Source organism: Numenius arquata, chromosome 4, assembly GCF_964106895.1.
Source record: "Numenius arquata chromosome 4, bNumArq3.hap1.1, whole genome shotgun sequence".
NCBI lineage: Eukaryota > Metazoa > Chordata > Aves > Charadriiformes > Scolopacidae > Numenius > Numenius arquata.
The window spans coordinates 10867915-11156272 of record NC_133579.1 but is presented as its reverse complement, the minus strand read 5'-3'; the positions used below and the strand labels follow the sequence as shown (position 1 = coordinate 11156272).

General features: G+C 38.5%; 4 protein-coding genes and 1 non-coding gene across 5 annotated transcripts; all 5 read left to right on the top strand.

The window, feature by feature from the left end:
• The first annotated feature begins 36264 nt into the window (after positions 1-36264).
• Positions 36265-37738, top strand: LOC141463905 (transcription factor SOX-17-like). The gene is made up of 2 exons (XM_074146583.1): positions 36265-36562; positions 36819-37738. Exons 1-2 carry the CDS (start codon positions 36265-36267, stop codon positions 37736-37738), a joined length of 1218 nt encoding a protein of 405 aa, XP_074002684.1.
• Positions 37739-45638: 7900 nt separating this feature from the next.
• Positions 45639-47100, top strand: LOC141463852 (transcription factor SOX-17-like). Its single transcript, XM_074146504.1, has 2 exons — positions 45639-45936; positions 46178-47100. Exons 1-2 carry the CDS (start codon positions 45639-45641, stop codon positions 47098-47100), a joined length of 1221 nt encoding a protein of 406 aa, XP_074002605.1.
• Positions 47101-107551: 60451 nt separating this feature from the next.
• On the top strand, positions 107552-281449 carry RP1 (RP1 axonemal microtubule associated). The gene is made up of 57 exons (XM_074146784.1): positions 107552-108190; positions 109568-109739; positions 124612-124775; positions 126087-126173; positions 128906-129038; positions 133705-133856; positions 134431-134509; positions 135884-135959; positions 137497-137573; positions 137676-137707; positions 137848-137977; positions 140814-140917; positions 142892-143065; positions 144127-144339; positions 145400-145577; positions 147232-147363; positions 153537-153739; positions 156999-157088; positions 159177-159309; positions 159584-159735; positions 162012-162166; positions 164658-164716; positions 167883-168046; positions 182435-182660; positions 191988-192142; positions 192766-192844; positions 195886-195967; positions 198111-198166; positions 198322-198354; positions 204215-204384; positions 210760-210979; positions 212345-212499; positions 213830-214043; positions 215394-215584; positions 217954-218164; positions 225213-225364; positions 228123-228201; positions 229778-229909; positions 230397-230578; positions 231572-231658; positions 235280-235412; positions 236756-236895; positions 241831-242083; positions 246883-247124; positions 249677-249803; positions 252385-252533; positions 262662-262869; positions 264501-264560; positions 264861-265039; positions 265590-265812; positions 270279-270433; positions 270557-270632; positions 273565-273643; positions 273866-274151; positions 275707-275785; positions 278584-278659; positions 281380-281449. Exons 1-57 carry the CDS (start codon positions 107552-107554, stop codon positions 281447-281449), a joined length of 8457 nt encoding a protein of 2818 aa, XP_074002885.1.
• Positions 112610-118549, top strand: LOC141463742 (oxygen-regulated protein 1-like). Its single transcript, XM_074146322.1, has 3 exons — positions 112610-117197; positions 117258-117593; positions 118530-118549. The coding sequence occupies exons 1-3, from the start codon at positions 112610-112612 to the stop codon at positions 118547-118549; spliced, it is 4944 nt and encodes a 1647-aa protein (XP_074002423.1).
• LOC141464200 (U6 spliceosomal RNA) lies at positions 230131-230239 on the top strand. Its single transcript, XR_012463253.1, has one exon. It is a non-coding gene; the product is annotated as a U6 spliceosomal RNA (small nuclear RNA).
• Positions 281450-288358: the final 6909 nt, after the last annotated feature.

Genomic DNA, 288358 nt, shown 5'->3' with positions numbered 1-288358 from the left:
ATGAACAAGATCCCAAATTTTGAGAAACTTAAAAATCACAAAATCTTTGTTCAATTTTCACACTTTTACCTCCAGTACAAAATAAGTCTTTCTTGCTAATTAATTGGATAAATTCAGTCATTTCTTCTGTCATTAAAAATGCCATAGTGTAGCACATCTTGCTATTTCAATGTAAATACTGGAAAGGCACAAAAAGTCTCTAAGCTTACAGCTGAATTTTAGTTTATGGAGTCATTTGCAAGCAAGACTCTCTTTCTTGGGAAGACTTTTCAAATTTGGTACAATGTAGCTTATTCCACCAGTGAAATATTTGTATTTCAGTAGTGCTTTTTAAGAGTTTACAGATATACCGTAAAGATATACAAGCCATAAATGAAAATCCTAGTGGTAAATCACCTAGAGGACATTCTTTGTTATAAGTCCCAAAATCCTGGCTTCCAGGCTGTTACTGATTTTGAAGCCTCAACTGAAATTGCCTGTTCCTGTACTCATTTTCCTGAATGGAAACTGTCCCTAGAGCTCCCTGTGATCAGCAACAGAGAAGGAGATATTGTTCTTACCTTTCTAACAGACAACAAATTGAACCAGGCAGTGGTTGAGCTTGTTTTCATCTGTCCTATGCTCTTAGCTTGGAAAACTGTGGTCTAGAGGAAAATTTGGGCAAAACTATGGAGGTTATACTTGGGTATACTTTCTGAAAAGACACTTAATTTCTATTTTAGTTTGATGAACAGAAAAAAAAAAAGTTTTAATGTCTCATTGCAGTAGCCATTCTCTTCCAGCTTCACGTCTCTGAGTATTTAGATATTAATGGTCCAGCTGACATACACCAGCCTTGCACTTTCCTTGGTGCAGTAGTACAGAGGGTTGCAACAGAGGACATAGCCTTGTAATTAACGAGAATTTCCTAAAGCAGACTTCTTCCTGATGGCCTGTCTTCACTGCTTCTGCAGTTTAAGAAAATTAAATTAAATTAATAGTACTAATTGTTATTAAGTAACAGGTTATCTTTAATCAGGAGGTTTAGTGCTACAAGGTAGTGCAATTGGAAACTATGAAGATGTAAGCAGCAGAGAAAATTGACTTTGTACATACATTTTACAATTTTCTGGGGGTCCTGAGATGGCCATATTTCAAATATATAGCTGTTACTCCTAATCAAATACTTATTATTAGGTGACTTTCAAAGATTTTAGAGATGGGTATGTAACCAATAAGGTCCATTTTGCACAAGCCTATCCTTTGAACTGTAAAAAAACATCTTAAGATGAAAAACTGATTGCTATAACTTGTTTCATAAAATCAAACAAAACATTATCTATAGCCATGGTCTCCATGGGTCATTTGTATCTGAAAATAGCATTTCCAGGCATGAACTGCAGTAAGCTGTGACTTACTCATACGTTTGTTAAATGAGTGTTAATCCATACGTGTCTACGATCTATTAGGTTTTTGTTGCGTAAGGAGTTACCCCCAGCACAACTGAAAATAGGCTAAAAGGATGGTATGCAGTTTGTATCTGGCAAGTAACCTAATGCATATAATTCTAAATGTGATTGCTGCAAAAAGGAAAAAAAAAAGAAATAGTTACCCCTGGAATCTTGTACATTTTGTGTGTGAGAAGAGTCAATTGGCACTGCCACGTTATAGGTGCTGCTTACAGCAATAGAAAATTCGGAGTAGTGCCTCCAAAAAGATTTCAGTTAATCGTGCATTACTTTATTTCCTCACATTGTAATGCTGCAATGTCTGTTAGCAAGTATGTGAGTCAGCCTCCCCCTCGCCTGATTTCATTATACAGATAAGGTATTTGAAAGCCAGTTACTATTCGGTAGAAAGCAAGTGCATGTAGTATGGCTTCTATAGCTAGATACACAAAGGATATAAAAATCTATAGTGCACATAGAATGAAATCATCATCTGTTACGAATTTGATACTGTTTATTTCAGTTTACACTAAGCAAGAATATGGTCTGTATACAGGGTTGTCCTGAATCACAGGAATAATGTTGAAAAGCAATTCCAGGTATCTGTCACAGCAACCCAAAGGTGACCAAGTGCAGTACAGAAATGTATGTTTTCCCCCTCTGCCATCATACTACAAACCACCTCTTTTTCAGTTTCTTCCCTTCATCTCCTCTCTTATGTGAGGTCAAAAAGCAGGGGAAAGGCAGTGTCATGGTCTGAGTCCAAGATGGCTTTTGCCACTATTCAGTCACCTCAAGGCTTTCTCTTCTTAAGTGCCTTCGATTTTGTGCAGCTGTAAGATTGCTAATACTTTGGGTTTATTTCTGAGGAATAAGATGTTAAGTTTTGAACAAAGATTTTCAAAAACATCTGCATTTTCAATATGGGCTGCAGTATTAAGAGAAAAAATTACCATGCAGGTCACATCTTTGAATGGGCAGAGAACCTGCAATTTTATTTTCCTGCCAAAATTTTCTTCTGGAATTTGCTTCTTGGATTACATCACAGTGATCACACTGGAATTGATCACACTTTGCACTTCCTCAGGCCCCAGCCCAGGAGCCCATACCTCCCACTTCAAGATCATCTTAATTTTACCATACTTCAATAGTTTGGATGGAAATTTTCCTCTAAGATTCTGGCTCATGGTGGGGAGGGGTAGTGTGTTGTTTTGTTGATCGTTGGGTTTTTTTGTTGTTGTTTTGGTGGCTTGGTTTTGGTTTTGTTTTTAATTATAATATAATGAATCTTCTGAAGATGAGATTTGGAAAAACACATTCTTTAGTCATGTTGTAGTATTTTGCTGTTTAATTCATACTGAATTGCAATAATCTAGCAGCAATATTACTTGGCACAGGGACTTGAAATTTCAGTTGTTTGGAAGGAGGCAGAGAATTACCATGGCTCTATACTTCTTATACTTTTCATGAGAAAAAAAAAATAAGGAATTTTAGATGCTTATACTTTTCACTAAGTTTCAAGCTAACGTAGTCAGAGTCTCTGCCACTACTGAGTATGCCACAAAATGCAGTAGTGGAGGTTAAGGAACTAGAACCTTTCTGCAACTAGTCTTGAGCTACATAAGTTGGAGAGAGACAGTTCTCATGTTTTTCTTCTCCTCCTTCTGGCATCATGGAGAAAGGCAGGCAACTCTTTGCAAATATGAGAAAAAAAAAAAGAGATGGCATAGGATGAGGGAAACCCTAATGTTGTGGGAGTGACAAAGAAGAGTTATAAAAAGAGGAAGAGAATAAGAAATGGCTGAAATTATTTAGGAGTAGAAAGGGAATTTGTAGGAATTGTATGCTGTGTAAGTGAAAAGTCTACAGAGTAATCAGAAAAGTCTGTAGTTCCTATAGTGTGCCACTTTCCAGAGCCTGGAAATAAATCCAGTGCTGCCAAGGTTCCGCATTCTGTCCACATAGGTCAATCATTTTTCCATTCATCCTGCTCTCCTTGCTCCCATCATAACAGTCCACAAGAGGGCTTAATAGCTTGGGCTTTCTGCCGGTGTTGCTGAACCTACTAGAGGGCAGATGTGGAAGAGGCAGTAGTACTGGAGAAAAATACGGGGCAAAGTGTGTGGGGATGGGTGAGGAGGCAGCAGGGAGGATGGAGGAGCAGAGAAGAGTCCTAAGAAGAGGAGGCAACCAGGGAAACCTTGGGAACATGAAAAAGAAGATACAGTTGTGACACTGATATCCAGCTACAAACAGTTGAGAAATATTAAAAGAATTAACTTGGTAAACTATCTCTGGTATGAAATCACAAAATATATTGAAGCTTTGGCTCCCTAGCTTTGCTCTGATCCCATTCTGTCACATGATCTATGGGGCTTTTTGTTCCTGATGAAGTGCCATGTGATCTTTGTTACTTGCAAATCTGAATATTGATTTTTGCTCCGTAGCGTGTTACTTCCTGACAGTCTTGAAGCCACCGACCACCGCATGACATTGATCACAAAAGTGCTTGCCAACCACTTTGGTCTAAAATTATCACTCGAGCTGTCACACCTGAACCCTGTAATTCTCTAACTCAGATGCATATGGGTGAAAGGGCAGAGATGAAAGAATTCCAACTACTTACTGTTCTAATCCTTTTTGAGTTCATGATAAACATTTATTTTTGCACTTATTCTTTTACTTGACTATGGCTTCTTTTTATTAAAGAATCTTCCTTCTTTCACCATTCCAGCCCTCATTTTTTGGAAAACTACCTATTTTGCTGAGGATTTTTTGTTTTCTTTCTGCATGCTTTGGCAAGCTGCTCTTAAATTCTGTAGAAGAGGACAGAACAGAATCTGGCTCTCACATTCCTTTGAATTCTGTACAAATATAGTCTGTATTGTCATCAGGGCTGTGCAATGCATTGTAATAAAATGTTTTTTGGAGTTGCTCCAGTAGAGATCCAATATTTGCCAAAACTACAAGGGTTTCACTGAAGTTTCACAAACCTGGGCTGTCTTTGCACTTAGCCTGGGCTAGGTTGTCTTTTTTGTCAAACTATTAAAATCTTCATTTTATATAAATGAAATAAAGTAGGCAAGGAAAAGAATAATGTTTTCTGATCTCCCTCTGATAGTTCAGTTTCCTTTAACTTTTATTCCAAATCAAGACTAATAGTTTTAAAACGTTGATATCAAGATATTTAGCAATGTGGATCCTTGGTGAAAAGTAGTATATGAGTAGATCAATATGAAATTGCAGCCCAATTGAAATTTCAGTATGAATTTTCTGCAGGAGGCTGCAGAAAAGCTGGTGATTAATAAAAGTATGCATTAAGTCTTAGTTAAGGAATTTACAAGACCTGGGTTTGATTCTTTTTGATCTCAGGTTAGTTAGGTTATTGACTCTATAAAGCCCATATTTTACTTTAAGTTCTTGTACAGAACTACTTTCCTTCGGCAAAGTATTTCTAAACATTTGAGTCAGGTATAACTTACTGAAACACAAGTTATTCTGCGTTTGTTCGGAATGGATGGTAGGACTGTAAATCAGAGCAGGAGACTGAGCTCAGTTAGAGAGAACGTTGCCACTATTGTTTAAATGGGATTCTTCCTGGACAGAAAAATAGGTGCACGTGGTAAAATGCTGTATTCAGGCGTTTCATTAAATTTGACTGCATTTTAATCTGTTCAGTGCCTAAGCTTATAGTGCCCCTTGCTGCCTAATTCCTCCAACTCCTACCACTAATAGTATGTATGCAACCCTCACATTTGCCCTTGGACTGCAGGCTGAATTTTTGAGTTGGCGCATGTTTTTGAGACCAACGGTTGCATAGATATATCTCATCTTCCATCATCAGTTTCTATCATGTCTGCATAAAGGGGGAAAAGGGATCAGGAAGAAACACAGAGAGGAGGACCAACAAGATGCCTTTAGGACCAGAGCGCCCGTAAGGCTTCACCATGGGCAGCCCCCGCTGTAGTCTCTGCTTTCACAATGCAGATCGAAGTGTGATAAAGTGTGTAGGTCACGGTCACGAGTACCTGAGTGCTGACTGTTGCATGAAAGTTGATGTTCTCCGCTAGCAGCCACTGTTTGTTTTTTGCTGTTGACACAGAGCTGAGATGTTGTGTCTTGTTACCAGCTCTACACGGAAAGTACCACTGCCTTACTCTGTGCATGCAAATATTTATTGGGTCTTTGGACAACCAGTTGGATCAGTCCAAAGGAGGCAATCAGAGAAGTGCCTACAGCAGAGTTACTACAGGGTCATGTCTAGGCTTCTACCAGGCTTTCTACATTGTCACTGCATAGAAACAATAGGTGTGACAAGGAAGAGGTTAACCCTTTGGGACTTCACCTCTACTAGAACTTTTAGAGGAATCAAAAGAAACCTGTGTATTAGTTCCTTGTTTGCAATTGTTCAAAAATAAGCAATGGCTTTTTTATATTAATTAAGCAATCATCCCCAAAAAATGAGACTTTTAAGACATGTCAAGCTGACATCCAGAATTACTTATCACTCTTCTTTTTTACATTGATACATCACTCTTTAAATATTTTGAATATGTTCGTACATGCAATGAAGTAATTTATTTCAAATTTTACCTCTTTTATAATGAGTCACTTCTTGGTGCCCATATTGGTTTGGCTGAGAAATGTGAGAGTTTCATTGCTTTTACATCCTGTTAGAATATGTCTAAAATGTTTTAATCAAACCAAGCTTTAAATAATTTGTTATTTTGTTTTGCTTTGAAGCCTTTCCTTCTCAATGTAGTGTGACTTAAAAAATATGATGTGGTACTAAAGTAGTATTCTCACTTTCTTGATTACAGAGCAGCTTGCAAATGCAAATCCTAGAGGTTCAAAATTCAAAAGACAAGTAAAAATATTTTTTAAACATTAAGTTTAAAGTTAGTGTCATTGTATATTTTTGAGATCTGTTACAAAATGTGAACTGTTATTAAACTCTGCCATAATGGTTTTAAATTGGGGACTTTTGCTACTTCATGATATATGGATAATACCTCTCCCAGACAAGGTCTTACTCTACACAGCCCTTCTGCAGATCCAGGTTCAGTGTCGTGCCTTAAATCTAAGACCACCTTTGCATATGCTGTTTAGAAGCTGAAGGCTTGCTGCTGTGGTGATTTTACTTGATAAACACATTAAAATAATGTTGAAAAAATAAAGTGAACTCCTGTTATATTGCTAACCAGAATTATTGTTGTATCAAATATTACTGCTATACCAATTAAATTGGTATTACTTAATACTAATAGGTTCTGTAAAATATTTTTATAAACTAAGTACAGGAATGTAATTCACCTGTTGAAATACTTGTTATTTTATGATAAAAATAAGTGATGAGTGCTGCATACTGATTGAAAATGTATTTAATGCTAAATAATGTAAAAACAGGAATAGATTTATTTAATGCTGATATAGAAATCTGTTCTTAGTCTTACACTAGTTTGTATCCATTTTAATAAATTATGATATTTTTGAAGAGGCAAATATTGGTATTTTCATTAATTAGCTGTACCTACTGTTGTTCCATTTGCTGCCTTTTCAACAGAATGCTTAAGGAGATCCTTAAATCCAGCATGATGAGCATTTATGTATATGTGTAAGTGTATGTTTGGGAGGTATATGAGGAGTGCTCTTGGGGAAGCTGCCCGGACTGTGAAATGTTGCTTCTCTGGAACAAAGGTAGCAGATGCTGGCTGTGCTATATTATATCTTATTGGTTGGTTGGAGGTTTTTTTCACATAGATTTTGTAAAGGGAGAACTTCTATTCAACTTCGAATATCTTTGATTTACCATTACCGAAACGCATAATTTAAAAATATACTCAGCACAATACTTGCCCTAGGACTTGCATGTTTTTCAGAGAATCTAACAGCATCAGAGCAAGTGGTGGGTGGGAACACACTGATGCCACATCCTTGAACTCCTTTGTGTGTTAAGAACAATGTCTCTTTTAAACAGAACATATATCTTAAATAAACCCGGTAGAATTAAAGGGGATAAAAATTAAAAAAGATTGGAGAACTTGCCTGTTGAATCTTTTATTCTGTTTGATGGGTGGCAGTGGTAGTAATTTGCCACTGTTTAAAAAGTGAGAGGAATGTAATGTGCATTTTGGGCTAGCAAAGTATGACTTTTCCCAATAATCCTGTCACCAGCTCATTTATTGCTTGTGACTTTAAATAGTTCCCTGAGAGCTCTGTGTGAATACCACTACCAGAGCGAAGTGGAAAAAAAAAAAAAAAGGGGGGGGACTCGTAAAGAAGAAGTCATAAAGTCTGGAGCTCTCGCCAGATTTCCTTTGCAAGGTGAGGTGTGGCCCGGGCTGTGCGCGGAGCTGCCGGAGGACCAGCCGCCCTCCCCGCAGAGCCCAGGGCCCGGCCTGGCTGGGGGCCAGGCAGCCAGACGCCAGGCTCTGGGCTCCCAGCGCTGGGAGAGGCCGCTCAGCCGGCTTATACAATGGTATTATCTCAGGCCAACCACCGCTGCAGAAACTCTCAGTGCTTCCTGTCCTTATAGCAGCGGCACAAACTGTCCGCTTTCCAACCGCTTCTGACACACTCACCAGCACTCGGTCGCCAGACTAGCTGTATAAATGTCTAAAGCTACCTCTTTCCTGGGATTTACAGACACCGCATGCAGTAATGTATTGTATTTTTAGTCTTGTCTGTCATGATCGACAAGATCATGAGTCACATAGGGAAAGAGAGTAAGCTTCAATTTCAGGTTCTATAGCATCAGCAGAATCTTACAGCAAAAAGAATATAGATTCTTTAATAATCTAACACTTCTTTGCAAGAAATGTCAATTTTAATTACGTCTAAAGAGAGCAGGATATTTAAAATCAATTCTTCTGTTCTTTGGCTTAGTTTTAATAAAGTAAGTATTTGAGAAGTTATGAAGAATCATTTAATATGAACTATCTTATGAGTAGGAAAGGTAGGAAACCTACTAGAAAAGAACTTTTATTCTACACGGCATATTTTAAAAAACCACATAGAGTTAAAGCAAGATCTAGAAAATTGAGGTCCTGCTTGTTCTAAAGTGATAGTGAAGATCCTGTGGTGTTTTATCAGAGTTAGTTCAATGGGACACACTATACATTTCTTGCTCATCACTTTTATGAATGGGTTTTTTACTAATTTCTCTACAGGTACCACAGTAGTTTATCAGATTTCAATGAATTTTTTTTTAGATTTTAGAAAGGCAATTTGCCTTTAATTTTCTGCAATCCTTTTAGCTGAATTGCTTATAATGAGTAAAATATAAAAAATAGTTTCTTAGCTGGATACATCTTAGTTTTGCAATTGCCTTGATATAGAAATGAAGACCCTAATTTAATAACAAGAATCTTCACTTGTGTTGCTGGTTTATTTAAAATTCATTTCTGCAACTGGATCTGTACGTGTAACCCTCCCATCTGTACAAATGTAACTGTACTTTTAGAATCACATGCATGCCAGTAAGATCAGATCATTCAACTTGGTTGAGGTTAATTCATAAATAAAAGGAAAAAAAAAAAACATCATAATTTTCAGACAAAAACTTTATCAGGAAGTTGTTTCACACATTATTACTGGTGGAAGTGTAGTTTCTCCACCAGACTACTTAGGCCCCCATTCCGAAGTGCCAATTTGAATGTTAATTTTTCTGTAGGTTTCATTGCAAAATAGGAAGTGTTTATAACTATTTGTGTATTGGATATAAGCAATTACTTTCAGCAAAGAATTTTTCCATACAAAAATTCCATTAATTTCTATTTCTTTTCCGGAAAGCACCTGAAATAAAATTTGAAAGTAGACTGGAAAACCACTCATAGTCACATCCATGTCTGCTTCCAGCTCACCAGTTAACACACAACATTTAGATGATTCTGTCCCTAGTTATAATCTTCAAAAGTGTGTATTATAAAGGATTCTCAGACTACAATGTTAATGTCACTTTGAGGTGGAGAAGTAGTTCATGAATATAAGACCTCTTATGTTTTTGTTTCTGTGCTTGTACTTTAAACACGTAAGTGATGCTAGTTAGTTTAATGACTGTATGTCTATCTGTCTGAAAAGATAATCTCAGAAATGGATGGATATTTAGTATGCTCATAGATTTACAGGTTTCCTGTCATAAGGACCTCACAAGTTGGTCTGTTGGCCAGCTTCATGCAGACATGTCTGTAATGCTCACATGTGCAAGACCGGTGATAGTGAAATAGCTCTTTGCTGAAGCATGCTAACTGCCAAGTCTGCTTGGATGAGTGAGGAACTATGGCTATCACTTTCTAGCTTCACTGTCTAATTGAAAGACAGCTTATCTCATGGGAAGCCACGAGCATTTCACAGGAGACAAGTTAAACCTAGACTTTATCACATCAGCAGATTGACATCATTTTGGTTTGATTTTTTTTTCAGTCTGAAGACTTATAATGCTGATTTTTTTTAATGAAGACTTAAAGAGAACTTTTTCAGTGATCCATGAAATTCTTCACTCTTGAATTTCTGTCAGTGTACTTAGCAGTGTTATGTCTACATGAGCCCAAACTGTACTCCTCTAGATCTTTCTCGTCTTACTACTTGATCATATGCATGATATTCTGTAAGAGTAAGTACGTATATGACTGACATCCCTATTAGGTTATATGTCAAAATCTAAACCATATTTACAAGGTCTGTAGAGGAATACTTGTGCTGCATAAAAGGGAAGTGCTTCTTATAATCTGAATAATTAATGTACATTGATCAGATTACAGAAACACGAAGTAATTAAGGGGACAAGTTTCCTTTTGTTCCTTCTCTCCATTTTAATATATTAATTGTATTTGTGACTACCTCCCTTTCTTCTGCTTGTTTATGCCTTTAGTTCTTTCTGAACATGGCCTGTTTGTTCATTTAAACTTACTGAAGCTTATTTTCATGTTGCCAGTTTGGGAACTGGTAACATAGGATTTAGCCACTGCTTACCTGGAAGCTTAGTTAGATTTAGCAGCTGATGTTGAACTCTGTGTTATTGGGCTGTATTGATACCTGGCTTAGGCTGTTTTAAACTGACTCTCCTCTGTCAACACAAGCTGGAGTTACATTTTGGATTGTGTTGTGACTGCCTTTATCCCTGTATAATACTTACATACAATATTTTCTAAACATCAGTGTGTTTTTAGCTGAAAATAAAGGGGAATCAGATCCATTAGAACTGACAGCGCCATATGATATACTAGAGCCTTTCAGCAGTCTACACAAACTCAGTTTTTGCAGCTCCAAATAAACAGATTTGGGAGAAAAAAAGAAAGGGGAGAAAAGGATTAGGAGGCATTGGTGAAGACTTTGAAGCTCTGGACTGGAAAAATCAGAGTTCCAGATGGGAAGAGTAAGGGATCAGCTGATATTTCAGAGAATGAGGATGAAGCAGTGTGTGAGAAAGTGGGTTTCAGAAGGCCATGGATGTTTCGGGGAGACTACAGACAGGTATAGGACTCTCCTGGTCTCATTCTCCTGAGATACAGGATCTTTGCCTTTTCTAGCCCTTCTGTCCTTGCCTTCCAGTCCTGTATTGGCCCTTACTTCCAAGGCTGCTGGGAGGGAAGGAAGAGAATGAATTCCTACTGTGAGGAAAAAGGAGATTTGGTAACACCAGGGGCAGAAGGATGGGAGAGGTGGAAGAACGGACTGCAGCCACTTATAAAGCCTGTTTTCTGTCTTGCTTACAAAAGGAGAGAGCAAAAGAAAACAGTAGGTGTTTGATTCTGGAAACCATGTCTTTTGGAACAGGTGAAATACTGCACCCCAGCTGCATAGGCAGCATAAAGTTGTCCCTGGTTCAGATAGTGGCTTCTGATGTACCTGTACTTGCAAGTACCACATTGTAACCTTCAATAAATTGAGGTCACATTATTCTGAAATGAAGACTTCTTTTACTCATACACATCCATGTTCATTGTGGTTCCCAGTTGCTGTAATATTTTTGGATTATTACGTATATCTGCATACCACACTCTTTGATAGCTATTACAAAAGTGGTCAGATTTTGTATGCCACCCTCACGTTGTCCTTGACAGAACTGCATACAGCCTCATGCTGTACATTTTCACGAAGACTTCCACAGATGCGTTGAAATCATTGCTCATTAGGATCACAACTTCTAGTTTTAAAAGAAAAGCTTGTATTATGCTGCTTAAATTAGAGATCCTCCCTTGGAATAGAACATTTTTCCATGGGAGGAATAATAATTTCTACCAAACTTGTGTGATTGTCAAAATCTTTATAGACCTGAGTATTACTCACCTCTAAAGTAAAGTCAGGAAGGGAAGTGATCAGACTCATTACATTGCTCTTTTCAGTCAGTTAAGAGTTGAAAGATTTTAAGAGGAGATTTCAGAAATGATTTTTTTAAAGTTTTCATTCAATGTATATATATTTTTTTAGTAGAATAATAAACAAAAGAATGGTTATACAGTTCTTGGGAGGTTTTTTAATTACATACAATTTAGCCTGGCAATTTTGTGTATGATTTGGTGTTCATTAGTGAGGTCTCCTGCTTTGGTGTTAACTCCCATATCCAGGTCAAGGACAAGTGCAAAAGACAGTCTACATGGGGTTGATGAAGTCACTTTCAGATGGTTCCTGCTGCTTAAGCAGTGTCTGTATCACTAAGTTATTATTATAAACACATCACTATAAATTAAGATAAGAAAGAATCAGGAAATAAAAGGAAGAGGAAATGAGTGAGACCTCGTATTTCTGAAAAGGCTCCAATAAAACAATTCTCTGTGAATGACGATGGAATACTTGAAACCACTTTAAAATCCCTACTCCAAATTTATCTCTAGTGAAAATTTGAAGTCAGTATTGTCACGTTATATGTGAATTTGACCACTAGCTTTACAAGCCCATTCCATACCTCCACCCTTTCCTCTTAAACGTCCCTCCTTAAAATACGTTTCTTGCAAAAGGCTCATAATGTCTAGTTGCCATTAAGAGATTTGTTTGCCAGTTTAATAGTTGATCACCTAAATGCAGTACATGATAAATTTAAAAATAAACCAACATATCACTTAGATATTGACTATAATATTTAGTGATTTCTGGTCAACTTCCTGGTAAACATAAGTTGATTTTATGCCTTTCTTCTTTGTCTGTGCTGGTAAACAAAATGAATTTTGCAAAATTATTCATAGGTGAACACTTAGATGATAAATTTCTGGGGCCAGCAATCTTGTTTTCATACAATACAGCTTTATGAAGTACTAAATTGAAATTAATATTAATTTAAATTATTTGAAAGAACAGTAAGAAGCTGTTTAAAAACCATACAATAACTTTAACTACAAATAGGGGTGGGTTTCATACAAGTTCTGGAATGTGTAACGTCCCAGATGGAAGTGAAGAAGCAGCTTGAAATCTCAGGCATCTCGAGAGATTCAGCAAATTTTAAACATTTGACTCCAGCTGTCCTGGTCCATGCAAAAGACAGAATTGATGTCCTTTAGTGAAGGAAAAGAGAACTTTTTTATCTGTCTAATGCTGTCCAGATAATATTAAAGCAAGGGTAGCTGGGTTATATGCATGGGGTTATATTACTGAAATTAACAGAATTGTCGTGTTAAGGGTAGATATGTAATTTAGGATATTTGAAGGTCTGGGAGAAGTTGTGGATGCCCCATCCCTGGAATTGTTCAAGGTCAAGTTGGACGGGGCTTAGAGCAACCTGATCTAGTGAAAGCTGTCCCTGCCCATGGCAGGGGGGTTGAACTAGATGAGCTTTAAAGGTTCCTTCCAACCCAAACCACTCTGTGATTCGATGATATAGATGGATTTCCTAGTATTTCCTAAATATGACTCCAAGCTGTTGGATCCATGGTCCAAATGTTTGACAAACGTTATTTAGCCAGGTACCAAGTGAAAATTAATCTCTTTTACTCTGTATGAATGTATTCTGTCATTTTAAAAATAACCTTCCAATTGTAATTGTTAAGCATAGATTTTTAATTATAAAAGGTAGATTTTTGTCTGTCTAGGTCTGGAAGTCCTCTAGTCTTTTCTTCCTAGAAGACCTAGCTTGTAGAAGCTCAGGCTACTAGCAGTTATGATTACCAGTTGATAGGGTTTTCTACATATTGTAGCAATTGCAATTTTTAAAGCGATTATTTTAGATACTCTTTGTTTTGTGACTGAAAACATGTAAAGAACAATTGCAGAAAGTCAGAAGATAACTAACTCAAAACATGATTGCATATTTGAATAGAAAAATATGTATTTGGGACTATGATGTATAAGGATTAATATCTCAGAGATACAGACGCGCTACATGATTTAGATTGCAAATACATGTTTTCATCGGATGATGAACATAAAATTTAGGTCCAAATTAATACAGAGGTAAATTTAGATAATGCAATTGCACTGGATATGCTCTTTATATCTGCTGTCTCACAGATATTTTCAGAACTTGAAATGGAGAGCAGATGAGAGAGGAAAGGAAAGGGAGTTCAGAGCTGAGGCTTCTAGGCCTCTCTTTTACATACGAAACAAAACATCTTAAATATTTTGTTCCGTTTCTGTGGAAAAATATCTAAAAAGAGGGATGTGTCATATCAGAGAGATATTCTTCTAGACATTACCACTTTTCACCTTTGTAAAATTTGACAGATCTTGTACACATTTAGTTGGGTTTTTTAGTCATTATAAGATAATATTTTTGAATCAGTGTCAATAAGTGTTTCACTTCTGTAGTAGTTTTATTGGAAGTAAGCTGCAAATGTTTACATTAAAATTCAGTGTGTTAGGTACCTTAAGAGTTTTAAAGGAACACGGCCTTATAAACATGCTCAACTGCAACTTTAAATTCATAGCTCCATTTGTACGTTTAACCAGATACATTTTCAGGTTTGTTGTGTAGGTTGTAACTGAACCCCGAAAGCCCGTGTTTTGATACTTATTATATAATTGGTATTGTAGAATTTATTTTTTAAAAATCAAGAAAATAATCAGAAGTTCAAAAGAATGAGTGTAAACCAGAACAATCTGGTAGACTTGTATTATTTTTTTTTTTAAGATCTAGATGGAAAAATAACATTTACATAGTAATGGGCAATGTCTCTTATTTCATGCACAATATTATGGACACAAAATCTGGAGGGAGAACAACATTTTAGTAAAGTTTTGCTATTAATAGTAAGTTTATCTCTTCTTACATTTCAGCTTTAAATAAGAATGTAGTAATAGGAAGTAATGAAAAATCTAACCAGCCTCTTTGAAGAGCTTGTAGAATTGAGGTGATGATGAGGCTCAGACAGATAAGAGAATTCAGCACAAGAACAAGACAGAGGTGGACAAATGCCAAGATAAAGAAACCAGTAGCATTATACAGAGATAATATATCTTTTTTTTTTCTTAGACCTACACTTATTCACCTTGGGATACTCCCAATTATTTTTAGGGACCTTACTCATTTCCTAGATGACAGATTAGAGACGTTACATTGTCAAGTCTTTGTGATTAGTGAAAGAAAGTTACGGAAAACCCCTGTGTCCTTCTGCTTTCTTTAGTCTCCTAGAATACAACTGTGATGTCTCCAGACTTGTAGTCTGAGGCCAGAAATTGTCCGGCATTTGGAACTGAATTAAATTTGTTTGTCCATCAGAGGAGTCATAGTTAAAGCATTCAAGACCTTGCATTAAAACATAATTTAGAAAAGGTTATGCAGATACTGTTTGCCATTCTTAGTAAGCAAGGTGATTGCATGTTTCAACTTTTAGCTTTAAACCAGAAATTGTAATAGTCGACCTCAAGCAAAATAATGTCATCACTAAGAGTATGCTACTGTAACAGTAGTATATTTTTCATGTTGTTGTTTATAACTAGATTAAAAGATGCAATTTCACTTTGTAATCAGGTCAGATCATCTGCACCTCTGCTTCTTCGCTGGAGCTAAATCAAGTTTAACAAAGGAGTTGAAATTTCTTTGTTTGTATTTGGAAAGTGGATTTCTGGAAAATATGAATAAGAATCCAAAATGAAGTATCTCATTTAATAGAGATTCAGTTTGATACAATGATTCTGGAAGGTGAGTAGTGTTAATTAGGGGACTTCTACTGAAAATATCAATATGTTCTCAAAACAAAATCTCAATCAGAACACAAACTTTGCAGTTTAGGCTTTTTATATGGAAACTCAGATGCCTGCAGCATTGAACGCTCCGGCATATTTTCAGTAGCATTCATGCAAGCAACTCAATCAGCTTTTCAGAAGGACTTTTTGCAGTATCTCAGAGCAGTCTTCAGCACATCTATCCTGCAGAGAACAGATGCTGTTATTTTATGTGGTTTATGAAGTGCCAGGCATTTTACAGAAACTTAGAGAGCTGGCAGTCTCACTTGCTTTGCATGTGACAAAAAAGAAAGCAGTAAACAAAAGATGTTACAGGGAAGGAAAGACAGCGGATATGATTATAAGCTGCAGTAATGTAGGAGAGCTTGATCTTGGCACTGAAGTAATCAAAATGCAAATCAAAACTCGTATCTTCATGAAGATAAACTTATTTTTAAATTAAAAATCATCCTAAGATTTAGATGATGTCACAGTGAGGTGGTTTTTTTTTAAAGAAAAATCTTCATTTTGACTTTTTAATTGATTTCTCTCCTGTATGCAAAATGCAGTTAAAAAAAAAAAAAAGCTGCTTGACAAAGGGAAGTTTTCTTCGTGAAATAACAGTGTTAAGGTGGGTGAGGAGCAGAAACGTGTAATACAAGCAAGGAAAAGGAGCTACTTCTACTTCACCTTCCCAGTAGCCTGCTGTAATTTATCACATATGAAGCAGATCTTAAAGGATCTTTCTGTTCAGGAGTCACATTGCCATTGTGAGGGTTATTTTCAGTTCCTGGTGGAATTTCTTGTACAGGCTCTTCCCCAAGGAAGGCTTTGGTTCTCCCTGTGAAGTGATAGTTGAAATAGAAGTTTACTCACTCACTATTCAAAATAAAAAAATTTTTACCTGCCTCAAAAATGATGCAGATTAAAGAAACTAACATTTTATTTTTTAATGTTTATAAGTGGCCTTTCATTCGTATAAGACAGTGAAAATGGACAAATTTGTTTGTATTTTACTGTTCCACATTCCTATCAAGATATTGCATACTATCAGAATGCTGCAGACACTTCAGGGGAATTAATTTTTTTTACTTATTCAGAAATAGTTTTTCTTGGGTTTGTGAAAACTCACTTTTACAGCATGTGCATTTTAGACTAGACTTGTGGTCTGTAAAAGGTTAAGAAAAATACAGTTCCTAAAAGTATTATTTTTCCCTTTTATGGATGAGCACCAGGCTTTAAGACATCAGTGTAAATAGAGTTTCCTGTTCCAGGGAAGTTTGGCTACTGCAGGAGCCCAAAGGTCCTTTGGGAAAAGCTTGATAGGAACTATGAGCTGAATGTGACCTGAGGCTCCAGGAACCAAAGAGCCAGAACTGAGGGAAACACATTTCACAGCCCTTTTGTGCAATCTTAAGTCCCATAAGCACTTCTGGGAAAGTAAACCCTTCATCATACACACAGTATTTATTGCTAAAGGAGAAGTCATGCTAATGGCTTTCAGAAATCATTTTGTTATCTGTAGATCTGTGACTTCTTTCCTTGAAGTTTGCTGTGACTTCAGAAAAAATCTGCAGATTTGCAGAAATGCTGTGCAGGAATAGGAATGCTAAACACTTCTCCATGACTGGTAGGCATCGTGCAGGATCTGGTCCAAAATGCAGTTTTGCGTTCAACATATTGAGGAATTTTCTGGAGAAAGTATACTTGAATAACTGCGTGAATTTGGTTCCATTAGCAATGTTAATTTATCAGAATTGTGTGTTTATTTATTCAGAAATCAGTGTTGATTCTTTTCTCCTCCTTTGTTCACCCCCTCCTATTTGCAGCTGGGCAAAATTTATGCATGTGAAGAAGGGAGGAGGAAAGCAAGCTGGGTGGGTGAGATGACTTACTGTGATGCAGAGCAGCCACCACACGTTTATGTTAATGAGGTTGCTTGTGTGAACATCACTTGACTGCATTTTTTTCTTCATCTGACCAAGTTTTAATTGGACCTCTGCCACAGATTTTCCAATGTGACATGAAGTGAATCATCTAACCTCTAACTCTATTCTATATAATTTTAAAAGGAGTAATAATACTTGGTGTATCTTTTTTTTTTTTTTTCCTGGATGTGTTTTGGTAAAGAAAGGCATTATATCCTGTCTCTGAAAGTACAGCTGTAATGCAAATAATGGAGTAACAACAATCAATTTTTATTTACTGTTTTCATTTGCTTTCATTTTTCCATTTGCTTTTCACTCAGCACTATCAAAAATAACATTTTTTAAAAAAAATAATTAACATTGTTGAAAAACTCGAAGTATATTTTGAAAAAATAAACCAGATAAATTACATTATTTGTAGGGATTGGAATGAAATAATGCTTTCCTTCTTTTCTTCAGAACTATTCTTTCTTTATGTTGCAAGAAATTGTCCTTTGGAAGTCTGGAAAATAACTTTTATAACTAGAAATTAATTCTGTTCCATTACCTCAATTTGATAATGTAGAAATTAAACAAGTATCCTTTTTAATGACTTAAACTTTAAAAGGTAATGTTCTCTTCTCCAAATTTCGGGTATGCTAGTCAGTTTTTCTATAAGGGTTATTCATGTGAAGCAAAACATTGGGTGTGTGCTTTCTAAAGAACTCTGTAAATCAACAAAGCTATACATAGCACAGTCTGATGTAGTTACCAGCTGATATTTCTGCAAAGACACTCCAAATGAGAGAGGAAATTCCGAACTTCCTTATTATTCCAACATGCTGAGCTTGCTAGTCAATAAAAGTTTTCCAAGTTTTATTTAGTATATTGGTAGCATTTGGCTGGTTCCAGTGGCAGGTATCCTTTGTTTCCTACTTTTCATTAGCTACAAACTTTTCATTAGTGTTGCATTTCTGAAACACTCAATTTTTATTATATGAGGTATAGCAATCAAGCTATTTCCATTTAAGCATCCCAACTCTATCCACTTTTGACTAGCCAGTAGTAAAAAGCAGTATTACAATGAATAGTTTCACAGAGTGAAAGAGTGTGCCGCTTTTGTGTATGGAATTTGGAAAGCTCTACTTTCAGGACCTTACTTTATAAAAGAAGGGGGAAATGAGCCTAAATATTGCACAGCTTTGGATTTCTCTTTTCGAGTTTTGGTACCATTCATGTCATCATAAGGCAGTCAGCTTCTGCAGACCCAGGCAATCCAAGCTGAAGAATAATGAAAATAAATTGTTGGGTTTTTTTTTAAAAAAAAGGAATCAAACCAGGTTGATAGTAAAGAGATGTGGTGAGTAAATAAGCATACTTTACACTATGGTGGAAAAAGTTTGATGTTGGAATAACAGTGAATAAAACAAAAGCAAAATCAGAATAGTCATGTTAGTGACTAGAATGAGGATATGTTTAAATATATGCCCACTGGCTAGAATGGGCATATATTTAAACAATATCAGAAATATATCATCCTATTTCTAATAAATAAGAAGAACAGAATTATGGAAAAATGCCAAATAGTCCACATAGACCCGATTTGAATGTCATAGGAAAGCATCAGCCAAAGAGTGATTAATAGATAGTGGAACAGACATCCAAAGAGACATATCTAGTGAAAGGCTGTCTCTTACCTGAAGATGCTTGTTCTAATTTTGCTATTCAGCTCCCATCTCTGCTCTCTGGGGTGCAATTCTCAGCTCTGTGCTGGGGCAAGTTATCAGCCCATTGCCAGCTATATAACTGACAAGCACATCTAACTTTGTTCATCCTTTTTTTTTCTGCTTAGTAGACGTAACTTTATTTTAAAAGGCACCTTGCTTTTTTTAGTGCATAAAGGTGTTAACATCGCCTTGAAGTCAAATGAAGAAGTTGAGATGACACAGTTACGGTACATGAGAAGATGTCGAATGGTATTGACAGAATTTTCCTTTCAAAAGTACAGAGACAGTTTAATTTTTGGACATGAAAACATCCTAGAATTGTTGTGGGGGTAAAAATTAAAGGTTCTATAAGTTAGCTGTTAGATTCTTTTTGTTAACTTATCATGAGGATCTACATCTGACAGTTCATTTTCATTTCCTTTTATTTTATTCCTTCTCAGATTTACAAGCAAAACATTCCTTTTCAATTTTGTAAGGCAGATGAGCAGTTAGTGCCTTTGTGGTATGTTTTGCTGTTATTGATATAGGTGCTCCAAAATAAACACCTGATTTCTGGAGTTGGAAGTTTTTCAGGATTCTTTGTATGCATTGCAGTCCTGGATAAGGGCATGTTTGGCTAAATCTGCTTATCTTTTACACAGATAGTCTGGTTGGAATTGCTGTACAGCATTGTTGCCAGATATTTCTCAAACAAGAATCTACATATATGGTTCATAAAGACTTTGGATTAAAATTCTGTGATCTCTCTCCTAAAGAGCCTTGGAAGAAGTATTTTTATCAGAAAATCATACCAAACGATAAAGCTTGTTAGAGTTCAAGAGGGCAGCTTTTGAACATGGGGGTCCAATTTAAAGGCTGATTTTTATAACAATGTATGGTTTAGAGTATAATATTTATTGAAGCTGGGCTGAAAGGCTTCTGTGAAGAGTCTTGTCAGGTTTCATGATACTTGCAGAAAATATATACCGTTTGCACAACTGCAATTTCTAATACTTAAAAGGAATTTTCAAGGAACTTCTCTTACATTAATACCCATGAGAAAATAAATCCTTTGGATTTTTGCTGTTTCATTTTCACGCTATTTTTTATAAGTCCATTACCAAGCATTCTGCATTGTCTGAGCTGTCCACAGACACAGCTCCTCCAGGGAAGGGGTGTTCGAGCGTGACAGAATGTAGCATAAAACTCTTATCTGTACCCTACTCCAGGCCACCACAGTACTCCAAGTCCTACAACTTAAGAGAAATTAGCTATGCCCTTTAAGAAGTATCACTGTCTATTTTTCTTCTATATTTCATCATCTGGGATACTGAGCTCCCTTCACTCCTTCAAAGATGCAGTATGTGTTTCCTTATTCCCATACTGATGTAAAATAAACAAAATTCCAGAAATGGACTGTTTCAACATCAATTCCATGTCTATCTATTTCAATAATAACTGTAGTGTATTTTACATATTCTTCTCAGTGAAACTCATCACTGACTTGATTCCAAACACCTGGGGGCAGTGGGCTGAAATAGAATTACAAACATAAAGCCATAGGATCCTGTTGAAGCCATGTTTTTATGTGGGATTTGGCATTAGTCTCTTTAACAAGTGGAAAAAGCGGTGGTTGATGCTGTGAATGTACATGCCTAAGTATAGCAGTGAGTGACTATTACCAGAACTTCTTAAAAAAAATTCCTGTATTCACTAGTTCTTGGAATCATTCTTGGTGGGCTCTAGGACAGAAAAAAATCCACAAGTTGCTTTTTTGTTTTAAGACAACTAAAAATTCTCACTAGAAATTTCCTTACAGCAAATCAAATTGGTACCCTTTCTAAATATTCAACAACATCCTGAATGCCAATATATTCTACAATTGTATTTATTTCTATGCATCCATCTTCTGAAAAATATATGACTTTTGCTAATTTGCAGTTACATCTTCATAGGCCACTTTTTTTCTTTGCCTCTTCTAATTATGGGAAGCATGAGAAAGCCGACCTTCCCTTTCCTCACCCTCTTCATTGTACATCAGAAGCCAGTATTCTTGTCTGATGGAGTTCAGACAATGTCAAAGTGGAGGGGAAAAAAAAAATAGTAAGAAAAACAATAACTGGGTCTGTCTGCCCATCCTTCCACTGTGTGAACAGGGAGGGTTTGAGACTTAGCATTTTTCATGGGATAGAATTGTACCAAGACTTAACAAATTAAAAAAAATGTGTTTAGAAACTTCAGTAAAGAGAGTGATTTTGGGGGGAGACTTTTAGAAACACATCTCAGTTATGGATTACTGTACACGGAACTGGTACCAATTAAATAAATCTTTTTCTTTAAAGTACAGTTATGATATTTAGCTACTAATACTTAGATTCATAAGCACAGTCTTAGATTTCAACTTCAAAAGGTTGGCAGGTAATTCCAGGCATATTGTTTAGTGCTGTGAATTTCTCATGAATAGAATTTCTGCAATGTCATTTACTTTATTAGATAAAGTTCTATATTTAATGTCTGTTGCTGTTCTGTCGTTCTGAGAGATGCACTGCTTGAGTAGAAAAGCGGTATTTATTTCCCAAATTTCTTAATAAAATGAAAAATAGTTTTACTGTTATTCTGCCATGTGATGATAATTGGGTTTTTTGGGGGGAGATGTGTTTGTGACTCAGTATGATTGCATCTTTTCATTGCTTAGCTGGGAAATTTTTTAAAATGTTTTAAAATGTGTGTCTAAAATGGCAGTTATACATTAAGGCATAAGGTAACTTCAAAGATGCTTTGAGAAAGAAATACAGGTTTAAATTTTCTTATCTTTGTCACAAAGTTTATTTGTTGATTCTGAAGGAATTAAATTGATAAATGCAGTGCTCAGGTAGCACCCTGTGACATTTTAACCTGGGTTCAAAGCTTCTCTTGTAGTTCAGCTCCCTGAGAGAACCTTTGATGTTCTTACATTCATTCACCTCTCATTTGCTATTGTCTTAAGTATTTACCCTCTGGAGTTTATTTAGGAAAGGTATTCTAGTATGTAGCAGAATATCTTAAAACAGAACCAAGGTAGGCTAGAGATGCTTACAGAGATGATAATCACCTGTGGTCTGTCATGTACTTAGATAGAAATCGCAAGGTCAATATTAAACATACACGATTCTGGATTATGAAAAAGTGAGAAAGAAACTATATGCCTCCTTGAAAGATATCTCTGTCGTTTTCTTTTTGTGGTGGTTTTCAAACTTGAATATTGATTTTAGGTTTTTTAACTTCAACATTTTAGTTAGGCTACAAAAAAATTCTGTGAAACTCACTTGAAAAAGATGGTTTTCAACATATAGTTACTTTTTGTATCCCTTATAATTTTCAGTATTAGTTTTTCACAGCCTGGTGTGAGCAATTAGTAATACGTGTATGCAGCACATTTGTTCACTGGAAATATTAAATAGCTTATAAGACCTTTGATATCTAAAATGGCTGGAACATCTGCCTTCTCTTCATCGCAAGGCTGACAAATGGGACTAATGTACTTTATGCATGAGGTTGAAAATTAAACCATGAAGAATTAGCATAATGTGAGTGCACAATGTGAAACCATAATTGCATAGTTATAACTTTTGCTTGGGGGGAGCGCTGCTGAGAGATTATTTGTTTGCATACTTCCTGGGCATAAGTTTTCTTTATTGAATTTTATTTTAGAAATGCTTTTTTTTTAATTCCATGCAAGAAACATGGTTAGCTCGATAAATTCACTGTTTTGTTAAAGGGATCCACAGAGAGGGATTATTAAATATTGTTGAGGGCTGAGTGCAACACAGAACAAGATTTGTCTTCCCTGCAGTTTTTGAATAGCAAGTCCTCAATGAACAAAACCATACTATGAAATTGAAATGGTAAAACAAAGATTTAAGTATGGAATGAATTAAAATCAGCAAGTCAGTTTTAAAGTTAGGGCTAAATATTAGTATAATTTTTCATTAAAGTTTAGAAAACTAAGGATAGAAGGAACTTCAGGGGCTGACTGCTCTGCCCCCTCACACGTTGCCCGGAGAAGTTGTTTTCACCTTCTTTTCTTTAGACTATTTTTCTTATCATTAAAGCTAACTTTTCCTTAATGCAGTTCAAGTATGTCATGATTTTCTGTCCTGTTCTCTGTGGATATTGATCTATATTGCATCAACTGTCCAGGAACGTGAAGACTCTTATTTTGGCTCCTCTTCCCTGAGGAGAAAAGAAAGGTTACTTCACAGGCTGCAGAGAACATGCATATCTCCATAGCGGTGTGATGGCTTTTTTCTCTTCTTTTCCTCTCAGCAGCACAACATTGTTGACTGGTGTTTAAACTTTCATCTATAATTACCCCCCCCCCCAATCTTTTTCTTTAGTACTGCTTCTTGCTTTTAAGTTCCTCACCTTTAATATAGATTATGCCTATCTCACTAAAATACCCTGCATTTTTTCCATGTTGAATTTTATCCTATTATGTTTAGGCCATTTGAGTAATTTTCAAGATAATTTTAATTACGGTCTTGTTCTTGAAACTCCTTGATGCCCCTCCTCACTTGCTGGAAGTTTGTGACTTTAATAAATATATGCCCTCTTCTGTCAGCTTGCTTAAAAATTTATTTTTACTGCTGGTTGATGCATATAAAACTCCAGTCTATTTGTCCTTCCATTTTGATGGTGAACCATTGATAAACAGTCTCTGATTTTCATTTAACAAAGAAAATCCTTATGAAAAAATTACTGTGGAAATTCTTCTCTGTGTAAGTTTACTAAAAGAAAAAAAAAGCGGTATCTGTGAAACCTACTGCAAGCAACAAGTGTATCTATCTCTAATGACCACACGTATTTATAGAGGATTTTATCCTGAAGGATTCAAAATTTCTATGCAAATTATATGTAAGGAAATCTTTTTCAGAAAAATGTAGTTGTTGCTTGGAGGGGGTATAGCTGTAGTTTAATAATTCACAAGTGGCACTACCCAGAGTTTAAAAATGCAAAATAAAAAAAAAAAATACAGCATTTTTTTGGGGGGGATTCTTCCTACTTATCTTTAATAAACTATCTCAAAACCCTAAGATAAGAGTCTGAAATTAGGCAGCATGAAATCACTCTGTAAACAAATCTATAGAGAGTCAAAAGAAATTATTGAAATTGGAATTTGGCTTATACTTAGGCATCAGTATCAATATCTTTATTTTTATTTTTATAAAAAGGTAAACATGTTATCTTACTATCCAAATTTGAGTGTTTAGGTGTATAAATTAATTTTTTAATACTTCTTACTTTGTTTTTCCTAGTAGTTTTTATTTTGTATATCTTGTATATTTTGGCATCAAACAGAATGTGTAAAAGGAATAATTATACCTGATTCATTCACTCATTTATTAGTAGAGTAACTATAAAAGATGGTTGACTATTCATTATTTACTAGTTTGCTTTTCTTGTAGTCAGGGATGCTGGTACTCATTTAAAATCAAACTTTAGCTTGCCATTGCACTTTTTGTAGTGAAAATAATGAAAAAAATCAGGTACACTAGTATTGATTATGCAGTCATGTGTACTATAAAATAAATGCTGATTTATACACAAATAGAACCATTTTTGTTCTATCTGTATGATTTGCCACTTTACATTTTTCTAGGATCAATATGGAAAAGCTTAGAAGAAAAGAGAGTTAAGCTGCAGTTCCAGAATAGCTCACAGAATGCACAGTAGAAGCGAGGGTTTGAATTTGGCCTGGGTTCCTCACTACTGGTTTTCTTTTGGACTGATTTACCCTTTTCCCAACTGACTGTAATCAGTCTCTTATTGCTAATCCCTGATTAGTCGTCCTACCAAAGGCAAATCTGCCAGAGAGTCCTAATGATGCTCTGATTCCCCCAGAGTTTTAGCAGGAACTTGGCAGAAAGGGAGTGAGACCAGTATTTTTATGTTCAGTGTGGAACTGCAGTTAAAACTGGAGAGGGGAAAGGAAGAGGCACATGATCCATGGCCTTTTTCTAGCGTGCTGCAACTTTAGACGGGTCAGTTAGAACATCTGTTTGGCCTGATTTCCCAAAGGTCCAGAACAGTGTTAGTAATATTAATATATCTTTGTAAAGCATTTATTGGATGAAAAATAACATATAAATGCCCTCTGTAGTGAGATGGTATACAAAAGCTGGGTTTGGAAAAAGTTTGAATTCTTTTTTTCAGGGTGTCCTCAATTACAAGGTAAGAGCAATAGGTATTGGCCTGATAGACACATCTTTTAGTTGATCACCTAGAGTTGCAGTCACATAGGAACTCTCAAGGAGTGCTATATCCCCTTACTCTCTTGCTTTAGTTCTTGATACACAATGGCTGCTCAAATAATGTCCAGTTTAGCTTGTGGCAAAGGGGTGAAGCTGCAGTTTTTCTGTGATCTTGATTGACTGTCTCAGTTTTCATCTTCGGAGTCTTCTGAAATGGTAGTTCTCATCGTTGTCCTTCCTGGATCAGTCTTCCGTTTAGACATGCAGTTTTTCCATGGAACTTTGGTCTGGTCAGAGCTCCTTCTCTTAAATTTAGCCCAAAAAGTGGTTAAAACCTTCGGATTCAGAACTTTGTTTTTTAAGAATTTGCTGAATTTATACAATTGATTTTGAACTGTTTACTTTCTGGAAAATTGTCTTAATACTATTACCGTTGTATCCGACCCTTCTTCTAAGATTCAAGCTGGTTAGCCATTTTTAAAATATTTTTAACAGAGCAGTGGATAATAATTGGTTCTTGAAAGAAGACTTTCCCTAGTGAATGTATCATGCTGTAAAGTAAATAGGATAGATTTATTGATTCTGGCTAGAAATTTAAAACATAACCTTGAACACGTTGTGATCTTCCCACTGATATGTCCAGATTACTTTTGGTGCCAAGTATTGTATTTAATTCACATTTTTATTTTTTTTTCCTGTAAAAACATATTTAACTAAGTTATTTACTAAGATGTATCACTGAAATTTACAAGGCTGAAAAAGTAATTCATTCACAATATTTTCTATCAAATTCTGTCATGCAGATATGTCTTTCTACTCACCTCTTATTTCAGTATTGCAGGATAGATTTTGACCTACACCTGTATAAATAATGACCTTAATACATGTCTATTCTGTGGATGAAATCACATTAAATATATGTGAACCTACAACCTCTTCATATGTGGGTAAAGGTGAATAATAATCTGTGCTTTGTAAAAGCAGCCAATAATCAGCATCTGTGTCCATAATCTTCATAATAATGGGGGGGTTAATCCTGATTAAGTATACATTTTAGGAAACTATATACTTCAGTATTGCACATTATTTAAAGTTTTTGTAAGCATCAGCCACTGCTGCAACACTATTAGTTTTTAATTATAGTACTGTAGGAAGAAGTAAGTGTCATATACCTCTTCTCATCACTATGGTTGTAACCCAATAAACTCAACATGTGCAAGTACACACCTAGCAAGCAGGGAAAGTATTTCTGCAAGGGCTGTGCAAGTAATCTGCTGCTGTTTGGGACAGCATCTGGACGCATATCACAATCTACTATTCTTCAAATACAGATTTTTGAAATTTCTATTATACTGAAAATATCCAGCAAAGGAAAAATAGCTTCACTTTTTTTTTTTTTTTTTTTCTTGGAATAAGAAGGTGATAACGCCTGTTCACTACTTGCAGGTAACTATAAGCAGCAGTGGTTGCTTTTGTTTAAGGAAATTTTGAAATATGAAATTTGAAATTTCAGGCTGAGTGACCTAAATGTCTGTGGTTTATGAACACAAGCGTCAAATCAAGAAACATACTATCAAATGTTCTGCAACTTAACTGGTTAGTGGAAAAAATACCTATTGAATGTTTCACCATTTTGTGTGCTTAACAGTAACAGCTCTCTTGAGACATAAGCGTAAACCCTGTATGCACCTGTCAAAGGGATTCCCCAGATTCCATACTCATGCCTGTATGTAATTTAGTAACTGAATAACTTTATCTTATCTTCTTGTTTCAATTTCAGATTAATTTGGTGCTCCTGTAAAGTTCTTACAGGCTAGTGTGTAGCCAGTGCTGTGTTAAGATTCAGTATCTACTTAGGGAAAGTCCCCATTGATATGGGGTCCCCATTGATACAGCCCTTCCAAAGCCAGGTGATATATCCAATCTTAGTTCTGTAATCACATATTTAAATAAAAATGAGTTGACTGTATTTCAAAATGTTTCTGAAGCTACAGGCTGCAAAGAAAATCCTAAGAATTAGTTTGAAATCATTTGTACAACTATTAATTATTAATTTATGCATAATTATTACTCAGATCAAATCTTTGTTGCTTGAATTTTACTATTGAATTAGTCTGACAAGTTCCAAGAAAAGTGTGGCAGCACTGTTGCAAACCTGCAAGGGAGATTTAAAAATCCCCACCCAACTAAAAAACTGATTGCATTGTTAGATTTTCTTTTTATGGAAAGGAGATAATCAATGCAGCTGGATTTTTACTTATCAGTAGTTTGGGTCCGTGCTGTGGCATCTACTGACTGCTGCCTAGGAGCATCTGCAAAAAGAAAAACACTGAGGAAATGTATTAATCAGTAATTAAAAAACAAGCATATGAAGAACAAAGAAGACACTAAAAGCAGAAGTAGTAACTTAATAATATTTCTGTATATTGAAGGAGGAAAAGGACAGATAGCAGGAGGTATCCAACTGTAGGTAATCTTTTAGTGCCAGAAACACACCCTTGCTGGTGGAACTACGTCTTCACTAGCAAGGTTTTCCTGTTTAGATAGGCAGCAGCGTAGTTTTACTGCTAAATGAATCTTGTGTTTAGCTGGCCTAAGATTAAAAAAAAAAAAAAAAAAAAAAGTAAAAACAACGACAAAAAACAACTTGTGCAACTTTGTCAGGTTTTGAAAGCTGCCAAGAAACCTCGACATCATGCCCTGTTCCAAACACTGAGTGTGCACACACAATCTGGCCCTGGAAGGAGCTGCAGATCCTTCCTGAACAGGACGTGTTCTGGTGTTAGCTATGAGCTCAGGCGTTTCTGTGCTTAGTTACAATGCAAGTTAGATTACTAAAGTTTTCTAGTTGGAATTTAAAGAATACATGAGAATTACTGATATATTAGAAGGCTGGTTCTTCCCCTTCAGGAAAAATAAACTGAAAAGTGTCTGACTTCAAAAAGGTTTTATTTTTCTATTGAAAAAGTAATACTTTTCTTGCAAGAACCCGGCTAAAAGTGTCCAATGGTATCGTCACAAATACAGCCTAACAAACAGAAATGAGAAGGCTGCCTAGAACAGTATTAAAATGTTTCTATCTGTCAGTGACATGCTGCAGATATATGACTGGTTTCCTTCAGAAATGTTCCATTTGAAAGGCAGATGTAGCATCTTCTTCACCAAAGTACCTGCAGAAAGTATTAATCAAGCAGCTACAGAATCTTTTACAGCTCTGTACTTTCCTGCTCTCAGTATGTCTGTGGGGCTCCCTTAACTGGCAGCTGCTCCTCCCAGCAGCTGTGGAGGTTTTAGAGGGGTAGTTCTGAGGCCCCAGCAGGTACCAGGTTGACTGGACTACAGATGTTGGCTTTTGGGGAAAATGGGCTCCCTCTGGTGAGTGGTTGAGTGGTTGTCAACTGAACTACCTACATGTTTTGGCTTGTCTTGGTTCAGATTTTATTTTTAAATGGACTGTAGCAGTACTTGAGCACCCACATGCACTGGCATATAAAGTGTTGATGGCAACTGTCAGCACTCGTTGTCTTTATTTCCTGAAGTGGCTATAGGTCTTGCTATAGTAAATCTTGCAATTTTTCACCGACTGAGTGGGAAGGCTTGGAGACTGCTGGAAACAGATGCCTGTGGAAAGTCGGGTATTACAGTTGTGTAGGATAATTTTGATGTGCTTCAGTTCTAACTCTGGCCTTAGTAAATCACCAGTGGAGTTGGTTAATATTTCTTAGGCATTTTTTGGTTCATCCTGTGCTGAGCAACTTATTACCTTTACATTTCGCAGGATGCTGGTCTGAACCAACAGAGCACGAATATGCTTTCTTTTGTAGCAAGTTTATTTATAGACAGGTAAACCCAGAAACTAAAGCTCTGTAGTCATCCACCTTGCTTCATTAATTCAAACATCTCCAGGCTTTAATAGTAGAGGGCTGTCAACGCAGTACATCTAGGTACTACATAAACTGTCTCCTAAAGAAGATTTGATTGAATTTTTAAAAGCTGAGAACGTCATGAAATTTATCATTGAAGCAAGGTTTCTAAATTAAATGTTATTGCAACATTTACATCTAGAGCCCAGTTAAACAGGTATCCTATCTTAATGGAACTGGTAAACTGGAGATAGCTGGGTAGAAATCGTCTTACGTCTTGCAGGTTGTTTGCAGTAGAAGTGATGATCTCTACTTCTTGATCTAGCTACACAGTAGGTTTATTGAAATTCCTGGGTCTTTTTTTTTTTTTTTTTTTTAAGTTTTTAGTTCTGTGTGATAACTGCTCTCTCATCCTTTCAGTAAATACCTTCAAAGGGTGTCGTGAAGATAAAAAGGTGATGTTAAGAGGACAAAGGAGGAGGAAAGGGGGCGACTTTCGGTTCTAAAGTTTTATTCAAACAGAAATAGGCCATGCAAGTAAAATAGGTGTGACTGGAGAATCACAGACTAGATAATTCTAAACATATCTCAAACCCGAAGTAATAATGACTGGATCAAAAAAAACCTTCATATTGCTCAATTTAGCTTGGGGGTTTCTGCAGCTTAGTTGCTTTTTTATTTAGTTGCTAGCCATGTCAGGCACGATCCCATGAGGTGTTATTCCCTTCTCTCTCGCTGTTCACTCTCTCACTGGTAGTTAAAGGTGTTCAGAACATTGAATACTGATGGATTCTGGGCAGAGAAATTGTAGACTTCATTGTGCCCTGTAAAGCAAGCGGATGTCTGCCACTGGAAGGGCTGCAAGTTTGGTAAATAGTGTTAGAAATGTGATCAGATTGACTGCTTTGGATTTGGAAGATGTGCAGGCGTCTTTTTCTTATAATCTACAACTTTACATGATGTCTCGGTGGAATATCATTAGAATGTTAATCTTAAAATGATAAATTAATGTTTAATTATATTAAAGTAATGAATGTTAAAATTTAAAATCATATTATATATTAAGAGCACTCAAGGAACATAAATATCAGAAAACCGAACACTTGCAGTTATCAAGAAATGAAACCAAATTCATTTCCTGAACTTTCCAACTGCCTGATTTTTTTCTTTTTGTAGTTTATTTATCTAGATAAATAAAAAAAAGTTGTAGTGCACTTAATCACTGAATGTAATTGCAAAGATACAATGAAAATCCAGAACATTTCCACTGGGCAACTTTTAAAATTACAACCTTGAACGATTTGATATTTTGATTTGCAAAAACAACACCAAATTTTGTATTCCTATGTTTGGGTTATAGAGAATGCCCTTTTTGGTCATGTGAGAACAGATATTTTTTAACAACATTACTACTGCACTTAATATCAGGGAAGGAAAGGACAGCAGTGACTTTTTTTCTGAAAAAGAAATGCATCATATTGTTCATCTTGGAAAAAGGTCTTATTCAGCTTTAGCGTTGTTGAGGGTTTAAATCCGTTCTTAATTTCTCTCTGATCTTACTTGTTCATCACTGCTGATTCATCAGAACTGCAGATGGCAAGCCATTTAGTCACTATTATTTAATAATTTCGTAGTCTCACTAACATACTTCTGCTAAACTGCTGGTATGGGATTATTTCCATATGCTAAAATCCCAGACCATCTCTTCTGTGGCTGCAAGCAATTGGCACGATGGAACAGTAACTGCCCAGCTCCAGGCCCAGCTTCTTTCTCATTTGTATAATGTAACCATTTTATTCTGGCTAAAGACAAAGAACTTCACACTTTGAAATTACTGTGAAATATTGCTACCTACTGAAGAAAGCAATATATAAATATACACTACAAGACTACAGCAGCATTATCTATAGTAGCGTAGCCCACCTTCTAGAGAATATCTTACGACATTCGTTCTTCTGGCCTCGTTAAGGATACTCTGGGAGCTGAGTGATGCACAATCATTTTGCTCCAGTATAACTAGGATCAGCCTTTTAATTGTACAGTTACATGACTTGACCTTCACTAAGGCATTGCTTCAGCAGCTAGCATGCCAGAATAAATCTTACGTTCGTACAACTTTGCAGTAACTCCGCTGACATTAACCCAGCATAAATACAAACAGAGGCTAGGCCAAATTGTTTAGTTCGTTTCAGATCCCCGATCTTTTGGAGTGGGTCCAGCATTGTATAAAGCATTCCTTTTTGTACTTAAGTATGAAAACTAACAAGATTTCTGTTCTTGGAAATTCCAAGTGTAGGGGGGTTCTGCCTGGCCCCAGCTATTGTACTGCTTCATGGTCCTACGCAACCCGTTCTCAAACCGAAGGGCACCGAAACCATAATGAAGTTGGGAATTCGTTATGTAGTCGAACTGTCATCAGCCTGTTTCACAGAGAAGAACGCCACAGGTCTGTGCTCTTAGTCTCATGAATTAATCTTCATATTAAAGGAGTAGATAAATTTATGAATACAATGGGTGATGAGCCTTGGAAATAGATTACGTTGTTAGCAATTTGAGGGAAGTGCCATTTCTAGGCTTCCTTAAAATGTCATTAAAACTGAGAAGCATTTGCCATGGACTTTACTGGAATTTGTTTGGTTCCACGTGTTACCTATCTGGAATAGATGCTACAGAAATACCCAGCACTCGTGTCAGTTAAACATGTCATTTCCCGTTGATTCCCATACATTTGATTTATGTCTTCAGACAGAGGTAGGGAAAAGGCGTTACAGCCGCGTTAAAGCCAAACCCAAGCAGTCCCGCCGGCGGCAGAGTTAACTCCTTCCTGGGAGAAGGCACGCTGGAGGCTCTCTGCCCCCACCTCAGGTCCTCCAGAGAGGGCTGCGGGAAAGCGGGGTGACAGCGGGAGCGGCGGGGAAGGCACCGAGCGGGCAGCCTGAGGGGCAGGACGCGGGAGCCGGCGGGCGGCGGGGGCGGGAGCCGCGCTGCCTCCCGTCCGGCTGTGCCCCCCCCCCTCCGCTCCCTGCCCGGCACCGGGCCCGCCGGCCGCCATGCGGGGAGGGCGCCTCGCCCCCAGCCTGCTGGCCGGGGCGGGTGGCTGGGCGCGGGAAGCCCACTCGTGTCCGCCGGGAGGCGAAAGCGCTCTTACCTCGGAGTGGGAATCGCGCACGTCCCTTTTCCCCCCGCCGGACGCCTTTCAGTCCTAAAATGCGGAGACACCGTTGCTTAACACACCCCAAAGCCGCCGCGCAGGGATGCTGGCAGCTCACTGTGCGGGACCGTGCTGTTCCCCCAGCCTATTGCCTGTGCCCCGCAGCTGCCGAGCCCAGGGCAGTGTGCGGGATGGTGCGTGCTTCCACTGAGGCGGCTCCGCTCTGGGTGCTGCGGCCAGTTGTGAGCAGCAAGTTTTTGCGGGTTTGGGTGTTTGTGCGCTTTTGCTAGAGAACAATTTGCAGATTAAACTGACGCAGGCGAACCGGTAACTTTTTAAATGTTGGGGACTATTACTTTGGTGTAAAGTGGTTAACGTTGCTTCGAAAGTCATAGAGTTTCTGAAAGGGACTTTTTTTCATTTTTTGATTTTTTTTTTCCCTTTTAATAGTGAGTGATTCCTGACCAGGGCTTCTCTGATCAACGCACTTTTCCTGATGCAAAGTCCCGAAAAGTCTTAATTCGGGGAGATTTCTCGCAGCGTTGTCGGAGCGGGCTGCTTTCATTAGTGGTTTTGAATTGCTTTAAAGAGGCAAAGCGTGTTGCCTTTAAATACACGTTTAAAAAAGGCTCTTGTCTTGAGAAACTGCTCGATTTGCAGGAAACCCTCCGGATGTTTGCTGCTTTTCATGTGGCATTTGTGGTCGGCTCTGATAACGCTGGGAGCACCACTTCCAACACCGCATTCTGTAATGGAACTTGAAATAGAAACACATCTCTCGCCGGAGGATCCCCGCTCCGCGCCCCCGCGCTGTGTACCGGCGGGTTTAAAAGGTCAATAAATCAGAAGGATGAACTCTCGGCGGCACTGTTAGGTTGGGAAAGTTAACGAATGACCCCAGGAGTCGTGCGACCACGAAGGTTTCGGGAGCGTCAGGAGAAGCTCATTACCAAGCGCTTCAGGAAAGTGAGGTGTAAGCGGAGAGCGCGACTGGAGTCAGAGTCAGTGCTGTCCGGTGTGTTTTAAAGTTACAATTAAAAAAAAAAAAAAAAAAAAAAAACCAAAACCAAACCAAAACCTAAACAGTCAAAACAAAGCGGGAAAAGAGGTGAGACAATCTATTTATGACACTGGGGGCACTGAAAGGGTCACAAACTGCCAGCATTTTCTGTACAAACCAGGGAGCTTTTACTTTCTCGGCTTAGATTCAAAACACACCTTTCTTTCTTTGATCCCAGATCAATGAGCTGTAGAAACAGTTTGCACAAATCTCCCAAACAAAGTCAGCGGCAGTTTGCTTAGTTTATTACCTCATGTTCATTATACAGAAAAACATTTTCTTTTCTCCTGAAAGTGACAGCCACAAAATTGCCATAAAGTGTATTTGTAAGCAGTCCCTCTACTCGTTGAATTTTTTTAGTGCAAGCTCTTGCAGGATTTGTTCCCTTGGCTCACGAAAATGTTTCTGCTAAATAGAGTAAAAGGGACCGTTTGGCGTTTTAACAAGACCGGCTGGTAAAAATAAAGGTAATACTTTCTTCTGCGCCTTAAACTCCAGGGCTGTCGGTTTTGTCCGAGTCAGTAACACGGCGTGAGCTGGGAACTGAGCTGGGAGTCACTGGAAATGCACCGACTTCGTTAGGGCAGCGCATTGTTGCTTTCTTGGTTTTTGTTTTGCTTGGAAGCTATCTTGCTTTCTCCCTTCAGCTGGGAATTCTGTTCTCTGCAGGGAAAAATAATGCGCACTTTCCTCCTGCATGAGTTTGCCTCAGACACGATCCGTCTTCTGTTTAATTGAGAATTTTCTCTCGGTCTCAACCGTGTCTTCGGTGCGTGACCTGTCCCCCGGCAGCTGGCCTAGGATAAAGGGCTCTGAGTCCCAGCACGTCCGGGTCGGGAAATGTCACAACCTTCAGCCATAAAACTAAAGTCACTGGCACACCAGCCTTCAAAAGGTACGGCCTCAGGTAGTGTCCCAAAGGCGTTAGACTAAAAACGGTTCAAAAAAGCACTTAATTTCCTAACGAGCGTTCCCGGTTATTATGGCAAGTTCCGTGATGACGGTCGGCTTTGCAAGCGGAGCGTGTCCCGACGAACTTATTTTACAATCAATTTTAAATGCATTATACTTTTGCAAGAATGGTGTTGTTATATACTAGCATGAAGAATGGTGTTGTTGTTATATACTAGCATGAGACCAATTTGTCTTACCAATGTGTAAGAACATTGTTTTCGCCTCCGCTGCTTTGACAACATCTGCTGAAGGAAGAAAAGCAGAGCTGTTGGAATCGCGGCCTCTCGTTGGATTCGACTGTCCCGTGCGTTTGAACGGGGGGGGGGGGGGGGGGGGGAATACTAAAACCTTCTCTTTGCTTGGTTTTAGGCAGATACCAGTCCTTTGGCAATAGTTTCGACTGCTTGCAACAGGGATAAATACAGGATAGCGTCATGGAAATATAACGCTTGTGTGTATATATGTATATAATCGTTTATATATATATATATATAGGTAGATAATCTCTAACAAACAGAGGGGCGCAGAAAGCACGAATGTAGAAATGCCTAAAGAATTACCCTCCTCGGTGTTAGTCCAGGGCAGCTGCCACTCGCCACTGCCGCCTTCTTCCTTTTCAAATATCTACTGCCTGCCCAGGGTAAAGGAGCAGGTTTTACGCTGCACGAAACAGGAAAATCAATGTTACAATAAGTTAATGGCGATGCTGGCCCCATTCATTTCATTTTAGCAGAATTCTTATAATATTGGTTTATTTGATCGAAGTGGCTACCCAAACAAAGGTGTCCTTAACCAAATAAACCTCTTTGATCTTCGGTTTAAAGCTCAGCGGTTTCTCAAATAAGCATTGGTGCATTTAATAGCACCACATAACGCTGCAAATACTAATCAGAGCGCCCGTTAAAAAGCCGTATTTTAAATTCGCTTGTACGGCAGAGAAGAACAAAACCGGTAGCGAGACAGAATTTGTGTATATTCTAAGGTGACGGAGTTTTAACAAACATCTGTTTGCATTCGCACTCCATTTATTCAGGCAAATCAGAGAAATCCCGAAGGAGACAATGCAACAAGCAACACGCACTGCAAAGCCCAACTTAAATAATAACGATATATGACAAGAAATATCTGTGCTTCTGGGGGGTGCTGAACAACTTTATTGCGAAGTATGAAACAGTGGGGTGGGATCTATTTCATAGGCTCTACTGTGGATTCAGTACCCCGCTGTCCCACGCAGTTTACATCTTTCATGGGCTTACGAGGTAAAATAAGCCAAGGTAGCACTGGGAGGTAGGAAGCGGATGATGACTTGGCTTCTTCTTCCCAAGTTACATTCCAAGCTTGCCCAAAAGACCAGCTCCTTGTGTCCCTCCGGGTGTTACAGGGTATCTAGGTACGGTTGGAAATAATCTGTCCCGTCCACCTCTTTCGTGTCTCCTCTGGTCACGGTTGTCCCTTTCTGGCCAGGCCGGTAACGGGTGGGTATTTGCCGGTGACAGGACGCTGGCCCACAGCCTTGATGGGCCGGTCCCCGCTGCCACTGCGGGGAACGGGGCTCGAGTTCGAGAGCCGCTTACGAATGCGCTCTCGGTTCCCCGGAGGGACCCCCCCCGGTTGGCGGGGGCGGGGGCAGGTCTGCCCGCGCCGGGCCCCGCGACCTGCCCAGGTGCCGGGCCGGGCCGGGCGGAGCCCCGGGGCCGCCCCGCGCCCCAGCGGGAGCCGCCGCCACCGTCCGGCGCCGCGCCCGCCCCCGCCGCCCCATTGGCCGCGCCGCAGCTCAAATAGGGCCGGGCGGCGGCGGCGGCCGCCAGCAGCGAGCGGGGCCCGAGCGCCGAGCCCGTCCCGCCGGAGCCCTCGGCCTCGGCGGCGCGTCCCGAGATGAGCAGCCCCGATGCGGGCTACGCCAGCAGCGACGACCAGGCGCAGGGGCGGTGCTCGCTGCCCATCATGATGCCGGCCGTGGGCCCCTGCCCCTGGGCAGAGTCGCTGAGCCCGCTGGGCGAGGGGAAGGCGAAGGGCGAGGCGGCGCCGTCGGGGGCGGCGGGCGGCCGCAGCAAGAGCGAGGCGCGGATCCGGCGGCCCATGAACGCCTTCATGGTGTGGGCGAAGGACGAGCGCAAGCGGCTGGCGCAGCAGAACCCGGACCTGCACAACGCCGAGCTCAGCAAGATGCTGGGTGAGCGTCCCGGCGGGCGGCGGGGTCGCAGGGTCCCGGCGGGTCGGGAGTCCTGGCGGGCGGTGTCCGGGGCGCGGGCGGTGTCCGGGGCGCGGGCGGGCCGGGGGTGCCGGTGGGCCGGGGATGCCGTCGGGCGGGTGCGAGGACGAGGAGCCGAGGGCCGGCCGGGGCTCGGGGGTGCGGGCTGCGGGCGGCGTCGGCGCTGTCGGGTCCGGGCGTCGGTGGGCGTGCGGTGTGACGGTGCTGGTGTGCGCAGGTAAATCGTGGAAGGCGCTGTCGCTGGCGGAGAAGCGTCCGTTCGTGGAGGAGGCGGAGCGGCTGCGGGTGCAGCACATGCAGGACCACCCCAACTACAAGTACCGGCCGCGGCGGCGGAAGCAGGTGAAGCGCCTGAAGCGGGTGGAGAGCGGCTTCCTGCAGCACGGCCTGGCGGAGGCGGCGGGGCCCGGGCTGGGCAGCGAGGCGGGCGGCGGCGGCGGCGGCAGGATGTGCGTGGAGGGCCTGGGCCTGCCCTACGCCGAGCAGGGCTACGCGGCGGCGGCGGCGGGCGCGGGCCACTACCGGGACTGTCCGCCGCTGGGCGCCGGCGCCGCCTTCGAGGGCTACGGGCTGCCGACGCCGGACCCGTCGCCGCTGGACGCGGCGGAGAGCGAGGCGCCGTTCCTGGCGGCGGGGCTGCAGGAGGAGTGCGCGCTGGTGCCCTACGGCTACGCCCCGCACCCGGCGGCCGAGTACCCGCCGGCGGCCGAGAGCCCGTCGGGCGCGGCGCTGCGCCGGCACCTGCCGCCCGGCGAGGCGCTGGGCCCGGGCGGGTCGCTGCAGGGGCTGCTGGGCTGCCCGGCGCCGCTGCACGCCTACTACGGGCAGGCGTGCCAGCCGCCGGGCCCGGGGCGCGGGCCGCTGCCGCCGGGGGCGGTGGGGCAGCCGTCGCCGCCGCCCGAGGCGGCGCCGTGCCGGGAGCAGCTGGAGCGCTTGCCGCAGGAGGAGCTGCTGGGCGAGGTGGACCGCACCGAGTTCGAGCAGTACCTGCGCTTCGCCTGCAAGGCCGAGCTGGGGCTGCCCTTCGCGGGCCACGAGGCGGCCGGGCTGCCGGCGCCCGAGGGCGCGGGGCCCATCTCCTCGGCCGTGTCGGACGCCAGCACGGCCGTCTACTACTGCGGCTACCCCGACGTGTGAGGGACTGGCTCGGGGCCACGCCACGGACTGGCAGGGAGGCGCCCGGCCCCCCTCCTATTTATGTAATTTATTTGAATCTTGAGAACTGACAGGGTATCCGTGACCTGCTCGAGGTTTAAAAGGCGACGCGCCGTCTCGCTGTCCAGGTGGTGCAGGTCTTACCATCGCTGTCCGACAGTGACATGTAAAACTGTTCCTGCTGTGGAATCGTGATTCTAGTTACACACGTGGAATACAATTTTCTGGGGTCTTGTTAGAGATCCGTATGCTTTTGTAATGTTGTACAGAGTGCTGGTTTTTATATGTTGGGTTTGTACAGGATAATTTTGCACTTTTACAAATAAAGGGAAAATAATAAAACTGGTCGCTGGTATCTCCTCAAAGAGATATTATCGTCCGTTGTAGTCGATTATTATTGCTTTTTAAACTACTTTTACCGATGTCCCTTGCACTAAACATTAGGTCCTGTCACCCTTTATATAGATATAGTTTTCTTCCGTCTCTCTTGTTTAAATTAGAAACAAATCTTTAAGCGTTCGAAAACTGTCTACACTACGGTGTTCTTTAATTTATTTTTTTTTTTAAAAAAGCCCTCTCTTGAAGGTTTCTTAGATGTTTGTTTAATATCACTGAATTAAAAAAAAAAAAAAAAAAGGGACCTATTTTATATTTGAAGTATAAAAAGACCATAGGAAAGCTCTTACCGAAGTAGGTTAGGGTCTGGGTCTGTTTCTCATGTAATCGTGGACACACTGGATGCCATTAAGAGTAGCACCTTGCTGAAATGTCCGGATCAGCGCTGGTTAAAGCACCTCCACGGAGAGAATGTCTTTCGTGTCCCAGTAGCTGCCCTTGCTGCGCCGGGGAAGAGGGTGGCAGCGGGGGCTACCAGATCTCCGCTGCGGAGAACGAGAGCGGAGACTCGAAGTTGGCTCAAATCAGGGCTCAAAGTAAGTGAAAAATTTCGACACGAGCTTCTAAGGGGGGAGGCCGGCCAGGAGCACCCCGCTCGGGCACCCGACCACGGCGACACCTCCAACCGTAGGTCAAAGAATCTTCCCTTTTCTTTCCTAAAGAGACTCCTTATGCTACGTCACGGCGACTATAGATAGAAATACCTTTGTGATTGACAGATACGCGCCCTGCAGTTAAACTTCCGTGGGAAAAAAAAAAAAAAAAAGGCGTTTTCATTTAGACGGTAGGACTGAGTCCAGCTGTGGGATGGGACTGATAAATTCATTATGTTTATTACTTAAATCGGGGGGAGGGGGCAACAGTCATCTGGGTCGTTTGCTTCCGAAGATAAAGCTGCGGAACTGAGCCCTGGGGAGGAGGGGGCCGGGGCCGAAGTGGCAGACTTGCCCACTGATTAACCTGTCTTCCATGAGGACGGGAAATTAAGTTGGGTGCATTTTCAAATTGCGTTTAAAGAGGCTTAAGTCTGTACCAGTGAAAGATAAAATAGCGTACACAAACCCAGACGCAAGCTGGGTCACTGAGTTTCAAGCATAGCTTCGTCGGCAAATATTGACTATGTAATCGCATACTATTAGTGAGTCTTGGATTAAAATGCGTTCAAACCCTTAGTATTCTGTAAAATAGTCTACCCTCTAGTTTCTTAATCTTCCCATTTTACTTTTCCAACAGTCTCCAGTTCTCTGAGATATACCTGAAATACCCACCCTGCCCACTCTCTCCACTCCACTTCCACGTGTACATGAGTAAAAGTTATGTATCCCTGAATGAGGTAGTACCTCGGGACAAGAACATTAGATGTCTTCTTGATACTTCAATTTGGAAAAAAAAATATAACGTGTTCCTAAGCAGAAATAAGTAAACCCAGTAAAGAAATATCCGTGAGAAATGATCGTTTTGTATTGGTTGAGTTTTCCTTTTATTATATGGCTTTAACCTACAGGATTAAATTGAATTCGTTTGCCCTTTTGCCCTTTTCTCACAGGTTCGTGGCTTTCTGGAAGAAATCCGCTTTGGGAAATAAATCATTATTATGCTTACGATAAATTTGGCCGCCATTTCTTATCATTTTTCAATTAAGTGCAGGTTTTGCTCCCCTCCTCTCTCCTTCACCCCAACTTGTCAGACAGTTGAAAGCTGACGCTAACTTGAAACTGTGTGTTCGTGACGAAGGTTGAAAACCTTCTAATTATTTTTTATAATAATACCGGAAGTGATTGACAATAAATATATAGGTTTTGGAATAAGGGTTGGCCAGCGTAACAGTCTTGGATGCCAAACAATGTGTGGTGATGATGTATAGGCAGATCTTACAACAGCCCTTTGCACAGAGCTTCTGCAGACTCAAATCTAAGAAGCATTATTTTCCTGTATGTATCCAACTTCCCACTCCCCCGTCCTGTGAAAAGAACTGTTTGAACCTTCTTTAACATGTCTAAATGTGGCAGGCTTATGCACCACCAATATACGTGGAGCAAAATTTTCAGAAGCTCCATCCAAGCCCTATTTTCCATAAAGCATGTCTTGACTTCCCCCTTCTAAGTGATCTTACACCCAAATCTGTCCAGCAGGCCTTTTGAAAACGTTAAACCTTCCTCACCTCACGTCCCACAAGCGCCCATGACAATCGGGTATTAAAAGAAGGACCCAAACCCAACTAATTATCTTTGGCAAGTATTTTCCATGGCATGGTTCTGGCCGTCAGGCAGTTGCCACACACCTCGGGAGGCTGTGCTGAAGGCTGCAAGTGTGTGCCACAGCCCGAGGTGCCTCGTGGCCTTGTCACTCTGCCGCACTCTTCATGCAGAGTCGGGGTCTGCCACTGCCACCCCCTTCCTGGCACTGCACCCAGGGTGATTCACTCCCTGGAAGCCACGGCTGCTCTTCCCTTAGTGCTACTGGTTTGCTCCTCGCTTCGTCAAGAAGACAGGGTGACATCTTTAAACTCCTCTCGGACCTTGGCAGAACAGCCGCTCTCCAGTTAAACAACAGCTTTAGCAGGGCAGCGGCTGCAGGCCCCTTCCCGCAGGGATAGTGAGTGCTCCCTGCAGCTCACTCGGGCCACTTGGGCTCAAAAGAATCATAGAATCATAGAATCATCCAGGTTGGAAGAGACTCTTGGGATCATCGAGTCCAGCCATCTACCCTACACTACAAAGTTCTTCCCTATATCATATCCCCCAACACCACATCTAAACGTCTCTTAAACACATCCAGGGATGGTGACTCAACCACCTCCCTGGGCAGCCTATTCCAATGCCCGACCACTCTTTCTGTGAAAAAAGGTATTCAGCTCTTCTTTTTTTGTCCCTCTCTTACCAATTCGTTGTGTTTCAAAAGGTCCATAGTCAGATCTCGATTTTTCCTGACACAGCCAAGCTCCTTATGTGGGTGTCGCACTGCAATCAGAGGATGTGTGTTTCGGTTGTTGGGGTTCTTCTGTATGTGTGTGCTCTCTATTCCTTAAGGTAAATCGGTAGAAAAGTCAGTGGGCCTAGTTCGAGAGAATGAGATTTCAGGCAAAGGTGCTGAATTAAAACCAGCTCAAGGTTCATCTATACAGGGTAAGTGGTGGGGGAAAGTCAGGAAGGGAGAATAAAAGCACGGTCGCTAGTGGAAGGTAGCTGGGACTGGCAGTGTCAGGAGCGGTGGTCTGCTGCTCTGAAAAAAACACACTTCACTTACCGGATTTCTGGGTAGCTGTATGCTTTTCAAAACGGAAAGGGAGTAATCCGCAGAAGACATCGGCAGCGATACTGCCGCAGAATTCCTCCTTGTAGACAAGTTTTATTTATTTACGTGGCGACCCTACTCTTGTTTTGGAACAAATATCTCCCCCGCCTCCCCCGCTGGTTACATCTCCTGTGAAGGACGCACAAAAATTCTGCTTTTAGCATGCCCACACGAGAAGGTGCGCTGAAAACCACAGCCAGCCCCACAGGAGCGGGTAATGACACCGGTGCAAACAGCACGGGGACACCTAGCGCGGGCCACAGCGACAGGTCGTTTGCAACCGTGTGACGAGCCTAAATGAAAGCAGCTGGAGGGGGTGTGTGGTGTGTGTGAGGTTGGGGGAGGACTGCCAAATTCCGTGTCAGTTGCCCGACGATTCAAATAGGACAGAAAAGCAGTGGAAATATCGAATCATAGAATGATTCGGGTTGGAAGGGACCTTAAAGATCATGGAGTTCCAACCCCCCTGCCACGGGCAGGGACACCTCCCACTGGACCAGGTCGCTCAGATCTCCTCGGGTCCTTTACTTAGGTGTCAGCGTTGCACCAGGGCCTGGCAGCGGCTGACTCCCTCTGTCTTCCTGCACCGAGTAACTTGCGTTACAGACGGGTCTGTAAATCCCGGTACTTACTTACATACCCACGTATGCTTAAGGTTAAACAGACAATTAACGTGTCGACTAATTAAACGCCTGCAAGATCAGAGCGCAATCGCCCTGCTTCAGTTTCCAGTCTACCAAAAGAGGACAGTTTCTTTCACCTTCTGTGTGTTGGAACAGAGGCTCTTAAATACGGCAACTATCTCTGCATCTAAGCCAGGGCACAGGCCAGTCGAGGCTTCTCTCGGGCTGCCACATTTTGATACTTTAAGTGCATATTGCGCCCTGAATGATTTACTCAGGAGACCACAGGAGGTCCGTGGCATAAAGAGATTTCAACTGAGGTGTGAATCCTGGCCCGCAGCAAGGGCGGCGGTGTCATTCTCCTTGCTCCTGTTGTGGCGGCTGAGTGACTTCTCTCCAGTTTGGATGCTGCTGAATCTATCTTCGATTTTATTCATTGAGCTGGAAAAACGCCCCGAAGCCCACACCTTCTGAAGAAAAAAAGAAAAGAAAAAAAAAAGAAAAAAAAATTATGGTTGTCAGCGGGAATAAGCAGTTTCTGCCCTTTAAAACGAGAGGTTCTGAAGGCGTTGGCACTCGCCTAGGAAAAGGGTAAGTCACTTGTTTCCTCCCCCTGCTCAGAGAGCGGCGCTGAGCCGCCCGGACCCCGCTGCTGTCGACACCGATGACACTTGTGGCGTCCCAAGGCTGAAGACCGGGTGGAATTACACGTTTACAACATATTACTTCTGAATCGCGTTTGAAAGCCACGCTTATTTGGAGGAGTGTATGATTTATTTGCCGCTTCTCCTGATGTCCTTTATGTTGCTGAATATTTTTTGGCGCTCGGAAATCGTTCGTACGGCGGGGGGCTGCTGCCGGCGCTGAGGACCTGTAGAGCCGCTTTATGGGACAAGCCCTATAACCTCGTGCCGTCAAGTTTTTTAGGCGTTGTCAATAACTTGCGTGATGCGACCACGGCTTGGCCGGGCGGTGCTGTGACCCGCTCAGCCGCGATCTGACCCGGCTGAGCCATTTCGCACCTGCCGAAGGAAACCTGCAGCGTGTTCCCGAGACCGCGTGTTTTGCGCCCAAATACTCGGCACCCATCTCCCCGGAGCGCTCCAGACAGGGACCAGCGGGCGCCAGTTCCCGGGCTAACCGGGCCGGTAGGGAAGGACCCACCGGGCGACCCGCCGCCGCCAGCCCTCGCCCGGCGGTCTCCTGGCGGCAAAGCCCGCGGTGGCCTCTCTGTCCCGCTGCCGAACGGCAGGAACGGCGGGTGCCGGGGCGGGCACGAAGGGGTGAAATCAGAGGCCGGGCCGCCGCGCAGGCGGGCGAGAAGGGCAGCGGTGCGGCTCCAGCCTCGAAGACAGCCCACTAAAAACAACACGGAGTTGTGAGGCGGGTCCTGCGTCCCCCGCCCCTGTCCTTGAGGATGTCAAAGTCTAAAAATCGACTCCCCGTTACAGCAGGGAACGGGGCGGCTGCGTGCTTCTGTTCTAGGGAAATTTCAAATGCGTATCTAAAGAATACAAGTGATCATTTTTATGTGTGTGCGTGTTAAAAACTGGAGCCGAGAAGGTATTCATTCCTGCAGTTTAAGGGATTTTAGTATAAATATATTAATGTAATTTCTGCCCGAAGGGATTTCTCGGCATGTTTAGTTTGGAGAAGAGGAGGCTGAGGGGAGACCTCATTGCCCTCTACAACTACCTGAAAGGAGGGTGTAGAGAGGTGGGTGTTGGCCTCTTCTCCCAAGGGAATAATGACAGGACCAGAGGAAATGGTCTGAAGTTGCGGCAGGGGAGGTTTAGATTAGATATTAGGAAGAATGACTTTACTGAGAGAGTGGTCAGGCACTGGAACAGCCTGCCCAGGGAGGTGGTGGAGTCACCATCCCTGGAGGTATTTAAGGAACGTGTAGACATGGCACTTCAGGGCATGCTCTAGTGCCCGAGATTGTGGGTTTGTGTCTGTTTGTGGGTGGGGTGGGGTGTGGTTGTCGGTGGGTGTTTGTTTTGTGGGTTTTTTTTGTTTGTGGGTTTGTTTTTTTTTGTTGGAGTCGATGATTTCAAAGGTCCCTTCCAACCAAGAAGACTCTGTGATTCTGTCAAACTTAAGCTGACGTCATTATCATTATCATCATTAAGTGGGCGCCCTTGATCGTTCCTCGAGCATGTATTCCGTCCTCCGGCCCCTTCCCAGCCTGCAGGCATTTATATTCCCTTCTCCGGGTTCCCAGTTCCATACTCCATGGGGAAGACGAAGGGCTAAATAACTCAGGTCAGCGCTGTTCTTTGTTAAGAACTAACACAAATTTATTTAGTCTGGACTTCAACCGAAGCACGAACACTGAGGTACCGGGCAAGGAACTGTAAGATGCCTTAAATAATTCCAGTGTCTGTCGGTGGAGAGAAGACGGGGATTTCCTTTCCCCGAGGGCAGCGAGCTGCGGGGGGGGGGAGGGGGGAGAAGGGGAAGCTCCCGCCGCCTCTTCCCGCCCCGGGGGTCACCGCACCGCCCCGGCGGGAGCGCCCCCGTTCAGCCCCGCCGCCCCTACGGCAGAGAGAGGCTGGAACACGGGAAAACGCGCCTTACTGGAGGGGCAAAAAAAAAAAAAAAAAAAAAGCGTTATCCTTAAGCGCCGACAACATTAATTAATGAGGGCATGATTTATTTAAGTGTCCCCCCCCCCCCCCCCTTCCTCCTTTACCCCCCCTAGTAACTGCACGGCCTTTTATTTAAATAAGACTCTGTAATTTCAGGGATGTTTTCGGCTTGTACAGTGGCGCTGCATAACAAAATGCTCCAACAAACACACGGCAGGTCATGCCAAGGTTGCAGGTCGCCCGGCTGCTCGATTACGGGCAAACTTGTTACGCATCCTCCCTTGCACTAATTAATTACCTGCAGTGGTACGCGGTGAGAAACAGAGTTATTGGTACGATTGAAAATACGATTAAATACTAGAAAGCTTAAAATGAAGAATGATTACAGCTGATGAGCATGTCCCATTTATCAGGAACACAACGGAACGATGGCAGTTGGACAGTAATAAAAATAATTCTCAAAAAAACCCAAAAGACAATTTTAGGAAAAAAACCCCAACAGTATTGTCTTCACAGCCTTTCTAAATGTTCCGATGAGCTTCCGAGGATCGGCTCAGTGTTGAACACGCCGTGATTTAATTAAACCGAGTTGCCAAGGAGGCAGGAGAGGGTCCCGCGGAGCAGCCACGGTGACAGCCGTGACAGCCGGCGACACGCCGCCGCGGGCGGGAGCGCGGATGCGCCGCAGCATCTCCGCGCCGTCACGGCTGGACGGCCGGTTGTGGCGGGGCAGCGGGAGCCGCGCCGAGCCCCGCGACCTGCCCAGGTGCCGGGCCGGGCCGGGCGCAGCCCCGGGGCCGCCCCGCGCCCCAGCGGGAGCCGCCGCCACCGTCCGGCGCCGCGCCCGCCCCCGCCGCCCCATTGGCCGCGCCGCAGCTCAAATAGGGCCGGGCGGCGGCGGCGGCCGCCAGCAGCGAGCGGGGCCCGAGCGCCGAGCCCGTCCCGCCGGAGCCCTCGGCCTCGGCGGCGCGTCCCGAGATGAGCAGCCCCGATGCGGGCTACGCCAGCAGCGACGACCAGGCGCAGGGGCGGTGCTCGCTGCCCATCATGATGCCGGCCGTGGGCCCCTGCCCCTGGGCAGAGTCGCTGAGCCCGCTGGGCGAGGGGAAGGCGAAGGGCGAGGCGGCGCCGTCGGGGGCGGCGGGCGGCCGCAGCAAGAGCGAGGCGCGGATCCGGCGGCCCATGAACGCCTTCATGGTGTGGGCGAAGGACGAGCGCAAGCGGCTGGCGCAGCAGAACCCGGACCTGCACAACGCCGAGCTCAGCAAGATGCTGGGTGAGCGTCCCGGCGGGCGGCGGGGTCGCAGGGTCCCGGCGGGTCGGGAGGAGTCCTGGCGGGCGGTGTCCGGGGCGCGGGCGGGCCGGGGGTGCCGGTGGGCCGGGGATGCCGTCGGGCGGGTGCGAGGACGAGGAGCCGAGGGCCGGCCGGGGCTCGGGGGTGCGGGCTGCGGGCGGCGTCGGCGCTGTCGGGTCCGGGCGTCGGTGGGCGTGCGGTGTGACGGTGCTGGTGTGCGCAGGTAAATCGTGGAAGGCGCTGTCGCTGGCGGAGAAGCGTCCGTTCGTGGAGGAGGCGGAGCGGCTGCGGGTGCAGCACATGCAGGACCACCCCAACTACAAGTACCGGCCGCGGCGGCGGAAGCAGGTGAAGCGCCTGAAGCGGGTGGAGAGCGGCTTCCTGCAGCACGGCCTGGCGGAGGCGGCGGGGCCCGGGCTGGGCAGCGAGGCGGGCGGCGGCGGCGGCGGCGGCAGGATGTGCGTGGAGGGCCTGGGCCTGCCCTACGCCGAGCAGGGCTACGCGGCGGCGGCGGCGGGCGCGGGCCACTACCGGGACTGTCCGCCGCTGGGCGCCGGCGCCGCCTTCGAGGGCTACGGGCTGCCGACGCCGGACCCGTCGCCGCTGGACGCGGCGGAGAGCGAGGCGCCGTTCCTGGCGGCGGGGCTGCAGGAGGAGTGCGCGCTGGTGCCCTACGGCTACGCCCCGCACCCGGCGGCCGAGTACCCGCCGGCGGCCGAGAGCCCGTCGGGCGCGGCGCTGCGCCGGCACCTGCCGCCCGGCGAGGCGCTGGGCCCGGGCGGGTCGCTGCAGGGGCTGCTGGGCTGCCCGGCGCCGCTGCACGCCTACTACGGGCAGGCGTGCCAGCCGCCGGGCCCGGGGCGCGGGCCGCTGCCGCCGGGGGCGGTGGGGCAGCCGTCGCCGCCGCCCGAGGCGGCGCCGTGCCGGGAGCAGCTGGAGCGCTTGCCGCAGGAGGAGCTGCTGGGCGAGGTGGACCGCACCGAGTTCGAGCAGTACCTGCGCTTCGCCTGCAAGGCCGAGCTGGGGCTGCCCTTCGCGGGCCACGAGGCGGCCGGGCTGCCGGCGCCCGAGGGCGCGGGGCCCATCTCCTCGGCCGTGTCGGACGCCAGCACGGCCGTCTACTACTGCGGCTACCCCGACGTGTGAGGGACTGGCTCGGGGCCACGCCACGGACTGGCAGGGAGGCGCTCGGCCCCCCTCCTATTTATGTAATTTATTCGAATCTTCTCGGGAGAGTTTCGCAAACCCCGTCTGGGCGGAAATATTCTGCTATCGTTCAGATTAAAAGGATGGTTCAAACTGTTTTTTGACTGGTGTGCCAGCGTGTTTACATCTCTTTTTTTTTACCTCCATGCCCAAACTGATCATCATTTTTGCAACGTCAGCTCTGTTACTTGTTTGCCCAGAACATGTTTTTATTAGTTGTTTTTAACTAATTTATCTTTTTTTTTTTGTACTTCAGGAAAATAAATTTATGTACAGCTGTTTCTGTCATTCTTCTTGGCCATATGGCCCTTTAGGGAGACTTATCTAAAGTTAAATCTGTCATGCCCTAAGGTGGAGTAAAGCGAATGCAGATACTGTGTGACACTTTCTTTCACCATGACAATGGCTCTAAAACGGTCTCCAGGACCAAAGGAGTTTGTTCCCAGGTGTGGCTGTATTCCTGTTACATAGCTGAAGGGCTAGACCTGTGCTGCTGTGTCTCCTGGAGTACAGAACATGTGACTTGTACTTAACTGCGGGTTTTTGTACGTTTTTTCTGTTTTTTAAGTGCCAGCTGGAATTTGCAGTTGTCATGAATGCACTGGGAGAACCCTTCTCCCTCAAACTTTAGTCTCTATAGCAAAAGAAGCTGGGTAAGTTTAAGATACTACTTTTAAAGTGTGCCCATTGGATTTGGTTAATTGTAGATGTGAAGGTGTTTTTGTTTGACATGGTGATTTCTCTTTGAACCAAATTATTCAGAAATAACGTTGGTACTGTATTTACAAATTCTTTTGATTTCTGCCACCTACTTTCAAGTAGGTTTACACCGTTTTGTGTCATGGGGTTTGGATTTATATTAGGAGAAAAAATAATGCAGCCCAAATGCTTATCTGAATTGCTCCCAACTGCCAGTAGCAATTAGCCATTAAAACAGGAGGTTTTTTAGCATGTTCAGCTGTACTGCTCTGTGACATTTCTGCTGGTGCAAGAGTACAACTACATCTCATTGTCATCATAACACTGTCAGGTAAGCATAAAGCTTAACAACACTTCTGATGTCTATCTTCTGTTTGGAAGATGCTGGCTGGAGTCAGCATACAATAACTGTAGTAGAGAATTGCAAATGGAAGTTCAAAAGTGATATTATAAATTTTGTTTATATTGCTTTTTTTCTTATATTGGTTGATTACAGATGTCCCAAGACTGATTTTTTTTTTTTTCTATCATATAGTAGTATAGCCACAGTAACTCACTGAACTGAGTTATAAAATTAAAAAAAATAAATCATCCAGTAAAAGAAAAGTAAGGAAGGAATGTAAGCTTAATTTAGGAAATCTCAAAGTAAGATTAAACAAAGAACTTTCAGAATTAAGGTTACCAGTGCAGCTCTAACTTTTAGTAAGTATTGTTATGATATAGGCATTAATAGTAAATGATACACACATTTTCTATGGAACCACAACCCAGATAATCCATATCTTTCACAGAAATGATACATGAAGATCAAAACTAAAATTCTCTGTCATTCTAGGACTTCCAGCACCTTTTCCTTCATGAGTTGAATTCCCCTTGCCTTCAGTTGCCGTTAGGAGAGCTCAGTGCTTCTGTACATCATCCCAAACTGATTGCTTGGTGAAATGAGAGAGGCTGGTGCAATGCAATCCATCTCAAAGGAAATCTGTAATTACATAGAACCATGTGACTGTAATATTTACAGGATGCAGCTCTCTAGATTATCACTAAATTACCTTAACCTTGAGGTGACCATTTTCCTGCCTTATTTGATCTCTCCTCTTACTGGTCCCTTCTTCATTTGCTGTCTGCTTTCTAATACTTTCTTCCTGGAACTTTGCCCACCATCTGCATGAAATGAAGCAGCAACCGAGGGATGCCTCGTCAAATAACAGTATTTATCCTCTCCTGCTATATGAGCCTATATTTTGAACTGCCACAAGGTGAAGACCAAGGAACAAATATTGTCAGTGTGTTTTTGAGCTAATAGTACAGGACAACAAAATGATGCTGGTACTGTGGAATCACTGGTTCAATGCCCATTTCTGGAATGACAACTGTTACTTTTGCCTCTATCTTTTCTGTACGTTTCCTTTTGCTACAGTCTCCTTCTACTGTACTCTTTGCCTTGTTTATGTTCCTTTCATTGCTGACATTAGCATTTTTCCTTTTCCATAACAGCCTAAACACTCCTACCTGGTTTGTATGTCCTCTTTCCATTCTCAAAATACCAGGCTTTTTCCCTTTGTCTGAAATCTACTCATATTCTGTCCCTTTCCTTAATTGCTTGGCTTTTTCTTTCAAACCCCTTTTCTTTCCTGTTCATGGTTTCCCACTCTCTTTATCCTTATTCCTGCTCCTTGGTATTCCTCCTCTTCCTCCTGCTCCTCATCTCCTGATTCTGTTCCCATCCCAACTGTGTCCTCTTTCCTGTGTCATTGCAACCCCTCATCTTTCTTCTTCTTTTCTCTTTCCTCCCACTGTTGGTGCCTGCTGTTAGTCCATGAGGTGGCTCCATCTTTATGAGCTGTTTCTCCTGTCTTCCTGCTTTACATTTCATGGTCCAGTGCTGCTCCTCCTGCTTTTTAGAGTTCATAGTTTCTATTTTAGAGTTTCAACTGTAGAACTTGGGCAGCTTTTCACAGAGGACAAAGATAGTCACACCTCTGAGGCAATGCTTATCCCAGGCTAAATATTAAAACTGTACTGCAAAAGGATCCTAAGATTGATTTAATATAGTGGAAAGAACATATTCTCTCTAGCCTTATTTTCAGAAATATCTGACCAGTTTTAGCTGCGACTTCTGTACTCTTCTAGAGCCAGCTGTTTGGGATGAAAAATTTGTCGTCCAAATGTGTCACTGAGGCTATAGAAAACTGACCATGTTCTTGAAATGGAAAGTCTGAGATTAGTTTCAGGCATCTGTACCACGTTCAACGTCATTTGAGTGCAATACTCAGGCATTTGGGCTGTTAACCAGAGGTGGGCACTAATTTAGGAACAGGAACATAATTTAACATTTGTATTGGTTCAAGTGTAAGACAAATTCAGAAAATTCGACGTGGGGATAATCTAGTTGGGCCTATATTCACAGGCTACACCAAGCACTTTCTCAGTTATGTGTAGTGTGGTTTACAGCTTCCCTTGTGTGCTCTGGGTACCCAGCTGCTTTGTGTGGCTGCCTGGCTCCTTGTTGGGTGGCCCCCTGGCTGGGGTTTGCCTGTGCAGCGCCTGCTTTGACACTAATGTCAAAGTGTGGGTGGTGTGGACTGAAATATGGTTCCTTGCCCTGATTCCTCGTTGATTTCCTGGAGCTGCTGCGTAAGGAGTTTGTGAGTTTATGTAAACGTTGTACATGTCCATCTCTGGTGGTTCTGGTTGTCCCAATCAACTCAGGTCATCAGAGCACATATCTGGAGCTCTTAAAGGGACTGTGTTTTCTTCCGTCAGGATAAATCAAGGGTCATCATACATCCAAGGCCACTAGTATGGTAAGCAACACATTGGGGGTGGGGTGGATGCTCTTAAATATTTTAATCATATATATAAAATAATTTTATTAGATTTTATTACTTATTTTATTCCTTAGAACTGTTCTACAGAGACCACATTGCTTTGATTATTTTCTACATCAATATAGTGACAGTGATATTGTTCCCTTTGCAGATATTCGTAAAACTATTGATTTACTTATTGAAAATCTTAATCTTTCTTAAATGAATATGGATTTTCAGGCAAGGGAAATACATTAAGTGTTTTAGCAACCAATACATTTATGGTTGTATGTGGGATGATTACTACATTAATTTAAATTGATATATAGATTTTAAATTCTGTGTTGCAGATTGCCGTATAAAGTGGAGAAGCCTAGGACAGTTAGTGGAGCAAAACCAATTTAACTATGGCAGCATAGTCCTAAGTAATGGCTAATTTATACCTCTTGTCAGGTAAATTATGAATAAGCCCTTTGGTTTACCCTGATGATGTAAAAACATATTTAATTAAATGGGTACGTGATTGTGTAGAGACAGGATTTCTCACTTGGTGTCTTGCTGTCCATGGAAGACCCTGCAACTGAAAACCAGTGCATTGTAGCATACTCGCGTTATTTTCTTTTATCTTTTGTATTTTCTGAGATTGAATGTAGTTCTAAGGTGTCTGTCTTAGATTTAGTTACATAAAAGTTATATTTGTGCTTTATCTCTACAATTTGAAAGTGCCACAGCTTTTAGAATATTAATGACATCAGTTTCAAACTTTTGAGAAAAAGAAACTGAAACGCTCAGATGTTATGGTATATGTCACCTGACACAGATAAAACTGAAACACAAATCATGATCTCATGAGTCCTTTAGTAAAAAGAATCTCAAAATGAAGAGCACCAGGAACACTACAGAACATTTTACGGGTATTAACAAATTTAAAACACTGATTGTCCTGAAACTTTATGCAGTCTCCAGGAATTTCACAATGAAATAAACTTTCAATTTCTCTTTCCAGTTGTTTTCAGACTATTTCAAAACACTTGTTATAGGAAAGTATTTAATCTATACTACAATAGTAATGAGCAAAGTAAAAATATTTGAGCTGCTGAGGCTCTTCTGTTACAGCTATCTCCTCTCATTATTAAATAACACATTTTTATATCATAAATGTACTGTGATACAAAATAATTTCAGGTACCTGACATTGAAAAATGCTGCAATAAGGTTCTAGAAACAAAGTTCCTCGTTAAAATCTGTTTTTACCATGTAGTTGTTTTAAGTAGGATTCTGGCATCTTCTGCATTTTTAATAAGCAGCAGTTCAGAGAAAAATCAATTTCCATCCTTTTCTTTATCAGACAGAAAACTCATTTCATGGAGTATTCTGTGGAGTTATCAGGGGAATATAGTTATTGTTCACATTGAGGGTGGTCACTCCATTTACCCATAGAGAATATATTTAGGTACCAGCAAGTCTTGGGTTCTTTCCAAGGCATTGTGGAATTACTTTATGGTGTCTGATTTACTTTAAAGCTTCTTGTTATTGCCATTTAGAAACAAAATTTATCCTGCACACATCCTGTTTAAAACAAAAATTTGTCCCCTGTTGAACAAAGATAAAGAATATTAGAGTATGTTTTTGTAGCTAAAGGTTGTGTTCAAATTAACTGGGAAGGTAAACCAGTGTTTGTGAATTCATGGACTTGGATTGATTAACACAATACAAATTTTGGTTTCAAATGCTCAGATTAGTATTACTTACTGGAGAACAGTCTAAGGTACAGTCAGGTTATGTAGTCTTATAGTTTGTTTTATGCTTTGATTATTTTAATAAAAAGTGTCACTTCTGTGAGTTACTGTGAGCCAGACTCCATATATTCCCTTGATCGCACGCATATTCTTTCAAGAGGTCAATGTATGATCATTTTGCTCATTTAAAATCATCAGTGGGTGGTTTCCATGAGCAAAGGGAAGCAGATGACTGCAATACATACCAATTTTTCATACTTTTGAATTGGCTATGATGTCTGAAAGTGCAATATTACAAAAATATTGTAATACAAATTACAAAAATACTAATGTTGATGTAAGAACCTTGATTCACAATGTCCTGGGCTTGCTTTAAAAAGGATGGACTTAATTCACCATTGATTTGGAATTACAGGTTAAACGTGTAGATAGCTATTTGATGCATGGAAAACTTGCTGGAATTTGTCAAGATACAGGTACTATCGCTTCTGTTCTCGGTTGAAATTTCCTGTGTTATTTCACTACTTCCACTATTTTGCAAATATTCTTGGAAAGCAGAATGAGAAACCCGCATGCAAAGCTGAGGTAAAAAAGAGAAGATCTAGGTCAGGGCAATGTCTTGGGGAATAACCGGCTGTTTTATACCTACTCATGTATAGTCTGGAAATCCCCACAGGAGAGGTGAAATATAACAAGGCTGTTATTTTGTTGCCATAAATTGAAGCGCCTGAAAAAATCTAGTCCTTCAGCCTTGTTTTAGCGTCCTGCGATGAGTCTCAGGGAGATGAGTGTGTTTCATCTACGTGAGAAGAGTCTGATTTCGAATTACAGCACCTAGAGCATTCCTCACTCGCTTGCCAGGAAACGTAGCGTCACCTGTACCCTGTGCCATTAGTGTTGGGGAGAGCTACCTCAATCCACATGGGTTCCCTGCGGGTTTGCATATTTCTGTGAGTAAGCTTATGTAGTCATAGAATCATAGAATGGTTAGAGTTGGAAGGGACCTTAAAGATCACGGGCAGGGACACCTTGCACTAGAGCAGGTTGCTCAAAGCCCCATCCAACCTGGCCTTGAACACCTCCAGGGATGAGGCAGGGATGGGTCATAAAATGTGCTGTTTGTAAAATAATGTGTTCCATGGGATATTTCAATTAGAATGAATCATAGAATCACAGAATCATAGAATGGTTAGAGTTGGAAGGGACCTTAAAGATCATCGAGTTCCAACCCCCCTGCCATGAGCAGGGACACCTCCACTAGAGCAGGTTGCTCAAAGCCCCATCCAGCCTGGCCTTGAACACTTCCAGGGATGGGGCATCGACAACTTCCCTGGGCAACCTGTTCCAGTGCTTCACTTATAGTCTGCTCTGTAGTCATTTACAGTCTGCTCTGGTTGGAAAATATAGAGAAATACGCTTTGCTTTCAAAACTCATGAAAATTTCATCCAGATGAATTTAATCTCGGGACAGTCAATTTTCCAAACAGCCTGTCACTCAGTGAAACACTTTCTGTAGAAACTTGAGAGCTTTGACAAGATGGAAGGGAAAAGATCTAAACAAAAATTTGCATCGAGATCAAGCTCAGAGCACTACTGCTAAAACTACTGGAGAGAGTCCAACGTAGGGCAACTAAGACGATTAAGGGATTGGAGCATCTCCCTTATGAGGAAAGGCTCAAAGAGCTGGGGCTCTTTAGCCTGGAGAAGAGAAGGCTGAGGGGAGACCTTATCTATGTTTGCAAGTACCTAAAGGGTGGGTTGAAGGATGATGGAGCCAGACTCTTTTCAGTGGTTTCCAGCGATAGGAGGAGGGGCAACGGGCACAAGCTGGAACATAGGAAGTTCTGTTTAAATATGAGGAGAAACTTCTTTAGGGTGAGGGTGACAGAGCCCTGGAACAGGCTGCCCAGGGGGGTCGTGGAGTCCCCTCCTCTGGCGATTTTCAAGACCCACCTTGATGCAGTCCTGAGTAATGTGCTCTGGGCAATCCTGCTTTAGCAGGGGAGTTGAACTAGATGCTCTCTAGAGGTCTCTTCCAACTCTGAGAATTCCGTGATTCCGTGAAAAGAGGATAACACTCCATTTTAAAATCCTGTGTCAGAGCTTTACCTTGAGTTAGAAATCTGAGGTTGTAGTTCCACAAACATATTCCATGGTGACAAAACCAGTAACACTGATCCAAGTTATTAGTTTTTTGGGTTTAGTCCAGTTTTGCTCTGAGAGTAGTGTTCACGGAACTGTAGCTGGAGCAACCTGTCTGCTTTGAGGGTGTAACAGGACAGGGAGCTTTGTTGGTGGCTTGTGCAAGTGCCTAACACTTCAGGTGGCATCTGAGTGGTAACTTTCAGCACATCAGTGTTGACTAAACAGTCAGAGAAGCAGCAAAATGCTGTTGAGGGCTTGGGTCTACGCAGTGCTTCTCTCTGTTTGTAATCCCAGTGTAGCAAAACTGCAGCACCTGATAACTCTTCCTAGGGCGACAATTGCTGTTACTAATTTGGCTTCAAAGTCTGCTCCTTTTAAAAATGTAGAGCAGAGTTCACAACTTATCTACTGGGTCTTTTTCATAACAAGAAAAAATCAAATATGCACAATGGAGCCTGAATAACTGCTTTCCCTCAATAAGCTTCGTGCTGAGAATGTAGTTGGGTTGATGAGAACAGCCAGGCTGCCGGCCTTCAGGGGAAGTCTCACCAGGGAATGTGACCACTAGATGGCTGAGAAAGGATAAATGAGACTTGATAACAATTTGTACTAGCATAATCTTCCTTTCTATACTTTATGAAGAAAAAAAATGCAATGTGTAGTATGTTTAGAAGCAGAGAGAAAATCACTTGTATTTCTAGATAATTCTCTAGTTTTAGCAGAACTTGAAAAATCCGATGTGACAGACAACTGAAACTCTTTAGGGGTAAATTGGACATGAGTATTCTCGTGTTTCGAACAACCCTAATGCTTCTGCTGGTCAGGATGAGCTATTTGTATTGACCCAATATATGTAAAATAATTCAGAATGACTACTTATTGCTACCAAAATATACCTCCTGTTAATAGTTCAGTCGATATGAGCTTACTGCTGTAGAGAAGCTGCCTACGGCAGTAACAACACAGAGCATGTTCAGGCTTGTTCTGTTGCCTGACAACCTTGACATAATTGCACTATTTCCTCTATTTGTGTAACAGTCCCTGGCGACAACACACATCCTTGGGCAAGAATTTTCATTTTGCTGTTCCCAAATGGCCTTCATATAATTTGCCGTGGGTGCATGACCTGGCTATCGCAGAAATAACAACACAAATCCCAAATTTCAGCAGGGCAGCTACCTGCCCTTCATAATCCAGAATCAATTTGTCTATTGTACTTCAGTTTGGATTTACGTAATACCATAGCTTCTCACTTTATACAACGCTATAATACTACTGCTAAGAATTTATTTTACATAGGAAAAGCATTGTCTGCTTTTAGTCTCCTTTGGTTGTGATCTGCTGATGGCAAGTGTGGCTGGCAGGGCATCTAAGATTAGAATTTTCCCTCAAGTGAAATATTAGATATTCCCATGGTTCCTTCTGCAGTGTAACTTACACTGTTCCCTGCCTCTGCAGCCTGGCAACTCAGCAGTCTCCTCTTCCTTGGGGAAAGATTTGATTCCTTCCCTGCTCTGTTTCCTGCGTTACTCACTTCTCCATTCAATACCTTCAGAAAATGTTGCCAGTTGCTCTTGGTGGTGACAAGCAATCTGCCTTTCATTTTGGTTTTCAACTATCATAACAAGATTATCATTCATCTCTGTAACAGTAGTGCTGCCATTAATGACACTCCTTTTTGTGTTAGAGTTTGAAACATGATGTTGGTGGTCTGTAACCACAAAAAATACATTTTCATGAAGTTATTAGAGAACTTTTTTAATTTACCAGATCTTTTCCTGTCAATGTGAACATTTTTGTATTTTACTGAAGGTAGAGATCTGAAAGAAAAGCCAACAGACTTCATTATGATCTGCTATCACATGTAAAATTGTATTCCTGTTTCATAGAAAGAAGCTTAACAAACTGTCTTTATAGATAAATACATATTGTGGTATGTAATAATCCTTTCAGATGCTTTTTCAGGCTTCTGGCCTAATCAAGAATGTTACAATCTTCTATTCACTTTTATTCATGGTTTAGAGAATCTTTACCTCTGATAAGGAAAAAATAACTGAACATCTCAAAAAAGGAACAGAATTTTTAAACACACTGTGGCTAGGTGACAGTAAGATTGCCTTTAACTTTGTCTTTGAATTTACATCAGCAGTAAGGCCATAGCATATCCCTGAGTTTTAGAAAAGCTTGTAATCATTCCTGTGTGCTGTATTCTCATCTGCAGCCTGAGAAATACTCTCTTAAGGTTTTGAATGTATTCTTCATCAATGGATTTTGTGACCCAAATACCTTCCAGATAATGCTATACTTGCCTAAACTTCATTGTCTGACACCATTTGAGATGTCCCAGGGGTGTTCAAGACAATAACACAAGACTGGCAGATATGACAAAGGACCTGTGGAAGACCTGCATCCTTGTAGAGCAGCACCTTGGTGGAGAGCAGGGTCTTTGTTGGAATACGTGATCACTCATACAGTATAAGTATCTCCTTTTGGAGCTGAATTTATCATAGACCTGAAGTGTTCTTAAGTTGACACCTGGGAGCGAATCTCAGTGTCGGAGCTAGATAAAAACCCATTTCTGATGCTATCTCTTCAGCTGTCTCAAGCGTTATGTGAAATTACTCCAGTTTGTAGGTTGTCTGGAAATATTCCAAGCTTCCATTTGTGCCAAGCGATGAAAAACAATAACAGTGTTGTGACGTTCCATATAAACAAACCACATTAACTTGACTCTTCATACTTCCTAAATTAGAACTACAGCAATATCCAGGAATTACAGATATTTTCCAATATCTGTAACCTCCATGAGTTCTCATGATTTACTTTAAAGCAAGAGAAACTAACTGATTTCCAAAGTTTACCTCCGTTATCCTTGATAACAGGAAGGTAAACAGTGTCAGTTTTAACTACGACTGTCACAGCTTGGAAAGCTCATTTGTCAAACAAGTTTTCACTCCTCTTACAACATGGGCAAGGAAAGCATCCTCTGAAACACTGAGCACTATTTATAACATCTTAAATACAAAGCACCGAGAAAGGACAACTAATGGAAAAAATAACAGTAGTCAAGAACTGAGGGGAAAAATGATTCAAGTGGGAAGGTAATTGGTTTTTGTCTGTAGTAGGCCTTTAATTCCATAGTTTTATATTGCTAGGTGTAGTAAAATTTTCAAAAGTGATAGTTATGCAATCTCCAAGTTTCTAAAAATAATGATGTTGGAACTGCTGGAAACCTATGGTGGAAAATCTAAAAATCAGAGGTAGCTTAGGGAGAGTAACCATGACACTGTTTCACAATCTTGAGGAAGATTTCCTGGAATGATAAAGGACAAACAGTATTTTTCTTAAGGAAAGCCTGACCTGGAGAGTTGCAAATCATTTTGCCTATCTTTGATAACGAGAAAGATATTAAACCAAACAATTAACACTCCATTATAAGTAGTGAGGGGATAAAGAAACTAAAAGAAACCAAAAAGATTTTTCAAGAACAAATTTTGTCAATTCAACATTATTCTCTATGTTAGCAAAGTAAGCGGTTGAGTGTTTTAGGGAGAAGCAGTAGATATATTTTGGTGATAGCAGAAGTTTTGATGTTGTTGTATGTTACTTTCTCTTAAATTGAGAAGACGTGGTCCAGATTAAATCAGAGTTAAGAATAGTTATCAATGCCTTCACTTATAAATTGAAAAGTTGTTTTAGACGGAATCCTTATACAGGCCCATTTCTTTATTTTGTACTTCTGATAATGAGTCAGATGAATTTAGACTACACTTAACAAAATTTCTGTTTTATCAACCTGGGAAGGGTTTCAAGCATTATAAGGGATAAAACTAGAAGTTAAAATTATCCTGGTAACTTGGAGAAACAGCCTGAGATCAACAAGAAGAAATTCAGTTAAGAAAAGCACAATTAATAAATGTGCAAGTATAAAGAAAAGAATAACTGACTTTATGAATGCTGGTAAAAAAGAGAAGGGGGAGAATCATCAGGCAACAGTCGCATGTGGACAAAGCCACTTACCTACCAGAATACTGCGGGTAATGAGCGATCCAGTCAGAACAGTCTGAGCAGTTGCTGTTCCTTAGTGGGGAGTTACTGCAGTCTAAAATCAAATACATTACCTTAATCTTTCTTTTCTCATCACATTCCTAATGATCTGGGTCAACAAAGCTGCTGTGAAAAAAAGTGGAGGTCGTCTTGGCAAGCACGAAGAAGAACATGTGTGACACCTAAGAGTCAATTATTTCATTATACGAAGTAGCTATGAGACCTCAGGTGAGCACTGCATCTATGTTTGCACGCCACACTTGAAGAAAGATAGAGATAAATCAGGGGTGGGGGCAGAGGTTTGAAAACACGATTTGCGAGTAGAGATTGAAGGCTCAATATCTACTCCCAAATGAAAGGATGGTGATCAGCTGTTCTCCTTGGCCGCAAGGCAAAATGATTTATCTCAAATTATTTCCCCCCAATATAAATAAAATACCATTAAAAAACACTTTAGTAGTGTTTTCAGTGCAAATGGAATTGTACCAGATATAAGCAATTGCTTTCATGATACAAAATATGGTAAGTGTGAACAAACAGTATTTCAGAGATTGTCATAACATGCATTTTGATATTTTCCTTTATCAACAAAACAGCATGAAGTTCTCAAAATGTGGTAACAGGGTATGACAGTAGAGCTGCTCTCTCATTTCTTGAGTTGGATCCCAGAAATGAGGGAAAAGTTAGCAACAGCCTGTGCAGGAATAGAACGGAATTTGGTGTAGCACCTAAAAACCACAGGGAGTTCTTATCCATTGGCTCCTGACAGGCATTCCCCTCACCCAGCTGTACTGCAAACGACTCCACCACCTCCCTTTTCACTTCCTTCTCTAAATTAATCCCAGGTACTCAGCCCCCACAGACATCTTCCACATTTCATCCATCAGTAACCTTCAGTAACTTCACACACTCTTCCCCATCCTGAGAACATCTGTACAGGAGCAGGCACCTGCCCTTGGTAGTGGTAGAGAATGTGCTGTGTCGTTCATGAGGTGATGTGTAATTTTATGGAAATTAGTTTATTAAATAGCTTATATAGTATTTCACATGGAGCACCACAGGCTGCTGAATCACCATCATCTCTTCCTGATCTGCATGACTCCATTTTATAATAGTATTTTCATTTTTATTAATATTTTTATATTAATATTTTCATTAATGTGAAGACTTACACATTCAGGGCCACACCTTGTCCTCAGAGCGTACCCAAACCAACCAATCTCTGCAATGTGTGGTCAGAAATCTGGGGTCATCTACTGCATGGTTGTTTCTGCAAATTTAAAGTGAAAATTTTTCTAAAGCAAAGGTTAGACTCTGAATTTACATTTGATCTTGTACAGCAAGTGGGAAATTGTCTGAATAAAATTGGCTTGGATTTTATATTTTAATCATATAATGTGACTAATTGTTTTAAGATTATCATCTGCATTGTGGTAGAGGACAACCAGATGACAGCCCCACACTAGATACTCTATAATCAAACACAATATGAAGGTGCCCCCACCTCAGAAAGATTGCAATTAAGAGACCAGCCATAACAGGTGACTGAAATAAGCCTGTAGATGAAAGTCAGAGGTTTAAGTGAAGGGAGAATAATACTCAATTCATACCTAGTTAAGAGGAGTTATGCTGTTTGGAAACATTTAGAGAGCAAAACTAAATGTTACAAGAGTGCAGTTTTCTGTGTGCGTTACAGTGGAAAGGAGTGTGTATTTATGTGTATAAAATATAAAAAAATAACCTTTCATATTTTTTTCCAATGCAGCTACCTGGAAAATTTATTGGACATGTATTTTCTATGATTTAGTGCCTGTTAAATGAAGTAGTTGGTACCTCTGTTAGCTGTGAGTCTCTTGTAGAGGGTTCTTTAATAGCAAAGTGCTAGCTGTTGAACAGGGAAGGGCACGTCCTTGGAATCATAGAATCATTTAGGTTGGAAAACACCTTTAAGATCACCACGTCCAACTGTAAACCTAACACTGCCAAGTCCACCACTAAACCTAAGCACCACATCTACATGTCTTAAATACCTCTGGGGATGGGGAGTCCACCACTTCCCTGGGCAGCCTGTTCCAATGCTTGACAACCCTTTCAGTGAAGATATTTTTCCCAATATCCAACCTAAACCTCCCCTGGCGCAACTTGTGGCCATTTCCTCTTGTCCTATCACCTGTGACTTGGGAGAAGAGACCGACCCCCACCTTTCAGGTAGCTGTAGGGGGTGATAAGGTCTCCCCTCAGCCTCCTTTTCTCCAAACTAAACAACCCAAGTTCCCTCAGCCGCTCCTCGTAAGACTTGTTCTCTAGACCCCTCACCAGCTTCATCGCCCTTCTCTGGACCCGCTCCAGCACCTCAATGTCTTTCTTGTAGTGAGGGGCCCAAAACTGGACACAGTACTCAAGGTGCAGCCTCACCAATGCCGAGTACAGGGGGACGATCACTTCCCTAGTCCTGATGGCCACGCTATTTCTTGTGACTATAGGACCACTGCAGTAACATTTCTTTATAAAGAAAAATAATTAGTGAATTGCAGGGAAAAATACAATGGTCCAAGAAGTGTTTTCCACTGCTGGTAAAACCTACCCATTGTGGATGTTTTTCTTGACTCTACCCCCATGCATCTGTGAATTTTTCCATAGTCATGCCTAGTGAATAGATTGAGAAACGGAGCTGACTTATGGTAGGTCATTCAATTTAGTATATATTAGATCCAGAGACATTGACCTTGTCTGATACACTCTAGCCATGAATCATAATCATTGCTGTAGGTGAATGTTCAGGCAGCAGCCAGGAAATCAAATGGCTGTGTGGTGTTTTGTGACACGAGAAATGGGACATGGAAAAGCTGGACTTGGACCGTGCAAACTCCTCCCAGTTCCTCCAGGTAATTGTATTGCCATGAACACGGCTAATCCTAAAAGCACACACACACCTGATAACCTACATACACCTCAGACTAGGGAAGAAGATCTCACTTAATTGGTGAGAAAATAGAAGAAAATGTTATTGGCTTGCCTCAAGATTTACTGGTTGTTTTCACAACCAAAAGCTTTGTAATTGTTGATTTTGGCCTTTCACAAGAATGGGTTATCATGTTATGTTCCCAGATGCCAACTTTACTTAAATACATTGCAGTAGGGAGCAAATCTCTAAATCAAACGTGGTAGTTGATTCATATTAGAAAAAACCAACAATATAATCAATTATCTGACATAGCCAGTGGCAATGAAATATTTAAATCTGGAGGCAGTGTAAATCAGGATTACATTCTTTTAATAGTAATCCAAACATTTTAGATTGGATTAATTTAGTTGTTTCCATAATAAATGCTTTTGCAGGAAAGGTGATGATACCATGTGAAGTTTTACTTAATGCAGATTTCTTTAGTTGGAAACCTTACTTTATAATGCTTGACTCCTTTCATTTACAAAACAAAGCTATTTTCTGATTTTTTTTTTCTTGACTATTTTATTTTTTAAAACAGCGTTAGGGTATTTTCTGGAAGTTACATTTTAATTTTTTTTTTTTTTTTTTCATAATGCATGAATAACAGACTTCTTGATTCTTCCCGCTGGAAAGATTCCCTGAAAACTAACCTCAAGTTAAAGTTTATTAATAAGAAAATAAAGTTCCTATTAGTTTTGAAATGCTGTTAGCTGTATTACTGCCATATATGTGTGGAAATGATTTTGTCTGATCCATTTTTCTCAAAAATGAACTCTTGGTCTTCTGAAAGTAAGGCACCACATTTATATAAACAGGCTGACAACTGCTAGTCAGTTTTGAAAGCTTTGGGCTATGTATAACTGTTCTCACATAGACACACACACATCATTACAATGCCTCGTCTTTAAAGAGCTTTATAATGCTTGTGGGAGTGTAATTCTGAATTTAACAAAATTAATTTTGTATTGTTTGAAATACAGTAAATGCAAATGCTTGTCTTGTAGTACACCTTCATTTATCATCTTTTATCTATACAGCCAACTTTCTGTGATGTTTTTCATTTGGAGAGTGGCCACTTCTGGGGGCTGTTTATCCCGATGCGTAGGCCCATGGGTAGGCAGCTTCAGTCTGGAATCCAAACAGAAGGTTTCATTTAAACAAACCCAAGTCTGCTGATCCTGTCTCAGCAGGTGTAAATTAAGAAACTTGTGGAGTTGATGATGGCTTAGGGGCTCACAAGCTCCAGAGCTAAAATGCTTGGCAAGATTGTATTAGAAGACTATTATAATTAACAAAGGCCATGCTAATCCAAAATAAGGATGTAATTGCTGACAAATTATATTTAACAGGTTTAAAAAGATGTTGCAAGATAACATATAAAATAAGACGCCCCCCCTATAGAAAACAGAAAATCTAGAATCACTGCAGAACATTTTAATCAGTAGAACTGTTACTTTTGCCTTAAAGAAGAGATGAGGAAGTTAGTGCAGAAAATGAGTTTCAGGCCACTGGGAGGAGGGACAGTCAAAAAAACTATTAGTTCAGCAAAAAATCTATTAGTTCAGCGTTTACAGATCAAGTATCATGATTCTGAAGTCCATAAAGTTTGTCTTCCACCTCTGCCAAATAACCTATTCTTGTCTTCAGAGACCTCCCAAGTTAAAAGCAGAGGTTAGCTCAGTGTGGAAAACCCATTGACTAAGATGCATTTTCCGAACGCTGCAGCATTTTTTAGATAGACAAAATACTTCCTTTGGTGTTATTAGCAGAAATCCAAAATGAGAAGTTAAATAATGTAATCTTTTAAGAGTAAAAGATACTCCCATGAGAAATTGCTAACAGGTGGGATAGTGTAGGAAAATGCCGTAGGGAAAACATATTTGTGTTTGTTTCATTCTTGATATCTCGTCTCTGTACATGCAGATTTTGGCAGGTTTGGGGACTGTGGGCTATAAACCATAAAAATGCTGCAGTCAGTCTAGCTATGTTTATTTTACATGTCTGAGAAGACAGAAATTGCCAGGAACGGAAAACCAGGAATTTTCTCAAAATGTACATACCATCTCATTTTTCTGTGCGTTGTCTGCTGTGTGTATCCTTTTCGGTAAAATAGTTTATATGTTGTAGATAATAAATGGAAACACTGTAATGCAGCTGAACAGTGATTTTGTGCAGTGGCAATTATTTTTCCTGGAAGACACACATGCTTCCATCCCATTTGCAGACATACACATAAACACGGACATTTAGATTTTCTTTCTATGTTTTGCAAGCCCCTTCCCCAAATACTAGATTGGTGTCTGCCTTTAATATGTTAACAGTAAAAAACAGCGTTACTGTGTTCAGAACGGGAAATTTTTCAGTAAGTTAACTGCTCTGGATTTTCTCTTTAGCAGCATTTCTTCCTTTAGGTTTGGGTTCAGCACAGTTGTTAAGTGAGTTAAAACCTGCTGCTTGTCTGTAAAGCACTGCCTTCAGGAGGAATTTTTCCGTGAAGACTTGCTAACTGATGCCTTCAAAGTCAAATTGGGCGCCCAAAGAAAGACCTTTAATATAATGGAAGGCTGACAGCAAAGGAGAAGGAGCAAATGTGCTGCTGGAGCAGATTTAGGTGTTCGGTACTGTTCTGATGGGTTGGGGGGAAACCCCACACTCCTTATTGAACTGGTGTTTGAGGCCATTGGGTGCAGCAGATTTGCAAGTGTTGAGCCGAGCAGCTCATGCGTTGTCATAAATCCAAAGTAGGACTTGCTGCTGCTCCAGGTCTTTTCGTTAAAGTTGGGAGCAAGAGAAGGTTTCCACTGCATAATTTGGGTGATACCTACATCGCAGATTGTGGGGCTGACCAGAAATCCCTTTTCTGATTACTGCCTAAACGAACTGGCTCAGGGGCTTCAATACAGCCTTGGCACAGGAGCTCCATATGGACTCATGTAACCCATTTATCTCCGCTGCTGCCCTCGACTCAAGATTGCTCCTACAGACTTAGGTCTCGTATCTCCACGCTATCTTGTCCGCGCGAGGACAAACTATGCTTTGTTTTCAGAATCACTCTGTCTTATCAGGGTAGAAGGAGCGTGGTGCTACATACGGTGTGTCTCCCGGGGACGGCTGAGGTGCTATGGAAATGGAGGAGACAAAAACCTTCCGTTTGTGGTGGCTTTGGTGACAATGCACTGCATTTACATTGAGTCAGAAGGCAATGTACAAAACTGATAGTTAACAAGTTCTTAATGATTAAAAAGTGATACTTAATAGAATAATAATTTCATTCCATTACGTTATTAGTAATAATAGAATGAGGGGGATTGGCATCACTTGCTGCCTTTATGTAAATATGTTTTTAAAAGCATATTGAAAACATAGAAGTACAAAGGGATATTTGTAGGCGGGGGGGCGGGAGGGGGGAGACACTGAACAAACCCGGATTCTTTATTTCCTGGCATAACTTCTTGAGAAAAAAATCTGTGGGAAACAGGGAATTTGCTGCCCATCTTGATCTGGGGGGAAGAACTGTTCTGCAAGAAAGTTTTCCTGATCAACGTTTGCCTATTCTGTTACAGAGCTGTTTTTTTATAGTGTTAATAAAACAAGGTACAGTGAAAAAGTACTCAGATTGCCCTGCAAATTAATTTAGCACAAAATGCCAAAAAAGTTTAGGTTTCAGGTTTCTGTTAGGCCACCTGTCCTGGTTTCCTAGCCTTCTGGCCTCTGTCTGCCCCGTAGATGACAGATTAGCTGTGAACATCCTCTATAAAAGGAAACAGTGTTCTATAAAATTCACACCAGGGTTTCCAATTTAGTATCAGAGTCAGGACATCCTAAAATAAAATTTGTTTCAAAAATAGGTTGGGGGGGTGTCAGGGTTAAAAGCAAACAATCTACTGATGTCAGTTTATTCTGTGAGAAAACATGCATGGAAAAGGGGTTTAGTGTCTTGTTCAGGTGCAGTAGATTTTTGCTGATGGGGAGTAAAGCAAAGCAAAACAATAATAGCATGTTCCGTAAATCGAGTGTGATAAAGAAGAGTTCCTATATAGCAAAACAGGAAGTTTAAAAAAGGCCAAACAATTGATCTTTGAGGACAGGAATGATATTTTAATTTTAACCTTTTTGTTTTGGCTTTAATTTAGAATTTGCAAAGTGATGCAAATAATTGCCAGTAAATAGCTTTTTAATGCATTCAATGCACATATGTTAATACGTTAAGAGGTATGAAAATATTTTAGATATTGAATTTTCTTTCTGCAAATGAAATACTGAGAGTTTTAGCTACCTGAGGTGTGTAAATCAGGATGTTTATCTGCTTACACTATTCATTATCTTCTTAATATGTTTTTTCTATGAGTTGCACGGCGAAACCTTTATCTAAGTTTTCCCAACAATTTTATTATAAGGAATTTTTTCCCTTCTTTTATTAAAATGTGTCTTTTGGAAATGGTATTTTCCAGATCTCATCTATGTTTGAGGATGGTTTGTTTTGGAAGTCCAAGCAAAAACAATCAACAGTCTGACATTGTTAGCAGTCTTTGGTCAAAAATTGAACTGTACCTTGACAGAGATCTTGTCTAGGCCTTTGTGTCTTAAAGCCATTTGGTTTTACAAATATTATTTCCATTAGTCTATTTTAATAAAATAGACAAACTTTATGTCATTTATAATTAGATATAATACAATGTGATACTGTTAATCTAATCGTAATTTTAAAACTGTCCTGTAGTGAAAATTATATTAACACAGAATTGAATAATACGTGATACAATGTATTAATGTTTTATATAAGTGCGTCAAGTTTTTGTTTATATGACTTCAAATTCAGAATAAGCTTAGTCTTTCATATTTACTATTTGATACCGGGAAAAAAAAATATGTTTTAATAACAGGTAAGTACTATAATTATTAACATTTATGTTCTATCTTCTCTGAAGTTTTGGCTTCAACTTCCTGCCATTGGGTCTTGCTGTATCTTTGTTGCTAGCCTGAAAAATGTTGTAGTGCTAGAGTTTTCCACCTGGGTACTTAAAGAACATGATCAAATCATTGCTTCAGCTTTTCTCTGTTAAGCCGAAAAGATTGAGTCTCTGGAGTCCTGCACCATCAAACCTCTGAATCATTCCTGTACTTGTCTTTGATGTCATTGTAGCTGATCAATGTTCTTTTCAACATATTAACTTGAAAACATGTTCTACTTTTCTAAAAGAAGATGCAGCATTGCCAAACACAGAGATGCAACTTCTGTGCTCCCATTTTCTGCTCCTGCTTCATATTCCACTTTTTAAACATCCCAGAATCACAGTAGCCCCTTTGGGCACAGAATTCTCTAAAAATCCATGCCTGTTTGATGATCCTTTTCAGCGTTTCTGATTACCAGAGCAGAAGTCATTGGTTTTGTTCCTATGCATGACTTTACATTTGCTTATCTTAAAATGCCTTGGGATTGCTTGTGTCCACGCTACCATGTGATCCTGATTGCTCTGTATCAGTGAACTCTACCCTTTCTGTTATTTGCCTTTTCCCCAGCCTTTACATCTTCTGTAGTGATTTTGTTTTCTTCCAGAAGTGTTAAGTTGAAAGAGATAAGAACTGATCCTATGGAATCCCATTAAAAACACAGCTTATGTCCAGATGCTGTGTGGCTGTTAGTCCAGCGCTGAGCACTATCCTGCTTATGAGTACGTGCCACCGCTTTTGGAAGGGAATTACGCAGCCAGCCTGGCCTTTGGCTGGCCAGCACGGAGTATGGGTGGAGCAGGTATGAAAGTGTCTTCATTTGGTGACCTGGACATGCTGCACTGATACTATTTGTTGTTATCAGACAGATTTGTAATGCCATCAAAAAATCTATCAAGCCAGTTGCCATGATCTAATGTAAACACACCTAGATTAGCATGCAATTACCATTCTTAGCATTTTTATTGACTGAATCCTGCTGCAGGCACTGTTTTATTTTATCCAGGATGTTTGAGAGTTTGGAAGGCCCTACAGTGTTGAAGTTATCCCAATTATATTTATTAATAGTGACACAGACTGGTTTTCTTTCAGTGTCCTGAATCTTTTGTGGCATTTTCTGACCTGAAAATTGTGAAGCACTCTTCAGAGTTCCTCTGCCACTTGTTTTTCTAACTCACCATCCCAACCTGTTGATCAAAAAATACCTAACTTTAACAAGCTTTTTATAGAAGACTCCTTCATTACCACTGAATTAAAATGGAATTACATCAGCCTTATGATATAACTGCATCTGATTATCAGTGCATAAAATAGGTTAGTGAACTATTCATTGCACATTTCTGCTATGTCCACATTATCACTGAGGATTTATAGTAATACCATTACATTGCCTTTATTCTTAGATTACTTAGAAACCATTCTCAATCTTTTCTCATCACAGTTCTTTTACTGCTGGCTTTTATGATTGTCCTTACTTTTCTCCTATGTAATTTTATTTACTTTTAAAATTATTTCTCTCTCAGATTGTGGCTTCTTGAGCAACTGGCTCATTTCCAAATTATTACACTTTATAAAAAATATTTTCTTGCAACTAGAATCATAGAATTGTCTAGGTTGGAAGGGACCTTTAAGATCATCTAGTCCAACTAGTTTCACTAAACTACGCTTAGCTTTGTGAAACTGACCCTTTAAAGTAGCTGATATATGTATGCATCTCTATATGCATGTGCATGCACATGTACACGTATGTATGCAGATGATTCTTTTGTGGTGCCGTTGGCAACATAAAATATGAGGTCTCCAACGAGCTTCATCTGTACCTTTTGTTTGGTCCTGAATTCCTGAATGTCAATTTCAGAACACTGAGCCCTGTGTATATTAGTTATTGCTAAGGGCAGTGTAACGAGGATAACTTTTCTATGCCAAAAATTCTCAAACTTTTGTTATCAAGATCTAGAAACTACAAAGCCAATATTCTGGCTCAGTCCTCATTATTGGTAGTGCCTGCTAATCCCACTTGAGTTCTCTGGACACACCCGCGAGATTTTGTAACCCATCTTTTCCTAACTTTGGTTGCAATTTCACAACCTTCCCCCCTCTCGATGATGTGTTGGTTCTAGAGGAGGGTGGATAACACCAAAGGAGACCTGCAGCCTCTCCGTTTGCATCCATGATTTGCTCAAGGCGTAGGCAATACCTCAGGGAAGAATGTTGCTGGCAGTCTCAAAGGAAGCTACGTAATGAGAAAAAAAACAACTAGTTGAGCTTTGAAAAAACTAAATGAACTTTAGTAAGGATCATGTTCCTGCTTCTTTGAATCAGCAGATAACACCCTGCAGTTTGGTACAGAGCTGTACACTGCTGAAAGGCTTTTTCATGTCATCTTGAGGTACAGGTTCAGTGACGTGCAGCATCACCCCCCTCGCCCCCCTCACTGCAGGATCCCTCACCTCGCCGGGAGGGGCAGGGGATAGTCCAGGACTGAAAAGCCCTCGGTTCTTGGCCTGGCATCCAGCCTGAGTCTGCTTGAGGACATGTGGATCCGGCAATTGCTCAGTAGGTTTAGGATCACAGAATACATGATATTCTGATTTAGCCAAGCACCCGAGCTAGACAAAGAAGACAAAGAGGGAAATCTCTCTGCTTGCTTTATTAGGGCAATTATCAATCCAGAAGACCCCAAAAGGCAGAAGAGCTGCAGTATTTCCATTTCAAATAATGCGAGTCCTTTGTAAAAGCACAAATAAAGAGACTTTGTAGGAACTGTTTATTAAAAGCAACTAAAAAAGCAGAAACAGGTCCTCCTTGGCAACAAATGCTTGACCTCTTTGTATCCTTTTATCAGATGGCTGCATTTTCACCTTTATTTATTTACTTAATGCACTTAGATGAGAACAAGGGAACCTTGATGTTACCTTTCTTTTTTTTTTTTTTTTTTGGTCATTGTGTAGCTCACAGATATTTGTTGCATCTGTTTCCTGTTAAGGAAGCTTAGTGCTGCCTTTTGTCCAGCAGGTGGAAGACTTGCTGCAGTATGTATAGCTCAGCAGCCAGCCTATATATAAACATTTTTAAAAGAGTCCAGGGTTTTTAAGCCATCGTGGCAACGAATGTTATTAAATAGGCAGTTTTTAATTAATACGTTGTTTGCAAGGACTTTATTAGTCAAGGAAATATAATGGCAGAGTAAGAAGAAAGGCAATCTCTGAACTAAAAAATGGGAGATGGCACAAGGGTAAATCCCAGCACTATAAATAGCTGTGCAAGCCCTGCTGGGTTTTGCTCTATATTCCTACTGTCATCACAGCTCTAGAAAGTAACTCCCTTTGAGTTCAAGGAATACACTTCCCCAAAGTGCTGCATTTGGGAGATTTAGGAAGACTTTCTTAAGGTTCAGTGGGACAGTAGTATTAATGTTTATCTTTTTGATCTGTGAAAATATATTTGAAAACATTAGAGAAACCTCTGTCCAGGGCAAGTAGAGAAGGCTGTAGGACTTACTGCGACTTACATGCGACTGAGCAGACAAGATACTGCTTCTGAGCCTGTGACTGTTACCCAACCTGTTGTGATGTGTTGCTCATCCTGGAAATGCTCTAGAATGCATCTAGAGAAGTCTGACGCAGGCAGAAAGAAATGTTAATAGTTGCTTTTAAAAAATCATTGATCTGTGTGAAGAAATTTGTTTGTATGAAGTGGCTAAGAGTTACTTTAAATAATTTGTAACATACATTGTACATATTAAAGTGAAGGAATATATGAAGAGGTGAAATAAGATCTGAAGTGATTTTTTTTTGGCTATCTACCTGTTAAGCATCTTTGTGTGATTGGTATGAACTAAAGGAAAAGATTGTAAAGGGATGATTTATAGTTATAGTGATGTTAAAACTCCTTTGTTTAGGTATACAGCTATTTTGACAAATCAAGCCTTAGCAGTTACACAAATAGGTTAGTCTTCACCATATGTAACTGGTGAAAAAATGAAATTGAGTACATTTCTGTACTGAGGGAAAGAAACACTCATCAGTATTTTTGGCCTGTGTCTTCAAAGAGTGTGAACAGGTCGATGAATGTAATCCTGGGACTGCCACACCGTCTTCATTTCAACCTTCACACTGCCACTGTAGGACTTAAAGAGTTCTTTGTCCCCCATGCCCCCATCAGCCTGCTACTCCTAAACACAGTAGATATCTTTTAAATCCCACAACCCTAAATATCAGCTCACTTCATGTCTCTGCCTCTTGAAAAGTAGATCTTCCTTGCTATCTTTCACTTGCCATTGGAGTGGTCAAGCATCAGGCTTGGTCATCTCAGGGAAGCTCAGGGTGCTGTGCAGAACACTGGAATGAGAACCAAGAAGTAATGAAGTTAAGGGGCTTAATGATGTACGTATACTTTGGAGTACCGGGAATATGCTAAAAGTCATGATCTTTGGTTTCAGAGCTAAATGCCTTTCAGTATTTCTACAACTCTGTGACTTAGAAATAATCATTAGAGACAGCAACATCTTTTTCATGTGACATCTAGGGTACAGTTATTTGGGAGATGAGGATGGTTGGGCTGATTTCAACTGGACTAACAAATGCTACAGAAGAATGGGATTTAGGGTAACAATGACATGGTGTTTTGAAAGGCCCTTTTTTGAGAAAGGAAAGACAAAGATGATGTATTTCTGTTAGACTGATGAGCTCGGCTGAAAAGTGTAGGAGTAAGTCTGGCGAAGGGTAGGGTGTGCCTTGACTCAAGCAAATGTACTTGTTTGCCAAGTCTGACTGTTTTTATCAAAGGTCTGCAGACATCACTCCTGAGGAAATTCAGAAGTAAGATTAACGGGTTTCCCTACTGAATGTCATGGCTGCAAGCTAGATGTTTTTCAGCTTACTCTAGTTGTACAGAAGTCTGATTTAAATTTTCAGTGGTTGTGTGCCTAAAACTATTATCATTGTTAAGCTACTGTTTGCTTGCCAAAAAAAAATCAGATTTAGGTGATTTAGATTTGCTGTCTTGGAGTAGCAAAAATGGCGAGACTGTATGTGTAATAGGAAAAGAAGCATGTTAAGAGTAGACTTAATAAAGAGATGCTCCTAGCACTTACTACAATTCATGATGTAAATGTTGGGTCTGTGGGAAATCCATAACGTTCTTCATTCAGGTGAATTACTGCTGATTTTTAGGCACAGTCTGTGTTTGATTTGAAAATCGTGTTCTTTCTGAGTAGCTGCTTGCAATGTGCTGATGTGCTATGGCTGATCAGGCTGTTGGGCTGTTGGGCTGATCAGGCCCGCTGCTGGCAGGGTCTCACAGCCGTGAGACCGAGCACACCAAGAGGGCTGAAGGGCTCGCTGGGATTGAGTAGCTCCTCTGCTAGCTGTGTTGCCAAGAGGGAGATTTTAAAAGGCCTAATGGAAGGTATTAAGGGAAGAAACTTTCTGCTTGCTATTCAAATGTGATTTAAGTGATTTATAACATGTTTGTATGCAGACAGAAGTCAGCCATTGCAGAAGACTGTACTGAAGTGATATGTATGCTTTCCATCTTTTAATAACAAATATCAATATAACTCTTAGATAAATTTCATTTAACTTCATTGCAGCTGAGCTGTTCTCTGAGGTAGAAAGTGCTGTACAAGCAAAACCCAAAGCCTTTGAGGTACTTGCTTGTGGAAGTTTTGTGGACTAATCTGCAGCTATGGAAGATGATCTTTGTTTCAGAGAAAAAGGTTTGTCTTCAGTGGTAGTGAGATAGGATTCCAACTCTGCACTTTCTTAGATGAATAAGCTTAGTCTTGTGGCAGACTCATGAGAATCGCTTAGTGGGATTCCAGTGTGGGGACGTATATTTTCCTTTACTTGTCTTGGCATAAGGCTTTAAGGATGCATGAGTAATACCTGTGATACAGATTTCAGGTAAAGAGGAAGAAGAAAGCATTCAGATTGGCATTTTTGTCCAACTCCATATTTTCCCTGAAGTAAGGAGTGATTTATGAAGAAGTAGCACTTATTCTGACAACAGGGAGGTCTCCTCCTTAAAACAGTGGTAATAGTGTGTTGTCCTTCTAACAATTTATACAAATATTTTCTCTGTGCCTGCTCTCTGCTCCGGCCACGGGTTGGATTGAAGGGTGGCATTGACAGAGCTGTAAGGAATTTTGTGTTGTTTTAAGGGCTGGGTTCCACTGTGGTGCCGAGTGAAATATCCTGATGGAGCTTAGTGTCTTCTGGACTATTTGATCTGTTTTAAAAATTGAGGTGGGAGGATAAATCCCTGCTAAGTTATGGTAGGGAGCAGCAGGGTGTTTGGAAGGAGTTTTTTTCTGAATTCTGTGTCCTGCCTTCTCTGTTCACTGCTCTTTAACTACTCCAGTACACTCCGCTGCTTATATCATCAACATACCATCAATAAAATGAGAGAAAAGGAACATTTGGGATTCATTGTGTGTTGCTTATGATAATTTTGCCACTGTACATTCATTTTCTGCTGCAGGTTTCATATGGCATCTTATTGATCCTACTTACTCAAAAAAAAGGTGTTATGTAGGATCTTTACTACTTAGAGCATAGAACCTCAGCATATTATAGGGATGATGCTGATATTACTTTTAAAGTCTTTATAAATCTGCATGTAACTTTGTAGTGACAAAGGGAAGACACTATAAAGCCCTATAAAACATGTCTAGTTTTATGCAACTTGAAATCATGAATATAAATATTTTTGCTTTGGGTGTAATCCTCTTTTAGAAGCAGATTTCTCTCACAGTTCTGGAAGTCTGTGCCGTATGGGCCTGTCTTAGTTTTTCTCTTCTTCATACTTTCATTGTGGTGTAGCAGAACCTTCAGAGCATAATTAACACATTTATTTTTGGTAGCGTACTTTTACAGGACTGTAGAAACAGACTGTTTTGTATAGCTGCCTACACTGCAGAGTGAGCCAGAAAACTTTTTAAATAAACAAAAAACAACTGTACAGTGTAACAGAATATATATAAAGACTAACTATCATTGTAATCAAATAGCATTCCTTCGCATGTTGTTAGTCTGCCTTCATCTTTCTCACGTTTTAAACACTGGCAGTGACAGAGATTTGAGATACAGCGTCTGAGAGGCAATAATGTCTCTGTGCTTCTGTACTTCAGTGTTGGCTCTTATGGGAATTGCACGACTAAGAATATTATGCCATTCATGGATTTTTCAAGTAGATAAATAGTGCCGTAGCTATCTCAGTAGACTGAAGAGGTTGTCGGTTTAATTGCTTACGAATGTCAGGGTGTGGCACGGGTGGGTTGGTGACTCTTTGGGGCCGGGGTGTCTGGAGCTGCAGGATGCCCCCAGGCTGTCCCTGTCCCACCACCCTGGCCAGGAGCAGGGCACCCAGGGGCACTGGGGCATCTGACCCAGCCCTGGGCATCGGGCATCTCCCTGGGGAAGGAATGGAGACCAGCCCTGCTGCAGTGTCACTGGGGTGGAGGCTATTCGGTCCCAGGGGGATGAGATGTGGTCCTGGGACCTGAGGAGGTTGGGGACCTGGGGTGAAACTGATCAGAGCCAGTAAGCCCTGTTAGTCCCCTCAAAGACCCAGCATTGAATTGCTTGGCAATATTTGAATCTTCACATTTTAAAAGTTTCATGTAGTTGTAGTTCTCAGGATAGACCTTGAGAAAAGACATGAGAAGAATTAGATTTATAAATCAGTTTCAAAACCATCTGGCAATTTTGGAATATGGAAAAACACAGAGCAGCTCACTACATTTTTGGTAGCGAGCTGCTGTATGAGACCTGCACCCTGGTTGCAAGAGATACTTCGAAAGGTGTTAAAAGTGCCCCCGACTTTGTTATCTTTTGTCATTTTATAATTCCCCCCTGCGCACAGATATGACTTCGTATGGTATTTACTAGAGTGCAGGGTATCAATGGGATGACTTGCTACATCAGTCACTAAATGGGAAGTGCTCGAGGGCTGAAGCCTAGCAGGGGGATGAGAATCTCCATTTGGGTACATCCTTGAGTTTTTAACCATTAAGCTGGTGCAACTGTGCTTGAAAAATCTTCTCTTTGCTTGAAATTAATAAACACAAACTCAGTGATTTTGTTTCTAATATCAGTTGACTTTAATTTGAGCCAGGAGGCATTAATGCTGTAAGAATATCTTTTGCAAGTCCTAACTAGAAGTTCACAGAAAAATATCCTCTTTTACCTCAACACCACATTTTACTTATTTTATTGTTATTTTACTTTCATTCCTAATTTTTTCATTACATTCTGTTTATGTTTACCTCATTGCATCAATAGTGGAGATAATGGGAAAGTGTCCTTTGTTTTCTGGCAACGTGGAACATTTTCTTCCTTTTTTTCCTTTCAATTATTTATGGTTTATTTCCATTTTGTTATGACTTTTTCTAAAGATGACTTTCAGAGGTGTTTGCTATGTGATAATCCCTGTAGGGAGGCCACAAGAGATATTTCTAGAAACAAATCACACCACCACACTGTGCTACATGATCCAGGTTGCATTGCAAAGATTGCTTCTGCTCTGAGTTTTTATTGGAAACAGTCTTTGATGGGGTGGTCAGTGCACGTACCTTATTAGAAGAGCTGGACATAGACTTTTCTTTGGGAATGGAGTCCTACATAGGGGGTAGACCTCTCCAGACTTCACTTTTTTCAGGGCATGTATGTTACACTGCACATGAGTCAGTGCCAACAGGTGGAGGAGGACCTCAAGGGGTTCTGCAGTTTCCTCAGATGAATGCAGGGTCATTCCCAGCAGAGTTTATCTCACTTGCATCTAAAATACTGTGTCCATTTTTGGGACCTGAATACAAGAAAGGCAACAATAAACTGGTGTGTGTTCTGTGGAGGGCCACTAAGGTGGCCAGGGGGCCAGTTTCACGTGACTCGTTGGGGCAACGAGTTTAGGGAGGAAAGGTCTGATGCTGAGTTTTCCATAGCCCAGCCCAAACGCAGAGCCCTCTGACAGAGCAAAGAGACTTATTTCCAGTGCTGACTACATGCACCGTGAGATTCTGCCCTTATTGTAGCTCTGGGACTCTGGTACGTGAAACTGCACTTTAAATTTAGAATAGGACGTGGCTCAGTGAAGATTATGCTCCTCCCCCCTGAAGGACCATTTCCATTGCAGGAATCTAAGACCATTAAGGGATTTTTGTATTTACGATGTTGTTAGAGCTGGTGTAAAAGGCAGAAGTCAGACAGATGTGCCTGGATGCCACAGGAGACGAAAAGCTCTCTTTCACCTCCGGGTGGCACTGCTTAAAAACACTTCTGTTTGCTGCAAGGCTTTTTTTGTAGAAACTGTCCATCACGCTTTTCACAGCTACAGTAGCTGTGCTACAGTAGCACAGTTACATCACCACGCACAAGAGAGCAACTGGTACGGAAGGAAAGTAGAGCTTTCTTGTGAAAGCTTCTGATCACAAACCACAGCCACAGAGCTCCAGGATTTTGTCAGTTGGTGTCCATTTTCCAGATCCTGTGATTTCAGCTTGCTGTTTTTCTGAACACATATCACTGGTACTCTGAGTGTTTTTCTGTATGTTGCTTGATAAAGATTTTCCTACAGTTTTTACCCGCACTATTTATATGAAGTTATGCTTACCTGGTGATAAATGGTAGAGGGGAAATCAGAATAGGAAATACCCCTTGGATCATTTACCTATCCCAGAGAGATACTGTGATACATGTTCTTACATATATCAAATATTATTCCTTTCCACTAGCAGGAGAAGGCCAGAGCTGCCATCTCCAAGCTTCTTTAAAGTCACAATTCAGCATCTGAAAATGATGGTATTAAAAAGGATGTCTGGTTTTAATTTAATTTGCGTCTGGGTTGTGGGTTGTCAGGGCACTTCCAGGTTAGCCTCTTCAGAACTGTCTTTGTGGCTAAGGTGGCTGGAGATGCAGTTATTCTTATTGAAGCTGGGATTCTCACTTAGTGTCAGATTTTATGGAAGACACCACATATTTTATGAAAGTCACAAGAAAACTGAGACAACTGGTGATGTTGCCTAGACACAGGCTGTGCATACACTGTCTCCTATTACACCTTGCTTTCCATAATTCCAGCTCAATAGCAGGTCCTGTCTCTACACAGAAGAGAAGTTTGGGGCAGAAGCAGAGTTATGGCATTATAGATTTTGCAGTTATTTACTCTGATTGGGCAGAGACTCCTTTATTCCTGCATTTGAAATAGTCTGCTGCTGATCCATTGATGGGCTACAGAGACAGGATATGGGAGGAGATCTGAAGAGAATCAGATATACAGCGGGGGAAGGAGGAGTCCTTGCTCTACTTAAAAATAAAATCTTATAAGCAGAGTCTGCTAGCTATCATCCTACTTATTTATTTTAATGGTAGATCACTGTTAATTTTGGAACTCTTAAAAAAATTTCATATAATTTTAATTTACTTTCTGCTTCTCTGAATTTTTCCTTGTCTTCTGGTGTTGGGAAGAAGACCTGCAAAAAACATTGAAAAGAGAAACAAAAATACCCCAGAATTTGGCCAGGATATATGCTTTGGTATTTTGCTCTTCAGAACCAGTTTCTATTTCAGACAAGAAGCTGTTCATCTACACACTGAAATATGCATATATCATGTGGTGTATTTTAGGCATTATATTATGCCCTGATTCACCAGAGCGTTCCTCCGCTTTCATGTAACTGCAGCAATTTAAATGAAACAATATTCTAAACTACAGAGCTTCTCAGTAAGGTTCTCAGTAATACCATCTGTCATGTAATTCAAAATAAGTAATGTAACATAGCTTTTTATTACACAGTTTGATAATTTGCATAGATTGTTTGGCCTGGGTGTAGGATTTGGAACTGTTCCTGATCTGGTTTTGGATTTCCATGGTTCCTGAATCTTTAGCCAGTCATATATTCCTGAAACAACAAAGCCTTTTACCTGATATATAACTTCAGCAAATAAATTGGTACCACTGAGGTCAGGGGAATGCAACGTTTCTCTCAGTTCCTGTATCCTCAAATACTTTGCCTCCCTGGTGCATTCATCTCTGCCTTTTTCCGCATTTAATACATGTAATACAATTTCTCATGAAAATGCTATGACTAATATTTGCGCAATGTTTTGAATGCTGTGTTTGCTACTGTAATTGATCTATCTCATTAATAAGTAACGTCAGATTCTTAGAGGTGCCAAAGTCTTTATGATACCCATAAGCTGGTATGTGAGTATTGGAGGTATAGAATAAGATCTTAAATAAACTATGTTTTTGAAAGCTTAAATCAAATATTCCTCTACAATGTTGAACTGTATTGTGAAAGAAAATGTTTGTACAAGGGAAAGTTTACAGTACAGAAGATGCATGTTACAGAATATCAGTCATTTACACACCTCTCAAAGATTAACAACTGAAACTATGATAACAGAGCAATCAGTCTGTTGCTTAAGTGTTTGAAAATGTGTTTGCTGTTGCTATAGGTACTATAGAAAATGATACTAAACTAACATCAACATATGCTTTCAGCTGGGGCAATAGCGTCTGGAACACACTGTAGCTGGAATACACATGAGCAGAAAGAAGCAGTATCCATCACTTACTTAAATACCGTCCATGTAACTTTGGTTTTTCTCTCATGTATTATAGCACTTCAAAGATCTTGGTGGCTGCTCGGTTGCTTTCCAGAGGGTCAGGTAATGCCTCTTCTGCTTTTTTCCTGATGATTCTTTCTCTAGAGTAATAATATATCAGGATGAATTTGTATTGTGATTACATTGCAGCATATTATATTTGTGTGGATTTTTTTGGAAGAGTTTGGGCCAAAAATATTTGTTTGTAACAGTTTGACAAATGTTAAATTTGTTAATGTATTCAGTGCTCTACCTGATATTTTCTCTGTCAGCTTTAGGGAAGACGTGTTTCAATATTTTTAAATTTGGCTAGGAAAGTTAATCACATCATTACCTCATATCTGTTTTTCTTACTGGTTAATTCCTTCTCCACAGGATCAGAGCCCTTGCAATTTTCTGTGACTTCAGTTACAGCCTCTTTTTTTTTTTTAAAAAAAAGGACTATTTTTCCTTAGATACTTAACTTTAACTGCCTATATTTGAAAAATTTTGTGTTAGTGATTATGAACGCACCTTCAAAATAGATCAACTTAATAGATGTCACTTAAAAAGTTATACAGCATGCTTTGGAGTAGCACATTCTCCTAGAGCATAAAATCGAGGAAAATCTACAAATGAGAAAGAAAAGTTTCATATTTTCCTTTGTAACCGTGAACTGCAGCCCTACCTACTCTTCCTTTGTGTTTTAAATCAAGATTAAATACTTTGCCCTTGTGAAAACTAGTTTGCCAGAGTTGTTACCATTTGCACCACTTGTACAGCTCAAATGAAATTAAAAGAGTTTAATTTGCAGAAAACTTGATTTAAAATTTTTGAAAAATCCTATAAAACACATTGGGATATAGACAAACCAAAACCATTAACGGGCTTATGTGGCCTTATGTTTTACTGAGTTAATAATAAGGATAGTTTCTTATACTTATTGTGCCAGCAGTGAGCCCGAGCAGAGCAATTGTCTATTTTGTTCTCTTTTTTTCCTGCCACATCGTGCTATTGCCTCTTGGCTAAATGTGGGATGTGCATTATGAAGCAGTGGTAGTTATCTGTCAGTGTGGTTGTATATTTATAGTATTATAAATTCAGGTTCATGGATTTTTCCAGCCTGGCAAAATATATTAAGGGTAGTCTGTCCAAAATCCATAAGAACGACATTAGGGTATTGTTGAGTGGCCAGATACATCTTCAAAATATTGCTTGCAGCATTAGAGAAAAACAGCCACCAAAGCCTCTTCTTTCTAGAAAGAAACCCTGACTGGAAGATTTGCAGGATAATGCTCTGTCTCTGTCTGTCCTAAGCTCTAATTCTGGGAGATTGCACTTGTGGGTATGTGCCTCCTCTAGGAAGAGCGGTGACAAAATACACAAGCTGCAGCTCTGTGGGATTAGTGGAGGAAAAACCTTGAGGCTCTTGAGATGCCGGATATTTGCTTTAGAAACATTTTAATTCAGATATTATGATTAGCATGCCATATTAGCTGGCCTTTACTGCTGATTTCCAGTGGTCAGCTCGAGGTGTTCTGTACTGGGCAGCAGCAGTTATATTCTTTCAATTGGAATTTCATGGAATCACGGAATTGTCAGAGTTGGAAGGGACCTCTAGAGATCATCTAGTCCAACTCCCCTGCTGAAGCAGGATTGCCCAGAGCACATTACTCAGTTCTGCATCAAGGTGGGTCTTGAAAATCTCCAGAGAAGGGGACTCCACGACCTCCCTGGGCAGCCTGTTCCAGTGCTCTGTCACCCTCACCCTAAAGAAGTTTCTCCTCATATTTGAATGGAACTATTTATTCATATTGTTTTTTAAATTACTCAATTCTTGCTTTACCAATGGTCCACAGCTTTCACATAGCACATCCCTTGTCCGCACGGGAAAACGGTAACATTATAAACACTACAAACAGTAACATACAATTGCAGTCGTAGTTATTTGTGTATAGCAAAGCCTACGTACTACCAGTGAAATCAGGATCTTACCGTGCCAGGCACTGTATGAACAGCTTGCTGAACACGGTTTCTGTCTCAGCACCCACAGTCTAAATACAGAGAGGCAGTGTGATGAAGGGATAGAAGCTTTTTATTTGCCATATCCTCTAGATCCCATTTTTCAGTTTAAGTGACATGGTCTAGAACCATTAAAACATACAGAACCATAAGGATCCAGGTTGCAAAGGAAACCAGGCGATCATCTAATCTGGTTGGTAGAACCTCTTCAGGCAGCTTCTCTATTTTTGTTTTACAGTCCATGAAGCCAGTTTACCTTAAATCGCTAAGGCATTAACTTATGGCTAATACATACAGTGGTTTTGTAACATGAAAGACATTTTTGATTGAAGGAGTTGCTCTTGTGTAAAGAAATCAATTTTGTTGATTTTAATATGGCTAAATTGTTACAATAGCTTCTTGTATACAAGCCTACATAGTGCTGGGCTGGGAAAACTGTGCCTTTCCTTACATTTGGACTTGTGTTCTGATCATTCTTACATAGAGATACTCATATTTTGGTATCCCCATTGCCAGAGAACAAAGATGAAAGAGCACATTCTGATGACACGATCACCGAACTCTCTTTTGGAGGCAGTTAAATGAAAATGGAAACCAATACATAAATGACCTTAACTTTTTGTATTGCTTTTGAGTGACAGAGACCTGACAAGGTTTGTTTGAGAGTCTCAAACAAATTTCATTTTTAGAAAATAAGAAATTATCTGTGCCAAGCAGGACAAAACCCAGCAAGAAAAGCTGTGAATCACTCCAGAACAGGCAGAAGTGAATGTATTTTACCGGGATGTGGGGTGGTACTGTCCTGCCTTATTGCAGAAGTGCTCTCAGCAGAACATCCTTTTTGATTTTGCTCCAGCTACGCTGTGCAGACACAGATTTGGAGCTGACATGGGTCCCAGCAAGTTTGTGTTTGCCTTTAAAGACGAACTCCACAAACAATTCCGGAGATGCTGAATTGTCCTGTGAGGTTCTTAGACACCTTCCTTGGGACTGCAGAGGCAGTGGCTGGGTGGATTTAACTCTTACTGGTATGCTTAAGAGGCAAATATGTCCTATTTCTGTTGATTGCGCCTAGGGATCATTGCTAATACTATGGGAACGACAGCTATATCAATGTTTATAGTGCTGCAGTTATCTTAGCTAACCTAATGGTAGCAAAACACACACTCTCAACTTTTGTTATCTTATTTCTACGATGTAAACAATTTTATTTGCACATCAAAAAGCGAGTGGCTTATTTATACAGTTATAACCCTTCCAAAAATGTCTTAATGAGCCCCTCCTTGTTGAACTTCAATGCATTTACTGTTTGTGCCATGGCAATGCATGCCTTCTGTTTCTTTGTATGTCTTCTACTGCCTTGGTATCACTTGTGTAAGCAGAACATGCACAATAAATAGTATCCTTAGAAACTGTAAACTAAACATGGGAACACAATTGGTGCCGTATAGCTTGTGATCACATTTTGTGTTCTGAAATGTGATAAAGATCACCTGGGAATGACTTGTCAAGTCATAGTTGTACAGTATTCAGTGACACAAATTGCCATGCATGAGATTTTACCTGAATGATGAAATAGCACTGGAAAAGTATTTGTTGTTGTGCAAGGAAAAAATTACATTGTAACAACAGAACTGTGACTAAAAATAGATCATATAAGAACTGTAAGATTGAGCTCTATTTTCTTGTTTTCATCATGAAATACTTCAAATGAGGAAGCAGTTGTACAATTTCATCCTCTTCCTATCTAACATGCACATTTTTTGTGGACGCTTCAAACAGATAACTCAAACCAGCAAAACTTGAGGACACCTTCTGATGCTTTAAAAGCAGTTAGTAAAATAGAATGTTTTTCCTAAGAAACTGAAGGTGTGTACTGCAGCTTTAGTATAGACACTTAGAGCATAACAATTTTAAAAATTTTATCCTCATAATTCCCTTCTTTGTGTCTGTCCTGCTCTGCTGAATTGTGCTGGCCATAATCCTCCAGATTTCATGAAAGTGATCAAACTTAGTGGCATTTATTTCAGGAATTCTTTTCTGGTCCATTTAATGTGTAGATTCTTCACCGTACTGGAGAGTAATAGGTGATCTGTGCAATGTTGCAATCTGACCAGCTCTGTTGTCCTGGTTTGGTAGAGGGAAAGGGATGACCAAGAGGAATGAGAGAGAAAAGTAAGATCAAATAAAATGAAGTCAATGAGGAATGATGTTGAGAATTAATCGCTGTGTGTCATAACTAGGCAATGTAAATTTGAAAGGAAAAGGTTGTTGTTTCCCCCAAAACCTGAAATTGTGGAAATCTTTGCCATAAGCTGTCATGGATGCTCAAAGACTAAGGAAGAAATAAGGAAAAGCTAATGGAGAATATATTCATCAGCAGCTGTTGAACTTTATGGTCTGTGAGCAACGTCAGATTCAGGATGCCACTCAGTCATGGAATTTGGCAAGTTTGATGGGCTGGAGAAATTATCTGTAGGTGCTCTGTTTACGGCCTTCCTCCTTAAGACTCTGCTGCTGGCCATGGTCAGAGATTTTGGCTAAGCTGATGCTTGGTTTGGCTTACCCCTAAAGTTCTTAAATTCAGAGATTTTTTCTTCACAAAGATGAAAACCTTGCTTTTGCCATCCTGGTATAGGAAGATAGTAGCACAGAAGGTGGGTATTGTAGCTGTGAAGATCCCACTCAGTCATCATGCTAACTTACCTCTCTTTCCTCTACCCCCCAGTTTTACTGCTGACCCAACAGGATTGTTTTAGTCCATCCGCATACCCAAGGTCTCTGCTGCTGAAGGATTTCTGAAGCCTATATGTCAAGGTAGAGCTGTCTGAGAGATGCCTTCTACCACAAATTGTTAGGGTGAGCTCTGTGAAACATAACACATTAGCAGCAGCCTTTCGGAGTCACACCTGATGAAAGCAGCACTTCCTGCAGAATTTCTGTGCTGTACGTGCCGCCTCTGCCCCTTCGCCAAAGCGCACTCCGCTGTGTTTCATGGCATCGTTGCTCATTGTGATACGTCTTTAGTAGATTGTAGGTAATTTGGTGTTGGGCCTTATCTTTTTAAATTCCACAAAGATGTCATGACTCTCTTCCGTGCTTCAACAACAACATAGTTATCAGGAGTATAAAAATTAATAGGAAACAATCTAACTGAAAAGACTGAAGACAATGCAACAACATAAGAAAATATTTTCCTCCCACAATTTCTTTACCTACCACCTGCAGCTGAACACAGCAAGTCTGTAATATAGATTTTTTTTCCCCCAGTGATTTACATTTGCCAAGCTGTGAAAATGTTGTACTTTTCCTAACTGTTTGAATATGCAGGCCCACTCATCTTAAAAATAGTTCAGCTTTGAGTTTGTCTTTTTGTTCCTTTGACAGCTCTCTCTTACAAAGCAGTATTCTTCTCCACATGAGGATGCTTTGGTCCCGTTCTAAATGAGTATCTGCTGTGCCTCTTTTGTTAGTCTCTTCAGTCAGCAAATGTCCTATTGTTAAATAGTGGTCTAGGCCCCCAAATTCACAGAGTACATTTTGACAAATTCAGAACAAAAATTTTGTTTTGTTCTAGTAGAAGAGCCAGCGTAATGTGTTCAACATTACATTTGCACTTTATTCTAAAACATATTTTGACCTCAGGTCTCTGCAGGAAGGTGCTGAGGTCTTTATTCAAACAATATACTTCACTGTCAAAATGAGGTACCCATATTTATTTTTAATTTCAAAATTTAGAGGAATAAAAGGATGGAGCAAGAACTTAGAGCTAAAAAAAAAGATAATCTTACAAAGTTTTAGAAATGAAATGCAGTTTCTCATTCTGATCAGCTTAAGTTGCAATTATTTTCTAAGGAACAGTTTTATCAGCCTCTCAGAATCCCCTGAAGAGGGGATTCTCTGGTGCATAGTAAACTTTTAGATAAAGGCATTTTATAATTTTTATATTGTTTCAGATATTGCATTTTTAAAGTACCACTCCTTGTACTACAATAGTAAACAGAATATGCAGTTTACTAACTGTATTATTTTCCCTCACTTAACAATTTCACTTGTCTGGTTTAAGAAACTTGCTTAATCTGTTCATTATATATAGTTAGTCAGATGAGAAATCTAGATATCTTTCCTTAGTTTTGTGTTTCTAAATGATATTGGCTCTGACTGTTTACCATTTACACAATTTTGATTTTGAATTTTGAAAATGCTTATGAATTTGCATGTTGGAATTTCAATGAAAATATTTAAGAAAGAAATGGTCTAAAACTTAATTGATTTCTTACAGCTGTTAAATTTTTAAAAAATTTTACTTTTGCAATTTTTCTGCAATTAGAAATCATGGAAATACTGCTATGGATAAACAGATGGAATGCATGTTTCACAGGAAGCCTGAACAGAGTAACAGCTAGAAAACTTTGGGCAGGGAAGAAAGAATGTTTTAAGGTGAGAGCTGCTATGTTAGACAACTTGTGCTAAGTTTGATAGTAGCTGGTGGTGTTCAACTTTGCACATGATCTGCCTGCCTAAACTTTAGGCTTTGATCTTGTTAATCACTGAAGCATTTGATTCCCTTTAATTTTGACTTCAGTAGGGTCAGGCTACAAACATAAAGCTACCAGATATTTAAATGCTTTATTCTACTGGGTCTTTTTGTCAGATAAATTTATAATGTATTAGAACAGAAGTTGAACTATTCAGAAGGTATGAACTCTTATATCAACGCTGGGTGTAGTTCTACCTGATTTGGTCATTTACATCTCTACGTTTATTACCATTTTGACCCAGAACATTGAATAGGATTTGTTTGTAGGTAAAACCCCAGTTAACTGAAGCTGAAGCAGAGCAAGGTGGAAGTGATACTGGTGAGCAGGAGATACTGAGAAGCTCTTGCCCATGATACAGTCTTCTTTGGGTGAAAGATACACATTCATATTCCTTGCTGATTCTAGATTTCTTCTGTCTTGGTGGACTGTGGCCTGAATGTTGGTCTGTCTGTAGGCGTGTGATAAACCTAGACATCGCTGCTTAGGAAAGTGGCACAGAGTCCTTTAGGGACCTCCTTAGCAGCACCATGTTTTATGAACATGTCAACTTGCCTTCTGCTGGCTTCCCATAGAATCAGGTTGTCTAAAAGACACTTGATGGCCTGGACTTAGACCACCTTAAATATACATTAAAACAATAACATCTGTTGTGGTTTTGACCAGATTAACCAATCAGAATGACAGATGCCCCCCCCCTCCCCCCCCCCAAGGAAAAGAGAGGAGAGGAAGAGATTTATGAGTTTAGAAAAAACTAAACTACTTTAATGAAAATATTAATAAATAATGAAATAAATAAATAAAAAAGTATATAAAAAAAGTATACAGTATATACAAAACCGTATCAAGCTCCCTGGGTGATGATCACGTCACCAGCAGGCACAGGGGAAAGTCCCAGGCTGGACTCGGTGATGGACAGGAGCTGGATTCTGGATCAGGAGTCAGGATTGCTCGCATCGGGATCAAAGGCAGATGAACAGACAGGGTCCCCCTCAGATATCGGCCATTGAAGGAAAAGAGTTGACCCTTTGATCCCTCAGCTTTTATATTGAGCATGATGCAGATGGGATGGAATACCCCAGCTGGTCAGGTTTGGGTCCCCTGTCCTGTCCACTCCTCCCTACAGGTGTGATCCCTCTACGCTTTTCCGCTTCCAACCCTCCAATGGGGCAAATAACAAATTTACCTGACCTGGGTTGTTATAGCAATAAGTATAAGCAAGGGCCTCTCTGCATACCATTCCTTGGTATAATGAGGTCTTATCAGTATGAGAGCGAGCAGTTTCTGAACAATATGCTGTTAATTTCAGAGTTTAATTAGTTAGAAGAGGCCCAGCTAAAAAGGAAAGATTACTGAACAGAAAATTAGTTCTGTTTTACCTCAAACCAGGACATTCCACCCCTTATTCCATACCATTTGCATCGTGCTCTGATTATCATTACATCTTAGCCATCAAATACATACAAATATATATACATAAGTCCCTTATTTATGATTTATCTTTATACACAAAAGTTCATTGAGTTCTTTTAGTCCATAATTGCAGGTTTTTGTCATAGCAGACTCTCAGGGCAGAAAAGATGATATGAAATTCATTGTGTGAAGGACAACATCCTTCATCTGGAAAAAAAAAACTCTCTAAAAAAAACTGGAATTGTGCTGGAAAGAACATTTTTTTAGTGTTAGCTCAAATATGTGAGTAGAACAGCTTCCACCTTTCTCACTTTCCATCTTCTGAGGACAAGTAGAAAATGCAGTTTTTCACAAGAGCAAAGCTTGTTTTTCCAATCTAGAATTTACTAGTAATTTGTAGTGTTGTATATAAAACAAAAGCCTGCTTTAAAGCTTGCCATAAAGCAGGAGCCAGCATGGTGCATACTTCTGCCTTTGGGAAAAGAACGTGTGACACAGGAAAATCAAAGTATTCATTGCAACGCCGGGGAATGTACAGACACTATCATGACAAGTGCAGTTTCATACCTTTGATACAATGGACAAATATTCACATAAAATTTTTGGACTGAAGGAAATTTAAGGTATTTTGATCAGTCTTTACTATCTTACTCGGACACAGCAAATTCCAGTTTTTGTAATAACTAGGTTAAAACTTACTGGAAAGTTTTTGTCTGTGTAGGTTTTTTTTTCACCTGAAATGATTGTTAGTGTTGCACTTCTGTAGAAATCCCAGAACATTAGATTTACTCTATTACAGCCTTCTTTTGATGAATGAGAAATGCAAAGTGTATTTCCAGCTCCACTTTTAGGTAGACATAAGGTTTTTCTTGAAGTAAGTCTTATCTACTAATAGGTGAACTTTAGACAAGCCAAAATACATTTTGTGGTTTAGGTTGTGACATTAAACTGTTGGCCTTTCTACCATGGCAAAATTTAAAGAAATAACACTGTAACCCTTTCATAACAAGGGAGGGTGCCTGCTACGCCAGATGGCTTACCCGGGTTCAGATAAATCACTCATCAGTGTTTTTTTGAAGCAGTGTGACACATAGCAGCTTAGATGATGCATGCTCTTTGCTTTCCAATTAGTCTTTCCAAAACCAACAGAAGCAAGATTGGAATGTTCATTAGCCTGGTTGTGTGAGCTGCTCAGGCATCAGCTTTTAAAGGCCGGGACTGCAGTTATTTCAGTGAGAAAAGAGTATCAAATTATTGTGAGAGTTGCCTGTGCACTGTTTAATAATGGTATTGAAATAACAACAAAGGTAGGGGAAAATCATTAACTGATTTATTCAGATTCAAACACAGCTTTTGTGACCATGGGTTTGCCACTGGTCTCAAACTGAACTCTGTGGTCCTTAATTTCCAACAACTGTTATACAAACTCATAACTCATAACTCATAACAAAGCCTATCCCTGTCTTTCATTTGCAGGGTTAAAGACTGTGAGTGAGTGTGTGTTAGATATCTAATGCTCTTAATTGATAATTTCGTGTGCTAAAACCCCCAGGCAACAAAACTCAAAACAAATGCTGCCGCCATTTGTACCTTAGTTTACTTGCTGTGTGGTTACAGATTATAAAGAATTTTAGAAAATATTATTTGGACTTTTGGAAATGTCGTTAAACAAGTTTCTTTCTCCTACGTGCCGATGTCCATGTTAAGAATCTTTGTGTTCAAATCCTCTGTCAAGTGACAGCTGGTGGAAGGATGTCGATAGGTAACTCCAGTGGCAGTGGAGAGGAAGAATCTCTCCTCCTCCCATGCCTGAGGTAGCTCTCACTCTTTGGCTCTTTCTGTGGCCCTGACACTTTGACCCTCATCTCGTATGTTTGCACCAGAAAAGGACATGTGAAAATGTAGTTCCACCTCTAGACTGCTACGTGGAAGTGGATGAACAAGTGAATGCCTTAAAGCGGAGCTCTCTGCTGTGCTGATGCGATTACTTCATTTTTTGTCCTTCTCAGGTACTTTTTGCAATAAAATTGTACCAGTTGGCCTGCCAAGAACTTTTCTATAGCCTAAGGGGTTAGAAACCCTGGCAACAAAGTTTACTCTGCTGTAGTAGATATTTTGTATGTGAAATATGTATTTCCAAATCTAAAGTTAGAAGGAAACAAGTAAAAGAAAAAACAATTCCCAGTACAAGAAAGACATGGATGTCCTGGAGTGATTCCAGCAAAGGGTCACTAAGTTGATTAAGGAATTGGGGCATCTGACATGCAGAGAGAGGCTGAGAGAGCTGGGGTTGTTTAGCCTTCAGAAAAGTCAGGGGGGTGTTGTCAGTGTATATAAATAGCTGATGGGAGGGGCGTAAAGAAGATGGAGCCAGACTCTTCTCAGTGGTATGTAGAGGCAATGGCCATGAATCGACATACAGGAAATTCCACAGCAACATAAGAAAAAACTTATTTACTGTGAGGGTGGTGAAACATGGGCAGAGGTTGCTCAGATTGTGGTGTCCCATCCTTGGAAATATTCAAAAGCCGTGTAGACGTGATTCCAGGCAACCTGCTCTGGCCGATCCTGTTCTGAGCAGAGGGTTGGACTAGGCCACCTCCTGAGGCACTTTCCAACACCAGCAACTCTGTGGTTCCAAAACAAACACCTCACAAACTTTGTCTTAACAGTTTGTTTATAATGATCTGAAGGGACACTAATATCTGCTTGTTCATATGACTGAAGAAGCACTTGTAACAAATAAATTAACATTTGATGGGGCAGAAAATGTAGTCTGGATATTAAAGACTAATTGGCCCTTGCTTTACTGTAAAAGAGGACAATATTCTTTATCTCATATGTATAATTCAGTGCATTTGACTGAATCCTCTAACCTCACTTTTGATCTGTTTTGGAGTAATGAAAGACTATAACTGCCTTTAAAATGCAAGAATTTGCACAGCATTCATCATAGTTGAGAAAGGGGTCTGCATTGGGACCTTGGGTGCTAGAGAACTGGAATATTTCTAGAAGCTTGTGGGATCTGTGTTTGTGCTATGATGTTCACATGTAGAACCATAAATATATTTGCAGCTTTACAATATTAGTTTCTAAAGTTTTCATCTAAAGTTTAACTGTCAACTTAATCTGAATACATGCAAAAAGTGTACTTTTCTTCCTTTTCTGCCTGGCTTAAAAAACACTATACTCATTCATGTGAAATAAGTAAATAGTTGCTTGCAGTTATATGTAGCTAAAGAATAATGTTACCAATCACTTCTGAAAATTGAGCTGTGGCTCTAGGTTTGTATCACCCGAGTATTAATTCTCTTGAAGCTAACATTCCTTTACAGATCGAGTCAGAATGAAAACCATATGAAAAATGTTGAAGTCTGCAAGTGAATACACTGGGAAGTGATTTATCTCAGCAGGGAGGGAGCTAATCTTTTTCCAGTTTTTGTCCGGAAATCGATGGGTTCTTTTCATAGATAAGGCTCTGACACCAAATGCAAACTGAAATGAGGCGCTGCAAAGGGCTTATGGGTGGGGACAAAATTAGTCAGTATTAGCACAGGAGCAAATTTTGTCATCAGTTATAAATATCTTACTTGATGAAGTTAAGAGATATGAATAATTCTATATGACATTTTAAAAGTATCCCCTTACAGTTCTGTCAGTCTGATCTTAAAAAGATGAGCAAACATAAAGTTGGGAATGACTGTGAAATAAGACTTATCAGATTTATTTGCCAGAGGTGGGGGCTGAAATAGAAAATATGCCTGAGCATCACACAACCTAGGACATTTTGCAATAGAATTTATCCCAGAAATATTACAGACTTAATGCTTTAACAAGTCAGTCTCATTCTTATATGTTAACAGAGAGCTCTTGGAAGCAGTAGGACAAATTCGCCATCGGTATTATTTAGTTTCGTCAAATCTTTCCTTTATATAAAGAAACAGCAGAAGATTGGAAGAGAAACCAAATGGGCATCTTTTCCTTATACAGATTTCGCATCAGCATTTCTTTTTGCTGAAATGAATTCGCTTTAGCTTTGCCTCCCTAGAATGGACAAGGCTGCTACCTCATGTCACAGACCTCTTAGGTGTCTTCTCTGTCCCTATGAAGCAGTTGTTTGATACAAACCTTTCTTTTGAGAATAACTAGTTATGGTATAGGAGTTGCTGCTTTAGGTTACTATAATAACGAGACAAAACCCCAGGAAATACAATGCTACTACTTCATCTTAAACATTGGCAAAAAGATTTTTTCTCTCTATTTGTCCATTGATGTCACACTAGGATTCGGATCTGAGTAGAATTTATTGTGCTTATTGCATATGTTCTCAAAGCGAATGTAGTGGCTAGATTTGATTCTTAGATGGATACATACTTGTTATGCAGTGACTTCATGTGAAATTAAATTCAATTTTCTTTAACTAGAAAAAGTTACCTTTGAAATTGAAATGTACTGGCTAATTAATGACATTGTTGTGAAGAGGAGAAGATTGAAGCAGTGATTTGACAGGTAGTTTGTTTGCACAGAAGAGACAGTACTCTTTGCCAGCATAAAAATATTAATCTGTTTCAGCAATGTGCAGTAAGCGTTTAGCAAAAGTACTTTTAATACTGAGTGATGTTTGTTGGCTTTCTTTTGAGCATCTCTGTTACTGTAAGTATGCACTTTTAAAGTCATGTAAAGTTTTTCATGCGTCAGTAATACCGAATTGCTTGTAGACATTAATTGAATAGCATGGTTATAATATCACAGAAAGATTCGCTTGATCTTCTGCTGGTGCAATTTGCCACAAGTCCGCAGGCATTAGGATAGTAAACCCAATGGTAACAGTTACTCAATTTTTATATTCCAGTTTTAGATGTTATGAAAAACAGCATTTACTTTTTAAGATGTGAACATAGAATCATAATGCTGATTGTCCTGTTAAATTCTAAACGTGGCCTTTTCCCATTATGCAAGCATTTTTGAGATTTCAGGGGTTTTTTTTCTCATTTTCAGTGAAGCCAGAGTTAAAATCTCAAAAGAGGGGAAAAAAGGCAATTGGGAACCAACCAAGAAGAAAAAGCTCTGATCAGTTTGAAATATTTCATTTAAATGATTTGATATGTTATTTTGATTGTGATCTTTTCTTATTTTACCATTTTAAACATATGGTAAGTTTCTATAAAAAAAGGTGACTTCAAACCAAAGAACTGACATTTCATTTGGAAAATATCGGAGTAAGATATTTGACAGCTTCTTTTTTTTTGTTTGTTTGTTTTTGAGCATTTCAGGTCCTGAAATGCACTGAACGGAGCATTTCCTCCGAATGGTTTCACTTTAGACAACCTTGAGCTTCAATCGCGTGGCCTAAGGTTATAAACTCGTGGTCACACTATTAGTTCCATTTACTTGAATGGGATTACTCAGCCGAAGGACACAGTTCGTGTCAGTTTGCAAACTGGTTGTCTGAAATCCACCAGTATCAAGGGAAATATCGCTATGACTAAAGACTTACTATTATAAGAGTGAGGATTTTAGCTCTGAATCCTTTGAAGATAAACTAAGGCAAAAAGTATTTTCAGCCTCATTTGTCTCTTATCTCCATCTGCTGCTACCAGGCATTGTGTTTAAAAAAGGAATATTTATGAGGCAGTAATTCTCATGAAACACCTTGATTTTTGGCTAGATGCACTGCACTAGCGAGGAGCTGCAGTTTCTGAATTCAGGGATCTGTGTTTCTCCTGGGGAGCTGCAGTGGGTTGGCCTTGGCTAATGGCCAAACACCCACCCTGCTGCTCGCCCACTCCCCTCCTCAGGGGGAGAAAATAGGATGAGAAAGCTCGCGGGTTGAGGTAAAGTTAGAGAAATTGCACACCAATTACTGTTGTGGGTAAAACAGTCCTGACTTGCGGAAAGTGAATTTAATTTATTGCCAATGAAAATAGATTAAAGTAGTGAGAAGCAAAGACAAACAGTAAATCAATACCTTTCCTTTCCCTCTTCCAGGCTCAACTTCACTCTTTCACTCCAGACTCCTCCACCCACCCCCTGAGCGGTGCAGTGAGGGATGAGGGGGGTACGGCCAGTCCATAACAGATCCTCTCAGCCTCTCCTTCCATCTGATACTTTTCCCCTGCTCTACTGTGGGTCTTTCCACCAACTGCAGTCCTACAGGAAACGAAACTCCTCCGGTGTGAGCTCTCCCCAGGCCACAGTTCAGATCTCTGCTCCAGTGTGGGCTTTTTCAGGAGCTGCAGGGGAATCTTGGCTCCAGAACCTGGAGCACTGCTTCCTCTTCCTCTTCCTCTTCCTCTTCCTCTTCCTCTTCTCTCGCCTTGGTGCTCACACTGTTGTTTTTAACTTTTTTCTTTCTCTTTTTTCCTTCCTGTCCAATATCTTTGCCCTTTCTAAAATATGTTATCACAGGTGTGCCACATGTGGCTGATGGGCTCAGCTCTGTCCTGTGGTGGGTCTGTTGGAGCTGGCTGGAATCAGCTGTCTCCTGCACTGGGCAGCCTCAGCCTCCTCCTTGACAGACACCCAACGCATGAGCTTGTGTGTCTGCAACCCTGACAATAGAACTTTTAAAAATAAATCCGGGAATATACCTTTGTTGTAAGATAATGTAGTCTAAGACTGTTGTGGAAGTGACAAATCTTTGGACTTGACAGCGTATAAAAGCCCTTCCATTATCTAATAGCATTTAATTAATTAATTAATTATTATTCTTTTTGAGAGCTGAAGATCAACTATGAGTCATCATTATCCCTTCCATGATCCCATTCTCCAACTGTGAGACTTACACTTTTGTTCTCACTTAAAGTGATCACTAAATTATTTATACCATGACATGCCTTACATATTTGCGCAGTGGATGTAGTGTGACTGGGAACACATGCAATACTGAATTATTGAGGATAGATAAAAGATAAATCAAAATGAACAATTTCAACAAAGCTCTTACATATTTAAAATTAAGAAAATGCACAACTTCACTGGGGAAGGGTAAATAATAGTGGTAAAATTTCAAGCAGAGTGATAGGAATTAAGGGCCGGGGGCAATGATAAAAAAGAAGACTAGAAAAATTATAAATTAAACCATGACTCTGTGTGAAAAATGGGGGAAAAATATCTCCCTTTTTTTCTTCCAAAGAGGTATCCAAAATTTCTCATTTGATCTTCAAAGTTTATAAATATTGATCCAAAAAAAGGCTGACCTTGCAGACCTCAATTTTTAGAAAGCATATGCTAAGTGAGAGGAATAAACCCTGCAATCTGGCTAGCGTGCAAGTATACCATTGCTGGAAGCATTTCTGACTACTGCATGTAGCATGCAGATCTGAATTTGTGCAGACATTTATGCTAAACCTATGTGTAATTGTTCTTCTGAACAAGGAAGGACTTATGCATGTATTTAATGAATTTGCTGAACTGATAGTATACTTAATGCCATCTTAATTTCCTTAATGTAAGTTTCACAGTGTTACAATATGATCTAAATTAAGTTATTGCTAGGATTTTTCATAAAAACGAATATACTTCCCTCTTTCAATGGATATACTACTCCTCTCTCTCAATATATATGTGTATATATTGATAAAAAAGAATTCAAATATATAAAGTAAAATAAACTCAAATGGTTCACGATATAGCAGATTGTGAGAATGCGGGAGAACGTCTGTGAATTCTTTTAAAACCTGAATACAGGTAATGTTTGGAAAGGCAACAAAGAGAAACGTCCAGTGATTATTGGAAGGACTTTGCAGCTGAGCTGCACTCACAGCAGCTTGGTCTCCCAGAGCGCGAGGAGTCCATCGTGAAAACAGTCTGAACAAAATTATCTGGATTCTGCTGTAAGGAACAATGGTGATGTGACTAAAAGGTGCCTCAGTCTCAGGAATAACTTCCCACTGTACCTTTTTATGCCAGGATGTGTGTGTGCAGGTGTGTGGAAGGGGCTTGGGTACCGTTGTTGTTTAGCACATTAGTTTGCCAAGCTGGTAGAAATGGTTCTTACAAATAAAACCAACCTATTTTGATTCAGGTCCATTTTTAGAGTACAAACATGTTGCTATTAATTAGTACTCCCGTGTCTTATTTTCATGCCTCTGCAGCTATTTTAAGTTACATCTTGATAATGAGCTTTTTTCTCAGTTGCAATTGCTGTAAAAACAAATCCAGGTATGCTAGAAATTATCTCCCGATTTAAATTTTTAGTTTGAGAAATGTCTATGAATACTTGTTAATTTAAGGAATATCAATGGTAATAACAAAGAAAGAAATATCCACATGTAAATTTGCTTTTTAGCCCTGAAATGGGGCCACACAAAAATTACTTTTCACCTCCATCCCTATAGTTACTACCTTTCACCCCATCCCCTGTAGTGTTTCTGAAGGGAGATAAACTCTCAGGATTAGGGTCCAGAAAACATTCTGAACGAAGCCTATTACATTTTCTTTTTCTCTGTAGTTCAAAAAAGCAAAAGAGTAACTCAGTTCAGTTTGAGGTTGTATATCTTACAAAAGCTATGCCATGACTACAATATCTCTGATATCATCATAAGGGGATGTACGATGTGGCATAACACATACTGTGTTTTTCAGGGAGCAAGTCTAATTCCCAAAAGCAAAAATAAACCTAAAATAGCATTAAACCAATAAGACAGTCTAATTGCTTAGAGACAGTTTGCGTGACCAGATTAAAGTATGTCACTTCTTTTTAGATCAGTCTCTTCTAAGTAAACAGTCGTCCTTCAGCATCCGAGTATTTCCCTGTGGCGCTCTGCTAAGGAAAACACAAGAGGAGATCTATCCGACATCACTCTTCCCACTAGCTGTTCCCCGTGATTTATTTGAAGTCCCGAGGATTGCTTATCTGCCGAGATAGAGCGGCAGAGCCCACGCCTGCCCGCTTGCTCCGTGCGGTGGGTCTATTGTTCTGTCACGGCTCCTGAGAGATTGCCGTGGATTGACCTTGGCTGCTGACCTTATCGGAGGTGATTTTGCAGATACTGGTTTATTCCAGTTGCATTCAAACAATTTTTTGCAAGCTGACTTTTTTTTTTTTTTTTCTTGTCACATTCAAAGTGAAAGCCACCAGGATTATGATTCCAAGTAGAGGTTGCTCCGGGGAGGGTTTTGTATTTCTGCGTAACTTTTTCATTCTCTAAGGCCTTGTGCTGTCTTCTGAGTCTCTGAAGACAGAGATGGATTTGCCTGCAAAAAGAGGGAGTCGACTGCTGCTCTTCAGAAGAAAAGTGTAACTACATAAATGTGTCTTTAGAGCCTTATGGAAGCATGGCCAATAATGACTATAAAGCGTACCTTCTTTGGCAGTATAATACAAACCTGTATGTCATCGTTGTCACAGGGTTCCAAGGCGTTCATCTGAATATATTTCTGCAATTTAGCATCCCTTCAGAAAATATTAGATCTATATAAGAACACTGCTTTCCTTCATTACGGTCTGAAAAATCTGAGCATTTTCTCTTAATTGGTGTTTGAAGTTGTCAGGAAGGAGTTAAGGGATAATAACGTCAAAAAAAACCTCACAAAAATTGTCACTTTTTTATTAGAAAATCAGTTGAAAATAGATACTGCTCAATATTCAGCGTAGAGGAGATCAGAGCATGAATGCATTTCACAGAATAGCACAATATCATGCAGGTGGATCCTGGCGGGGAGCGGAGCATCTGGGGGTACCTCCTTTCCAGATGCAATCACATTCCCCAGGCACTTCACAGCAAGAATGAGGTGGACGCTTGGGGCGGGCACTGCTGATGCGGCGCCGCAACCCTCCTTATCTGGCAAGTAAAGCAGAAAGAGTGGAAATACATTTGGGTGGAATTCCCGGGTCTACTCATGCTGTATTTAACAAGATGAAAGAGGAGCAGGGGTGGTTGCCTGCAGAGCTGAAGTGAGGTGCGTAAAACGTGCAAAAGCAGAAAGAGAGTATTTATTTTCAAAATCTAAAAAGTAAAAGAAAAAGTACAAAATTAAATGCTTCAATATTATGGAAAACAGCAACTTTTCAGTTGGTTCAAAATAAGTTGTAGGGGAGGAGTTAATTTGTTTTCAGTGCATGAATTTTCCGAGATTTTTGCTGCCTGACAATATTTGTAAAGGGAAAATGTTAAAAACTAGCAGTTGATAGGACAGAAAAGGAGCTTTTTGATTGTTTTACGTGAATAATAGTAGGAGGAGGGGAGGAAGCTAGAACATGCATCAGCTTTCTGCTGTAGTGCAGCAGCAGAAGCAGAAACATTATAAAACTGTATCGACAGCCAGGCCTTTCCATCACTGATCTCTCCTTAGTTTTTAACGATAGGCAATAACGTTGTCTTCCAAGTTAACTCATCCGCTCTTTCTTGGCTTTGTGATGTTGTTTCACCGGAGAATGACCACAAGGATCACTCTGGGGATCAGTATGATCAAGTGCGGAAAGGAACAGATCCTTTCCATTACAAATGATCTGTACTGGATTGTACCTGTGTCAAGCACAAAGTAAAGAATTTGACTAACGGAACTTAAGAGAGAGAAAAAAATATTACTGGGTCACTTATTCTATCGCTTTGCCAGCTTATGCTTTCCTTTTTAAAAAAATTTTAAATTTTAATGCTTTATCTAGTTTAATTTAATTTCCTCACATCATCAAACTTTAAAGTACTCTTCTTATATTTTGCTGATAGAGCTGCTTGAAGACAGCAGTGATAATTTTCACCATTCTGTCTGTGGTCATGTATTTACCTCATGGGCCTCCTACTTACAAATATTTTTATTGCTTTTGGTAATTTAATTATAACTTGATTAAAAATTAATAGGATCAATAAAAATTATTTTTATTAAATAAAAAATAAATACATCATCTTACCATCAAAATTTTAATTTATATGAAGCAGCACCATTTTGATTATGTGTAATTTTAATCAATATTAGTGTGTTGAAAAATTTATGTTGACACCACCTGAGGCTTCATTTAGATAGAGGAAAAGACTGATAGATGGAAACTTGGTGGTGATAATACCTAGTATGATTTGATTGCTTTTGAAAGAGGTAAACATTGCCTTTCTATTTTTTATTGAGCATATTTCCAAAATCTTTATCCATCTAATGTTACGTTTTAGTACTATTTGAGATCAGAAACTGGCCCTATGTCAAAAATACAATGCAGAAATTCTAGAAGGCTATATGACTTCATAGAAAAAAATTAATAAATTAATGTATCCAGTTGGCTCAAAATTCAATATATATGTGTCATGGTTTAACCCCAGCCAGCAACCAAGCCCTAAGCAGTTGCTCACTCACCTTGCCCGGTTGTGATGGGGGAGAGAATCGGAAGAGTAAAAGTGAGAAAAAACTTGTTGGTTGAGATAAAGACAGTTTAATAGGTAAAGCAAAAGCTGCGCACACAAGCAAAATAAAGCAAGGAATTCATTCACTGCTTCCCATGGGCAGGCAGGTGTTCAGCCATCCCCAGGAAAGCAGGGCTCCATTATGTGCAACGGTGACTTGGGAAGACAAACGCCATAACTCCGAACATCCCCCCGTTCCTTCTTCTTCACCCAGCTTTATATACTGAGCATGGTGTCAGATGGTATGGAATACCATACCATGGTCAGTTGGGGCCAGCTCTCCCGGCTGTGTCCCCTCCCAGCTTCTTGTGACCTCCCAATCTACTCGCTGGTGGGGCAGAGTGAAGAGCAGAAAAGGCTCAGCAGCAACTAAAAACACCAGTGCGCTACCAAAAGTATTTCTCAACCCAAATCCAAAACACAGCAGTATACCAGCTGCTGGTAAAAAAAAGTTAACTCTATCCCAGCTGAAACCACAATGATGCATAAAGCCAGTCCTTTGGTAAAATACTGGCCCTGCATGTGGGGAAGTTTGGAAGAATATACTTCCAAATAAAAATAAAATGAAAGGGAAACAACATGCCTAGGAATATACAATCAAGACACCAGAAATCACAATTTAATCCAAAGGATACAAAAGTAAGGTATCTGAGTAGAGTTTATGTGTTGCATATGTGTGTATGTGTATCTTTATATACTTAGGTAGATATAAACGTGCATATACAGAAATATCTACTTAGAACTTGTATATAAGTATAAGGGAGAATAAATGCAGAAGGGGGAAAACCAAGTACCCTTGAGGGCCACAGTAATAGAAGCGGTGACTGTCTTCAGGTTTAAAACTCACTATGGGAATCCTGGGTGGATTTTAGGAACACGCATTCAGCTCAAATTTTTTTACATATAGTATTGCAAATACAACAGTCAAATATAATTCATTAGTATCTGCATTTTCTTAGAGCTTCCTGCTTACACCTACAGTTAACACAACGGGGTAAGCTGGGCTGGTACTGGGGATTCAGGCACAGTGACACAGCACTGGAGGTGGTCGGCTTGTTTCCTCTGGGCATCCTCAGCTTTGAGTTAGATGTCTTGGCTCCTAAATCATAGAATCATAGAATGGTTAGAGTTGGAAGGGACCTTAAAGATCATCGAGTTCCAACCCCCCTGCCATGGGCAGGGACACCTCCACTAGAGCAGGTTGCTCAAAGCCCCATCCAGCCTGGCCTTAAACACTTCCAGGGATGGGGCAGCCACAGCTTCCCTGGGCAACCTGTTCCAGTGCTTCACCACCCTCACAGTAAAGAATTTCTTCCTAATATCTAACCTAAATCTCCCCTTTTCCAATTTAAAACCATTACCCCTTGTCCTGTCACTACACTGCCTGACAAAGAGTCCCTCTCCGGCTCTCCTGTAGGCTCCCTTCAGATATTGGAAGGCTGCTATGAGGTCTCCCCTGAGCCTCCTCTTCTCCAGGCTGAACAACCCCAGCTCTCTCAGCCTGTCTTCATAGGGGAGGTGCTCCATCCCTCTGATCATCTTCGTGGCCCTCCGCTGGACCCGTTCCAACAGGTCCATGTCCTTCCTGTGTTGAGGACTCCAAAGCTGGACACAGTATTCCAGGTGGGGTCTCACCAGAGCAGAGTAGAGGGGTAGAATCACCTCCCATGACCTGCTGGTCACGCTTCTCTTGATGCAGCCCAGGATGCGGTTGGCTTTCTGGGCTGCCAGTGCTCATTGCCAGCTCATGTTGAGCTTCTCAATCCTGGGCAGATGCAGGGCCGTTAGATCAGGGTCTGTGTTTGATACTATTTCCATGTCTGTAAAACCCAGGCTTTAAAGTTAGGTGTGTCTTGCCACTGGGCATTTGTAGCTGTGAAGTCTGTTGTGGAATTAGATGCTGTGCACAGATCAGTCTTTTCTTACACCAAACCTAGGCAGGAGGTGGAGCACTGAGCAGGCAGTGGGCTGGACTTCCAGAGCTGTGAGATAGCTCTTTGACTACTAGCCAGAGGAATGGAGGACAGCAACAGCTTGCTGCCTGGGCTGTGAAAAGGACAGTCAGGTTTCAAGATGGGCAAAGCAGTGTCGAGCTGTGCGTTGCAATGAAGCTAAGACATTAAGCGGCTTAGTGTTGTCAGAGCTGGGCTGGTTGTACACGTGCCCAGCACCAAAGCTGTACTGTTCGCAATTTAGGAGCCCTGGGAGCCTGGGCACCTACAGGAGAAGGCAGCAGATCAGAGCAAGTGAACGGAGATGTACATTTTGATCAAAGACTTTAAAGTGTTTATAGGAGGCAAAGCCGTATAAGTTGTCTAAGCCTTGTCTTTTTCCCTTCTTTTCCTCAGTTTATGAACTCATTGTCTCTAAAAACAGCCTCTGAACTCCATCAAGGAAATAATATCAGACCCCAGCAAAGGATTTTATTATGTCCTTCAGAAAGAACCAAAATATCTGTCCCTTATAGTCACTAATGCTGCTGGAGCTTCATGACGTTTCTTTGGCTTATGCTTCACAATGTCTTTAAGAAATAGAAAATTTGGCAAGGTCATTGCACAGAATTTCAGCTGGACAAACTGAGGCACATGGGATTAAAATTCAAGGTAAGCTGATAACAGCTTGGCCAGGGAACTCACGTGCTGCCAATCCTTTTCTCTGACCATACTCTTTGGGAGATGCAAAGAATTATGGTTATAAATTAACAGATTGGTAAGAAATACAAGGAAATTAAATGAGTATAAAAAAAGAATGTGTGAAAACCCTAGCTGTCTTAATGAGTGAAATTTTAAGTAAAACATTAAGGTCCATGTAGGAGTTTTCTAACCTGTACAGGAAGAAGTCAATCTTTAATAAGCTGACAGCACCAATTAGACCTCCAGTTAGTTGTAACATAACTGCTTTTTGTAAATCATTGTGTGTTAAGGTCAGCGCAGGTGGCTGCATTATTAATTTAGTGAAAGGGCTGGGAAAGTCATGAAGGCAAACATTCAAGGGAGAAAAGAAGTTTTTGAAATGCTGTAGGAGAAGGAAACTAGGGATAGGGGAAAAATTTCTAGTCACACTTTTTCCAGTTTAAAGAATTTGAGGCGCTCTGGGAGCGTTCACGTCACTGCAGTGAATCTGTAGATGTAATACAAAGAAAAATATATTCTAGGATGGCTCTTTTCTCAGATGCCCATACTCAGAAAAAAACGAAAATATGGCTGAGCCTTCCCCTTCAGCTAGTATATCTTACAGAACAGAGGATAGATGTAGGTGGTTAAATACACCTGAGGCAGGAAAATAAGGAAAACTAAGCTGAGAATCATTATGCATTTAACTCCGAGACAAGCTGTACGCTCCTGAATGAATTTCTAACCCACTTGAAGATGATGGGGTAATCTGTTCTTCTGCCAGGCCAGAAATTTCCCATCGGAAGCCATCTTCTGAACAGAAACAGGCATTCAGATTTGAGTTAAATTTAGTGGTGGTCAAAACCCAAACCCGCTCAAGCAGGAGTTTTCAGACCACAAATGGCAGTCCATCTTACCATCCAGGCAGAGCTCTCTTAAAAACAGGGCTCTGGTTTTGGTTTCTTTTATTTTCCTCCCCAGAGGCATACTTTTCCTTTTTTTCTCATTTTGCATCCCCAGCTCTTGGTTATCAAGTCTATGTTGGAGAATTTAATGAATAAAAGTCTGTGGGGATTAACTTGATAAGAAGTTCGTGTATATCAAACACCAAAATGCTGTTGCAATGCAGTGGTGCAAAATCTTATCAGTAGTAACATATTAATAGTGGCACATTTTTTGGAAGGCTTTACTGGAAAGGATGTAAACAGGCTGGGCACACTGAAGGGAACTTGACCCAGGCTCCTGCTTCTAATGTGATAATTTCCTTTTTAGCTTGATAACAGTTTCCTAGTTCCATACCTTACTGAGCAGTCCAATTAAAAAAAAAAAAGCAGAGGTATAAGAGGTTGAAGGGACTCGGAAAGGCACATTATCAGCATTTTCTTGGGGCACGAGGTCAAGAGTAATAGTTTAACTGGTGTGGCAACTGCCCATTTTAAAGAAGTGACTCACACTTGAATGATAAAAATACTCAAGTGTTAACTGCTGTTCCATATGGCTCCGACTTAAACAAAGGGTGTTATTCAAGGGCCGTAGGATTGCCAGGCCAGCAGGGCCACATCGCACGCGGTTCTGACCCTGCTCTGACTCAGGATAATGCTGCAGAAAAGGCTGCTTCTGTTTCTCAACCTGGGATACTGGTTATCTGCTGAGGAAAAAAGAATATATCAGCAAACATGATAACATAATCGCTAACATATTTTTTTTGGTCTTGGCTGTCAGTTTCCTGGATATGATGCTGATCTTGAGAAACGTTGAAGACTCATAGAATGAGGTGGAAAATGTTGAGTTATATTTAGGTACCTGTAGCATTTAATCAGTTCAGTGACTAAAATGAAGTCCTTGGAAAAGGAGGACTAATAAATCAAAATCAGAAAAAGTAATGATAAAAATATTTTTTACTATTATTTTGATGCTGTACTTTTCTGGGCTGATACGAGGAATTTTGATGTCAGTTAAAAATTTTCTCTTGACTTTGAAAATTTCCACTTGAGCTTTGGTTCAGCCCAGGGACTGCAGGCCAAGTATTTGCTTAGGGTGCTTCACCTAGACCTTCTGCTGTATAGAATGGCACTGCAGGCTGACTGCAGCCACCGGACCTGCAACTGGCTGTCTTCCCAGAGGACACCCTTTGGAATCGAGAAGAAAACTGCCACTGATGCCTGTGGTCATCAGAGTAGATCCTTTGTACTTATTTGTCACTGCATTGACCAAGAGCCAAAAGAGCCAAATGTGAGCTTTTCTCTTTTCTTTTCTGTGAGAGACACTAACTGAGGTTGGTGACTGCCTCAGTTACTGACCAGTCAATATCCCTACCAAAAAAAGTAAGACCAAGCAGGATATAGAGTACAGGTTAAATGTAAAGTTTAGTATCAGAACTGAGAACTAAAGATGTTCTGGAGATGAGCAAGCATGCAGTTTAAAAGCAAGAGTTACAGCAACCCAGAAAATTGTAATCCCGCTTGCAATTACAGTTTTAATCACTGATATTTTTCCTCCTGTAGCCTGATTTTGTCTTCTTAAATTTTCTGGACTGATTTTGTATTCCCCAATTTTTCTTTGCAAATGGTTTATATAACAAGAACAACTGTTCTCCAAATATTAAGGTTAAATTCCTATCACATCATTTTACTAGTTCCATGGATGTCAGTCATGCTGCCCACATGAATGGAAGAAGAGTGTTTTTGTGTTGATATCGATTGCTATAGGATTGTGATAATTTTTTGTGGCTTGTTAGCTTTAAGTCTGAATTAAACATAATTCTTATTGATGCTGTTTTTACTATAAAGTTGATGATTTCTTCTGTCTTTTCAGAATATATGGAGTGTTTGTAGTGCAAGAAGAGTGTTGTAGTGCTTCTAGTGCAGCTTTTAAGTTACGTATGTCCAGACAGAAGCCTTTTGTAGTCTTAGAGATTTAAGGGGCATTCACACCATCAAATGGTGACACTTGTTTATCATCTTCACCAGGTCCCAGAAGTATTATCTCTTGGGTCCCAAATTCTAGTGGTACACAGAAGCTACTGATGGATTAGCTGCCTATTGAAAGTGGCTTTGCACGCACTGGAAAGCTAATGAGGGTAGCAATGATATTTTAAATCCTACACCAGCTCTACAGAAATTGCTGTATAAGTGTTTAAGTTATAAGACATCAGAATAACACATAGAATTCACACTTGTTCATCTTCTGAACAAGTGTAACCAACAGAATACTGACTGGAATAAAATCAGTACATTAGCTAAAACAGAATAAGGACCTAAATAATTATATTAATATAATATTTAAGAAAACAATGAATATAGCAAAATATCTGTGCAAGTTTATCATTTGATGTTTGTGCCCACGCACCTTATGAAAGTGGAACTGAATCAGGATTTTAAAACTTCTGTAAATGTTGAATTCGCTACTAAGGAAAATAGTTATTATGGTATGCAGTGGTAGTGTCTACTGAGCAGAGGTTTTACTGTTCTACACAGCTAGTTTTGAGAGCTTGCTGTAATCCTGATTAAGCAAAGAAGCTCCAAATAGGATTATACATCTGGTAGCAATTAGACGAAACAGTTACCATCCGGAGATACAGTATTTCCACTGAAAAAAAAACCCAAACCCCCACATTCTGTGGTATAATTAAGCTACAGTAAGACATAATCCTCCTTTCTCTTCATAAACTATATTCACACACATTTATAAACATTGCATTGCCCTTTTTCCAATGTGTTGAAATGAAGAATGCCTCATATATGACAAAACCCTTCAGAGTGTCATGTTTTATTGAGTGTTGTGAAAGAAACTGTGGAACTACTTTCACTGTGATATCGGAATAGAGAAAACGTGGGAGAATCTTTGGCACAAAGAGGATCATCTTGACCAAATGATTGAACAAAAGCAAGAATTAATGCCACAAGACAGGTAAGAAATAGTCTCAGAAGGTGGGTGACAGAAGATCCATTTTAACATATTAATATCACGAAATATTTTTAAAAATATTATTTTATCACTGTAGACATTATTTATATCACTAAAGAATTTAGTTTGGAGCATAGCCCTACACTGGTAAAAAATAGATTAGATGACCTACGTTCCCCACCCACATTTTTATTTTGTGTGCTTCTGTGAGTCTCTTGAGCAATCTAAGTAAACAGAAAATTATATTCATGAAATATTTAAAAGGTACATAGAGTTTAAAAATAATATAAGAAGACTTGCCGAATGAGGTGCTAGACACTCCGCTCTGAACAACAGCTACCTCAGGTGAACCTGGTCTGGTGATTAACATTAGCTGAGATTAAGGAAATGGATTATGATGTTTTTTCTAGCTGAGTGCACTCTGAATAAGACTAAGGATGTTCATTTCATATGGCAAAGACAATCACATGTACAATTTATAAATCTCTGAAAACAAGCTAACTACTCTTTTATTTACATAGGATGTGACTGTGGGTGAGTATGATGAAATTATATGCAATACTTAGCAGCTACATGGCATTAGACATATTCTTATGTATTTAGAACAAAGTGTTCCACTTAGTGTCTATATAAAATTTAGCAATTTTGTCCACAAATTTTGAATGGGTGGTTTTGTTTACGAGAATGCAGGCAACGGGATTAAATTCTGAATTCCATTTGATTTTCTTGCAGAATAAAATTCTTAACATTTGTAATTGACAAAATATCTTAATATACATTCTGTGTCATGTAATATCAGCTATTTCTTAATTTTAGAACAAAAGCTTTTAGGTATGGAAATCAATACTATGTTTAAGATTAAATTAAGCTATTACAGTGTGATCACCTATAGTAGAAAATAGAAACTTCTACGATATGTTGATTATTCATTTGTTGAAATGCTTGCTATTTGTAAGGTGCAATTGTAAGTTATCTGAAAGATGCATAAGCAATTTCCACTATTAAAATTAATACTAGAAAGTATGCATACATGGTGTGCTATGCAGCCATCAATTCTCTGCCAAAATTGTTTGTTTTATCATTCATTTTATGTTTTGCTAAGGAAAACTTCTTTTTTGTAGTCACTTTTGTGAATTCAAATTATTTCATGTTTATAATGAAAACTGTCTTTTTTCTTTATATGTATATTCTCTTTGTTTTGGATTTTGTTACTTCCATAGTGGTAAGACTCAGTCTAATTATTATCTTTATGTAAATTCCATTGTATTTCTCTTCCAAATGTTGATTCTTACGTAACTGAATGTTTTACTCAAGTACAAATTTCCAGAACAACTTCTGAGAGGCTAATTCGAAAGCAATTATTATTGGTAGTCTCATGAGAAAACCCACCTATTTTATCTGTTGTAAGAATGAGTAATCATACAGTCAGGTGAAATTCCACTCCGTTTTCATAAAGGGTGAGAAGTCCTAGTACAGAGTAGCTGTGTCTGTCTGTTCGGTTGTGTCTCTGGCTGTTATCGATGATGACTGTTTTCTCCCTTTCCCCAGAGGTCCTGGGCTGGACTCTCTTAACGAGTTCAAGTCTTCTTGGCCAGTTAAATGGGGTAACATGACATTCAGCTCACTCAAGAGCTTTACTACTGTCATTGCTGCTTTCATTGCGGTACAACAATTGCTCTGCAAAGGGAGTAGGAAAGTTTGTGTTCCAGCCAGCAATAAAAATCCCCTTATGGGCTTCCTCTAGGAGTACCAATATAAACAGAATGACGCATGAGGCATAAAATAGCTGTTTCAAGTTGTGTCCCTAGTCTTAACTCACCTGTCAACCCCTCAGTTTAGAAGTATAATGAAAATTAGGCAGCTAATGAATAGATGTGTCAAAAAAGATGAGCAACTGTAGGTCTCAGTGACTTCAGTAGAAGTGGAGCTCCTCCCTTTCATAAGCCATTTCACCGGCCATCAGGGGCTGCATTGTATAAGTTGCTGCAGCCAAGCTTGAAAATTTCTTCCTGCACATTCCTTAATTAAATACTTACAGGGTGGGTTTTTTGTTGTTGTTTTTTTGTTTGTTTGTTTGTTTTAAATTTTAAATGGAATTGTGATGACCTAAATCAATCTTTGTGTACCTGATTGTAGTGCAGACCTGTTTGGTTATTTTTCAGTTTTAGCACTTAGACTGAGTACAATTTACGGCATAAATCATGTACTAAAAGGAGACATTTCTTCCTGTGTTCTGATCATTGTTCAAAATAACAAAGTTTAAAAAAGTTATTAACTCTCAGTGAAGGCAGAACACCCAAACTGAAACCAGTGCATTTTTTTAAAAGCTGTAAGAACACAGTAAGATAAAATCTTGTCAAATCTGACTTTATTTGAACCTTGACTGTGTTGAAAAATAGCAACATTTTCTTATCAGTTTCAGAACTGTTGTATGTAGTAGTGAAATATGTCAAAATATTGTTTTCCGTAGCTTCATTAAGAAAAATATGTAGTAGCCAGAAAAGATTGTTCCATTAGTCATTATGGCAGCTACATCAAGGTGACATTGCCCAAGAATTTAATTTATATTATTTTATGACAAACATATTCCCTGAGACTGAGGCATAGCTTTTCAGTAAAACTTTACTAAAACTGCTTCCCTGGAGCTGATGAGTTGACTCACCGTTTCTACCCTGTGTTCCAGTCAAAGCAAGCCAATCATTAAGATAAAGTTATTTTATTCATTTAAAGGCTTGTCATTACAGTAGCTGCATGTAGATTGGATTCAAATGGAAAGACTGTAGTGAGAGTGCTCTATTTTCAACCATGAAGACTATCGATACAGTTGTCAGAAATAATCTGTTGTTTAAAAGACCAGTATTTAAATGTTTCAATTTAAAGGCTGCTTCTTCTGAAGAATACCTGAAATTTGTGTGTCTTTCTAAACGATTTAAAGACTTTTCTCTTACTAAAAAAAAGTCTTATTTGATCAGTACTTTTCCCCTCAGTATAAATGCAAATATTGTAGTGGTTTATGTATCATGAAATATAAAACTTAGAATAGAAAAGCAAACGATCTGTCAATTTATGATGCAACTTAACTCTAAAACATGTTTCGGTCCTTACTCTGGTATAGTTTACAGTGTAGTAAATCAGGAGCCTTTTCTCTGACTCCAGTGGATTTGCCCTGGTATAAAACTAACTAGTATGTGGGATCAGAATGAATTGTATTGCCTTTCAGTTTTGTTATTTTGGCCCAAATTGCCCCCTCCTCATAAAGATTTTGCTCCTATATTAAACATGAATTGTTGTCGTTAGCTTCATCCTCAAGAAAGAAAACATCTAATTATGGACTGATGAAATACCTCCTTCTAAGGAAAGGTCTCTTGTACCAAAATGATAAGAGATTTGAAATTACATTGGAGAGTTTGGGGAATATTTTCAAGTAGAGCCACGCTAACTTAATCCGACAGTACTGGAGTCTTTGTGGAATTTAGAGATAACAGCTTGGATCCATTTAAACCCAGTGGGTTTTGGCACAACTTGCTGCAGTTGGTTTCTTATAAATTCTCTTTCTGCATCTTTCAAAATAAAGACTGTATTATTACTAGTCATAAGCAAGGTTTTACATCCATCTCCTCTTTCTTCCAGATTGCTGTCAAAATGAGTGAAACGCCTTCAACTAGTTACTCAGTGAATCAGCCAAACTCCTCCGAGAGCGAACAGAGTTTATCCACGCGCCACTTCAATGTCACTGAACCTGTTGTGGCAAAACGGATCTGTTTCTATAAAAGTGGAGATCCTCAGTTCAATGGGATCAAAATGGTCATTAATAACCGGTCTTATAAAACATTTGATGCCTTGCTGGATAGCTTATCCAAACGGGTCCCATTACCTTTTGGAGTAAGGAATATTAGTACACCGAAAGGGAGACACAGCATCACCAATTTGGAGGATCTTGAAGATGGAAAATCTTATATTTGCTCCCATCAGAGGAAAATGAAGCCCATCAACCTAGAACGGGCTAGCAGAAAGCCGCTGCCCTGGCAGATCAGTAGGCCTGTCAGCGCTCGCCGTCGAGCTGTGCAATTAGCAAGGGAGAATGAAGATGGATTTGGCCATCGAGAAAGCAAAATAACAACTCCCAAAAAGATGCTTGTTTACAAAAACGGGGATGTAAGACTCAGGCGCACCATAGTTCTGGGAAAGAAAAACACACAAACCTTTGAGGCCTTTCTGGATTATATGAGTGAGTTAATGCAATATCCAGTCGCAAAACTATATACCACTGATGGCAGAAAGGTGAGAATAGAGATGAGTAATGCTAATATTTCTATGATTGCTTCTAGATTATTTTTAAATAAAAAAGTGATTTTATCAATTAGAAGCTTGAGACACTGGCCTGGTGTAAGATCTGATGTGCTGAATTTCAGCTGTTACCTTTCTATGCCGTTTCACCTTCAGAAAGGCTACTGGCTTGGGGGAGATAGACTGGAATCTTGCAATCAGAGAGAAGCAAGTGAGGACATTTTATTTTAAGTCATCATGAAAAAATCACTTTTCTTTTTCTTACTCAGGTCTCTTTCAGGCATGCTCTCAATTTTTTACTTTTACCCATTTACACAGAAGCTTCCTGTAGTCTTAATACCATTTATCGGTGACTTTTAATGTTTTAAAAATATGATAAGTAGCACCTAATAGCCAGACATACTTTATCATTACACGGAGTGTTATGCCATTAATGTCTTGAAACTATGACACCTGACTGTCTATTATAGTTTTCAAACCATTGACCAGGTTCTGTACCTCTAAATCCATTTGATGCAGCACTAAAAATCCTGATTTTCATCTCATATGCTGTTTTATATAATTTTGTTTCACTTAGTGTTTTATCTGTGTTGTTTAACCACAGAAAAGCACTTGTGACTATATTTAAAAGGTATCTAGGAAGAGAATTCCATGCAGAGCTCCAAGAGTTGAAGGGAAACCTTGTGTTTATCCTCCATTTAATGAAATTCTGTATTTGGTTGGGAAAGTATCCATATAACCTATAAGTCTGTGAAGTGCAGTTTGTAAGCCTTATCTTGAAATATATTTTGGAGCATAAATTGAAAACTGTCAGACAAGGCTCTGAACACCTTGATCCAGTCAGACTTGCTTTGATCAGAGAGTTAGACTACACGACCTCCAAAGGTATTTTCCAACATATATTGTTCTGTGATTCTGTCCTATTCCTCTGAGGCAGTATAGGTCAAGAACTTGTGGTTTATTCTGAATTTCCCCTTTCTTCTTCCAAACACGGGTTTGTATGTATACTTACCTCCTAATGCACATTCTTAGTTCATGCCTATGAATAGTCACTGTGCAATGATGAGACAAAATTACATATGCAAACACTTAAATTATAAGAGAATTTTGATCTGGATCCAAGTGTTGCTTCTTGAAGTCTTTTTCTAATATATTTATATAACAAGACATACCCTCACAGATATAGGAATTGCCTTATAGGAATTGAAAAATTAATTCTGTGCTGTGATACATATTTAATAGCCTGCAGCAAACTAATGTAGAGACTAAGAAGTGAAGATATTAAAGCATGGAAGGGATAAATCTCTTACATTATTTTTTGTGGTTACTAAGGCAGAGAATTTAATGTTACTTTTTTTTTTTTTTTCCCAGGTTGCTAATCTTCAGGCCCTGATATTGTGCTCTGGAGCTATAGTCGCAGCAGGGAGAGAGCCTTTTAAACCAAGCAATTATGATTCTCTTGGGTATTCACAGCCTGCTAAATTGCTTGGAATTGCAAATCGTGTGTACCCAAAATCAAATGCCAAGTCAGAAAGTGAAAATAGTAAGTTCTTTGAATTAATTTGTATTTTATTAATTGGTTTATCTCTCTTAATATAAGACATAAACCCTGACAAACTTACTAAGATCAAGGATATTCAAAATGGCCAGTTCAAACTGTTTATATCCGCTCTGACTCCTCTACAGGTATAAGAAAGATCGAAGTGTTCAAGTTTTTTTAAAAATATAACTTTCTGCTAAATACTTAGCTGGTATGCATGTTTTCTTTCAAATGGACTAATTTAGAACATGGACGCCAATCTATAAGTATATTTTATTTTAATGCACTTGATTGTCATTGTTATTATTTTTTGTGAGTCACAGTTAATAATAGCAGTGGTAAACCAAACCTCACAGGTTAATTCAGGCTCTTAACTCACTGAATTTCTTGAGCAAAACTTTTGCGCAGGTTTCAGAACTTCCCTTAGCGAGAGGAGGTTTGACTTGTCATTGTCCATTTAACTTTTTCCCACATCCCATGCTCCACATAAACAGGACCCATCAACTCACAAACTCATCACATTTTTTGAAGCTGCTTTTGCCTAAAAAGTGTCATCCTTTCCTATATCCTCATGGCTGTGATTTATGTTTTTTGGCTATGTTTGGGAAAAGATGCACAAATATGTACTTTTCCTTTGACTAGTGGAACTGTGCCACTGACAAGGTCAGTGAGAGTGTGAGGTGGCCAGTGTATGGTCAAGAACATGAGGAGCTGCTGGAGAAAAGCCAGGTGAGCCGAACAGCTTGAGGTTAAGGGAAACAAAACACTGCAGTAGCAGAGCTTTAGGTTGTGTGGGGATCCTTGGCGTCAGAACATCCTGTAAGGCAGAGGTACTGGCTAAGGCGAAACTTGTTTAATCCAAAGGTACCTTGTACTCTTGATATGGCTGCATATTGTACTGGAGAGCCCAGGGAACACTGTAATTGTTTCTGTACTGAGATTTTCCTCGGTAATCTTGGCTATGTCATGGAGCACACTGATTCCTAAGACACTTGGCTTCCATTTACTTGAAGGATTTTCTTCCACATCCCTCACAGTTTATTATGTCCCCACCAAACTATTCTTTTTTAATTTTTCTCAACCTTCATGTTTTTTGACTTGTACAGCTTTTTGTAGAGGTGTTTGTAGAGCGTAACTAATGCTCAAGAGGGAATGAATAGGAACATTTTGGGAATGAAAGTTCTGAAGAAGCAAAAAATCCTACCCAAATTTTTTTTGAGCCAAAGATTGAGCCTTGCCATGGTAGAAAGTGTTAGTAGATGAGAATCTGATAAGCTCTGTCTTCTAATCCTTAGTTAACAACAACTACAGAAAAAGAGAGAAAAAAAACACCCTCTTTTTGTCTATAACCTGAGAAATTCAAAAGTATCCTGTGTAGGAGACAATATTGATGATGTGAGAGCCTGAAAAATAAAATTTCAGGCACTTTGTTCCAATTCCATTTTATGAAGACAGAAAAGGTGAGATTTTTACTTCGGGAAACATAAGGTCTGGTCTGTGTAAGAGGAGTTAGTACAGACTTTTATTTCTGATTCAGTTAATGGGAAAACATATGCATGGGAAACTTGCAAGGTACTCTGCCTCGAAATTATAGACCTGTATCTATAGTGGTAATATGTTAACTGTGAAAGTCTATCTTGATATGAGGCCATTTGTGATTCACTTAAGCAAAAAAAAATGCTTAAATTCAAGCAATGTAGATAAGTTAATATCACGTGTTAAAATACCTTTCTGCAAGGGAAACCTTTCTATGAAATGGTGGCTTCTATATATTTAGGTATCAGTAGCAGTTGATGGCTCTGTGTGGGTGTACATGAACTGTTCCACTCACACGCAAAATTTCTTGGAAGACAGCAAAACTTTATTTTTATCTCATGTTCTTTTATCTCTCACCTCTTCAGTGACAACTACTAGAGAGAGATGAAGTATACTCTTTTTTTTAAAGCCCAAGTTATTACAGAGTAATCAAATCATATTTTGAGAATATTTAATGCGTATGCAAACGTGTTGGGCCACACTCAAAATTCATTGAAGTCTTGAAGTATTCTCATTTGCTTTACTGACTTTTGCATCGTCTACAGTACTGTAGCATAAAATATATCCAGAGTGTCATGAATTAAATTCAAATTTTAATTTAATGAGTCTAATTTAATTTAGTTCAAGTGCTTCAATTTTTACTTCTCTATAGAAGGTCAATTCAGGGTACTGGATCCGTACCGTTTATTCACGTGTGTCAGTGACACTACTCACAGCAATTACTCATATGCTGCAGATAGATAGTTGGATTAAGCCCAGGGAGATATATGTTCACCTTGACTGACACATTTTAGCACTAATTGTAAGGACTAATAGGAAATGATATATTAATGATCGCTAAGGCATGAAGACGATGTAAAGTTGGTAGCTTGAAGCCCAAACAAGCAAAGGCCTTTGAATGTCTTGAAAGCTTCAAGGCAACCTCATCTCCCAACTAGGTATAAAATAACAACATTCAGTACTTTTTTAGGCCTTGGAGCTTAAATAAGGCTGTAGCTCTGGCATTAGAAAGAACATATTGCAAAATAATATTAAGTGGAAAAGTAGTGAAATGCTTTACTCTTTATTAAAAATTTATTATATTTCTCTCTCTGCCAACTTCTTAAAATGAATAGCAAGATTAGCCATGTTTTTTCTCTTTACTTCCTAGTACTCTGATAAAATCAAACAACTTCATTACCTTCTTTTGTACTAATTTTTCTCCTTTCTTCTTTTCTTTGCTGCCTGTCTGCTGTCTCACCATCTGGATCCTTACGCATGATATTTGTCTGCTCTAATTTCTACCTACTGAATGAATCTGGATTCTTTCAATGTAATTATTGGTAGTGAGAGCTGAAATGGGCTCTAGCTCAAGATCTCAGATATTCTCAGTTTCTTCTGATAAAAGCTCCAGCAATGATAACAACTCAAATGATAACAACTCAGATTCTTCCTATGTTCCTGATGGTCATAACAGTATAGGAGGAAATCAGATAGCTACTGGTGAAAACTTATCTGTGGCACAGTACGAAGATGACATTGAGAAGTCTGTTCACCTTAATCAAGATGGCAGTATCACAGTGGAAATGAAAGTTCGATTCAAAATTAAAGAGGAAGAAACCATTAAATGGACAACCACCGTAAGTCGTGCTGGCCTTTCTGATGACAAAAATGCCACCATTTGCAATTCTGTAATGTGTGCGGAAAACTGCTTATCCGACATAAATGCATCAGAACATATAAAACCAAAAGATGCTCCATTTTTGGAGAGCTACAATAAAGAAGAAGGAGACTCATTACAGCAATTCAATGCAGAAGTGTCAGACAAAGAATCAGAGTTCGATTTAAAAAATGCTGGTTGTAATATCTGTAAGAACAATTCTGCAGACCAAGATGTAAGCAATGTATCTGAGGATGATATCAGGCCTCGCTTTTATAGGCCTCCCACCCCTGGGCCAAGGCGTGTCAGACAAAAGAAAGCAGTAGTTGAAAGTGTCACCTTGGTATCTGAGAAAGAGGTTCAGGAGAAGACGATAGGACAGTTTTCCTACAGTGAGGAAATACAGAATGGAGAAAATAAATCTGAGTATTGCATGGTAGCTCACTCAAGTAGAAAAAAATCAAGTGTCAGTAATCCAAAGTTTAGTGATATAAATGATGATGATTTATTAAAGCTTTCTTCAGAAAATATCAAAGAAGAGATGCTTTTTAAAGTAAGCCACAAAAGTCATGATTTAATAGAAACCACAAATAGGAAGACGTTAGAAGTGTCTGATGAGGATGAATTGGTACAGAACATATTAGAGAAATCAGTTGTGGAACAAGGTACATATAATAGTTTAGTATCAACCTGCAAAGCAAACATCAGTGGTTGTTTACCTTCATCAAAAATTTACCAGGCAGCTAGGCCAGGTTCAGCAGACCACATCCATGAGTCATGTGATATTAAACAAATAAAAAGATCAGTGAGTTCTTTCATTAGATATTCAGAATTATGTCAGTCAAAAGGTGAAGAAAGAAAATGCAAAGCTGCTGATTTATTACCTGTTTCTCAAGATTCAGTGCAGTCAACCTGTGCTGAACATAACCAGATGATGATGGTACCTCCATGTAGTAAAGCTCCTATTGAGAAGGTAAAACCAAAAACTGTCACTGAAAGTGAGAACCAGATCAGTGTCAGGGCTGAATCTGTGATGCCAATGCATGTCACTGATGACAGCCAATCTGCATTTTCCCTCACCAAAAAGAAGAAGAGAAAATCATATAACTTTCTAGAGAAAGGTACATATGAAAATCAAAAAGATAAAGAAATTTCAGGGATAACTAAAAGTGAGGAAATGCATATCACGTGCAAAGCCACACAGGATTCCACAACACAGGCTATGGATAATTGTTCTGAAACGCCTCAGAAAGAAAGAATGGAGTTTTTTGTAAAAAACAATGATGATTCTGTCAATTCAGACAAAATCATATGTCCTGAAGATGAGTTCAGTCACCAGGATTCAGTGGAACAAAATGGATTACCATCTAATAAGAAACCCAGAAGTAATAAAACCAAGTTGGCCAAGGTAAAATTGAAGTCAGGCAAAAGAAATAGTTTAGTTTCATCTCCAAAGAGTGAAGATGGTCTAATGATGGTTGATTCAAACAATGAATCTGAACACACTCAGGATACACTGAGTACTGAGAAAGGCAGCACACATTTCACAGCCAGTTCTTCCGAACAGATACCTAATTTATCAACGATTTCAAACCCGTTGTCAGAAGTGCCAAAGAATCTTAACTTTGAAAAAGAAAAGGAAAAGAATATTTTGGACAATTTGTCATCAAATAAAGAGAAAAAGCAAAAGAGGATGAAGAAAAATCTAAGTAAAGTAAATAAGTTAAATATGTCAGAGAACGCCATTACACTAGAGGCTCTAAAACAGGATGGTTTTCAAGAGGAGGTTGTTGAGTATTCACTTGAAAACTATGTCCAAACTTGGCTGAAGAAAAACTTGTTACCAAATTCTGTCTTACCCCCTATAAAGAAAAAAGAAGGGAAGGTAGACAATAGCAATGTCGGTCATTTTCCTAAAGAAAATACTGATGCTTTTATAGATAAAGAAACAAGATTTATCACAAATAAAGTGCATGTGACTGGCAAAAACCATCTGGTTGAACATAATCTAACCAAAAAAACATTAAAGCCTATTTGTGATGTGGGAACTTTAGAAGAATCAGCCAAAGATTCAGGTGAAAAACAAACTGACTCTTTGATTCATGCTAATACAACTATAGTAGAAGAAGCCAAGTATTCATTAAAGTCAGAATTTCATCATGATGGTAAGATGCACTTGCTTCATGAAATACATGACAATGATAAAAAGATGTCAGAAGTTAATATTCAAGATAACAACATACGTCAAAGAAAATCTGAAGTTGCTGTTCAAGTTGATTGCACAATTGTCAATGAGAAAATGGGAATTGATGTTCAGAATAATTGCATGTCTAGCATGTTGCTGCATGAACTACAATCAACTTTGCTTGGCCTCCAGAAAGAACACAGTGGATGCATAGGAAAAGCTTGCAGCCTTTCAGACCTTTCTCCTACAGCTTTTGATTCTTCCTCCAATGTCCTCCTAGCTTGGCTACTTGTACTGAATCTGAGAGAGCGCTTTATTGGGACAATCAAAGACGATATGCAAAAAACGTCTTGCAGCTGTTCTGAAATATTTACGCAGTTACAATTTCTGAAGCAAACTACAGTCATAGAAAAAGTTGATGAACTGAAGGCTGCCTTCTCACATTTTCAACAATCAACAGAAAATAACTTATTACAATTTGGGAGGGAACTCAAAAAGCAGGACCCCACACGTTGCCATGAGAATATACCCACAGCTGAAATTCATAATGGTATACATTTGCATGAAAATGAAAAATCAGTTGAGCCTTGTATTCCAAAGGACAGTGTAAATTCTGAAGAAGCTCTAAAATTGACTGGTGAATTACAAAGCTGTTTTGATGTACAGGAAGATACAAAGACTTTAGACTTGGGTGCTCCCAAACCACAGCTAGATCATCAACATGCCAACACTAATTCAGATACTTGTAGCCTTGCATCAGGTATAGAGCCACCTGAAAGAAATGAAGAAATGCCTAACAGCCTGTACAACAAATCTCAAGAAAAAAACACTGATACTTCATTCACTAATGAAGAGTCAGAAACTTCAGTAGAACCTGACTCAACAGTTCATAGTGTAACTTCTAATGACAAAAATGGTATTTTAGATCAGGATACTTCTGACTTAGAAGGTGAAAAAGATATTATACATGTTACTACTGATAAAAGCGAAGACGAGAAAGTTGATCCAAAGTCAGCAGGTAATGACAAAAAACCAAATAACCAACTTAAATTAGTTGCTGAAACCTCTGTAGAATATAATAATGAAGATTGTTCTGTACAGAAAGACCAGGAAGATGCAGAAACTTGTGAGGAAACCTCTGAGAGGATATCTGCAGACTCTCCATTATCATTTTGTTATGAATCAAAGCAAATTACAGAATGTGATATGAGCGAAGGAGAACAGAAGTTGCAAGTAGAAGAGCTGGAGGATAAAGTATGTACAGACACTTCTCAATTAAAAAAATGCTTAAAAAGTCCTGCTACTTCAGACTGGTCAGATTACAGACCAGATACTGATGAGAGTGATTATAACTTTAGAGCATCCAGTGATTTGACCAATGGAAGTGGGGAGGAAGCAGTACTTGAAAAACATTATAATACTGGCTACGTAAAAAGAACTATTGAACGACTTTATGGCAAGACGGAAGCTTCATTTAAGCCTGACTTTCACAAAGGATTTCCTTATATGTCAAAAGTACTTCAAAAGAATACTGAAGAATTCCACTCTGCAGAAGTGGAACAAACCATTTATTTTTCTCAAGAACCTAAGTCTTGTTCTGCAGAGAAATTATCCCTTTCTTCACCACCATCACAAGAACTTGCAGTAAACATAAACAAAGGTGACACTATATCAAGAAGAGAAAATACTTCTTCACCACCACCACAACCTAATCTTAACAGAGAAGAGACAAGTTATACTAATGACCATTCAGGGGAATTTCCAAAGCAACATTGTCAACCTACCATACAAGCTAATGAAGATGAAGGAATATTGATAGATAAAGGCAAATGGCTCCTCAAAGAAAATCATTTGATAAGAAGATCACCACCTGAACGGATTGGAATGTATGGTAATTTGGATACAACATCAACAGACACAGTCCTTGATACTAACAGTGATGATGTTCCATATTCACACTTCGGCAACCTGAATCAGTACCCAATCCTCAATGAAATATCTTCTTCAGAACTTGAAGAGATGGCTAAACCCTCTGAAAATTTTTGCAACTACTTCAATATACCTCATAATAGTGATTCAGACCCCTTTGAGGATGACTTAAGTACAAAAAGCAAATCTAGCCGCAATGGTAAGGTCACTTCCCTTCCTGCATCAAATAAAGAAAAGATCAAACCATCAACTGTGGTAGGTTCTACTTCTGCAAATCTTTCCACACAGGCCGATACCAATTTTCCAGCCTTTACATCAGTAGAATTTAGATTGCCTGATAACAGGGTGCACCCATTGGAACAGCCTTTAAATGATGAACCCATACAGTCTCAACCGACTGATGTTAGTAATGCCAACAGAAGTGCTCTTCAGGAAGAAGATTCTCTGGATAAACTCCATGCGATATGTGGCCAACATTGTCCCATACTGATGGTCACAATAATACCAATTAATGAGGAACAGAGAGGATGTGCCTACCAAAAGGCATCTGATATTGAGAACCAGCTGGGTCTACGTTCGTTGGCCAAAAGGAGTGAACATCTACAATGGTCAGGTGAAGATTTAATATCAGATGACAATAATAATTTGAGTCTGAAGAATAACAGTATCAATAAGATTGCCAATAGTATTTTTAATAGGTTTTATGCTAATAACACCTTAGATTTTATTAGTAACTTTGGGATACTTACATCTTCAAATCTGAAAGACACAAGCAGTTTAGGGAAGTTACAGGTTGTAGAGGATATGGATGTAAAAACCATGGAAGTCGGCAACTGTCAAAATAACATATCCGAACACATACCCAGTGATCTTGTGATAGGCACAAAGAGTGAACTACCCAATAAAAAGCCAAAAATATGCCAAACACTAAGAATAAGCTTAATTGATATTTTTGGAGAAAAAAATTCTCCCACATTGGCAGATCCAGCAGAAACCTGTCATTCTGAGATATTTCTGAAGTGTGACACTTCTTTAAATAACATTGAACATAATGCCTCTGAAAATCTGAAAAATGAAAATGCCTTTCCTACAGAAGAAGAAGAAGAACAACAACAACAGGAACAGGAACAGGAACAAGAAGAAGCAGTTTGCTTTTATACAACGGACAATGGAAACAACAAAGATGAGAAACAGTTGTAATAGTGATCCTGGAATTTCTATAACATGATTAGGGAAAACATCTTCAGAAAAAAATAATCACAAAATAAACTGCTGAATGCCAGACCAAATAAAACTCCCAATGTGTATACAGCCCAGACCTAGATAAATATAAATCACAGTTGTATGTCATTGCTGAAATATTGATAATTACTTAGATTTTTGTGGGAACTAATATAGGAAGAAAAGCTGTTCTTCTAAGGCAGTGATTTCTTCTTCACTTTTTCCCTGAGATGTTATCTGTTCCGAAATATTCAGTTATATACCAATCATCTTATTTGTAAAGAAACAACTACTGCTGGTTAGAACAGAGAACTGAAATTTGAAATATGTGCCCAAGTTCTAAGATAAGATTCCTATATTTCATGACATTCGAGAAAGGGTTTGAGAATTGTCTTTCAGTAGGAATGCTTTATCCAGAACAAAATAAACGGATATATTTAATTTGAAATGAAAAGTAGGAAATACTATTCAAATGCTGTAATACATTGAAAAGAGGAAACAGTAGTCATGTTAATTTTATATAGATCAACATTATCAAATTGCTATTTCACTTTTGAAAGGCCAACTTCAGAATAGTTATGTGAGTAAAGAGGTTTCTCAGTCTGTATCCAGGATCATCCATATCCCAAATGAAGTTTTCCTCTTTTACCCAGAGGATACTAGAAAAAGAGTGTATTTATTACGGCTGGGATTCCACAGGAACTGAGAAGGGAGACTGTGCGTCAACCAAATTGCTGACTGCCCTTGCCATATTCCCTTCTAAGGCACCACCGCTTTTAAAATTGTTTTACATGCGCTACAAGCTTTAGTTGTGTGTTTTTCTTTAACCTCTGTATTTTAAAGGTGGTCCATGTCTTGTTTGTTTGTTTGTTGTAAATATGTTGTATTATGAGAATCCAAGGTGTATGTAATATGTTTCAGGATCTTTCAATCTGTCATTAGAATTATTTTGAATACCTGTTTACAGCATTTTTTAATATTATGTGTGTGTGTAGTAAGCACTTATGTATGGTTTACAGTTTTCAGTAAATTATTTTAAATGTAAAATTGGAAAATATTTAATGTATGTTGTAATTAGGGAGAGTATTTCAGGGTTTTTTGGGGTTAGATTTTAATCCCTAACTGCATAGTACCTTGCTTCAATGTCAATGAAGTCACAGATATACCTGAAGAAGGAAGGTGCTGTTTTTCAGTTAGAGAATGAGAATTTAGCCATTCTATACTCTTGGAGGCTGTGTCTAGACTAACTGGTGTGTACATGCTGCGATAAGCCCTACATCATGATCCTTTGTTTATCCAGACTGGGGACCTAATTAAAGGCTGACACAAATCCCTTTAGGCTCAGAGGCTTTGATTGTCTCCCTGTGGGACAGAAGGCACATGGAGGGGAAGTAGGTGTTGGATCTGGAGCAAAGAGGTTTGCAGTACAGGTAGGAAATCTAGAAGCATTCATCAATTCTTTTTAGGAGTCCAGGGGCAGATATATTTCCCCATAAATAACCAATTAGTTTCTGTTGTTTGAAGCTGTGTATTCTATGTAATAAACTAACATTACAACCCTAAAGCAACATGTATCATCTAATATATTTCACACCAAATAGCTGTGTGTTATTTCCTGTGCTTGCCTTATTTCTGATGTTCTTCCCTCTGTCTCCACATCGTTTGGCGCCCTTCTTTGAATGTTTTAGAACTACTCCAAGTGAAGAGTCTCAATAGTATTTTTTCATCCTTTTACATGTCAATTTACATGTCAATGCAGAAATAAAACCTATTTTGGAAAATGAAGCTCAAGATTGCTAGAATCCAATTAAATGCCAAATAGCATTCTGAGTACCAGGTTTCTATGCTGAAAATAATGTCTAAATGTTAGACAGGCATATTAACAGATATATATATATATATCTCCATCACTTGCAGTCTTTCTTCTGGATTCACAGCACCCTGTGCTGCATTCACAGCACCTTCACTTTTTCAGATCAAGGTTCAAGAATCTTTAATCAGATGCTTATTATAGGGTTATTGAGCAAGCTAAGCACTCAAAAGGTGAGACGTGACGAACTGCCTGAGGTTACAATTAGCAGAGACCACAGCAAGTGGTGAAATGATTTATACTGACTGAAAGACTTGCTTCTGATTTGAATATATTAACTGAAAGAGAAGGAATGAAATGGTCACCTCAGAGGAGGGCAAAAGGTCAACAGTGAGATGTACCATACTGTCATAGCGTTTATATATTCATTAATGGTTCAGGAAAGATAGAGAATATTGAGTGGCTGAGATGATATGCAGATAAAATAAAATTGCTTTCATTAGGTTAGATTGGAGAAGCATAGAAATTAGAAGAGAGAACCTCGCAATGCTGGTGATGAGAGCAATGCGCTGATTGACAGAGGGGAAAACACCATGAAGAGCAATATGAGCTACTTTATATAGGTAGCTTAATTCTAAAAATTAACTGCAAAAGGCATAGAGTCTTTCTGAATAAGTCAGGATAAAATATATTTGGAAGTGAGAAGTATATTAAATAATGTGTGAAGAACAGGATAGAAAACAATCCGGCAGCCATTCGAGGGCTTTATACAGATTATGCCATTCTTCTAGAAAGAACTCAGTTTTTGTTTTGCCATTATTAAAAAAGAAACAGCCAACATAACATATAGACCACAGTCCCAGGAAGTTTCAGTTTATCTAATTGAACACCCTGCTAGAAAGAAATCACACAATTTGGTAAGTAATTCCATTTAATTACTAAATCTCATTTTAATACTTGTTATCTATAGTCATTACAGCTTCCACTGGAGGGATGTCCTAGACCTTGAGTCCTTCTTCTGATGCCTCTTAACTGTTTTCTAATTCCTATCCTGAGCCTAGTCATGGTTTCTTTATATATATGTGTCCCACAGCCATCATTGTCATTTACTTGGATAAGTCTTTTTCTTCCTTGACATCTATCAAAAAAATCAGACATTCTCTCAACTTTTTCTCCTACATAAACATTTTCTCCATTTCCTCTAATCATCATCATCGTCTCTCAGGACCTTTTCTAGTTTTGATAGATCTTTTTTATTATTATTTTTTAATTTTTATTATTCTTTTTAATATGGTTACCAGAACTTTACGCAGTATTATCTAAAAGTTTGTCTCTGGGACACTGACAGTAAAATTTCTTTTGTGGTGCCTCTTGCAGTCACATCATTGCCAGCACATGCCAGGTTTATATACAAAACAGTTACATAGTAGAGAATTTATTTGGTATCTTTACTATCCTCAATCTGAAAAAAAAAGGTCAAACAGATCTTCTATTGCCTTTGCAGTGAATATTCACATCTGGGTAGAGGAGAAGACTGGAAACTATTAACTGGAAAGGATCCAAGAGACAGAAAACGATGTATAGGAGAAGAAGCCATTGCACACAGTGATCTGTAGCAATCACTATTATGTCCAGTGTGATACATAGAAAGATGGATGACATGGTTTTGCATATCTAAAAGTGTATATAACAAAAACTAATGAGAAATGACTGATTTCTCAGAAGTGTTAGGCTCCTCAACCTGAGGGCATAAAAGCAGTACTTCGGTACCATTTATTTGTTTTCATTTCTGAAATGCATAAAGTATATTTCTTTTAACTTCTAAAGATGTGAGAAGAAAGCAAGACCATTTAATTGTCTAATTTATCACTATTAAACAAGTCACTTGGCTTTCATAGCACTGATGTTATCAAATATCATTAGTCTAATTACCGTGCTAATCCACTGTAAGAATTAGGGGGACTATTTAATGCAATTTACTTACCTTAATAAACTAAATTAAGACAAGAGGTTAGATACACGTACAGAGAGTGACTTAGATGTTGTATACATATGCTGGTTTCTCAGTTATAAGTGAGATTAACATGGAATATTATATGGTCACCTGTCATCAGTCATGTCTCGGAGAAAGTTGGAGCCAATAGTGCTTTGGATAGTGTAAAGAACCCCCTGTGTAACAGAAAACAGCAAGATAACTTCAGGTGTGGAAAAAGCAGATTACAGCAACTATTGAGAAGGGTCACGCAGAATGTGATCCTGGTGGTTACTTCTCTTCCTCAGGTCTTGTGGTTATTATTTTTTCCCCTATTCTTTGATTTTAATGTCTTCAGGCTATGACAATTCTTGTAAAGTTGAAATTTAACCTGTTGGTAAGACTAGCTGTTTGGCAACTTATTATTTAATATATATACAATATATATACAATAGTTACTTAGGAAGAATTGGTACTATAGCTGCACAGCCACAGTAATATCAGAAAAGTGCTGCTTTAATAGTATCTCTTTAAAATTGAGTAGTGGTGTATACTCCACATCTCTCATCATAATAACATATTTTAGATGCCTGCTTTTAAACAATATAACTTCTCTCAGATTCTGTCTCTGTCTTTTAAATTTTTCACACTTTCTACTCAGGTCATGGATTTACAAGTATTTTCAAACAAATAAGTAAATCCCAGAACACTACTGTGGAACTTCAAGGTCTTGAGGTTTGTCCTCAAAGATGAACCAAGCATTATTTTAATGTCTCCCTGCTTTCCCCCTCAAAGTATGGGAGAGAATATCTATTTTAATAGTTACTCATTCTACAATGCTGCATTTCCCAAGAAATATGTGTTTTATCCACAAAGCACAATGGCCACACAGAGTAAAAATTTCCTCAGTAGGTAAACCTGATGGTTATAGCAAGACACAAGCAAGACTGACAGATTCTACTATCAGGTCTCATTAATAAGTTAGGTTTTTTAATGTGCCTTTACTGTGCCTTGCTTTCTGCCTTTTATTAAAAGCAGTATTAATTATTTAAACATAACTGCTAAGTGGTACAGAGGGCATATATTATCAACTCGTTTATTTCCTAGGTACAAAGATAGTGACATGCACCATGTCTAGGTCAGCCTAATTGTCTATTTCTTAAATATCTTTTCTTTTTGGACATAGCTTAACATGAGCAAGTAAAAATATTAATCCTACCTTATTTTTTCCAGAATGCCACAGAAAGCTAAACGCAAATTCCTCAAATCATTGGTTTCACTAGTCCTCAAATTATGTTCTTCTGCAGCATAGTTCTATGTATATATCGTGATCCATGTCCACTGACTCCTTTAAGAAAATGTTCATGGCTAGCACTGAAAATACAGTTTCAAACTGTATTTCAACAGACATTCAAAACCAAAGTGGTTTTGCTGAACCTCACAACAGAACTGCAGGGTAGCTGGGGGTCTTAATCCCCAGGATTGACTGCCTGCGGTCACAGGCAGATCTATTTTAAGTATCTCAAATAGTCAATAAACACAAAATTCATCATACCATGATGAGTTCGCTTGCTTTACTCATCATTGCTATATTATTTCGTTGTGCTTTAGGCAGAGCAGACAGGATCAAAGATACTGTGGTGGAGGGAAAAGTCAGTAATACAGGTGAAATGCATAGCAGAGGTGAATCATCAGATCACAGGGGGCTTCTGTGGTCAGTAAGGTCCCTTATTACTGCTGCTGTACTTTAAAGGAAGTTCTCTTTTAAGAAACAGTGATATTAATCAGCGGTGCAAAATGACCTTAGCAAGCTTGGGAGGTGCTTAAATTTATACCATTTGAGATGGGTATCAGCTAATTAGAAACATTGGGAGTGAGTGTGTTTTCTTAATATTTCTTCCTGTTATCAGCCATCTCTCAGTGATACCATTTCCCCATTTCCCTTTATTTCACACCATTGATGGTGGCCTAAATCCATACACTTGGTCTTGATAATTATGAAATTTAACCATGGAAAGAGTATTGGTATGTCAGGGTATAATGCCAACACTGCAATGCAAGAGCATATTGATAATCCTTCAGTGGATTCCAAACAAGCTGTTACATCTGCGTAACCCAGCACAGCTTTGCAGAGATGCAGATCCTTTCTTAAAGGGGTCCTTTTCAGCAGAGCTAATTTGCTTTGAGAGACCCTAATGCTTGAAGTGATGAGTTTGTAATTCCAGAGCCAGCTTGCTGAGAGCCTGCATGGGCAGAGCTGATATAGGCTAAGAAAAGAGAAAGCCATATTTAACACAATTTCATACAATATTTCAAAGCTGTCTTTGAAAAGTGATCTGTGTTTGTGCAAATTTGACTTTGTCACATGGCATATGCAGAGTAAAAGATGTTAATGCAACCTGACATTTCTTGATTTTTTGCATCCCATCATAGCAAACTCAATATTTGCCTGCTGTAATTTTTGGAAATACACATTTCTGTATCCACTGACATGATATTATTTAGAATTTTGATTACTGAAATGCATTTTGCTTAAGAATCTTAAGTTTAAGTAATTCAGTGAGTCTTTTTATCTTTGGACAGGTAGGAAATGGAAGGTGTCAGTCCTCACCAGTGATGTACCATCTGCAGGAACAAGCTCAAAGGTTTATATTACATTGTATGGGGATCGCAGCAGTTCGGGGCCTATTTTTCTTGATGGAGAGAAGGGAAAATTATTTCAGCGAGGCAATGAAGACATCTTCACAGTAAGTAATATATATTCATTGTATTGCCCTCTTGTATCCTGCCAGATTACATGACATTTCAAAAACTATGTGAGGGAAAGACAGTCAGTTTTTTGTATGGTACACATATGAAGAAAAAAGAAACAGGACTTAGAAGCAGAACTAAATTTGGTATCCTTTCCCACTCGCCTACCCAAAGCTGATTTGCTCTAACATATTTCTTTCTTCTGTTTAAGAAAAAATACTGGTTAATTTACACAGTGTCCAAGAAAATACCAAGAAATATAGGACAATGGATACATTTTTTTTTTTTTTCTAATTTGAAATGGGGCTACAATATTGAAATTAGGAAGTGAAGAATTAGGGTATGGAGTAAATTTTTAACTTTGCTACATTTAAATAATGGCAGTTTTTATACCTGTTATAAAGTCTGTCTGTCTAAAGCTGTTTCTGTTCCCAATTACACAAGCAAGTTTCTCCCCCATCAGTCTTGTGGCGTGGTGATTTAAGTGAGCCAGAATAGGTCTCTTATTAAAAGCTGCATAGCTTGAGCGTGTATATGGGATTGTCAGTGGGTATCTCCAGCAGGTGCCAGCTATAGGGCCTATAACAAACAGGTGCTTCCAGTGTTAGTATTCAGTAGAGCAAGTCCCCTTTGAGAAAAGGTATTTAATGGCAGCATTGACGAAGAGCTCACTTTTTTTTTTTCATGGTAGCCTTGTAGATGCCTGAGATGTAGGAAATGCAGTTCTTAGGTCTCTTCAGCCTGATGGAGTTTCTCAGGAGGATCCAGCACCTCTGATAGTATGCTGTTCTTCTCTGTGATATCAAAAACCCTTGGATATAAGATAGAAAGGAGTAGATAAAATAAGTAACCAGGTGCCTGCCTGATAAAAATAACCTCTTTGTAACAGATGTTATTGGCTGTTTCTTGCTCCCATTGTTGTAATTAATTTCACCTCTAATGACTTTTAAATGCAAAATATGGAGGCAGTCCCCGGTTTGGGACCTACGATTCCCTTCTTAGGTGAGTATCTACAGCACTGAGTACAATTAAGGAGTGCTTAACGTATAGAGTAATGCATAGAAAGAGAAAGCCTCTCTGCTTGTGGGTTGGCAGGCTGACAGGTGTTTTTTGAGGGTTGTCCTTTAAGAGAGCCAAGCCTCTAATGATTATACAGAGCAAAATATTTTGCAAACAATTGTTTAAATATCAGCATATTTAATTCCTTTAAACAAAAATGTCACCTGACAGTTACTAAATGAATTTCATTGCATGTCTTTTTCTTTTAACAAATGTTCTGTGTTTCAACAGTTGTATTTCTTTTACAGGTTAATACTGGAAACATAGGACATCTCTACAAAATACGCATAGGACATACAAATGCAGGAAACTCCCCTGCCTGGCACTGTGCGGAGGTAAAAGCAGTGAGAAAGAATTTTATCATTCCAAAAGCAGTCACTAGGACAATCGGGTCATAAAAATCCCTGGGACAAGTATATTAGCCTCATGAAATGCTTGCAGCTTCATTTAAGAGATTATTTATGAAGGAGTGTTTTTGTGTGGAATTAAAGGCAGGTTATCATGGTATGAATTGGCTGTTTGCAGTTTAGTGAGAGCTGTACATTATGTTTCTTTAAAAATGTGTGGCTGGGCAGTGAGGAAGACTGCTCAAGCTGGCTGCTGTAGTCCGAGTCTCCTATAGGTAAAAGCAAAGATAATAATATCAAAGCAAACAAGCTAGTTCTATTTCAAGCTTCAGTCGTGAAGCATACTGTATAAGTTACTGGACTGGGAATGAAAGAATCTGGCTTTATCCTTAACATCGTTGAGTACTATATGTGCTAATGATATGCTACGCATGCCTGAAACACTTCCCTTTTTGTGCTGGTTTCTTAGCCTTCAGTTAAGAGACAGTAAGTTTATGAAGGGCTTTAGAAGGTGCTGGTAAACTCATGGTTATAATCCTACTTCGGGGCAAATCTAGGTCTATCATCTAATGCAAAGTGTCTAGTGAAGTTAAATATTCACTGATCAATGTTCAAACTCTGTGACTATTTGATGCTTTAACTAGTTGTTTTCACCTGGGACTGAGACTCAGAAAGAAGACTAAGAAAGGTCTGGGCAGTGTTAACTGAAGTTTAGGTAAGGTGTTGTGAGTTCATAGCCAATGCATGTCTACACTGAAATACTGTGTCACTGGTAGTATCACTCTAAGAGGTTTCATGCTAGAATTATAGGGATTATACCTCTTTCAATTCAGGTGATTATAAAGCTGTTTTCCAGCTGTGCTGTGTTTTGGGAAATGGTGAAATCAGGATATCATTTAAGATACTTTTTTCTTCTGTTCCTTGCTGTTTTTCTTTTCATAAATGCGTGTGTAAAAGCAGTGAAAGGTTGGAAAATACCTCATAGCTTTGTACTGTGAGACAGGTTACCAGCAATTCCTAAAGTGTATCTGATTTGAGAAGCTAGAAGGGAGCAGTGGGTTTTCCCTTATAGAAAAGGTTCATTTGTATACTTAGTATTAGAAGTTTTGGTTGTCATAAAATCTGACCCAACAAATGGACCTTTGCGGGTTAGTTGTCCATTATCCTCTGTGAAAATAGGCTACACTGCCTGCTTTGTATAAGACACCCATTTAAATTGAGAGATTGAAGTCTGACAGAAAAAGGAAAGGAAAAAGAAATAATTAGTTGCCTTCTCACTTCCCAGCTAGGATATATTAATTGAAATCAGCAGTAAAATTTTAAAAGAAAGATTCAATACTTTGCTGTGTTCCATTGATTATTAGCTTACGAATTTTGTCTCCTTACCAAATCTCAGTCAATCAGGCACAGTTTTTAGGGAGTGATTCATCAACCAGGGTTAGGTCATTGCCTCCTGGCAACTTTGGGCAGAAAGTCAAAGAAATGCGTTCAACCAAAGACACTCTACAAGTCACCTAGTGTTTTGTGTGGTAGAGAGCCAAAGGACTATAGCCACTGATTTGTAGACCACATAGAAGAGAAGCAACCTACAGCAGGTTCATCAGATGCTTGACGTCACAGTTCCTTGGGAAACCTACGTTTTTCTGGAAGATCTGAAATTCAGAGAGAGTGCTCTACAACTGCAGAGCTTTTCTGGTCGTTGGGCATGCTAGTTCTCCATCAGTATCCTGTGGTTTCTGTGTCTGTCTCTGCGTTGAGACAGTATCAGGCCTGCAAATGTTCATGAAGGTGATGCTTTGCTAATCCAAACTCCCTTTTCAAGATTCATCAGTACATGTTGACAGGTCGAGATGTGCCAGGTTTTTTAGACAAGATGAATGTCTTTCTTTAACGTTCAGTATTCAAGCAGTAAAAGAGATAAAAATGTTTCCAGTAATTCTGAATTTGTTCAATATTTGAATTAAGATTAGATTGTGCAAAGCACAGAGCAGGAGTTAAATTACAGGAAGAAGTGTCTTCGCTTCTCTCTGCTGGTCCAAAATCTAGTGTAGCTACTAGTATAAATTAGCGTAATCAGGGACTATTCTAATACACAGCAGCCTCTGATGTGCTCACTAATGAATACTTTGAAGTCCAAAATATCTAGATTTCCTTCCCTTTTTAAGCTGGTGTGCATATGGTCCTTTTGCTGCTGTATGCTAGAAGTTGGGCATGGGAGAAAATCATGTGGGGCAGAGTAGTGTTGAGGCTGGCACTTCCGTGGTTTATTTATGTCACAAGCAGTGTTGAAGAATCAAACCCTGTTCCTTTAATTCCTGTTCTGATAAGAAAATAAGTTAAAGGAATAGACTTGCAAGTACTGCCAAGCTTCCCAGTGAGAACTTCCGCATTTGGTAAGCCATGCCACCTAGTGCCAGCCCACATAGATATACCAGCTGGAACAACATGGCTATATTTCATAGGGCTGCTCCTGAGCTGATAAACCCTGTTTCTTGGCTGCACTTGAGTTGTTCTGTCCCTGGACTTCTGAATCTCACTGAGAGAAAAGTCAAATTAGGGGCAGTTGTATCCAGGGAGCAGACATGTCCCAAACCCATGGTTTTGTGATCATGCCACAGAGCTCTGCCTGCACGGATTTCAACAGCATCCCACACATTTCATGTTTTGTTCTGTCTGGACTGAGATCAGCAACTTAAACTGCAATTCTTGGTGCTGTTTAGGTGCAGTTGCTGAACCTTTTCTCAGGGGAGCAGTTCTCTTTCCCTGCACATCGATGGCTGGCCTGGGACCAGGCTGATGGGGAAATATCTATGGAGCTTCCTGTTTTACGGCAGGGTCAGCCTGTTCTTCCAGGTAAGTACAATACCACATCAGCTGTCAGGCCACAGAATGATGCCGATGGATGCAAGTTCATTGTTTTCCATCACACCCTCTATTACTTTTTGGCTGCTACAACACTTTTCCTGTGTTTTTCTGTGGTTACTGGGCATACTCAGGTAAAATGTTAAGAATCGCTGCAAAGGAGATTGGACAGTCTTTAATGCTTTGAATTTCGTAGGTCTTTCAAAAAGACTCCTCCTTTGGTAAGATTTTCAGCAGTTGTGTTTGCTTTAAAATAGAGACAAAAATAAAGACATCTCACATATACATAACTGCCATGGAGCCATCATACGTGAGTCAGATCACAAACTCTATTTTCAATAACAGAGGGTTATAGCTCTAGTCTGACTGTTGTAGCTGCTGGTTCAGTTCCTCTCTTGTAAGTGGCTGAGACAGGCTTCCAGAATACTTTCAATTTCTGTGTGTAAAATATGAACAATATTTCAGAAGGCTCTAAGTGTTAAAACCTCCATTACTCACTTAAAGATTGTATTGTAATTCTAAAGGTGAGTGATGCCAAACAGTACAAAAATTATGGGGTGTTGCTGCTGTTAGTGTTTTGATGTCCTGCTCTACCACACCAATCCCTCTCACCCGCACTGGGTGTTGTTGCTATATGGTCTCTCTCTCTTCAGCAACGGGAAGGGGGTGGAAAGTCTGCGCTCGCTCTTCCCTTCTCTCCAAATGGGATTGTTCTTTTCGGGCCCAAGGGAAGTACAAGGGCATAGCAAGATCAGTGTATCCTAGGAGAGATACGGGTGAGGGAGCAAGAATGCTGGGGCAGATTCCCATCCTCTAGGGTGTGATAGTGGAGGGGGGAAAGTCATAACACCACCGGTGTTCCTTGTGCTGGAGCTTTCACTAGGGTAAGGTCCACCTGGGACAGGTTCCATGCTCTCCTCTCTTCCCTTCCCCAAAACATCACATCAAGAGGACAAGATTAATGGGATGAAAGAAACTTCCATTCAAAATTTCCTAAAAACTGTGGAACCTTTTTTTTCAGAATGCTTAGTACCATAGCAGTGCTTATTAGTGGCTATGCCTATTGCACATTGTCCTGATTTTGCTAAATTGAAATAGTAACAGGCATTTCAATGGCAATAATTGTTGTGGGTGCAGGTTAGAGGAAGAGGACATAAATGAAATTGAGTGTCAGAAGTCCAGAAGATGGCCCATGGATGTGGGAAAACATACCATGAGACAGTCACTGTAGTAATAAAGAGCTGGGTGGCCCGGAGCTGTATTCATGCCTTTCTGTGATGACTGAGCACTGAGATTAAGAACCTGAAAAGAAGAGTAGAAAAACAGGTTTGTGCCTCATTAATATGTCTTTCGGAGAAAAAGAATAGCAGGAGAGATTTCCTCCAGTGATGTCGTTAGCAGCTGTAAATGGCTCATAAAATGCTGTAGAGAGAGGCTGGCCAGCCTGAACCACAGTGATTTTTGATCTTGAGTGGTTATGATCACCCTTGAGGGCATGAAAAGCCTCAGAGACAGTCAGCCTGCTTCCTCATGGGTTTGGTCTCTTTGCTCAGAAGACTTTAGTATTAGCGTAGGGGGACATACAAGCACATTAGTATAAAACCCAAACACCTCCCACCTCCCTTTAAATAAATGTTAATTAGTGATCATTAACATATTATATTGAATATGCTCAATTTCTCTACTTGCATATCTGTTCTTCCCCAAATGTTCTCTTGCTTAATATTCTGGGACACTGACCTTCTAATTTTGAGGCTCTTCTGAGTAGGTTGTTTTCTTTCTTCTGAGATAAAGTTGTAATGAAAGATTTTTATTATCTAGTAATCTTGGTGCATTGTAAGGCACAACAACACGCTTCAACTATCCTCTCAATCTGCATTTGGTAGTTAACAATTTGTCCCTCACACAGGAGAGGAAGAAAAGAATTTCTGTGCATTTCTGCCAGCCTCAGTATGACAGGGGTCATGCTGAAGGCTCTGGAGAAGGCAGTTTCATCTCTAACTTAGTAATTGAAAGACATTCTCTGTGTCTTTTTGCCAATATGATATTTCCGCATGAGACAGTGAAAGGAGAACATAGCTTTTAACTTCAGAGAGGAGAGTTTGATAACAGAACAGTGAAGAGGTCTGGATTCAATATGAAAGAGAGATGATGAGAGGCACTTTAAAACCAATTTCTGAATAAAAAGAGGCTGAAACACTGTCTGATTTAACAGCCTTTTTTATTCAAAGGAAAAAACGTCTGAATTAAACTGGTAAGAAGTATTACATAGAGACTTCATGGCTCTAATTCTGGGGGACTGAGCACCATTTGTTTGACTTTTTATCCTCAACCATCCTACTTTTGTCCTCCTCTGCTCATGTTTTATGACACAATCTTTAATTATATGATGATCAACTACTTGCTGGGGATAAATCAGAGTTACACAGTGTTTGGTGGCTGGTGGACCTTTTGCTTTTCTTGCGGAAACTGGAAAGTTAATGAAGGAGGGAATAGAAGTTATAGAGAGGATTGTTGTGCTCTTAGACATGAGATTGCTGGTCTGGACAAATGAGTTGTCTGCCATGGTCTCCACATAAAATTTTTCAGTGGGTGCTGTAAAGAAAAATTTGGGGAAATAAATAGATCAGATGGTGATATGGTAAATGCCATGGATAAAATACAGTATTAATTAACAGTTGCTAAATGAAAACCATTTTGAGTATTGAGGTAGGTGTACTCTGGGAAAAAATAGTACTTGACTATGCTGCTGAAGACTGTCAAAAGCTTCTATGCATTAAATGTGTCTGGCTTTTGTCCAAATAATAGCTGACCTGAAAAAAGATGTTTCCCCTCCTGCTTCTATCTCTCATAATTCATAGACATAGGGGAAAGAATGAAATTTTGTAAATAGTCTTAAGCCTTACAGTTTCTAATTTCAGAATGATATATTTACAAATATAATACTCTACACTTACAGACAAAAATAGATGTAAAAAAAATACAGTTCCTTCTCTTAATCTCTGTTCTGCACACTTTTCCATGGAATATCTAAAGGAGAGTCACTATTTCCTAGGATAAAAGCTGTAAGAATTATAAATACTTATTATAAAGCTGGGATGATCCCTAGGCTTATGAGAGGTAAAGAGAAGTGTAAAAAATTGTGAAAATTGTTTGAATTTTAAATTTAGCTATCTTTAAGCCTCTATCCTGGATTTATTAATAACATGTTTATGGTACAATACTTCAGTGGAGTTTAGAGATACCCAGTCATCATCTCAAAATGAATTAGCTCCGATGCTAGAAGCAAACTAGCACAATCCACAGCATTCTGTGTGGGCACATTAAAATAACCTGTGCAGAGCGCTTACTGATTTTGCTAGATTGTTACCATTATTGAAATGAAATTCTTTAAAGGCAACTTGTGTAGTAACCTGCACACAAATACCATGTAAATAAATGTGAGAAAATAATTTAAAAAAAAAAAAAAATCAAAGGAAAAGTTGCAAACACTGAACGGCCACTTAGCACAAGTGCAGATATGGACTGATCGTGAATAAATTCTCACTGGTTATTAAAAGGTGATGTTTGTCCATCAGAAGAGTGAAAGTGTGGGAGCAACCTCCTTCAGATGACTGCAGTCAAGCTTCATAACATATTTCAAAAGGAAACTAATAATTGAATGGTGATAATGTTGATGTTGTTCTGGATCTGGTGGTCCAGAAAGTCTTTTCTACTTGCAAGACAAACAAGCACAAGGACACCTACACCTAGAAGAGCTTGTGTGCCAGAAAATGAGGTTTCTCTCCCCGTTTCATTCGCTCTGTACCTCACTTTGCCTAACAAATTATTATTATGGTATGCTGGTGTAAATTTTGCCTTTCCCATGTTTCTACTGAAGGTTATACTTGTATGCTTTTATCTTAATTCTCAATTTTATGGGGTTTCTACATCTGCATTTTAATGACCACAGTTTTCTATTGATATATGTTTATGTATCATAATCTTTACTCCAGTTTCATAGGCTTTTGACTCAAATTTAATTTTATTTGCATAGTCCATTTCAATTAAATAACCAATTTATTGAATTTATGTCCTAGTTTTTTTCTCTCAAATGTACAGCCTTAATTCTTTAAAGAATTTCCATATGGTATGTAATAGAGGAAGCCTATACTATCCTATTGCATGAATAGGTGAAATAATAAAGCAATGCAGTTTACTGAGTTCTGAGGTCCTAGAAAACTAAAGCAATGATGTTAGATTTTTTGCTTGTTTGGTTAACCACTGCAATCAAAACGTTAGTGGCTCCTGTTGCTTGTTATTGTTTTGATCTCACTGCTCATGGTGAGGTTAATCTTGGATTTATGTAATTTACTTTTCAGCTTTGTGATGATTTCAAATGATGCTGCAGGACAAAGACAAACTGTTGTGAATATAAAGTTCAATTCTGTTTGCATTCCCCAGAGTGACAGTCTGGGTTAAAAATCATAAATGTAACACCACAGCAAGTTTGCACATTATTTTACTTAATATTGAATAGAATAGGTTTTTTAAGGTTTTATACTCTAACTGTTCTTGACACAGATGTATTTGGACTCTACAGGCACATTCACAGCTAGATGTTATTGTAACTATAATTGTGTTTGTGATATGAAAGGTTGTCATCTTTTATTGTCAGTGACTGTCTATGAAGTGCATGTGACAACAGGAGAACTGTGGAATGCTGGAACTGAGGCCGATGTCTATATTTCTGTCTATGGAGAAAGAGGTGATACAGGATCAAGACAGCTGCTCAGGTCACAGAAACCCAAGAAATTTTTAAAAGGGCAAGTAAGTGAAAGGCAGGGCGTTTTCTGATATGTTTGGCTGACTTTTCTCTCAGTCGGATGGTTATCTGACACAAGGTGCAATTATAAAAGAGATAATTACTGCATTTCAGTGTTTCGCCAAAATTCTGTAATTAAGCCAAAAATACTTTCTAAGGCTATACCACTGCTCTTGGAAGACAGAATTTGAATGTATAAAATAGGTAAGCTGTGTACTTTTAATCCTTCTAAAAATTTGATTTGATAAGTGAGAAGAAAAAGAAACTTTACATTTTATATCTGCATTTCTAATGTTGAAATCTGCTCCAATTTGTAATTGTTTAGCGAATCCAGCTCTCGGCAGGTTTCTCTTCTCTGACTCCGATTCCATTCATTTGAATAGAATTACTACCATTAGCAAAGTTACTTCTTTTATTTCAGGAAATCTGTCCTTGGTTTGTTCTCACCTTATCATTAGTTGATATTTCAAAGGATGACCTTGACAGAAGAGTTCTATGTGTTTACGGGTCTTCGGGATTCCATGGCTGAAGAATGCTCTGCCTTTTAGATTTTACTGAAACGTTGTTGATTGATTACAGACTGACATCTTTGCTGTGGAAGCTGTGCACCTTGGACACTTGTACAAGATTGTTATAGGACACAATGGTCTTGGATCAGGTCAGAAATATCTCTCTCTAGTCACTGAATACTGCCTTGTCTTTGAAATTCAATATGTATTTCTAAAACTAAATATATTTTAGAAGTGGAAGACAAAGGCTTCTAAGGAAACTGTTCAAATGACACAGTTACCTTATTCTATCATGACAAATTTCAAATATTTTGTGCTCACTTTCATTATACTCTCAACCATTATGTTGCATCAGGAAGAGTGTGACCAGCAGGTCAAGAGAGGTTATCCTTTCCCTCTACTCTGCCCTGGTGAGGCCCCATCTGGAGCACTGTGTCCAGTTCTGGGCTCCCCAGTTCAAGAAGGACAGGGAACTGCTGGAGAGGTTACAGCAGAGGGCAAAGATGGTTAGGGACCTGGAGCATCTCTCTTACAAGGAGAGGCTGAGGGACTTGGGTCTTTTTAGTCTAGAGAAGAGAAGGCTGAGGAGGCATCTGATCAATGCTTATAAATATTTAAAGGGTGGGTGTCAAGAGCATGGGGCTGGTGTTTTTTCGGTGGTGCCCAGGGACAGTACAAGAGGAAATGGACACAAATTTGAACATAAGAAGTTCCATCTAAATATGAGGAGGAACTTCTTTGCTTTGAGGGTGGCAGAGCACTGGAATAAGCTGCCCAGGTGGGTGATGGAATCTCCTTCTCTGGAGACATTCAAAACCCACCTGGACACGACCTGCTCTAGATGGACCTGCTTTGGCAGGGGGGTTGGACTAGATCGTGTCCAGAGGTCCCTTCCAACCCTGTGTGATTCTGTGATTCTGGTTCTGTGACACTGTCTGCTACTGTTCTGTCATTTTTGATTAATCCCCGTGGAAAAACTGTGAAGAGGGGGAGTGTCTGCATGATAAGTCATTGAATATGTCTTGTGCAGTCTGTGTTATAGATAAAATGGGCTATTATAATTTTAGGTTGATTAGCATTATCAATTACATTGTAAAGATGCAGTTACAGATTTTGGCTACACTATCTTGTCTTTAGACACCCAATTAATAGTAAAACTCCAACTGCCTTCAGTCACAAGACCTGTTTTTCAAACTCTTGAGCCTAAATATTGAAACCATAGCAACTTATTTTGAGCCATGCTAGGCTGCTATGTAATCTTATTGATATTTTGATTGCCAAAACAAATAAGTCTCATACGATGACTATGTTAAATAAGGCGGGGGGACAAGCAGCACTTAGGGCCGTCACAGCCCTAAGGTACTGTCTTCTCTCTAGCCATCAGGGCAGCCCTGACTTCAGCAATCTGCCAATGGACCTGCAGATCTTGCAGCTCCAGTAGAAGAGAGGAGGCCATAGGAAGCCAGACTTCGTTAAATCTGCCTGTCATGAACTAAATTTTTTTTTTTTTAATTTATTCTAAGGAAACGGCTGGTTTCTGGACAAAGTTGTTATCAAGGATCCAATAACAGATTTGGATTATACTTTTCTTTGTCACAGGTTAGTGTTCCATTGCGTTAGATTTTTAATAAATTTGTAATTCATGATAGCTTTTCTTCTGAAATGTCCTGTCAAGGGAAATATATGTTTCTTAAAGTGAGCTGAAATGGTCTGATTCTCTCTATAGATCTGAGTTGTACCTGGCCCAAACCTCTGGTGCATTTGAGCTAATGAAGAAGCAATAAAAAGTTCTGCCTGGGAACTTTCCATCCTTGCACCTTGTGAACTATTCGAGATGTGCTTTTTGACACGATCCCCATATCCAACACCTCTGTTCCGATACCAGCAGGTCCATCTATTCTTCCATGTCATGTGATGCAAGGCTTTTCCGAAGAGTGGGTTGCTGTCTGTCTACCAGCCTGATCCCACTTTATTGACGTTAGTATGGAGATTAATATGGGGTTCAATGAGTTCAGGATCAGACTTTAAGATGTTGTGAAATGGCTATCACAAATGCAGCTATCTGACCACATCTCTTTTTCTCATTTGCCTTGCAGCCTGTCACTGAGCTGCAACATAATTTGAGGCAATCCTAACTTCCTTGCCTTTTCCCCCTGCAGATGCTGCTGCTCTAAATCTTCTGTTCTACAGCTCATTTCTAATTTTATCTACGCCTGATTAATTCTCAACCCCTTACGGAAAAATTATAATTGATAAATATCAGTGCAAATATTAGGAATGGTGAAGTCCAGTCACGTATGAATCTAGCTGCAGCTTGCCAGTGGCACCTCGATTCTATTTCCTCCTCTCACTTCTCTGAGTGAATAAATAACTGCCTGAGACAGCTCGGAGTGAGCGATGTGCACACTGAAACTGATTTATGTGTGAGTAAGGGCTTTCTGCCTATCAGATACAGCACCTCATCTTTCCCTGACCTAATTTTGATTCTGTATTCTAGATGAGATGAACTGCTATGAAGAGATCTATAATGCTAGCTTCATACATAATTTAGGGAGAGTTCAAATCCATTTCAGGCAGAAAAATACAGGGTATGTGCTAGTTATTGTTAGAGCCCGATGCTGTGCTTGCTGATCTTGCTCCCACAGTGTGTGAATCCTTTTGACTCAAATGGAGTTAGACTTAGCTTATGTAAGTAGTTGCGAAGCAGGTACAATGGCGTTGTAAAAGTATAGATCAGACATGGTAAAATTATTGCCTGTGCTGGATTTAGCTCCCTGAATAGGGATTTTCAGGGCATGGAATGATTTGCTTCCTGCTGTAGCCTTCTTGCAGACAAGAGGAGCAAACAATATGACCACTGTACCTTTTGCTATTGATCTGGGATCGATATGAATTCTGTGATTTGTAATAATTGGCTTAGCCCTTGTACCTCAGACCAGCAAAGCATGCATTTATAAGTTTCATCAAGAACAAACAAAACCATTTTTGCCAAAGTCAGTCTCTTTTCACTAAACCTGGATTTTTGTATTGCTGTTTCTCAGCCTCGAGACTTTAATAAATAGAACAGGAAGTACCAGTAAGCAAGTGCTGTGTATACAGTATTGTGGGGGCTGCCAATCAAGGTTCTGGTTTTCAGGTGGCTGGACCAGGGGCAGGACGACGGCAATATCGCTAGAGAACTGACTGTGACAGATACCAGCACGTTTCCAGGAAGTAAGTGAAAATTGGCAGGGAGGAGAACCCAGCCTCACTGCCACTGTGTCAAATGGAATGAGGATGCTCTGTGAACTAATTGCATGGTTTTTATCTGTACAGGACAAGAGCTGGAACTCAAGAGAGAAAAAATAGTAAGAATGTACCTTTACATTTTTATTTAAACCATTCAAATTATGCTTTGAGTGAAATCAGGTCAGTTGTTCTCATGTATGCCAAATTCCTGTGTATCATCTTCTCATAAGTCTTTTCTGCTTGTTTTTGACAAAACTAGTGGGCTGCCGAAAAGTGGAAATTTCGGAAAGGCAATACACTTCAGTTTTACAACAGGCTTACCCATGGCTTCATTTGCCTCAGTCCAGACAGCAGAGTCGATGCTCTGGGTGACAAGAAAAACAAATATGGTAAAGTATTTTTCATGTGGATGTATGCGTAAAAGATATGAGAAAGGAGGACTTTATAGTTCACTGTGATGTCATATAGTTTCTTTTAATGGTGTAGATAATTGTAACAAACGTTTTCCTTACTTAAAATATTTACATGTATTAATGGCTATAAGAACTCAGCAATTATGCTTGTTTTACATATGTAGCATGCAAAAAACCTCATGTGGTATCTTATCCCTGGCTTTCCCTCACCAAAAAGAAACTTCTTGCCATCTGCAGTTTAGTGTACCCATGGAAATGCCATGGCAGGGACAGCTATAGTCTTTTGTAACTAGATCCGTCTAAGGCAACAAGTTCCAATTTCCAATAGGTCATTAATAGGGAGTGTGTGTGTACATATATCTATATAAAATTTATTTTGTTCCATCCTTGTCATTGATTTTAATGGCACTCTTCCAGTTCCTCCTCTTTATCAGCTTCCATCCTCCTGTGTTACTAACACTTAACTATAGTACATATCATATTAGGCACATATAGTTTTGTTACCTTTGTATTGATGGAGCTGCTCAGCCTTTCTGACCTCTTCCCCGGGACCTTACACACATCTTTTTGGTAGTGCTAGAACAGAATCTTTCAGGACACACCTGAGAGTGCGTGGAGAGCAGTGCAATCAATACTCCTTAGCACAGCCTATAAAAGCACCCGGGAAAAGCTGCACCAGAAAACTCAAATATATAGTATGGAAGAACAGATTACAAACATTGAAAGTGGATCTTACTCTGTTTTACCAAAGCTGCTCTTATTAGTTAGCAGTTTTGGTCCTTGAGTTCAAAGTATTTGGTGACTCAGACACTGGGGAACTCAAGTCTCCTGTCTACGGCTTTAGGTCCTAAGTGCCTGAAAGCAGCTGCACAGCACAGTAGTGTCCTTCCTTCAAGGAGATCCATTTAGGATCACAAACTGTGAATTACTTGGTGACAGACCAAACTACCTGCTTGTAGGAATTAGGTTTCTGATCTGCGCTGATGCAGTAAGCACATCTTTACTGATTTTTAATGCTGTGTCATCAATTGATGGATTGTATCTGATTTGATTTAGACAACTCGGATCATTTAGACACCACAGAGTTCATAATCTTCCAACATGCAGAATTCAAGTTCATACTGCAGACTGTTTCCTGATTTTCATCTAGATGCACTTTCCTTTCTATAAATTAATGCATTTCTAATGGTATTTTTGAGACACAAACGTGATATTTTTATTGCATTCTGTACCCTTCCGGTACATTTTTACATGCTAGATGTGAAATTCAGATGAGTGTTATCTCCACAGTTTTAAATGAGTAATGTGTATAATGGTATCTGATGCACAACTACTAAATATCAGGAGTTAAAGATGATAACTATAATTAAATTTATTAGAAAGAAAGACCAAAGCAAAATTGGTATAAATTGGCTGTTAATTAATTTAGATTGGAAGTCAGAAAAATAAGTAGTGTGATCTGCAACCTCCCAAGGATTTAGTGATACTAAAGACTTAAAGCAGTAATCATAAGAGCTTGATTTTTCTGAACAATATGAGAAAGTTGCCCTGATATCAGAGGAACAGAGGCAGTGACACAGGAATAATCACATTTTTTCAGTAGTTCAGAGTACGAAACAAACACAAGCACAAAACGAACAGAGACACTTGTCATGCAACTCTTCCGCCTTCAGAACAATGTCTTTCTCCCTTAACTTCTTTCAGATTTGTTTGTTTTACTTATAAGTGCATTAATTTACACACTGTCTAGAATAGCCATGTGCAACCAAAGTCTGGGAGTGCTGACTGTTGTTTAAATTTTCATTTAGGGGCCCTGCTTCCTTTTGTGGGCTTTGGAATAAAGTCCTCTGCATGAATTATCTACCTGTCTTTCCTAACAGAAAACTCTGCTTTTCAGATACTGGTAGAACTGTTTATTTGTCTTCATTTGATAGAATTCAAAGGCCTTCAAAGTGATGATGGCAAATTACATCAGATCATAATTTCTCAGGAAGCTTTATCTCTATCCAAAAGTAGAGTCCCACTGTGACAATTATGTGCCCTCCATATCTTGTCCCAGGGACTGGAAACTCCATCTGTATCTTATGATTTGTGGTGTCATGCTGATGGGCGCAATGATCCTTGGCTGTTTAATTCTCATGGTCCCAATGACACTCGGAAAATCTTACGTTATGGACAGCACAGGAGTCCTCCAGAAACAGTTGTGTCTTACAAATAGGCAACATAATGTACTGGTAGAACAGTCATTTAAAAAATCAGCTGTTGCTGCTGGGAACAATAAAAATAGCAGTGCTTTAGCTTTCATCGTTAGGTTGTAGCTATAAGAGGCAATTTTTTTGAAAATTGGCCAGATCTAAAATTTTAGAAGCCATGAGCTATGCTGCAAAATTTGCTTTACGAATTCTAATATGGATACAGAGAAAAATGAATTCTCTTTTCCTACCCGAGAGCTTTATGTTCCCTACCTGATCTGTAAATCATGTAAATTCAGTAATGAATTTCAGTTCATTACACTGGAGTCAGCTCCATTTTATGGATTTTTTTAAAAAACATATGCTGATAAAAATAAATTTGTGTGCCTTATCATTATCTCTCAGGGTTTTTCTCCTCAAGGTGGTGAAGTAGACAGTAGTCTGTAGATGCCCTTTCCTGAAGGAATGAGGGGATTCATTGATCAGAGAGGTCAAATTGTCGAGTTAAACAATTAATTCATTCTTTTCCCTTGAAAACGATAAATCATCAATAGTAATTAAATGCAAATAGAAATTAACATACTTTCATACTTCTAACACTTTTTTCATTTAACTCTTAGGTCTTTTTGATGTAAATGTCAAAAAGAGAAATATATGTATATTCAGCAGTCATCAGATACCACATCTTGCTCTTGCTCTTGTCAATGGCCATGTAATTGGAAAGGTAGGAAATGCTGTTACTGATTTCTGCTTCATAAATACATTTCATTGATTAAAAATAATGCAGTTTTTAATCTGTCTAATAAACAATTGTGCTTCCAGTCAGATAAGGAGCTAAGAATTACAGAACTGAACCCAGGAAATTGCCAATGAATAGGCAAATTTAGACGTAGGACTCTGTTTTCTCACAGTTTACTTTTTACTCTTTGGTTGGATTTTCAATGGACTAAAAGTTTTGATGCAGGAACACCAGGCCATTCCAAGCTGTAATTTATATCAGCTTGTCACATGCTGAAAAGGTACCTGGAATGTCCTAATAATTCCTCTTTTTGCATAAGTATAAATTCCAAGGATTGATTTAAATGCCCATTTTTCCTTTTTGTCTTTTCCTAAGTAACATGCCTGTCATAAGCCTACCGAAATTCCAGATTTGTTTTGATCCGTTTTGATTTGCTCTATCCCATCTTCAAAGTCTTTCTATTGCCTGCCTTTCTCAGCGCTTGCAGCGTACAAGCAGGCAAATGGAGTTGTAGAATTTAGTTCTTTCTGCTGAAACTGTTCTACTGATGGGGGAAGAAGCTGTTTCCCTTTCACTTTCTTGAGTTCTTCCCTTTATTTATTCAGTGAATAATCTCGTAGTCAAAGCTAGTCCCATTCCCTTCGTACATGATGTGCCTTGGCATTAGCAGGAGTAGAGTGCTCTCAGTAGAGTTAGGGCTCTCCACGCGGATAGCGTGATGAGGCTGCCAGGCAAACTGTCAGACCTCCTTGCAGGACTTTCTCGTGTTCATGTTCATTAGTGTAATTCTGACACAAGGAACCCCTTCCAGTCTGTCACATTGCAGTATGTCATAATACAGAGAGATTATTAACTGGATACTTAAATTTGAACTTTCTCTTTTCTGCTTTGCCACTGACATGCTTTATGAGTTTGAGCGACCTACAGAAGGAAATCTGGGTCTCAATTTTCTTAATTTTACTTGTGCAAGATGTTCCTTTCTCCAGGGAATGTGAAAAAAATGTAATTTAAAACTTTTTGAGGTCCTTGGAATGAAGATAGGTAAATGTAAAACAATATGGCAGTACAAAAATTGCAATTGACCTTATGATACATACTTAATTACATTTTGAGGACATGCTGGCTCACTTGTTTCACAACCACTTATAAAATCCAGTCCTTTACTTTTTAAAGTGTATTAAATCTGATAGGGTTTTTTTGAGGATGAAGCTTTTTTCTCCGAAAGTAGTGCCATGGAAATGAAAATTTTCCCTAGAAATATTGTTTCTTTGAAGTCTTAAAAATGTTGAAGTAATGTTAGATGATATAAGCAAGAAGTCTTTTAAATTATTGGGCTGATTATTACCATTTTACATTTACTAAAAGTAGTTTTATTTAAATATGAGAATGATGATGCAGTTGATAAACTATTTAAACACATATATTGTATATTCTTTCTTTTACACAACGGGATCACATGGTCTGCAAACCTGAACAGACCAGCATGAGTAGTGTGTTGCTTCACTCTTTCATGTAAAACTTCTGAGTTTACTCAGACTTAAGAGTTTTCTGTGGGAATGGTATAAATGAGTGAGGAGAAACACTGAGGCAAATGAAGGAGGGCTGGTAGCAGAGAGTTGCTGTAGTTCATTTCTGTCTACATCAATTTTATGTTCCAGCTTTCTTTGCTGAGAGAGACTCCAACTCTCTCGACAACTGAGGGACCTCAGGTAGCTTTCATGGTATCTTCAGATCTTTGTCATCTTAAGATGAACCGTTTCTGTGTTTGAAATTCCAGAGTTCACAATTTTAACGACTTTGGTATCAGGACTACAAATCTGAAAAATATAAAGATATTTTCATGCTAGACTGGTAATATTGTAGAAACTTGAACAACACAAACTATATTGTGATACTCTCGGTTCTGGATTTTGCCATATCTAGTAGAATAATTTACTATTCCTACTTTGATTTTGTTAGAGCAAATACAAGACTTGCTGTGAACTCTGTGTTCACCTTCAGCCAAATGGTTGTGCCATTCTTGAATCAGCCAGGAACCCAGGTCACACTGTCACGTTCAATCTTCAAGGCAAAGTAGCTGATGACACAACAGGATATGCTGGGCTTTCCAAAGAATTTGTTGTGCATGTTAAGGTAAGGTGGGCAGAGGGAAATTAAGACGACTCTTCTAAAACTTACTGTTAGAAAGGAGGTTGTGTCTAATCCAATGTCAGAGGATTGCAAGCTAAAGGAGAGATCCTATTCCACCAGGTGGAGCTAAACTACAGTTTAACAGGTAGGCATCACTTGAGAAGTTTTGGGGCCAGCGATGCTGATACTGCAGCTGGTACATGCAAATAGTGGGTCGTTACACAGGAAAGGTGCATCCCTAGACTTTTTAGTAAACCTTCGAAAAGCAGAAAGGTAGGTACATCCAGGAGAGCTGCGTGGAAAATTCTTTTCAAATTAAGTAGAAGTAGTTCCTTAACTTGCCAGGCTCCTTGTGCTCTGGATGCTGTGCTGCTGAACAATAAAAAGCAGGAAAGTTGCAGAGTCAGGAAGGATTTCCACTCTCCAAGTTAGTGTTTTCACAGAAAGCAGCCAATATTCAAAGGCTGGAGGTATCCTTGAATTACTTGGGACTTATTCATTATACATTTTATACATGGAAATGCCTTAATAAGTGCTTAAAATAAATCAGTATGAACAATCTGATGATTAGGGGACTAGAACATCTCTCTTATGAGAAAAGGCAGAGGGACTTGAGTCTTTTTAGTCTGGAGAAGAGAAGACTAAGGGGGCATCTTATCAATGCTTATAAATACTTAAAGGGTGGGTGTCAAGAGGATGGGGCCAGTCATTTTTCAGTGGTGCCCAGTGACAGGACAAAAGGAAACGGGTACAAACTTGAACGTAGGAAGTTCCACCTAAACATGAGTAGAAACTTCTTTACTTTGAGGGTGGCAGAGCACTGGAACAGGCTGCCCAGGGAGGTGGTGGAGTCTCCTTCTCTGGAGATATTCAAAACCCACCTGGACAAGTTCCTGTGCAACCTGCTCTGGGTGGACCTGTTTTGGCAGGGGGGTTGGACTAGATGATGTCCAGAGGTCCCTTCCAACCCCGTATCATTCTGTGATCCTGTCATATAAATATCAAAGTTTAATATGGAGAAAAGCTGTGCTATTCACAGAGGACTTCTTGTCTCTGATCTGAAGGGTGTGTTTCACCATGGTGCCATCATTCTGCTCAACACAAGCCTCTGCCAGGCTCTGTTCCTTAGACCTGATGGGAGCTGCAGTGGAGCAGGTCAGCAGCAGGAGGAATCCTACTGGAAGGTGCATAAAATTGCCTCTGGGGTCTGCATGTTTGAAAGTGTGAGAAACCCAAGAATGTATCTGAAGATCAAAGATGACCAGTGCAATGGAACAGTAAGCAGTTCTTGTTTGTATTTCCCTCTGTAGATAGCTTGAGTAAATTGTCAGTGATAGCAGAGAATATTTTTTATTTGCTTGGATAAAAATGGGATAAAACATTGTTGAGATTTAAAGATTTTCAGATCTTTTCCTTCATTTGCTTAAGGAAAGATAGAAAACTATCTCAAGAGAAGCTGTCATGTCTATTTGGCACTCGATTGTAAAGATCTGATTATATGTTGAGGATGCAGATGTAGTTAAAATTTATTTGTTGCTACATAGCTGATGACTGTCAAGATTTTGTTGTGTTAATTTGATTTTTATTAAACAACCACTGGTGTGAGTTTGGAAGATGTTGAAGTGACATTGGTATCCTAGCTTTTACAAATGATTCTGGTTTGTCTGAAGACTTTTTTTCTTCATCAGGCAACTGTATAGAGTTTGTTCTTGAAATACCTCACCAGTAGCCTTTATATTTAATAATAAAACTAGGTGTGGGGGATGGTGAAATATTCTGGTTTTTGGACCTATAATATTCTTTACCTGCTAAGAGTTTAGCTATTGCAAATTTATATTGGAGAGCAAAAAAGAGAATGAATTTGTATTTGCTCATTTAGACTCAGTGTTTACTAATCCTATGTCTGTTTGCTGATACAAACTGATATAATTGTTTTGAATGTGGCAGAGCACAAACATGTTCAGGGGTTTAAAGTGGTACTGAGTCTAAATAAATTGATGATAAAACCCAGTAATGAATAATTAAGATGATTAAGTGGGAAGTTCCTTTGAATATATCCTAGACTTTGCCTAAATCCTAACAGAAATCAGGATGCTTTCATATGCAATATTTCACTTATTCAAATTATGTGGTTGATCTTTCTGTTCACAAAGGAATAAGCAAGGCCAAGATATGTATATATAATGTGTGTGTAATAATGTAGGACATTGTGAAGAACCTGACGTTAATCTGAAATGTTATTAGAAGTTAGTAATATTTAAGTGTTAAGAAACATCCAATATGCCTAGCTACATCAATTCAATTGTTGAATTCACGTTTCTGTTTTCAATTTTCTAGGGCACAGGTGATGAATACTGTCACTTTAAAATTAAGAAGAATTTTGAAACTGGATCTGTAAGCCTAGAATCAGTGCGAAATAAAGGGATATATGTTGGTCTCCTGCCGGATGGCCAGACTAAGCCAGTAATTAACACTGGAGAGAGAAATATTTTTTTCTACCCACAGGTCATCAAATGTATGTAATCTCTTTGTAATATTTGTAATATTTGACAGTTTGATTTAGTGATTAGTATTTCTGAATTACAAATTCAAAGCAAAATTGTAAAAGTGAGATTGACATAATTTCTTTTGTTGTGTTTCAGTAATTTAAAACGTGAAAGTTTATTGTGCCCACACTTAATTTCTCCTATGTAACTAGTTAATTTTTCTTCATTTCTTTCTAAATGATCCAGAAGAAATCTTTTTTTTACTGAACAGATAAACATTTGAGCATAAGAATCGAAACAGGTAACAATTTGAGATGGAGTTGACTTCCTGGGTCTAGTCCCCATTCTGGCCACAGATTAGGGAAGCCTAAGAGATGTTATCTGCTGTCAGATACACCACAGTCTTTCCTGATTTTATAGGGGAAGTAGTAGACTTTAGAGAGGGCCTGCTTGGCAGTGTTCAGTTTCTTTTTTTAAGGGTGAGAAATACATTGTACTTCCCTCACTAGTATATTGATTATGTGAGTCTTGAGAGCTATTGCAGTCAGAAAGCTGGGGAGCTGACCTAGTCAACTAGCCAGGACTCAGTTCTCGGCACGCTCTGGATCACCATCACTGGATTTTCTGCTTGTCTGTTCTCCTTCAGGAGAATGAAGTTTTTAATTTAGTGACCAATTGGTTACCAAACATAGCCAGCTGTCTTGGATTATAACTGCAGAAAACAGTGGAATTACAGTGCTTGTATTCTTATCTGGTGGTCATAGTCTCAGAGATCAAGAAATGAAGCATCTCATAAAAATGCTAAACTGGCAATCAGTTTGAAATTGAAAATTCAGTCAGATTTTCGCCAGGCACAAGCAGAACAGGGTCATCTTGAATGCTTTGACCAGCAAAGGGAAAGTATCAAAGCATACAATCAGTCTTATTATTAATTGTTCTAGGTATATTGTGACCGAGACATACAGAAGCATTATGAAAGTCACTGTAATGGCATCCCTGCCATTCAGTCCCTCCTTGCTACAAGGTGACAAGAATATTTCGGTCACTGTGTCCTTGTAGAAATGAGGAAAGTATTTTCACTTGTTACTTTTTGGAAGAGTGGGGTTTTCAATGGAAATTCTCAACAAAGCAGGGCTTACTGATGCCATTAAAATAAAGCTAAATGTTACTTCATTACAGGCTTGAGTTCTCCTGAATCCTTGTCACTCAGTAAAAAGGAGATAAAAGGAACTAATATTTTCTATGAGAGCGACCAAGACTGTCTGCCACTTCATATTATCAGAAATGGCCTCTAGCAGTTTTCATTTCAGCATTCCCACTCTTAAGAAAGGAAACATCAGGGGGGTGGAGAAGCTTATCTTGGGGAAAACTATATTTTACCAGGTCATTTTATTCGTACATCAATGTTAAATTGATGTTTAATTTTTTTTTGATTACTGTTTCAAAGCAGTAAATGGACTTTTATTGGTATGCCAGACTTTTCCCACTTTTTGTGGCATGCTACTAACAATGAAAGCTAATAATAGCTACTGGCTGTGCAACACATAGAGAAAAGATTTTGGTGTCCACTGTGTTGAACAGTTGTGAGGTCTGTTATTAGTGTTTGTCACGGAACATGTGTGAAGCTTCTGAGCAAGAAAAAAAATTGTAACTAGTGACAGAATTTACATTTCATTGCTTTAGTTGGCCGGGAGGAGCCTATGGGAACATCTGCAGCACCCAATCAAGAGAAGAAAGAGTTCAGAGAATCTCAACTCCAACCAGCAAAGGCCCAGAAGCCAGTATCTCAAAGCCTTTCAACTTTTCCACCCTCAAGTAAGCAATGGTTTACAAACTAGTTGTGATATAGCATTGTGTTATGTCTGCCCTCCATGCATGTTTGCAGTGACTTACCTCAGGAAGGGCAATGAATAGCTTTTCTAGACCATTGACTTATGCATGCATTCATGCAACATAAACCATATTACCAGTTATTGTTTTTAAAAGGGAATTGGAATGTGGTTTATTGATAAGACAACCTTCAGCATGTAACTAGTGAATAATTTCACATAACTTTTTCTTTAAAAAGTAACTCATAAGGACTATTTCTGTGGAAATTGAGATTGAGACAATACAGAGCCCAATCCAAAGCTCACTAAAAGTAATGGAATGTTTCTCATTTATGCTCTCTCTCACACTTATATTTTCCGCTTTATGATTCACTGGGTTTGGAAAGAGTAAGGTTTTGGTTTACTGCATGCCAGCTTTATTACCTATGTTTAGGTAGGTACGAATAGACCAACAATATTCTGGTTGTGCTTCTGAAGTGATAGTCTACCAAATATATTTTACTAAAATAAACAACTAACTACTTCTTTAGCTACAGAAGTTGCAGAAATGGTCTAAGACAATGATTTCCCCAATTCAAAAACCTTAAAGGAATATTCATCATCATAGGAACCAAATAAGGTGTTACTAAGGAACTCAAAACAGGGAATGATACATCTTTTATGGAGTGGGGATGATCATGTTTGCTTCCTGGCTCTCTTTAATTTCAACGTACCCAAGGACGCTGTCTGCACAGCCTGAATTGTGTTACGTTGCCCTGAGAAGCAGATGGGATAAATGGAAACTACTGAGTTCCACGCAGAACATGGAGACACATTCTTGTGGTCAAAAAAATATTTGTTACCTTGAGTGAGCTTTAAAGACAAGACTATATTAGAGCTTCCACTATGGGAGACATGCTTAGTCGGCTAGAGGGAGTCCCAGAGGCATTCACGTAGCAAATAATTCAGGTGGGCCACTGTCTTGGTGATTACCTTGGGCCTCAGACTGCTATTTCAAAGTGTACATGAAAAGTCTGGCAGTGAGGACAAGACACCAAATATAGCACAGTCGTTCTTAGGGTATAATGTGACGTATCAGGAAGGATTGTAAATAAATTCAGTTGAACCAAAGTATCCTGGTTAAATTCAAAGAATAGGTGTGGATTATTATTAATTACTGTTAATTGTCTCTGGCAATGTTTTTCCATTCTTAGCTCAAAACACCCACTTTCTGTTTCTAATCTATCAGACTTCATGTTGTATCATTATGTCACAAAAAGTTCCCAAAGTCTTGTGGGTTGTCAGCAACTGGGAGATACGCTGTTTGAAACCCACAGCAACAATACACAAGCCATCAAACCTGTTTTTAAAGAAGCTGGATGTTTTTAGGGCTGGATACAAAGGATCCTTTTATAGAAGCAATATCTGCCGTGAAATTGGTTACATGGAGTCTATAGCACTTTATAAGAAATATTTCTGATGTTCATAAAAGTGGACTCTGCTTATGCAAAATGAATAGAAATATCAAAGTTACTCTGCCCTTCAAAGAAAATGCTCATTTTTAGTAAGACATTTTTACTTAGAATACTTTAAAGGTAATTGACTTTTCACATGTAGAGGCGAGCCTTAATTTTTCAAGTGATATTCATTAAGTACTCATTTGCTTTTTCCACTCCCAGTTGACAGTTGAAAAAGGGTGATGTTGGTATTGAGTGTACAGTCCAGCAGTACGCTTAGCATCCGCTTTCAGAGCAGATCAACCCTTAGGCTGACCAGGCCGTCTTTATTTATGTCTGTGTTTGCTAACTGTTAGCTGTGTTTGGGTTGTTGTTTTCACAAATAATAATTGGTTTAGGATTAATTAAGCTGAAAACTGTGCTACAGTAGCTGGGGCTTCTCCTGTTGCAGTGCAAGTTCTCTGTTCCTCAGGGAACTTCTTTCACTGTACAAGGATGATGGCAGGTCCCAGCTCCTACTTAACAGCTCACAGGATGGAGATATTAGAGTGAGTGTCAGAGACAAGTCAGCTAAAATGCATGCAAGACACCACGTTATAGACTCAAGACTGATCAAATGTGCTGCCCAAAAGAGAAGGGAAATAATATATGTATGGTTAGACAACCATAAAGTCTAGAGATAAAGGAGTTGAAGCAGAAGACACTAAAAACTCAAACCAAAAATTGTGGGTTTTTTTTTTTGAAGCCCTTTTTACTCTTCTGTTACCTGTTTTACTGTTCTGTTACCAAAAGCAAGCCCAAATCAACAGCCCAACTGAAAGTATAGACTTGTCATGTTATGTATCAACCAGTGAGTGTGCAAGAAACTTACGGGATTTCCTGAACGACTTGGTACTGGGGATTTCCTCTTTGCTTCCTCCTGTGTTTCTCAAATAATGTTTAAATTTCAATGGCGAGAACATGCTTGTGTGTGCCAGTGAAAGCAAGGGGACAGATGTCATTGGCTTCTATGACATGAATGCAGTCTGTGATGTTGAGAACATCTTTGTGGTTTGGTATTAACAAACTGTACCTCTGAGAAATAATTTCTATACCCTCCATGCTCCTTTCCTGTATGTCTGGAATACTGGTAGTTACTATTAATTTTTAATATATTTTACTTACAAGAGAAAATAAAATGCAAATAAAATCTGATCTCATTTCCATTTGGTTTACATTGGAAATGATGATACAAAAAGGTGTAATAAAAATGCATCAGCTTTATTGTCCAAGCTTCTGCTCCAGAGATTAATTTTTCTGATGGTTTATTTCAAAAGTGTCACTCACTCATATGGTCTTCTGGGACAAGATAATTTTCTTTTTGCTTTAGATTTAGATAAGTAAATAAGAAAGCAAAGTTATTTTTATGAAACTGTGTGAAGGATTATGATGACTTCATCATTCTCATGCAGGCCTATCAGAATGAATTTTCGTTGCAATAAATTTATAGCATGGTGTCATGAAGTGTGTAAACTCCCATGACTAATGCAGGGTAACCATCAAATCCTCTTTTCAGACTGGAATATTTTTAGCCTGTAGCAAATCAATGCCACTGATTTCCATTTGTAAGAAGAGCCAGTAAATTACAAGGCAAAAAACATTCCAAGCCTGTGAATTGTTTGTGCATTATAATTATTTTCAAGAGGTAGTAGGTTGGGGTTGCAGTAGCCGCTTTGGGTAGCGATAGCCCAAGCATGGAATTCTTGTGCTAAGCATACGGAGCAGCCTGCGATTCCTCATGCTTCTTGAATACCTCTGTATTTCATGAAAATTTGTCTCTCTGCTGTAAGAAAGATGTGGTTTTAGATAGCTAGAAGGAACTCTAGCTTTCAGAGTTACAGGTGAGGAGCTAGGTAACTACAGTTACAGAAAGTTATATAGTCAAGTTCACAAAAATATTTATTATACCAAAGCAACTACCTTGCTATAGTTCTGTTATTTCCGTCACTGAAGGACAAGTGTAATTAAGTTTTATTCAAGTAAACATAAGATGTTTGCCTTTTGCTTTATTTCTGGTGCGTGGATTTTCTTTTTAATTTCAGAACAACTTGCTCTCAGACATGATGAAGAATTCAGTAAAACCAGCAATTGTTATGACACTATTGCCTATTGCTAAATTACTGTAATCATTCTGAAGTCATACTACTGCTGTTAGAAGCACTTCTGTAAAAGTCATACTACTACAGTTCTGAATTTCTTAAAAATTGATTAACCAAATTTTAGAGTCTTTACCAGGGCTGAAATTTCCTCCGATTCTAGAAGTTAGCCCTTATTTTTTATAGAACTTCGTGCTGGATCCTAACTCCTTTGCAACTCCTTGTGCAATTATTTCACATCAGTTAAGAATTCAATACTAGTGGACCATAATTCAGATCTGGTGCTTTACTTATCATGTTGATTTAACCTATGAGAAGCCTGATGATCCAAACAACTATATAAGTGCTTTTGAGTACAACTTTTAAGAAAGAAAGCGTTTATTTAATATCATAAAAGTGACATTTGATGAAATATAAAGGGATGATCAGGGTCAAGTCTCAGTATTGAATCGATCCTTCTTCACTTACCCAATTTGCTTCAGTGATGTTTCAGCAGGATGTGAAATTTGCTGCTCATAAAAGTTTACCAAGAAGCGAGTCTCAAGGGTTCAAAACTGGTTTTCACTTTGCATTCAAACATATTTTAATGCTAGCAACAAAGCATAGCCAGATAAATCTTGCAAATTTCTGTCATAGATATTGCTTTATTTTGTTTGGTATTTGTACTGGGCCTGTCTGGGATGAACTTAATTTTCTTCATAGCAGTCCATCTGGTGCTGTGCTTTAGCCTGGTACCCAAAGCAGCGTTGATAACACAGCGATGTTTTAGCTGTTGCTGAGCTGGCACTGAGCCTATCTCTGTTTCCAACTCTGCACTCCCAGCGAGTAGGTGGGGGGGAGGGGGGGATGATGGCAAGAGAATGGGAAGGGACACAGCCAGGACAGCTGACCCCAACTGACCAAATGGGTACTCCATACCATGTATTGTCACGCTCAGCAGTAAAACCGGAGAGGAGTTTTTCCAAAGTAGTCATTCCTTGGAGATTAGCTGGGCATCATTCTGCTGGTGGTGAGTGATTGCTTTTGTGTCACTTGTTTTCTGTTTGTTTGGTTTTTTTTTTTTATAGGGTGTGGGTGTTCAGTTTGGTTTTTTTTCCTTCTTTGAGGAAAAGGCAGTTTAGTAAGTGAAAGGAAAACTCCTCCCGAGAGAAACCCAGTACAGTATTTTAATCAAGAAAATAAAAAAGCAAAGGGCTCTGGTAGCAAGGTATGCAGTGCAGCAGGAACATGTATAGGGATACACTGGGAATTCTTCAACAAATCCGTATCAGTGGCTATTTATGACTTCTGCAAAATTGTGAGTTAATTCCATTATGTGTTTGGAGCCTCTGGCCTGCAAAAGCTTGGTTCATAGAAAGGTACTAAATGGATGAAGAATGAGCTGGGGGATACAAAAGAAAATTAATCTGCAGCACAGACTATATTCACTATGGTTAGCATATTAAAATGTCTCTTTGCAGTTGTGTGAAAAGGCCTCATGAAGAGCAGTTTGGGAGCTCCTTTAGGACACAGAATATAGACAATGTGTTGGTTCATCTTTTAAAATTTAGGGTTTATATTTGCCTCTTGTGTCAGATAAGATTATAAATTCTTGGGGGCAAAGACTCCCTCTTTTGGAGAGGACTTCACGGTCAGCGGTCCCATTTATTTCCAGATATCTGATGTTCATAAACTCCACTTTGATTAGAATATTCTAAATTGTTTGATCCTAAGAGAGTCTATTTTTTTCTTATCTCACATGCAGAGGTACTGTTTGACGCCTTTACATATATAAATATTTTTCTCTTAAGGGTAGATGAAAGATCACTAGGTGCTATTCTGAAGTGAAATATATGTTATCCAAAATTATATCTGCTGAGCCATTAAAGCTGTGAAATTTATTTATAAAGTGATACTGTGCTGCTATTGTCTCATTCATGCAGAATGTGCCATAGCCCAAATGCTGGCACTGTATGCGTAAGTGTGGCTGGGCAGGGGTATATTGTGCTCTTTTTTGAGTATTTTACAGTATTTAATATTTAACTTGAAGAAAGTTAATTTCCTGAATATTTTTTTTTTCATTTGAAGTGAAAATTTCTCTCTTCTCAGACTTGTGGTCCTGCTAATAGTGTCCCAACACAAGGCATTAAAGGAGTATTTACAAGTAATTCTACTGATCACAGAATCACATGGGGTTGGAAGGGACCTCTGGAGATCACCTAGTCCAACCCCCCTGCCAAAGCAGGTCCACCTAGAGCAGGTTGCACAGGAACTCTAAATATCAGGCTGAGGAACCAGAAATACTGATTTAATGGCCATAGTTCTGCATCATAGCATCCTTACTCTACACCAGAATATGTATAAAGAATAATATGAAGGTAGTGCATGTGAGCAATAATTGTTCTTTTTTCAGTTTATTCTTGTAGCTCAACTAATCAGTACATTTTGGTCTAGACAAGAAACATAAATCAATCTTTTCAGACTATCTCACTTGCCATGAAAAAATACGATCCCTTCTCTGTTATGGTCTCCTTACGTGCTGAAGTTACAACAGCGACTGGCAGTTTCATGTTGATTTTCATCTCCCACTAATGCTCTGTATTTCACAGAGGAAATGAGAAATCCCCAAGGTGGTGAGTGTCCCCTTCCTTCAGATGATGAATGGAAAGTGTCAATGCTGACAGGAAATGCAGGAACTGAAGCAAATGTCATTCTCTGGATATATGGAGACAGAGGAGTAGCTGGACCAATAACTCTTGGCAAGGACAACAGAAAGCAGCTGTTTCTTCCCAGGCAGGAGGATGAATTTCAGGTAGCTAACGAAGGCTAAGAACATTATTTTAATGTGTACCTTTCCAAATATTATTCTGTCTTGTGAAAAGAAAAAATGTTTTTCTCCTATGTTCACTGCATAAAATAAATCTCTATCTAATCTCTCTGAGTTCTGCACTAAATCAGTTTTGTGCATATAGTTAGCAACAGAGGAAATACTCTTTCTTTTAACCCCCTCTCCCTCATATAGTAGCTCAAGTGGGACAACTGCAGGAATAAATTGATTTCTTCAAGGCAATTGATTTGAAACCAGCTTCAGAAACAATCCACTCATAAACAAATCACGTGTGATGTAAGACTTGTATACCATTTGGGGATTTTTAGTAATGAGATCTTCATGCATTCAGTTTTAAAAGCATACTATTAAATGTATACTGTGGAACCTGTTCATTTAAGGAAGAAACCCCCTTTTTCAGCCTCCATGCTATAGATAGCTGAAATGCCACAAGCTTTACCTGTGGAATTACTAAGGGCCCCATACAAACTACATGTTATCATGTCATGAAAGCACAAAGAGTTCTGCCATAATTTAAGAATTACCTCACCTCTACTATAATAAGGAAATTATGTCTACATAGGCTGAGAGGAGGTTACCAATGGGGTTAAAACTTCTATTTTGTTTAAATCTTTCTGTCTGAGATGCACATAACACGTTGCTGTCTTCAGCTAACTGAAGAAGTTACACGTTTCGCATTTTGTGCAAATTTTTTTTCTGCACTCATCAACTCTTTTAGTTCAATCTTGGCACAAACCAAAATTGTTACTGTCAATAGTACTAATAATAACAGTTTCTATGAATAAGGTATAGGCAGAAGATAACCAACTGTAATGTTCATTTTCTAAGCATGTAGGCTATATATTATGATCCCCAGGGAGTTCTGTTCTCCTAATTAGTGAATAATTTATAAGCAGTGTTGGGTAATGGCATGTTTGCAATGTTAATCCATATATTCTTAAGAGATGGACCAATTTCTCTTCTCTAAAATAGATATTGCTCATTATGGCTGTGTGCTGTGGATATTGATCTTGTGAGAGAGCAGAATCTTTCTCTCAGCACCTGGGGCTACTACTATGATTCTGTACATCACGCTGACACTATTGCTTTCAGGCATGAAGCAGCAAATGTCACCAAAGTGCTTTTCACTCTTTAGTTTGCAGTAGATAAATCCACAATGAAAAAGCCTATGAGTAAGAGCTCTTTCTTCTTTCTTTTTTTTTTTTCTTTTAACTTTTAAAGTTTATCCTGTACTTGTTTAGCAGGATAAGTCTTGAAATGAGGATAGGAATGCAAGACTTAAAAAAAATTACATCCTTTTTTAAACATTTGCATCTTCAAGTTTAATATGTTTTCACAGATATTTTCTAGAGCAGAAGATACCGAATTTTATCTTTTGAAGAATCAACTTAATCATAGCTCTGGCCAGGACTTGTAGGAAGAAAACAGCTTTTGAAAGCCTGTAATAATCAGGCAATTTGAAGTCAGTTCTCTTTAACCTTTCACTTTGTCAGCAGTACGCCCAACTATGAAAAATTCATGTAGAACTATCTTGAGAAATGAAAACCATTCATATGTGGCCTTTGCTCTCTTACCTTACCGGTGTGAGTAGTCATTGCCTGTGTAATCCTTCCTAAAACTGTATGAGAAAAATCAAGGCTACCACAGGGTTTCTTCCGGTTCTGCTTGTTTTAGGCAGAAGTCACTCTTTGAATTCTGACAAAGTCCAGTACATTTATGTTTTGTATTGATACATGAAATGAGGGTGTAACTTTTTTTTTTTTTAAACCAAAAGCCTAAAGAGGGATTCATTAGAATAAGCAGACAATGTGACAGCACTGTATTCAGTGAACACCAGCTCTGTGAATGAGAAGACAGTATCTCATGTTACTTGAGAAGTGGGTTTCTTTGTGAAATGCGGGAAATGACAATAGTTGTTTTTTCAGTCAAGCTGTATATATGCCCTTACTTTACTACTGCTTTAATCCCCAAGTCTCCAGGTTACCTCTAGTCAGGCTACTTATAGAGAGAAATATTACGTGGCATAAGCAAGGATACCAGAATCCACCTCCACAAAACAAAGCTATTTTCTTAAGCCAATGGAAAAGACAGGAACCATATTGCGTTATCAGTGTTGCAAGCCTGTAATTAACATTTATTTTGTTAATGAAATTCAGGTCAATGTAGTGACTATATCAACAAAAAGACAAGTGTTCTACAGATTCTTTCTCAAACAACCATTGCAATTTACTGAGTACATTTCAATATTAGGGAAATCAAGAGTAAAAGTTGTTTGCCTCTAGAAATCTTTGACTAAAGCACGGTAACTCTGTGACTATAACATAAAAGTTTATTATACAAAAGCACAAAGAGCCAGCTAAAAGCTGATATATAGGAATTCTGACCTCTGAAAAGAGAAGAGGGCTTTTTATTAATGAAGGTAAACAATGAGTGGATAATATATTAGTAGGTGTTTCTAAGAGAATGAAAAGAAGATAAAGCTATTTACATTGTACAAAAATTTTTAGATGTAAATGATGGAGAGGAACCAGGTGTTATCAACCTTTTATTAATAGAATTGTTCTTTGAGAAATGACATAACACACTTTTCCTTTCCTAGCAGTACATTACAAATGATCTAAAATGATTTATGTTCAGTTTAAATAATGGTTAAACTTCAAATAAAGCCCAGATAAGTGGGATAGGATAAGGTTGCATTGAGTAGATTTCATAAGTAAGAGCACATACAACACTTAAAAGAGCAAAGAAAGTGCAAATGAATGCAAATCATAGAGAGTGAAGATAGTATCGGTGACTTCCAAAGTTTTGCAGATCTTCTGCCAGCTTTTGAGAGCTTTTCTTTATGGTCTTCAAAAATTTTATATCTTTTATTTTGACATACTAGGGTATTTGAGTTATTTCACATATAATGATTGAAAATACAGGAAGGGGAAATGTTTAGGGTTTTTTTTTTTTTTTTTTGCAAGATGTTCTGAAGGCTGTAACAATTTAAGGCTTAGAATTCACTTGCCTGTGCTTGCTGTTGAGATGCTACTTCTTCTGTATGTATGGGAAACTGAGACTGAAGTGGCTTTTAATCATGACTTGAATACAGTGTTAGTTTGCAAGGCATGGCCTTTCTTAATAAGCATGTATCCTCTACTGCACAAGTTTAAACTCATATAACTAAGTTATATGTATTTTTGCACGTAGTTATATGTTGTATTGTTCTGGCTTTATCCAGGTTAAAATAAAAAGCATTGGGAATATCTACAAGATAAGAATTGAACTTGATGGGTTGCTGAATGAACAATCAGAGTGGAATTTACAAAGGGTGAGATTTTTTTTATGGTGATTCTTTCCTGCTTTGTTAATTTTTATATGAACTAAAAGCCTATCTTTTCATGAAGCCATAGCTTCATGAATCAAAAAATACTGTTTACGTTACATTCTTATTGCTTTGTATTCTTAGGTTGCTTTACAGATGACAAAAAAAAAGCACAGATACAGTCCATCTCCTGAGACCTGGAAATATGTAGGATTATTTTGCAATTATTTCTAATTTGTGCAGTTTGTAGTTACCAGTTTTAGTGTACTGATGAGTTCTACTAAGTTTTGCTTTCTGAAAGCTCACCTGTACTCTTCAGTGTGTGTGAGGGAGATTCTAGCTATAAATCCCAGTAAAAATGGTGGAGCAACAATTATTCCATGACAACTGCATGCGGAGAATGGAACAAAGTTTGCTTAAGAGTAGGCTAATCCTAATTGGCACAAACATAGCTCACGATTATGACCATTTTCATGGAAAAAGAAAATGCTGGGTTTTTTTCAATTTGGTGAATTAATTATTCTTCTCTGCTTCTGTTTTAACTGTATTTTCCTCCTGATATTTAGCGATATTCACCTGATTAAATTTATTCTAAATTCTTGCTGACGCTGACCCCCATGTAAGATTTATTTCAGTATTGTAGGTAAGATTTTGTTGTCTTTTTCTTATTTTGAATCTGTAAAAGACACAAGTTTTTCCTATGGCCTTTAATTCATCTTAAAAAGCCTGATTTAGATGACCAGAATTAAATGATAATAACAGATTTTTATGTTATCCAAAGACCTTAGCTGTAACTGTACCAAAACTGAATGTAAGTGTAAATATATAAATATATTTCTGTTGCTCAAATGGTTGCAGGAATCCTACTTTCCATCCCGGTGGTTACAAAATATTTCTTTAAGATTTAGGTCCAAATTTCACAGGCTAACCCTGGGATTTCAAATATTTCTTTTCACAGAAAGAAATAAATCAGGTTGAAAGCTGTGTTTTTCTGACAAAGCAGTTAATAGTTGCGATTGTTATGAATCAGCAGGGGGAGCTCTCCCAATAAACATTAGAGATTAAGCATCACTGCTGCAGAAGTATTTCATATTAGAATAAATACATGCTTTGATGTTAAAAGAAGTGTTTATTTTAATTAAAATAATATTTTATTGGAGAAGTGAGGTAAAGTTATATATTGTCTTGATTTCCTAAGCGTTAGAATTTGAATGTGAATACTTGTTTCCATAATTTTGTTTGCAAGGCTTAGGTACTCTCTATGCACATTCAAAACACAACTGCAGAAAGACAAATTTTTGGCACTGATTTCCTTTTGCTAGTGAAGGCCTATGGAAAAAAATGTAGGTAAACATTGTTGTAATTTAAGACCAGCAAAAACTGTTCCCATCAAAGAGAGGAAAGACTGCTTTGGTTATGGGAAACAAGACAACTATCATAATTTACAGTGGCAAATAACTTGAGAATTTGAATTGTCCCTGACTTGAGAGGAATATGTCGAGGGTGCTGGTACCCAGGTTGTCTTTGTTCTGCGGTAGAAGAGCCAAACATAATACAAATACTTCAACATATCCTCTCCTTGCCAGAGTTCAGAAGGATTTAGATGATGAGTTTCATGCTGTTTTCATTTTAACATTAAAAATGTGTCAATCTTTCCGCATCTTCCAAAAGCTCAGTCTCACCTAACCTCCCATACCAGGAAGTTTTCAGTCTTACAATGTTACATAGAGGCAGTTCACTGGCAGAAATCAGTGACATTTCTTATGGCCTAAAAGCAAATTTCAATTACAGACTCATTTGTTCCAAGGATAAAATAACTTTAAAGTCCAGGGCATTTTCAAAGAATAGAGGCTGGCAGTTTCAGTTGCAATACCACAGGTGTGAGTAAAGATCCTCCCTAGTGATGAGCCAAGTTGCAAAGTAGTAGCCAAAATAAAAATGTTTTCATACTGCTATTTCATATGTCGTATTTACTGATCGTGTTATTGTTTTCTGAGATAGAGGAAAGATATATACAAAAATATGTTTTGCTGTTGGGAAGCAAAGCACTGGAAAGAGTGAACTGAGTCATAGTTGGAATTGCTTCTTCTCTAGGTGACACTGCAACATCTGAAGAGCAAGAAAACACTGAATTTTCCAGCAAACACATGGTTATCAAAGAATCATGGCGACAGAGATTTTGTCTGTGAACTTCCAGTAGTGCAAGCTGGAACCCCTGTCTATCCAGGTATGTGCATACTTCAGTTGCACAGTTACATATATATTGGTTACCTGGTTTTTGGTATCAGTGTCATCTGAATTATATTCCATTTGCTGTACTCTCATAAATGTGGTTTTAGCAATCTTCAAAACAGATAGCTAGACTGATTTCTGGAGTATATTCCAGAAAATTGTTTGCAAATCAAACTTGCTGGGGTTGTTACCATTAAGCTAGAGTAGTAAGTAAAATGAATTATGATTACACATAACTTGTATTTTCTTCTTTTGGTTGTTTTTGGAAGTTGTGTTATACCATGTTTATGTCTACACTGGTGATTTGGAGCAAGCTGACACAGATTCTGCAGTTTATCTCTGTATCTATGGAAAAAGAGGAGATTCTGGTCTAAGACTTCTGCATAAATCTGGTATACCAGTGACATTTCAGAGGGGAATGGTAAGTCTGAACAACAGTTTGCTTAGCCATATAAATATAGCTAAGTAAGTTATACGGGTTTTAACAAGTTCCTAATAAAACATAACAGAAGTTTAGCAAAATAATTTTTAAGAACTAAGGAAAGTAATTTTCTACTAATCCAGTAACGACTAGAATGAGTGGAAACACAGGCAGGAAAAGGAGAAGAATAATAATTTGAAGAATCTCCCTAGGATGATGAGAAGAGCTGCATATGAATTTAAAACATCTTCTGTCGAGGTACAGTGATTTACAGCCGGCTCCAAATAAGTGCACAGAAATTGTTCCATGATTTCAGATCTTAGTAGGACTGTTTGTTATGTATATCTTTTAAGGTATAATAGTATAGTATAGTGATTAATACAGGGCAGATTTGAAGTCATTTTTCTTTCAATTACTTCTGATCTCCTCTGTGAGTAAAATATACATCGCCCTGATTTTCTGCAGTAGTGTATGGTTGAATTTCAGGAAATACTGAATTTAATCTTAGCTCTCCCACTAGCCTTCTTATCACCTTCTGTTAAGCATGTTTCTTTCTTTGTGAACTATTGAGAATTAAGGCTTGTATGTCTAACATACAATTTATGGTACTGTTACGGTATCAAGCTGTTAGTTTTTTATTAAGTGTTCCACTATCTAAAATGCAAAGCATAACAACACACTGGCAAACTTCAGAGGTATCTATACTATCTTAAAATACATATTTTATACCATTACTAATGTATTAGATATAAAGTTTTATTCCAAATGAAATTCAGAATTTAAGTGGAGTTTCCTGGGTAGATTATTCTAGCCAGACTGATAGTAAATTCAGCATATTATTTATGCAGGGGCTGGTTAAAAGTGCACTTTGTTATGGAAATGGGTGAACGAGACAGTGGATTGTACCGAGAGGCAGAGTAGGGCCTGGCATATATCATTTTATGACAGAGACAGTTGAGAAATGACTTGAACAACTTGATTTTCATCTCTGCCGCAGATATTCTACATGATATTGGGCAAACCATCTAAACTAAAGCTTCCCCAAGTGACCACTTCTTGTATGCTTCTGTTTTGCTGTGTAACCACTTTAACTTTCCTGAGCAACCATAGCTATAACTGAATTTTGTTCAAAGACAATTCTGCTCTGGACATAGTAAGCTCTTTGAAATGCTAAATATGCCAATAAAATAATCCCTCTGGTTTTCAGCTGAGCACCCAAACTACTTTGCATCTTTGACAGCTTTTGGCAATAATGTCTGTTCTTTAACTGTATAGGTAGAATGAGACATTACGCAGATGGCCTTTCAAAAAATAGATTTCAACACTTGCAGAAAGCTGGGGCACTCTCGAAAAAGTGCAAAAGTGAAGTCACTGGGGAAATCAGTTCTGCTTCACTGAACTGTTTGGGTGGTTGCAGTAAATAATGCATAGAGTCATAAAGATAATGAAGATAAAAAGATGTATTAAAAAGCTGCAGTCCTGCCTGTGCACAATTTGAGGCAGGGATCCTTCAGAGAGAATAGCATGTGTTCATATATCACATATACACAGGGGAGAACTAAAGTTCCAGAGGCAGTCTCAATCCTGCCATTTGCTAAGGATTGAGAACTTTACAGATATGAATTTTCCAGTGCAGTTCTTCCCTTCTTTTTTTCTTTTATTGAGAAGTGTGACCTGGACCATTATGTTTAGAGAGAGAAAGCTATCTGCTTTTTACTGTGACAGAAAATTACCAACCTGAACCTTTCACCTGATCGGCTTCATGCTCCTGTGAAAACAATCTTTGCCAACTGGAAGCACAAGCCTAAATGAATAACGAGGGGAAAGTGGCATGTCAGATTGCAGTACCTTCCAGCAGAATAAAATGTAAATAGAGGAGGTGAAACCAAAACGAGAAAAGGATGAGAAAGTCTGTATTTTAAATAAATATCGGCAAAGGAAATAGTAGCTTTAACTGGTTTTTACCTAGAGAAGAATAATTGTGAATGGTGAGGTATTGAAACAGTAGTGAAGTGGTGCGTGCGGCATTTTGGATGAATTTCTTTGGGATTATTACTGCAGTCGGATTTTAGTTGTGTTTTTTTCATTTACTCTGCTACATCATCAAAAGACATTTAACTTTTCAGATCCAACCGCTTTGAATACAGTCCAGCTGTTGTTAAAAACAAAAGGAACCTTTGTACGTTGCACGGGTTAATCGGGCTTTTAAAATAGTTCAACTTTCAGACTTTCTTAGTGGTGGCAAATTGTGGAGTGCTGCCTCCTCTGTCTTCTAGATCAATGCTTTTGAAGTGGAAGCCGTATCTCTCGGAGAACTGCAGAAGGTGCTGTTGCGCTGTGAGGCCAATGCCAAGTCCCAGCATTGGTACTGTGATAAAGTCATCGTCAGAGAAGCTGAGAACAACTCGGAATACGTCTTCAACTGTGAAAGGTAGCTTTTACAAGAATATTCCTAAATGTTCTTAAATATATATATCACTAACAGTATTATGCCAGTAAATGTTCTAAATATGAATTTTCCAGGAGAGGGCAAATTTGGATTATTTTGCAATTTCATAAAATCAACCAAATTTGTTGTTCCAGAAGAGACTGTTTGAGTTAATAAGCTGTATGGTCTGTATAAAAGGTTAAATGCTTATATTGTGGCTGTGTTACTAGGTTGTACAGTGCAGCCTTATCATACAAGAATCAGTGCTGTAAGTGTCACTGACCTATTCAAGGAGGAGTTATAAAGCACACATGAAGTTTCTAAGTTAACATGTATTTCTCAATGGGAAAGATAACAGATTTGCTGTTCAGAATTTTCATTCTTCTTATGAAAAACAGCATTGCTAGAGAGACAAATGTAATACCCAAAAGTCAGAATTATTTTGTGGTTGTTCCATTTAAGTTATTAAGCTAGCATCTTTAAAGTCAATTGTTAAGTATTGCATTTTGCATGTTTGGAAAAATATTATGGTATCCCACATTTGGAGTTTCCAGTTTTGCAGTGTATCTTGTGGGCATGTGCATCATTTGAGTGAAATGGAGGAAGTATAGAGAAACAATGTGACCATGTGTCAAGGCATTAGAAGTAACAGTATTTAATAAATGTTATTTAATACATGCAGGATGGATAGTTATTTTTTTCTGGATTTTCATGAATTTTTTTCATAACCTTGAACAGCTTCTTGCCAGTCTTGGTGTCACTTCCTCAAAACCAGGAATAAAGATGCTCTCTCACCTTTATAAAACTCTCTAAAACTGAGATCTTTCTTCAATTAGTAGCATGTTTTTAAATAGTAGATAAGACTGAGGATTTCTCCGGTGTATATTTGGATGCAGATCAGCTGTTGTTGCTAGCTGAGGTTGCTACCTTCCTAAAAAAATATAAGTACAATTTCCTAATAGGGAGTCCTACAGAGAATTCAGGCCAGCTGCCTACCTCAGTCATGAAAAATCAACTGTGCCATAGCTGTCCCCCAGTGGGTAACACGGCTGAGGGACAGTGCGTGTCAGGGCACTTTGCTGTATTAGTTCTCTGATAACTAACACCAGATGTTGATCAGCAAAAATTATTCAGTGACAGACACTGTCAAGAAGAAACAGAGAGTGGTTTTTTTTTTCATTCATAACTTTTCTACGAGGAAACACTGCCACTGAAAAAGGGCTAAAATAGGTCAGTGGTGGGGATCAGGAGTAGCTTCCGCGTTGGCCAAAATGTAAAGCTTGAAACACTGTGCTCTGTTCAGGGAGACGGGGAAGTTTTTGTTCTTCTGAAATCTCTCTAATTTATTAATCTTTAGCTGCACAGCTTTATTTTACATTGATATTTTATGAGCCAGGATATAAAAAAATGCTGAATTTTTTTCTCCTTCAGCTAAGGAAACACTGTTGTTTTATCTGACTTTAAAATCTGATATTAGTTTCTGAACATCCAACAGTTCTTACTGGATTTCAAGTACATGGTATTTGTTAGCTACAGACTGAAACTTTTTAGCATTTAGCATTGCAGAAGATACCTGTGTGGTCAGGTTTTAGCAGAAGTGCTATAAATAAGTAGTTGTCTAGTAAGACAAAATTTATTTCTTAGGGACTGGTTCTTACATGAATTGGCCTGTTAATGTTTTCAAGACAAAAAGTAAGGAACCTTCAAAAGCTGCTCTGGACTCATCCTGCCCATCTTATACTGGATTCCTGACAGGATTCATAGGAGACCAAATGGTTTATGTCATTGCTGGAGTGGACAAAGTAAATAAAAACCAACAGCCCAAAAGCTCAAAAGCTTGCTGAACTTTTTTTTTTTTCTTTTTTTTTACTGTAGAAAACCAGCTGATTTTTTTACCAAGCAGGAGGAAACTAAAAGAGCTGGTCATCCTTGTTCTGAATGAAAAGGTTTCAAAATTATCTGTAGTTTAGAGTAACGTGACTAAGAAATCTAACCAGTATTTGCCTTCATTTGTACTTTTCCAGACTTATCTATCTATCCTCAATTTATAGGAGGAATAAGGAAGAGTAATATTTGGTTCCATCTTTTTTTTTGTCACTGCACTTTGATTTTAAGAAATGTTGCAATAGATACATACGAATTATACTTAGCACTCAATCCATACTATTGAAAAAATGTTCTGTGCTGTATTCTTCTGTTTAGCCATACAAGTAAGTACAATCGTACCACATGAGTCTCCTAAACTGACACAGCAATATTTTACACTTCCACAGCTCTTATGTTTGCACAAAAAATAATTATTTTTTGGGTCAAATAATTTCTACTTTCACATTTATCAAATCAAATCTTAAAATTTTAGAGGTAGACAGCCTTTACTGTTATATGTATTTGGTATGAAAATAAGATGTGGATCATTCAGTTATATGGTGATATGGTAGAGAAAAAAAATTAAATTGATTGCTACCTTCTTCCTTATTTTCTTTCTTATTCTTAGGTGGCTTCCATTTGTGTCCCAAGGTGTAATTCATTCAGAAATTGAGCTGTACCCTCAAGGTAAGGTTTATTGTAACTTTATGGAAGTAAGATCAGTAAGTCATAATTTTTTCTCTGAAGGAATCGGAGTTGAATTTAAACTTTAAATATCAGAGTTAACCATTTTGGTGCCTCCTTTGTTGTATTATTGAGAGAATACACTTTGTGTTTGCATTGTAAAATGGGTATAGGTGATAGTGAGGAAGTAATGAGGGAATGAATGAGAAGGAAAGTTTTCTTGCATTGGCTAGAATCACAGAATGTCTTTTTCATCTCTTCTTTCAAACCTTTTCTTTAATGTTACAGGATAGATCATTTATTAATTTTTTTTTATTTTTTGGCAGAATTTCAAATAATTCAACAGCTGAAAACGCAAGAAGCAAATGGTAAATGCTGCTCTAGTCTTTAATGAAGACTGTTTCTGTTTCAGAACTAATTGCTTTACAAATTTGTTGCCATTTGTATTTATTTTAAAACATTGATTGCTGCACACTATTTGAATATTTTAGTAAACTCTGAACTCCATACTTTAATTCAAACAATAAATCACTTTTGCAAAGAAAAAGAAAGCAAATTTATGCTTTCTTTTTATTCTGTTTTTTTTTTCATCCCATAACGTAAATTTTCTATTTGTCTGAAAATTCATGTTTTTCTTGTACTTATTGGTGATCTATCTTAATTTCATTTTTTTTTTTTAGTTAACATTTTAAACAATGATTCTTTCTCCTGGGTTATATATAGTTTTGCTCTCACTATTAGTTTCTAATTTTCTGTTTTACTTGTGATTTCACATTTGTTCAGCTTCACTTCTCTGCTCTTGCAACCAGCACAGATTAAATTACATTTCTTAATAACACATAGCATTTTCTCAGCTGTGAGAAGTGCTTCTTGTTGTAGGTTGAACAACAATTTAGAAGCTGTTAGGAGAAAGTTTGAAAATGTTTATTGATAATTTATTATATCAATCACGATATCCATGAAGACCCCATGTGAGAATACTTTGTCTTAAATAGTGTCCCTATGGCAAGTAGTTAATATAGTTATTTTACAAATTATATTCAAAACATATTCTATTATAAGTGTTATTTTGGATCACAAGTATGTTTGTCCTTCCTTTCTATGCCTTTTTCAGAAGGCATTCAGTTTGTATCTGCTCATTACTCTGTGATTCTCCTTTACAGTCTGCTTGGTCCTTTGTGCACCTACAACTGGATCTCTACGTTGTGTCATTTAAGCTGTGCTGGTCTGATTATACAGTAAAAGTTGCAAGAGAGAAAAATTACCCCATAAACTCAAGAAAAGATGAAAAAGAGCAGGAGTAAACCACGTGTATATCTAACTGGCTTATCTTCAGTGGAGATGGGCTTGGTTTTGCAATGAACGTTTTGTTCCCAGCACTTGCATCCTGACCCTGTTAGAGAAATGTCTTTGTGCTGTCCAGAAGAGCTGGTCAGCTTTGGCATTGACAGAACTTACCCTCTGTCAAAACAGACCTGTTTCATGGAAACGTAAGGTGGATTTGTTGCAAATGTCTCAGAGTTAGGTAGCCAAAAGCATATGCACCAAATAGCCCCTTCTCTGGGGCACTTGGTCCACCCCCTCCCGCTGTGGGTAGGGGCATCTTCCACTAGACCAGGTTGCTCAAAGCCCCATCCAGCCTGGTCTTGAACACTTCCAGTGATGGAGCATCCACAGCTTCTCTGGGCAACCTGTTCCAGTGTCTTACCACACCTACCGTAAAAAATTTCTTCCTTATGTCCTATCTAAATCTACCCTCTCTCAGTTTAAAACTATTCCCCCTTGTCCTTACAGGCTTTAGTGAAGTCTTTGTCTTTCTTATAAGCCCCCTTTATATATTGAAAGGCTGCCCTGGAACCTTTTCCTCTCCAGGCTGAACAACAACCTTTCTTCACAGAAGAGGTGCTCCGGCCCTCTGATCATTTTCTGGGCATGCTCTAACAGGTCTGTGTCTGTCTTGTGTTGGAGTCCCCAGAGCTGGATGCAGTACTCCAGGTGGGGTCTCACCAGAGTGGAGTAGAGGGGGAGAATCCCCTCCCTTGACCTGCTGGCCAGTTTTGATTGACCAGACCAAAGGAGCTGTTGCTGTTTTCTGAATTCCCAGCTGTGTATTTATGTGTATTTAAAAATCTAACACCTTCCTAAACCAGGCATCAGCCAGACCTCAAAAATCTGGAAAACAGGAGACCAAATTTCCTCCTCCAGTTCAGTCATTGTGGGGCAAATTACTGAGGGATAATGGGGCTGGCCCAAGGTAGATACTGTTGTCAGACAACAGATTTAATTCATGTAGGCATCACCAGACAAGTTTCTACTAATAATATTGCAGTGTACACTGTGGCATTTATTTATAAGGTGAATGTGGGCTGGTATTTCGTTTGTTGTTAGTCTTGCTCAAAATGAATTCAAGTCACTAAGTGGAACTTGTTTCATACAGGCAAAAGCTGCAATCAAAAGAGGGGTGGAGAGCACGTGATTTCCGCTTTTCAGATGTAGAAATGCATTTTCCAATTATGAATTGTTCTTTTTTTTAAAAAAAATAAGATTTATATTAAGCTGCTTTCAGATATTTAAATAACTTGTGTGCGTTGTATGGGAACATAGTATCAGGGAAGCTTTATATAAAATTATTTTCTAAGGAGTCCTCAGCTAATATCAGAATTTTCTCCGAAATCTCTTATTTTCATGCTAATCTCAATGTATTTCCTCTGTCTGGGCAGACAGAGCTCTTGATGATGTGTCACATCAACATGAAATGAGAGGAACTTGTGCTTAATTGGGATGTTTTGATACTTTTTCCTGTTGCATTTCTTGATTATATGTGTTGTCTTAACTCAAACTCTGGAGGTTGGGCTTTTCCATGATGACCCAGAGGGTTGTTGCTAGAAATCTCGCTGGGAATCTCACTAGGCTCTGTGATCATATTTCCAGCTTTAGTGTGCTGCAAACCTCCTAAATCTTTAAAGTCACACAACTTGCCTAAGATGAGTTTGAATGATGTAGCATTTGGCCAATCCTCTGTTGCCTCTCCCAGCATCATTACCTCTCAGGTGCATAGTAGTTACGGTCCCTGGGTTAAATTATGTCTTTATTTATATCTTTCAAGTAACTTGCTACCTCTCAGTAACAGTTATAAAAGCAATTTTATTTTATTTTTTTTACTTTACAGAAGGAGACTGGAAGATTACTGTAGTCACTGGGGATTTTGAAACAGCTGGCACAACAGCAACGGTATCCCTTTACGCTTATGGCGAAAACAAAGCTTCTGGTCCTATTGTTTTGGGATCTGGGAAACACCAGCTGTTTAATCCCAACAGTGAAGATACATTTAAGGTATAGTATGGCTGTTATATAAACACCGGAGAATTCAAAACATATGCAAAATAGCTTTTCTCAAAACTGGATAGTAGTAGTGATAAAAAGGACTCAAAGCAATATGTAAGGATCCTTAAGTATCTTTGAGGGAGTGGCTGACTTCTCTGATAATAAGATTTGAATCAGCAAATGTATTCAGAACTGCATTAAGCAGACATAACTCTCTTAGAATCTGCTTCATACCTGGATCTGCTCGATGCGCTGGTTTTAACTAGTTGTTGTTCATTTACAGAGGTAGAAAAAACTTTCTTTGCCTGCTCTTTGCATTGATGTAACAAGATAGTCCTGGCTATGGCTTGTGTTGCATATCCGTCTTTGGAAGTGTCCACTGTAAATTCTTCCGTGGGCTTTCTCAGGCTTCCACTGAAGGACACTGTCATGCAAACCTTTTCTTGGAGAAAGTAAGGAAGGGGGGGGATGGCTGGGGACTAGAGTCAAATCACACTGGGTAGGTTAGCTCAGGTGGTTTAGACTAATGATGTCCTACTTCTCCAAGCAAATGGGGAGATTGTTCTCTTCTTCAGAGACACCTTTGAGAGGTGCTTCAGAAGCATGACGTTTCCCAGGGCTTCTCCAAGTTCCTATAATTCCAATAGATCCCTCTAGTTCCTCAGGACTGTACCTGTTGCAATCATTAAATCTGTGATATGTCATTTAGATTGAAATAATTTATGCATAATAAACAGATGATGGGGAATCAGTGACAGATGGGACAGGAAGTTTCTCTGATTTTTAAAAAAATTTTGTTTTCACGTTTGAAGTATAAATATGTAAGTTCTTGCAGAGGCAAGTCAGTCGTGGTCTCTCTGTTACATTTATTTCAGATGAAACCAACTTGGCAAAAGTTTGCAGATAATGCTAGTTTAAGATTATCTCATATAAAAACAGGAGGGTGAAATCAGTGCTTATCTGAAGACTAAATATAAGTATTTCTTTTCAAATCGTTCTGGCTAGATGATCATCTTGGAGATTTATTCAGCTGATTAATGCTGTCTGACAGCAAGTTCTTACTCATTTATTCAGTTCATTGAGGGAACTACCCAGAACATTTGTTTGTTTGCTTTCTCTTTGGAAGGAACAGTATGTTTCTCAAAGCATCAGAGCAAGACCTGCTACCTGGTCCAGGAGCTCTGATGATCTGTGACTACCCACATGAGCACCCAGCCTTAGGTCTTCTACACTGTATCTAGATCTTTATGCCTGATGTTTTTCTTTGGTGAAATACCACTGAAAGCCTGGAAGAGACTTGGAGGCCAGGCACAGCATTTTGCTGCAGTTTAAGTGGGATGAATCTGGACTGATGAGTACCATTTAAACCTTTTACAAAATCTAATTGTGTAATCAAACTTATAAATTAATTTTACTAGAAACTTCAGAGGTTCTTGAGGAGGCTTCTCCCTCAATTCTAACCACACCACCAAAGCTTCAAGGTTGGCCAGAGCACTGTCAGTCCAGTATTTCTCAAAACCACTATTTTAACTGCCAGTCAGTGCTGATGGGGAGAGAAAGAAAAAACAGATAAAGTAATGTTGCTTCATTTTCCCATATTTTCCCCCCAAATATCCCAATTTAATAAAGTAGCAGTGTTTTTTGTTATTCCAAAAGAAAGCTGTGTTCTCTAAATATTTCAGCACTTTGTAACTCTCCAATCTTCCAACATTAAGAGCACCATGTAATAACATCAATATTGCTAAAAACTGTGCAGTTGCAGAAAAAAATAGATAGCCCCTATTCCTTTCTATTACACTAGTCTAATCTATTAAGTACATTGGGGAAAATCTTGACTAAAAGGGCCAGGATTTGCAGCCTTTGTGTAGAGGTGTACTGCATATTTGAAGGCTCTTTAAACTCCAGGTAACCTCAGATTTTTTTTTTTTTTTTTTTTTTAAAAGTGTTAACTGATGCAGGGAGCTGCAGGAGTTCAGCGTAATGTAATGGAAAAATTAAAGCACAATCATGTTCCACAAATAATACCATTTCATTTCTAAATCCCTTTGGTCACAGATATAATCATAAGAAATGACAGAGAAATGGCCTGCAAAAAGAAAACGAGGCAAAACTACTGGATTATCATAATAAAAATAAAGAATAGTAATCTGATAGAAAGCCTAGTCAACTGCATAGTAACTTGGATACCTAAAAGTAAATAATAAATATTCAGTAATGTTAAAAATAATGAAAAAAAGTTATCAAAACTTAAGTAATTCAAGTGGTGCTCCTTTTATATACTACTGAGTTTTTGTTGCTCTTCTAGAACCTGATTTTGAAGTTGCTTGCATTGCTGTATACAACTGGTTTAACTTCATTAAGTTTGACTATCTCTGATTAAGGTTTGTGTAAATTAGATTAAAAACTGGTTGACCTTCAGTGTAACAGGGGTAGAATGTAACAAGGCTATTGCCCTTGAAGATTTCCATACGGTGATAGCACATGAAATTCACTGAAGGCAATTTAGAGAGGTGATTCTGCCACTTTAGTCTGCTCTGGTGAGACCTCACCTGGAGTACTGTGTGCAGGTCTGGAGCCCTCAATATAGAAAGGACGTGGACCTGATGGAGCGGGTCCAGAGGAGGGCCACCAAAATGATCAGGGGGCTGGAGCACCTCTCCTATGAGGACAGACTGAGGGAGCTGGGGTTGTTTAGCTTGGAGAAAAGGAGGCTCCGGGGAGACCTCATAGTGGCCTTCCGGTACCTGAGGGGGGCCTACAGGAAGGCTGGGGAGGGTCTGTTTACAAAGGCCTGCAGTGACAGGACGAGGGGCAATGGTTTTAAGCTGGAGAAGGGGAGATTTAGATTGGATATTAGGAAAAAATTCTTTACCATGAGGGTGGTGGAACACTGGAACAGGTTGCCCAGGGAGGTGGTTGAGGCCCCTTCCCTTGAGATATTCAAGGTGAAGCTCGACGAGGCCCTGGGCAACCTGGTCTAGTTGGAGGTGTCCCTGCTGACTGTGGGGAGGTCGGACTAGATGACCTTTGGAGGTCCCTTCCGGCCTGGACCAATCTATGAATCCATGAATTTACAGTTGTTGTGTGATGGGGAGAGTTCTTGTTTCTGACTGGAGTCTTGGGTTCTAGGTTCTCACAAGATAGTTGTCTGGAAAATGCACTATATTTGCCATTTTTTTGGTGGCTTACCAATTTTTTCCTACCAGATGGGAAAGTCAGGGATGAACAGTATGGGAACGGGAAAGAAAAAGAATTTAAATTTGATGGATTTCCCTTTCTGCTCTGTAATCATTCCTGTGTGTTCAAAGAAACTACTTCTAGGCTATGGTTTTCTGCCTCTGTTACTATTCAGGCATAGTTTTTAGGGCATTATTTTTCTGTTGAGAGTCATTCCTCCTCCAACAGAGGGATATCAATCTACCATAAGTTACAGCTTTCATCAGAACTGTGATCTGTTTCCTGCATTTTTCTCTGGTGTCATCGCAGTCCCTGAGTATTTCTCAGTATTTCAAAAACACTGATTTTGGCAGTATGTTGAGTTGCTCAAGACACTGAAGCTTTAATTATATTGTAAATTATATTCTCTGGAGCCCTGCATTCTGCACCGTCATTCTTTGAAACATGGCGAATTATCTCTTATGAGCATACACACTATTTGATAAAGAAATTCTTTTTATAAGTATTCTTTTAATGTTTGGTCATGCCAAATATTCCCTTCTGTGTCAAAGAGAACTAAGCAGAAGACTGGAAGCCTATTATCTTCTGTAAAAGCCAGCTACAATCTCTCAATTTTTATTATATCAATACAGAATAATTCCATACCTTTGGGTACAAGTTCTGCTATTCTAGTAATAATGAAGCCAGTAAAAGCACTGACTGGTTCAGTAGATCTGCTTTCAAAATATTGAATGCTGGCCTTAATGAGAGTGGCAGGACTTAGCCCCTCCTTAGGAAGAACTCTTCCATGCTTTGCTTTGTAAGTTTGCTTCATTATCAGCTCTGCAATGTCTTTAGAGTAGTGTTGGTCTTCCTGATCTCAACACATTATCTTAAATAACACTATATTAAGCTCTTAATAAAACTGGATTTTTTCCTAAGAAATCCTTAAAATCTTCACTTTAACTTCATTGTATTTTTGTAGTTGGTGGCTGTCCTTGTAAGGAATATTTGTAAGCATGGGACATGGAGTATGCATGATATTTTAGGAGAACTGGAAACTGGAATTCATCACTGGTGTGAATTTTGCTGCATGAGGCGATTTCTCTAACTTGTAAAGCTGGTGCCATATCTATATTTAAAGTTTCTTCATCTGTATAAGCAATCCTTTAAACACTGTCATGGTCTATCAGGGCAAAATGCCAGAGAGTAATATAGGCAGATGAAAAGCAGGGCTCCTACTAATACTTGCAGAGATAGTTGGTTATAAAACTTAATAGAGTTCCTGTGATGAAGTTGTTACAGTGTTAAAACCAGCCTTTTTCCTTCCAGTTACATGTACCTCATTTGTAAAGGATTGTGTTCATCAGGTGCACTTTATGCTGCATTGCATCACACAGAGGCTTTATACTTAGTTTACCTGTTGTTTTTCATTTTGGTTTCCTCCTGTTTAAAAAAAAAAAATAATCACTACTTTTAAATAATCTATGCATTAAGAATTGACACTCCTTCCTTTTAGAATCATCCCTAAAGATTGTAAGAATCTGTCGTGTTTCACTGTGTCTCTCTTATTCCTGTAGCCTGGATCCATATTCATTCTTTCATCAGTCAAAACTGAGATTTCTAAAGTAAAATGAGAAGCAGTGGGGAAAAAAACAAATGATATAAAATAGGTTGAAACAAATCCATTTTCATGCTTTTTCTCCCGTTGTTAAAATAAAAGAGCCTGTAATGAGCTCAGTGCAAATTCTTCCCAAGTGGGAAGATTGCAAAAGTGACCACAAGCTCTAATGCAGCTATCTGCTCTCCTAACCATGGGACTGGTGCTGCCTAAAGGCTGGGCATAGCTTGTGTCCTGCTATTTTCCAGCTGTCCCTGTTTGCTATAATGGCCATTTGTGTCCAGAAACAGTTGAATAAAACTTAGAGAAACTCAGGCTTCAGTCAGATACTCTTAAGGCAGCATAAAACAGTCTTACTGATGGCTTTAACTCCACTTGAAGCTGTCCATCTCTCTATGAAACGTACATGGTAACAACATGAACCTCATTGCTTACTGAGATAAAAGGGAGAAGTATGTAAAACGGTCTCCATCAGCTACAGGCTATGCATGGAGCAAAATTTAGCTTGTTCCAAGAAAACAGCAGAGAAGGATAATAAAGAACTCACAAACAGTCTTGGAGAAAAACACAATTCATCTTAACTTAAAGGAATGAGGGTGAGTGAACATGGTGCTACTTGTTCAGTAATTCTGCAGTATGGAGTATATGTGTTTTTTCCTTTTAAACTAGTTTCTTAAGAGAACTTTGTACTCAATTTCAGGTTTAATCTTTCAGCCATATATGTATTAAACTTCTTTCTTTTTCATACTTGATAGCAACATACGTCCAAGATGAATATATATATTAAAAACCCTTTTCTGTATCTCTTGGGTGACTCCTCTCTCCCCATTTACGCTGTCTGTTTAGCTCCCCGGAATGCTTCAGATGGTTGTTTCTGAGATTCTGTGACACTGATTTTCTTAGCTAAAGGTCTCCTTGTTAAGAGTTCCTCCACTTTCCCATGTCAAGTCTCCAAATTCAGTTTCTGCCTTTACTAATCCACGGTCCTGCCTTGCCTTCCCCTCAGCCATTTTCTAATCTATTCACATTCTTATGCCTCCCATCATCTCAGTATCTGAGCAATTTTCAGAGGTATGGTTATAATGGTTATGGCTAAGGTGTGGTATGGCTAATGTGTGGTTTATTCTTTCACTCTTGCTCTTAAAATTAATTTTTTTTTTTTTTGTTTGGCCTTTGTACAACAACAACAGTTGTTGAGAGACAATAAGAAAATAGACACATTATACAATACCAGCCTTATGCTAAACAAGATGAGATCAACTTCTCTTGCATTGAAATAGAAGATGATAAAGAGAGAAAGTTTTTGATGGCCCTCACTTCATAGGGCCAGCTCTTTGGCAGCCCTTTAACCAATTCTGTCTCCTGCAAAAATTATTTTCACTGTGCATTATAGAGATTTCTTAATACTAGTGATGTTGAATCTGATTTTCACCCTTGAGATAATTATGTATATAAGGTGATGGCATTGTACTGAGTGCTACAGAATTGCAGAGCAGTTGATTTTAGACGGGATCACCGAAGATTTCCTAGTGCAGCCGTTTGCTCAAAGCAGGACCAGTTAGAGCAGGCTGCTCAGGACGTTGTCCAGCCGTGTTTTAAATATCTCCCACTGCACAACCTCTCTGGGTAATCTGTTCCAATATCTGTCCACTCTCACCCATTTTTTTTCTCATATATTTAAGTGGGATTTTTGGTATTTCAACTTTTGCCCATTGCCTCTTGACTATTCACAAGATACTACTGAGATGACACTGGCTTTGTCTTCTTTACCCCCTCCCATCAGGTATTTATACACATTGATAAGATCTTCCCCTGAGCCTTCTCCTCTCCAAGCTCAACAGTCCCAGCTCTCTCAGCCTTTCCTCATGTGAGAGATACTTCAGTCCCTTAATCGTCTTCATGGCCTTTCCCTGGATTCTTTTCAATATGTTCATGTGTCTTGTACTGGGGAGCCCAGAAGTGGACACAGAACTCTGGTTGTGTCTAATCAAACTCCTGATGTGTCTCATCAGGGCTGAGTAGAGGGAAATAATCATCTCCTTTGACCTGCTGGCAACATTCCTCCTACTGCAGCCCAGAAGGCTGTTGTCCTTCTTTATGTCAGGAAGATACAAAAAAATCCCTTTAGTCCCTAGGAAGGTACAGCAGAAAGTTGAAGTCTGATGTGCTCACAGTAGCCTACGTTGTTGAGAGAAGAAACTGTTAGATGTAACTCTTGTCTTCCGAGCTGATGACTTCATGCCTGAGTGATTAATATTGCTGTAAATCCACCAGGAGATGACAGCGGCTGGTTCATAGTCTGTCAGGTTATTATAGAATCAACAGTCAAATGGAGAGTAAATCAAAGATCTGGTCCTACTCCTAGATTATGGACTGAGGTGTTGTATTGGGATTGGTTGAGATAGAGTTAATTTTCCCCACAGCAGCCCTCATAGTGCTGTGCTTTGTATTGGTAGCTAGAAAGGTGTTGACAACACACCAGTGTTTTGGCTACTGCTGAGCAGTGCCCACACAGCATCAAAGCTGTCTCTCCACCATTCCCCCCTCACCAGTAGGCTGGGGGTTGGCAAGATCTTGGGAGGTGACATGGCCAGGACAGCTGACCGCAACTAACCAAAGGGATATTCCATTATTCCATAGCATATGCCATCTGCTCAGCAATAAAAGCTAAGAGACAGGAGGAGGAGAGGGGCAGGGGGCATTTGTTATTACAAGGTTTGTCTTCTGGAGCAACCACTATGTGTACTGAAGCCCTGCTTCCTGGGAAGTGGCTGGACATCACCTGCTGATGGGAAGTAGAGAATAAATCTTTTGCTTTCCTTTGCTTCCACATGTGGCCTTTGCTTTTGCTTTATTAAACTGCCTTTATCTTGACCCACAAGTTTTTTTCCATCTTATTTTCTGCCCCCGCTGTCCTGCAGAGGAGGGGAGTGATAGACTGGCTTTGTGGGCACCTGGCATCCAGCCAAGGTCAACCCACCGCAGGTGACCACTCTGTATTCTTTTCTTAAATGAATCTTCATGTGTCTTCAGACTCTTTGAAGTGTGCCCATCAGCATAACGTTTCTCACCATGCATCACTTCTCCATGCATAAGGTGCACTTGTCCAACCACAGCACCGTTCAGTTAACATGATGTGCATGTATGCGATGAAGGTTCAGTAAAGCTTAAGTTTTCTTATGTGGCCTGACTTTTGTTGAGCTTCCTCACAGCCAGTTCTAGGCTGTATTCCAGTTAAATCACTGCCTACCAGAGAATGTCAACTTGCCTCCTAAGCACCGTCGAAAGTTTCAAATCCGGTAAAATACTCCTGTTTTGACTTGGAAAAGCATAGATCACTCAGAAAAACCTCAGATATATAAGTGGCTACATTCTCCTAGCATGGGAATTTTGTGCTTACTTTCAAGAACTGACACTCTCATACTTGGTGTTGGCGTAATTTAACCACACAGTAAAAAAACCAATTCTTCTGGAACTTTAATGTTATTCTTAAAACATTTCCTCATTTGTTGTACTTAAGGGTGGAAAAAACAAGCTCTCTGTTGGTACCATTAGTTTAGCAGTAACAGCAGTGTGACATTTCCTTTCTCTAATTAACCTGGTGACAGATAATTGGCATCCATTTTAGTGAATAGTAGCACATTGTTAGCCTGTATAGGAAGGTCAAGTGAGAGAGTATTGATATTGGAGTAGCTACAGGATGAAAAGAGCTTGAGTGGACTGGAAAAGAAGGTATTTAACTGTCACTGTGCAATGAGCAGTACTTGTTTACCCAGCTAATTTTTGTGATCAAAGCAAGTATGAAGTGGCAGAAAAATAATGCTGATTTTTGTCTGGCCTTTAATTCTACTCCTTATATCTCTGTGTCCACCTTTTTCATGAGACTCTTAAGTTTCTGTGTGAGCACTTGTGACATATTCCAATTCTTGAGTCAATATGTAACTCTGTCAGGTTTGTTGGCCACAATTAACAAATTGGCTGAATTCAAACATCTGGAAAATGCAAGCACCATGAGTGGACCCTGGGTACTTCACCGGTACATTAGTTATGATATTTTTGGCAACATTTACCAGATGCATGCTCACAATTTAAAAAAAATTTATACTTCCAAGGATTTCTCCATTATATGCAGTTGTCGTAGAAGTTAAACTAATGCAGTCAATGATTTCTCTTTCTTTTGGGAATCCAGCTGCTGTACATGATTTTTCTGAAATTCTCTTAATGAGATGGTCTTACATGAAATTAATAACTCTCTGTCAAGCATAGCCTCTAGTGGTTTTGTTAGACACTGGGATTTTGGTGTAGCTGCTTCTGGAGTATTGACTTATCTAAATAATTTTGAGTTAATTTTTTAGTTTATTTTTGAGTTTATTTCAAAGGGATTTTTTTCTGTACAACAAGAATACAGTGACATTATTTTGCTCAGTCCATTATATAAAAGAGAAATGGAGTCGTTGCATATATTCCTTCCATCCTTTTATTGAAGTATCTTTCCACAGAACAGTTTTTTAAACCAGGGAACTCTTACTTCACTTTTCACTTAGTCAAACGTCTCAAATACATGAAAATAGGTCATACTGACTTCACTCAAAATATCATAGGTATGCTAGGGACTGAAAAGAGTATTTGCATAGCTCATTTAGAAATTGAATTAAAATTTAGTCCTTGCATCCTCTTTAGGAAGAAGTTCTTGCTGATAAAACTGGGTTTCAGTTAGTGCCTCGAGACAAGATGTAAAATATGAGCTTTGTTAAGCTTCAATTTCAAAAAGTAAGGCCAAGTTTTCTAATGAAAGTGTTTCCATTGCCTTTGGTGGGAAGAGAATTTAGTCCTATGCTTGTACAAAAAAATAAATAGTAGCAATGAGCAAAGTATATAGTTGTATTGATTAGCAGGCTAATCTTGCTTAACTGCTTGTAAACATTGAGAATATGGGTGTGGCTGAGGCAAAGCTACCTCTGTTTGAAAGTGTGGCCCTTTTGAAAGCGGTGGACAGTTTTTACGATAATATGTATTGGTACTGATAATATAAAATGTAATGACTGTTGATATTATTGCTTATAACAGTGAACAAAAATACTGCAAAGAGAATAGAATTACTACTATCATTGTACTCATAACGATATTATTAAGAAGAAGCATCAGAAGGAGTTTCACAAAACTGTTATCTCTTAGATTTTATGACTTTGAGTTCCCGTTCATGTCCAAACTCTACCATATCAAACTGAAGAATTTACAGAGAGAAAGGAACTTTGCAAACCAATTTTTAGCATTTTTAATAAACAGATATTTGAATCTCTGCAATGCTTTGACCCTGTGCTTTGGTTGGGTTGAGGATTAGCTGTCTGAGGATTTTGTCAATGCTCTGTTGCAGAGGCCAACAAAGATAAGCCTCAAGCTGCTGCTTTTGCTGGAATGCTGCTGTTCAGTGCCCACTGCCCACCAGCAGCAGCCTGTGCCTCCAGAAGCAGGACTGGTCAGTCTCTGCTAACTCAGATGTACAGATCCTAGGACTCCAGCTAGTTTGTTTGGGGCAGTGTAGACCTATCCCAAAACACATCAAGTCTTCCATCTGTGTGTGTCCTTGTCACTTAGGAACTTAGTGAAGGAACGCTCAGTAAGGAACTTAGGAAGTTTGAGTACCTGCAGCATCCAATTACAGTGTAGTGGAGGAATGTCTTTATTATACTGTCCACATTCTTCAGTAGGTTTACAACATATTTGCTGAGCAGCTTGTTTCTATTCCTCTGTTTCTCTGTCTGCACAGCTTCTGCTAGTGGCAACAGAAATTGCATGATTATATGAGATAGTCAGATAACTGTAAGTGACATCACATTAACTTTGAGCAAAATCACTAGCTTTACAAAGTTAGCTGGAAGAATTACAACTGATAATTTTTGATCTGTCAATTGGGCTATGGAAAAATAGCAACTAACTCAAAATGACCAGAAAACTTTAGAAAAAAAAATACAGAATTTTGGACTTGTGTCTTCTTCTGAGCATCGCAAAATTTATGAAGAGAGCTTTGCAGTGTTCCTGAGAGAGATATGTAAGTGTTGTCCTTGTATAGTTAAGAAACTGAAGCAAAGAGGGCTTGTGAATTATGTAATGTTTCTCAGGGAGCCTAAAGCAGATGCCAGAATAGAATCTAGTTGCCTGATTTCCAGAGTGATGCTTTAGTCCTTGGACTCATCCTTTCTTTTTTGCATGGCCATTTATTGCAGTTCTGTCAGAAAGACTGTTTCCATATAAAATGGAATGTTACTTTTGCAGCCATGGTAGTAGAGAATAACTAGGCTAAGGATTTTGTAAGCATGCTTTTTAGGAGGGCAACAAAGTCACATCTTTTTTACAGAATGTTTCTGGCTGCAAGAGTAGGTTTATAAATGCTGGCTTTTGTTCAAGTAATGCAGAAGTTTAAGGCAATTTAGTCAATGGCGGAAATGAAGGAGCAACCTCAAGATACAGTGTTTATGTTGGCAAAAGAATATCATTAGCTCTACCATGTCATGAGAGTATTTTCATCTGCATTTCACTGCAAGAGCAAAATTTGACATACATTTGACAGGATTCCGATTGGCAAAAAGTAGCATGTTAGCAAGTCAATACCACTGAGAGACCAATGTGATGCCTAATCTGACAGCAAGACAAATTGTTCCAACCCCCAAAACTACAACAGGAACTGAAACTAAATTTGCAATTGTGTTATATGTCTTCCAGAACATCATATACAGCTGATTTGCTCTCTGACATTGACATTCTTGCCTTAATTTCCACCCAAGACTAAACATTTTTTTTTTTCTGCAAGATCACTCATAAGCAGTTAGTCAGAAATAGAAGTATTATTAAACATGTTATTGGTTTGGCAGTGTTCCGTGTTTTTAATTATTTTTGAGACCTTTCAGTCTCAGAAATATACCATTACCTATATGACTTGCATAGCTTACCATTCCAAGAAAATCATAATTTGTGAGTCTAGTAGACAGGGACGCTTTATACTCTTCCTCCCTGTCATTGAAAGCAAGGAAATACATTTAACTTGACACTTTAGACAAATTCCTTCTTAGTGCATTTCCTTAATTTTTTCATATATTGTCTTTTTTAGAGTGTGAATGTTAAATAGGAACAGGAAGTAGAAAAAGACACAGATGGAGGAATGACTAGAGATGCTAAACAGGACTATAGTGAATCTAATTGAACTGCTTGCAACTAGAAGCAGCTCCCGGAGAAACCTAACAGTCAGGACAGGGCTTTCTGTTCTGTACTGATATTTCTTGAAACTCCATTTGATTAGGTTTGATGTATTGGTGTGTTGCTTATCCAGTAACAGGAAGTCCCTGCATGGTGATGAATGGGTTTCATCATTTCCCTCTCCTTCTTTTTCGAATTGTTTTTTTTCTTTTCTTTTTTTTTTTTTCCTTTCTTTTTTTTTTTTTCCTTTCTTTTTTTTTTTTTTTTCCCTTCTTGGTCAGCTATCCAACCTCTGCTTATTTTTGTGAGCTCTTCTCTCCAGTTGTACCAGCCAAACATCAGCTACAATGTTGAAATACTTTGTAAGTTCACCTGGAATTTTATTTCCCACCTCCAACTTCCTTCTGAAAAAAAAAAGGCGTTCAACATAATATGATAAATAAAATTAAAATAATTAAGGAAGTTATGGCTTTGCATTTCGACCAACTCATTGGATACCCACTATACATATGCAGGATTTTTTTTAATCAATAATGTTTCAGTTTGCTTCACAGCCAAAGGACTGATTAGATGTTTCAGAAGACAAAAGAGTCTCTTTGATGGTTTTCTGGTCCTGATCGAGTCACGATAATGAATACTGTGTGCAAAGATGGTTCTGACACTCCTCTTTGAACAGGAGTTATGCCAGAACTTAATCATGGGCATGAGGTCACAAGGTGTCAATGTTTTATTTACTAAATTGCCCTTTAACACTTCTGCACCACAAATAGCAGCCAGTGCCTAGACCTCAGGAGAGCACCACCTTTGTTATTCACCAATAATATACTTTATTCAATTCACAGTAAAAGGGTGAGAGTTCTAATATTATCTTTCTTTGCAAGGCAACCTTATTAGCAGTCATTTGACCACTGCAGAGCTCTCTGGTTTGTGCTGGGTGACAGGGTTATTATGGCAACTTACCCTATGTCCTGGCTACATTTGTGGTTAGTTTCAGAGAGCTTTTTGTCTGCTGCAGTAATGCTGCTGCATTAGCAGCATATTTTTGATGCACATGGTTTTATTGCATTGGTGTTATAATTATACCTTCAGTTAGCACCTCTTACTTTAACATACTGTTTTAATATAGGAAAACCTACAGCTTTGGCCATGAGTGTGACTCTGTTCAGACTTTATATCACTAACGTATGTGCCATGATATCATCCCATGAGAGAGAATTGTGCCAGGCTTGCCTCGGGGATGCAAGGAAATGGTGATCAATTAGGGCTGCAAGACTCTCTTCTGTGATGGTCCTCATGACCAAGAAATGTCAGCGTGACACTAGTCTGTGTCATTGCCTAGGAAAACATTTCGACAAAAGAGTGAAAGGGATGTGTCTTTAGTGTTTCTAATGTTTACCAGTTCCACAGAGCAAAAGAGCATTACCTTGTAGTCTTCCTTAGCAAAAAAACATTGAAGGGGCAGCTCTCACTCTGGGGCAGCCTTATCAATATCACCTTTCAGAACAGACCCAACAGACCTTCAAACACAAATCTCAGTTCATCATTTTTGGTGATTCGGACTGTTGGGGCAATGTTGGTGTTAATTGCTTATCAATCTGTGTGTTTTCTTTGTTTACTTTTTGTTTTGATGTTAAACAGTACAGAATTGGTATAATGGTAAAAGAAACAACTATTTTTTGTTCTCTTTTTCTCTGAATTTTTTTCCCAATACCATGAGCTTTCAAACACGCCACTGAAAATGAGAATGGCTAACCCTGCTTTTGTGCGTAGGTTCCTGCCATCAGCATTGCTCAAAAAACTTCTGCAGCCCCCAAAAAAGTGGCTGTTATTTCAGGGCTTCAGTATTCAATGTGACATAGTCATGTTTTATTGTTTAAATTTGCTGCAGTGTGGCGTCAGCACTTAAGAAACAGTTAACCCTGACACCAATGCACATAAAAATAGAAGACAAAGAGAAAAGTGGGCCATAGCAGACTGATAAGTGGCAGGGATAGTTAATAGGGCTCTTCTGATGGTAACTGTATGGACTGCGAAATATATTATTTCATGCAGCAATGACTGAAGATACTTCTGTTCGTTAAAGTATTTGTCTAGAAAGAAAGATTTACATTTTAACGCTATAAACTGGATTCCGTCAAGAGATATGAAACCAGACTGAATTGTTTGAGCCCTTTAGTCACTTTAAATAATACGGTACTGAAGTCAATAAAATCATGCTTGCAGACTACTCCATATGCTTTTGCTTCATTGCTCTGGGATTCATTGTATATTAAGGCTTCATTTTCTAGAAAACCCCATTAGTCTAGGTTAAGTGAACAGCACATTTAGTTTGCATGCCCAGTGTAAGAAGGATTGTTAAAAGACAACATTATAATTTGTTATTAAAATCCAGGATTTTTCTTTTTTTTTTTTTTTTTTTGTCATTACAGATTAATCTCAGAGATCTTGGGCAGCTATATAAAATCCGCATTGGCCATGACAACGCTGGCAATGATCCCAGTTGGTACCTGGAGGAAGTCAGACTTGAAAGAGTAGTCCCTCTTTCTGATGAAGAGATTTGTCTCCCCATTGAGTGCTGGCTTGCCGAAGACAAGGGTGAAGGTGATACGTGGAGAGAAGTGGCAATAAGAAACCCCACAAAGGAGCTTTTGCCGTGTATGTGCTCAGTAACTTAGATCATATGTTGACTAGTCATATCCTGTGAGTATATGACAGCTTTTCATGTTTCTTCTGGGGCAGACTGCCAGAAGTCAATGTAACCATGAAACAAACCCTTCCGGATACTTTCTAATTCCATAGAAGTGGGAAGTCATCATTTAACCCCACTCCTTTTCTCCCCAAAATCAGAATAATAACTGTGGCCCCAGCATCTTACCCCTATAAAATTTTTGATCTCTCATAGTGCCCCTAAATCACTGGCAAATACTGCTCTTTAGAGCAGTACATCAGGCAGGAAAGGCATTACCAAGGTACGTAACATCATGTGATATCCTTTTAGCAAGTTTGATATCATCCTTTCTTGTGCTGCATAAAATATTCTTTACCAGAAATCCATCATCTGAATCATTACATGTGTGTTTTCCAAATCAGACTCAAGTCACAGCTATTCATATAGAAATTGTTAGCTGCAGGGTGGCACTTTGGTACTTCAAAGTTTACCACAGCTTTGATGCACTTTGTTCTCTTCAAGTGAAGTGGGAAATAGCCCATTGCATAAAGTTGTTTTTCAGAAAGTCCTGGGCCTCTACAAAGGAATAGGGAGCCAGCACAATCATTTAGCAATATGGGTTTTTTTAATAGAATTCTCATTACATTGACAGAATGACAGTGATGTAGCTGATAGTACTGCCTGACAGCGGTAGGTCTTATATAGGCAGGTGCTATCATTCAGGCAAACTGTATTCAAAATGAAACAGTGAATATTGCAAGGAATCAGTGATTCAACATGAAAAAGGGTCATCATGCACTTAGTGACAATCATATAATTTCAGAAAAAAATATCAAACAAGTGAAAAACCTTAACCCAAAAGGCTATAATTCTCTGAAAAAAGCATCAAGGCTGGTGATGTGTGAATGTTTGCTGTGGGTTTTAAGGCCAAAGGGATCTCTATTACAGAGGTCAGATCTGTATTACAGAGGCCAGAATATGCTGAGAAACACATATGTGCCAGTTCACATTTTCTCTCTGCTCCTTTTTTTTTTTTTTTTTTCTAAACTATTCTGCAGAATACTTAGTGACTTCAATACGAGATTTCAAAAAGCTGTGACTGCTCAGGATTGAGCCAAGCCCTATGACCATTAACTGATCACAGTACTATATCCCACTTCTTACAGTGATATATATCATATAAATATCATATAGTGCAATAGAAAAATAGTGCTGAAGCCAATTAAGTTGTATGAACAATTAATTCAACAGTACTGATATTCTGGTAGGTGGTATGTACTTGTATGTGAAAAATCAAGTCAGTTCTATCAAAGGCTGGGAATATATTTAAACCAGCACATTTATTTACTTTTTAATCATTATATTCCTGCAACTTTCCTTGCTTTTGCAGGAACACTATCTTTATTAAAATACATATCTCAAATTTGTAAGAAAAGATACATTAAAAGGATTTGGAAATTTCCTGAAATTGTAAGTTTTACAAATTAATTACTGATTTTAAGCACATTTAAATTGAACACCAATATAAACTTAGCAAGGCCTCCCAAGGATTTCCTGTTTAGTTTCTCCAGAACAAGCAAATGAAACACTATCCATTTGCGTTTCCCATTTAAAAGCTAATTGCTTACAAGTACTGGACAAACCACAAGAAGTCACTTTCTCCAGCAGACCAAACGATGTAGTACTTAATGATAATCTGATATGATTTAATAAGTTGTATCCTTTCAATTCAATCTGGTATCTTCTAGTGGTGTTAAATTTGCTTAACTAGAACAGTTGATCCCCTGGTCCCTCTATTTTCCTGCACTTGTTCCTCCCCAAATCACCTAGATCCATCCCTTTCCCTCCCTTTGCTTCTTCCCCTAAACGTCCCATAATAAGTCCTGTGCAATCCTGAAATGCTCTTCCCCTGTGTCCCATACTGTGTTTCACACCCCTAGGCAGCAAAACCCAGCCGTCCCATAGATACTCTAGAACTGACTCATCACGATGGGCTTCATGCATGGACACTGGGACTGAGACTCTCCTAGGACAGACCTGCAGGGGCTGGGAGAGAATGTCGCTTCCTCCGAGTACTTGATATGGGTTCCCACGTGCCCTTGTGCCCCCTGTGCTTGTGGAGATGTTCTGATGGCTCCTGTGATGGGCCTGGGAGAAGCAAGAGCAGGCTGTTATTTGCCTGAGAACTGTAATTCTAATTGAAATGTCTTCACCTGATAGTGTTTTTTTTATTTATGCCTTCTCAAATAATATATGCACCACCTCTGAGGAAGATAGTGCCTCTTAACCACTATCAGCCATTAAGAAATTGTTGCCTTTTAGCCTTAATGCTGCACCAGTCTGTATCTTTGCCCGTCCATCGTGGCAAAATGACAAATGCTATTTGTGCAACCTGGGTAGTAAATGCCAAGTGATAAAACCATGAGATTCAATCTTGCTGCTTAACAAATCAAGCCAAGATAATCATTTCGTTCAAGCAGGCACATCATATGGAAAATAGGCAGAATGCGGAGCAGTACCATGTTACACTGTTCTAATATCTTGGATCGCTATCATTAAGGGAGGACTGGATAGAAACAGTTTTATCAGTTTTGATGTTGTATATCATTTACCGACTCCCTAGGTTTTGTGTTCTTTGGCCATTATTTCTGTTTACACTACCAGCCTGGTGGGAGTGGATTTGCTCAGTGAAGCAGTTGGTGCTAAAAATCCAACAAGCTAAGGGTCCAATGTCCTCATTATGTGCGTTTAGGGGGAAGTTACTCCAGGCTTGTTGTAGTCTGTTCCCACGGACTGACTGCCGATTTGCGGCAAGATCGTTGTCATTGTGTTCCTCAAACGTATCCTCTAGCTTAGTTTCATCCAAAAATAATCTAGTTTTTTGCTCTAAAACCACTTCATGCTGCAAACCAGGAAGAAGTAAGGAGGGCCAACCGGGGGATTCAGTTTCTTGATTCAAACTAAGGTGCTGTTGTAGACACACCAATGTCATTAGGCTCAGGCAGCTGTAATGCAGAGGAAGCTTATCTGATGTACTTTGAGTAATAAGTGGTAAGTATATTTATCTTGAATTCATCTGCTCTTAACTAGAATTCTAAAATAATCATAGAATCATAGAATGGTTAGAGTTGGAAGGGACCTTAAAGATCATAGAGTTCCAACTCCCTGCCATGGGCAGGGACGCCTCCACTAGACCAGGTTGCTCAAAGCCCCATCCAGCCTGGCCTTGAACACTTCCAGGGATGGGGCATCCACAACTTCTCTGGGCAACCTGTTCCAGTGCTTCACCACCCTCACAGGAAAGAATTTCTTCCTAATATCTAATCTAAATCTCCCCTCTTCCAGTTTAAAACCATTACCCCTTGTCCTGTCACTACATCTCCTGACAAAGAGTCCCTCTCCGGCTCTCCTGTAGGCTCCCTTCAGATATTGGAAGGCTGCTGTGAGGTCTCCCCAGAGCCTTCTCTTCTCCAGGATGAACAACCGCAGCTCTCTCAGCCTGTCTTCATAGGGGAAGTGCTCCATCCCTCTGATCATCTTCATGGCCCTCCACTGGACCCGTTCCAACAGGTCCATGTCCTTCTTGTGTTGAGGACTCCAAAGCTGGACACAGTACTCTAGGTGGGGTCTCACCAGAGCAGAGTAGAGGGGTAGAATCACCTCCCTTGACCTGCTGGCCACACTTCTCTTGATGCAGCCTGGGATGCGGTTGGCAGTTGGCATGGTAATGACTGTACTTTTCTTTAGTAAAATTATTTTTAAAAGATCTGATAATGGGACAATAGTTTATACTTAGTCAGCAGAAAAAAGTTTCCTGCAGTGAAAACTTTCGTTTTCTTATTCTCAATAATAAATTCTTCTTTAATTCTATAAGGTTTATTTTATTCTTCTCCCCAAACATGTCAAAATATTAACTTAGTCTTTAATGCAAAGCAACCCACAATGCTTGCTTACTGTTAATATTTTCTGAAGGAAAATGTCATAAGTCACTGAATTCTGTACTTTACTCCTTCACAAGGAAATGAGAATTATATGCTATGCTTGAAGATTGGGACCAAACTAGCTCTTACCATCAGTGAATGATCGGGAATATACAAACTTTCTATATTGGAAACCCAGATTCAGGTGCCCAGAATAAGAAGTCTGGAAAAAAGGGTTCTCTAAATTGCATTCTGTTGCCCTTAGTACGCCCTCAGGTTACTTTTTCTTCATAACTAGAGAAACAAAACTTCCTTTCTCTCTCCCCCTTTATTTCAGGTAGTTCATGTTCTCATGTTATCAATAGAATCATAGAGTAGATGTCAGAAGCTGGGGTTGAGACTTAAAAAAGCATCTGAACTCTCATAACATCTCAAGAGGTAGCAGCAGTAGCATTTTTTTGTGGACTGACCGAGTTCAAATTTGAATCATAGAACACCAGGTTAGAAGGGACCTCTGGTCCAAACTTTCTTGGCAAAAGCACAGTCTAGACAAGATGGCCCAGCACCCTGTCCAGCTGAATCTTAAAAGTCTCCGATGTTGGGGAACCCACCACTTCCCTGGGGAGATTATTCCAAAGGATGATTGTTCTCATTGTGAAAATTTTTCCTCTTGTGTCCAAACAGCATCTCCCCCGCAGTAATGTGTACCCATTTTCCCCCATCTTTTCTGTGTGACTCCTTGTACAAAGGAAGTCTCCATCTTCTTTGTAGCTACCCTTTAAATACTGGAACGTGATAAGAAGGTCTCCTCTAAGCCTTCTTTTCCCAAGGCTGAACAAATCCAGTTCTCTCAACTGTTCCTCATATGGCAGGCTCCCCAGTTGTTTGATCATCTTGGTGGCCATTCTCTGAACCCTCTCCAGCCTTCTCACATTGCTTTTGCATAGCAGGGACCAAAACTGAACACAATATTCCAGGTGTGGCCTGACCAGGGCTGAGTAGAGTGGGATAATGACTACTTTATCTCTTCTGGTGATGCTCTTGATGATGCAGCCCAACATCCTCTTGACTTTCTCTGCCGCCGTAGCACACTCTTCACTCATATTGAGCTTCTTGGCCACCAGGACCCCCAGGTTCCTTTCCACAGAGCTGCTTCCCAGTCAGGTACATCCCAGCCTCTGCTGCACTCCTGGATTAAGCTTTCCCAGGTGCTTCCTTTCCTTTAGACTTGTCCTTGTTGAACTTCATAAGGTTCTTCTTAGCCCACTCCTCCAGCCTACCCAGGTCTTCCTGCAGGGTGACTCTTCCTTCCTAAGTGTCCACTTTCCCACTCAGTTTGGTGTATCAGTAAAATTCATCAGGGTACACTTGATCCCATCACCATTTTGTTAGGGTATACTTGATCCTATCATTTGGTAGTTGTACACTTGACTGCTCAGTGACTCCTATAGTATTTTTGATACGCCTTTTTTTTTTTTTTTTTTTTTTTACATAGTCATTATCCTGCTTTAATGTCTGTCTTTCATGGAGCCTTTTAGAAGCTCCCTACCTCTGCCTGAAAACACTTTACCTCCCATTTTCAACTGTTTTATCCATGTCCCGGAGTTTTCTGTTTGATTATAGAGCTTATCTATAGTTACTCTGTTAGCAATTTGAAGATTTCAATCACATTTTCTGAAAGGTCATTTTCTTTTTTAGTGAGTGCTAGCTCAGATTTTTTCCTGCTATTTTGTATTAATTAATCCTCTTATATCCTTTATCAAAGTTATTGTATTTTTCAAGATATTTCTTCTATTACTTTGATGTGCCCCACATTAGAGAGATGGCTAGATGCGAGTCTAACAGGTCCCTCATAATGCTGAAGCAATATTTCCTGACTTCTGTTCAGTGGCTTGTTTTATGATATAGTTTTCAACTTTTTCTTTTCTTTTTTTTTACCTACGGACGTCTCTGCTTTGTCACCCCAGTTATCAGGTGATGTAGTTTCACTAAATGAGCATATAGTAAAACGAAACTACTACTGCAGCATAGAGGATCGGGCCGTAGAGTTTTCATTCTCAGAGTTTTGGGATGGCTGTTTCTTACTGCAGTAAAGCAGGTCTCATTTTCAGATGTGGCAGCAGTGGGTGTCTTAGAGTAGGTCAGTTTCTCAAAGGACATTGAAAGAGAGTCCCAGAGGCTGAACATATTTTCTAGCGTCTTTTTATTTTACTGTATACACAAGCCCCCTGTGTTTTATGAACAATATACAGAAAGTTACAAACAGGCAAATTTCACATATGGTGAGTCTTGTTGTCTCAGCAGTACATTCAACTGGTAGGTTTGTTCTCCAGATTTGGTTGTATCTGTCCCCTGTGCTCATCAAACTACTGATGCACCTTGTCTTATCTGATACAGAGTGGCATCATCCTTCTTGCTCTTATATTTAAGCAATCTGTAGCTCAGGAGCCATTAACACTGGCACCTTTTGTAGCTGCTCTGCAATCTAGAGGAAGTGCTTGACAAAGTCTGAAAAAAATTGCATACACTCAAGCTGGTCCGTGCCTACGTTTCCATGTATACAGAAAAGGCTTAACCCCCACAGTCTATTTAGTGAAAGTTTCTATGAATGTCCAAGCGTTTCTCCATAGTGGCATGTTCTAAGTAGGCAAGTACAGCGTGTTTTGGAGAATATTTTTCTTGCTTAATTTTTTGTGTGTTTCCTATAAAATGCATTGGAACATATACTCAAGTTAAGGGAAATGAACATTCCATTTATTATCCTAATATAGCAGACCGTATTGTTAATTTGTACAAAAATATAAAGAACAAACTGGTCTTTTTGTTAAGAAGGTTCCTTTATAAATAATGCAGATTGTGTAGCCTAAATAAATGCCAGACCTAACGTTTTCCAGATGGTGAGAGATGTATAGACACAAGGAGCTATGGAAAATATTTTCCAGTTCTTTACATTTCAACATGTGCATGTTTTCTACTTCAGACTGATTTATTTAGGCTTGTAGCAATAGGAAGCTGTATTTGATTAGATCATTATCATCTCTCTGGTTACCACAGAGATGCACAGTGTTACAAAATGAACTGTAATTTATTTATCTGTTAATATCTTTGTGTTGTGTTATAATTATCTCGTATTCTGTTCTAGTGTGTCCTGTACTTAATCCATTTGGTTTGGTCTCCTTCCAGAAATGAAAGAACGTGTTGGTATTTTCTTTTTGTAATGATTTATTGTTAAAGGGCTTCTTAAAAAGAGCCCTCAATATGCTTTAAAATTGTGATTATAGTTCCTTAAATTTTGCAGTTTTGATCATGGAAATTTCTTGTAGGTGTAAGTAATACAGATACCAATCTTTGTATATAAACACTCAAAACATAAGGTGTCTATAGTCTTCCCTTAGCTCCCACAGGTGTTTTGCTTTTTCAAAACTGAAAATGTAAGTATGAATGTAAAAGCGTGGAGGAGACTTCATGGTGATATGTCCCTGCTTTTACTAATTTGCATCGTCTTGCTCCATAGGGAGTCCAGCCCTATTATTCAAATGGCTGGTCACAAATTAATATAATTGTTAGCTTTTCTTTTGAAAATGTGACCTCTCTCCTTCCACACACTGAAAGAATTTGTCCCTTCATGATCAGTGTGGCTCTTTGCTTTGTTGCACATTACCTTTCAAGAGTTGACTGTCTCCTCTTATCTTCTGCCCTTTGAACAGTTTCTTGTTTGTCTTATATTCTCCCATTGTTGATCTGCACACAGTTATGATTACTAAGAGTTATGATATAAAATGTCGTTTGGATATATAGCTTAATTATGCTAATTATCAGATCCATTTATCTGTATTAGTTGCCATCCATATCTACCATTTGTTTTAACACGATGGTTTTATGTTAAAAGCCTTGCAACTAGTTTTTGTAAGACTCTGCCAAATTTTTGAAGATGTGTGTGTATTATTGAGATCGATTTTATGTCTCAGGCTAAGTGTTGGTTAAGCACACAGTCTATCCATCAACATTTCCTTCCTATCTTTCAGTATATGTGGGGCTATTTTTTTCCCTTAAGTATTTGCAGTATTATTTTACTACTTGTTTAGCTTCTCCACTGGGAATCAGAAATAGCTGTTATTCAGTCATGGTGGACGACATGTTGTTTGAGTTTTATAAGCTGCCTTGGGGTCCAGAGAATTAAAAATTTAAGGAAATGTCAGGTTCTACTAGATATTTGGTGGCATGAGAATAATAATATTTTGATTAGTTTTTGTAGACTATTGTCCAGTTTCAAGGATTTTGTTATAATTTTCTATTTTCATCTTAGATCCTTTTTAAACATAGTGTTTAACTGTGTTTGTTAGGGCTTCTGTTACCTTCCTTTGCTCCCAAGAACTATTAAAATTCCCATTAGTGAAACAGTAATATCCTCTGTGATCTACTACATAGCAGCAGAAATGCCCAGCTGTGATTAGAATAGAAACACTACATGGAAAAATTGCCATTAAAATGTAACCAGGAAAGTTTTTTTAAGAGTCTTAATAAGAAAAACATATAATAGTATGTGATTACTGCAAATATTTTTTTTTTAAAAGAAGTTTATGTATCTGGATAATTACAAAGATCATATTAGTCTGGTGCAAAATATGTTAATACAGTAACTCTGAATTATATTCCAAATTTTTTGAAGATCAGTGTATATTTTTTCTGTGTAAGACTTTGATCTAGACTAGAAGGAGAGGCATTAAAAAGTTGTAAATATATTTTAACTGAGAGCTGTTTTTTAAAGGTGTTAGCATCCAGTGGTGATAAATGTCAAAACCTTAAAAAACAAGTTGAGTGCACACTTTTTATAGGTGAGGGAGCCCATTTACCTGCTTGCCCACCATTGTATGCGAGGTGAAAATATAAAAAACCTCAGATTCATGATGCTGTTCTCCTTTTAAGGTGAAATGAAGGTCAGCCACCCAGAAAATTCTGCTTTGAACAAATCTGGAGGTTGAAAATGCCTTGGTGACAGTGAAATATAGCTATTGTTTGAGACCATGACTAGGCACAGTTAGGTGGGCTCCAGATAACTTGCCAAGAAAGACTTTGCAAATTAGGTCCTGAAATAATGGATATTCAACAGGGAGTAAGAGAAGAAAATGGAGCACTAGGGAACACCTGATTGATGGGCTGCTTTGCTGAGTAACGCACAGCTACACTCAGCATAATGCATTCTTTTAAGCTCAGTATTTTCATATTGTTGTGCAGAGAATTACAAGATTTGGACCTGGAAGTGACAAATGCATGGATAGCTGTTGCCACTTTCAAACTTGAAAGTCAGTACAGTCTTCTGGCAAAATTTTGATGGGAAAGCTTTTGAACTGTGTGCAAACTACAGGGATAATCTCAACCTTTTCCTTCTCACAGTGTTGGTGTATGAGGTCCATGTATACACGGGGGCTAAACCTGGTGCTGAAACAGATGCTAATGTTTATATCAACCTCATTGGAACAAGAGGAGATGCTGGCAAAAGGAAGCTCCATAGATCTAAGAATAATCATATAAAATTTCGACATGGACAGGTGAAGTAAAAATGACTAGCAAACTGTTTCTTCAACAAGTGTAAATATATTTTGATTTACAAGTTTTATTCAAGCAGTTTTCCATTTTCTCACATATTTTCTTTATTCAAAATTACTTACAGAATTACATCATAGGAATAATTTTTATGAATCATTTACTGAGACCGTTGCATAGTAGAATTTGAGTACTATTGGTTATTTATATTGCACGTATAGATAAAATGATAACAATAACATTTTTGTTCTCCTGAACTTGTCACTGTGAATTTTAGACTCAAGTTCTAAATCCTTATTCCCGAGCATGTTTTTCAGTCTTGGTGTGGCAGATAGGGCTAGAAAATGTAGTAACGTAGTACAGAGATCACCAAATAACTCTTTGCAACTGATCCTTGTGTCATGCCAAAAGACTCGAGTGCTGTCTCTGTGGAGTAATTTCAAAACATTATTCATCTTAGAAAGATTCAAAAGATCCTCGCTGACTGGCCAGGACCAATATAAGACACCTATATTCATACTGGAAAAAAAAAAAAAGAGAAGAGAAAAAATAAACTATTCTATACCGTTATAGTCAAAGCAATAGCTGTGTTCAAAACCTTTATAATTTTCTTTGTATGGTTCCACAGATGGATATTTTCTGCATAAAGGCTGTCTCACTGGGAGACTTGGAGAAAGTTCTGATTAGCCGTGATGGAGCCGGTCCAGGTAGGATTTAACTTCCTAGAGACCAATCTGTTTTCAAGTCCTTTTTAAACACAATGCACTTTATTTATATTGCATCCTTCATACAAAATGTGACAGAAGGTCTTGCAGTGATAAAAAGTCTTCCTGCAGACTGGTCACTGTGATGGGATGGTGAAAAACAGTGGTTATGGACAGCAAAAAGGGTATGAGTTTAATGTCAAATACTGTCATTCCACTCTCTGTTTTCAAGTTTATTTATAAGAAAACACTATTTATTTGCATATAGAACACTCATGAAAGCATTGTTCACACAGGTAAAGCAATTCTTCACTAGACAAAGAGTGAAGACTGGCCAGAATAGAATTAAAAATATTCAACAACTGCTTTACTACCAAACAAATTTTGAGTAGCTATAGCATAATGTTCTTGTTGCTTTGGGCAACGGTAGAAGATTTGGTTATTTATTTAATCTGTGCAAGTCAATGTGGAGCTGCTCCAGTGAGTGACATTTCATTCAGAAAAAAAGAGGTAATTTTGTGATGAGACGAATTTTTGATACAGGCCCTTGAGGTGTGCATCTCTGGAATGATGTAAATTAAGAGAAAGCTAGCATTTAAAAGCACTGAAGATGTAAATACTGCAGAGTGTTTGCTGATTAGTCACTACGAAGAAGGCGAGTGAAGAGAAGGATTTTTAAAGCAGTTCAGGGCTACACTGATACTAGATGAGAAAAGCATCATTTTTACCCTACTCTGTTCTGAAATGGCCTCAAGCAACACCCATCTCGCTGACTGTCTACTGTCTAAGGCTCTGAGGAGTGACTTGTGACAGAAGTAGGCTTATTAGTGCAGCCTTGGTATGGGATGTAAACATGATTCTTGCATCTTTGTGTGGTGGAGCCTACCCTCACTCTATCCCCCAGGATGCCGTACCATGCTCTCTTCATTCATCTCTCCTTTAATAGGCAGCGTAGCCATATCACAGGGTTAGCATTACAAATCTGCAACCAGGCTCAGCTACCTTAAGCTGTTCTTTGACAATGGAGTTCAGAATCTGGTGTTTTTGGAGGATTTTCTAAATAGGACAATGGATTGAATTCTAAGTATGACAAAATTTATGCCTCGGTAATTAAGATGATTGTTGACTGTATGCAGCACAGACAGATCTCACAGACCTCTTCTGAACTGTATCCAAAAGTAGCCCCAGATAAGCCTGGCCTGAGGGGACCAGGGGGGTTGAGAGCTGGACAAGGATGATGAGTGAAGAGAGAGGCCATCTAGAGGCCCAGTCTTTTGGGGGTTAAGAGGGAGGAAAGAGGGTTCCTTTAGAGGTGGGGCTGCCCTTCTTTCTAATCATATCACTTGCCTGAGTGATAGGGCAGAAGGTCTTTAGTCTTGATTTGGAGACTGTCTTGAAAAGATCATGAAACACAGGCTTTCTTTGGGGCTCCTGGGCTGCAGAGCACAGATCTTCTCCCACAGCCACTGTGAGTGAGGAAAGAAAAGGAATTTTATGCTAAACAGCAGGGTTTTGGCATTGGTCAGATATGAGTCACTAGATGATGTGCCTTACCTGCTGCAACAGCCTTCTCTTCAATAGAAACCTTCTATACACACATGTACATTTACACAGCAACACCTTTCAACTTTTTTGGCCTGTTTCAAGGTCACCTGCCTGATTGCTGGTGAATCTTGGCCAGGCTGGTAGGCTCCTTCCAATGAAAGAACATCTGAGGTATAAGAGGGTGACAAAAGAAGCCTGCAGAGTGTCCTAGTGTGCCCTGGGCCTGAAGCCTTGAAGATGAAATGCCATTCTGCTCCATGCACTGGCTGGGCAAGCCCTGCCTATGGGACAGAGACTGCTGCTTCCGAGGGACTTCCAGGCTCAGATGCAGCCAGGGAGGCAGAGCACGAGAATAAATAGGACAGTTGTCAGCTTCTGACCAAAAACATCCTTCATGCTGTTTTGCTACAACGTGCCAATAAATAATGGTATAAGTCAGGCAAAACCTGGCAAGTTGTGAGTGGTGCAGACACAGTGAGGACAGGATATTTGATGAGGACTACGCAGAGAACTGTACCAGTCACTAGGATGGGTATGGGAAGTGATCTAAGACGTCAGCCTGGATGTGGCAGTGGTTACTGCTGTTAGGGAGAGGATGAATTCAGTAGCCCAACAGCAGTGAGGCTGCACAGCTCCATGCCTGCTGGTCCCACGAGTAGCAAGGCTGAGTGCGTGTTCCCATCAGGCACACACACAAACACATCTATAAAACATATATACGTATGCACATGGCCACCCACGCAGATCAACACAGCCAGGAACTCAGCACTCACACAAACACAAGCAGCATCAGTGGCCTTATCCTGTTACTTTGTGCAGCTGATCAGAATGACAGTCCATCAATGACAAATATATACATTTATGAACAGTGTGGATGTATAAGGCCTCCAGTAGCTGGCCTTAGACACTCAAGTCTATCTAGTCACTGGCCCTGGATACTTGGATCCTCAGTTTTCCCAGTTACAGTCTCCTAGACATGCAAAGCCCCTCCAAGGCTGCAGCCGCAGTCCATTTGCAAATGAGAGCAGTAGTCTTAATGATTTGTTAATTAATATGCTACAAGAATATGCAATAACAACTTCACTCACAGAGGACCAAAATTCCAGCTTTCGTACAGATCTCACTTAACTGCATAAACAGATTTATCCAAACATCCTTGTGTGCCTGATCACAAGGAATGTAAAGATGTAGGCTGGGATGTGAATGGTGTTGGCAGCTCACAGATGTATGCATATATTTATCTTCAAGGAAAAAAACCCCCACCCATCTTAAAATTAAAACAGAGCAAGGCAGAGAAGAATTAACACTGTACCTCTTGCAAGAGACACAGAATAATAAAGCTTTCATTCTGCTAATGTATCTTATCTATTTAGCCGAGCTCTGTCTTAATATGGCCTGTGTTTCTGCTGGAAGAAGATAATCTGGGCTTTTTTCTTTAAATTTATTTTAAAAAAATGCATTATTTCACATGGTGATAAACTTTCGTCATTTCAACACAGGCAACGGATGGTTCCTGAATAAGATTGTCATCAAGCATAAAGAAGGAGAGGAAGCTCAGGAGGTTGTATTTCCTTGTAATAGGTATGCCATTCACGGAGAAAAGGAATTTGTTACACAACCAGCAACCTAAGGAAAAATTGCAGAACAAGTGTGTGCACATAACCTAGATATACGAGCAATGACCGAGTTTTTCAACATACAAGGGATGCAAAACTTTGTCGTTTAAGACAAAGGACAAAGTTGCTGTATTGGTATAGGAAGGAGTCATAGCCTAATGACCAAAACTAAATGTTCCATAGGAGAAAAGGGGCATTGATCTTTCTTTTATCTCAATTATACAGAGACCCCATGAAAATAAATAAGCTTCCAGTTCTCAATCTTTTTAAAAGTATTATGTGTAAAGGTCTAGCTGTACGGATTTTGGTCAGTTTCTCTTTCTCACTGAAAACCTTATACATGTTCTGGAAATATTTGGAAAGATCTTTAACTTTTCTCCTAAGGAAGAGCTACAATATTTCCTTTCATTTAGTAAACCTCTACTTGTCTGTCTTACTAGGTCTAGAATTTTGCTGCCATGGGCAAAATTGGAAAATGTTCAACTTTCTCAGTTCTAACAATTACTAAACAACCTGTTTTTCCAGATTTTGTTATTAACAGAGCCAAGTGCAACCTGAGCTTTTAGCAGTCATTGGCATGAATCACATGGCTATAACAGAAAAAAACCCACCCATAAAATAAGATAATAGATGAAAGTAAGGATTTGTGTGTGTTATTCTATATTAGTATATTTAATACAGTAGAAATAATTTGAAGGATTGTAATTTAGATCAAGATAATTATCTTCTGTAGTATGTGGTTTCTGGAATTTATGAGTTTGGGTTACATGGCTGAAATAGTTTTCATGTTATTTTGGGCACTGTGCCTTAAAGTCTTGAAAATCTTTAGATGTTCAGTAGAGAGTTCTCCTCCTCTAGGAATCCTACCTGTTTACAAAAAAACAGAGTTTCAGCTTGCAAGGTTCCTGGAAATGACTAGCCAAGAACCATTTACTCCTCTCAGAACTTCTATTTCAATTATGAGGTTTTCGGTTTAGTTTTCCTTTTTGGCTATTGGGGTCTTTACTTGGTTTGGTGTACATTAAAGATGGTTATTGAAGAGTAGATGAATAAGACAATTGTTTCTTTAATTACAAGGAGATTTTATGAGACTTCTCTAAAGGGAGGGATACTTAATGAAGACACTTGGGCTGTCTATAAAACTGGCTTGTCAAAAAAAATTATTAAGCTCTTAGAAAAAAGATTAGAGGCATTATATATAGAACTAGGGGAGGCCTGTCATTGCCTACAGTGTAAGTGTGCTGCCAACGTGTCAAAGTTTATGTTCTGTTTTTAGAAACTGCTACTGACCTTTTGTTTCTTAGGAGAGAATGAGGAGCCAGCTCACAAAAGTTAATCAAGCTATTTATTGCAACAATAGTTGAAATACAGTGGAATTTAGACTTCATGTATATGATATTTATTCACAGAGTTTTGTTATACACAAGAAGTGAGATATATTATGAACCCTTGGGTTTAAAGAAGTGCAGCATCAACATTGATTCAATAGAACAGAAGTTGATAATGAGCACATATTTATTTATTTTTAAATAAGTGAGATTGTTAAAGGCTGTAAAGTGTTATTATATCAGCAAGGGGGGATCAACTGAAGGAATATGGAGGTGTGCTTGCAGTGAAATGATATTGTAGGAAAGATCCTTAAATTCATCAGCATAAAAGGAAAATAAAAAGAGAAGTTCAATTCATTGATGCAGATCTACAGAAGCCTTAGAAACTTCCAGATCTGCAAGGGTTATATATCAAGTACAATGAATATAACTACTGCAGGTTATATACACCCCACCCTCCCAAATGTACAGTTGAGTCTCTGATCCTGAAAATATTTAGTGTTTCATATAATGTATTTCATATAGTACTATAGTACTTCATATAGCTACAATGAAAGTTCCTGTTTGCCTGGAGCAGTGAGCCAAATTCTCCTAATATGAATAAGGCCAACTATGATGAATGTATAAAAGAAAAATCGATCTAGGAAGTAGCTTCAAGGCATAATTTGATAAGAAATTATTAAAAAAAACAACTGTTGGAGGGAGCAAGTAATTGTCAGAGTACTTCTAAAATACTGATAATTGTTATTAATCTTAATATTTTTGTTTTTGCAATGAAAGATGGTTAGATGAATATCAAGATGATGGGAAAACTGAGAGGGAGCTAACTGCCCATAGTAAGTATTTTGTTAAAGAAAATTCATGTTATAACAACACAGTATATACTCCATGCCTAGTTATTACTGAAGAACCCTTCTGAATAAGACTGTAACTTAAGAAGGAAGGTGATAATAAAGCTTGTTCACATATTCTTTTCCTGTTCATATTTTAGAGGATGGCAATTCAAAGAAGGTATTCCTTAAAGGTAAGAGTTGTTTTTTACACCAATGTTTTTGCTGTGTGAATTTAATCTGCAAATCAGTGTTAACTGACAAATATGTGATATGTATATGTAAGCTATCAACTGTGGGAGAAAATGAAGACAAACTGGCTGGCAGTGGTCTACAGAAAGGACTAGGCCTTTATAAGTAACTGAGAAAAACATGCTGCTCATAAACCATTTCTGATTTTCTTTCTATTTCTACTATTCTGGCCTGAAATCAGCCAGGAATTCCTCTGAGAAGAGATTCAAGTGTTGTTTTGTTTATCCCAACATCACTGTCATTTAATACATGTGGACAGGTCCCCTAGCAAACATCATTGAGTTGAAAAATGTGTTGTGAAGTGTCAGTGGAAGCATTTTCAGGTCAAAATCCATCAGGGTATTCCCGAAGTAGCCAGAAATAATGCAGGCCTAAACTCCAAATCTGTTAGTGAAGCTAAACAGAGTATATGCATTCAGTTGAATTGTTTGAATTAATAAAAATATTTTAATAAAAAACTACCCAATCAGCTATTTTTATACCTACAAAGTCATCCCTGTCACTGTAAAACGCTAGTACTTCCCAGGTGTTTAAAATTTGAGGTACCATCTCTGTGTTTCTCCCTAACCAGAAAAGAGAAACAGATTGACACAAGTACCCTTATGAACATTTAACTGTCAATTCTTATTCTGTGTAACTGTGTCTGGGAACTGCACAGGAGAAACTAACTTAAAAAAAGTAACATTTACATTTGGCTCTGGAAACAGTGGGTTGCCTTCTGTAGGAGGAGTCCTGATCTTTTGATCTAATTCCAGTGTGAGTGAAAATTAAATCATTTGCATTCAATGAAACAGTTTAGCCAACAGCTTTATTGTTCCATGGCAACATGACTTTGACAAGTGGAGACTGATTAACTCAGGTAAGTAAAGGCTTTCTCACAGAGAAATTTGATTTTCACAAGAGTGACTTGGAACTGCACAGTTCAGAGATACAGCCATAATATCTATTTCACCTTATGTTCAGAAAACAGACTGTATTTTACTACTAATCTAAGTTTTCTTCCAGTGCAGCTTCATTCTTTATTGTGCTGTAATAAGCAGGCAGAGACACACAGACTCCCGAGAGGCAATTAGAGCAGTTAGACACCATATATTGATTATGAGGAGAAAGGAGTGGCTTATTCTTAATCAGTTTGTGAAATGTCACACTGTCAAGAATTCCAGGAGGACCCAAAGAGCGTGTGCTGATTTCTTAGGTTGAGATCAGACGTTCTGAATAATGAAGATACAAAGGAGAAGAACATTTTTAGGAACTATTCTGCCAACTAGCTATGCATTGGCTTAGCTTGAATTGCTCTTTAGACATTTTTGTTTTACCCAGGGTCTCATTCCAGTGAGGAACTGAGATAGGTGGGACATCGTGCTTTTATGCCTTAGGTAAAAAAGATGACGAGCAAGACTCATCTCAGAGTTCACAATTTAATTTGTGTTGTCCTACCAGTTATCTCATAGACCTTGCATGTGAAAAGGCTGAGCTTTATAGGAGGGTAACAATCACAAGAGGTTTGGAAGGGTGTCTTGTGCTCAGTTCTGTGTCAATCCATCATGACACGGTACGAGGGTGAGAGCTGGTAAGAGAAAATTCCAGAGATGTAAAGTCTTGAAAGAAAAAGTAATTGCCTTAAATTCTCCCAGCAGCTGTAGCAGTAAAGATTTCACATGGTAGAGCAGATAGTAGTGATAAGCAGTCCCTCTCACAGTGGAAGCAAAAACCTTCCATATAATACACATTTACTGAATAAGAGGCAAGCAGCAGTGCTGATATTAGAAAGCCAATGTTTTATGCATTCATGTCATCATATTTTGTACTAGCTGCACTCTGCAAGTGGGCTTCAGGGGAAAGTCATAACAAGTTGATTGGCGTAATTCAATGGTGTTTGGTGATTTTCCGAATAAGATCAATGTGCTTGGGTAAGGTCTATGACAAAGGTTACAAAACAAAACAGTAAGTCACCCCAAAGGTCAGAAATCTCATTCTCTTTGGATAATGCTTGTAAGATGTTCAACCACCTAGCCAAAGGAGAGAGTTTGAAAGTCATCTTTGCTAAGCAGGTTACTTGAAGGTTCTCAGTCCTTCTTCAGCCAGGCTGGTGTTATGCCAGCTTTAATGAGGTATGAGTCCCAGATCCCTTTGAACACTGCTGCTGTGTATGGATCCTGCCAAAATGCGGTATGCCCATATAAAGTTTTCCCAGCAACCTTTGTACGTCTGTAGATTAAGGAGAGGCTCTGGAAAATCAAGCACAGGAACAGATTTATTTCTATTATCTTGATTCCACCTTGTCTGTTTGATGCAGGAGAAAAAACAAGAGGGATTGCCTTGGTAGGGACGGTGGATAGCAGCTCTCAGCTCGCAAATGGTGAAGTTTTTCTAAGGGAGAATGGGACTTTACATCACTCTAAATGTTTCCTACATTGCAGAGAAATTTTATGACTTCCACCTTCCATTTTCTCTTTTCCCTTTCTGTCTCAAAATAGTTGGAGTATTGTAATAGCACATAGTAAAAGATTTTCTCTCAAAGCAAGGAGACAAAGCACACTATATTCCAATGTTGCCCACACTGCACAGTTAAAAGGAGCTGGGTTCCTGTTATGTGATTCGTGTAGGGTGATCTGTGGTATTGTGGGCTTTTATTGGCGGTACATAAAATATGGTTCAACACTAATGAATTGACCTCAGTTAATAGATATTTCTAGGTTGGCGTTTCTTGTGTCGTGCAAGGTTGTTAGCATTAAGGTTTATAGAAAATTCATAAGAAAAGAGAAAATATGCAGTAATCTCTTCCATGGCTTCTTTTGGTTTTAAGTTATTCCCTACCTTGCCAGTATTTGCTGATGGGATAAGAATAACCACAGAATTCCCAAATTATAAATGGATTGGTCCTGCTTCTAAAAAGCAATGACAGTATATATTGCCAGTTGGAGGCTGGATTTCCTAAGAAAATAAAATAAACAGACTGACCGCTCTGCCTCAAGGCAACACAAATATCTACAATCTCTGGGAAGTAAGCAACCTGATCCTACATCTAGCAAAATGTGAATGCCATTCTAGGTCTTAAGACCAAAAAACACCAGAGTAAAAAAACTGGAATAATGATTGTAAAAACAATGGTGTCAATCCTCTAAAAACATATAAATTGTTCATATTTTCAAACAGAAAAAAAAAAAAGGCCTTCCTTTTTCAGTTTTCTGAATTACATTACAAAATATTGACTTTATGTTTTACCTTGCCCAGTTTGCTATGTGCAGGAGTCACTGCAGGTTTGATTTTCACTGTTTTGCTGCAAGCACCTTTCAGGTTCCAAATTAGTGATTAGAAGACTTTCTGGAAGGAAAAGGACCCCTGCATCTAATGTATCTCTGGATACATCCCTGTAATGTGAAATCAGATCCTTCGTTATATTAGTTCAGAAGAGAAAGAATTCTGAGACTTTTTTCACAAAAGTTGTTTTCCCACCACCATTCATTTTAGTAGTTGTCATACTGATGTCTCAAAGAAAAAGACTACAGCTTTATATATAAGCTAGAAGTACAATAATGCACACTAGTCACTCTGAAAAGAAGCTAACGCAGTTCAGTAGTATCAGGGGAAAAGTCTCTTTTGGCCACATATGAAACACAGAAGATGACCTACTCAAGCCCAGCTATCTGATTTTCAGAACTTACTGGGGACTTCAGAATATCTCAAAAAGAGATATAGAAATCACTGAACACAGTGTGTATTTGGCATCAGTCTCCTGTCTGGTCTAGCCATCCTTACCAAACAGCTGTCTAAGGGAATATAATATTAGACAAAACATTTTTATCTTATTCTGATATCAGCAGGTTAAATGAATTTGCTGAACTGACAGAAAATGCAGTCGGTCTGGGTTAGCTCAGTTACCAAATTGTAGAAGCATTAAAAGTAAATGTAGGAGAACAAACAGATGGTAAGAGGCCTTAAATCTGTTAACCACTGATTTGTTTCCTGGAAACCCCCCCAGCCAGTGTCTTAGCCTTTCTTCTGAAATAATAATTAAAAACAAAATCATGGATATTCATTAAAACACATCACCTTGCCATAAATACTTTCTGTAAATATGCGTCGTCTTTGAGCAAGGAACAGACAGTTATGCCTCCGTGCTTTCTCTTAACTTGGGGCTTGCTCTCTCTCCTGAAGCATATGGATATTACAGAGAGAAAAAAAACACATTCATTTGGGAAACACAGTAATGCAAAATTATCTAAATTTGCCCTCTGCTGTGTTCCTGGGATAGCCTTCAAAATCGGGCATGGTTGGAGAGGATAAGAGTTCAGGACTATGTTGGGAGTCTTTGTAAAAATTCAAATCTGTTCACAAACCCTTGGAGTGCTCAGGAAGAGCAGAAGCTCAAACGATGCTTGACTTCACCAAGTGTGACACCCTGAAGGGTACCACATGCCAACCTGGCACAAAGAGATAAAATTCAAGGCTGGCACATATATCAAATGACAAAAGTTCCTCATTAGGCAAAGTGTGGATCTTCCACGTACTACATCTGACTCATTCCTGGAAATGACCTCAAAAAAGAGTTCAGATGGAAGGATCCTTTCAGCTGGTGTGTTGCTCAGCAGACTGATTGCGAGATGCATATTTGCCTGCTGTTTTGTAGCTAAGCCCAGAAGAGTCAGATGTAATGCAGAAAAAGGTTCTATAACAAGGGGGAAACCAGAATTAGCTAAAGAAAACAGTGCAAAAAATGGGAAAAGTCATAAGTTAAGAAAACCAGACCAGGTTTTCACCCAATCTCCAACTCCAAGCAGGTGGAGGAAAACAAAAGGTATGAAAAAAGTACACAGCACTGTAAGAAAAAGAATCACATTCAGTTTATTTCTCAATTAAACTGTTCTAAACTTTATTTTGTCAGCACATTGTATTGTAGGCATACACACAATCACAAAATAGTTCTTTATATTAATGTCATTAGCAAATTATCATATTATCACAGTACCAGTCACAGTCTAAACATAGGCTTTTGATTTCCTTCCACTGTTAAGTGCCCTTTGCTGTGCAGGATCAAGTGTCTTTTCTACAAATAATTCATTTGGATTCAGGGAAATATTCACATTCAAGCAGTTAAGTAACTTTCTAATCTGTACTGCCCATCTAAGACACAGTATTTTTTCCACACTGGAATGGTTTTCTGTAGCTTCTTGGTGGCATTCTGGACTTCAAACAGGTCACCTACCAAAAAGAATCTCTGAAAGGCCCAATCCAGGAGCCGAGGTCAGTGCAAACACTTATTTGGAATTCCCTAAAGTTTGGATTCAGTCCTAATGGATGATCTGATCTTACAAAGGAGCAGACTGACCATGACAAATTAGGTTAAAAAAATCTGAGAAAATAGGTTTAAGTTTCATTGTTCAACTACTTGTGTATTAACCAGCAGTTCTTATAAATAGATCGCATACAAGTCTTTCAAAATGCTAGTTTTCCTTTTCATGTTACATACAAACACTTTAAGATTGGAAATGTAATAAATGAATTGCTGCAATTAAAACAACTATTTTGTCATAAAGAATGCAAAAATCTAGCCCTATATTCCTTTTCCTGCTTCCTTGGTGTTAATTTCTGTTTGTATATCCACTTCAACAGTTGTCTTATATCTATCAAGTCTTATTTAAATTATAATTATCATCAAGGGAAGGAATGTCTATTTGTATATTTTTATAAAATGTGGTATAGGTTCATAGTAATTTTTAAATTCTTTCTTGTAATAATAACAAAAACATCCATTACTCTCTGCCATTGATACTGAAAATGTCACATTTTTATTTTGCTTAGCGCAACAGTGGAGAGTGCAGGTTAAGACAGACGAAGATTCCCCAGAGCCACAACAGTGTAATAGGACCCTTGTGATTTATGGCTCAAAGGGCAAAAGTGATGAGCTTCTGCTTTCTCCACAAACCCCAGGATACGTGTGCTTTCTACCCAGAGCAACAGATGAATTCATTGTAAGTCATAAAGTACTACACATCGCTTATCATGACATTCCTCTCTAGCCAAATGATACATACATATATATATATGGAATGTTAGTTTGGCTGGTACAAATAATGCATTTACAAAGATGGAATGATGTAACTTTGGATCTTGGGTCATCTTCTGCTGGTAGTCCTGTTCTACTACAACCAGCCGCAGAGTTCTCTTGGAATTTTCAGTACCGTCACGTGTATGTATCATGGAGAAAAATGATCCCTTTTGTGAAATTTATTGCATTCATCAGTTCATCTTGCGTTTTTTCTAATTCTGTAAAGATTCTTGAGTTGCAGTTTATACAAAAGGCAATACAGAATTATTTGAGAATGCAGTAGATGAAGGATTGGACAGTATTCCCAGAGGACATAAACGGGCTTTTCTTTCCTTTATTTTAGTCTCTATAAAGTGGTCTCCACTCTCCCCCAAAATCGTTCTGTCTCTCAGGCCAGCAGGCAGAGATTTTCTGGATAATCATAAATCATAGGAGAATGCATTCACGCATATCAAAGTGTGATCAACTCTGAAGAAATAGCATATATATGGCCAGTACTAAAATCAACACTAACACAGTCCTGGCTACCTGTACACCTAACGTGCATCCTGCTGCTTTGAGAGGATTCATCTGAGGCATCTTTTTAATGTTCAAATTGTGTCCTGGCTTTCTAGGCTAAGTCACTGCAATTGTGTTGATTGGCATGAAGTGCAGCTTCAAGCCAGTGAGATGAGAGAAATCGCTTGCAATTCAAGGCAGTTTTATAAAGCTCAGAGATACATTTCAATGGCTGCAATAAACATTCTGAAAACAATGGCAAAGCTATGTTTGGAAAACGTTGTCAAAGCTTCTTCATAATGACATGATCCAGGCTGAATTTTTAATTTAAATAACAAGCTAAAGCAATTTGGGAACTTTACAGGGAGTAAATGAAAAGATAAATGGCACTTGTTAAAGACAAGAAAGCAGCTGCTTATCAGAAAACACTCAGGAAACACACTGAGCAGCAAAAGGAGCTTCCTAAGCCATTGACATAAACTAAAGAGGTCAGCAGAGGCAGAATGTATGTACGGAGCAACCACATCAGCTGGCTGAATTTTGGCAAGCGTCATTCCATAAGGCATTCCATCTCTGCTACATCCAACTTGTTGGTAATTTCCTAAATGGCATGTATTCCTTGTTAAGATTGCCTAATTTCAGTGACTGAGTATCATGCTGGGAGAAATTAGTATTGTTATGTGTCAGTTGCGATTGTCCCTCATAGTCTACCATCCAAGGTACCACATCCATCGTACTGGGCTTCCACCCCAACAGCTTTCTAAATGCTAGTTCATACTTTGGATTGGCTTTGGGTTAATGCCTACATTTCCCCTTAGCTATTTGTGTCCTTGTTTTTGTTGCTTTGTATAAAGCAGTTAATACTATTTGAGCACTGTTTACTGTGCATGAAATTTTGTCTCTTTGCCACATTGCTTACAGCATTTTACAGTTTTGTGGCATTCTAAGGAAATTAGAATAGTGGGTCTGATATAAAGGAGCATTTGGGGATTCACAGATGTCTTCATAACTCCTTTCATATCTTCTTTAGGTGGTTCAGTTAACAAACCCAGGGTTTTTTAACTCTACATATCTTTGTTCTTACTAAGGCTATTCAAAAGAATGCAGAAGCTTTGCTCGTGTTCTCCCACTGTAGCAGCAGGCTGGAGGCATGAGCATGATGTCACAAGGAGGACAAGCTGTGGATTCAGCTCTCCAACGAGCAGGAGCAAACGAACTTTTAAACCCCCCAAGATCCTGGTCCTAGACAAATGTCCTTAGTAATACAGTGCAGTAAAAGGAACCACAGGTTATGTGCTACAAGCAGCTGATATTGTTTTGAAACAGTGAGCTTAATTTTGATCTCAGAGATACATTTATCGCACACTGAGGACAGGAAGGCATGTAAATTCCTGATTTTCCAGGTGCTCTCACACAAATGTATGCACAGATGTGTATTGTGTTCAGAATGATTATTTGATCCAAAATATTTCTAACACACTCCTGTGAAGGAACAGGTGTAGTTTAATTGCACATAGCAAGCGTAAAGAATAAATTGTTAAAAGAGATAAAAAAGCAGCATGCTATCAGGTACAGTTGTTGGGTTTCAGTTGTCTCAGGCGTCTGTAGTACAGTGGATGAGCTGCTTAAATAAGAATAAATTCAATTAGAACACCTTAATTGTAATAAATACATTGAGAAATAGGTGAATGTGTCAATGTTACTGAGTCTGCTGGGAGTTCTAGCGCTGAAGATAGCATGGCAAGAAACCGTGCCATCTCCAATGAACAAACACATTGAAAAATAACTGGGAAAATGAAAGTAAACTGACAGTGCAGTAGTAGAATTTTTTTCCTTGATATTCTGGTGATGATAGAAATCAATTGTTGATTTCATGTGGAATGAGTAAATTTTTAAAGTATATATATCTTTCTCCCAGTCATCAGTGTTTCTTGGTTACTAACAGAGTAAGCTTGTCAGAGCATCTTAGTGTATCGTGCACATTCTGTTTTCCAAAGACTCATAAAATCCAGAGGTATATCAACTGCGAGATCACGAGATTGGAATCCCTGAAACTACTTTCCAAAGCACTAGCCGAGGTAGTATGAGATGAGCAATAGAGCTCTGCGAGTAGGACTCTTCGTAAATACATAACGAATACAGAATGTGTTTTGTGCTAAGGACTATGAGGGTGACAGAAAACTGTAAATCACATAATGCAATATTCCATGTGTTTTCCACAGTATGAGAAGATGCTCCAAACAAAAAGCAGCTGGATTTCTGGAGATCCTGACAGAAAGCCATTCAGTTGAATTTTAGGATTCTTTGACCACACCCTTTTAACTCTTTTAACTAGAATAATTAATGTTTGGGGGGTTTTTTGTTGTTTGTTTGTTTGTTTGTTTTTAACAGTGAAGTGATAGAAAATGTAACTTAAATGTGCACCCAAACAGTAAATTTTACATGGCTTTAGTTACCTTAGGCATGATGTCTTTGGAGAAGCCCTGTATGAGTCAAAAAGGAAAAGATTTAAAATATGAAATTCTCTAATCATCTTCATCAGTTATCTGTCTCTGAGATCTTCAAAACTCCAGGGAATTTGCCAGAGCATCCTCTTGATTATAAGACCTATGCTCTTTCAATCATGTAATTGAAAAAATATTGTGTTGTGTAGTACATGACAAATCACATCCAACTCAGCTTAGATTTAAGTACTGGATATTGCACGAAACTGTTCAGAAGAAATAAATGTGGAAAAATTAATTAGGAAATTATAATCATGACTAAAAAACAAGGTAAAGTGTTCTCTTGCAAACATTCTGCAAACTTAAACCAGGATATTCACTGGTTATATACTTTGTGATGGATTATTTGTCTCTGCTTTGAAGTTCATGTTACATCAATTAATAGGCATCAATGGAGGGGAAAAAACAATTATGGGATCAAAGATAGGATATCATATTCCAAAGGGAAACTGATCATATTAAATTGCTCAGAGAAGGATTACAAGAATGATGTAATGGCAATGATCTGTTACAATGATGGAGCTGAATAGAAAGGCTAATAATGACCAGAACTGAGGGGGGAAAAAACTAAAGCCCTGAAAAATGGTGAAATACCTAATACACTCAACTGAATACTGTTGGTGTTGTTTAATTCCATGGATCATAGACAGATGCCTTTCAAAGGCAGTCAGAGAATTAATTGAAATTATGATTCTAGAAACAAATGGAAAAATAGTGGCTTTTAAACAGTCTGTCCTGTATTCTGAAGTTGTTTTCCTATATATCTCATCTGTGCATTTGCTACAAGGATTATAACACATGTCTTTGTGACAATTTAGAAGCTCAGAGAATTGCAAATTTGGATAGCAGAAGACAAAGTAAAATGTGAGGTACAGCTTGCCCTGTCATATAAAAAGAACAAAGTTCTGTGATGTTGCAACTCCAAACCAGAGACCTTTATGGAACAAGTTGTGAATGGTATTTACAGTAGCTGTGTGATACAGTCATGAGGTCCATCTACAAGAAAGAAAATCCGCAGGCAGTAATTTTACAAGTCAGAAGTCTGATTCTGAAAGAGAAGCAGCAATAACTTTGTTGCCTGTGAAGGAACTGTAGTTTAGATGGGTGAGGAACCTATGTGCTCTCCTCTCACTGAACCCAACTTAAACTGCTAAGTTTAATGAGACCAATGCATATTTTAGGAGAATTAGATCACAGTACACCATAGCTAATGATATCCTTTGCAGCATACACAGCATGCGTGAAAAGCTCTTGACAAGAAGTTCTGTCCATGTATTTCCCTTTTCATGGCACAACAGCAGAGATCTATCACATCTGTGAGGATGTGATAGATCCAAGGGGCGTAATGTCCCTCACGTGCATCATAGTCTGGGACAGCGTTAAGTTCTGTATTCATGGTGGCACACAGACAGGCAGGGCGGGCTAGGCTTGGAGAGAAGATGAGTCTGCTGCCTTCCTCAGTGTAAAGCTACTGCTGTGTGTGGCCTTTGTGGGTACTGTGGAGTTACAGTTCAGGAGCTGAGAGATTCCCTGCAGCCTCGGGGCTGTTGAATGGACAGTAAGAAAGACTTCTTCACTGGTCCTTAAAGAACAATGCCTTGAATCTTGAAATTTTGTAGGACTGGCATGACAACCACTTATAACACCTTAAAAATTTCAGACTGGAAGGGATCTTTTAAGTCATTGAGTGCAGTCCCTTCCTACCATAGGCCTCTCTTCATGAGTTCTACATCATAAAAATCAAGCTCCTGTAAAATTATTTTGGCAGGTTGCTTTATTTCCAATTAACTGTTCCACTTCATACTCTGATGTTTTACTATTTCTCATCTGCATAATTATTATTAATGAGGGTGGCCAACTCTCTCCCCAAATGACAAAATCACACTTTTTATATGGTTCCTCCAGAATAAGAGTAATAACATAGCTGATACTTCCCTACATGTATGTGTCCACTGTGCAAAGGCACATGAACTAGCTTTAAGCAAGCTGGGTCAGCAGTGAAGGGCTGTCAGGTGCAGAGCTCCGTTGAGAAGCACAATAAATTCATCTACTAGGAGTTCTGTAGTCTGTCTTAGGAGCCAGTCTGCTGGTGATGCTGCTGGTCCCAGAGCACGACTGTGTAAGACTAACTTCAGTTTCTTACTTTGGTGCTACTGGGTGCACAAAGGATTTATTTCCCGGCAACAGTCACCAAAGCTTACGTTGTGACTAGTCTGGGAAAAAAAAAGCAATATGAGAGAAGAACAAGGAAACTGGCAACATTTTCTGGTTTGATCCTTCTTAAAAGTAATTGTTAGCTTTTAAAAATAATAGTCCTGTCTTGTTTAACTAAAAAATCACTTCCCACCCTGTCTTTCTTGCAGTTGCCCAGTGAAAGGCTGCATCGCTCCTCTTCCTGGTGTTCAGAAGACTTATCACGCAGTGGTTAATGTCCTGCAGATCATTAGTGCTTGATGTAGTTTAATCACCCCAGCTCCCACATTCCTAGGTTGGATGGTTTAACCAGGTCTCCCAAAAGCCCACAATCAGGCTGCCTAGAGAGGTGGTGGAGTCTCCGTCTCTGGAGACATTCAAAACCCGCCTGGATATATTCCTGTGCAACCTGCTCTAGGTGGACCTGCTCTGGCAGGGGGGTTGGACTAGATGATCTCCAGAGGTCCCTTCTAACCCCGTATGATTCTGTGATCAGCAACCAGATATTGAATTTCCCACATGCAGTATAGGAACAGGCCTGTGTTGTTCTACATAGTTGTTTCTGTAACATTTGTGATTTACTTTTATGCAGGAACATCTCTTCTTTTTTCCAAAGAATTGGTTATATATAATGTAATTTCATGTTCTAAATCCAATAATTTTGCAAATAAGAATTTAGTTAAAACTTTCTAGGCTCATGGTAATTATCATTAATTTTAATACCTCACTCAACTGCTCATATCAGAACCTTTAATTGTAAGTTAATGCTCCCCTTAAGCAGCAGGGTCAAAAATTTACATGTTACCTTTTTTCTAAAGAGCTTAAATGCACAGCTGTTTCTAATTGTAACCTTGACTCACCTAAAGGTAGATTATTATGCTCACAATACTAATAAGGGAACAGAGGAAAATAAGAGAGGCAATCTCACCCATGATCCTACCATGAAAAAGAGGAGGATTGGTTCCCTCATCATGTTTATTCCAGCCTTCAATTCAGTGTTTCCATTGGTCAATGTTAAGTTAAGGAATTCTACACCGTTTGGGAAAATCTCTGTAAGTGAACCAGCCCTGACAGTACTCTCTTCCTTGTGACATTTTTTGTAGGTTGAGACTGGAGATCTGGGAGATGTATACAAGATTCGGGTCAGCTGTGATGAAGTGCCAGGCTTTGAGGGTTGGCATCTGAAGTCTTTTCACTTAGAAGAATTACGTACAAATCAGGAACTGAACTTTGACTGTAAGTGCTGGCTCTCTCTTAACAGAGAAGAAAAGGAGCTGGTGAAAGAATTCCCTGCAGTCAATGAGGATCAGAAAACTTTACCAGGTAAAAACAGTGAGAAGATATAAACAAGGTAAACTAACCTCTTGAAAAGAAGTCAGTGCCACAGATATAATAGGGCACTTTGTCTGAATTTGGTATCTTTAGTGGCTCTACTGCAACTGTCTTCATACGTGCACTGCAAAAATGCTGAGCACTTAAAAAAATCTTAATTTGCCAATTAAGCCATATTTCATAGTTGCTAAATCTTCTGTATGATTCTACGTGGGCAAAACTAAACAATATGACTATACTATTTAAAGACAAAGCATATTTTCAAAGCCATGGAAATTATTTGTAGTAGGCTTACTATTGAATTATTTAGCTTCTAATAGCTTTAGTAGGCTTACTTAGCTTATAATAGCTTTTGTTACTAACACACGTATCAGAAGTAATCCTCATTGTACAAAAAAGTTTTTTGATTTTCCCTAAAGACTATTTTTTGACATGCTGAGAGTTTCCGAGTATATTCAGAGATGCACTTGGAATATGAAACCCTATAGAAGTACTACATTTGTTCAGAAAAGTTGGCAGTTACACGTGAGATAAAAGTAATTAGAGACATGACTGCTTTTCTAAAGTTCTAGAAGTTCTGCTCCCTGAATACTTCAAGCCTATTCACAAACTTAAAAGAAACTATAGCATTATGTTAGTTAAATGTTAACTCAGCAGGACTGTACATTAAAATGACATTTGAAAAATTTTGCTTATTCTTTTTGTATGAGTATGAATACATATGCAACATAATGATCCTTCTCAGAAGAAAATCCAATCTGAGTGTGCAGAAATGCATTTATCCAGGAGTACCATAGAGGCAAAAAGTTTATACTTCTTGTTGTGCACCTTGAACTTTTAAGTGCATTTTATAAATTTTTATACTTGTGTGTCATGTCATGCATCGAGATGCTATGCTACGTCTCTGCTGTTCTAATTTATGTAAACTTTACATAGTGTCTTATTCTTTGACCTGTGAACGTTATTATCTACTGCAAAGATAATTCAGTTCCTAACAGTCCCTGAACAAACTCAGATGAATCCTTATTTTCCAGATCTTGCACAGTAAAATAGAATTGGGCAGAATTTGTCTAGATTTTAGTAGCTCTAAGGTGCATAACTCTAAATTGTCCAAGTCCAATTTCCTTTGAATTTCTAAGGAAATTAATGGAAAGTCTTCACTGAGCTTAGCATAAAGAGATCAGATTCATAAAGAGTAACCTGACTATTTCAATCACCACGTAGCAGATTTTTGGGTAGCTGCAGAAATGAAAACAAGCAAGTAGCCTTATTAAATACTCTGCGCTGCGGTTTTCTTTTAAGTACACCTTGTACACAGTCATCTTTATTTAAACTTTTTTTTTTCTTTTTGTACAGTCTATAAGTATGTTGTCTCTGTACATACTGGTGACCGCTGGGGAGCAGAAACTTTTGCAAATGTTTCTATCACTCTCTATGGCAAAAGAGGGGACACAGGTGTGAGGAAACTTCGTACATCATTAGCAAAAGGAAGAAAATTTCAAAGGAATAAGGTAATGGCACCAAAATGTTGTCTTATGTGTGCGGGGGTTAGCACTGCATTAAGTATCGCTTAATGCCTGCTCAGAATACATCTTGCAACAGATGAGCAAGAATTTGAAAACAGAATTTATCTTCCGGATTTTTGCAGTAGACCAACACCAGTGTAATTTCCTTCTTGTACAAGAGCTTCCCCACATGATAATAAAGGCTCCACGTGAGCACACGGAAAGCAGATTACTGGGGAGAACCTCTGTGATCACACTTCTTACTTCTTCCATTCCAAATATAAGGCAGCGCGGGTAGCAAAAAATTGGTAATCAGTGATTCAAAATAAGTTACAGAAATTGCTGTGAGACTTTTGCAATCAGTGATGTTTCTGTAACCACAATCCCACATGAAACGCTAACTCAATATCTAGTCAGTAAGTTTAGACAAGAGACAAAAATTCCACTTAGAGAAGTGAATGCACATAAAACCAATGTTTCTAGGTGACCAATAACAATAAAATTCTTCTCTTGTGTATTAGGCTTTCCTTTGAGAGGTTCACTCACTGAACATTGAAGTTTGAAAAAAGTGCACTACCAAGATGTACATTGTCAAGGAGATTCTTAGATTTCTGTGAAATTATTTCATTAGACAATTATCACATTATTTAGTAGGGTAAAAGTAGAATCAATAACAAACTGAGAGAATTTCTAAATTTTATTTCTGTGTATATCTCCTGGCTATGCCTATATACAGAAAATAACACTCCACAGTAATTATTTTATTTACCTTCATGCATAGATTTATTCCCTAAAATGCTAAATTTAAAAAGTTTTTTCATTAAAAAAAGTATTTTCATTTTGCAAGAAAAACAAAACCACAGGCTTTTCTGACTATTGGAGAAGAATTCATAAGCTATTTGGGAGTGAGGCATACTCTTTTTGGATTTCTAACTTTTCTTCAGGTCTATTAATCTAGTTTTGTATGATAAATTTTAGAAACTAGAAGTACCCTGAAAGATAGAAATTTGATTAGAACCAAAATATTGTCATAACTGTTTGAGTGTCAGAAGGTTGAGGTAGATGCATTTTAATGTAAATGAAATGATTGATGAAATGATCCATATTGTCCAAAGATAAAATGAAGTTACAATGCGTCGCTAATGATGAATGTGGGATTCAATGTTAGGTATAAACAGTGTGTGCTTTCTTAGATTCAGAGGGGAGATTTTATATTAAATATTACAAGAAAAAAAGACAAATTTTAAATCTTCAGCTGAATCCTGGACTACATTTTCCCCAAAGTTCAAGGAAACTCAGGTCCAAGCTCTGTTTTAGTATTTCCCTTCCCTTGCAGGTGGACTCATTTTTGGTGGAAGCTGTTTCTCTAAGTCATTTGCAAAAAGTGGTCGTAGGACATGACGGAGAAGGCTACGGGGCTGGGACGTACCTGAAGATGGTAACAGTCAAGGAATCACAAGACTCAGACAAAGAATGGGTCTTCCCATTGTGGAACTGGCTTGATACTCATCTGGGATTATGTGAGACTGTTTGTGAGATTGTGACAGTTGGTAAGCTCTTCTGCAAAACTGGCCTGCCTGTTTCTAGATACATATATTTTAATTTGGCTACAGCTCTTTTCGATATCTATAGTATCTTTCTTTTACTGAAAATGTGTATTTTCAGTTTGATCTTACTGTTATAGCAAAACCACATCTGGTAAGGTCAAAGGTAGTAAAATTCCATTTTATCAATATGTTGTGTACGTAACACTTGCTTTCCAAATTAAAGATAGCATACTGCAGTGAAAGATTTAAAGCAGATTAGAGTTTGGGATGTGTGCCTCGTGGGGTTAAGTAGCTAAAGTTTTATGTACCACTTTTCAGGCAGCTTAGGATCTCATTTGAAATCCAGAGAAAAGTTACTTTAGTGAAATGAGCCTAGCCTTTACCTGGGGTGTTACTTCACAGCACAAAGCAGCAGTTCTGGTATGCTCAATTTCTGCTCATCTCCAGCCTACTACACCACCATTTGTGCAAATCTAAACCTGGGTGTATTTGGGAAAAGAACACTTGCAGCAGGACCTTTAGTCATTAAGAAATAGTAGAAAGGACTCCTTCCTTCAATCCTGTGAAAACGATCCCATGTAAATAAACGAGCTACAAAAGTTTGTCCAGAGGGAGTAAGACAGCTTAAAAACATGAGGTGCCCATCGTAGATACGCAGGTATTCAGTTGTGTGGGGTTTCTGAGTTGTAGAAAGTACATTTTACTGAGATGTTCCTTTTTATTCAATCATTTTCATTTCCCATAGAATGGTTAAAACAGAATGAAAATGAAAGATAACAGAAATTAATGAAGAAAAAGAGAGGGAGATAGTCATATTGATCTTTTGAGGATCTGGCAAATATTTTTGTATGTTTATTATCAGTTTACCCGTCAGTCTTGCACTATTACAGAACGTACTATATTTCTAGGTATGATTTAGTTACAAGCGGAGTTCATTAGTGTTATTCATTTTGCATTAGGTACCTACATGCTACAGATGGCTGGTGCTTCTAAGTGATAAATTGGTTTTAGTAACATCGATTGCTTTTTTAAAGAACAATTAATTAGACCTCTAAAAGTTGACTGAATGTTCTCTTAGCAATTACTTCCAAACATGACAAGGAAAACACCTCAGCATCAAGAAAATACCTCTGAAACTAAATTTAAAAATACAGAAAGAACATTAAGCTGTTAAATTCTTGGCAAAAAGTATAATAAAGGTATTGGTGTGTTATTCTTAGTGAACTGTTGCTATAGATACAACATAACCCGCAAATAGGGTTTTTTTGTGTACCATAAAGGCTATGGTCCTGCTATATCGTGCCATTCTCTCATGCTGTCATCTTTCCTCTTTCTCTTTGATAATTTTTAAAGGTAGAAGATTGACTTCTAGTCCTAAACTGCCTGAAATCAACATGAAGCCATCAGGTCTCTGGATAATGGACATCACTGGATCTGACTTGAGCAATGAAGAAGATCCAATATGCCTTTCTTTTATCTTCTATGGCAACCTGAGTCGCAAAAAGTTTCCACTTCAAGTTACAGGAAAAGGAATTCAGATCAAAGTATTTCAACCTTTCTCTATTGAAAGAAAAGCCTAAGAATCATGTGGCTGATAACCCACTTAATTCTGAGATAAATGGTTTCTTTAAACTAAACTGCTAAATTGATTTTTAAGTCCTCTGTGTAGTTTGGCACAAGTCATCATTTTTTTTTTTGTAGGTAGTAACGCTGTCACTTGAACAATGGTTTTTGAATGAGCAGGTTCTTCCAGTGTCTCATACTGAGACATTCAATTCCCTCATAGTGAGGGAATTGGTCCCTTGGTGCATATCACAGTATATGCCACGCTGCAGGTACTGATTTACAGGTTTTGTTGATCTCAGAGGTAAGTAATTTGTAAACATCCAATATGCCATAGGATACTATAGAGCTTTTGGGGACGATGATAGAGAAGGAAGAATCATAAATGAGATGAAACTTAAAGAAAGTTCATTTTTCTCTTTCATGTAATATATACATCCCTGCTACCACGTTTCTTTGGGCTGCCTTTTTTTACATGGTTTCTCTCTCTTTTTTTTTTTGCCTGTCATTATCACTTTCTTTTTCTCCTTGATCAGCTCTTTTTTACCCATAAGTTTTCTCCTTTATTCAGTTCTTCTGCCCTTCCATCATCTGTCTTCACTTCCTCCTATTACCCGTTAACTGAAATATTAATAAGTGCCTGAGGTCCACTTTCACTGAATTGTATCCGGCTTCTTTTCCCAATGCTCTTACTTCCCCCTTGCAGCTGTAATTCTTTCCCAGTGCCAACCCTGTGTTACTCTTACACTTGTCTGGTTTTCTCTCCATGAAAGACCAGTTCGGTAGCATTTGGAACTGACCTCGAGTTAAACACTGCAGACACCTCCTCTGGCTCAGGAGATCCTTGAGCCACAAAGTGCTGGAAGCTAGGACAATATTAAGGGACGTGTGACTACTGCTTGTCCTGTTCTTGTACTGCTTGTTCCATCTTTCTTTGTCCATTGTGGGTTTTGAGGAAATTGGTTAATCCCTCTGAGAAAACTGAAAGTTTTAACCTTGATTGGTTCCTCAGCCTTTGTTTTAACCTTGATTGGTTCATTCTGCAGCTGGAGAAACAAAGGCAGGACTGAGGGAATGGGAACAAGTGGGCAGACAGGGAAGTGGGAACTTCACAAGCCAGCTTTGCGTCAGAAAAATGTGTCCATGTAGCCACGTCCTGAAAGATGTTTCTTCAGGATCAACTGCTGGAACTGTGGAAGCAGGTAGCAAGACAAAACCATGAAAAAAAAAGGGGTGAAGGGAGCCCTGGGAAAAAGCCCAAAGGGTGCTTGAAAATATGTTACTTTTCATTTTGGAATTCATCAGAAAGCAGCCTTGGAGTTGTGAATGAAGAAACTGTTTCCTAGTTCTTCTTCCTACTAGTCAGGTAAATTGAACTCAATGATTGAGCTAAAGAAATAATTGGCTGGGTTTTGATGTTCTTGTTTCCTTTAATGAAAGAGGAACTAAGCAGACTAGCCTATGCCATAAACATGAGCCAAAATGAGGAGTACTCAGAAGGTTTTCCTAAGTTATTTCCAGGAACCTCTGGTAAACATATAGTATGAAACCAGGAGTGTCCTGTCAGAGGAAAGGCTGAAGTCAGGTCACATGCACTTCTACTCACTGGGCAGTATTTGACATGAAAGAACAGGGGAAAGGATATGAGAAGTAGAGAACAGGAAGAGGAAAAGACAGCTTCTGTTTTCTCCCTTCTTTGTCCCTTGCAGGGAAAAATAATTGGTTTAAAAAGAATAATTATAGTTATCTAAGGCCTCCTCTACTTTAACTTACTCCAGTAATGGTCACAGAGATGTTGTACTATCCCCAGTTTAAGTAGAAGACTTTTTTTCTCAAGCATGAATCCAAGAAAAGGAAAATTTTGATGGACAGCTTCTCTATGAAAACATGATTTAGGCTGAAGATGGAGGATCTCTTGGATGTTTCCTCAAAATTGGATTAATTCTCCTTCAAATTTATAGTTAATTGCACTATTTTTATATCACAAGTGGTAAGAAATATTTCTAATAGTGTTCAAAATTTTTAGAATTGACTAAAGCTTCTGTGCCTGCAAATAGTTTACTGAATCTGTATAATATATATCAACACTGTGCCTTGTTCTCTGTACAAATTTCAGCAGTGACTGCCATCACTCGTTCCCTGACATTAAACCTCAGGCACTCCATCTCCTCATTCACGTTAGTAAATCAATTTTGTGTGGATTAGAAAGGGGAAAAATAGTAGCAGTTATAAATCTGCCGGAATTCTTTAACTACTGAAGTATGTTCAACTGTTGCATACAGCTGTCAACTGCATTTGGTCTGGCACAATTAGAACGAGATCCATTCATCTTCTCTGTTTTCTCACGTAGGACGAACTGGCAGATGTGGGGTCAATATACAAAGTTCAGGTAACTGGCCCACATGGTGAGCTAAAACAGCCATGGCACTTAGATTTACTGCGTATGAAGCACACAGGCACAAAGGAAGAGATGTGTTTGGCTTTTGACTGCTGGTTCAACCCTTATGAAGACAAATGTGTGGAGCTGCCAGCTCTCTATGCAGATCAGGAGCCTCTGCCTGGTAAGCTAAGTCCTTTTTTGCCACTGGGGTCAGGATCTGTCACTGGAGTACCAGTATATCTATTTGGGTCTAAAATACTGTGTGAGGATTTCCACAAGAATTTGATATTAAGGAATATGATGGTTTTGGACACCCATTTATCACAAAAGAAAGCTGAGAAAACAGAAATAATTGATATCAGGATTATGACAGATGCTGTAACTGCTGACACCAAACACAGGATTTGGCTTCTTTCATGTTAGATGATGTTCGAGTTTTAGCTCTTGATTATTTATTATCTCTTCAAATTAACACTATGTCAGCTGAAGATGTGTACAGAATATCATCTACTGTGTGATATTACCTGAATCTTCATGTTCACAAAGAAATGCATGTGATCTAGAAACATAGTAATTTTTTTTTAAGAATGAATTGCAAAGACCCCCTACAGAACAGAGATAGAATTTTAAAAATATGTTACAACTAGCCAGCAAAGAAATATCCAAGAATTTCAATTGCACTAGTAATTTATTGATGCTGATGAGGAAATTATAGCACAACAAGTAATATCCGACAAAAAATAGATACTAAGTTGCACATTTCTCTGCTGTTAGTAACACACGTAGGTTGTATGATGCCAGAGAGATAATAAAGTGGTTTCTCCCACCCACCACCCCCAGAAATATGGAGAGAAACAACCAATTCCATACAGATAACTTGATCACTGGCTATTTAAGAACAGGCTTCCCATTTACCCAGCTCATTAGAACAAAGAGGATTGATGGGGATAGTAAAGATCATACACTGAAGCTTTTAGTGACAGTTAAGAGGTTTATTGCTAGAGGCTATAGTACAAAGAGTGTTCTGCTTAAACAGAAACTAATAGAAAAAGATGGAAGCGTCCCAGAAAAAGAAATAAAATATTCCACATAAACTTTTGCACACTATTTTCTAAGGAGATTTTCCTAAATTTTTCATCCTATTTAAAGTTGAAACTTGAACAAACAAAACACTGAAGACCTTTTAAATCTCTGGTTTTGTGTGGATTTGCATAGTTTTGAACAATTAGTAGCTTTGTATTCATTTACTGAAAAAAATAATAATATTATTTTAGGGTTTTGATCTATCAGATTCAAAATAACATTGGGTGTTGGCTTTAATATATGCAGGATGTACAATGCTGAATGTAGTAAATCTAGGGCTTATTAAAAAGCTCTATTTTCCCAATTTCTTTATGAATGATGGGAAAAATTGTAAGTGTTGGTGATTATTTTCAGAATTCAAAATTGCTAAATGTTTAACTACATATAAAATCTCCAGAAATTTGAACAAAAATTTTTTCTAGAATGCACCCCTCAAAATCTGAATTGCAAACTCAGTCTTGAGGTATATTGGAAATTTAAGGTGTTTTTTCTTGGAAAATTTGTAGGGAAAAGACGTCTATATACTCTCCCTCCAAAATTGGTCCATACATGGGTAGTATCCACTAACCTAGGAAGTTTCTTACAAACCATTTTATGGAGTTTGGTGATCTACAGCTGGAAGTGTTAATATCAGTCTTATTCTTTGTAGTCCCAATACTAATTCAGTCTAAAATTTCTGTCAGCTTCTTACTTGTATTTCAGTTTGATTACTGGAGAAAAAACCCTCATTCATTTTTATGTGATTGCTCTCATTATTTTTTTGAAAGAGACATACATTTATGGAAAGGTCTTTAATGAATGTCTGATAGAATAAATTCAAATAAAGACAAAAGAACAATTTTAAATTATATAGATCATTGCTATCCCTAGACAAAGCAAACAGTGGGTATATAATTTTATAGGAAGCAAAGTAAATGCTAAAAACTAAGCATCCAAATAAATAGTAACCTTATCAGTAATGTCAATTGCCTGCTTGTAATGAAGCCACACTGATATTAGTTCTGTTCTAAACTTAGTGATTCCATGAGATTAAGCAAGGCAAAAATATGTATCTGTGCTAATTTGGAACCTTCAGGAAAATTGCAATTCCTTTCTTAAAAGTGGTGGCCACTCCCAATTCTTTCCTGCATCAACAAACACATTTTTTCTGTGGTTTTTTACCTCTTTCTGAGCTCTAATGTATCCTCTGTCCATGTCTTCTGCATATCCCACCTCATATGGTGGGGCATGAGTACGATTTTTCATGGCCAGTAAATCCCATCACTTTTATTATCTATCATTGAATCTATTATTAATAATTAAAAACAAAAAAAAAAAAAAAAGAGGAAAGAAAGTACAAAATTTACACGTGAATCTCTGAAATTGCTCTTTCTTCTATCTGTAGAAATATCTCTTCTTAAAAAGGAGTGCCCAAGCCCAGACTATGGGTAATTCCCCAGATATTCTGTGCAGGATATTGAGATGCATATTAATACAGTCGGACAAAGTCATTGCACACAATAACAGTTAATATTTTGGAAATTCTTGCTGCTAGACTCCATATTCCTTGATGATTTCCAGATAACTTCTTGGTGATTTTTTAGAATGTAATTATTTGTGATTGCAGTTGAAGGCACGCACCAGGAGTTACGTAGCAATAGGAGCTATTTGGAGATACAGTAAGAACTTTGCAATGTGTAGCTCCCAAAGTAACTATTGAAGATTGCTGTAACCTTCTCTTTACTGAAGATTTTTTAAGACCAGTTGTGAACTGGCATCTTCTGGTTGACAGTAGGCTCCTGTGACACAAATAAAGGGGTTTTTTTGTCTGGAGTCTACTGACATCCTGCTCCTTCTCCCTCCTCCAGTCAAGTCTGTTAGAATAAGAACGTGAAGGATTTAAGCGCTTAATATCTGTGGTAAGAAACATCTGTATTAACAAACATTGATCTTTATTAAAAATCACCCAATTTAATGTTTTTTATAGTTAATAGATAACGTATAATGCTTCCACCGCTTTGTTAATCACAATAGGTTATCATTATTATGTAGGAGTGTACCATGATGTGTTTGAGCATGGAGATCTAATGTACTCTTTTCACTTATTAGGCTTATTAGCTCAAGCATGGCACTAAACTAGCATGAATCAGACTGCCTTACATATAGAGATGGCGAAGTGAATCATGCTGTTTTAATTTTTTGAAGCTTCTTATGTGATAAATTAACAGGTTTAGGCATCAAATTTAGGTTTCCACATTTCTTTTTTTAACAGAGGACAGCAGTAAGAGAAAGGTCTTGAGAGCTCCAGCAGGAGAAAGAGGAGTTAATTTGATAGTTCATTTCCTCCCTGACAACTCTTCTTACTGTTTCCCCTCCATTGCAAAAATTACCTGCATTACCTGATTTCATTACAAACCTAAATTCATACTGGTGTAAAAGATTTGACTATACCTTTGACATTCAGAAAGGATGTGATTGTATCATTTAAACTGTTCACCCTTGAAAGGCTATTGGGAGTTCTGTGGGCAAATATTACTGAATTATCACAATAAATCATATTTGAGTACATAGTACATAGTAAATTCAACAATCACAAAAAAAAAGACAAATTCAAAGCAACACCTTCTGTCCTATCTTTAATTCATGTTTTTTCCCCCTTTTTAATGAGCATTAGGTGATCACTCTCAGTTTTGTGCTGTGTTGTCTTACATCTGAAATAGAAGTTTTATAAATAGGATTGTGAAGACAAAGAAGGCAAGGTTGAATAGAACATGTTATTTTAGTAGATTTTTGTTGGGGTATGTTGTTCATTTGAGAGTGAGAATGGTCCCGAACTCACCTTAAGCAGTTTTACCTCGTTTCCCAACATTTAGTGTGTAGGGGTTACTTTGTATATTTTTGGTTTGCTTACATAGCAGAAGTCCTTTTGCTGTGACTACACTAAGCTTTAAATTATGCATCAATAGATTCAGCAGATTCAACTAAAAATATTGACTCAGCAAAAATGTTAGATATGTTTCTAATTTTCAGTGTGTATCTCCTTTGAATACTACCTGTGTGATTAAAGCTAAGCTCGTGATTAAGTAGACAAACGATTCTGGACAAAAGCAGTAAAGATAATTGTGAGCACTGTGATTTCTAATCCATCCTATGTGAGTGATGAGATCTGTGGACCAAACTCTTCTGATCTTATTCACACAAGTAGCCTTTTGACTTCAATGAATTTGACTTATACAACCAAGGCTTACTGGCAAGGCAACACTCTAGATGAGTAACACAGAGTCTTACCTTCATATCCTAACTCCTCTAAAAGCAAAAATGCCACTGGCTAAATGCCAAAGAGCCACCTGGATTACGTTCAACTATCTGGATCTCCAGCAAGAGCAAGTCTGTGGTCACTACACCGACTTTAACGCAGCTGTGTTGTCTTTCACCAGGCAGTGCGTATTTGACTGCCTTGAAGAAAGGGATGAGATACATTAGGGCCCCAGTCTAGGAAAACTCTTGATTTACTTCTTATCATCAAACATGAGCGGCACTGACAATTACAAGTACTTTCCCAGCTCTTGGTTTAAATGATTAAAAAAAAAAAAAAATCCCAGTGGAAGTCACCAAAGTAAAGTAAATAATGTTGCAGTTAAATAAAGTTACTTTTCAGAAAACAGGTTTTTTTCAGGTGTCGTCTCCATGTTGTAAAAGATGAAGAGAAACAAAGGCATTTCAGAATTTTATTGCAATGAGCACACATTTAATAGTGGCGTGATCCCTTATTATTTAATGAACCCTTTTAGATATTAATTTTTCAATCAGTGTGCAAACCTACCCTTTAGTAGTCTTGTTATGGTGATGTGACCTTTTTATTTTAGACATATAAAGAAATAGTTACTATATAGGATGTCACAATATTTGAATTCAGGCCTTTTGTTATAACACTCAATATGAATAGCACCAACTTGTGAAAAGAGCTGTAAGAAAAGCTTAAAAATAAATATCCTCAGAACACTTTTTCCCCCCCTCCTTGTTTTCCTATCACCTACGCATGAAAATAAATGACAGCCTTAGCTTCTGGGTTTTAACATTCTCAAACCTACTAGAAATTTCTCATATCTCTTTAAAGGATGTACAGTTTGGCTAAATTGAGCCATTTCTATCTTGGAATAAATTTGACTCAAGCAGCAAACTGTACTGAAAATATCAAATGTTTCCAAGATCTATACTCAGATATTTGTGTATCCTGTGATGTATTTTAGACTGAAATATGTATTTCAGACTTGAATAATGTGTATTTCAGCACTCTGGCTTGTATTGTTAATTGTGAGACTGAAAATCCTTCTTATTTGCTCCTTGATTTCATGTCTCTCTAAAGCACCATTTTCCTTCTTTGCACACACGTGTGTCCCAGGAAAGCAGACGTTGCTCAGCCAGCCGGGTCCCAGGTAGGAACAAGCTGAGTGAGGCTGGAAGACTTTCTCCAGCACGTAACTGTCACACAGTCTAGATGTCGTCTATGTCTGCTTTACTGTGCCAGTGATGAAGGCTGTGGGAGTTGGGGCTGAATAGTTTGGAGTAGTCAAAGATAGCTCAGTACTTGTGAAATGTTGGATTTTAAGGGTAATCAGTCCTTAAAAAAAATATAAAATAATAAAATCAGTCCTGAAGCTTGTGACAAAAAAGCTCAAGAGATAATATATGCATTGTTGAATACTATCTTGGTACGTGTGCATTGCTTATTACTCACATCCCGAATGTGACTTCTCATTTTACAGTGGCTAACATGGTTTCCTCCTTCTGAAAAATATTAGAAAGGTGTGTTTTACAAACCTCCATTACTGCAAGATAATAACTTTTTTTCTTAGGCCGAAGTAATGATGCTTGTGGTTGGAAGCAGAGGAACATTCAGACCATCTAAGTTTAGACTCCTAACTTTTAGTGTCTGTCCCTAGAGTATATTCTACAGCTCTTGCCTTTCCCAGCTGACTACATAAGGATCATATTCCTAATACAGCCACCAAAGTTAGATTTCTGAAGTGACAGCACCAGCATTATGCAAATGAGTATAAAATGAGCAAATAAACCAACCCCCCAAAACCCCATCTTATTTTTCCTGGCTCCTTGTTAACATGATGCAAATAACCATGAATATTGAGATTGTGACCTGCTTCTGTTTAAGTGTTTCCTTGCTTCCCTGATAAACCCAGGTGCTAAAGTAGGTCATTTAAAAAATGAATATAGTAGTTTTCTATGAAGTTTCTTCTGAATTAATGGAATCTGGTCTCTCCTGCATCACTCCTCTGTATATTGTGTCATAAAGAGGCAAGGAAGCAGAAGCTCCACGTAGTGGTCACAGGTGTCTCCTAATTGCTCTACTAGGACCACAGCTGAGAAGTCAGAAATGCTTTCCCTTAAACTCAGATTTCACTTAGCTGATCTGTATTTGTGGATTATTATACAGTACATGGGAGGTTCTTTGAAGACTGATACAAAATAGGAAGAGGTTTTCTATTTACGTATTAAAGTTGGTGAAAGAATTTTTAATTCATTATTTCTGTTTCACATTATCGTGTTTTAACTTCAAAAACATTGTAATAGTATTATGGTCTGACTAGTAAGAAAACTTGATTGTCCTGATGTGTTTATTCATTGGGAGATAATTGCATGTGTTTAAAGCTTAAGACGATCAGGTCCCAGCTTTCTTCTAAGCCACTTTATAAGTGTAAGCTCTCATTTCATTTCAAGGAGAAAATAATACACGCAGAGGGAAGGAAGGAGCAAAGAAATATGAGTAAATAGTCTTAGAGACCAGAACTTAGACTTCCCAAAGAGCATGTAAAAGTGTTTCTTAGAAAGGGATTCCCTACCTTGGGGGAAGAGGGCAGTACCTAGGAGATCCTGTGCTCAATCAGTAGCACTGATTTTCTGGTACCGGTGTCAGAACAGAACAGATCTGAATTCTCTGGATTGCCAAACAGGGCAGGAACATATTTCAGTTGTGTATGTTACCAGGACTGAAGAGACCTGTTCCCTGTTCTATGGCACAGTATGAGATTCCGATGAAATTTGCAATGGTTTCTACCAGGGTTTGATACATAGTGCAGGTGTTGGGTAAGAAGACAAGAAGCATTTTCTCTTGTTGACTTTTTGGTTTTGTGTGTGTATTTTTTCTGAAGTTGTGGAATATGCAATCCATTTGCACACGGGAGACTTGAAGAAAGCAGATGCCACTGGTGAGGCCTATCTTTGTATACAAGGAGAAAAGAGTGATTCGGGGAAACGATGGCTTAACTCGAGAAACAGCCTGATCACTTTTGCTAGAGGGCAGGTAAAAGAATAAGGAAAAATGTAACTGAATCTGTGAGTGTCTTCTTGATAAAACTTACATCTACATAAAACCTTTCATGGACAGAGTATCAAAAATAGTAATGTTTTATATTCCATATAGACATAATTTTTTCTTGTAACTAAGAGGTGATTGTCTCCAAAGGTAACGTTGTTGCTTTTATACATCATCAGCATTGTGCAAGAGTTAAGTTGACGAAGTAATTTTGAGTTGGGCCAAGTATACTCTAAAAGTTCTATTTTAATATTCCAGACTTTTAAGGCCAGGGTGGTATCAGTGCTTTGTTAAAATATGCCTGATTGATAGAACTGATAACACTTCTGTAGGATATCTTGCCTTTGTACCTACTTTAGACCATGACCTTTCTTGTTAACTTTCCTGAATACTAATGTCAGTGTTCCAAGCAGCGGGTTTTTTTTTCATGTTTCCAATTCTTCCACCCACTTATCGCTTTTAAATATGGTAAACATACTGCTTTTTGAGGCTTAAAGAGCTTTTCCTAGAAGAGTAATTCCTGGAGTAGTTATTGGCATAAGAACAAAGTAACTAAACAAATTGCAGATCAAAAGAAAATATCTGTTTCAGAACAAAAGGAAATGTCTAGCTGATACTCTACTACACCTTACTGTCTGCTCTGAGTTTAGGTTTGGAAGGTTTTTTATTTTTGTGTTAAGAGAATAATAAAATTGTTGCAAAGTACATAGGCATCTTCTTTTGGGGAGAACAGGAGGGAGTATTTAATTGTTGCCAGCCAACCCAGGTTAATTTGTTCTCTGATGTAGAAATCTAGAGAAATCTGCTTGCAATATGCTTCATTTATTCACCAAGCTTGCCTCTGTTTATTTTATCTGCCTTTCTTTTCACTTCTAAAGACTCTAGAAGACACAATGTTTTTTTGCATGAAAACCAAACCAAATTTTTCTTAGTCATTATGTCCTTTGTATTCCTGTGTTTTCTTTCTCCATTGTGGAAGAGAATATGCAAGCCCAATGTCACTTTTGTCAAGAACTGATCAAACTGCTAGCTCGGACTTCACAAAATAAATCTGAAATTAGTAATGACGGGACAATAGTGCTCATCTGGCTTTACGAAGTAATGTAGGGAATTTTATAGATTAATCTTTTCACTGATATAGATAATAGTTATATATAATACATCTTAAAGATAATACCTTAGAGAAGTCTGAACAGCAAGACTGCTTGCTACAGTGGATAAGGTATCAGTACAGACTGAAAGAGGGACTGATCCTCTTTCTTTCAAAAAACTGAACTGTCTTGAGGTTTTTTTTATATACTTTATTTTGTAAGAATGTATGTTAAATTTTCGTTAAGAATAAATCTTGTAGAGAAAAATATGTGAACAATACAATTGACTTTTGTGAATGCTCACTCCAGTGGCAATATAAATCATCTGCAAATTCACAAGATTTTATTCTGTATAATCCAGATTCTGTGTCAAGTTTTGAATATGCTTGCGTGGGAGGCTAAATCCTTCACCTGAAACTCTAAAGGGCTTTTGGATATCCTGGGCTAAAGCACCCTAATCTTCTTCTTATAGAAAAGATTGCAGGTTACAACTCTTTGCATACTCATTCTCTCACAGTTCTCTTTGCTCCAACTTGCTCTCAAATGTCTCATTCACTGTTCTTAGTCTTTGTTCTTTTTTTCTAGATGACTCTTGTGATAAATATGGTTCTCACAGGCAGCATGAATTTTTTTAAGTCGTTGTACTTGGCAGCAACTATGGGAACAATACAAGCTTTTCATTGTTTGTTTTCAAATCCCCAAATTGATCCCAAACTTTTGTCTTCAAATTGCATTTTCAGCCCAACCTTTCCAAGACAACTGCTTCTGTCTACAACAGGATAGCTCCTGAAGTGACAAGAAATAAAACAGGTTTCCTTGTGGAGATTTTATTTCACAACTGGTTTCCCAAAAGAGTAGATGAATCCATTCATGAATAGTATGTTTCCAAATCCCAGTGTCAGTGTGCATACTTAAGTGAGCTTTCCCATTGATAATGAAGGAAGACAACTGCGCCAAGAGAAGGCAAACATGTATATGCTGAGAAGGTGAACATAGTACAGAGATTTACAGTAGGGAAAAAAGGGAAGATTACATGAGGTCCATGAGGTCGAGTCATCATGCAAATCTCTTGTATATGGAAAATTTGACCTTATCATAGAGATGGCTTCAATTAAAAATCCTTATCCCAACAGCACAGTGGTTGAAACCTTCCAAGACACTGTTCACTTTACTCTCATTTCCCTGCTTAATTCCCACTAAATTAACTGTGAATTTTAGTGAAAATGAAATTGCTCCTGATTTTGAGAATTATTAGACAACTATTGTTCATCAGTTTCATTGGGAGATAGGTTCTGGATCGAGCTTTCAACACAGATAGTAGTTGATCTGATTTGGTTATTTCATTCTGTGAAGGTACTAGAAATGAGCACTTTATTGCTAGTGTGTGTGTGTATCTGATGTTTCTAAAATTACTTCATATTAAATACAGCAACATTTTGAAATTCATTATTCATAATATTCATTGGATCAGAAAATATCAGTTATAGCATGTAATATTTAATTATGAACTCAAAGGCAATGGAACAGCATGAACGAGATCAATTTGCTTCCATTGAGATACAAAGCAATGACACTCAAGGCTAAACTGATAAACATTCAAAAGAAGTTGCATATTAAGTTTAACTAAGAATGTCTTAAATATTTTTGTATTGCAGGTGGATGTTTTCAAAATCAAAGCAGTATACCTTGGCAAGTTGAACCAAGTTATTGTTGGATTTAAGAGTCTAAAAAAAGGTCAGCAATTTTTTCAGTTAAGTAATATAGATTTTCAGAAATAACAATATAGATTATCACATTTAGGAAATCGTAGAACTTCAGAAATATTTTAAATTTAAGATTAAAAATTGCAAGTGTTCTAGAAAATTTAAAATTGCTCTCAATTTTCTACTCTTCATTATTTCTGTTGGACTATACATGTCAAATAACCAGCTTGGTTTTATTAAAATAACCAGCAAACGATTCTCAGCAAGTGTAGTGACACCATAAAATGGTAAAACTATGCATGAAACCTTTCTCCACAAAAGCTACTATGTATTTGTGACTACAGTCAAAAAAGCTTTTGGTCTTCAGGAAGCAATATGACATCATGCTTTTATAATTTTTGACATTTTTTCTTCCTCTCCATCTTTGGACAATGGACATTTTCCTTTTAAAAGACAATTTTGTTTTCAGGACTAAATTATTTTAGGTAAAGATATGCACAGAAAATCAGTTAATCAGATTAGGAAGCGGAACATGGAAGAAAGGCTGTTCTGGCTTTTTTCTTCTAACCCATTAGAAATATATTATTTTTTAAGGCAATCTGGATGTGTGCAGTTGAACACTTCCTGCAGCATTTTTTTCTTGTCCTCTTTCCAACCTGCAGCTGTTGGAGTCAAAGAAAATTGCATACTTCTTAAAAATAGCAACAGCAAGGAGCAACATGAATTGATATTTTCTTCTACTTTGGCTACAATTTTGGCCTGGCAGTTTTTAGAGACAACAGAGCAGAGAGTTTACAGATATCCTACCTACTTCTGCAGATAATGTTGATAATGGAGATACGATTGTTCCACAGCATGATAAACTGAGTCTCTTGTTCTTTTATCAAAAAACAAGACTATAAGATGACCCTGTAGGTTAAACTCAGACTTGGAAAGAAAAACTGGTTTGGGGATTATTTTCCTTTTATTTCCTGGGTGGTAACACTGAAATGAATGATCAAACTTTCATTGACTTCACCAGGACTTGGAGTATAACTAAGTTTACCAAGACTCAGAGGTCTGAGTCTTCAAACACTGTTTCCAGAGAATCAGCACAATGACCTCAATCAAGAGAAAACCTTCAGATGAAGTTTGTATCTTATTAGATAGCATAGAACGTCACCAGAAATTAAGTTTTGTCCTGAGTGGATTTTCTGATGGCTAACGTGGTAGAAATCCTGACCCTTTTCCTTTAGGACATTTATAATATCATTTCCTATGATATTCCTATGGTGAACTTCTTGTGCCCAGAGATCTCATACAGAAGTCTTTCCATCCTTTGGAACACTAATGGATCATTAAATCAAATCTATTCCTACATTAATTTCACAAGATCTGTAAAAATTTAAGATTTCTTCACTATATCAAATATTTTGGAGTGTAGAGGAACAGAAAGAAACACATATACACACAGCCAATATTTTTTCAGAAGTCTCATTTCCCTAAGAAGTCCCACAAAAGAAAACATTTTATTGATTTTCTAAAGATAGAAACTTACGACTGCACGGGCAGAACATTTTGCTGCTTAAAAGGCATAAATTAATAATGTTCTGTTTATTTTCAATCAGATGAGTGGTTCTTGGAAAAAATTGTTATAAAAGAAGTCCTCTACCCTTTTTCTGCACATGTTTTTGTTCACAATGACTGGATCAATAAACGTTCCAAGAAAGATTTTGTAGAAGTGGCAATTCCGCTCAAAGGTAATACCAGCAGAAATGTCTTTGATTTGCATGCATTGTATTGCATGGCAGAGGCGAACAGAGCCAGCACAAGGCTGTTTCACAATGTCAGCTGAACTGAGCATTGGTGCCCCAATGGTGAGGGGCAGGAACCTGAACCGAGGTGAATCATGCCTTCTGTAAACAAGGAGGAAGAAAGTATGCCTGGGATGGAGCAGATGGAAATGGCAGTATTGAAAGGGTTTCTAGGTGCGGGCAGGATGTATGCTGTCAGTGGAACTGTACGGAGAAGATAGGCATGGCCCCTGCACCAGTCTGACATGGATTCACGAAGCTGTTGGCCTGGTTTTCTACACCTACGCAGGGTTAAATGAGTAATGGGAGTTCGCGGCTTTCTTGCCTGACTTGCCTGTGCTGGATCCAGCACTACCAGCCAGCAGAACGTTGTATCTTTTGTCTTATACTGCCTTATGACTTGGACTCTGAATAATCTTTGCTTTCAATGCAGAAACATCCGTGACATCTCTTCTCACAAAAGATTTTGATACTAAAAGCAGAGGACGATGGCAAATGTGGATGCACTGTATGCAAGTACCAGAAGATGTTCCTGATATTCAGGTTGTTGTATTTGGAAGGAAAGGGAAATCCCCTGCACAGAAAGTGCAGAATCTGAACGATAATCCATTTTTGGTGGGTTCCTTCTTTATTCCACACAAATCTTACAAAATAATTTCAGTAGAGTTGTAGTTGATGTATGTGAAGTTGTGCGGAATGATTTTTTGTTGGAGTTGATGTTTATGCCTCCATGTCTTAAATAAACATCACTTGGAGAACTTCTCACATGTGGGCTAATACAAATCATTTATGAAAGCTCTCTTGAGCAAATGCCAACTTGGACATGAAAAGCCTCATTAACTTTGAATTAAGACTAGTAGGTCTTAACAGTAAGGTAATAAATAATGAAGCTATTCCATACTTTCTTTACGTTCTACTTCTCAAACCTCAACTACTCCATTTCTCTCTACAATGAGCTTGGTCCCAGGCAAACATAAATTCTGTAGTTTGCACATGAAGTTAATCGCAGCTTCTGGACAAGTGTGTGAACCTGGGTCACCCCTTTCAAAAGATTTTTATTCTTAAACATGGAAAAAAAGTCATTACCCATCTTGTGCAAAAAAGCAATATAAACATCACTTGCTTAACTGCTGTGAGATGAAAAGCCACAAGCAGCAGTGCATGATATGAGTTATGGAAACCAACCATCCTTTTGAGCACTGGAATAACTGAGAACAGAACCAATAGCCAGGGCTAAAAATCATGTTGAGTTCAAAATTTCAGTTCTCGAGAATAAAGATGTGATGGAGAGGAGGTAAATAGGAAAGTAAAGAGAAAAGAATATTAATATGAATTTGACTTGGAAATACAGAATCAGTCATACTTGCTATTCATATGCTGGCCTAGGTCTGCAGCCAATTCTCCCAGTTAAAAATAACTATAAGTTACGATACAAATGTGAGTCCAAATTAGCTTGCAATCTCAGTGGGACTTCCTTGCCCTAATATTAATTTCCTTGACTAGTATTTTTACCTATTTTATTTATCTTTTTACCTGGCCTTGAAGTATGTAATCCAAATTGTTACATACAACATATAGTTAATTTTTTTTTCTTTGTTTTTCTAACAGTTGACTGTTGGTGACATTGGAGATATAATGAAAGTTTCCTTTGTGTTATCTGGTCCGTGCTTGGGAAGAGGAATTAAACTTCACAAGGTATTCCATTCCACACTATGTATAAACTTGTAATATTATTCATAGTATCAGTAAATATCCTTTGTTGAGATTGTTAGCTTTGCTTTGTACCCCAGTAGCAAGGTCATGCATCTTTTGGCTCGCTTACCTGGTATCTACAGATGATTGCCTACAGCTTCCAGATCTCTTTGTGGGCAGATCTACCTTGTTTGAGCTTGCTGAAGTGCATGTATCTATAGCTATTCACTCATGCCCAGATACATTCTGCGTAGCTCATCGTGACACGAAAGGTGGTGTTTCCTGCTAATGTTAGGAAATGTTAAATCCTGCATGGAAATACCGACCGTCTCCCGACACAGAACAACCTACTTATGGAAACCAATTAAGCTGATACTTTAGTATTCATTCATTACAACACAGTCACGGGTAGGCCTTAAACATTTGATGTAGTTTAATATGTACTTAAGATGTAGTTGTAGTTTAATGTGTACTTAAGTTGTACATATTGTAGTTTAATATGTACTTAAGATGTCTTATAAAAAAGGATGGAGAAATGACTTAATGCTGTCAATCTTATAATTCAACTAGATTTTAAGTGTATACCTTTCCCGGGGTGGTTAGGAAGATTGAATTGAAAGGGGTTTGGCCTGAAAATACTTGGGCCTTGGGGAAATACTTAAGCTTGACTTTTAATGCAAAGAAAAATTGTGTCATTGAACTCTGCCTGAAGGCAAGTGCCTCAAAAGCATTGTGGACATACCATTTAATTATTCTGAAGTTAGCAGAAGAACTGGGCCACACAGTACCTTAACCCTACTATGGATTTAAAATATTTAGGGTGATTCCCTAAATGAATGTGGTCCAGAAACTGTTCTCAGGGGAAATTCTACAGACAGCTGCATTCTGGGCTAAAATATGAATGGGTTTATGGTACTTATAGGAACATTAAGTCTGAGTTTATAAGATCCTCTGAGGATAGGGGAGGAGTTTATCTTGTTTATATTTTCTCTCCAAATGTGTTGTCAGCTAATTTTGTAGGTTAGTTTAGGTTACAAGAATGGAAAGAATAGAAAACAAAACTAATTTCTCACTTTAAATATGCATCTCCAGGCCATTTGACAAAGCATTCCAAAAACATGTTGACACTACCCTCACTATATCCATTTTGTGATTAAGTAATATAAGATTTCGGCCTCCAGAACTGGTGGCTCAAAACATGGCAGAAAATTCATAAATGTAATAGTGTGCTTTCTGCTTTGGCTAAGTGATTTTTGTTCATACTTTTAAATACTTCAAAAATTATTTAATAATTGGTTTATTAGTAGCTATAAATTGTTACAATCTACAAGAAGTCAATAGGTTGCTATAGACCTATCTAGTCTCTTCTACTGATGCATTTACAACCTACAACATAAGCCACAATAACATATACTGCTTGTGCCAGTAATATGCTTATAAAATCTGTAACTCATTTATTAGTCTGTTTATACATATTTATACAGGGAAGCATAATCTAAAATGTATCAAGTTGGTTTCACTTTAATAGGGCTCTTACAGTGCAGTAAAAAATAGAGATGCTGCATAGAAATAAAGAGACTACAGGATGCAGTCACTATGTGTAAACTCACTATGAATCAATGGTCAAACCCAGCCCCAATTGAAAAGAATTCCTTTCCTTGCTTTCTCCTTAAGTGAAAGAAGTAATAGCCAAAGTTTCAGAAATTTCACAAAAACACAGATTACCGATGAAACTGTAAAGGCTAAAAAAGGAGATAAAATCCCTACGTTCCTTTTGCTGCTCTCTGTTTTTTCTGTTCTGGTGTTTACAGCAGCTTCAGAGTTTTTCCTGTTGATCTCCTATGGTTTTCTGCAAACTTCTGTAGGAAATGATATAACCTTAGCTAAGATTTATTTCTTTCATTTAACTTTTGAAGATTTAGGTACTACAGAATAAGTAGCTTTTCCTTGCTTAAAAATAGTTTCTGGCACTTTCCAAAGTCAAATACAAAATATTTTTGCTTTTGTATAGAATAGAGAAACACTGTATGATTTGGAGATAAATTTCACACTTAGGTGTAATCTTACAGCGAACAAGAATTTGTCAGGCACATTTTAAGGCCAAAGTCGGCATAAATTTACACATCTCATTTTTATGAGTCCAGTTTCTGCAGTTGTCTGTCTGCATATGCAGGTAACCTTTAGTCTAATTTTAATACAGATAGGAGTTTCTGATACTTATTGATATTTAGTCAGGGATGTTTATATTGATAAAAGTGAGAAAGGATATTTTTTTATGACAAGTTAGACATTTAGTGTGAGAAAATTCAGTTCTTACAATTGCAAAAAATGGGTGAACAACTGGCTGCAATTTTAGTGTAATTTAATACTATCTAAAGAAAAACACTGTTTATTCAAGTAATTAATGGTTTAATTCTGGAAATAGTCATGGGGAATTGTTTACTTTCATCTGAAAGCTTTGTGCCCAATCTTGTGAAGCACCGGGCACAAAGCATAAGCAGTAATGGAAAATGTTCAGTAATTACATTTCTAGGAACTCAAGGGCAAGATAGTCTGACAACATTTTTAAGAGTGGAAATGTGTCTAAGGAAATCTGTAGTTAGGATTTCCAAACAGTGGTATGTGTATCCTGTACCACAAACTTTTGTTGCTGCTGCTGGTGTCAGTGGTGGTAATAAGTCACCACAATAATTTTGGGAAACCCTACCTAAGAATTACGTAATGTCTTGATGAGATTAAGTTTTTGTTTCATTTTTTTGTTTGTTTTTAATGTCTTGTATATTATATTTCTATACAAAGAGATTCTAAAGGCATATCATTTCTGCAAAATTGTAGTCATTAGCTATGTATCACATTCAATCCTGCATATAGTAGTTACCAGATATATTTCTGCATATGCTTGGTAGCTTGTCATTCTGTATTTTATAACCTGACCTAGGATAAAGTTCCCAATCTGAGTTGCCCTCCTGTGAATCTGATCTCCACATTGACTGTCTCAGTAGTAACGAGAGGTGAGCTTCCACGGCTGTGCTTCCTCAGTTGGTTTGGGGGTTGTACGTTCACAAATTTGGAACCTAATAAGTTCAGTCTCCACCAAGTATTTAAAATGAATGCTGGCCCTAAGCTCACGCCTTCTATTGGAATTCATTCTTCAAATAACTTATTTCCACAGAGAGCCCCGAAGGCCACTGGACAACTAATTTCTGCCAACTTGGAAAATCCTAGCTGAGATATAGCAAGTCACATGTAAACAAATAAAAAGCAGCAAAACAAATGTTTTTTGCAAACTGGGCATATCTATTAAGATTGATGTAGCTGTATTCATTCATTTGACATTCTGAAATTGCAAGTATATACAGCTCAATTTAACCTGTATCCTTCATTGGTTCTCTACGAATGGGTCCTATGCCTGTGTCTACATGCAGTGAAGAACACACCCGTTAACACCAGGTTGCAGAATTAGCGGCTGGCAGCAACGACCATAGCGCTTATGCAGAATCAGGCAGCTTTTATAAAGTGTGTGCAGGCATTAACAATAGGAAGAAATGTCAGTTTTATTTGGGATGCAAATAAGAAATGAAACAATCCAGATAAATTAATTTCTTCTTCTGATTCTGCCTGCAGCTTCAGCTAAAAGACCTGGACACTAAGCAAGAGTTGGGCTTTCACGCTGAAGCCCAATGTCTGTTTGGAGAGGATGGTTCTGAGACTGTGGCAGAGCTAGCAGCGGTCAGGCCAGACAAGCCGCCACTCAGGGGTATGCTGCTGAACTTCAAAATAAATGCACATACACACAAAATTGTGAACTGCTTAATGGGATGAACACAATGGGCAAGACTGCAAAGCATTTTACATATATATAAAAAAGCACTCAAAATTATTTTTAAAATTCATTCAATATACCTGTGTAAACCATCTGGGGTCTTTAATAATGTGTATTGTTAAAGCATTTTTTCTGTTTTAAAACAACTGATATATATTGTTTTCACTAGAATAAGTATCAATTCGAAAGTCTGAAAAATACACAAAGCCCAATCAGTATGCTTCTGTTGAAATTTTCAAAAAATGACTGCTTTCCACTCGGTGAGGGGCTAAATCACAGATTTGAAAAAGGCATGTGCAAAGACTTAACGGCATGAATCACAAAAATAAAAAACAATCTTTTGCTGAGGTTTTCTTCAAGGCTGATCTTCCTCTGTTTCATTTTGTCATTGTATTTAAAATATTATAATATCTTCCTTTGTTCTGATTACATTTTATAAAATATTTAGAAAAGAATTCTCATCCATTATAGTCTATGAACAGAAGTCCGAGATAAAATATTTAAAACTTTTTGCATTTAATATCTAACTGAAGGCTAGACTTCAAATGGAAATATATCTTAACACATTGTTATAACATTTAATTCTTCACAGAGCTTACAGAACCCATAAAAAAAAAATTCTCTGTCATGCTGCCTCAAGGAATCTGTACTATATAACTCATCAGCCAAAATTCATGGCAAACCATCCTTTGTGGTGAATAATAATAATAACAGTGCATATCTGTATAAATAGCTGAGCCATTTCTCCTGAACATATTACTTGATGTTGGCCATAATTTTCAAAATGCCAAATTAAACCAGAATTCAGCTGACCCAGAACAAAAAGTGGATTTTATCTGTTATATCTTCATTTGTGTTTTTTCTTTGGTAAAATGTTGTTAGAGTTGATCCTAACTCAATTTAAGACCTTTAATTTCTACAAGAATTCAAAGCTTTTTACAAAGCCCAATAAAATCAGTGTGATTCTTTCAGTTGATTTCGGTGACCACTGGATAAGGCTCCAGAACTATGACGTTTTCTTTTCCTGTAATGTAAGCAGGAATTGTTGCATTGATTCATAACGGACGTCTCCTCTCCAGTGCTGTACTGTGCTGTTGGGAGGTAACTAGCAATCTATATGAAACTCAGACAGAACATTAATGTCAATTACTATAACTTCATTCCTTGATCTTGAAATTAATCTTCTACCTAAAATAAATTGGTTTGTAATGCTTGGTAATTACGTTGGTGAATACTCTGATTTGGTAATGTCTTGTGTCACTGACTTTTCATGACAGAAATTCTTTACTCGATCAGTGTTCGTACGGGAACATTGCCTGCATCAGGGACTGATGCAGATGTATTTATCACAGTATTTGGAGACCAGGGAGATTCCTGCAAAAGGAGATTAAGACACTCAACTTTTGAAAGGGGGCAGGTTAGTACTGAGTTATTTTCCTTACATATTTGCTTAATGTGTTTTATTTTGTTGCCTTCTTCTAATATCATATTTCTTTTCAATTATCAAATACAAGCATTGATGTTACACTATGGTAACCTGCGGAAAAGATGTGTTGCTTACTAAGTATAGACATTTTACCTGAATTAGGATTGCAGTTTAAGAATAGTTCAAGTGCCAATAAATTTAAAACCCACAAACCAGCAGTAACTGATCTTAGAAACTGGAATTGAACCCAATGATATATAAAACTCTGTGGCTTAATTTTCAGTTACTTGTGAAGCTGGTATAGAAATATCAGGGTTATTTCCTGTGACTGCTCCTTTAAAATCCATTTTTTAAAAGATCTGTCCAGATATGGTTGAAAGAGACGTTTTAAATGCCTTAGCTACTACATGTTAATTAATCCATTTATATATAGAATTGCGAACAGGTAAAGCTGCTTGTAAACATATGTGACTGCTCAAGATAAATCCTAGGAGAGATTTTCTGGTCAACCTTTACTCATTACCATACTAATGATTATTGCTGCACAATATGTTCACATGTATCCTGGACTCAGACCAGATACGACTAAATAGGATTTAAAGAGACCTTTCAATTGATCACTTGATCCTGTACAATAAACCAGGATCCTCTATACTTATTTTGTACCATCTTAGGATCTCTCATGGCTGAGATGTCATAACTTTCCTGGATGACCTGTCCCACTGCTTTCCTAGCTTTGCCCTTAAACAATTCTACCTTCATTTGCTTTGTAATGTCAAAATATTTTCTTGAGCTTAGAAACATAGGAACCAGCCATGTTATCCATGTGTTCCATAGTCATTGATAATTTTTTTTCTATGAATTTGTGTAAACTGTTTTTAAACATATGGTGAGCATCCAGTCTCCTGTGGTAGTACAGACTGCACTTTATCTGCAATCCGTGTAAAACTTCCACATACTAGTTTCATCTGATTTCCCTTCTTTTACTGGAAGACACAGTGCATGGTTTTTTCCCTTGTCACGTTCTCTTTGGGGTTCTTGTTTTCAGAGACCTCTATCCTCTGCGTGCTTGTTTTGTCAGTAGATTGTTTGTTGTTCCTTGTGTAGAACAACACCTCTTTAATCATCCTATTTGCACTTTCCTATATCTTTTTCTGACTCTTCAGTAATACACTCACAACCTCTTTAAAAATTTGCCGTGATTTCCTCTGCTTCTCTTTTTTCTTCTTTGTTGGAGTTCTGTTAGTTTAGCTCTAGGTACCATCTTCAGACAACTGTTGCTCTAATTGCGCTGTGTGATATAGTGTACGAAGCACCCACAGGCAGGATGTCTACATTCATTTCTAAGCTCAGTCACTGGTTTACCTGATGATCTGAATGTATCTTTTTCCCTTCCTTCTGTCCCTCATTTCCCATGGTAAAATGAAGATAACCAGTAGTTTAGGCAAGAGTGAAAAGAGGTGAGCATGTATATCCCATTGAAGTTTACTTCCCCTTTCATTTACTACTGAGGAAAATTAAATACATCTTTTAAAAATATGCATATTCTCTCCTTTTCATAGCAATAACCTAGTGCTAGATTCATAACAGTATGTAGTGTCCTGGTAACTAGAGAAATTACTCCCTTGCTTTTTAAACTCCTTCTCAGAGAGGAGTCTAGGTGTGGCTGGATCCAATCCTAGTCCCAGACTTGGTCAATGGTTTATGTCTAAAGGATTATACATGTGCAATCAACCCTTTATATTACTTAGCTAAGATTTCAAACTTTAGCATGCTATTAGTCACTTACCAAAAATCTGTTGCGGCAAGGAATCTCTCAGCCTCGAGGACTAGAACCTTAAGTGAGTGTCCTCACAAAAGGGGAGATCTGGTGTGCAGCCCGCTGCTGTACAGGAGAGCTCAAAGGGCTCTTGGGCTGTCCACTACTTATACAGTAAGATAATTAACCTATAGTCATATTCTCATGGGAACAAAATTTCTAGGTCCCCACTCCAGACAGTGTTTTGGCTGTGTTGCCAGCCATCCCCCAAAGTCCAGGTGCAAGTTATCGCAACTGATGTTGTGATGGCCATGGTGGCCAAAGCCCAAGCAGGAGCTGGGGCGGGGTGGGGGGAAACAGGGAGAGCACACTGCCACAGAGGGGGGAAACCCCTTAAATTTGTATGCAAAATAATGAGCTCTGAAATAGGAAAGTGACCTTAGCATTAGGATAGCTCTGTAATGATGTCAGCCCAGTACTCAGCAGAAGTAAAACAAAAGGAAAACAGAAGAGATCAAATTTTTAAGAATTCTTAGAAAAAGGAAAAAAGAACAGCTGCCCAAAAGTAGAAAATACAGTCACGCCCCCAGGTAAGTTCTCTGGTGAGGACAATAGATGCTGTGTTTTTTAGTGATTCACTTGTCTCGAAAAGTGCAAGAAGAATGTCAAGTGATATGAAGTATCTTCCATGCAAGGAACAATTAAACAAATGAGTACTGGTTGGCCTGGGAAAGTAATGATGAGAGGGAGATGATAAGAAATATAAAATGGCATAGAGAAAATGAGTAATTCTATTTTCTCATTAAATACACCGGCTCAAGAGCTTTAAATGAAATATGCGGGTGGCAGACTCAAAACAAAAGAAGGTGGCTTTTTGCACAGTGCATAATTAACATATTTTGCTTTCCGGCACAAGATGTTGCAGACAGTAAAATGCATGTTGGTGCACAAAGCCATTGCACATTGTCACAGAAGGCAACTTTCCACTGAGGGCTGTTAAGTGCAAAGACACAATCTCTGGCTCAGGAAATCTCTGAACCACAAATTACTAAAGCCTGAGAGACTTTATATTCAAGAAGCATCTCTATATATTTGCCCTGTTTTTCAACTCTTCCCTAGAAATCTGTTATTGGTAGCTGTCGGCAACAGTATACTGGACTAGATGGATCTGCGGTCTGACATACTACTGCCAGTCTTACATTCTTTTACATAGAAGTAGATTAATAAAAAAGTTGGAATGAGGTTTTAGTGAGAGTATCTAAGACTAGAAGGTGAAAGGAAGAGAAGTAAAGGGCAAGCTGTCTTGAGAGACATGATTACGTCAGCAATATCCCTGGAAAATACGGAAAGGACAGGCAGAGAAAACAAAGTTAAGGAAACTAGAGATGTGAAAAAAAAAGGATCTCTCTTGACTGATAAAGGACTAGAATATAAGGAAAAGCTAGGAAGACAGAAAATTGCAACAAAGTGTAAGAAAAGAGAGTAAAGAGAGTGTTGATTTAATTACTGCAGAAAATAAGGCTGGTTTATATTTATTTAAGTAACTGTATGTTTAACTTTTTCACCAGTTTAATGGGTCAGATAAATGGGGATTGTAATTTTGCCTAGCTAATGCTTCATCTAAAGCAAGACAATTTAAATAAAATCCTTTTGGCTTTCATTAATTACACTTCCAGTAGTGTGTTTAATGCAGTTCCAAATGTCTTTATACTGAGGGGAAAAAAAAAGAAAGAAATGTAATGACATCAACCAAAAGTACATTCTTGTTAATGCTGAGGGAGTAGGCAATTTAATGTATTATTATGAGAATTCATTGATAACAATGGGTGATTATGACCACTGTTGTCTAATGACTGTTAATTATTATCACAAAGAATGAGACTAATGATAGGTCCCTCTTTCAGATAGAGTTAGCTGTGAAGGAACATGAATATTAGCAATACAGGCTATTTCCTCTAAGTCAAGGGTCATGTAGACTGACAAGAAAATTATATTTGGCTCAGAACTACAAAGAATAAAATTAAAAAGCAATGAGTGCTCCCAAAAAGTTATTTACAAGATGTTCCTCACAGCTAGATCTTATTTTGGGCTACATATGCATTACATGAAGGGGTATAACTTGCCATGGTAACTGCGGGGAGACCATGGATTTAACAAGGTAGGAAGGCTGGAAGTCCTAAGGTTGTGATGTTTTCTTTTTCTGAGCACATTGTAAAGAATAGTCCGACACAGACAGGAGAATGGACCAGATGACATAATTCTTTCTAAAAATCATCTTTTCCTTTGTTGCTTTCTGGTCCTCATGCTTTTTCCTGCCTGGTGGCAAATTGGTTGGCAACAAATAAAAATTATAGCGTCTGTTTCTACTATCCATCTGGGTTTTTTTAATGTCACCCACACACATGCCCGTGTATCTACCCACCCACTCATATTATCTCTTGCATGGAACACATTCATTCTCTCACTCCCATAATTTATTCATCCCAACATGCACTAGTGCAGTTGCCATTTAGCTTTTGTTTACTGGTAGCCGTAGCAATATTTAAACAGATGTCTATTTACATCCAAAGAGCACATCAATTCTTGCTTGTATGCGTGAACAGCCTTAGTTATAGTTTCTAATGTCAGTATCTTCCTTTGTTTGCATAGTCATCAACAGTGTCAGTATTTCTGTTCAGAGTGGAATAATACCACGTTTCCAATTTAAAAAATAGGATGGCTTAGAGTAGAAAAGACTTTGAAATGTTTAAAAATAAAATGCCTTATCTAAACCAAAGTTCAATTTACTAGGCCTGTCCTGATATTTGAAGCACTCCCTTTGTTTCAGCTAGGAGAATTGGTTGAACTTCAATTTTCATGAGACTTCTGTAAATAAATTTATGATTACAGGGTTCTTTCTACTCAAAACAGTGGGATGTTTTTCATAATAAAGCCTGGGATGCAGTGATCATGAACAAGTAAAATGTACATATTCAAGATACACGTATTTTCTGAACAGTGTCTCCAAATATGAATGTCAGCCTAAAATATCTTTCTTTGCTATCAGAAAAGAAAAGAAACTTCAGCATTGAAAGCAATCTGTCTTTCCAAACACAATCTTCTTAAAGTTGGACGATAAAATGTGTGGTTTAATCACTTTGTTATTCATTTTGCCTTTTCCTGCTCAGGTTTGTACCTCTGAAATGAGAGCAGTAGACCTTGGACAGTTAAACAAAGTGCTTGTTGAGCACCATAATGTGGGTTATGGAGCTGGATGGTACCTGGACCAAATTGTCATCCATGAATCAGGCAAGACTGATGACCAATATGCATTTCTTTGCCAGCAATGGTTAGACAGCGGAGTTGGTGACGCACAGACGAAACGAATGTTGAAACTTCTTGGAAAAGTCAGGAATGGGATGTTGACAGGAAAGATTTATGGTAAGGTCCAAGATAATCAAAGCTCCTTCCTGCTTTCGTTTTAATTTAATTCATATTATTTTTTTTCAGTTATTTTAGAACTAAACTCAAAATATAAAAATAATATAGCTTAAATGTGAGTTGCATCTCTTATACAAATTGTCTCTCCAAACACTTTCCAGAGCTGGTAAATACAATTATAATGTTCAGGGAAGAAAGCTTAGAGCAGAAGGGAGATATTAAGTGATGGAGGCAATGAAGGAACTATGTTTTTAGTGGAAGCTAGAAAAAAGCTGAAGCAAAAAGAGGTAGGTTGTTCCATATGGCAGTCAATGCAGAGCAGAAGGCTCCTGCAACAGTGATGAAATCACAAGAAGAGACTCAAAAACTCTTTTAGCAGAATGAGATTTTCCCGTATGTTCATATATTTGCAGAAAGCATTTGCTTTTATTTGCAGTTTTCTTTTTTACTTATATCAATGGCACAAGTTCTTGCAAACAGCTCGTTGACCTGAACCCAATATCCTATTCAAACTGCTTAATCTAAAAAAAGACCAAAATTCAGAAACAACTTAGACACTGAAAGCATGATAAGTCTTTTATGCTTTGCCAGGGCACTGGATTTCTTAGCTCTCTCACATGTATTTTTTGAAGAGGTGTAAAATGTTGGTTTGGGTCCATTATGAAATCTGAATCAGAACTGGTAGACCAAACTCTGTAAAGTTTAAATAATCTGAAGGTGTGAATTTGCATTCTATATCAGCCGTTTTGTAAACTGATCTTTATTAATTTCTGTGCTCATGAATATTTCATTTTATGCTCAGAGAGTTTTCCATTATACATAGTTGCAGACACAGTTAGTAGTGTGTATCCTCATATTTAGCTACCTGTACTTGGTCCACTGGTGAAGATCTTACATCATCTGTGGAAACAGAAAAATAACGTCGTTGAGGCAACAGAAGGGCAGAATACCATGGAAATATAAGCATAGGATGAGCAGCTAGAGTAGTGACAATTTCAGAATAAGAAATAGCTGTATTGCACCACTGCAAGTATTCCAGGTCTCTAAAAAAGTAGATTCCATAGGTGCCCTACATAACCCACAGAGCAAGGCAAGCGTCTCCTGAGGGTAATTCAGAGCAGAAGCCCAGCATTGGTCAGAATCTGTCGCATCTTTTTTCACTGATAGTATGAAAAATGATAGAAATCTTGCATCCTTGTTTATGCACCTTAATTAGCGTTTGAATGAAGCTATATAAAACATTTCCCTTCCCTTGTTTCCCACACAAACATAGTCTTCAAAAATCTGAGTGCAGACCTGCTAGTATTTTCCAGTCTATGATTATTAATACTCAACTCTGTATCTATTGAAAACCAGCGCTGGTCTAGGTGTATAATAACTTTAGAAAGAATATGACAAGTAAGCAGAGAGCCTATAAGGCATGGAGAAATAAAAGACTGATCAGCAAAAAGTGCTTTACCTTAGAGGTCAGAAAGCATAGGGATAAAATAGGACTTACAAAACATCAAACTGAATCAGATTTTATAAAAGAATTAAAACAAATGGTAAAGGTTCTACAACCATTTACTTATCAAGAGAACCTGGAAAGATGTGTAATTGCGCAGGAACAATAGAGTGCAGACTGCAGGTGATGTAGGTAAAATCCCTAAACAAATAGAATACTTTATCTCAGTTTTCATTAATGAACCATAATGTTGGCAAGGGAAGCAAACCCAAAATTACTAATGGGAATAAGGTTATTGGAAATCACCAAATCTGAACTGCAAATAGAACTTTGAATTTCATGTAGTCTAACAGTGACAACCAAAGGAGTCGTTAGCCCAGAATATTGAAGGAGTTGGGAAATGAAGTGGCAGATCTAGTATCAAGGTTTTCAAACGATTTTATGAAGACAAAAGGCATGACTTGAAGACAGCAAAGGTAATACATCTATCTAAAGAATAGAAAGCATAATGTAGGTGACTATAGACCTAGTCATCGATCACATGCAAAACTCTATAATGCATTTTGAAGAAAAGAATAGTTAAGATAATAGAGGCAAGTAGGAAATGAGAAGGAATGCATCGTGACTTTACTAAAGATAGATTGTAAAACAAAGTTGATACTCTTTAGAAATATTTTCTACTAAAACAAATGTAATGACATCTAATCTGTCTAAATTTCAGTACTGAATTTCAGTTGCTTTCTGGGAAATTATTAGGTAATAATAAGAAAGTGGAAACTAGTGATAAAAGGAAGAATTGTAAAGAGGAGGAGAAAAGAGAATGAATATGCTGAGGAAATCTTGGTGCTGCAAAGCTGTGATTAAGAGGTTATATGATAAACTTTGAGAACTGGAAGAAAGCAATGCAACTGAATTCAGTAGCACAAAGCTTGAATACAGTTAGGCATAAACCCAACTAAATATTTAAGCGCTTAATTCTGGTACAGGTTCCTAATTTCCATTGATTTTTTTTGGAAATTAGGAACTAAGTAGTAGCAAAGAGTCTAAAAACTGTATTGGATCTGTATCCCCATATCTTGTAATGATTTCTGCTGCAGGAGTTCATCAGCGGGGTATAACTAGGAGAAGTACCTGGGTTTGTTATCTATCACAGGGTAATTTTTGAGACAGTAACGTGATGTGGCTGTGAACAAAGTAATTGTGACCCCACAATGTATGTGGGCAACACCAGTGAAGATCAAAAAGAAATAAAGCCACTACAGAGAAACAGTGATGTTTCACTGGGAATTCTGTGTCCAGAAGGATTGGTTCAAGCTGGAACAGCTGTAAAGAAGAGATGATGACTGGGAATATGGCAAGTCTTTGTTGTGAAAGGGTATTGAAAAAACTTGACATAATCAGACTAGCAAATTAAATGCTCAAAATGAACGTAGTTGTGATTTATCAAATTAATGGTGTCTTACACATCAAGGAGAGAAAAGAGTTATTTAAGCTAACGGACAAAGTTGTTGTAAAAATAGATGGGTTTCAGCAGTCCATTAATGCCATTCTGAGAAAATTAAAAGATTTCTGAGAATGAATTTGCAGCATAGCTCTTCTTTAGACTTAGCTAAAGAGAAGGAAAGAAGCTTAATGTAGCTGCTTTTAAATTGGTTCTTGACAAATTTGTCAGAGATTATACAATAGAGTTAACAAGTAATAGCAGCGTATGGTACTGTATGATCCAACAGAGATAGTCCTTCCGTTCAGTCTTCATAGGCAGCTATACATTGATAATTTAAAGGTGTAATATTTCAGTACTAAAGGGCTAAAAAATCTTGGATTATGTCACAGGGAATATGATAAATTCTCACTTGACTTCCATTTTTTCATGGATATCATTGGTTTCATTTATATTTAATGTTCATAGACATGAAAATGGTAGCTATTTATGATTATCCATAAAGTCATAACATCTGAAGTTATTCTAGATGATTTTAAAGATGGTGAGTACTAACTTTTTACATTCACCAAGTCCTGAATTTATGGCACAGCTCCTCACCTGATCTAAAGTAATAAAGCTTTATTTGCATTAGTTTACAGTAGGAGATAAAGATTTGCCTGTTGTGGTTAGGAAGCTGGACTTTACAGGACTATGGACATAAACTCAGAAAGTCACTGTTTCAATTACTCAAAGCAAAATACCCTGTTTTACAAAATAGCTAGTTAAAATTATTAAATCCATTCTTTGCCTCACTTTGCATAAACATAGCTAAGTTATCTTAATAAAAAAATGATCATACTCAATTCTGCACCAGCCCGGGAGACCAAAGCCTCTCTGCAGGAGTCAACTTTTGAGAATGGAAAATGTGGTTTTGATAGCCCTGGGTTTTCCATATATTCTATTAGCATGAATTAAAATGTTAAAGCTAGCTAAATCAATGGGATTTTTTTGATGAGTACAAGTTCCTGATCCTGAAAACTGTCTTGATGATTGGAGGTTTAACTAAGTATCTGTTCAGTATAGAGTTTACAGAAGTTGCTCAGGAACCTACCTGGAATAAATCCTTATGAGCCTTCAGGTGACTGCCAATTAATCTAGAATGTTTAAGAGACTAAGTGGTTCAAACCAGACTTTTAGTTTGAACACGAGCTACTATTCTACATGATTTTGCATTTTTTTAAAAGTAAAACTGCTGGTTTTGAGTGTTTTCTGTGCCCCTAAAGTAGGCAAATCTATGTGCTGTTGTATAGGACTATTTTTAATCTCTCAGCAAACATCACTTCTTCACAGAAGAAGTGCATAAAGTTTTGTACTTCACTGGCATAATAATTGTCATCTGTGATAAAAATGCAACATTTCAGTTTATCTCATCAGCATCTTCTTATAGAAAATATGTAGCAAATTTTAATGTTCTAGTTTAAATGAAAAAATACTCTCTCCTGATTAAAGGCAAACCTGATAGATTTTGTACTATCTAGTACAAAATATGCTGCTTTTGAGTGGTGATTAGTAAGAAAAAAAAAATGTATGTTATCAGAAGAAATGTTTATGAGGGGAAAAAAATCAACAGGTTGGCACGGCTCTTCGTAAGTCTCTAATATGGAACTGGCAGTCTTATCTGCATATGCATAGTGCTATTGGTCTGGCCCATCTCTAAAGGGTCAGCCATGACTATGGAAGGGCTGGTGTCCAAACTGCTTCTCGCTAAACCAATGATAATGAATGAACCAGTTACGTGCCGATATTTTAGCTCAGTGCAAAGGTGGGAATGGGTTGCTAATCACTCACTAACTCGGTCTGCTACAAATTGTTGTATTATTTTGAATAGTCAGCAAACCCATTAATTTTTTTTCTACTGGTTTGTTTCAACAGGGACTTGGAATGTCCTTGTGAAAACTGGTGATATTTCTTCTAGTTCCATGAATCCTAAAATGTCTCTAACTGTATGTGGTGAAAAAGGTACCTGTACTTCAATCATATTCCCCAAAGGATCCCTTAAAAAAAAGGAGATTTATGAGACTTCAATTGAACTAAATAAGAAATTCAATACTATATTCAAAGTTCGCCTAGAAATTGAAGAGGCTGGAGAAGGAGAGACTTGGCATTGCCATGAGGTAAAAAATAAAAACTAAAGCAGTTACTGATCTTGTCTTTATTGTGAAATTCTCCTTTTTCTCTTATTCTATGGTTATTGCTTCCAGTTTCCCACTTCTGTCTGAAATTACATAATTTTTAACTTACAAAAGTAAGTGCATCTGGTAACAACACTTGTAGAGTGATAACTTCAGAGACTGCTCAAAACACTTACTAGAATAGCTATGGATAACAAAAATCTGATACATATAGATGGATTTCTGGAGCACATGTATACAGATGTGCAATCAGCTATAGCATATCCAGTGGTGTCTTTTTGGAACTGTACCCACTGGCATACGTTGCAGTATTTACATAACTCCAAATTGGCTGTTACATGTTGTAGACCCAGTGATCCAAGGCAAATGATTAAGCCAGACACTAGAAATGCCTTTTGATGACAATATCTGCCTTTTAAGTTGGCATGTGAAAAAAAGAAGTGAATAGCAAAAGTGACAATCTTTCTTCTGATGTCCAAGATGCTGAAGCTAAAATCTGACATCGCACTGAAATTGCTGTGGCACTTCACTATACAAAAAGTATCTTTGTCCTCTTATGCTGGCAAAATAAAAAGAAATCTAAGGGAAGCAATAATCTTTTTTCAAATTGCAGACACACTTTTGTCCATTAATGTTTGGTTTTTGTTCACATTCAAAACTGGAGAAAAAAAAAAATCCTGTCCAATATATGATATTAGTGAGCTGAACCCCCTGACATTTAAATGGTAGGCAGGTTGTTCATTTCATCTTCGCAGCCAGATGAAATAGTCATCTAACAAATCTATTGATAAAATTAAGACAGCTTCTTGGATATTGTAGGAGACAATGGAACACCGTAAAAATTTCAGAGCAGAAACTTGTCAGTGAAAAACAGTGACATCGATTAGTCTGTTTTACTTCATTAGGTCAGAACAATGACTCAAAGATGAGTTAGAAAAAAATCAACATCATTTATACAAGTAAAGAAAAGATGCACATTTACATTAGGTAGGATTAGAAAGAGAAAGAAAATATAAATTTCCCTGCTTTGGGGTATATGTAAATCACTAGGGTTTTAAGAAGACGTTTCCTCTGTTAGTGCAGGGATTCCATATCAGGACTGACCGAATCCTTGTATGAAATAACTGGGTTGGTATAAGAGGTTGTGGATAATATCTGTTATTAAAGACAGGTTAGCAGTCTCTTTAAACTGATGGTCAGAAACAGGATGGTCATTTCTACGCTATTTTATTTTGATTTTAAAAGACTGCACCTCACAGAGAGTCTGAGATTTCCCCCTTCTATCACACGTAAATGCAGGTGCAGTTGGTTGAATTCCATATTTAGATTCAGAATTCATTTTTATAACCATGACTGCAAAATAATTCTCTTGATGCTTTTGAGGAAATTGAAATCATTATAAAATAATGTCCAGAACAAAATTAATTAAGATATGCTTTATTTCTGAAGCATGTAATAGCTAACATCTTTATTCTTGCTTCTTTCACTTCTTGAAGAAATAAAATCTGTAAATGTAAGTAAATGAAATCTGATTTTCAAGGAACTGTTCAGGAATATCGTTGCTAGTATAAAAGGGAAATTTTATTAACATTATACTTTACACTGCATTTTAAAAAACCTTTTCAATATGTCTGTCATAATGAAAAATAATAGGAGTCTTTTGAAGACAAAATAATGCTACCATCTCCCAGTGACAATTGCTAACTGAAGATGGTTGAGCTTCCTGGGTTAAGGGTTTAGTCATTTTAGTGAGTTCCATCATGAAGAAATATATGAGTGGATTCTCTGTGCCCTTTTCAAAGCAGGATTACTTCCTGTAACATATTTTCAAATATGTTGTCTGGTCTAGCTTTAAAAAGTTTAGAAAATGGTACTTCGTCTTTTAGTGTAGCTGGTAGTACCATAGTGTAAAATACCTCATTATTAAAATATGTTTTCTTATAGTAAGACTAAGCTACTTAGTTCAGGATCACCCTTTTATAACTTTATGTATAGAACTTCGTAGAGATTAAAATTATTTAGTAACATAGTCTATATATTCATTTGATACATATGTGCAGATATATATACATGCCATAAAACATTCTTAAATTCTGTTTTTCAGTTTTTTCCAAAAACACTTCATTTTCTTTCTCGCATTACTTAGAATGAGAAAACATTCTGCACTAAAAATGTTGTGGCATATTGACATTTCTCACAAGCTGAAATGGGCATATCAACACTTCTTTTTCTTCCATATGCTGGATGAATAGGTTACATAAAGGAAACTTTTTGAACCATTCCAAATATTTTTTCCCTTCCTGCAGTCTCTACAGCAACAGTGTTGACAACATTGTAATTGTTTTTAATTGGGAAAGATATCTATTCCTTCTCTTTTAAAAGGCTGCTTTCAGAAACATTTTAGAAAAATATATTTCCTCTTCCTTTTTAATATTGAGATGATGTGTCATAGCTGTTTAATAGTATGTCTTTTGCTATAGTTTCCATTAGAGCACAATAGATGCTGAAAGTATTTCTTTTTGCTCTTTGCTAAGGTAAAGCTTCACCACAGAGAAAGCAAAAATGTTCTAGAATTTCCATTTTGTCACAACTTTGCAGATGAAGAAGGAGGAAGAGTGGCTGAGCTTCCAGTTCTCACAGCTGGCTCCCCTTTTCCAGCAGGTTTGTGTCAAATCAGAAACACTGGAAAAGATTTGGTTAGTGATCACGGCTGATTTTCAAAGCAGTCCAACAGATTTAGAAGGTACTTTCTATTCATTTTAGCTAGTGATGCATGGCTAGGTCCAATCCACTCCAGTATTTTAAAAAATAAATATCTCAGACCCTGTAACTGAGCATTGGGCATTCAAGTCTGATCGGTATCAGTTTGTGACACATAAAAGAGCAAGTACACGGCACTGAAAATATTAAAAAAGTTTTGAACAGTACCCAGAGTTCAGCTTTTTCTCAATAATATGATTTGGTTCTCTCCCAGAGGAAGGAAAAGAAATCCAGAGGAAATAACTCTCAAACTGTAATTTCAGATAAGAAGGAGATCCATGGCCCCTCACAACAGAAGCTCATCTGTTTGTGTTCCTAGAATTTCAAGCATTCTTCTTCTGTGACCTAGCAGTTATATGTCATCAAACTCCTCCATGCGAGTTGTGCCTTCATCACCTCAAGACTGGATTTTTTTTAGTTTGATCTGTGTGTTTCTTAGGAGGTTTTATAACCAAAGTTAGTGAAGAACAGAAGAGCTCTTGTCCTAAATGAATACTCTACCATGAGAATATCCCAGTCTCCTCCAAGTGTTTCCCAGGAGTTAAGGGTTTAGATAATCTGTGTAATTCCAAGTACTCTGTGTATTCCTTGCCTTTTCTGCTATGCTTTCAAACCTAGTCTCAAAAAAACCAATTGGACTGAAGCTCCTTGAATATGAATTTGAGAAGAGTACTGCTGGGGTATTCCCTGGGAAGGCTCTTTGTCTTTTAAATACCTTTTTTTTTTTTCTTGGAAGAGCACGGATATTTAACTCTTTAAAGATGCTGCTCCTCTTTCTGAGGAGCATTTCACATAAGGACAGATATTATTTTCTTTAGCTTCTCCCCATGGTTTTTTTTCTCTTTTTCACTTGAATGTTTTGGGGATGTGGCTTCCTTCTTATTTTGGGGGCCAGATCGCCAGCGTGTGATTCATTTCTCTGGGAGTACAAATAGGTACTTAACATAATTATGTTAATTATTATAATATTAATTATGTCATAATTATGACACCAAGCTGTGTGGTGTTGTCAATACACCAGAGGGATGGGATGTCATTCAGAGGGACCTGGACAGGCTGGAGAGGTGGGCCCAGATGAACCTCATGAGGTTCAACAAAAGCAAGTGCAGGATTCTGCACCTGGGAAGAAACAATCCTCAGTATAAATACAGACTGGGGGATGAGGTGTTAGAAAGCAGCCCTGAGGAAAGGGACTTGGGGGTGCTGATGGACGAGAAGCTGGACATGAGCAGGCAATGTGCTCTCGCAGCCCAAAAGGCCAATCACATCCTGGGCTGCATCAAAAGAAGTGTTGCCAGCAGATCCAGAGAGGTGATTCTGCCACTTTACTCTGCTCTGGTGAGACCTCACCTGGAGTACTGTGTGCAGGTCTGGAGCCCTCAATATAGAAAGGACATGGACCTGATGGAGCGGGTCCAGAGGAGGGCCACCAAAATGATCAGGGGGCTGGAGCACCTCTGCTACGAGGACAGGCTGAGGGAGCTGGGGTTGTTCAGCCTGGAGAAGAGGAGGCTCCGGGGAGACCTCATAGCGGCCTTCCAGTACCTGAGGGGGGCCTACAGGAAGGCTGGGGAGAGTCTGTTTACAAAGGCCTGCAGTGACAGGACGAGGGGCAATGGTTTTAAGTTGGAGAAGGGGAGATTTAGATTGGATATTAGGAAAAAGTTCTTTACCATGAGGGTGGTGGAACACTGGAACAGGTTGCCCAGGGAGGTGGTTGAGGCCCCTTCCCTTGAGATATTCAAGGTGAAGCTCGACGAGGCCCTGGGCAACCTGGTCTAGTTGGGGGTGTCCCTGCTGACTGCGGGGAGGTCGGACTAGATGACCTTTGGAGGTCGCTTCTGGCCTGGACCAATCTATGAATCTATAAACAGTCATCCAAGAAATGCTCAGCTGAAAAGTTGTAAGTAGATTGACATTTCGGAGAGCACACAGCGTTTCTGGAAATCCTCTGCTGAGGATCATAGTTGCAACTGGTACTGTGTAGAGCAGCCAGCCACTGACCAGCTGGACCACCATCCAGAGGAAATACAAAAGCTGCCGTCGTTCTGACAGGGTTCAGCTTCATTTGAACTCTGTGGGGCTCAGAGCAGAGATGTGCTTTTTGAGTAGTTTAGTGTCAACCACAGCCTAGGAACTGTTTCACAGGAGTGTTACATATTTAAATGCATGCAAGTGTGTGGTAGATATTATTTACATGTTTTTATAACAATTTGTGATATGTATTTTTCTTTCATTTTCTCTTCTGCCTGTGCTTCAGGCCCACTCACGAACTATTCAGCTTAGTATTCTTTATAATAGTGGTTCTTAAATTTTAATTGCAATTCTTCCATGTCCTTTCCTAAGCATTATAATATAGTTTGGCCTTTTGATCACTCTTGGCAGGACCAAAACTGAAAATATAATGGCTGTAATTTATTAAATAACATATTTTTTTAACTGATTAAGCTTTGGTAAACCTTTGCTCTCCTTTTCCCAACAGTGAAAAGCTATGTTCTCTATATCACTACGGGAGCACCCCCTGGGTCAGGAACAGATGCAGATGTGTATGTCATGCTGCAAGGCCTTTTGGGAGATACCGGCAGAAGAAAGTTATTCAGAAAAGAAGATGATAATTTCACTAAAGGAAAGGTATACTTATCATTTCTGTGTGATATTTTGCGGTTTTAGAACCCAGTCCAATTCACGTGGACTTTCTCGGCCTTTTGGCTAAGATCAAGTGTAGTATCTGTGTGACTTGGTGGGAGTAGGATAGAGTCTATGAAGTACAGTTTGAAATGCTCTGTGACTGTAAGTGCATGTGTGTATCAATATCTCTATCTTCTGTGGGAAATACTGGTGCTCATATAGCTGACAAGTAGCGATAAGGAATAAAGTGACTATATCGGGTGCTTTTAGGTTCAATTTTGCAAACATTTGAAGGTCTTCAGTGTCATGCCAGTGGTTTTCCTGCGCGTTTGCTTCACAACAGAGATCTAAAGAGACTCAATTTCCTTTAATACCTCTTTTCTTCCCATGCCGTTCTTCAGGCTAGGGCTGCTTTCCCTGGCTTTTGCCTTTCAACTGCCAGTCTGCCCCTCAGTCTGGCTCTTGGTCTCTCTCCAGCCAGGCAGCCACTACCCTCCACAGTTTTCTTAGGGCTACCAAGAGAGTCCTTGACTCACTGTGCAGGAATGAGTCTTGCAGCTCATAGACATAGACAAGCCAAAGACCAGCATAGCCGCTAGAGATGCATTTACCTGTAGCATTGTCAGTATAAACATTAATTAGAGGAAATTTAGTTATTGAATGTGCTGCAGAAGCGTGGGCAGATTTACAGCAAAATGCATGTCTTTGACATAAAACCTAGTCCCTGCTGGAAACTTTGGATAGAGGGAGTGAAATTTTCAGCTTAAAAGGTCACTAGATTTTTTTTAAACATGGAATAAACAAAGTGTTCGCATTTTCTGTGGATCTTTATTTGAAAAAAACTTTGAGGATTAAAAAAAATTAATAAAGATTCTGAAATAAACATCTGTAACAGAAAATTTGAGTTGGAATAGTTAAAGTTTAGAAAAAGAAACATTGGTGTCTCACAACCAGAAGTGCTGAGCATATTTTACATTAGACAGTTTTACCTGTCTTTCTTACAGTGTGTGCACTCTTCTGTCTTTCTGAAATCTCAGTGAATACTGTGATTATGGTATTCTAAGTTCTCCCCTTTTTGGAAATACCATGCAGTAAACTATTTCCTTCTGCTGATCTTGGCTGCCAAACGAATGAGAGTTTCTCTACAGAAGCAAGCTTGCAAATCAGCTCCGATTGATAGCCAAAGCAGAGGCATGATATGTGGGATTAGGAGGAGCTCAGCTCCTAATTACTCCCAGCCTCATTAATTCAGTGGGAGCTGAAGGGGGTCATTATGTTACTGGATTTTACCTACTTGAAATGCTTATTCATAAGAGAAGTGAGAGTTTAAATCTTTAAGTGACTAAATACTTGTGGATGCGGGTACTCAGTTTTGATAAAGGCACATTTGTCTTCCCTAATGTTGAAATTCAGATTATGGTTTATTGAGAAGCTGATTTAATTGGATTTTAGACATGCAGTTCTTTTGTCCTCATGGAGTAGAGTTATTTTAATGTAAGTTTCACTGGATTTCTCCTTAAATCATAATTCCACAAGTGAGCAATCGATTTCTAGACTGGTAGTTTTTAATGAAAAGGGAGCAGGGATGCACATCCAGAAATGTTGCCTAAGAGAACAGAAATGTACTACAAAGATTCATAACCTGAAGGGAGCTTTTACAGTATTTGTATCTACTTCAGTGTGGCACAGAATTTTTCTCTTTTACAGAGTATGAGGCAGAGCTGCCAGGTACCCATCTCTTCATTACTTATTTGATGTTTTATAGGAGCAGCGTGTGAATATAACACAGTATCCTTATACTTCTAAAAGTAGATATAAGCATAGGAATATTTTAGGGCCCTCAAAGAAATTGCTTGTAGATAAGTAATAGAGAAACACAAAAAAGTCTTGATTCACTCCTTGTTCGGTGAACATAAAGTAAATGTATTTGGTTAATTGACAAAGTGTAAATTGATTCTGCAAACAAGACTCCTGCCTTTGCAGCAACATTTTGTTCATGACATGTTTTGGAATTTTCCCAATGTTTTCTTCCCTTTATAAGTAATTTCCAAAAAGGCTCTCAAGTGTAGAATGTCTCTTTCTATATCAGCTGAATCACATATTGTGCCGAGCACCCCTGCAGTCAGAGAGTCTGGACTTGGTGGTTTAGGGGATTTTGGAGTATAACAGACAGAATTTGCATTCTGAATCTTAACAGTTGTTCTGACATTTTAAAATGTGCTTTTCCTTGCAATAATTTTTCCCCTGACTATACAGTAACAGCTAGTGAACTGGAACAGTGTTTCTGTTAGAAATCACATAAAAATATGGTGTTAGTCTCACAGAATGTCAGGCCTGCTATGAACAACAGTTTAGCAATGCAGAAATACGTAGAAATGTTTAAATATTCAGGGGACTTTGCAGTGGATTGGAGATACGCTTCTCTCACTTCACAGGTCTTTTATTTACATGAGCTGAGTTATGTGATATATCTTCTTATATCTGCGAAGTTGCTTTGTGTCTTTCCAACGTCCTTACACCTGAAACCATCAGAGAACTGATAGATAAAGTAACGTGCATGATATTATTAATTCACCAGTAAGTTCCCTGTAGCTCATTCCATGTCTGAGAGTGCAGCACTGTCCCCAAGAGAGCTGAGCTTCTGGTGATCCACTCAGACAAATGAGTGTGAGGACCGGTGCTGCAAGAAACACATTCTTTCAAATTGGTATGACATTAATGCCTTGTTTGATGTTCTCCTAAAAACTGTGAGGACAGACGAAGCAATCTCAGTGCACTTCTTCATGCAGTTCAGCTTTCATGAAATCCTAATAGTATTTATTCATACTCCATGAATCTGATAAACGTTACCCGCTACAAACACTTTCTTGAACCAACTATACTCAGTGCAGACATTCTGTAAAAGACCAGGGCCCAATTTTGTGAAATCCTTACAGTATCTCCATATTGCTTCTGGCACCCAACATTTTTCAGCAAATGAATTTCTTGGTGCTTCTTTATATGGTCTTTGATAGACTTGCTGTATGCTCTGTCATATGGCTGTGAGTTACCCAGATTTCCTCTTTGAGAGTGTGGCTTTTTTCAGACCAATTCCACCAAAGCCAGTCAAGTACACTGAATATGTAAGTGATATGATATTTAAGTATTTTAATCTCAGTACAATGAAAGTGGCCAGTATTTTTAAGTAGTCTAAGTTACTGAGGCAGTAAAACCTCTGTGAATTTTTACTTCATACTATTAGTTGTTGAAAAGATATATCCTTTATCCTGCCCTATATTTAGACGTCAACTGCTCAGGTTGATGCCATGGTAACTGCAGCACATACAAAAATCGTCAGTGAGAGGTGAGTGTTGGTGTTCAGTTTCAGTACTCGCAGATTAAGTGTTGGCGATTTTAACAAATTACTTCAGGAGAAAAATCCACGTGTGCCAGAATACACTAAGAAGGGGCAGAATGCGGGACGGTGTACTGTGGCAGCTAGTAGGAAGTCAATATTTGTCTGTAGCATCCACTTCCCATCACATCTAGAATGCTACTATTTTGCAACTGCAGATAAACCTTCTCTTATGGAAAGCATATCTGACATAATGATTAAATAATTGCAAAATGCCATTGATCCAAATGTATTAATCATAATGGTAGGCTGTTGGCCAAGTTGTTGTAGTACAGAATTGAACACAGAAGTAAACGGACATTTATCTTAAAATGAAATTAATTATCCTCAGAGAGTGCCTACTGCTTTCTCAAGATTTTACAGGGAAATTGTCTGACTATAGACTTATTTTAGACAGGCAAAGTTGGGTGAGGAATTTACACTCACCACACTTATTCCAGTTTTTTAATAAACAAGATAATTTTAAAATAAAATACAGCTGACTTTATTAGCTTGATTTATCAAAAATAGTTATGGTCAATCCAAGTCTGCATTTTTCAGCAAATAAAATATTGAACCATTTTCCTTAATGCAGCAAGAACGGAATTAACTTCAATTCAAGTTAAATAGTTTAGAAAATATATCTAACTCAGAATGAATGACTTCCAGTGGTGAAGTGCTCATCTAGTTGGAAAATTGTTCGAAAGCTTAAATACCCTTCCTTTTTTTATTATTTTTATTTTTTTTAATTTATTTAAGATTCACGCTATTTTGTGTCTAAATCTTTCAAGCTTTAACTTCTAGGAACTGGATTTTGTTGTTTTTAACTGTTAGCCTGGATAGTGTCCTCACAATGAATTTCTGCTGCCTTTGACAGTATTTATAACAATAAACAAATCAGTAACACCTTTAACAAGTTAAATAGGTTAGGCTGCTTGATTCACTGGAAGGCAGGCTTAATAACTCTCACAAATCTTTTCAGAGCACTCTTCAATTTAGCACCCTACTTCTTCAAGAGTCATAACTAGCAATTGTTTTTGCATCATCTCTAAAATCTTGTTTTCTTCCAGTTAACTCATGAAAATATTAAAACTTATTAGCTGGCCTCACTACAATGAAATGTTCTTGAAAATATTCTTCACTTACAGCTGCACTTGGAGACTTACCAGTTAGACATTTCATTGTTCCATTGTCAGCCAGCTTGAGCCCACCTGAGAATTATTTAAATATTGGATTATGGTGTCTGAATCAAAATATTATCCAATCATATGCATTACTAAAGTTGAAGAAACTTGCATCAATCCTATTTTCTTTGCCTGTTACACCAGATCTCAAACTTGGACTGTTATTGCATCAGTCCAACAACCAGGCTGCTTCAGATGGGTTTGAAATTGTCCCAAGTGATGTCCATCTTTGGGGTTTTAGGTTTGCTTCTTTGTTTTGTTTTTTTGTTTGTTTGCATGTTTGGTTGGGTTTTTTTTTAATTTCTATTGTGTAAAATAATGTGTTTACAGATTTGGATGGGGCTATGATATTGGTCTCTGTAGCAGTGCTTCTGCATTTTATTAAATGCACTTTACTTGAACTGTGATTGAAATGTCTTTTACAAGTTCGTTGAAAGGTCATAGCTGCTGATTATTATAACGTGCCACTGTTCTTTCTTACTACTGTTGCTTTTCTATGCGTACAAACCCTATTTCAAAAAGATTCTGCTCCAGTTATATTAAGCAAATTAACATGAGGTCAGTTCAGGGCAAATATTATTTGGTTTTTTTTACTGCTCCTATTCTTTTATTTATTCTTCACTAATCTTGTTGAAGATGGATGAACCATGATAATTGTAGGTTATCAGAAACCTCTAATTTTGCATTCAGTGTAATTTAAATTAATTTTTTTCAATGCAAAGATAAAGTTTTTCAATGAATTTCTGGATGAGAATTTAACATAAAACAAAAACCTGCTTGCACAAATACGTGATTTTAGGAGGAAATTCGGGGTTGGCTTTTTCAGATGCATGGAAAACCCTATTTTTAAAGAAGCATTTGTACAGAACACAGATTACAAGATGCTGAGGTCACAGTCAGATGCACTGTTGAGCCTTTCACTGAGCTGGGCCAAGACAGCACGGCTCCCGGTGCTTGTCATCTCTGCTGTTTACCACCCAGTGGTTCCACCCCTGAAGTCTTCTGGCACAGTGAAATACATTTATTCTGTCCAAACGTTTATGTAGTTTAAGCAGTTGAAATTGTTGATAATTTGGGCTTTTTCACTTGGTCTGTCTTGATAAAATTTGGCAGGAGAGAACCTGATTGTGTGGTTATGCTGGCACAGCTAAAAAGGTGATAATCTCCGTCTAAGAGAAGGCAGTGATGTGACAAGCATTTGCGACAGGGTGGAGGAGTGCAATTCAGCACAGCTGGAAGAGCCCAAGGGATCACAGACTGAAAGGTGCCGTCTCAGCAAAAGTTATTTTTCTTCTACAGGAACATTCAGACACGGTTTCTGATTTGGGCTCAGTTTAAAAGGAGTCTTTTTTTTTTTTCTTTTTTTTTTTTTTTTACCTCACGGTGCTAAAACTCTTCTGTTTTCAGTGGAGTTTCTCCAGATTAACAACTGAGATCAAAATAATCAGGCAGCAAATCAATATGTTTGCTAAGCTTAATAGAAAAGGTCCTTTATCTAGACACTCCAACTCCTTTTCCAATAAAAGCCTATTAAAATGATAGTAACATTAGCAGTTTGGGAAATCACTTGTGCATACAGGTTGATGAAATTAAGCATATGGTGTGTCTTGACTTGCCATTTTCAGTTCTGCTGGGAATATCGTCATTAACCAACCATCAAGTCTCAATACTGAGCCTATAAAATGATTGGCATTTATAAAGGTAAATATTGCACAGTGACTGTTCAAATGCTTCTTCTGTCACAAGAGCTATTGCAACTGCTACAGTCAGTGATACATTGCCAGCACTGACACTGAAGAGTACGGAATAAAGTCAAACTGGGTCATAGATTCAAAGGAAATGCTCAAAATGTGGGTCTCAGGATAAAAAGAAACATATGAAGAAAATCTGAAAAGGAGTTAAGAAAAATTAAACTTTAAATAGTCTGAAAGGGTTGCTGGAATGATTTTTTTTTAACATTTTTTTCAGTGCTTATTTTCTTATCCAAGAAACATGAAAAGTGTCGATTATGGTTTTGCTAGGGCAACTCTTCTGGGTCACACAGGATGTATGGATGTATGTTAGTCTCAGCTGCTCAATCTTGGAGAATATCCTTCTTTCCCCACACAGTGTTAGTTAAGAAAATTTAGTGGGTGGAACACACGCACAAATTGTTTTAATACTACTCTGAGAAAATTCGATATAAACTCTTCTGAGTTAGACAATACTTATTATTATCAATACTTAAACTGACTTCTCTCCATTCAAAACTAATTTGCTACTACTAACTAAAAAACAATTAACATTTTTCCCTAAGGGAAAATGAAGTTTTACGTTCTGTAGGTTTACCTGTCTTCTGTGTGTTTTCTCCCTCTCTCTTTCTCCTTTTGCAGAAGAATTAAGCCTCCAGTAACTTAAAAGGTCCCCATTCGTAAATCATATCAGTGTCATGTGACATGCAAGATCTGTCAACAACTCGAATATTTCCTGTTTTATGACTAATCCATGGTCTGAAATGAATCCACAAAAATATTAGTTAAATTATTAATAGTGATTCAATTTCTTAAAATTATAATGAAATATATGCCATAATCTGTCTGTTTGCCGACAGATTGCGAGGAGAAAAGTGGATTAAATTTGGCAAATACATTATCTCTGGCAAATTGTTCATCTAGCTCTAACAATTATAGTTGCTGCTCTTTATTCCTTCTTGGTCTCTTGACTACAATAAAGCTCATTACGCTACATAGAATTTAAAATATACACATAAAGAGAAAATGTAATCTTGTCTGTGAGGTAAGTTTACGCCAGTTGTCACAGTTCCTAGTCTAGTTAATAGTTTTTCAACTTGCAGTTTATTAGATGGCTGAATCCTCTGCAAATTTGACCATGGATTTCTGAGATTTTACAAGCTCTAAAACAGGCTCGTTAAAATTGCACATTGACAAATGACAAAGTAACGTGTCTAATGGAAACCAAACATCAACGGTTTCACAAATGATTATTCAGCCAAAATCTGCCTATTTTCAGAGGTAAAAGGCTTTGGAAAACCTTTCATGGGTTTTCTATATATACAAACTTGCTGCTGCCTGTGGCTGGATTATCCAGGTTATAATAGCCCATAATACATGATGCACCTGAGTTATTAAGGGATTTCAGAATCACTACCACTAGGGAGAATGGTGTACAAGTACTTTTGCTGATGTTGTGTGAAGTTTTTCTAGTTTAGCAGAGTTTATTAACTGTCAAGTTTAGTGCAAGTCAAACCCAACTATCCTTCTTCTGGAGCCAGCACAAGTCTAGAAGTCTGCAGAATATTGTCTGTATTTTTCCTTTATTCCTAACTCTCTCTCCTTTGCAAAAGCAGATCACTGACAACAGATTTTTTTTGGAGACGCTGATGATAGTGTGACTAAATTAGTCATCCTCAGGAAAACTCTTTTCTCTTAAAAAGAAATCTATTTTAACAAGTATTCTAATTTGACAAAAGCTTCCTCATATGTTTCCAATAAAATAAATCATGCATTAATATAACCGTAACCATTTGCAAGGACAAGCAGTAATTTCTAACATAAATTTTCACATTTGGGCAACTTAAAATATTTATTTACTAACAGAAGCAGGGGTCTGCATGTTTCTTAACTTGAGTATCTGTGGTTTTCACCCATCTTCTATCTCTGTGTATTTTTTATACTTTTTATTTAATAAGTGTAACAAGCTGTCCTGTTTTATTCAAGCAAGTTGCTATAACTTTACCAATCCAATCAAAGATAGAATAAAGCAGTGATCAAACTCATATCATAACTTAGGTAAGTTAAGAGTTCTGATTAATGGTATTCAATCATCATATTAGTCCAATGGGTAATAAAATATGATTGTGGTGTTGACATGAAGCATTCCTTTTTTGACTTAACTATGGAAAACGTGAAGAGGAGCCTCATTCCTTGCAGTCCTGCCCTCCATCTAGAATTTCAGCCCTTCCAATGTATTTGCTCTGCCGCTGCGGGACATTATCCTGAGAAGCTTCGCTTTCATCTTACGCTTTTGCCAGTCCAAATTCATTAAGCAGCTGATAACCTTGACTCATCGTAAGGAAGTATAGCTATTCAAGCGCCTCTTCAACACATTTTCCTTTAAATCTTTGTCAGCTTGCTGCTCTCATTTTCCCGTTTCACACGGTAACTTAGGGGTGACAGTGCAGATGTGATGATTAGATGATGCACTACAGCAGTTTTTGAATAACACCCCATTTCGGTCTAGAAGCCACATAGTAATTCAGTGACAGGTTGGTGATTATTTTTAGGAAGCTGTTAAAGGTGTGGTTCACAAACACACACATTCACATGTACATATACTAACGAAAAATGAGAAAAAAAGTTAAAGAAGAAAAAATTTTGAAAATTTTCTGTTTCTGGGGATTCTTTTTTTAAATGGGTGGTCATGTATTATCTGTAATTGTGAGCTCAATATTTTAATTTATGGTGGGTCTTATTAAGTTGCAAGCTGGTCTTGATGGCACAGATTTTTTTACCGGTTCGTCACCTGGAAAACCTGTTCAGGGAAGACACATAACTGTGGCTGGTGGAGCAAGAGAACGGCTTTTCTCTGTTTCATCTCTGCATAATCCTTTGAATAAGGTTTGCTGCCCTCGTGCTCTGGCCGAGAAATTTCTGTGTGAATTATGTTGGGAAGACTTCTCAGGACTCAAGCGTTTTTGACCATTATTGAAATCCCATCCCCTCAAAAACTTCTTTATTATTTATCTTTAAATCATGCTGGAAATTCCATCACAAATAACACTAGATTTTACCAGTTATCAGCCCAAATAGAAATGAGATGATAATTCATAAATCTATAAAGAAAAACAGGTGGAAGGTCTCAATGCCAAGAAATTAATCTCTGTTTTCCAGCTGAGGAAGTATGTGTAAGACTCACAAAAAGCCAAAATCACATATTGTGAAAATGTTTAGTCTGACATCTCACCATTTTCTTTAGGGAATCTTACTTCAGTGTTCTAAACATTTAAAAATTATTGTGGACTTTTTAAATGATAGAGAATAGTAGAACTTATTTAAACATAACTTTATACAATGTTTTTCCTTAAATTCAATTATTTTTATTCAAACTAATCCTACAGGTTAATTCAAATCTGAGACCAAGTTTGTAATTTTTTCCTGAGAGAATAAAATACCGTTCTGTGAGGTTCACTTCTGTCCTTCTCATTCACTGCATTTCATTCCTCAAATGGGAACCCTGGGGGTCCATTTCGTTGAGAGTAAGAGATGTTTAAAATGGTATCCCTGTAAATCACTAAATGCAAAATTTGGGACAGAAAATCTCTCAGGAAGTGAGCGTAAGCAACTGATTAATCTGTGTGGGGAAAGAGGTGATTTAGCAGTAAATTGCAGAACCACAAGGAGAATACTCAGGAGTTTACTATCTATTAACTTGTCATCTCCAGTTCCATTGATATTTATTGCATTAATGAAAAAAAATAAATCCTGATTTTCCTCTCACTTTCATATTTCAAAATACACTGTTAACTTAGTTCAATGGTTCTGTTTCCATGTGTCTTTTTGCTTCTAAATTTTTCAGGTGGATGTTTTTCAAGTGGAAGCGGTAGATGTTGGGACTCTGCAAAGGATGGTGGTTGAGAAAGGGAAAGGCTCTGACTGGCTTCTGGAGAAGATTATTGTGAAAGAGTCAGCAGCTTCAGGGACAGAAACACTGTTTATGGCTCAGACATGGCTAAAAGACAGACGTGATGGAAAAAGAACTGCCACAGTAACTCTGAATGCCACAGGTCAATATTATCTTCAAACTATCATTTTCTACAAAATTAATTCCTAGCGGCAGAATGCAGCTATGTGATTTACTTCTTTAAACAATTTATGGTTTAAAATATTCCAGTAAAACTTTGTCATTATATAGGGAATTAGTGTGTCTGAACACTGTTGGTTTTTAGTATCATTTAATAACCACTATTTGCCAGAGGATAATTTCTGCTTTGTTACTGCAGATTTACAGTGGTGTAAATGGCAACAAATTTGGCCTATCCTTTTTACAAATTCCTACCTCTCCAAGTCTTACTTCTACTTTGCCACTTGCAAGCAATTTTTTAAGCTTCAAATACCTCTGTCAGCTACTTGCTAGGCATAGTGAAAACGAAGTATATAGTAGGGAAAGCTATGTTTAAGCAGTGGAGAAAATGCCTCCATTGTATTAAAGAAGAGAGTTTTACATTATTTATGCCACACTGTTTGGATAGCTTTTGCCAGAAACTGGACATACTTTTGACTGACACCATGTGGGTTATCAGTCCACAGAGAAGCAGTTTTGACCCCACTGCCTGTGACCACACTCTTTGTCAAGACAAGAAAGGAATGTGCACCCTCCCTCCCTTTGCCGTGGTTTCAATACAAACACAATCTGGTGTGGAAGCCAGGAGGGAACCACAGCACCCCCCAACCAGATCAGTAGGCAACCAAAGCCCAGTATGTACCTTTAAGACTGGTGTATTTCTTATGATCCTGCCCCTGAGAGAAGTAAGTAGACAGTACAGATGAGTCTTTAGATTACAGAAAATATTCTAGTTCTTTTCCTCCTAACTCCCAGGGCATCTCCGCTTGCCACAGCAGCATTGACGTGATGGTGCTTGCCCAGCAATAGCCTACTGAGACTGAGTAGAATTCCAGTGCAATCCATTTCGTCTGCTTTGTCATCTCGAACTTTTGATCATTTGCAGCCCAGAAAGAAAAGGAGGGTGCTGTTATTGTGCAAAAGATTGCATGTTGGGACTTTCTGAATAAAATATAGAAATATTTAGCATGTTTTAAGGTTATATAACATGTTTTCATTAAAATAAAAACCAAAAAGTTTCTGTTTCTACCAGAATGCATTGATTTGGCAGAAGGAAAGTGTTCCTGTGAGGTTTTTTTAACAATAATTGGCAAATCCAAACTTAGTTGTGATCTCAAAAAGAAGGCTTTCCATCTTTGGTTCAGGCCTCTATCCGATGTTTACAAGTAGTTTTGGTCTATACCAAATCCCACTGAAATTAATGGGAGCTGATATCGGTGAGAGGAAAATCAGCCCCTAAAATGGTCATTGAAAACATACAATTAGTTCTGATTCATCCAGACCATAAATTGTATAAATGAAACATAAATGCTTTAAAATGAAAAATTCTTGAATCTTCATGTTACAGCCATTTCATACTAAAGAGCTAGCTCTAGTTAGTTTGTTAAATAGGATGATATGCAGGAAATGACGCTTAAGTAGAAAATTACATTGTACACTTCCAAGTTAAATCTTTCATATAAATGATATAATACTCAGTCAATTGCCTCACTAGAGATGAATACAGGCATTTATTATCATTTAGATGCTGTTCCACAAAAGTATTAATTTGGTCTTCAATCTTTTTTTAATTAGAAATTCAGGAGAGGAGGAGCACTTCTGCCTGGCCTTTAGGAACAGAGCAAATGAATTCAGGTATAGCTTCTGTCATTACATCAACTGTTTTATTCGTCAGTTCTGAAATAATAATGTGAGAGTATTTTCATCACAATACATCATTACACTTACTAGTACTGGCAATATTTCCCCCTTTGTAATAGTAAGAAATGGCAATATACTTAGGGAGCTGATCAGCACCCAGGTGAAGTGCTTATATATTAGTGCTCCCCAAGTAGACTAAGACATGTCTCAGGAATTTTATCTCAGGTACCCCGGTTAATGTATGAGAACAGAAACATCTTTAATCTTTTTATTTTCCTTATTTTATTTGTTCAGAAGGCAGATGGAGGATTTATTTCACAAAACATCAAGAAGAAACAAAAACAGACTTTGAAAAGTTGTCAGAAAATATATCCAAGTTGGTTATGGTTTTTTATGGAAGCAACGGCAAGTCAAATCCAGTTTCCATGGAAAACAAAGTGGAACATCAGGCTAAGAACCAAATAACATATGATGTAAAATTAGATATAGATTTGTCTATATTTAAATTTTCTTTGAGTTTCCTTTTAAAGAGAAATAATCATGTAGTGCTGCAAATGTTGCAGATATTATTGTTTAAATACTCAAGAAAAGCAGAACTGAAATTTTCAGTTGCACACCCGGTTTCATTTTTCATTTCTGGCTTTCTCAAGTTCATGATGATCAAGCATATTCTTTTCTTTTTTGTCAACAAATATTCATAGTTAATAATGCATATCAATTTAAATGGCATTAACATTAAATAGTCACATTTAGAAATCAGTGCAGTATGTAATTTGGATTTGATAGAATAATTGCAATGAATGCCCCTAGAGTATAAAGCTAATATTTCTGTAAGTGCTTACAGTCAACCTGGTTCTGCTGCCTTTGAACTCAATGGGACTTTTAGCACCAAGACAGATGCAAATTGGGGCTAGGTCTGTGCTGAACCCTTAAGAGAACACTGCCTCTCTTCCTATAAATTAGCTTTGTATATATCTATATATCTCTGCTTGGTTGCTAACTCATTGTTTTGTCACTTCCTAGATACATTTACCATCTGATTTGGGAGTGCTTTATAAAGTGAGACTTGGTCCCCAGAGTTTGGAAAACAGCATATCCCAGTTGTCTCCTCGTCACTTTAAAATGCAGAACACATCAACCCTGGATACCTTTAGTCTTACCATAAATAAAACACTTCCTCTTTCTCTTAATGGAGACAGATGGATTGAATTCCCCATAGAGTGGCCATTAAAAGAAGCACTTTCTGGTAGGTAGAAATCTACTTTAAAGCAGTGGAGTGGTCCAGGAGGTTAACATGTCCTAATATTACAATTGAAACCTTTATCAGAACAGAAAATTTTATTGTATTTATTTAATGTTTCATAAAGTCTGGATAAGAATTTTAAATGTATAAAGGAAAATACTATCCACTCAGCTTAATTTCTGTACCATAAAGTGGGAAATGCAATATTCATTTGGTTGCAAAGAACTATTATATGCCACAAAGAACAGCTTATAAGAAATATCCCTTTTGTGCAATGTTGTAATAATTCTACTCTCCTTTATTTAGTCCTCAGCTGCTCATATTACTGACATTAACAACGTGATTTTTTATAGCTTATTTACTATTAAGTGATTTTGGTTTTGTTTTTACATTCCAAACAAAGATTCTCAGTAAATAACAGCTCAAAACTACATATAAACATCAGCTTTATTACCGTTATACACTCCAAATATTTATGCCTGGTAAAATTAGCTCAACAATTGTCTTACATATATCACCTTTGTTCAGCAAAATGAAAGAAACCCTTTCACCTAAAATCCACCATATCTTCCATATTCTTCTGAAACGATGCTTACTAAATGCCACCATATGACAGAACAATTCTCAATTTAATAAACAGAGCAAATAACGATACTTAATATTCAAATAAATTGTGCCTGAGTTTTATGAAGAAAACAAATGAGTGACCTGGGTAAAGAATAAGTCAGTTCTGAGTGAGCTGAAGTAGCTGTTAAATGAACTACCCCAATACGCTTTTGATTGGAATTTACGGCCCAGTTTCAGTGAGGTGTTTGCATGCGTCTAACTGTAAACATGCAAGTAATCTCAGTAGAATTAGCAAGAATTAAGGGGTTTTTTTGATATTTTGGCTGCAACCGAAGATTTAAATTTTGTATTCAGGCTTTAGATTTTATATTGCTTAGAGTTGTTATTGTCTCTTGAAGACTTGCACATTATGGGTACAGAACAGGGCTTAGTGGCTTTCATCTCCTATACACGAGATTGAAACAAAGAGGACCTTCAGATTAACACAAAGCACATGATTGTGCCCCTTGAAAAAGACTGGTCGCTGTCACATGCAGAAGTATTTAGGATACATGTACAAACACAGAAATGGTGAGAGAAAGATGCAGCATGGGTGATAAATGGGCAGTGGGACTGGAACCCTTGTGACCGTCATTCTGGCCCTGGCTCTGTCACTGACCTCCTGGTTAAAAAAATTATTTCCCCATTCTTTGCTTTTTTTTTGGTAATAATTTCCTTCTTTGTCCAATGCTTTGAGATCAAGAGATAAAAAAATCACAGAAAAAGGAATAGGTATTCTATTACCTATGTGTTTAGGTAAAAGAACAAACAAAATAGCTCATCTCTCTTGCATTTATTTCTTTCCACACATGCTTTAGCAGTCTTCAAGGAGGGATTTGTAACCACAGTGAAGATAAAAACTAGGACAGTGAGAAAACATATTCCCCCAAATCTTTGCCATTTTATGTCCAAGAGAGCTTTAAGCAGCTCCACAGCAGGTGGCACACGTGGAGTTCAAAGTGATTCTTTACACACAAACGTACTTGCAATTCATTGTGCAAAACAGATCTGCTTTTCCGTCAGCTTTCTAAATCTAATTTGTTTTCTCCTTAGTTTTCTTCTTCTCAGCTAAAAGCAAAACCAGTATTGTGTTAATTGGAATGGAAAGCAGCCGATGATAATCACCTTAACCAGAAGCCGTGTGCTGTTAAATTTCAGATGCAGCTCTGTCGTTCATAGAGTGCCTTAGTATTTCATGTCTTAGTTATATTTTCCTTTTTTTTTTTTTCATTTTGTACTTGGGATTGGGATGAAGCATATGCTAATGGCTCATTGAAACCATCAAAACACAGTTGATAAAATACAGTGCAGACCCTTGAGATCCAGCTGCGCGCACATGTGCCTTTGGGTGTATTAATGGGGAGAGGCCTCCAGCTGAGTATATACATAAATAGTTTCTCTTCTCTGTACCTTCCTTTGAGATGCTTACCCCTCAGGAATCCCCAGGGATGAAACGGTGCTCTTTCTCTCTCACATACAGGGCTGTACAGAAGGGGAATTTTGCACTGCTGTAGCTTTTAAAGCAAAACAATTAAATAGTGAAAAGGTGAAAAAAAAAAAGTATTATGCTACTTTTAAACAGCTGACTATTTCCACAAAGTTAATACAGAGCCATAATTCCCACTGAGATTATGAAACCATTAGATTTTTATAAAATTAATGGAGTGGTAACATTCATATATGTTATCCTTATTGTATGGAACTTCTTTTCAGAGATTTCCTTCATCTTTCCCCTTTCCAATCTATTCAGCCCACTGCAGAGATAAAAGCTCTCTTGCCCCCATTTGCCCTGTGATGGTCTGATCCCACTACCTCAACAAAGACCACCTTTTATGCATTTTACCCTCTTCCCTTGCCTACATTAGTCCCCTTCAATTGCCTTTGTTTGTACAGCGTAGTCTGCCAGTCCTACCCACTGTATAATCTGATCCAAAGTTCACTCACTCAGTCTGTAGTTGACTATGTGTGTCAGGGCCATGATTAGACAATAGATCTTACTTGCCTTGGCCAGAGTCACCTGGAACCTCCAGCCACGGTGGGCATAGGATGTCCATTTAAGATCACGCCTGAGCTACGTCAGATGTGAGTCTGTCTCTAGTCCTTTCTCTGATCCTGTCTTCTGGAAGGACCTTGGACCTATGTTGTGGCCTTATTTTCAATCCTGTCTCTGGGCCTTTCTCCTGCTGCTCCTGTCTAGACCACCAGAATGGATCCCAGACCTTTTTCACTGTTTGCTGCATTTGGGATTGCTGGCAGCTCTGCTGGCTGTGTCCATATGCTGCAGGACTATAACCTGGTGAGTGAGGGCACTGCCTACGCTGGGGTTGCGCTCTGCTCCTGTCTTGTCCACCCTCCTGGGGCAGGCCAACACTTGCCGCTCTCCCACACAGTGATCCAAGACACAAGCCTTCCAAATGCAATTCTTTCACTCGTGTTTTGGGCGGTCCAGCCTCACTCCTCAAGTTTCAGATATGGGAGACTATGATAAAACTGAAGCCAAGTAAAATAAAAAGAGGACACTTAGAAAATCATAGTTATAGCCAAAAATAGCACTGCATTGCATCCCTGACCAAATATATTTTTTCCTCTCCTGATTTTTGATCTTGGCTGTAATAACACCCACCATATTCCATACAGTCCTTTACTCTTATATCTTACCATGCCATGATTTGATGTTCATTAGGCAGCATCGATTTTCGGTTTTTGTATCCTCTACCACTTACACTTTTACTAGTTTTTACCTCCATAGTTAAAACTAAATAGCTTTTTGGCACTATAGATTTCTTTCCACGCACCTGCTCAACTGCAGTAGGCATTCAACAAGGGGCTGTTCTGTTGCTGATGCTGGGGAAACAGGCAAGGCCCATAGAACACAGCTGGTTCTTGTACTGAAGTCAGTATTTTAGATCATCATTAGATCTGAAAGGTGATAATCAACAGCTTGTTATCTGCTTTACCTGAACTTTGTCTTCTTGACTTCCAAAGGATGCAGGTGATCTGTTTATACACAGAGTCCTGTATGGGATAGGTGTCTTCCTGATCTAAGCTCTGAGCCATATTCTACAGAAACTTTCTGCAAGGTCAGGATTCATCCTCTTCTACCACAGCATCTACAGGAATAAAAAGGAGGTGATAGGTAGATGATTAAAAGAGGTAAATATTCAGGACTGTCACATCATTTGGCTCTATGAGTACAATGTAAATTAATATAAACAGATGCTCTGTGTATGCGTTTACTTTTAAAGGTGTTCGGATGTTGTCATCTTGTCTTCAATTAAATAACTATAACCACTGCATAAATTGCAAACAGCACAGATTCATGGATGACAACTTCAGCTGAGACAGACTTGTCTTCCTGAGCTTGCTCTGTAGTCAGTGGATGCGTTCCATCATAGTTCAAAGCAACAACTTAGGTTCTCTGAGTCACAAGCCAGGAGCTTTTCTCTCCATCTCTTAGATGATGAAGTCTGAAGGACTTGCCTCCCCAGCTAAAGTCAGTCTTTGTAAAGATCCCAAAACTGATTGATGAGTCTGACACTTATTAGGATTTTACCTATTAGGCATTTGCCATTAAAAAGAAAAAGGCAACTGACTGTGGTAATTTTTCCACAATGTGGTACTGTTACAAACAGCATAAAGCATAGGCATGTTTCTCTGTAATTTACTGTATAGTTGTCAGCATCACCAGTGTTTATAGTTACAAGACAAAATTAAGGAAAAAATTGAAAAAAATTTGAATTTTACTATTATTTTCAAGTGTTTGAATTTTTAATTCCATATGACTGCACATTGCTATGTTGCCAAATATCTGTGCAAGATTATGGCACAGTCTTAACAAGATCTCTTTCTGCTTGACATTGCAGTGGTTACATATCATCTAACAGTATTTTCTAGAAATATTTTGAGTGAGAGAAATTTAGTGCATATGACTGCGTGTATATATGGTACTCATGGTGACACAGGGGACAGATCCCTTCTCTGGTCGTTGCAGAATGTCCAGCAGGGAGAGAACAACGAGGTATTCTGTCTTTAAAATTTATCCTTTAATCCATTTTTGTACTTCCTATATACTATTTTCAAATCTTCCTAGACACTTAAGTAATATAGTTTAAGATTGTAATACTGCGTAATTTTATTTCAGTCATTTCTAGTTGCTGTGGATGCTGTTGAATTGGGAGAACTGGACAAAGTTGTTCTTTTGATCAGCAGTAAAACAGGTAAAGTACTTTTGCTGCTCTCTAAAGTCAGTGATGTGAATCACACAGCTAGCCTCCTGTTAAAAGCAATGAAATCCCTGCCAGAGTTAAATCCTGATTAATTTCCTTTAGCTATTTTTGCTAAAAGGTGATATTATATAAAGCAAAATCCTACATTTTGACACATTAAAGCCCTTGGATCTAAAGGCTATATCATTATTCTATCAAGAAAGTAAACTATTCCTTTCCGTACAAGAAAGAAAAATGGAAAATTAGGATGAATAATTATATTCCATGATCAATACGTGATCTATTAATAAGCAATCTAGGAGAATAATTATAACTCACATAAGAAACTGGTATTGTTTAATTTTCCTTTTGTGGTTTAGTTATTTTCACTGTTTTCCCCACCTGTTCTGTTTTCTTCCTGTGACATTCAGAGGTGGATTTTATTCCTATTAGGCAATCAGCCCTTTTGTCACCGAATTTTATTAAAATCATCATAAATTTAACATCCTTTGCCTCTTCTGTAGGGTGAGGGTAGCTATCATGCTACTAAGGAATATTCAAAGAATTAATTATAAAACTTTCTGAATTCCTTTAATAAAATTTGCTATATAATTGCAAATTGTTACTTACTACACATTGCAGTTGACTGTTTTCAGACAATTTTCTAGGAAAACAAGGGTTCTGTGTTTGCACTTTATCTGTCTTTATTGTTTGCCCATCTGTTGGCTCCTCGTAATAACCTTTTGGACTCATCACCCCATTTCAACCAAATCTGTAAAATGTGTACAGACGTCAAAGACATTTGGGCAGGTAGTGTGTACATACCGGTTGGCTGGTCAACACCTCCTGCCCCACAGCATGGTCTACCTTTGCCACTGAGGGCTTCAGAGGGGGCATGGTGTGAAGCTGCACTTTAACTATAGAGGGGAAGGGAAGGAGAGGGATAGTCCTGCCATGCTGCTGTAGGGGAGCAAGGCGTATAGCTCACTACTTTTGTTTCCCACAGTTATGAAAGTTAACTATGGCCACCTGTCTGACTGACAGTCATTGAACATGGGAATTGCATGTTGCCGAAGGGCACCACAGAGAGCATGATGGGCATGATTTTTCTGGTCAGGTTTGAAAACATGATTCACAAAGGAGGGACTTTGGGACTCATTGGCTCTGTGTGTGTAATGTAGAGAGGATTGGGCAGATGTATCATACATTTCTTCCAAAGAAGTTACTTAGATGATAAAGAACTTTAGATAAGTAAGGGTGTCCATACTCATCTAGACTTGTCTGGGCTGAGACTAGTTTGGACCAAGACTTTGAACAAAAAATCCGCAAACACAAAAGCTCTTTAGCTTATAAAGTCAGATGAGGGTGTTGGTGGATGAGAAGCTCAACATGAGCCTGCAATGTGTGCTGGCAGCCCAGAAAGCCAACCATATCCTGGGCTGCATCAAAAGAAGCGTGGCCAGCAGGTCAAGGGAGGTGATTCTGCCCCTCGACTCTGTTCTGGTGAGACCCCACCTAGAGTACTGTATCCAGCTCTGGAGCCACCAACATAAGAAGGACATGGACCTGTTGGAGCAAGTCCAGAGGAGGGCCCTGAAGATAATCAGAGGGCTGGAGCACCTCTCCTATGAAGGCAGGCTGAGAGAGTTGGGGTTGTTCAGCCTGCAGAAGAGGAGGTTCCGGGGAGACCTTATAATGTCCTTTCAGTACCTAAAAGGAGCCTACAGGAGAGATGGGGAGGGACTCTTTATGAAGGAGTGTAGTGATAGGACGAGGGGTAACTGTTTTAAACTAAAAGAAGATAGATTTAGGTTAGATATTAGGAAGAAATTCTTTACTGTGAGGGTGGTGAGGCACTGGAACAGGTTGCCCAGAGAAGCTGTGGATGCCCCATCCCTGGAGATGTTCAAGGCCAGGCTGGATGGGGCTTTGAGCAACCTGGTCTAGTGGGAGGTGTCCCTGCCCATGGCAGGGGGGCTGGAACTAGAGGATCTTTAAGGTCCCTTCCAACTCTAACCATTCTATGATTCTATGATATGTACCCTGCGTAATTGGTCAGCCCAGGCAGAGTGTTGCTGTAATGCATTTGTGCCTCTTCAAGTATCTGAGCAGGTTTTTAAGATCAGGTGGTTCGAGACACACTCCTGAAGCTTCTGACTCTCTCCATGCACTGTCCAGGCAGGTCATGAGTGCAACAAGATGTCCTGGATTCCTCCCCAGGAGCCTGAACCTATTAATTTAGACTCCTACTGATATAATTAAAGAGACATTAATTGGACAGTAGTAGAAGACATTGGGATGCAGTTTGCTAACAGGGCTGAAGAGACAAATAATGGAAGAGAAGGCAAAATGAATAGTCTTCATGACTAACTAGTGACAAGAGATCCAGGCCACTGTTATAGCCAGCATGTAGCTGAAGTCCCCAGCAGAAAATTCAAAAGGAAGTGTAAGTCAGAGAGAAATCCTTCTCGAACAGCAGAGGTATACAGTAAGTTGCTGAACTTCCTTCATACCTCCCATCTCACAAGATCCTCTTTGTGCTGCATGTGGAATGGAGATCGAACCCTCTTGTCAACCCGTCACTGAGGAGGAAGCACCAGATATGTATGTCTGCTCTTCCTCCTCAAATGTGCCTGCCTGAGTCATGCTGAATCTATTCTGCATGCCTGTCCAATGATGGTGAGGACAACACTCCTTTGTGTCACTAAGACAAAGGAAATGCTTACTCCTCAATTTCTAAATTGGGGGTTCAAACAAGAACAAAAAAAGGACTGTTATGATGATTTCAAGATTTTTAAGTCAATTGCTGGTATTAATAAATTATATTTTAATGCGGTAGGAATGACACCATTATATCAACAACAGACTCTACCTAATTCCTTGACGTGCAGCACAACATTTTCACTATTTTTCCTTCACTTTCACTTTATTTCCTTCTTTGTAGACTGCAAAGTGGACATTAAAAAATTGCATTTGAAAGAAGCTGTAGAGGATCATCCTATCTATGTATTTGAAGTGAATGAGTAAGTATATTATGTAAAGCTAGTCATGTTTTAGTCATTTTGTAGTATAATAGTTGAAAACACTGAGTGGGCATTGAATTAAGATAACTGTCACGGTGTGGTTCAATCAATGGATATTTTTAAAATCAGTTCACCTTTAACTGTCCCACATTAATTCATAGGATTTTCTGATTTAACATATGATTTACTTACCACAAAATCATATGTGGCTTTGTTTTTCAGAACGTTTTCTGTGAATGAAAATAAGCCAGAAATACAGAGAGAAATCCCAGTATCTTTTGTTATTAGAGGAGACAAACAAAAGAATGACATAGATAACAACTTACATAAAGAAGGAAGTGAAACAAGAAATCTGACAGAATATACTATTAAAGTATACACAGGTGACCAAAGGGGAGCAGGGACTGATGCCAATGTGCATATTATTTTATTTGGGAATGAGGACAAATCTGAGGTATTTCAACTCTCTCAGTCACTGGAGCATCAAGACCCCTTTGAAAGAGGAAAGGTGAGTACATAGATTTTATAGGATGTGTCCACTTCTGCACTGGGAAAGCAAACTTTAAATTTATGCAAGATCTTTACAGAACCTAAGGCATTTATCCTGTTTTCCACAACGCTAGGTGAGATACAGTCTCATTTATCTCTGTGTTTTCACCAGAGTAACCAAGGGACATTTTATTTCTATTGTATCTAGCTGACTGTTGCTCTTCTGTCTCTTAGTCCCAAATACATCTTCATATTGCACCCACTCATCTGCCCAGTTATGCATTTCCTTCATCTGAAATGCACAACATGCATTGCCTGTGCATGTGTATGTACGTGCAATATCCCTTGCTGTTGCACAAACTTTGAGTATTGTGCTTGAGAATACATCAGTTTCTTACATCCCATCATTTTACTTTGCCATGGAAACTGATGCTGTGAGCCTCACCGAACGTATAAGCCTATAACCAGATAAAATGGAACTATGCACATCAACCTGATTCTGATATCCATCATGCTTCAGGCTATTCAGAGACCCCTCATTCAGATATAGATATTTGCATAAGAATGCTGATTCTCCACATGATGTCCTAGTATATTCGCAGAATGTTCTCCTATTTTAATAAACATATTACTGTGGCAAAGGAATTGCTCCATTTGCTCACCACCTGTGCAATGGAGTATAATGATGGTTACCCTTATGGGGCAAGAAATAAATATATTTTCCATTTCTTTCTCCTGTGGATTTCTTGAAAAGTAATGACTGAATAATTAAAACTCCAGTTAAAATATCTTCCTTATGAGATTCACCTCATTATCTCCAGCACTACTAAACATTTTTTTACTTGCAGTTCTGGGTTCTTTAGCCAGTATGTCCGTGAATATCTTCTAAAAGATCTTTACCCACATATTTTCCTCCATACTGAGGAGGTTAATAAATCTAGTTACCTATCGGCACAAGGAGCAAGTAAGAAAGCGTCTTGACTAGTACTTCCTTTTGCCTAGTAATATGCAGGAGGTGTCATTGCTCTTTCAAATAGAAGAGTAGATACATAGAAATCCTATTAGCGATCCAGCTAACTCAATGGGTAGCCAGTGATATCAAGCAATGAAAAAAGGATCTCACTTTAAAAAAATCTGTAATATGAAACAAGGTAATATTTTAAATTTAAATACATAGTATTTGAGGGAGATAATGCTATGTGTAGTAAAAGCCTTTATCTTTTATGTTCTTGAATGTATATTTATGTATCATATACTGAAAACGTTTTAGAAGTCTGTAGCAGTTGAGAATTTGTAAGCGAGGAAAAGTATTTTTCTAGTAAATGAAAGTCAGGAAAGAGGTAGGGATTGTCCTATTATAAGTTGAAAAGTGACTCTTTCATGTTTAAACTCGGCCATAGTAGATGATCTGTACCACAGATCTTCAGTAAGGAAAATAAACCACACCAGGTGTCAGTCACCTATTTTGAATTGGTGTTATTGCATTTGAATTAGTCTCAGAACTGACCTAAACAAATTTATAAGTTTCCAGACATTGGTATATTATTTTTAATAACTGTATTTTAATATTAAAGGTTGATACATTCAAGATTACGACAAAGAAATTAGGCAGCCTACACTCAATTGAAATCGGTCATGATGGGAAAGGATTTGGTAAGTATACTGCATGAGTGCAATAGCCTTGTAAAAATCTGCTTAAATATCTGCTTGTCACTTAGAAAGGTTTTTGAAGTCATGTTCCTGCTAGAGCAAGCTAATACAAATCTGTATACAGACGAGGTCAGTCTGACTGCTCTTGCTTACACCCCCTCTGTCTCTATCACATTTTGCTTGACTTTACCTTGAATTTTTTTTTTTCTAACAGAGAAGAGATCTAGTTAGCATAAACCTCAGAAGGTTTTATCCTTCAAACATTGCTCAGCCAAAACTCCTATTAGATGTCTTAAATAACATAGGATTGAATTTTCAAACTGCAGGCTAAACTTTCCATGCTTTGAACATTACCTAAGAAATGTCTGGGAAAATTTGGGACTGTGGCCAAAGCGTGCTGTAGCTCCCTCTGACACACACACGGCTTTTCTTCTTGTGGAAGCTGAACTATGAGGTGAACATTAATGGGCACCAGGTCTTGCCCTGATGTTAAGTTATAATGGGGCTACAGTACGTATCCACACATGATGATGGAAACTGTTTCTATGTACAGCGTATTACACATAACCTCTAAAACCCAAATCTTACCAAAAATAAGATGGAAGACTAAGGCATATAATATTTTGATCTTACATTTAGCGGTGCTAAAGAACCCTAGAGATACACAAATATGTAAACGGGATGTGCAGACAATGTACACCTTGGGTCAAAAATGTCTGATTGTATTGAGTTATTCTAGTCAGGTGCCTAAAAGGAACAGGTTTAGGTTTAATACAACCTGATTTATCTAAGTGCATGAGCCACTACAAGGTGGCAAGGGTTTATCATATCTAGGATGAATCAAGCAAAATTCTGCAAATAGCAGTTCCTGTTGAGGCAAAAGTTGAACAGTTTTTTTTTCTGGCAAAAGTTGAACAGTTTTTTTTTCTAAGTACCAAGTCATGTTGTACATGTTATGGTATTGAAAACTCAAAAAGAAGAGCCATCAAACCTGTTGAAATACCTAAAACAAATAAAATCCTCCTGCTGACTTTCATCTTGCTCATGTTAGCTGCTGTACATGCACACACTCCAGCTAAGAACTGATCTGGGAAGGGAACTCCACAGCAGCAGACTTCTGGCACACTGAGAGTTGCACAGAAGTCTGCGGGGGAAATATAGGTTGAACTTTTATTTCCTGGGTCCCAAACCATCAACAACATTATTATTTTTCCTCTCTTTGTCCTGATCAACATCACATAGCTGCTAACGGTGCCTTTCTAGCACAGCTGGTGTGTGTTGATTCATCTTACATACGTGACCACCTTCCTCCAAATTTTCCTCTGAAAATATCTGCAAGTGTCTTTTGTCACGTCAGCTGTTATCCTCCCCAGCATCCTCAAATGTAACGCCTCTTTGAAATGTTTCATCTGCTTGCTAATCTTTCCTAGCTGCCTCTAGATTTCTCTGTACCTGGAGATTTCAGTGAGGTCTGTTGGAGTTCTATCAACAAAGGATAAAGCATCAGATTTTAAATTTTTCAAGAGAGCAAACATACCTTTATATTCATTTGTAAAGAGCCGTGTAAATTTGAGAGACTGTAAATTTTTATTGCTGATAATCTTGACTCTGAATTACAGAGATTTCATGAAAGGTCATATATTCCGAGTGGAGTCTATGATATATTAAACCATTCACAAGATTTCATTAAAGAAGCTCCAAAAGTACTTCACAATATCAATAAATGACTCTTGCGAATTGAAGATGAAAAATGTAGACACCTTTATGGCCTAGTTACACTAGCTAATTGTTTGAAAATGTGCATGAAAAGTGAGAAACATCGCTATGCCTTTACCTTTTATCTAAATCGGTATAATTTGCAAATATTTTTATATTAAATTTTTAGCCTATTTACAAATAAAAATATATTTATTGGTTTTAGCTTACTTAATACTTTGTCCAAATATTTGAAAACCAAAATAATTTGTTAGAATGTAGTATTTTATCTCTAGGACATGCAAGGAATACCAAAAGTGTTTCAGCTACTAGCAGTATGATCTTAATTAGTTTTTAAATGTTGTCATTAAGTATTTGCATTGGCAAACATGACTAAAGATGTCAGCACAAACATTGTATATCTATAATAAAGGGGTTTTTTTAAAAATCTTCATATTTTAATATTCTATGAAATAAAATTCTATAGCACAAGTGTGAAGGTATTTTTCACACAACAAAACAGGAGATTATAGTAGAATATTAAATACATTGTTAAAGCTAAAACAGATGAGAGTGTTGGCCTAAACGGAGATGCTATTCTGAATCATGACTGCTGGAGAAATACGGATATGAGAAGAACTCAGCCTCGACCACTTGGTTGATATAAGTATAAATATATTAATTAGAAAGAAGTAGCAGAATTTCTGTTTTCCTACTGTATACCCACCAGGGGTGTACTTTGAGTGCACTTCAGAGTACCAAAAAGGGCAAAATGGGATTTCAAGAATTTATTAAATATTACCACGCACTCTGTTTCATTTGTCTTACTGCTTGTTCTGTTTAATATGGAAAAATGAGTTAAGTTGTAATAAAAATCTTCCTTTATATTTTCTGTCAAAAATATCAAAGACCTTCTCTGTAAAATTGAGAGAAGTTGGTAGTAATTTGAATCATCTACATTTCAGTTTTATTATTGATATTGAATACATTAGGAAGTACTGAATGACACAGGGTTTGGAAATGAAAACAGAAACCTTTCTTATGCTTTATTTGTGTTTTGGTTATATTAAATTTGCTCTTTTTTTTTTTTTTTTTTCCTTTTACAGCGAGTGGCTGGTTTCTGGAAAAAGTAGAAATCACAGATGCATCTAAGAATCCAGTGTATTGCTTCAACTGTAACAGGTCAGTAGGTCAGTTCATCACCACTCTTGTAGGTGCTGTTTTCTTTATAACAAGAATTAGTAGTAGTCTATTTAGTCTCTCAGGTGTTTCTCTTTTGGTTTCCTAAAACCAATTTTTTAATTGGTTGGTAATTTAATTGGTAAGAATTTTTTAACCATGTTCCTATCAGTCCATCTCCAGTAACTTTTCAACCCTTTGGCCAATTTCAATCTAATTTGTCAGAAGAATATTTAGAGGAAGATACTATATTTTTCCAAGTTACTAATATAGAAGGGAGAGACACAATTTAGTGCTTTTGCCAAGAGAGGATACCAGTATGCCGTTTTCAAGGGGTAGAAGCTGTCTGGTGAACCGTTACACAAGTATTGGCACATATGTAGCTCTGACAAACATATCATGGGTAGGGAAACAGGCAAGGGAGGGAATCAGAAATATGGGGTGGTGGGAGGACGGTAGGTTATGGTGGTATAGATACAAAACTGGAGAAAAAGAAGTGTATTTATTTTATTGAGCAAAAGCAACGTTAGAATCCTTCTGTTTCAGTGTCTGCTTAGTATGGGTCTAAGACACATTCAGCAGATAGGGTAAAGATAAAAGAAACCTTTTTATATTGTATTGTAAGAGGATAATGATCTAAATTTAGACATTTATTTGGATAAAGGGGTGCTGGGCTAAAGGGCTTCTAATGTACAAAAAGAAAATCCACTTCAGTCTGCCTCAAACTGAAATAATATACTTTCAGAAGTTGGAAATTAAATTGAAAGGTATATTTAGAGGGAATGATCACTAAAGTGTACAGTTTACAGCTTAAAAAAAATTCAGAATAAACAACAGAAGCAACAAACACATTTATGTCTTTCTAAGTGTAAAGTAGATTTTTAAGGTATCTGGCAAACAGACAAGTGTGAAAACTCACAAGTTCCCTAAATCTAGAAAGAGGGATGTTACCTGGTGGTTTGAAAACAGAAATGGTAGCCAAGGATATTTATCGTTCTCCTAAATGTGTCTGTAAACTTGACAATTCGTGGAAGCCAAATCCCAACCCTGTAACCCAAAACCCCAACATTTTTTAAGTTCTTTGATAGTCAGTTGGACTCTACAGTCTAAGTCATGAGAATCTGTAGCTGTTACCAATCTCAACAACATGGAACTTCTTCCAACAAGATTAAGCTTCTTTTCATTAAACTTCTAAACACATGCTCAGGTACAATCTAATCTTCTAGATACCTAGATTTAGGATAGCGGGCATGAGCAAAAGTCCTTAGACCACAGTATCACTCAGGCGTGCAACACAATCCATGATGGGATTTTCAGTTGATGTCACTCCACCTCTTTTGCTTGTAAGAGTTCTCAGACCACACCAGTCAGAGGAAGATTCTTCAAAAAGATAGCTTGCAACAAACATTTTTTCCAGAGATTTTTTTTTTGCAATTTTATTTAGTCTTATGGTAAAAACACAAAGGTATGTAAGAGACCCATTCGGAGCAAGAACTTGAATCACATCATTGATGTGGGGAAGTGACTGACAGAGATTGATTCTACAGACTGCTGACTAGGACATTTAACTGGGACCTTGGTGGGTTAGAGCCATGTCCTTACCCTAATGTATACCTACTTACTCAAAATGTAAGAATTTCAGTAAGAGAGATTAGGAGGTCCACCCCAGAGTACTCAGTGACTCAGAGGCTATGGGGCACTCCTGGGATATAGGAAACTATAAGTTCATCTCCCTATTCCAGCTCAGACATGGAGCTTCTCATCTCATGGCCTACTGTGTAAACAGGGAATAGGTTCATTCTCTCACAAAGGAAGGACTCCTCTAAAACAAAACCTGTGTCTAAAAGATATTCATTACTGCAAACCTGAAAGGAGGTGGGCATCCTTTACTAACCCATTTAAATGCCTGTTGTCTAGCTTACAAGTCACACCTTTCCTTGGCTCTGAGACTTCCATGAGCAATTTTATCTGCCAAGATTAGTCGTGTTTCAGCATTTCAGCCTGGAACTGTTCAGCTTCAGCCATATCTCCGAGCTGTTCAATGGTGCGACTTCAGACGTGAGCTACATTAACGCTATACTGGCTGGGAATCCCTCCCATACTAGATCCTTAGTAGACATCACATCAGATAGTCGATCATAAGCCTTGCAGAAGTGTTAGAAGCTTTTTAACTCTCTTTGGAAATTATTATCATTGCCTCCAGGGTTCCAGTTAACATCAATCTACTTGAGCTTTGCACTCAGACCTATTTCCCCATATAGTCAATAGTAAAACCTCCATCAGCTCTTACAGAGCAGCGACTGGGGCCACATGCAACTCAGTGTTTGTCTCATATCACGAGATATGAGAAATAAACAGTCCCTGGAATGGAATACATGGGCAATAACCCACTATTCCAGAACAGGTGTCCTTATTCTAAATTATTCTGATTTTATGCCACTCAATGAAACAATCTACTTGTAACTTATACAACCAACAAATGAAATTAATGTATATTTCATAAATATATTTCTGAAGTTAAATTCTAAATTAGCATATATAGATCTAAAAAAAAAAAAATTAAAAATCACTATTTTCCACAAACTGGCTACTGCTTCTGTATAAAACAACATAAAAACTCTTCTAGAAATCCAAAGGTGCAGAGGCAGGCTCTCATGATTTGTCTGTTTGTTAAGTTTTATATGTTCTGTACCTCTGACAGATTTTTATGTTTTTCCCTTAAGGTGGCTTGCTGAGGACGAAAGTGATGGCCGCACTGTAGTGCAACTTTATCCACAGCTGCTTGATTTCTGATTCTTTCTGAGTATGTTGCTTCTCCAAATTCACGTGGATTTGATTTACTTGTATTTTATAATTTTGAAGGTATTGTAATTACTGTGAAGGAATGTCAAAACAATACATTAAAAACATCACAGTAAATTAGACACGTCTAATGTGAACACAGCATTCCGATCCTATTAGAGATGCTCAAAAACGTTGCATGACTGAAATTTAGAAAACAGAAATTTAAATCTGTAATATGGCTCTGTGGACTTGATCTGAGCGTTCATAATGGTAGGCATGTGTAGTAACATACTCAAACCTTTTTGTTTCAGTAATAATTTGTGGGTAAGTTAAATTTAGCTCTTTGGTCAAATCTGTCAATATTTATTAATTTGATAAATCTGTTTCAATTTCAACATTTAGTAAAATTTAGATGTTCTCAAAACCATTTTTTGAACAAACTGCACGACTCTTCAGCCTTACCACATATTGCTTCCTTTTTCTGTAAGACCGTAACAGAGGCTAATAAAAAATTTGTTATTCAGGAGTTCGCCCTGTGTCAGTAAGCCTCCCGCTGACATTTGATTGTAGAATCTTGTAGCTGAGCCAGAACCTCAGCTGAGAACCTTTAGATCCAAAGGGTGTCTTAAGAGAGGCTGTTATCAGTACCACTGCAATAGCTCACTAGCAGGCTCAGGCAGCTCCCTGCTCAGCTTGATGACTTTTGCAGTGCCCACTCTTAGCCACCTTAACTGGCTTTCCAGGGCTATATGTGTGAATGCCTTTACTTAAACACAAAAAAAAAAAAAAAAAAAAAAAAAAAAAAAGAAAAAAAAAGCCCAATTCTTTTTGAAAACACACAATAAGTAGAAACATACTTATCTAGAAAGGCACAAATTAATGTTTGATTTGGTAGGCTTTGACATTGCCAGAATTGACTCAGGAAGGGTTTAGGATACAGACGAGTCTGAAATGAAATCACAACTTGCACACTACCTGAAGTTTCATGTGTGTGATCAGAATACAAATACTGTATATAAGCTTACATAGGGCATCCCTCTGTTTAATCAAAGACCTTTGGTACCTCCAAAATTTAAAATCTGTATGAAGATCTGAATTTTAGCCCTGTTTCACCCTCATGGCACTACCACGTTCTGTAGCAGCAATGTGCTTTCTATAATTATAGGAATTAAATTAATTTCTAATCTGTGCTGATGAAACATTGTCTGGCTATCTTTTTAATATGTTTAAAGTTTATTTACATTATTCTGTGAAATTAGGAATGTTGGCCGGTATCTGCATGGGTGATGAGATTCCAGTTGTTTGACACAAAAAAATAGTAGACACATATAATGGGTCTTGGCAGGTAATTTCATTTTTATCAACCCTATACGTCATCAAAGGGAGAGCTAATGTAAGGTGTGGATGTGATCGGAGTGAGCAATGGAACAGAGTCAATTTCTTCTAAAAGTGCTCTTTTTCCTCATAGTGCTACCACGCACACTGGAATGGATTTGAAATTGTATCCCCAGAGCGCACAGTTCACTTACTCAGTATCAGTATTCATTACACTGAATCACTTCGTTGTGATCTATTATGTGATTTGTTTCATTATTATGTCTTTCATTAATAGTTTGTAATATTAGCTCTCTTTGATGCCATTTCTGATTTATCAAGTGTAAATGATGCCTTCCTAATCTGTTTCTCATTACACGAATGCCCTCCTTCAGCAGCTGCCTTCTGTATTTGCAAATTATTTCTTCTACCTATCCAGTGTACAGATCAGGGTCTGGATTCTCTTCCCTGGACACAGAGCCATGTAAACACCCCAACCCTTTCACTAACAGGACCACCACAGCAGAACGCTTCATTTCCATAGCATGGTGGGTGTTTGCAGTACATAGTAGCAGGGGATTGCACTTTGGTAAGAAAACATAAAGACTGTAAGAACCCTCTTCTTAGGTCTTGCTTGGAAGACATGCCATTGGCATATTTATTTAGCTTGTAACTAGTGCCAAACCCCAAACTTGCCTCTTCTACATGGTATACAGAGATGTCTGCTGTGTTTGGCACAGAAGTCTCTTAATCTCTGTCCTTCGTAAAATCGCTTGCAAATGGGACAATTTTTGGACAAAATTGCTGGCCAAAGACAGAGACATGACAGAGGTGCCACCTCGTGTGCGCTCTGCTGTTGCTGCACAACAAGGTTGCTGCCTTGCTTTTTTCCTCCCAGTGCCCTGCCCTGCCTATGGAGAACCTGGGCAGATATTGACACCACTGATGCCTCCACAGGGAACAGAGATGTAGCATGGAAAAGAGACTGCCTGGGTCAACAAGAAACCCAGGCATATGGCACCCATGGGAGCCTTAGAAGGAACCATGAAATAATCAGCTGGAAAAGGCAAGGCTGCAGTGGAGAAAAGGGTTTGACTTCTGCTGCCTCTCCCTGCTGCATCCTGTCCTTGAAGATCCGTGCGAAGGCAGTGGCTAGAGGATTTTGCTATGATGATGGTGATGATGATGACGATAATGAAGCAAGAACACTTAATTTTGCACTGCAGAGAAAGCCTCAAGCTGGAGCTGGTGCTAAAATAGAGAGCCTGAAAACCATAAAACAGACTCTTAGACATAACAGAGTCTGAAAATGTCCATTTAGGGTCCAGTATTAGTTAACTCTATCTTTCCTTCCTTATCCACTTCTCCTGGTGTGCTTTTATATGTATTATTAGGTTGATGTAGGTGACATATTTCTGCCCATTTAAGCCCTTAAGCATCTCAGTTTCTTTTGCTGATGATGTTATGGATTTGAAAAAAATATAACCATGTTCTGACTGGTTCATCGGACCATTTAATATTCTCCCAGCAGCTCCAAGTACTGCCTTGCTGAAACTCATACAAAAGAAAGGATTCTCTCCTCTTAAGTACATATGAGCAGTTATATTGCATCTATCCATCCTGTAGTTTGTCAGTTGTGGAAAAGGAATGAGAATAAGAAAAAAGGAGGTACCAAGTGCTCCTTTGAGTTCCTTTAGAAGTCTTGGGTGAATAACATCTAGTCCTGGTGGGTTGTTAGTATTTATAAATGTGTTTGCAAATATAAACATCCTCTGCTCACACATCAATTTAAAATGGTCCCTTGGACTTCTTCTCCACGAGGAACAGCAGTAGTCTGGAAAAGCCCATAAACACCCCCGTACTGAGCAGCGCAAAGCAGCGTCATAACTTTCTGTGCTGTGGCTGAATCTTTGTTTTACAATTCTTTTGCGTGGCATGAATTAGTTTTAAACAGGTGAAGCAAAAAGGGGAAAGAAAACGGGACTTTTCATTTTCTTCTTCAAACTTTTGAAAATTCTTAATTACATCTTAGATTCAGTGTCATAGGGCATGTTAATATCCCCTTAGGCATTCCGAAAAAGCCTCTCCCATTTATGATAAAACGGGATGTGCTTGGTTATTGGTTGGTTTCTGTATGCATAATGGCAGTGAAAGAGTTGTCAGTATTGTACAAAGCCTGGCTGCAAACTCGCTTCCCGTGATGTCTTCCCATATGTCTATGGCTTCTGCTATCATTCGTGATATATTTATGTCTATATTTGACTATATTTTAAAATACATACCACGAAGTAACTTGAAAGGTAACTGACATCTGTTTCTAAATAATAAATGTAAAATTTAGAGACACTGAGTTGAGTTTTCCAAAAATTCTAAGAAATAATTTCTTCTTTCATACTTAATATTAAAATCCATATACTGTCATCAAAGCAGGGCTGTTCTCAGTCATTCTGGCTGCTTAAACCTGGCATTTATTTATTTATCTTTTTATTTAGAGTGTACAGTTGAATGTATTTACATGTTTTTAATCTTTAGACATTTTGGAAATAAAATAAAAGAAACCACAGCCTTAATTCACCAGGAAATTTAAATAGGTGGCTACAATGTAACTATATGCCTAAACCACAAGTATATAAACAGTCCCACTAAGTTTGATTTAGAGGCTGCTTAAAGTTCGGTGTGCACCTAGGAACCCTGCCTATGTTGCATCTCTTCCCTTCCAGGTCTCATCTGGTGGGTGCTTATGTCCTGGCATTTTCACACAAACCCTCACACGCTACAGAAAAGAGATTTTGGTGTACAAAATGCACATATCAGCATCAGGATATTATAAAGCAAAGTAATTTCTGAAACCAGGGAACATTCCAGAGTATTTTTTGTAATTGTAAAAGTGGACTAGCATATGGAGATACTTGATTCATGCTGCTCTTCTCCATTTTAAAGGCAAGTTTATAGTTTGAAAATGTTTATATGTGGATCTACATATAGGCCTATAAATAAAATAATCTCAAGCTAAAGCAAGCAAGCAATAGCTGCTTCTGCTCAATACATTTAAAAAATGAATAGTATTTTAATGTTAATTTTCTAAACAGTGGACCAATTTACCAATGTATTTCTGATTTGTGCTTATGTTAATTTGCTGAAATATTGGCTTCGTCGAAAGGAAATGCCTTCTCCCTTTGCAATGAAGTGTCTCAGTTATCAGAGCATAGAATGGCACGTGCCTGCTGTGAATGAAGCTACTTGGGCAAAAAGGCAATTAAGTACTATAATGTGTAAATATTAAACATATAGCCTATACTACAACTTCTTCTGACAACTGTGTACATAGTTTAAACGTGAATCTATTGAAAACATCTAATGCTTGTGAACATTTTGTAGAATAATTCTCACTTGCTGGTTCTAAACCAATTGATTGCAGGTGCACGTGTGCCTGAGGGCACTGTTTTAACATCGAAAACTAGTTGAAGTCAGATGTATGGAAGGCACAGTAATGAGGCCATCTCAGAGTAAATGAGAAAATAGGCGTTCATCAGATTCACCAGTTCTCTCCATCTCTGGAGACATTCAAAACCTGCCTGGACATGCTCCTGTGCAACCTGCTCTGGGTGGACCTGCTTTGGCAGGGGGTTAGGACTAGATGATCTCCAGAGGTCCCTTCCAACCCCATGTCATTCTGTGATTCTCCATCAGGTCACCCCAGCTTTATGTCAGGCACATAAAGACAGAAGCACAGCACAGGAAAAGACATTGGGCGTCTCTGGGAAACAAATAAAATGTGTATAGGAAGGGAGGGAGGGAGGGAGGAAGGAAGGAAGAGGAAGGAAGCAAGCAAACCTGCTAGCAGATTCACCAGATCTCCTGGAAGAAGTCACCAGAGAACTTATGGCTTAGGACTTCATTTATTTCTAAGGGGGGCTGCTCAGGAGCTCTGCTGGGCAGGAGAGACGGGTCCATTGCAAGCCCTGCTGGGCCAGCAGGGTTCTACAAAGCTCTTTCATGATGGAGAACTGCTCCCCCACGGAGTGAGTATGGTAAAAAGGTGAGCTTTTATGTCAAATACTGCCACAGGGTGTCAAATCCAGGTACAATGAACTCATTCTAAGGCTTCAGTCACTCTGAGCTAGAAGAAAATGCAGACACATTGAGCACCAAACTGCAACTGTCAAAAGTACTGCCAAACAAAAGAAAATAGATTTGGGAATAGTTTGGAATGAACGCAAGCAAAAATTGATTAGACCTGCAGAGTATAATGATCTTCTAATGGTGAAATGAGAGAACTACAATCAAGAGCTCGAGTGTATTTTGATAGGGCCGTCTCTTCTATATAGCTAAAGAAGACTGGGAAAAACATCATGGTTAGGAACCTGAAGAAATAAATACATACTTTAAAGATAAGAGGATTGGAACCCAGAAACATATTTCCTGGACATTTAGGTTTGAGTTGATACCAGTTGACAACGAAAAAACAGAAAGACAAAAAAAAAAAGAAGTATTTCTAAAGTAGACAAAGGTGATTTGATATTGTAAGGGGGGGGGGCGGGTAAGGAAAAAGCAGTTGCAATTCAGAACAAAGCAAAAGCAGTACTTGTGATACCCATAAAAATGTTTTCTCTAAAGGAAGGCAGAGAAAATGGAAGCCAAGAATAAAATCTCCTTCAGAGAAAAAGTAGCTTTACATGAGAAATGAATGTGTCTGTACTCGGTTTATGAAATATGTATTGGTGTCTGTGATCACATTTTTGCCCTTCAATTATATTTTGTAATTAATAATTTCTGAAGCTTAGTAACAACACTGGCTTGCTGAATACATGCTGGTTTGTACACCGTGTGTATACAAACTCTCCTGGCCCCGGTACAGCTCCATAGCTTCTATGCCAGTCTAACAAAAAGGAAATCTGGTTCTGTTTCTTGGAAGCAATTTCTTCAGCGCTTACACATTATTTGGGCTCCTTTCTATCTGTTATCTTTTAAGCGAGAAAACAAAACAGAAGACATTCCTCTGAAAGTATTAAACAGCCTTAAATTAAATTTAAGTTTAAATGTTCATCTATCGCACTGCCTTCATTTAACAAACAGCTACTGTTAACGTGAAAATCAGTGGAAAAGAGTATTACTCCCCTCACAAATGCAACAGTAGCTGAATCCAAGAAGAGAAAACCAAATCAACCAAACAAAAGAAACAGAAAAGGAGAGGAGAGAGGAAAGGAGAGGAAAGGAGACGAGAGGAATGAGGCAAAACAGAAAAATAAAGGGAAGAAAGTGTAAAACTCTCCCCCATCACAACCAAACGTCTGGCAAACTGAACAACTTTCAGATTGACAGGTCTGATCCAAAGCCTGCTGTAGTGAACTGGAGTCTTGCTAGGCAGTGGATTAACCCCTTTGGTCAAATTCTGCCCCTGAGTGAAGTGCCTGAGGGTAAATATACCAGAAAATTTGTCCTACATCTGGGGCAGGGAGGAGACAGTGTATGGACACTTGGCCCCAGCAGTTACCTCCTCCAAGCAGGCTACCATGACCTCTTGAAGATGATGTACAGCTAGACTGACACCATTTATGTTCTTAAATATCTACCGCATTGCTCAGAGGCACTGTCTGCCCTGTT

Excerpts from the sequence above, each read along its gene's own strand:
- LOC141463905 (XM_074146583.1), top strand. The coding sequence starts at position 36,265 with ATGAGCAGCCCCGATGCGGGCTACGCCAGCAGCGACGACCAGGCGCAG. Across the intron at positions 36,563-36,818 it reads CGAGCTCAGCAAGATGCTGG|GTAAATCGTGGAAGGCGCTG; the intron begins GTGAGCGTCCCG and ends TGGTGTGCGCAG.
- LOC141463852 (XM_074146504.1), top strand. The coding sequence starts at position 45,639 with ATGAGCAGCCCCGATGCGGGCTACGCCAGCAGCGACGACCAGGCGCAG. Across the intron at positions 45,937-46,177 it reads CGAGCTCAGCAAGATGCTGG|GTAAATCGTGGAAGGCGCTG; the intron begins GTGAGCGTCCCG and ends TGGTGTGCGCAG.
- RP1 (XM_074146784.1), top strand. The coding sequence starts at position 107,552 with ATGAGTGAAACGCCTTCAACTAGTTACTCAGTGAATCAGCCAAACTCC. Across the intron at positions 124,776-126,086 it reads GCAATGAAGACATCTTCACA|GTTAATACTGGAAACATAGG; the intron begins GTAAGTAATATA and ends TTTCTTTTACAG. Across the intron at positions 198,355-204,214 it reads AAAGAAGGTATTCCTTAAAG|CGCAACAGTGGAGAGTGCAG; the intron begins GTAAGAGTTGTT and ends TATTTTGCTTAG.
- LOC141463742 (XM_074146322.1), top strand. The coding sequence starts at position 112,610 with ATGGGCTCTAGCTCAAGATCTCAGATATTCTCAGTTTCTTCTGATAAA. Across the intron at positions 117,198-117,257 it reads CCCCTTTGAGGATGACTTAA|AAAAGATCAAACCATCAACT; the intron begins GTACAAAAAGCA and ends CATCAAATAAAG. Across the intron at positions 117,594-118,529 it reads TGATATTGAGAACCAGCTGG|AAACAACTACTGCTGGTTAG; the intron begins GTCTACGTTCGT and ends TTATTTGTAAAG.